This window comes from Cuculus canorus, chromosome 1 (genome assembly GCF_017976375.1).
Source record: "Cuculus canorus isolate bCucCan1 chromosome 1, bCucCan1.pri, whole genome shotgun sequence".
Lineage (NCBI taxonomy): Eukaryota > Metazoa > Chordata > Aves > Cuculiformes > Cuculidae > Cuculus > Cuculus canorus.
Genome location: NC_071401.1, coordinates 173833887 through 174122244, shown reverse-complemented (window position 1 = coordinate 174122244; position 288358 = coordinate 173833887). Strand labels below are relative to the sequence as shown.

At 37.6% G+C, this 288358-nt stretch overlaps 1 protein-coding gene across 6 annotated transcripts; it reads right to left on the bottom strand.

The window, feature by feature from the left end:
• Window positions 1-101806: 101806 nt before the first annotated feature.
• On the bottom strand, window positions 101807-287256 carry TAFA2 (TAFA chemokine like family member 2). 6 transcript variants are annotated; one of them, XR_008453299.1, is made up of 9 exons: window positions 286507-287256; window positions 156436-156542; window positions 126740-126892; window positions 125580-125704; window positions 113313-113514; window positions 112618-112742; window positions 111641-111752; window positions 111145-111392; window positions 101807-103904 (listed from the first exon to the last, which is right to left on the bottom strand). XR_008453299.1 is itself a non-coding variant. In XM_054086378.1 (5 exons), the coding sequence occupies exons 2-5, from the start codon at window positions 156539-156541 to the stop codon at window positions 103893-103895; spliced, it is 396 nt and encodes a 131-aa protein (XP_053942353.1). In that variant the 5' UTR covers window position 156542; window positions 286507-287247; the 3' UTR covers window positions 101807-103892. The 6 variants fall into 6 exon arrangements, 2 of the variants coding, with proteins under 2 accessions (XP_053942353.1, XP_053942343.1); XR_008453298.1 differs by lacking the exon at window positions 111641-111752; XR_008453301.1 differs by lacking the exons at window positions 111641-111752; window positions 112618-112742.
• Between the last annotated feature and the right edge of the window lie 1102 nt (window positions 287257-288358).

Genomic DNA, 288358 nt, shown 5'->3' with positions numbered 1-288358 from the left:
ATTGAAGTAATTTGGTATAATTTTTTCCTACTGCTATAAATAATCAGTTCTAAAAGAAAACAGTACTCTGTCCATTTACACCACTAGAATATAGTTTCTTTGCTTGTAGAAAATGTTGGTCAGATTAGGATTTCTCCAGCTAATTATGTTCTTTTAATCAGAAATAGATAAAGGCAATATTTAAATTTTGCCTTACAGGGAAGGTTATTTCAGTTTGTGTTTTTAAGGTCAGTGAAACAAGAACACAAAGCACATTTTCCGCTGAAGTTATTAAAGGCTGTCCTTGCAGGAATTTCTAGTTTAAATTTGCAACACTGTGGAAATGATTATCCAATAATAATAGAAAGGAGATTGATTACTGAGGACTCTGAACAATGTGGTGCACAATAAAGCTGCTCAGAGACTTGAGGCTCGTTTAGTAAGTCCTTTAGAGTGGGAAACTTCCTCAGATATTAAGGGTTTTAAATTAAAATCATTAGTTAATGAGACAGCATTCTTTTGTACTCCATTGGACACCAAGAGTAGGCTGCATCCGGCTCGTGGAGCAACAACGTAGGGTGCAGCATGCAGGGAGCCACACTCTTTTGCCTATACAGCCTGTGGAGCACTCTCTTTTTGGTGCATGGATAGCTTGGAGTGATGTGGGCAGGTACAAATCTGGAGCACCAACATCTCCCCAAAGAGCCTGCACTCCCTGATAGGGGAAGGGTCCTGGTATGAACGTGTCCTCTGTAGGGGGAGAAATTAACTACAGATACACAGTGGACAGCATTAGACTTTTATGGATTCATCATAGGAGGTATTTAAAAAGGTGCTTATTAACGTTTTATAAATGTCTAGTATAGCGTTTTTCTGTGGTATTGCTTACATCGATTATGTGTCATTAACAAATCAGTACGCAAATTCTCTCCTTATTTGTTTTAAACTACCTGAGCTGAACAGGTTTCTTGCCTGTAACAACCCTCAAGAAACATTTCTCAAACCTATTAAAAGAATTAATCACTGTGATAATAAGAGATAAAAAGACAAGACGTAAAGCAAACAAAAGTCTGCAGAAAGGTGAGTAGAGGGGCCAATTTGATTTTGTTCCTGCTGAAGGAAGGCTTAGGAAAATTCACACTAGGTGTTCATGCAGTGTTTGTAGATAGACTGGGCTAAAGGAGTCACAAAGCTCCCATAGAGAGCCATGACTTATGTGGATTTGCCAGCAGAACACCCTTTACTAGGGTAAACTTTTGAAGCCTTAGCCTTTTGCAGAGAGGATTTCAAAGGTAAACATTTTGCAAAACCAAAAGAAACTAAACTCATCGTAGTCAGTTCACACAGCAAAGCTGAAGAGAAGCAGAATCTCCAACTCCACACCTGCAAACACTCACTATGCTGCAACCTGCTCTACCTGCAGGTGACAGATGAACCTTTTGGCAGCACACAATCAAGATCGCTGCAGCAATCCAACCATCATATCAGAAAGATCCATGTAATAGGTCAATTTGTGAGAGAGAAATGTAAAGTCCTTATCAACCTTAAATGTTTACACACCTTTGTGTGACATCTCTAGCTGTAACTGACATATGATTCTGACATTCACTTTTGATCCATCTGTGCAAATACATTTCAAGGCCAGAATAGTATCAGTCTTGCAATGCAACCAATATAACTGTATTTTATGTTGTATCATTCAAAGGGCTATAGCACTGAGTGGAACTAAAAAGCACAAGACAAGCTCTCTCTGAACATCCATTTTTCCTCTCTGAAATGGCAACAGCTAAACAGACCTGAAGTAGATCATTGTGTTTGTAGCTGAAAAATGAAAGATTTTTTCAGAAACTTTAAAGATCACTCAGGGTCCTAAATATTCTGTGAATGTAGCAGAACTTATACTGTAAGTCTTGTAAAGACTGTTGGTGTCTTCCACTAGACAAGACAGTTCAAGATGAAAGTTGAGATGGAGAGTCTTTACCTAATATATATGAAAAACAAACTCATTCATTCTCCATGTTATTCCTTAGCAAACAGCAAAGTCAGAAAAAAGCAACTGAGAGATAAAATAATGTTGGAAGCATAGTGCAGAACTCACAAGATAAACAGAGCATTGCAATCAATAAATGGTGGTATACAGAAATATGTTCTCATTCTTCCCTCTCTCTTCCATGGTCTCATGGTTCACTTTAATCTGAAGTCATTCCCTCAGACATCTCTGGGAAAAGTTGCTTTGTTATATGAATAGCATTTGTAGCAAAAGAGATTGCTGATAACTGGCAAAGTGTGATATTTTCAGAGTTGTTGGACTAACTTAGAAGCAATACTAAAACCAACCTTAGGCAAAGAGTGGAATGAGTTAAAAAACTGAAAGAAAGCTTTCCAATTAATTTATTTAGATGTTTTCTTTCATTGATAGGACTTCACCCTCTAGCTACCTCCTTCAAGTACTTAACCTGCCCTTTCTGTCACTGTCTCACTCACAGCACTATTGTTTCCAGGTGACATTTAGAATGTCTGTAAGCTAAATTTCCACACTTATTTTAATTTGGAAAAATCAAGCACAACATGTGGGTAATTCAGATAGCATTTACTTCACTGTGAGAAACTCTAACTTCACATGTTACTTTGAACAATTGGGAACATGCCTACTCCAAAATACTAGCAGGCTAACATTACAATACAATATACCTGTGTTTAATATTTGTCTAGAAAAATATTCCTCTTCCTTTTCCCTTTTAATGAAGTCCATATTGAACAGTATTTAGACTGTTTTAACAGAATTAATTTATTAGCTCAGTACACTAATTATTTATTGTACTTTAATATGTCAAGGTCAGACCTAGAGTCATTCTATCTCACTTTAAGCAGCTAAATAAGATGACTAATCAACCTATGCCTACTACCAGTGCAAAGAAACAAACATCTTCACATGATAATTCAGATCCTAAAGAAAGTACTTCTTTTTCTCTCACTGTTGTCTAACAGAGAGTCCATAGATCAGCTCCATTCAGAGATTAGATGCCTCAGTTGTGTGCCTATGATAGGCAAGATGGGTGTGAACCAAAGCACATGTGATCTTTTACAGGGTTTGAAAGGACATGCTCTACTAGTTCTCAGAACAAGCATCGCCTGTGAAATGCCAGCAACCACTGAAGGATCACTGCCAACAAGTAATGAAATAAAAAGAATTTGGAAAAAATTAGGAGAAAAAGGCACACCAAAAGCTGCTTCTGGAATAGGTAGTAGGACATTGCTTGAGGCATAACAGAAATATAACCAAGTCTCTGATAAAGAAAGAGTAGTAAAGATTATAAACTGGATAAAATAGAGAGCCTTATATAGGGAATACAAATTTTATGAGAGACAGAAGAGTCAGTGGAAGGCTTGGAAAAGCATAATTAGAGGGAGACAGAAATGGAGAAAAAATGATGGGCCTACATTCTGCACACAGAGGAATGGTATTTGTCAGGCATTAGTAAGAGTATGAAAGGAGGAGAGGTGAAAGAATTTGGGTGGGGAGAGCAGAAGGGTGAATGTAAGCTTTGGGAACAAGGTATATCACTGTTAACATAGAGAGGGAGCAATACAAGTAGCTGGAGTTTGAGCAACTTCAGGAACATTTAAGAGGTGATCTGTAATATTGGTCATGTACGGTAGAAAGTAATGAAAATATGAGTAAGAATTATGATTTTATTTTGGCTCCTACCTTTATTCTATAATGAGCTTTTCCAACTGCTTGTTTGTGAACTGATGCTATGGGGCTCATGGCTATTGCAGATGAAAAACACAAGTGACTGAAACACTGACAGTTTTTACAGGAGTTGATCCTGCAGGAAAAAGTCTAAATAGCTTTTCCTGATTCACTTAAGGGTAGGCTGAAATGTAGTATAAAGATACTGAACACACTTAATAAGTTTGCTTGTGTACCAGAAACAGACAAGATCAGCCAGAGCTAAATTACTCTGTGAGTGGGACTTGGGGAAGAGGGGATTTGAAATATGGCCTTAGTTAAAAGGAAATTTCAATGTTAGGGAAAAAATGGGGTTTATTAGAGATAATTCTGAGTGTTGCACTCTCCTAAATAATTCCTAGTCCCAGGAAAGTGGCATAGTGTGCTTCTTTGTTTTTGAGTTGATGTGTTCTCTTGCGTGTTTTATCATTGATAAAGACTGCATGTTTAACTAAGGAGTATTTCTATTAGTAATGGTCTAGTCAGTTACATGAGATAATTCATTCTGCTGCTTCACTTCCTAGCAGGAAAATAACTGGTGGTGGAGCAGAGCTCATGACAGATTTCTATGCTGAAACGCTACCCTTGATGTAAGGTCTGGTAATGACCAGAGTCAACATCAGGAGCATCAACTTCATTCCATCTGTAAAGTAGTAAGGATTCCTACCTCAAATATTTCTGTTTCAGTACAACCTACAGGTAGCAAACAACTCCGGATGTGGAGTTTATTTTATATAAATGTATTTATATAAATATATCTCCATTTCTTCATGTTGCTAGCTATGTTGGATTGCTAAATTCACTAAGGCAACTCCCTGACAATTTCCTTTCAAGCAAACTGCTCTGATTAGATCTAAATTATTCCCTGGAAAAAAAAAAAGACAATTTATAGGTTTTTTGTTTGGATATACAACATGTTAATAGATTCCAGGTGCAAGAGTGAATGAGAAACCTTGGTTTGGGTTTAATTTCTCAGATAGCAAGTTGAAAAAGCTTCTCTAGATTAGTCTCTCCAGTGCAGAGAGTTATCTACAAAGATACCCGGACCATGTATCCCTAACCTGATTTTCCCAGGTGAGACAAACAAGGCACAATATCTTGAGCATAGCATTAAATAGCTGTACCAATTCTGTGAGACAACAGAGTATTATGGCAGTACTCAAAGCACTCTTTCCTTACAGATACATGTTTTATAAGCTCATATCACACTAGGAAATTTACTGACATATAAACTGGAGAGAACGAGCACTTGCTCATCAATATGATAAAGCCAACTAGCAGGTGATAAAATGTAACTGCCTTGTATATTTTGACAGGCTGAGTCAGAGAGCATTAGTCAGAAATTTATTTGTATCCTGGCCTGTAAGTTGTAGACATCCATTTTATATCCATTCTGACCACTGTGTTCAATCTTTTTACATATGATTTTTCTGCACAATTCATACTTCTTCTTCTGGCTCATATTTCTAATATCATACAAATGTTAATGAAGTTGTATCTCTGATACTAACATCACCTAGAGAACCTCCCTAACAAAAGATTGTTCAGATGTCCCCATTTTTAATCACACAGAACAAAGGCAATTTAAAACAAACAAACAACCAACTAAAATCTTTTAAAAGAGTTCCAGACTTTTTCATTGCTTTGCTATAAAGAATATCATCAAAATTATTTTCTGATTAAAGGAGTTGAGTTAACAGAAAATCTTGAATGGAATTGCTAGTTCCATTGATTAGATTCAATTTATGATGCCAGACCAGTAAAATGTAATTTTAGTTAAGTATTATGTCGATTGTCATTCTGCTCATCAGTAAAAGACTAACCTCCCTTTTTCCCCTATATGATCCCATTATCAATCAATCAATAATTTTCAAGTGAAAAAGTCAGAATTTCAAAATAGTTTTAATCATGAGTCTTTCAAAAGTCAAACTGTTCGCTTTGGTTTTGATCAAAAGCAAAATACTGAGTAATAAAACTTTAGAACTCCTAACGTGAGTTAAAAAATTCATGAAGCTGAAGTCAGCTAGTATTTAACACTGGGCTCTGACAGACTTCACATAAACCTCCTAAGAGCAGCTCAAAGTCAACATTCATATTTTCACAATAAAGGACAACAAATCATTTCCCTCAAGTCTTTAAAGTAAAATGTGCACGAATCCAGCTCCTTTTGAAAGAAACCACAATGAATTTATTTAATTGAAATTATCGCTGCTTTTCAGAGTTTCCAAAACTAATAGGGAGAAGAATAAGTAATTACTAATCAAATATCAAGTGAGCTGTGGCTTTGACAGTGGAAAAGGTTGAACCAACTGCCCATTGAGTGCCATAATACTGCAAACAGGCTTAAATATTATTGAAACAGTACAATTCAGAAGATCAGCATCCTGGTTTGTCGCTGTAACCTGACAGGAAGATGTCCAACAAATATCAGTATTATTTCCTAACAAGCCTGAAGGCAACAATTTAATTTTCTTTCTGCAGAATTATCAATAATTTGGGAGTCTGCTTCAGAAATGTAACCTTTCATCCCAAAGAAGAGATAATAAAGATTTATGGCAATTACTTTTTGTCCTTCTTTTAGCAAGTCACTTCTTTATTTCTAGAACTGCAGCACGTAATTATTAAAACGTTAACCTTTCAAACCTAAACATTTTTGAGTGGTTGTTGTTGTGTGTGTTTTGTTTGGCTCCTTTCTTTTTCTTTTCTTTTTGTAGTGGCAGATCTCTTTTAGAAGACTTTCCTACTATATTAAAACCATTTGGATTTTGTATCATCCTCAAATGACATTCCTGTAGTAGGAGAAGTATGAAGTATTCCATCATGCTCATTTTCTAGCGGAATTTGAATTTATGCATACTAAGATTCTACTTTTTCTTTCGCAGTTTTTTCTATTAACGCATTTGGCTTTAAAAATATTTGTCTAGATTTCAACAGACACAAGAGATAAAAAATCAAACATTTTAACATTTTTTTCACAAAAAGACAAGTATTTCACTAAGTGAATGCCTGTTAAAGTTGCAAAAAAAAGGAATGAAGAGGTACAAAGATGTACCTAAAAATTGAATTTCCATTTAAAATTGGTTTCAAATTGCATTATAACGTGATTCTTCAGTAATTATATTTCATATTTTAGTGTCTAATACTTATGTTACTCAGGTAAAGATACCGCCTGAATCCCGAAATAGTAACTATTGTGGTACCATTGAAGAGTGTCACGCAATAGTACCTAGATATTTATAGTTCTAACTAAACACTACAGATCTTTGGTTGAACATAGGTGTATTTAAATTATTACAATGTATTTCCATTGTATACTCGTACACCTCTATTGCAACCACAGAAAATACTGATGTATAAAATTATGCCGGCTTTCTGAGGCAGAGTAATCCATTGTGATACAACTGAATATCTAAGCGAACCACAGTCTTAGCAAGCAGCAGATTTTGAGATTTGCCATCAAAAGAGTGAGGACATAGGGTCTGGATTTAATCATTTAAACATGAGCACCTTAAGACTGAAACCCTGGATACTGACCCCAGAGTTGCAACAGAATGTAATATATTTATACTCACTTTCCTCCTTCATAAGCTTATTTTGAAGCATGCCTCAGTTAGGTATAATAGTACCATTTTAGAGTGGTAACATTTTCTCTTGCTAGATAAGGTGTTCTCCTCCCTCTAGAAGGCATTGTTTGAAAGAAGTTTCTAGTAGAACTGAGACTGTACGTAAGAGACAGAAGAAGAATTGCTTGACATTATAGTTTCACAATAAAGGTTTTAAAAGACTTTTGAAATGAATCTTGTGCTCTTGGACACCACATTGATTACATTATTTACATAAAATGTCAAGATGCTTGTAAGGCGAGGTAATGGTAGTGAGCTGAGCAGAGCCGGTGACTTTTGCAGAGTAGAACAGAGGAGGGTTAGCAAAACTGGCATTAAGATAAAAAGAGTGAAAAGCCTACTGCTGGGGAAAAATAAAGCAAAAATGTGAAGAGACAGGATGGCAGAGAATATAAATCAGAGATGTTTTTATGACAGTGTTCAGAATCTAGAAGAACATAAACGTAAATTTATCACATAAACCCATGGAATATGCAAATGAATCTATAGATGCACGTCCTTAAATAGACTGAGCTTGAATATACCTATTGAACAAGGAAATAAAGGATTAAAAAGTCAGGAATGGAACTTGAAAGAGTGGCAGAAAGAGGACAAGAGCAGGTTAGAGACAGATCAAGGCTTCATGTTTGTATGAAAGGGCCTGAGGAGGGAAAGGCAGGAGGGACTGCAAGTTTCCAATGAAGAAGAGGGCCACAAGGCATTCTGCAGCAGAGCAAGGGAACTTGTACAAGCACCTTTTAGGAGCAGAGCATGGGTTATGGCGTCTGATCACAGCAGAGACCTTAGATTTGCATTTTAGTCCCAGAAATAGCATTGGCACTGGCTGGTGGGGAGAGAAGCTGATTCCAAAATCTTTTGAAGGACAAGCAGACATAGCTGCAGGACCACACTAGGACTCTGGGAAGGTTATAATGAACAGCTGAATGTGTTAACAAGGGAATGCAGGTATAGGTAGCTAGAAGCAGCACAAGAACTTCCTCTCCTAGTGCTTTCGAAATTCTGTTCATAACTGCACAAAAAAGAAAGGAAAATATCATTTTTTTTAATACTCACTGAATGGACAGATTTTAAGCTTATTCCTAGTTGATTATGATGGTTTTATGCCAAAATTTATCCTCAGTTTGCTTTACAGAAAATGAAAATTCAATGCTCCAAGTGCTACAGAGGATTTACAATTATAAACCTTTGCGATCCTTATTAGGAAAAACAATATATGACCTTTTTCATAAATACAAAACTTGCAACTGGACAGTTCCCTATTTTGAAAGTAGAAAAATCATTATCTGGATAAACTGGAGAAATAACAGGAGAGCTACACAGCAATTCTGATGTCAACTGGCAATGAAAATCTGAAGAGCAGAGAAATTCCCACAGTATGTCAGCATAGTGGACATACAGTTGCATGATTTGACAAATGCTTATTTTGACAGACAGTAGATTCATTATTCAAGATATCAAGGAACTCAACCACTTCAAAGACAAGAACAAGCTGGTGCACAATGAAAGCTGCTAACTAAACATGAAACTATAAATGTATTCACACACAGGAAAGAAAAACAAAATTATTTTTCCTGCCAATTTGAGAGGGAAAAAAAATACACTGCTCTGTGTTTTCTGAGCTTAGTTTTATTTTATCCTATCCCCTGGTCTCCAGTCTCTTAAAGAACTCTTTTGGGTGAAGCTTTGATGGTTGTGAGAGACATGGAATTCTGCAGAAATTGCGGAAACAAGTGATAATACAAGAGGAAATTGCCTTAAGTTGGATATTAGGAAATATTTCTTTACTGAAAGAGTGGTGAAGCATTGGATCAGGCTGCCCAGGGAAGTGGTGGAGTCACCATCCCTGGAGGTGTTAAAAAACATATGTAGATGTGGCGATTCAAGACATGGTTAAGTAGCCATGGTGGTTGTGGGCTGACGGTTGGATTGGATGACCTGAAAGGTCTTTTCCAACTTTAATAATTCGATGATTCTAGAATGAAAATGTTGCAATGTTTTCTTGACACATTGGTCTGGTTTCTATCTTTATTAGTGTGAATTCTGTTCTGTTCTGTTCACTCAAAGAACACAGCAAGCTATTTACAAACAAACAAAAATGAAAATAAGGACATCTTAGCCTTTCTCCTTTACCATTTCTTATCTTTGAATTGGGATTGGAATGGCAAAGAAATATCTTGTCAAGAAAATGTTGCAATTCATAAATATTAAATAAAACTTTGGTTTTCATAACCTACACTGTATACAGGTAGTAGAATACAAAGTGCTGCAGTTTATCTCCTCAGTATTTCCCAGTATAACAAAATCTGTGAAAGTTTTTATTTTAGTAGTTCTTAAATTATACAGTTTTTAGAATAATGTTTTACACTCATCTGGCACTAAAATTCCTTACCTTGTATTCAGAAGTCTGTCTCAGCTAGCACAGGAAACAAGAATATTACAGTGCACAAGAATATCTTCCTGATACAGGTGAACTAGTTGCTTTTACCATTTTTCAATTAGAATTTAGTTTAAGTTTTATTAAATAAGCACCAAAAGCTGTAATTACAGGACTACCAGAACAGTTCTTTCTTTCACAATTCAGCTTTGCTCTTCAGTTACTGTGTGAGGTAAATTAACTCTATCACCTTTCTGAAAGAGTAAAGAAACCTTGCCCTACCTCACATTCCTCTTTCTAAAGGAGAAAAAAAAAGGCAGAAGTGTGAGAAATTGCTCATGTTCTCCGAGAGAGAACATGAGAGAGTGGCTCTTCCAAGACTGAGTCCTGTTCTGTCTGCTACTATCACCTTCAACCTCAATCTCAAATACCAACAGAGAAGCTGGAAGCTCTCAAAAATAATTTCTCAACAAGACAGTCAAACCCTGGTGAACTTCCAGAGTATTTTGTTCAGAGTCAGATTTGATCTGGAAATTATCTAAAGTCTCTTATTTCAATTACTTAATTTAGTTCTACTCTTTATCCTATGCTTTCTTTGTCTTCACCAGGTAAGTTTTCAAATCCTTACTGCCTACTTGCATGCAGAAGTTCTCAAGACAAATACTTGCACAGACAATAAATGCTCTCATCTGAATCTTGCAGTCATTTCTTAGATTAAATGTAAATTAATTGTCTACTGATTTAATAGTAGGGTTTATACTTGCCACAGAAAAAAGATATTTTAAAATAGGAGAATGCTGAATATCATAAATGAAAATATTGATAGCAAAGAAACTTATGGTCAATTTCAATTACCAAGGAAGGCAGTGATATTTTGATGCTTTAGTGCAGGCTGTATAACATACTCAAACAGATTCATCAGATTTTAAATAAGTGAAAGTATTAGTAAAATTTCCTGCCAAATACATCTCCTAGTTACAAGCAGAGAGGATTATTCACATCACTGCAGTTAGTAAACCACTCTTTCCCTAATAATATATAAATCTAAATGTAGAGGAGTTTTGTGAGACTGATTGTAGGGATTGACAACTTTACTTCCATTGCTTTGGTTAAATCTATCAGCAACGTGGCCAAACATGACTGAGCCTGGCACCTGTGCATTAACAGAATGGAAGATAACAACCCTTCGGTTTTTGGTGGAACAAATTATTTAATAATAAAGAGCAATTCTTGTTTCAGCTGGTGAAGCCCCTAAACACTCAAGGTGTCTCCTCTAAACAACAACAAGTCCAGAGGTTATATGTCAGTTCTTGACTTGATAAATGAGTGGGCATCCATCACAAAAATAAAAGATAAAGGGATTCTACACCAACATCAAAGCTAGGGACCAAATTCAAAGTGTCCCAACAAGATTCAGGATCCTTTCTAGTGGAAAGGAGTCAAGTGGTAGACACTGTAACCACATATTTATTTTAGGAGCCTGATCATGTCCCTTTCTTCAAGACTATATCCGCAGCGTATGCAAACATCTATTACTTCTTTTTTTTTCTTATAATAGAATGACTTATGCAGAATATGTGATCTTCAAACAGCATCTAGGCTTTCTGTTCACTAAATGGATGCTTTGGATGGACAAACTGGAATTTTTTCAGGCACCTATCCTGTTCTATTGACTACTGGAAGCATAGATACTTGATCTCAGGAGAACATGTTCATCTTTCCTTCCCTCTGAGTGTGGGATGACCAAAATGCAGCCCCACTAATAGCTACATTGGATACATGAGAGCCCAAACATCTCTTTATTCTAATTGTTCTGAAGTTACAGAGGCTGCACATTTCAAAGATTCACAGGTTTGCCTTTGGAGTAAGAACAAATAAACTTTTCCTTTAGTTGTTTAAGATCTGCTAGGAAATTCTTCCTCAAATGCTGAGGAATTAGCAGAGAACCTTGTCTTGAAACACTTCTCGCATGAGCAACCCCAATGGAAAGCAATAAGATCATTTGCTTCAGCAACCTAGGAGACCAAGTGATGCTTAATTAGATAGAATAACAAAGGAAATACTGTGTTTAAGGCAATGTTCTCTTCAACATGTTTTCAGTAACAGAACAATATTGTTCCCCTTACCTAAAAGATAAATGAAAATTAATTAATGTGTTTCATCAATGATTTTCACATAACAACAAGCATTTTGGTTCTTTGAATTTATTTTTTTTTTCTCAGGCTTGCAAATCTCACTCCAGTGTTCTGGACCATAAGCAGCTTGCATCAGTTTAAACTGTTCTTAACATCTATACCCCTATCCATGGGCTGACGTTCAAATGGAATTTACAAAGAAAGCTGAAAAACAAGAAGTCATTTTGGCTGTTTGTTGATAGCTGTAATGAGATGAGTACTGTTAGAAGCTGGGCTTTATGCTCTTGTGTTTCTTAATATGTAAAGCATATTCTAATAGACGACTCAGCATAAATAATGCATAATTTAATAGGCAAAAAGTAGTCTCAGTTGATTTTGATGAGGAGATTTGAGAATATTACAAGAAAGAGATTTTTGAAAGCAGACTTTGTAGCAGTAGTTAGGCAGGGTTTTTTTTATTTTGCTATAGTTCTTTATCCTTAGGGGTAAAACCGTGCCCAGGAAAAAACTTATTACAACAGACATTATCATTTCCAAATCTAATAGAAACCATTTGCTCAGACACAGAATTCAGAGTGAAAATGTTTGATTCTCAAAAGCACTGACATTCTGTTGATAGGGATTTCAATAAAAAAACAAGCACTGCTTTTTGATAACCCTTTTATATACAGTAGTATTTCACTGCAGAGGCAGTGCTCTTTACAGGCTCACTGCTGTGAATGAAAAGAAATGACAATCAGATTAAAGGCTTCTAAGGAAAGCCTTATTTTATGTCGAGATAGAAGCTAGTGAGTTTTTTATGTTATTTACAGTTCCATGTCCTTATTCAGGGCATTCATATTAAACTGGACATATGATTAGAAACGCTGAAGAACTGAAATAACTGCTGCTTTTCATACCTCAACATAACTCTAAATTATATGTATCCTTGAAGATATTCTTAATGTTATAGAACACCATACAGTTCAGTGTAATGACATTTTTTTCTGAAGTAATATTTTCAGAAAGTTCTATATCTAATACGTAACAAACATGTCCAACATTTCAGATATTTGTAAAAGCCCTAAAACATTAACTATATACACTATCTCTCCCCTTCTTTAATCAGTAAATGCTTTCACAAATCCAGCTTCTCCACAATGTCAGTTCTAAATGGATCACTTTTTGATCAAGTACATATCCCGGTTTCAGAAAAGCATTCTGGGAAGCTGACATACCTTCCCTTTCCACAAATTTTTCCTTATATTCCTACCCTTTTTTTTTTCTGTTTATTCACAGGCAGCCTCAGATTCATTCCCTCCTTTATGATATGAGCAAAAACGGACCACTATGCCTTGCTGGTAGTCCTCCAAGCACGACAGGTATGTCATCACCTTTTTATCCTAAGGAGACAACAGTTAATGGGTTGCAGGAGGAGTTTCCTGCCAAGATTTCTCAACTTCAGTTTCACAAACACTGAAGCGCTTTTTTAATGTATGATACCAAAGACTCCTGCACGAACAAGACCCTATGGTTATAGTCACATAGGGCTAAGCCATTACTGCAGTACCAGACTGTAAAACTCCACAGGTAAACAAACATAAAAACATCTGGGTGGAAGAAAATAAAAGAAAATACATTGCATGTTAGACAGCTTCCAGTCCCTATAACTTATTTCTGTTGTTACTGGAGTACAGTGTAGAAACATTCATATATGCTATTCAAGTACTGAGAAATTTAGTAATGGGAAAATACTCTCAGTTACGTAAAGAAGCAAAATAATTTTTTAAAGAGCTAATTTAAATGTATGCTTAAATAAATACTCCTCCTATATTTGCTGTTACAGCTTTTATATGCCCCAGAATCCATAAAAACCCCTTTCTCGATGTTTGGAGAAGCACTTCTAAGTACTGTATTACACTTAAGTGGACTGGAGTAACTACTGTGTATTAATCACATTTTTTCAATCATTAGTAGCATATGGTATTATAATTATATCTAATTTGTTTACAAAGGTTTGAACAGGTGCTAATGATTGTGTTCCAGATGTTGACAGGCCTTAAAAAGATGTTCTCTTTTTAACCAGATTATGTCCTACAAACAAGTTAAGAAAAAGCCTGTAAACTGAGGTGAAGTAAGTTTTTAAATTTATTCTCAGACTTTTCTGAAATTTGTAATTTTAAATCTAATTAAAGATAGTAATCAGCTCCACATTATGCATGAAATATCAAAGAGATTTCCAAAAAGCACTGTCCTTTCCCATTTATAAGGTGAATGCAGTATGCATTTACTGCTAATACCATTATCATTAATACTAATTATTATTAACGTTATGCCAGACTCTGGAGTCCCTGCCAGAAGTGACAGTCATGAGGCACCTATCATATGTTCTATACATAAAAGACGGCTTGTGTCCAGAATTTAAAATCTGAGAAGGAAGCATAATAAATGAATATAATGGACATAAGGAAATCATGAGACACCATTTGAAGAGAAAGAGCCATTTGGAACAGCTTTAACCAGGAACAGTAAGTATTCTTTTTTTTCTCATTTAACTTCTTTAATACTATACATGCTTAAGATATCCATTGAACCAAAATAGACATGGCTTTCCAGTAAGACTGGAAAGATTTTGTTCTATTTATTCACAGGCAGCCTCAGATTCATACCATCCTGCATAGTATGAGAAAAAAATCGACATTTCCAGCAAAATTTTGACCGCAAATATTACCATACCAGAAAAAAAATGAACAGAAGAATGAGTGTACTCTTATTTCTGTTTGATCCAGAAAAGAAAGTATCAAATATGGCTCAGGAACAAGTAACTTCTAGTAGTAAGTAACAAAATGTGTAAAAATTCTTCTTAAGAAAAAGGTAGTGTGTGCAACACTGTTAGGGGCTGTTTGGTGTTTTAGTTGCAAACCATTTAGATATCCTGCTGATTGGTACAATATCAAAGGCAAAGGAATGGCCTAATTGCTTTAAAGAAGGCATTACATAAATTGCCATTGACTTTTAATCATTTATATGATTTCATTCTGCAGCAGCTAATGCATTGCTTAGGATCACTACCTCTTAGAAGTTATATGTGATTTTAAATCAGGTCAAAAAAATAAAGTCTTCACTGTAATTAACAGGAAGTGTAAATACTTAGCTTGTGGGGACCGAGTATAGTCCAACACCAATGGTTTGCGCTAATATCTGCTCTTATTTTGTCATCTGCTGTGATTTTGCAGTACTACCTACAGCAACAGTCAAACTTTCACCCTGACAATAAGAACCCAAAAAAGGCTGCTTAAGCTTTGAGCCAGTGTTAAATTTAAATTGGGAACTGGTTTTATCCAAACTTGGGGGTCTAAAGATAAAGCAGGTTGTAACATTGTGCGACACGAAAGATTTCAAATACTTCGCGAAGTGCAAAAATGCTTTATCATGACTGACTACATTTGTTTTTAAGCTGAGAAGAAATTTTAGTGTAATATTCAAGGGAGACCATTAAGACATCATCAAAACGCATTTATTTTCTTCTTAATTTGGAAAAATTTTCTTGTTTTTTTGAATATAAAACAAGAATAGGGGGAAATACAAACTACTGTGAACTGGATAACTCGCCTATACATATATTGCTATTTTTTTTTCCCCTTTAAGTTCTCCTTTTACATTAGAATATTTAAATTTGAGATTCAAATAAAGAACAAACCCAAAAATTTTTTTGCAGTAAATTTTAATGTATATGTTTATAATATTGTGCATTAGAACTCACATAAAGCAAAGTATCGTATTAATTCCTACTAATATTCCATCTAAAAATGGAATAGATTACAGGTATATACAGAGGTCAGTTCATAGCAGTTATTTAAATATTACTTAATTATTTTAAAGAAGACTTAAATTTATAAAAGAAATCCCCAAAACATTGAAGGAAATGTGTAAGAAAGCCTACTATCAAAACCTGCCCAACATTATAAAGACAAAGTACATTACTTGTCTTCCTCTCAACAGCATTAAACATTTTTAACAGGTGACACTGTTGTAAATAGGAAACTAAGAGTATGAAAAAAGACCATAAGCAAGACTGAAGAGATCAAATTGAAGAATAGATGGAGGAGCAAATACTAAGTACTTGGAATACTAGACTGGATTTGCAAATGTTTATAAACAACCAGTCAATAATATTTTGGTGGCAGACTCACAAAAATCAAGTATTTGTGTCCCCCTTGTTTTTAGAATGAGTAACATTTTGGCCAAAGTTTTGGGCATTCTGATAAGCAATAAAATGCAAACATTGCATGCTGTATTAGCATATGCTATAGAAGTTCTTCCACAGTAGAAGATTACAACTGAGCAGTATACAGCTTTATGTATAAGCTAGGTATAGTCAAAGCTAGTCAAGGTTCAAGCCTGAATTTTATTCAAGTACTGTAAGTGTTTCTCTCTGATTTTTTTTTTCCTACAAAAATTGCCTTAGCTATTTACTTCTCAGCCTTCACACAGACAAGGGCTCTCCCTCTCTTTCTCTCTTTCTCTCTCTCTGTCTTTCCTGCTCCCTTTCTTTGTACATGAATTGCAAAACAACTTTTTCAGGCTGATGTTCTTACTACATTTCACCTCTGAGCCTGTTACATTAGTAGGTGCCAAATGGGCCAAGTCACAAAGGATTTCTCATGTTCCTAATTGGCTGAATCAAACCTATATGATCAACCCACATCTGCAGAAGCCGTTTTCAGAGATGATTTCTGAGACCGGCAAGCTGCATTTGAACTGATACTTTTGGTCAACTAGGAAAAAAAAAAGGGAAAAATAAACACTGTGGCCAACTCTGGCAGACTAGTTGCCTACAACATTTTTTGTTTTCTGTAATTCCTTTAAGTATTGTCTTATTTTGCTTTCAATTTAGCTCAAGATGAGAATTTCCAGGCTTTAGAGATTTCTTTTCTCACTGAAAGCAAAATTTCCCTGTACCAACAGACTGTGTTTATACCATATTATTTCTGTAAAAAGGCTTACAAATACTTTTCCCTTATGTCTACAATAACAAGTTATTATTGCAATTTAATACCTGGCATTATGTAAGTGTATCCTGTTTTTGCAAGAAAAAAAAGTCTTTTTTGGACTGCTCTCTGAAACCTGTTATGCTCTCAGACAATAACACGAGATGCAGATTTTAAAAGCCATACAAATAATACATTAGCCATCTACTGTTCCCACCTCCCCAGCAGCTGGCAGGAATGTGCTATAATATTAGGAATTAGCGTCTTACAATAAGTAATTGTCTCCTGTTTTGAACAGTAGAAATTTCTCCTACTAGATCAATTCAATCCCACCACCAGATAAGAAATACAAAAATGAGGAGTAAAAGAGACGCAGAGGACAATCTGGGGTTGGCATTAAAACTAGGAAACTTTGCCAGTGAGTTTTATTTATATGGCCCTTTCAGTTTTCTTTCACAAATGACCAAATTTCCCACACTGTCATAAGGAGAAATAATGACTGTATTCACCTGCTTTCTTTTACATTGAAATAATTTTCAGGTTACGCTGGTGGAAGTCAAAGGGTGACAGCAAATATAGAAACTGTACTTGTGTAAACACAGAGCTTTTCATTTGCATGAACGTAAACAATTTATAAATGTACAGCTCACAATCCAAACACGAACCAGGGAAATGAAAAACTCCAAATCCAAGGGTGGCTAAATTCAGGAGGACAGCATATCTGTAGAATACAGATTTTAACAATGCATCTGGTTTCTTCATTCCTCGGCCACTCACAGTTATTGATAAAATATTACTTGAAAAATTCTAATAATAGTGGTTTGAAACCAACAAAATGTCTTGTTTTCCTAAAATACTGGACATACATTTAATAAAAAGATATCAAAACCAAACCAAAACAAAACTACTTCCAATAAATTAAAAAAAAAAGAAAATTAAATTCCAAGTTATTTATACTTAGAGCTATTGGCATAACTATATGGTCAAATAAAAATGCTCCTAATACAAATTAAATTATTTAGTATTTGTTGCTGTACGACTTTAAAAAATGTTGATCATTTTATTAGTCAAATAAAAATAGAAACTTCTATTCAGGAAATTTTTAAATGAAAGATTTTTATTTCTCTCGCTATTTTCCCTTTTTTATTTTAAACAAATTTGGCATCTATTTTCATGTGTGTTTGCATAAGAATGTAAGAACATAATTGATGCTGTCAGAACAAAATTCCCTCTACTTCATCTTGTTTGTACTCATGGACAATACTGTAACATGAAAGAAGATTATTAAATATGTAGGCAATATTAGGGTAACTCTTCCTTTGCATCTCCTAGCAATTAGCAGTTTGGGATTCTGAACTGGATGTTCAGTTTGGACTGTCAGATTTAGGAGGCACTGACTTGGCCACCCTGTATTAATTTTGTCATTCCTGTAACAGTACCTTTGTAGCTTTGGCTTGTGGATGACTCCATGAATAGTAGCTTCATAAAGCAAATGAAAAGTATTTCCTTTTCTTATATTAAACCAGATAACTGATAAAGTAGTCATGAGCAGGCACCTCTTCCTTTCTGTCAACGTTCCCTATTCACTTCCTACATACCATTTATGATTTCAGTCATAGATCTTTTCACCATTTTCCCAGTTCTACTCTACGTGATCTCACTTTGCATAAGAGCTTTTCTCTCTAACTTTTCTACTTCTACTGGATCAATTTTGAGATGGATTGACCAACACATCACTCAATATTTTACATTTGAGTGCATCACTGTCTTATAAACTTATTTTCAGAACTATGCTTTCTCCTTAACTCATTTCTTAATGATTCCTGACACTGTATTAGATTTTTGGGACACAAATTAGTCTTGACCTCATGTTTTCAGAGAAGAATTTACAGTAATTCTGTTAAAGTTGATTTAAACAGTAAGATGTACATAGCATTAGTAGTTCAGCACTTTCATAATTGGTTCTATTTAGCTTTCTAGAAGCATGTCATTGACTGTTACTGATTTTCTACCCATCATCCTATTGATTTTTTCTAAAATCTCTTTTATGAGATTAATTTGATATTCTTCATATCCATTCCCTGTAAATAATGGTTCTGGTGCAGCAGCATCTTACTATATAGATATAATTTCCCAATAATTTAAAATATTTTCAAATTATTTTCAAGCTAACTTTTTTACTTTTAAGACGGAGCTCAAAATATGCCTTCACTTAGCAAAATATGATTTATTTTCAGCTTGTCAAAATTTGAGCCCTTTTAAATTCTTTGCCATTTAGACAAGACTTCAATTTTTTAATAAGGAGAAAAACCTTTTTGCTTTTAATGGTTTCCTTTGCTCTTCTGTTAACCCCAGTAAATACATTTGTTCCTTAGGGAGGCTATTGATTATTTTATATTTTCACCACGTCTATAAAGTCAAATTTTTAAACAAACTTTGTGCTGCCTCTCAGTGTTATACCCTCTTAGCTCCTGCTTTAACTTGTTCACTTACATTTTTATGTAATTCATATAAACATTTTCCTGGAATTCTCCTTTTTCATGTTATATTTCCTGCTTTGGGTTTATGTGCTTTTCCATTCCTATAAAATTGTTAAATGTTGCAACCATGATTCCCCAAAAGCTGCTTGAAGCAATTCTAGAAGCAGGTCCTGTGCACAACAAAAGAGTAAATCAAGACTCATGTCTCCTCTTACTTGCTAACTGACCCGTTTTTCCAATAACTAAGCATTCAGGGGATCTGAAATGTAGAGTCTGCATGATACATTTTTGTTACAGAGTCAGCATAGGAATAATCAAATTCTCCTTGTACAATTAATTTTCTGACTTAACCACCTTCTAAATCTCCCTTAGCTTGTCATGGTTACTGTTATTATCAGCCTAATACAGCATAATACCATACTCTTAATGCTTTTGTGTGGCATTGCAAGCCACTAAGATTGTGTTAAATTTTGAAAAACTTATCTTACTTGTTTTTCACTTTCTATATGACATAATTCATCTAGATGCTCCAAATACTTCATTGGAATAAGTTTTCTTATCTCTTGTGGGCTCCATAAGTATATACAGCAGTCTGGTCAAACAAATACATCAGCTTCTGCAGCAGAATGTTTTAGCCTCTTATTGCTTCAAACTCTATTGTAAACAACTTCCACCTCTCCTCCCAGACACTCTGAATTTGTGTCTAATCTTATCACATGGCCTTAGATATCTGAATAGTGTGTCTCATCAGGAAAATATTACCAAGCTGTCCTACTTCTTTTCTGTAATTCCCAATGAATCATTGCTGCAAACTTTTAAAAGCAAAATAAAACTGGATTTACAGGGCAACAGCAGACTGGATAAAATCACGTACCCAGATTTGAAGTAATTAGGAAGTAAAGAGAAAAACCTAGAATGTAAAGTAATTAGAAAAAAAATTGCTTGGTTACACTCAAACTGAAGGAAAGTGAATAGCTGTCTTCTAGTTTCTGTATAAAGTTATCACTACTGCTTATGATGGGGAGGGGGAAAAATAAATCACAATGGTTTGTGTGAAGAGCCAACCTTATTAACATCATCCATAGTCAGAGATACCTCTCATGTAAGGATCTCTGTGGAGCTAGTTATTGCTTTGTTGATTTTGTGGATACAGCCAGGCATTAGATATTGGCTGGACATTTGGTTACCTAAGTTGTTCTGTGCTGTAGAATGTAAGAGGCAACTAAATTAGGACTTTCTAATCATAATTTTGGACTTTAATGCTTAAAGTCTCCTAACTCTTGGATCCTTTCCTTCGCCACCCAGCCCTACAACTCTGCTCAGGTATCTTTCTAACTTTTCCTGAAAAGTTAGTGCAAATCTCTTAATGCCTGTAGCCGTGACATTTAAGAAGTGTTCTAGACCAAACCTTTCCATTCATATAAAGGAAAATATTTATATTAATGGATGATTCAAAATGGGATGACCTAGTAGGGCCTACTACACAGAAAATATTATTTTTCTATCCCATAACAGCAGTGCATTAGAGAATCTGATATTTGTTCTACTACTGAACAGCAATTTCTTTCTTATATTATTTCAAAGCTAGACACCAACTAGCAAATATTCATTTCTCACACTCTACGGCAACTCCTACACTTAAGAAAAAAGATATCACACACAACAATTCTAAACATACAAAACAGATATTTTTCTAATTATAATTTAACAAAGTACTTCAGTCCTGAGGCAATCTATTAATTTCCCTGTGGAAATAATAATCCTTTTTACTAATAACAAAAAATGCCATATGTTTTAAAGGTATAATATAAGACAAGTTACAGAAAAGGTCAGCTTCCAGCAGATGCTTTCCACATGTATGCAATGTTCAAAATAATTAACATACATATGCCACTATTTCTCTAAGTAGCTATCTCAACTTCTGCTTTCATATTATGTAAATTTTTGCTCAATTTTCAGGAATTTATGACTGTTTAAAAAAACACTTATTAAAAACAAGCACTAAGTAATACACTATATCAGTTCAGAAAAAAGTAACAAAAATTAATTTAAGAAATTATGTTTTTTGCAGTCCTTTTCACTGCAGTTTCTGGTTGAACTTTAAATCTTACCAAAAAAACATGTATTCTAAGTTTCATCTTTTTATTTGACATTAAAAAAGATTATTACCTTATCAAATTGATTTGCTTTTAATCAGGAAAAGACCTTTCCACACAAAGGTTACAATAAGACTCATATTAGTCAAGGATGCGCACATTTCATGCCCAGTTTTTATTCTCCCAAGGACATAAAAAGGGATAAAAAGCCATTGTATGCAACCTTTGACACTCATTCCTTCTATGAATTTTTCCCAATAATAAAAAATAAATAATAAAATAGAAAATAAAAATGTTCCAGTTCGAACTAGTAATTGAAATTATGACAAGTAAATGCAAATAACTGAGTATTTTTAATAAAGATAGCAGGGAAGAAACAAAGTTCTCTACAAGACACACACTGAATAGATTGCTAAGGGTCCTACAAATTATGGCTACATCTGTTTTCTTCTTTACTGTGATGTGTCTGTAAAACCCAGAAGGTGCATTTTAAGTCCTTCAAAATGGAATATGGGCTAATGATGGTCAGCAACAAATGTGCAGTATAGTTTTTTCTTTTTTGAGGGTCCAGATTTGGAATGAGAATTTGCAATGCTTTTGTTTGCCAAAGACTTTTAAGCACCGGAGGCATTTAGGGTGACCTGCATTCATTCACAACACTTTTGAACTCAATAATGAACCAAACACATTTTCTGTTTTATCTCTGGTCTATGGTAAATAGAATTACTCCAGATCTGAAAAGGCTATGCTGTGTATGGTCATGAGACAGGTTAGTTTTACCCTACTGATGATGTATTGTTGCAATAGTAATCCTGCTCAGAACGAGAGGAACTGCAGATGAAATTTTAATTTTAAATGGGGCCTACAGGAAGGCTGGAAAGGGGCTGTTCATAAAAGTTTGTGGAGATAGGATGAGGGGGAATGGGTATAAACTCAAGAGGGGCAGATTTAGACAAGACATAAGGAGGAATTTCTTCACCATGAGAGTGGTGAGGCATTGGCACAGGTTGTCCAGTGAAGTTGTGGCTGCCCCATCCCTGGAGGTGTTCAAGGCCAGGTTGGATGGGGCCTTGGGCAGCCTGAGCTAGTTGGAGGTGTCCCTGCCCATCGCAGGGGGGATGGAACTGGATGATCTTTAAGGTCCCTTCCAACCCTAACTATTCTATGATTCTATGATTCTATGATTCTATGATTCTATGGTCAGAAATTCACATAGCACTTTTCATGAGCTACAATAAAATACATGTATGCTAAATTAAGTAAGGAAATTTCTTTATTCTTATAGCTCATTTTAATTAGATGAAGTATTTTCCATCTTAAAACACTGATTTTCATTTTATATTAAACTGTATCTAATATCATACAGTTCCTTTCACTTTGTTATCATTTCTGTTGCTACTCAAAAATTAAATTTCTCTGGTGGATAAATTATTCTGTGTAATCTGTAGGCCTGGAATTAATTTTATTTTTACTTGCTAACAGCATAAAAATATTTATGAGTCTATGGAAGATTTATACCCCTGTAATGGTATGATCTAGCTAGTATTTTATGAAGTGTTTGAGGATCTGTCAGGATGAAGCTAAGTATGTAAGTATAAGATTTATTTGTTTAGATGCTTAAGCATTTGAAAGGGTTTAACCTTTTTATCATCTTCACAGTTTGAAGAGGTATTATTCGGCTTTATGAGCTCAGTTGATTGAATAGTGAAAAGTTAAATATCCTGAATAACGCCAATAGTCTAGCTAATTAACCAATGTTCCTTATTGGGATGGGAGATGACTGCTGTGTTTAAAGTATTACTATTAATTATAATGTTAGCTGAATATTTATAATCACTTCAAAATTAACCTTTGCATCCTCAGGAGATTTTTCTCTGTAAGAGTCACTCAGAACCTGAGAGAGAAACTAATTAGTCAACGAATGATTAGTGCTGAAGGAACACAAATTAGTTCTTTGTTTACTGTTTTATGGCTGTACTGTATAATTTGTATCATAATTATTTTTTTAATATATTATAAAAAGAAAATGTATAATTCAGGGATAGTAGTATTTTAGAGTGATACTGACATTTCATTAGTGCTGCCTCTTCCCTGGTCATACAAAGAGGGAACCTTCAGGTAGGTCTTTGACAAATAAAGATGTTCTCTGCATCTCTTGACAGTGTCCAGATTTTAAACCCAGATATCATGAAGCATAGAGAGAAACATGTTGAATTCCAGCACAACTGCCTCCTTCACCTGACTCCATTTGCCAATATTTTGTGTACTTGATATTCACTTGCTGCATGTTGATGAACAAGACATTGATTAATGATGTCATCCTCTCAAAAAGATACTCAGGGCCATCCCATTAATCTAACAATACAGCTATGTAATAAATTCAATCAAAATCCATGCAATTGTTATGATTTTTTATGCAATAAACATAGTTATTATCCATTACACTGTAGATACAATCTATTTACATATTATTTTAGTATAAGAGATTATGAAATTCTGAACACATAAAAAATAAAATAGACTTATACTATTTGGATTTAAAGTGCTAGGAAAAAGATCACAAGTTTCTGCTAACCAAGACAACGAGTGCAACATGAATTAAGCCTGCAATAAAGGTAGTTACATGGATCCGAATCTAAATGTGGGACTATCTTTGCAGATCTCAGCTGATAGAGTCACATTTTGAGTTTTTACTATGCATCCTACCATTTTAATATAATGCATTTGTATCTTAATTATTTTAAATATTATTTATATATAATAATTTATTTCAAAAACTAACAACTTTCAAGTTCTGTTAGATCAGCTTACAAAAAAGAACTGGGTGTCTGAGTGATTTTCCGAAAGCTGTTTTTAATACTGCCTTTATTCTTTCTTTCTACACTAGACAGCACAGATACATATAATATAATTCTAATTTTCTAATGGATAAGCTAGATAAACAACTAAAAGTTAGAGGGTGTAAGACTGTACATTTGCTGCCTGAACAGATATTTTCACCATGATCTTTCCCAAACAGATATTAACATATTGAGACTTCTTCACTGCAATCAAGTTCGTGGCATGCATTTCTGCTAAACGTTCACAGGAAAATTCTGGCATATTTTGTTGGGTGTTCTCTAGTAGAGTTGTACAGCCTTCTTCTCTCTACTTAGAAACTCCCAACCCAGAACTGTGCCTCCGAGAAAACGTGCATACACTGTGGTGGCTCACTTGGGACCAGCAGCTGTTAGCCAGTCATAAAGCAAAGCAAGACTCACAGCTACTAACTATTAAAAGCTACTTCTCGCAAGCTCTATCTGAAAAGACCTACTGAAGACCTGAAAGAGTTAATAAATAATTAAAGAGCACACCACTGATCTGTTTTCCAAGTGCTGAGCCTGTTCTGCTCCTTTTAATCTCTTGGCTCAAGCCTTGGACACTGCACTGGGTTTCAAATTTTGAGACCCAACTTTCAACACTTCTGTTTTCCTTTGCATGTCTATTTTTGCATGCCTATGTTTTTTTAGTTCCTGACTCTGTCCTGGGCACGAGAATTTATCCACAGGCCATTCACAACCAGGATTCTATGGGGGCCAGCTGCTCCTTTGGCACAAGGGAGCCAGAAGCAACCCCAGCGCTGGCCATGCCTTCGCCAACCTTTTCCATCCCATGGGGACCAAACAAGCCAAGCAGATCCAAGGGCTCATTAAAGGGTCCATCACAGTCCTGGACAGGCCAAGTGGTGAACCAGGGCTGGGGGCCATCCAGAAGCAGAAGATGGAGCAGGAGATGGGATTGTAGGCTGCGTCCCTCTGAGGGTTGCTCCCAGAAGAGAGCCTCCACTTACCACAAGGTGGGACTAGGGCAAGATTGTGGGATCAGAGCTGAGTCAAAACAGGGCCCCAGGGCCATGGGAAGGGGGAGGGTAGGGGTCTCCAGAGGGCTGGTCAGGGCCAGTCTGGACCTTAGGTGCCCCCAGGGACCAGCTTCTTTTTACTTTCCACTTTTTACTTTTCACTTTCATTGATGTACAAAGGTTTTACTTCCTCATGTCTTATTTCCCTGATTATATTTTCTTAAAACTAATACCTTTTAATAGCACTAGGAAATTTTGGAGTAGGAGGGGGAAACAGATGGACAGACACACCCTGTTTTTCTTAAAAGAAACTCAAAATTTTTAGAAGTTAGCCAGGACTGAGTTTGTCAGAACTAAACTCAGAAAACTTTATATTTCTATAGAAAGAAAATGACAAAATAATCAAGCCCAGCTACATAGACTCCCTTTGCACGAATTGAAAGGTGATTGGCTTTTGCAGGGAACCACTTATGCCACTCTGAAAATCATATCTCAAAGAAGTGAGATTATTCATGTTCTGCTCCATATCTTCACTGTCTATTAAGGGATCTTAGGGAACTAGCAAGACAGATAAATTAATTTTAGATAGCTATAATCACTTGTGATCACTCCTTTGCAAATTATTTAAATGTTATCAGACATCCTGATATTTTCAAAAGGAGAAAGCAGAAAATTATTTTGGTTTGTTACAAATGTTTTTAAAATCTCCCTGACCTCATAAAATATTTAATTTCCAGTGAATTTGATTTTCTCAGTCCTTTTGAGAGAGAATTTATCAGATCTATCATTAAAAAAACCTTCAGCACGTAAAAATATAGTGTAATATTATTAAGTCAGAATAGGTCCTCTTCCTATGTTTATCTTTATACCTGCTTTCCTCACCCTGTAGTTCCTGAAAATTTACAATTTATTACCCCTTTTCTAGCATCAATAAATCCAGACTACAAATGAAATATAGCAAATACTTCAGGTCAGTCTCCTAGATCCAAATAAGACACACAATAGCAATAACACATCTGATAGTTTTGAGTACCCAGAAGACTTGAAAACATTTTGCATCCAGTCCCAAATAATCCTGTTTTCTTTTGCCTTAGTTAAGCTAACTCTTTCACTGTAGCTTGGCTACATCATTTATATGGTAGATTTTGCATAGCAATTGCATAGACTACTAGGACCACAAGCCCAGTTCCCCATAGATTAAGCCCATTTTGAAATAAATATTTAATGCATGTCTACTCTCTGACCTTCAACTGACCTTATACCAAAGGACATTTTGCCAAACTCACATAATAAATTCACAACAAATTTTATGATTAAACCTGCAATCACAACTTCCAACAGGAGCGAACTAGGAGAGTTTGAAGACTTTAAGAAGCAATCCTATCAGGGTACACAGCACCTGGGGTTCAAAACATTCACCTTCCCAAGAGTACATCCAAAATAAATCTGCTGGAGTTATTTCAGTTTGCAGCAGTGAACTGAAGAGAGTTTGGTCACAAGGCCAGTGTTCAGAAACGTTAGAATACAGTCTCATTCTTTGAGAAATCAAAGTTTTAAGATGTCTAGTATCTACAAATATTGCCAGCTATTCAGCGCAGGAAGAGGTATCATGCAGATTAATTTCCAAATTTAGTGGACTTTACTGTTATACTTATTTAAGTACCTCCAAAAATAACATTCTCTTTCTAGCTTTTCCAATGTGCCTCTATCCAGCTGGAGCAACTTGTGCATATTTTCTTCTAGTCAAAGGTGCTTTCACAATATTTTGATTATTTTTTCTTTCCTGATGTATTTGATGTTTCTAATTTAGCTTGTTAAACCAGGAATGAAACTAATTAGTTCGTGGAATCAACTGATGTGCAATTTCAATTCTTTTCTGGTTTTATTTTAAGGTTATCTTCTGATGTATCTCCTGAACCTTCACTGGGCCACTGGAGAGGTTAATCAAAACTTTGTAGATTTATTAAGCAAATTCCATCCACTTTTCTCTAATTTAGTAATTCTTTGTTAGTTTTATTCTATCAGTTGCACTAATATCTCTATAATGATTCTTTTTTAAAAAACGTACTCAGTAAGTTGATACTAGAAAAATATTCTTTTACTCTGAAGACTAAAATTATGAAAGGCTTGTTTTAGTTTAAATTTCATCATGGTAAGTGCTGTTGAACTTTATTCTCTGTTTCTCTCTCGATTTTCTTTTTGTTGTTGTTTGGGTTATCTCTTTTTTTCAGATACATACATACTTACTGAAAAATTCTCAAGTTTATAACAAACACTGAAATTACTTCAACAGGAAGGATCACATTGATGGACTCTCCAAGTGAGAGAGACTGATAAATGCTTCTGACTACCTATTTGAAAAGTGCTTTAAGGAATGGTAGAAAATAGATTATCTATTCTGTCTTTGGGATGGGAGACGAGCATGAACAGAAAGATTTTCATTTAATGATTAATCTTAAAGCTTTTTGAAACATGAAAACTGGAGCCAGCATTGACTGCAATATTATCAGTGCAACACATAAAAACATTAATGTTCCTATGCTACTCTCGCCACTGGAAATACTATGTAATATATCATACTTAGAATTTAATTTATATTTTTATATCATATTAGTGGCTCCATAACATATGTGCTGACCAATAACGTTCAGATCTTCTTCCCTGCCATTTCCCACTCCTGCTCACATAGCAGTTAATCCCCTATGAGGACTAGAATCAACAAAAGTCTGAGATGTCTAAAAACACCCTGCAATGAATGAAGGCTCCTAGTTAAAATGCTAGAATCCTTAGTTATCATCAGGGAGTGGTAGTTATCAAAATGTGATCCAAAGACAAAGCCACGAGTAAGAACTACTAAGAACAGGGACTTATTTTTTTTTTTTAAAGTCTGACAGCCTTCATGCAGGGATGTTTGGAGGTGTTTGTATCCAGCTGCAAACCATTGACATGGATAGCACTTATAACTTCGTTCTAAAGAGTTAAGTAGCATTCAGTCTTTCTTTTCTGAAGCATAGCTTTGTGAGCAAGGTAGGATGATGCACATCATTACCCAAGTAACACTCACAGGAAAGGAGTGGCCCAAGCGCATCCTCCTGCTCCTGCTGAGCAAACTTTGATGTCTGTTGCTCCTCTACCAGGACAATGTCATTGCCATCAAGGCCATAACAGAGCTTAACTCAGTCTCCAACAGTTCTGCAGAGCTGTGCAGTAACGTGTTCACAGTTCTGAGTCAAGAAAAATAAGTGACTATTGAAAAATGAGAATGTGACACCATTCAATATAGTACTTCCCCACGGAATTAATCCAGGCTCTGCTCCTTGTGTGGTTACACTCCATATTTAAATGAATAAATAAATAATACATTTTACTCTTTATGTAAATGTGTTTTCTTGGTAAGTATTAGCATGGTAGAAGGGTAGAAGGGTGAGTATTAGCATGGGGTAGAAAGTTTTTAGTGAAGGAACCACTGCATATTTAGTTAATGGGGCTTCTTTCGCAAAAATAGTAAGCACAACCAACATAAAGGCATTCTAAGATCCTAAAATAAAATAGTTAGGTAGTTATGGCATTTTTGGGGTTAGGTACTGAGAATACACCCATTTGCAAAATTAGATTTGTATGTTTAGACATTACCTTGCACTCATTTCCTACAGGGTGTGCTTAAACAACTGAAAAAGCATGAGAGTCCTTGGTAGTTTGGGTTTTTTTAATGATTTCTTAGCATTATTCTTTTTATATCTACTTAGGATTTCCTTTCTATCAACAATGAGCCAAATGTTTTTAAATTAAGCAATTACTACACTTTTAGTACAGTTGTGAAAATATTTATCAAGATTGATCCCAAGACCAATCCTTAAAGTAGTCCACTGGTAACTTCTCTTGAGGCTGAGTTACCACATTTCATCACAGCATGTGTTGTATTTTCTTTTCCACTGCATAATCTTATACTGACTTCCTATTATAATTTGACTTATACTTTCTAGTGAAGACACAGATCAAATATTTTAATGACAAGCAGATAAATTAGGCTTACTAATTCACTTTATCTATGAAACTATTTTAATCAAAGAACAATATTCTATTATTCAGACATGAGCTGTCTTTGATGAACTATGCTCAGTTTTACTATATTTTCTTTTCTCTTTCATGTTTTCCATTTACTATCCTCAAAAAGTATTCTTTAAAAAATGCAGTCTCTTTTGAAAATAAACTGTTGAGTCTTTCTAGCTTCTTAATTCACTGTTTCCTTCTCTGTCACATGCAGTGTTATCAGATTCATTGTTAACAAAAGCTATCCCTAAGCTCATAGATTTGTTAAAAATTCTGACTGACCTACAACTGGATTCACTTCACAATCCAGATCCTCAGTTCTTCTTGTATCAAGTTCTCAGAGCTTTGCTTCTCAGATGTGTTATTCACCTTTTTCTGATTTCCATTCTAATTACCTCTTCTTTCACTCCCACACTCAAAATCAGCAACTGTTCTGAAAACAGAAGAAAAGCAGTCATTTTATCACATGGTTCTACCTTCCCTCCATCTTTAACCTCTGAGCTGTTATCTGTACAATTTCCTCCACCCTCATATATGTACTATATTATTATTTTGGCTAGAAAACTTTATTTATTTATTTATGCTTGTAAATTAAACAATTAGTCTACTGCATTCATCACTTACAGAAAGGACAAGACAGTTTAGTTACAAGAGCAACTATGTTTTTCGAATAAAATATCAGCTTTAAGCCTGTAAAACTGCAGATCCACTTCCATTCATAGTAGCAGTTTCTACTCCAAACAAGAGGAAAAAAAAAACCTTAGGTTCAAATTCATGAACTAGAAAGATCTCTTTCGCTATAACACGGTTAGACAAGCTAAAATACATTCATCTCTGTTCTGTATCTGTCTTCTTTTAATTTTTCTCAGCCTTTACATGGAGAGGAGGTTAGGCATTACCTTCCCTCCCAGTCCAGATGTCCATTTGTATTAAATGTCACACACTTCATGTGCATTGGTCAGTCTGTACTTCAGCAAAGACAGTGAAGAATCTTCCTATAACAGTTCAGAATTTGCGTGAATAATTAACCACTGATGAAAACAACATTGGGTTTGTTCAAGGATTGGGATAGTTCTTACCCAAAGCACACATATTTTTCTGTGGCAATAAATCAAAATCAGTACTGCAAACTATTACGAGACATTGTGCTGCTCAAAGTGTGCTGTTGAACTTGCATACAAGGAAAAAAATTAAATCGCTCTGAAAGCTCAGAGAGCTTTTACTTAATGACTTTTTCAAATATAGTAGTAATGATTGGCTTAGTTAATATCCCTGGCTTCAGGGGTGCTTTGGCCGTCTGCGTAGATATCCAGTAAAAGTTTTTTAAGATGCTATAAGAGCTAAGGAATTGCATTGGTCAACTGTGTATATGTTTTGCACATACAATATTGATACGTCACCTCCCTGGAGAATTATGGCCCATATGTTATTGCATTTGTAAAGCCACTTCAGTGTAGAAATGAACAGAAAGTTACTGCCTGTTCGTATATTTCACATGCATAGAGGTGTGTTGAAAAATATCCTTACAAAACATACAATATACAGAGGAAACCAGAAACAGCACAGTTTAATTGTATATAAAAATACTTTTCAGTATTTAACCTCAATTGCATACTAGGAAAAAACAACACAAATATTGTGAAAATTAAAGTGTGGATATATGCACAAATTTGGGGTCTCAGTCCTGGAATGAGATTTGTGGAAGCAGTCAATATCAGCATGTATTTTTCAGGATGAAAAATCTGCATGTGTCCATGGACTTTAAGAAATTCTGATACAAATGTGTGACCTGAGCCTCAGCACCATCTTTAGTTAGACACGACATGAACAATTTAGGATCAGAAGTTTAGTTTGACTGTAGCAGGACTATTTGTCACCATGTTTCTGAAGAATCAAAGGAGAAAAGCTTTAGATTTCATCACCATTAGAAGGATTTTGTTTATAATATACACTGTTTTTAGCTGTTTATATGAAAGATGTTACCAAGCTGTCATTATGAATGATTCAATATGCCATTGGGAAATACAATTCTTGAAAAACAAAGATGGCACAAATCTAGGCCTCATTTCTTGAAACAGGATTCCTAGAGATGTCACAGAATAGTAAGGCTATTTTCCACCTAATATTTAATTAATACTGTGAGCAAGTGGAACTACCTCATAAGAAACGCCTCAGGTTTCCTTTGAATCAGTTATACTATTTTCTCTAAATATGTCAGTCAAATATATAACAAGAGTTATGTTTAACTACCTCTTGCATAGTTTTACAGCAATAAAAACAGACTCAAAAGATTCCTTCCTCACTTTTATCTGGAGTTTTACTGGCTTTCTAGTTACTCTATCAGCATTTAAGGAGTAGATTGCAAGAAAAAGAGTAACATAAAGTGTCATACAATGTGTAAGAAAGAAAGAATTCATTACAATTACATTAGGCTGTAAATTAGCTGTGTAGCTATGCATGACAGAGATCTACAGGGGATCTAGGCCATAATGAGCATTATGGATGTAAGTCTAGTTGAAGACTCAGACAAAATTCTTCCTGAAGTTAAAAGGAAGAATATGAAGGGTGAAATTTGTTGACACAAACCTCTGAAATGGTGCCCAGCAGCCCAGTTATGCCTCTTTCATGAGAAGCTGATAGCACTGGGTTCTCCATAACTTGTGGCATAACTCTGTGCCATCGAAGTTTTATTTAAGTAAATATCCTGATGGCAACAGTGAAGGAGACCCCCCTTTGCTGCTCACAAGATGTAGTAATAGTTATTTCAAGGCAATGATCTAGAGAAAATTACAAAATGTGAACAGAAATATCATACATTTGAGGGCTAAGTTACTGGTGCTTTTCAATGGAAATGAAAGATCATATCTAAAAATTTAACAAAATTTCTTTTTCACACTTGACCCGTTTCTTTGGATTTTTATCCATAATTCAGAGAAATCTTGCTTTTGGTCAGAGTGTTATTCCTTGGAAAGATTTATAATAATTATTTGTCTCTCACTTCTACCGGGAGTAGAAGTGGAGTTTCTTTTTAGGTTTATCATATCTACCTATTTATACACAGTACGAAAATCATGTATAGCGTAATGCTCTCAGTATTAGATATTCTATAGTGAGCAATGGTTGGTAAATTTGGTCAAATGTCAGACTCAGGTAAAGTTTTAGATTAATGATTGAAACTGTTAATGCCACAGTTATTTCATGTCATTAATACGATTGCTGTGAGCAGATGAGCTAAAAGAATATTTGCTGTAGTTCTTGAGCCCTTGTTATTTTTGGGGATATAGAGACCTTTAGTTGATTGTTGTTTTATCCCATGAGAAGGTTCTAATTTCTTCTGAGACATCTCATTGACATTATTAGAGGTAAAACTCTAGAGAGTTCTGTTTATTTTTGCAAGAGCAGCCTGTGTAAGAAAGGAATTAAGGAATGGTGACTTCGTCAAGGAAGGAGTTGTGAAGGAGTAGTGTAGGTCCCAAGCACATAGTAGCCTTTAAAATTAAATTAAAAGGGTGATATTTCACAGTTCACCAGGAAAAAAAAAAAAAGAAAACAAAGGACAATTGAGTTTTCTAATGGAGACTTCATTCCTAGCTTTTATATTGTTTCTTTAAAGAAAAAAAATTAAAAACCAACAACAACCCAAACCCAAAATGTGGAGAGAAGAGGCCTTCATTGGATTGAACTTACATTTAAGCAGATTTAAAAAAATAATAAATAAAGCTGACTAGTTCTTTGGCAGGCACTCAGGACTTAAACAACCACAGTTTTCACACCATTCTCTCTGTATTTCATAAGGGTCACTAAAACTGAACAGCTTCAAGGGCAGCATTAGTGCTTCCACTGTGACCTCCACAGCAGTCAGAAGGAAGCATATCTGCTCTTGCTCCTGTAACTCCTTTCCGAAGGGTACTTTTTCTCTAGACATGATGAAGGAGGAAATTAATTTACAGTCCTTCATGCAAATGCATGATTAGATGACTGGAATTATAACAGACCAAAACACTCCAAAAGAACTAGTATGTGCTGAAGGATAGGAATCAGAGGGGCAAGCGTTGCAAGGAGTTCCTGTAGAGGAAGATGAAAAGTTTAGTCTAAATCAATTTCTGTAAGACACTTGCAGCTTTTTATGGCCAATATGCATGCTGCTTCCTCCTCTTTCATCCTCTGTATCCTTCAGTGTTGAATATCATCTCCCATTTTACCAAAGTGTATTCACTGTAAATTAGGCAAAGTTCTGATTAAAGTCAAGGTCTTCTTTATTTTCAGTACCTGTTTTTTTCCAAATGATTGCACTGATATGTTCAATTTATTTTGGGAATCAGCACAACAAGGAATACTTTCCCCTCTTGTGCAAAATTGGCACAGAAAACAAACGGACCATTGTAAAAATAAAATATGCTGAATATCATTAAAAAAATTGGGAGGTTCTCACATGTAAGAAGTAAAAAGAGATGTACAGAAAAGACCAGGTTAAAAGATAGGAAAATAGAATTTAAAGTACAAAGAAAGAAGCATGAGTGTGATTAAAAGAGACAACTAAAGCAAAAATATAAATCTGACAATTGAAGAAATAATGTCATGGGGAAAAAAAAAAAGAAGGTAAAAAGCTTAGACAAGAATCCAAACTAAAAACTTGTAGGTATATATTACTATTCCAGTATAACAAACTTAATATAGGTCTGGGATGGGTTTTTTACTTCTTTTTTTCACATGCTTATAGTTATTGACTACATTTTTATCTTGCTCTAAAATAAAAAAATAAATTACTACTATTCCACGTATCATTTTCATTTTATTCTTTTATCAAAAAGTTCCTCACTACCAATATCTGAGAACAGTTTGCAAAGACTCCCTCAAGACAGAAAAATTCTGCTCATAAAATTATTCATAAAAGATTTCCCTGCTCATAAAAGTAACTGCCTGTCATTTTGCCTCATCACTTTTCACTAACTAATAGTGATTACTTCTCATCAGGAAATATTATTGTTTCAATTCCCAAATATATTTGGTTTGCATGGCAAGCGTTTTGTAGCAGGTGGGCAACAGGGGTGGCTTCTGTGAGAAGATGCTAGACTTTTCTCCCATGTCCAGTAGAGCCAATGCCGTCAACTTCAAGACCCACCTCTGGCTGAGACCATCAGAAACAGTGGTAGTGCCTCTGCGATAACATATATGAGAAGGAAAATTTCCATGCACAGCAGTGATTGTAGACAGATAGAAGAGCGAGAATATATGAGAGAAACAACTCTGCAGACACTAAGGTCAGAGAGGAAGGAAAGGGAGGAGGTGTTCCAGATGCCAGAACAGAGATTCCTCTGCAGCCCACGGCAAAGATAATGTTGAGGCAGGCTGTTCCCCTGCAGCCCATGGAGGACCCAGTGCCAGAGGAGGTGGATGCCCAGTAGAGGCTGTGACCCCGTGGGAAGCCTGTGCTGCAGCAGGCTCCTGGCAGAACCTGTGGGGAGAGATGAGCCCATGCTGAAGCAGGTTTGCTGGCAGGACATGTGACCTCATGAGGGACCCATGCTGGAGCAGTTTGTGAAGAACTGCAGCTCATGGGAAGAACTCATATTACAAAATTTTGTGGAGAAACATCTCCCATGGGAGGGACCCCATGCTAGAGCAGAGGAAGTGTGTGAAGAGTTCTCCTCCTGAGGAGGAAGGAGCAGCAGAGACAACATGTAATGAACTGACCTCAACTCCCATTCCCCATCCACATGCACCGCTCAGGGGGAGAACTTAGAGAATTTGGGAGTAAAGTTGAGTCTGCGAAAAAGAGAGGATTGAGGGGGCGGTGTTTTAATACTCAGTTATTTCTCATTATCCCACTCTGATTTGATTGGTAATAAATTAATTTTCCCCAAATCAAGTCTCTTTTGCCCATGATGATAACTGGTGAATGTTCTCTCCCTGACCTTATCTCAACCTGTGAGCCTTTTGTTATATTTTCTGTCCCCTCTTCAGCTGAGGAAAGGCAGTGATAGAGCAACTTGGTAGGTACCTGCCATCCTGCCAGGGTCAAACCAGCACACCAAATCGATGTAATAGAAAAAGTATGCACAGATAAAGAAGACAGAACAGAATAGAGAACCATAGAAGCATCAATGATTTTGGATGTATATCAAGGTATTCATTCTGATAGTTAACTGTTAGTATAGAAGTCAGGACTTGCACATGTCTTGAGGGAGGAAGGGCAATGAAGAGAAGCTACATTTCATATTATGGATTTGAAACTTTCTTATCTAAGTTTTGATACCAGTAACTCCTTGTGCTGTATGAATGTTTCTGATAAAAAGGCATGCTGACAGTGAAATAAAAGGCAGTGTGACTCTCACAGGGGCAACCAACATGGCATCCAAATAATTAAAATAATAGTCAGAAAACATAGTTTAGAAACAACCACATAAATATTCTTCAAACTAAATGGAGGTCCCACTTCCTGATTCCCTGGAAATGTAACAAATGGATATTTCACAAAGTATTTAAGGTAGTGGAATTTCAGCTCTTACATTATAGTCATATTACATTAAATAGTTTATATTTAAATGTAACCCCAAACCAGATATGCACATTATAAAGCCTTTTGAAGATTTTTTTTAAAGCTTTTCTTAAAGCTTTAAACTCTTTTTACAGAAACACTCAAGAGGTGCCCAGGCAAGCAATAGCAGTTCTAGTTTTTAAGTCAGAATTCAAACTACTACGCACTCAGATTCAAATCTGACAAAAGCATTTTCAGCTTAGGTCCATCATATTTCTAACGGCAAATACAGAGTAGTAGGTGATGGAGGGAGACAGAGGACTTTTCCTCAATGCCCTGCGTTTCATAGTGCTCTGATAATTGAATGAAGTTGTGAAATATTATCTAATCTTTATATTCTAAATTACTGACAAGGGCAGCTATAGGCAACTTCATGGACTTTCTATTTCTCTTTGTCACTTAAATTGAAAAAAAAGTGCATAGATAGGGAGAAAATAGAGAGGTATATCACCATGGACAGTACAGTTGGAGAGGGTAAAGACAGTAAACATCCATATAGAGAAATAATCGTCTTCTTGAGAACATATCAGCACATATCAAATGACAATAAAATATCCAATGTTGAATTAATACAGAGTTCCATAAGCATATTAGAAAAAGAAGAAGAGAAATTAACAATTAATGTTTTCTCCCACCTGTTTGTAAGTATTATTAGTAAATATTATGTGTTCCTAGGAGTAAGAGGGAAATTTAAGGAAAAAACAGAAAGGAATCCTTTTGTGACAGAAAGAGAAGGCTACCAAGAAGACTTAATTGTAGAAAGACTACTTTGGTAGCCATTTTCTGTCAAACAAACTGCTCTCCACTCTCTAACTTTTCTCTTTGCTGGTAAATCTGTTGTTAGATGAGGTGAAGAACAGCAGGTATCTATGAAGATATTCATAGTGAAAATGGTAATTCTTCATGTTAAATATCACTTCTACTTCTGCACTGATTGTTTTTGCATAAATATCTGCATCAATTTCTACAAAAGCTGTAAGTCTACATTGGTTTGAACTGTAAATTCACAATTAAGCTATAAATAAGGATGAAATGAGTTAAACCTCAAAACTTTGTGTAGAGGTGTACTACTATGTGTGTAACCGGTTTAGGTTACACACATAACTGATCTTTAGACTGCTAAAATTACAAAGGAAAAATCACAGTCTCAAACACTCCTTCCACCACCAAATGATTCCACTGTAATCCATGTATTCAGTTAGCACTTGGATTTGAAATATTTATTCCTGCAATAATCCCTAAAACTATTATCAGAAAATATTGTTTAATTCTGACTTTCTGCAAGAGGTGGTTTGGAGTGGTGGTGTCAATCATTTTACCAAGGAATTCCTTATGCCAAAGTAATGTAATTGCAAAACTCAGCTGGGTCAAATCCGAATTGTATTATTGGCTAAATCTGCATCACTGGTACTGATGGGCAGAGATCCACACCAAGGCATTTCAGGCTGCCTTGCTTCAGATTTTCTTTAGTGCAATCCTGCAACTTAGTGGCTTGGATGCTTAAAAATGAGCTCCAACACAATTAACTGGTCAGGTACCCAGAAGTCTAATCACCTGCAGTCCACAAGCTCGGCAAGAAGACTACCTCAAAGCTCCAGGATTTCATGGCTTCAAGATTTTTTTATCATGAATTGGAGTCTGTAATCTTCACATCAGGAGTTTGGAACTTGCAGTACATTCAGCTGCATCCACCAAGCAACTAGAGGTGAATGACACATGGTAACCCTCAGTTTTGCGTTCACATCTCCAGAGACCTGAGACTTGTGTGCACACCTCTAGAGTCCCAGGATCCTACAGACAGTCAGGAGTCAGAAATCGCAGACTGGAGTTTTAAAACTATGTTCCTCAGGATGTGTATTTTCTTAGCTCCTACAGCTACCCCTTCTTTTGGGGAATTTGCCCTGAATTTGAGGCAATCCAGTGAGTCTTCAGAGATTTGATGTCTGTACAGACATAACAGAAGTTCCATTTTTTTTGTTTATTTTATTAAAAGGAAAATCCAGGTAGATTCTTTTTCCTTGTATTTTTCAATGTCTCAAGTTTTTGTGGCTTTTTTTGAGCTGAAAGGACTGATTTTCTTTAAGAATTAAAAAAACAATTTTTTCAAAATCTAGTTTTCCTGCAACACAGAAATTAAGCAGCAGAAAAAAAGGAGCAACAACTCATGGGAAAATTAAGTTCATAGGAGAAATAATATAATAGCTGTTCTTTTAAGCTCAGCAAGGAATTCATGAGAATGTATCAAACAGGAATGATGTTTTTCAACCTTATTTCCTGTTGACAAAAAAACCAAAAGCTTGTCAATAGATCAAGGGTTCCCTAGATGAATTCATTTATTAACATAATATTTCATATAACTAAGTTCTGCCCTGTGAACAGATTACCAGCATTATATGTGGAGTGTCTCATATCTCCACAGAGAAGGCTTAATTGGATATATCAGTCACTTGTTACATTCTTCTTCCCCGTCTGGATTATTTTAGCTTTTCAGCTGACAGATTTATGGTGAGTGTGAATAAATTCAGAGAAGAGTTAGAAGTCAGTGTTGAGAATGACTGAGAATACAAGGTTGTTGTGTGTGTACAGAGCAAGAGAGAGAGATACACATACACTAATAATACTGACATTTCATGAACGCAGACCCAGTTCCATAGTTTCCTTCCTGTTGGCACAGTCAGACTTTAGTTCTGCCTCAAGAGTCCTAAAGTACTCGTGGATTTTCTAAGGTCAGCTGCACAGAGTCCACTTCTTGCCCCTAACCCGCAGGAACCATAAACTGCTAGTTTGGTTCAAGACTAGATCAGTCTTTCAAATTCATTATTGGGGCAGGATGGCTAGTGACAAAAGTAACAATGTGTATAACTGATTAGACAGCACTTAGGATTATGAAGCCTGGGTTAGGAACACAACCAGACACCCTCTATTTGTTATTTTCAACTACTTAATGGGTGAAGCACATGTTCTGCTTAGAAGGATTATCCAACAAAAGTACACTTCCAGTTCAGAAAAGTATCTGTGTTCCATGCTTGTAGATATATGCAACTTAAACAAAAGTTGAAGTGCTCCACTGTCTTTTATGCCTTCTCAATGGCCGGACAATGTACCATTGCACTTGAAAAGCAGCATTCCTTCTGCTCCTTTAGCATGTATCAGACTTGTAAAGAGAATCTATCCACTGTGTAAGAAGAACACTCATTTCTAGCATTCTTATAAAGAGAATCTATCCACTGTGTAAGAAGAACACTCATTTCTAGCATTCTTTATAAATCATAGAATCACAGAACCACGGAATGGTGAGGGTTTGAATCAACCTCTGGAGATCATCTAGTTCAATGCCTTCTGCTAAAGCAGGTTCACCTACAGCATGTTGCACAGGATAGCATTCAGTAGGGTTCTGAATATCTACAAAGAAGGAGACTCTGCAACCTCCCTGGGCAGCCAGTTCCAGTGTTCTGTCACCCTTATAGTAAAGATTTTTTCCTTATGTTCAGGTGGAACTTCCTGTGTTCTGGATTGTACCCATTACTCCTTGTCCCAGACACCACTGAGAAGAGTCTGGCCCCATCCTCTTAAGACCTGTCCCTTAGGTGCCCCAAGCATCCATAAGGTCCCCTCTCAGTCTTCTCTTCTCCAGGCTGAACAGACCAAGCTCATTCAGCCTCTCCTCCAGTCCCCTAACCATTTTCTTGGTTCATTATGTTGGTAGAGCACAGGGGCAGAACAGCAATTACCAGTTAATTAAGCTTCTGGTTACTTGCAGCATCTACCTTTTCCTAAACATTCACTTGTCTGGAAGCATGGAAAACACCAGATTCCCTATTAATATTTAGTTTGCTACTGGAGTTTCAAGGTACAGTTATAAGAAAGATGTAAGAGAGCAACGCTTAGTAATCAAGGTGTGTGGACCCAAGAATATGCTTAATGAAACGGGTTGCACCAAGCCTTATACATCTGAGCTTTGATATTCAGGTACCTTACGTACAGATTTCCTAAGGGATTTGCTTATCATCTTGACAAAACTCAGGCAATGTTTAGTATGAAGCACAAATGAGTCACCGGTAATGACGGTCACAATGAAATAAATCATGATTATATTAGACACTGCTAAGGAGGTCACTGGTGATTATAAAGTTTTATGGTAAACCCAAATGGCAGGTTAAATCAAAGTTCAGCTGTTGAGTGTTATCATCAAGCCTGTTACAGGTCAATTCCTGGCTCTGCTGGTGCCATAATTTCACCCACAGTCCTTAAATTTTCTATTAAGATTGGCATTGATCTTATTTCTTTAGGACAGCTCTCAGGGAAGTGAGTAACTTCTCTTTTGAGGTCGTCTAGTCATAAAAACTTTGTTGATTCATTTAAGTTTTTCTGATTTAGGAAGCTCCCCGGAGGCTTTTCAGAATCAATAGCTCAATTCACACCTCAGACAGCAGAAGTCTACTGGTCTTCCAGAAAGATAAGAGGGCTGCAGTGAGAAGCCTTAAAACACCACAGCCTAAACCTATGTGAGTTATTTACATGGACTGAGACAGGTACAGTAACCAAAGAAAAGCATCTAGGACTATGAATAAATTTTGTTCCGGATGAAAACAAATAGCTTCCTACACAAATCTTACAGTGTGGTCTGCTACAGGATAAACATAACGGTGAAGATAAATGACTTTTTATCATGGTGATTGTTTTCTAATAAGTTAAGAGAAGTGGAAATATTTAAGATCCTCTTTAGTATCCGACAGCTGACCCACCCTACCTACGCAAAACTGAAAGGAGGACACACTGCCTAATTTCTTTTCTTGCCTGAAAACCGATATTCAAGGCATGAAGTCTTTGCAGAGCCTTAGCAGAGTCAGTCCAGCACTGTTACTATTGACAGTGAAGTGGATTAAGCTTTCTTGGCAACTGACAGTCTCTGTACTCAAGGATATTTTGTTTTCCCCATTAATCAGCTACTTTGCCTTTCATCAGGAATGTCTCCCAAATCTGCAGGGTGATTTGGCACTCATCTCCATTCTGCTAAGGGAGTTAAGAGCACAGTTCCAATCCCTTACTCAAAAGCTGCTGGAAAGGAGGCTTACATAGGCTCAGGAGTGATTCTAAGCCCAGAACCGAATTTTATTAAAGGCTGTTGACAATCATCAGTTTCTAATTCGTAGCAGATTTAGGAAGAAAATGTTATTCATTCTGATGAACATATATACTAAACCTTAATATAAGTAAAATCAAGAGCACGCACACACACAACATAGTTTTATTGGGAATTTTTTGGAGATAAATTAAGATATCCTATGGTTTATATATATATATATGTATATCACAGAATCACAGAATCACAAGGTTGGAAAGGACCCATTGCATCATCGAGTCCAACCATTCCTAACACTCCCTAAACCATGTCCCTAAGCACTTCATCCACCCGTTCCTTAAACACCTCCAGGGAAGGCGACTCGACCACCTCCCTGGGCAGCCTGTTCCAGTACCCAATGACTCTTACTGTGAAGAATTTTTTTCTGATCTCCAACCTGAACCTCCCCTGACGGAGCTTCAGGCCATTCCCCCTTGTCCTGTCCCCTGTCACTTGGGAGAAGAGGCCAGCTCCCTCCTCTCCACAACCTCCTTTCAGGTAGTTGTAGAGAGTAATAAGGTCTCCCCTCAGCCTCCTCTTCTCCAGGCTAAACAACCCCAGCTCTCTCAGCCGCTCCTCATAAGACTTGTTCTCCAGCCCCCTCACCAGCTTTGTTGCTCTTCTCTGGACACGCTCCAGAGCCTCAACATCCTTCTTGTGGTGAGGGGTCCAGAACTGAACACAGTACTCAAGGTACGGTCTCACCAGTGCTGAGTACAGAGGGAGAATCACCTCCCTGGACCTGCTGGTGACCCCATTTCTGATACAAGCCAAGATGCTGTTGGCCTTCTTGGCCACCTGGGCACACTGCTGGCTCATGTTCAGTCGGCTGTCAACCAGCACCCCCAGGTCCTTCTCTTCCGTGCAGCTCTCCAGCCATTCTTCCCCCAGTCTGTAGCGCTGCATAGGGTTGTTGTGCCCCAAGTGCAGGACCCGGCATTTGGCCTTGTTAAACCTCATGCCATTGGTCTCAGCCCAGCAGTCCAGCCTGTTCAGATACATATCATAATACTGTAAAAAATATTGGTTTGTTGAGCTATATAAAATTATGATTATAGTGTCTATTTTCTTTCAGATCTGCAAAAGGTACTCAAGTTCTTAAATCACTTCTAAAGATATTTAATTAACTAAGTGATACTTCAATCTGGTTATTCTGCATGAAACAAAACCCACAGTATAGAACTTATCTTCACCTATTATTTTTTAGTCTTTTTTGGAGATCTTTGCTAAAGATTTCTCTATTTGAACCACTTAGATATATAGTTTGAGAACAAGTCCCTGCAGCTGGAGTTTGGAATATATTGTGAGAAGAACTGTGGGAAATCATGTGTACTGAACCCTCATCAATGGATAAACAGAATTTCAAAGATGCCAGTCTGCCTGCTTTAACTCATAAATTGAATTTTCAAGTGCATACAAAGCAGAATGATGGAACCCAAACTCACAGGTTAATCATCGTGTCAACAAAGCAACCTTTTGACTGCTCCCCATATACAAGATAAAAGATATGCTACTGCACCAATAAACATGATGTTAAATATAATGGAGACACAGAGACAGGGTTCAAACAATTTTTTTACCAGCAAACCCATATGCACCAAAGCAGAGGCCCTTTTCAAAAGAAATAACAAGGGCTTTCTAGATAGCTACTATTTCGCTATATCACAGGCAAATAGAAAGAAATTTAAATTCTCACTAAAGTGAGTTAGGGTCAATCTCAGGTTCTCTCTCTCCTCTCCCCCACTTCTACCTTCCCATCCCATTCTCTTCTTTCTTCTCTTCTTCCCTCCCTCTCCTCTCACATATTACAGTTAAAAGGAGCAATATAAAAGTGTTCAATTGTCAGTTTGGCTTAATATATCTTCTTCAACCTTTAAGCCAGCTCATCGAAGCTCACATCATTACGAACTCCATTTCTGCCACACTGCTTAATACAGACACCCACTTACCTTTCTTAACACCTTGTTTAAAATGGCACCCTGCTAAAAAGTACCTTTTAGACTACAGATATTCTCTTCATCATGCCCTTTTCCATATTGCACTGACACCTGTTCTCATAAGAGACTGTTTAAAGTGATTTTGATTAATAATACCTGATTCATCACTGCATACATCTAATCATAATTGAAGAATATTATAATTTATGGAAAAACTAAGCATATAATAAAGGTAAAATGTCAAAGATGGCAATATGCAGCTTTTGTCTAGAGTTATTATTCCATAGCTAGATAGGGACTCTAGGGGAAAGCCATGTTTATTTGCATTCTAATAGAGAGAGAATCCTTTTTTGAAACCTGCTACTTTATCATTGTAAAGTAAGGCATGTCTAAATAAACCCTTTTCAGCATTTCTCAGACATTTCATTTTCCTGTTAAATTACCATATCCATTTAATTTTCTCAACTGAAACTCCAGCAGGATAGCAACGTATAGCATGGGATTCACACAGTGGGTTGTTCAGCAAAGAAGATAATAGCGTTGTGGCAATACAGTTCCATTTCAATGCTCAGTGAGGTATTGACAGGTAAGATACACTTATTCTCTTAAATAGTCAGACCTCAGTTCAGGCTGACTACAGCACATTGCTCCTCTTTGGAAATGGAGTGGAGGAAGAGGGAGACAGGGAATGTTGGTTACATCTGCATCCTTCCAACTAGTGTATCTGAACTAAAATGAATTGATTCTGTTAAATATTTAATTTTCAAAAAGGCTGAGTAAAGAATATTCAAATGCAAAAGTATGCAAACTGTGTAGGCAAGGTACTATCTATCTATATAGCACCAGTATCAGAGACTTCATAATGATATTCATTCCTGTGAGAAAGAAATCCGAATATGGAAATTTAGTACCAGTCCTGGAAACATCATATCATTAAGAGTCTAAGGATGCTCACTCCAGATGGTTTTTAGTGCTATTTTCTTTTCTCCCTAAAAAAAATGATAGATAGATCTTTTATGGCTTCTTTTTTTCTCTCGGAATCACGATAGCTGAATAACCAAATTATGCTTCTTCACAAGACCAAAGGGAGGAATTCCATTTTGTTCCAGTGATTCTCCAGGTGTAATTGCAACAAATACATGCAGGGCAATAGGACCCTCTAGTTTTTGATCTTTTTCATGTTACATGTCAAATGCAGTTTTTCCTCATGCCAATATATAAGGTAATGTTTCAATAAGAAGCTACATCTCAGGTAGGATGGGTCCTTGCAACTATTTAACATGTAATATTTGTCCACAGTGAAAATCTTTCAGCCTAGCAGAGCGCAATTCCAAGGAAGGTTCAGAGGACAATTCAGACATGACTTGACGTCTGTCCCTAGCACATAGCTTAGCAAGCTGAGTACTCACCAGACCTTCACTCACAGAATGTTTCTGTTGCAAAGGGACAACCCACTGATGTGTGCACAAACAAAATATTCTGAGGACATTTCGCAATTAACAACTCACTGCAGTATAGCTATCAGGAGTCATTTGGGACATCCAGCATGATGTTAGTAATAGTTAAGTTCAGGTGGTGGCAGAAACTAGCATAGTTTTCTCATTAAAGACACACACAGGAAGATTGGAATTAAAAAAAAAAAAAGCAAACTGCATGCATACACTTGATCAGAAAACATAGATGATGTTTTAAATTTAAAACACCTTTCAGTCCCAGAGGTTCCAAAATCCATTATTAATCATGTTTCTACCTCACCACTGAAAGCCTGTCCCTTAATTCCTATTAGTTATGATTCATTTTACCATAATTCAGGCTGCTATTATTTTTTAACCAGATCATACTCTGTTACACACTGTGAAATAGAGACCGGCAAGATAGTCATTGTTCTTGCATCAATCTAAATATAAAGGATAAAAATTAATGTAAACAAGCAGGGATATCACAGGAAACAATGAGATAGTACTGGTCCTGACTTAAGGAAGTGACCCTAAATTGCCATATTTTCAAAGATATCTTTAGGAATTTTTTCAAGACCATTTGTAGGGTTAGTGGTCGATTTGAAAAATGTCAAAGATGAAAACTGCAGAGCAATAAGTACACTGGCTTACAGAATTTAGACAATGACTGAGAATATTGCTTGGTATTCAGTAGAACTCAGTACTGGAATTCAGTATCCAAACTGTATGATTGGTCATCAAAATCTCATTGTATTACCTCCTTTTTAATTATAGCTTTCTGATCAGAAGCCATGATGAACCCACTAGGACTTATCATTTTTTTGATAAAAAGTGTAAGCAGGTAAGATAGCAGATCCAGTCAATGTAATTAGTCACTGTCAAACTTTCCTTTTTAAAAAAAAATATTCAGAGAGATGTTTTGGTGAGGTATATGGAGGTCAGGTCTAAATTCAACCTCTCCTTTCAGCATAATTAAAATAAATAAAAAAATCTTACTAGAAACTAGTTCGATTGACTTCATGTGGTGCACAGTATTCGACTTTTGCAACATTCATGGAAAACAATTGCATTTTCATATACATGCACAATTGTTTTCACCATTTTCACCATTTGAGTTCCATTTATTCTGCCTACACACCATAACTTTCTGAAAAATAGTACACTTACAGAGCACTTTATCAAGTGAGGATATGGGCCTTTCTGTAGCTGAACAGACCAGCCTATAAAGAATTATACAGTTCAGCCAATGTTATCTCATCCCACTGCTTTAGCTCTTTCATCCATTTTATCCTCTACCTAAAATTATCATCAGAGGGGAAAAACAGAGTTTACACATGGTAGTTTTTCAGAGAACAGAGTGCAGGTTTGAGGAGTGCTGTTCATCATGATCTTCTAGGCACTTTAATTGATGTAAGCATTAATGGAATCAGGAGTCTAGATAACAGCTTTTGAATTGGCCTAGGAAGGCTTAATGGACAATCTCTCCTACAATAAGTAACACAGAGGGAAAAAGGTTCACAAAAGTCAAAGGAAGCACATACAGCAAGGAGAGGAAACATTCACTCACATTACAAAATAGAACAACTGATTTTACATGTCAGATAATGCACATAACACAAACTCAGAAACATAAAAAAATATGTAGACTTTAATACATATGAGCAAATAGAAATTACATGAAGTTATACAAACACTTTCCAATCTGAAATCTTTTATCACCTGATTTTAAAAAATTAGCAAACAGACTCTTGAAATAAGATAGGAGCTTGGCTCATTAGTAAACTTATCCAGCTAAAGGCCACCTTTTCTCAACTTCCTTATGTCTTCTCTCGATTCTGGAAACGTCTCCCCACATCAGGCAAGCACACCTGTGCAGGTTATGGTCAGAGTGAGATATTTACAACAGGAAGAGAGTTTGATGTGCATCATGCCGAGGTAAGTGGTGGGGAACTCAATGGGGATAAAGACACTGCTGCAATTCAATCTGTGCCTAATTAAGTCTGAAGGACCATGTGGAGAACTAGAGCGTGTCAGTTTATAGAAGCTGGTTGACATTCGTATTGATTTCTAAGTCTCTGACTCAGCACACAAGCAGTTGCTAGAGTTTTAACTCAAACAATGTACTGAAACACTTACTGACGTAGCAGGGCCTTTTTTCTTGGTCTTTGTTCTTGCACATCAGCATTACATTGAAGCTCTACATAGATCTATAATTTGTTGATTTGCATAAAAAATGATATAATTACTGAGCAATTTTGGTGAATGAAAATATTAGCTTAATGGTAGTTCTCTGTTACACATTTTCACTATGTAGCCACACTGTTTTTAAAGGCTAGAGATTCCCATTGATTTCAGTTTAGAAATAGTTAAGTTTTAGTGCATTTGAGATTCTACATGATTAATTACAGTCTTCTTTTATATTCTCTCATTTTAAGGGACATTACAGGTATAGCAAACTGTTGTCTAAGTCTCCTTGTATCTGTAGTATCAGATGTATTCTGAGGGTAGACTATTTACATTAATATTAGGCTTTGAGAAACCAAGTAAATTCAGATATTTTCATTACAAATTTAATATAGTAAATATCAAGAAAGTTACAGGAAGTGCACAGTGCTAAGAAAATCATTCTTTTCATATGAATGCACCATATCAGGGCTCAGGTCTTGTGGCTGAATACATTGTCATGTATTATACTGTTCGCATGTACACTCCTAGTTTATGGCAAATGCAATGTAATTCAGCTCAGCCTTCTTCCACTGCAGTCTTGCACAGATTATGGTTTAAGACATGAAGACGCTCAGTCCTGCTAAATTCAGTAGACTGGTTTGTTCTTTCACTTCTTAATGTAAGGAAACGTAGTACCACGAAGTACTTTCTTTGGAAAAAATCCTGCCTGTGAAAGATTCCTATTTTCTTCTACCGTCTACTGTGACCACGTTACTACAAATAGCATCCTTAGAAAGCGGTATTCTCCTTCAGGGCCTCACTAATGCAGATTCCATAGAAGTGAATATAATTACTCCGTATACAAAATTTCTCACAGAATGTTATGCAAGTTGGTGAGAGGAGGTAACATGATTCATCAACAAGAACAGAGATCAGTCATGACACTGTCCTCTGCAATACTGGAGGTGAGAGTTAAATATCACTCTGACAAAATCAGACCTTAATAAAATCAGTTCTTTAATAAAAACAACTGAGTGGCATTTGCTGAAAAGGATTTGTATCACTTTTGGTATTAACCATTAAAAAAATCAAGAATAGAGGAAGATAAAAGAGGGAAGGTGAAATGAAGAAAGAGAAAAGAGGGAAAGTGGAAATGTGTGGTTTGAATCATGTCATACAGGGAACAAGACCCCCATTTGAAGAAAAAAAAAATCTATGGAAATCACCAGTTATTTTATTTGGTACTAAAACAGAGAACTCAAACCATTTTAGATTCATTCTCATGCAGCCTTTAAGACTCTTAAGGCTCCTAAACACCAGTGCTTCAGACGGAGTTCTAAAGGATTTTGAAATATCAGTAGAAATTTCCTAGGAGTTTAAAAGCAACGCTCCAGAAATCCCAGATCAGCTCTTGTAAATTCAAATATTTATTTTTGATTTTAAAACACAAAAGACACTAAGACTGAAATAGAATAACCTAACAGCATTTTTCATGCAAGTTCTTTATTTTTAAGCATCTTAGAGAGGGCTGAAGGAAAGAAAGCCTTACCAGCACTTTAAATGCTAAGTGTCATTCACTAGGGCAACTATCTTGAATTGCCCCTCCCCCAGTTCAAGATTCATTCAAAGTGATCAGGCTGTGATTGATCAGGTCAGGAAACAAGAGAATTGCTTGAATGCACATCTGGTCCAAAGTTCAGTGATTCACAAGAGAATCTCACTCATAATAAAATGAAAATAATTAAATATGCCCACATATACAGTGCCTTTATGACCAGTTTTTAACCCACAGTATTGGCACTTTTTAATATTATGCAAAAGGGATGCAAGCAGAATGGAAATAAAAAAAATAAATCCATCTCTGCAGCTGTTCAGCTGCTTTGTATAGCCAGTCACTGAAGAGCTATCACGGAAATTAATTACAAAAACTATGAATATTTTTTTTCCCATGAACCCTCTCTCCACAAGACAGCATATCTCTTGGTGGGACTCTGTAGTTCATCTCATATAGATCTCTGCTATCAACAAGTTTTTTGGGGTACGGTCCTCAGTTCAAACAACTGCCTCATATAGTCTCTTCCATTAAAGCTCCGTTCTAACATAAGCTAAAGTCTTGGTTGTGTTGAGCTCTCCTTTCAAGGCCTCTTCCAGAACTTCATTAAACTTTTGATTAGAAGCCTTCTCATTTTCAACCTAAAACTTAAACTCCTTTGAACCTGGGGCAAATTTTGTACATTATTACAGTACAGGAAGGAATAACTTGCATTCCCTTGATGTTTCGATACAGTGTATTTATAATTCTTTCAAGCCTCTCTTACAATGCTAAAGAAAAGCAAGAGGGGCAAAATGCTCTCTCTCTCTGTTCACATGAAAGAATGTTGTCTGTTATTCATGTTATCTGTTCTCATGTCACCCTATTTGTCCTTCTTCACTGTCCCAAATCCAGACAGAATTCCTCTTTTGTCAGAAAAGATGACCAGAAGTAGGCATCTTGTCCCCAGATCCCACCTATTTACATTTTACAGTTTAGGATATGCAAACTGAAGGCATGAAGGAAAAGAATTGTTTCTGCATAGTTACTTTGGAGAATAGTAACTCATAAGCCCCTTCCAGTTTGTAATTTCTCTGCGTTTGCATAGATCTGTCACTGATTTTAAATTTTTATCCCTTGAAAGAGGAATCCTTTCATACAAAATAAACCATTTTTTTGTACAACTAAAGAAAATTGTATTCTGCTCTTCAGTAACTATATATATTTCCTTTGAGGTGTTTTCCCCTATATTACTAAAACATTACCAAAATAAGGTTTAATTATTAGAGAGATTAATCAGAATTTCAAGTAGTTTTTGGGGTTTGGAAAATCCTTTAAATTAGAATAATGAAGATATGAATTCTGGATGTTACCATTTTTTTTATACTAGTAAGTGTCTAAAAGACTAAAACTAAAATAAGGTAGCAATGTACCTTTAATAGTTAAGTAACCTACTGTTTAACTCAATACATTTTTCTAAACCCATATCTAAGCCTAATAAATTATAAGTTAATTTTATTATTATTCCAATGTCCCAAGCTTTTAGCCAAATATTAAGTTTGAGATACTATTCTACATGCCTGCAATTGTAATTGCGTATAAACAGATGTTAGCAGGTTTTTTTGAGAAAAGTAAATTAGTTACAGATGGATAGAGAGTTAAAAGTAGCTATATAATATTAAGATGCTAATTTGAAAAAAAAATTACATCAGAAATAATGATCTTCAAAATCTGACTGAAGAGGCTAAAGGCCATATTTTCTGATACTAATTTCCTTTTTTTTTCCTGTTCCACAAGAGAAATTTGAATCACAAGCCTCTTCATCCCACCATCACGTACATCTAGCTCAAAAAATGAGGAGAAAAACTTTTTAATCTTTCTGTTGAAAACTACATATCTATAGTGATTTCTTGGAAGATTCTTTCCTAGAATGTTCCAAAATGAGATGAACATGCCAGTCAGACAGCATTTTTTCATATTAGGTTCAAATAAATCTTTGTACTAAGGAAGCAATAAATATTCCCTTTATTCGATGAACTTAGAGTCTCCATCAGAAAGAAGTGCTGTTGCTGACAGCTTAATATTATTGCTACTAACATGAAAAAATATAGTACTAACCTGTGACTGGTTTAAAGATTTATTTCAAGTTTTTTTTGTTGAAGAAACTTAACCAAATTTAAAAATTTAAAAGGTTGGTTAAAAACAAAAAGAAACAAAAAGAAACAAAAAAGGGAATGAATGCCCAATGCAATTTGGTAAGCACCCCAGGAAAATAAAATCCACACTAAAAGCAATGCTTGATGTTTCCTAATCATGAAAGGCTACTCGAGAGTCATCCCCCTAAGGCAGAAATAAAAAGCCAACATTTTGGATCATCATCTTTGTTCTTCACAAGAGAAGAGAAACAGAAAGATCAGAGCACAGGGGAACAAACGCCAGGATTAATTAAGCTTTTCACATACCCAAGTGATTAGCAAGAGGCAGAAGTCATTGTACATATGTACATACATGTTACACCTCCTTGTCAAGTCTTGCAACTCTCTTGTTTTCTACTGGTGATTTTACCTCCTTTAAGTCTACATACATCAATTTTACAGCTGGTCAATCATTTGTATGTAAAAGGTACTTATTTTGAATATAAGCAAAAATACTACATTATGCTTCTATTAGGCATCTGCTGTTTTAATAACATTTTCTTTTTTTTCCACCAGAACGATGCATTAAGTCTCCGGCACAAGTCCTCATCTTTCCTGGGAGAATCTCGTATGAAACAGTGGTGTTACAGACAATTTCTTTCGTTACCATCATGAAGTCCTTGGTGCATGATTTCCAGTGAAAGAAAGTTAAAGTTACAGCCACATAAATGATCAAAATATAGTATTGAAAGTTACAAATTAATAAACAGAAAGATTGTGTTTCAAAACACAGTGCTTCATCAAGCAAACTTACCTGTGTTCTGAAACTACTGATTACAGGCAGTGCACTGTGGGAAGTGCTTGCACCGTGGCTGAACTGGCAGGATAGGTCCCAGACTCAGCTTCACTCCCAACTCTTCTACCTCCTCTCTCTCCCACAAGCAGCACAGGGAGATGGGGAATTGAGGTTGTGGTCCATTCATAATGCTTTCTCTCTGTCACATCTTCCTCTTTGTGCTCTTCCCCCAGTCCAGCACGTGTTCTTTCCATAGGGTACAGTCCTTCTGGAACAGACTCCTCCAGCATGGGATCCCCACAGGGTCACAGCTCCTACAAGGAGGCTGCTCCTGCATGGGGTCTCCGTGGGCTGTGGGGTAGGTTATCTGCTCCACCATGATCTTCTCCACAGGCTGCAGGGGAATCTCCACAGGGGTGCTTGGAGTACCTCCTTCCCATCCTTTTTCTCTGACCTTGTTGTCTGCAGGGTTATTTCTTTCATATTTTCTCACTTCTTTCTCACAGCTGTTGAGCAATGTTTGTAACCCTTTCCTTTCTTAAGTACAGTATTACAGAGGTACCACCAGCATTGCTGATGGGCTCAGCTTTGGCGTGCAGCACTGCAACTGCCTCTGTCCATAGGATTCCAACAGGTTTCTTCTCATAGAAGCCACACCTACAGCCTCCCTGCTACCAAAACCTCGTCACATAAACCTAATACACTCAGATTAATAATGATTAAATTTGAAAATTATTTCAAGCAAATGGTGATCAGTCCCCCTATAACTCCAAGGGGGAGAAGCTACTAGGGATTAGAACTAGATGTACTATAGAACATCACAGATGTACTTCTCTATAACACAGTGAAAAATAATAGTTGTGATGTATTGTTTCTTTACCCTCTACATTATACACAATTTACTGACCAGTAGAGAGTTCTTTTAATTTCCCATTTCTACAGAGTGAGACAGCCTTAATAACTTTTTTTTTGCAAAGTTAGAGAAACCTTAAGTTTGTACTACCTTTTCAGAATAGTGTTCAATTCATGCTATAGGCTGAGTCATCCTTATCCTATTAGAAGGACCTACTAAAGCTGTGTTTCAAGTACTGCACATTTATGTGATCAAAGTACCACCAAGTACTAACCAGTACTTGCTCAGTACCAAGAAAGTCTCTATTGTCCTTCTTGTACATAACAGGTAGCAGCTTTATCTCGCAACTCTTCATGTCAACATATTTCATTCTTTCATTTCCACTGCTTTGACTTCATTTAAAACTACTAAAAGACACAATACATTTTTCTGCATTCTTCCTAAAGTGGTTATTTCTTTCACATTTTAATTTTGGAGAGAAGAACAGGAATAAAATCAGTTAATATGGAACAAGACTGTTTTGCCTTTGAACTACAGTTGTCATTCGTAGAGTCATATTTGTGAAAAACTCCTGTGCTTGGAAATCTTTGCAGCCCTGAAGAGCAATCTTTTCAGCATCCTAGAAAATAAAATTAAAAAAAACAACCCAGAGACTACCCTTTCTGCTCCCAAACAATTTATCACCTAAGATACTGTCAACATCAACACAAAAGATACAAGAGCATTGTAGAAGAAAAGAGCAGACAATGAACTACTAACAAGGGGAATAAATGATGTAGGGTAGGTTTTAACAAGTATAAGGTCTTAATTAGGGAGGGATTTGGAGAGTGAGATAGAAAAACCTTTCTTGTAATAAGATAATTAGTGGCACTCATTTACATCAGCACAAAACTAGGACAGGCAGTTGGCGATTAAAAAATATTGCTTCCTTGGTCGTGTCAGTCAAATGGCACAGAGCAGTAAAGATTTCTAAACACAATAAAGTGCCAGATATCAGCTGGAAACACAGCCCTTTCCACTCTTCTTCTCACTATACTTTCAAAACGCTGTAGTAGTCCCTTTCTTTTTCTCTAAGTGCTTGAAAGTGGAAGACGTTATTGAAAAAAACAAATACGGGTTGCTCTATAAAACAGAGACAAAAGCATGAGTAGGCGGGGTGGGGATTAAAATTAAACTGTCAGATTTTCAGTTTGGATATACATCATATGTGATGCACTGGAGGCACTTTCAGATAACAACTATATGTATGATCATGAAGTGGTTAACCAAGTCAAAAACTACAAAGTTGAAAAGAGATTAGTTAGATTATGCATAAAATATTTACCATCTTTCATCTTAGAAGAGTTAGGCAGCTCCTGCATATCTGTCCTAGTGAGACTTATATACCAGCATGTTTGCCAAAGAAATGAAAAGGTAATTTATGACCAGCTAAGCATACCCTGTCTGTCTTCCATCTCCCTTCTGAAATGGCTTTAGAGTCTTTGAAGTTACAGCAAAACGTTCTCTTGTCTAACCTGTCAGCATCAGCAGAAATATTCACTATGGACTGTACTGTTTACTCTCCATCTTTGGCACTGGGTAAATGATAGGTATTATTTTGCAATTTTTGTCTGGGGTACTCTATAATTTCTCTGACATGAGGACTGCCTTGGGTGACAGTGGGTCTATTTCGGATGAGAGCTCTGGGTGCTCCAAGGTGTATGGTAACTGAAATAGAGAACTTTGTCAGATCTTATCAGAAGCCAGTGTCTCAGAGCATCCTATGGTGCATACTACAAAGGTAGTTAACAGCATTCTGCTTAGCTGATGAAAGACATTGTAAAAGAGGCATTTAAAATATTTTACTCTTGAGGCATAACCTTTTTCTCCTTCCTCGGTGTGCCAAGCTCTCCCCATGGAAAAACTAAGGGGATCTTTCTCGCTTCCACTTGTTCATTCCCTCCACGTGCAGCCACATACTCTGGCAGCCCATGAATCTTATCTGAGCAGAAAGGCTTTGAGCAGGGGCCATGTGGAACTTCATGGCTGAAGTAAGCCCACCAGCAAGGATCATCTGGACAGCACTGGTTACAAGTCTTGGGCCTAAGGAATAACTGGGATAAACATTGTCAATACTACTCTCATAATCCTAGCCAGGCATCTGCACAGAGTGCTCCTTAAATATTGACACTACATGTTTTGGGGGCTTTTCAAATGCTGGGACATTCCAGCTGTGAGGGTTGAAGGGGGACAAAAATGACATGGAAATCACACTCACATGTACAGTAACAGGCTAACATGGAAAAGAATCAATTGATGGCACAGTTTGTGTTCGCAAGTGGGTGAATAGAATAGTTCAAGGGTGAAGGGAGGATCAAGGATTATAAGCATAAGGGGATTTCATCAATGTCATATTACTTCTGTCCAACAAAGATTTTGTGTGCTCATTTGTCTGGTTTTGTTGTATAGGGATCCTGCATTAGAAGACATACTGAAAAAAAGACATCTAGATCTCTTGCTCCCGGAATTTTTAAACCTAAAAGCAATTACATTAGTGAAAGTCAGTGACACATTACAGGGAAGGCAGATACTCTTCCAGAAATTCAGCCCGTTTTGGGTAGTACCAGATGAGCCTTCTGAATCTAAAGCATCAAGTTGCTTATCATTTAGGCCACTGCCTTTAATTTACACTTGTAGGAGCCATCAAACATTATAGAACCAGCAAAAAGTATAACAAAAAGATTCATTTTAATCTGAAAATAGCCCGAAGGTTTTATCTTAATACAATTTCCATTTCCAGTTACTATTCACGAGAGGATCTGGTGTAATGTTTAGTATATTTTATATCAATGGCACTGATGATTCCAGGAGCTGAGTCAACTGACATAGTGAACTGCTACCACAGCACTTTGCTGGAATGAAGAAAGCATCTGGGATTCAAATATCTAATGGGATTATGGCAACGGTAAGACATTACTATGCATTAAAGTTTCAAATACTTAGTCTATTAAGTTTTTGAAACACAACAGCACACAGGAAAATGTTTATTCTGGTATGGCAAGACAAGCTTTGAGATACTTAAATCCTCACACACTCTTTTTCTTCCCTGTCTGCCATCTTTTTCTTGGACTATGCCAGGGGAAAAAAAGTCTAAAATCTATTTGCAGTTATTACTTGTAGGAGAACAGATGCAGCAGCACTCATCTGCAAGGTCTGCCTAAGAACATGAAAATCATTTAAAACAAATCTGACATTATGTTTCTATTAAAATTTCTTTCCACTGTAATGACTGTTTTCCATGTAATAATTAAAGAGTCAGATTCTTATAGTTAGAGACAATGGAGAATTAGAATGGAGAAAAATTGTGTTTTAGGAATAAATGTGTCTGGGAATTTTAAAGGAGAAAATCTTTTATTTAAAAAAAATGGGTTCAACAAACCCAAAATATTTTTTTTTCTAAATGCCTTGGTGATAAGTAATTTTCACTGCACTCAAGGCAAGGTTTCACGACAACGTGGTCAACATTTACTGTATGTGTTCTACAAAGACAAGTGATACAGAAGTAGTGGGTTTCTGACCCTGAGGTCTGCCATGAAGACACTTTTAATTTAGAAATAGCTTCAAAACTTTAGCTTAATAAAGACATGCCCCGTCCAATGTGTCCCGAGCCAGAAGACTCTAATATCTTCTCTGTGCTCTGTGTTTGCTACAAAATAAAAATCTTCAAAATGTGCAGAGAGTCTCGGAAGCTCCTCAGACCACAGAGGCTCCCTGTGAAAACAGCACATTGGCCTTAGCACTGAAAAATCTCAGCAGTTTCCCAGTTGTGGGGTTCAGAGAACTTCAAAGATTTGAAGGAGTTTGAAATTTTTTTTATCTGCTCTAATTCAGGGTAAATAAAAACAAACAAACAGACAGACAAACAAACAAATAGAAAATATTCCTTGTTAGCCACTCTGTAGGGAAAGAGAGATACAAGGTAGTGTAGGAGGCAGTAGACATGGGGAAATTTGCATGGAGAAACTTCTAGCCTCCTCCCTTCCTCTCTGTCTCTCTGATTTCTGTTGCCTACAGAAGAAAATGGTAATCCACGCAACTCCATTTGTTTCTCTGCACAACATGCTCTAGACTAATGTTAGTAATAAGGCAACCAATGCTACTGCAGTCCCAGTACTATCCAATCAAAGGTCACTCTCAAAACCATGCACAGCTCATTTATCATTCATACATATTATGGATTTATTTCCTCCAGTCTGAAGAACACACTGCCTCCACATGGTAAAGCAGAGTAGAGTAGCGTAGAGTAGAGTAGAATAGTGGAATAGAACAGAATAGATCAACTATTTGACCAATCCAGCAATGATCAAGTTAAAGCATGTTATTAAGGGCATTGTCCAAATGCCTCTTAAACACTAAGAGGATTGGAGCACCAATCACCTCTCTAGGAAGCCTGTTCCAGTGTTTGACCACCCCCTCAGCAAAGAAATGCTTCCTAATGTCTAGTTTAAAGCTCCCTTGATGCAGCTTTGAAGCTTTCCCAAGTATCCTATGACTGGATACAAAGGATAAGAGATAAGCACCTCCCTCTCCACTTCCCCTCCTTAGGAAGCTGTAGAGAGCAATGAAGTTGCCCCTCAACCTCCTCTTTCTCCAAACTACACAAGCCCAAAGTCCTTAGCCACTCCTCATTCTTTCCAGGCCCTTCACTAGCTTTTCTGCCCTGCTCTGGACACTTTCAAGGACCTAGACATCCTTCTTAGATTGTGGAGCCCAGAACTGCACGCATTCAAGGTGAATCCCACCAACAGATGCAGCAGGATAATCATTTCTTTTGACCAGCTCATTATAACCTGTTTAATGCACCACGGGATGAGGTTTGCCCTCCTGGCTGTCAGGGCGCACTACTGATTCATCTTGAGCCTGCTGTCCACCAGCAGCCCCAGATCCTTTTGTGCAGGGTTGCTCTCCAGCTACTCTTCTCTCAGTTCACACCTGTGCCTGGCACTACTCTGTCCAGGTGCAGAAACCCACATTTTATCTTGTTAAATTTCATTGCACTAACCGTAGTACAATGCTCCACTCTATCAATATCCTTCTGCAAGGCGGCTTGTTCCTTGTGAGAGGCAATAGCACCACCCAGTTTGCTATGGTCAGCAAACTTGCTAATGGTGCATTCAACTCCTATGAAATCGTCTTTATACCAACCCAGAGATTGTGCATTTCCAGTTCTCCTCCCCATCCCACTAGAGTAGGAGTTAAGAGCAAGCAGTTCTCTGGTACCTAGTTGCCAGTTGAGGCTAAACCATGACATATCCCAATGCTGCCATAATTTCAAATTAAGAGATCCTTCCTATTTCTTTAATTAAGAGTTCTCTCTTACTACTTTCAGAGTTAGGGGCCCTCATCATTAACTGGAACCTGGTATGCTTCTCAATCCAGTTTAAGAGCTTCTTGATTGGACATCCTTAGTTTATTAGAGCCATTTTTAGAATAGAGAAAGATATGGGAAATGAAAAAATAATCAGGATCAGCTACTAAACAATCTGCATAAACCAGAAATAAGCAGGCTGAAGTTCAGGAAGCATCTCAGACATCAAAGAGCAATTTGGAGAATTAACTCAAGACCAAGAACTCAACTGATCTGCACATTTCAAGGTGAGTTCAAGCATTTGGTGTTCCTGGAAAGATATGTCTACGTTGTAGTCACAAAAACTCATGATTAAGGGCACACTAATCCTGAGTTACAGCTAGAATATGCTACATATTAAAGGTGAACACTTTCAAATGTTCTCCTGGTCAACTGAGTTACACAAAGCCACATTCTGAGAAGGTAGACAAATACTGATTTTAGCACTTTTCATATATATATGGTATCCGTTAGCCTAACAAAACCCTAAAAAAATCTCTTCCAAATGCACATCTTGCAATGCAGAGGGAAGGACTTTGATACCACAGCTTATAAAGAAGGCCAGTGGCTTGAGCAGGCCAATAAATATCCCAAGCGCTATTCAAGGTGAACAGAAAAATCAGAATCTGAACCAAAGAGGATGGAAGAAAGCAGAAAGAGACAAAGAGGAACACAAAAACAGAAATCCCACATTTGAAAGCACTTTACCTGCAGCAGATTCTAATGCATCTGCACAGCTATTCTCGGTTCATGGAAACACTGAAACAAATCCTCACACAAGAAGCATCTGAGAATAATAAATACACATTTTAATAGGACATGTGAGTGACTGCTAATGAAAACTAGTCCAAAATTTAAAAAAAAAATTACTTTCTTGAATGGACCTCTTGACATGAAAAATTCATCTTCAGAAGTCTGAATATGAACCTCCAAAAGAGTGCAAAATAAGTAAGCAAAGCCCTGATGTAACATGTCTATAAATAACTCTTCAGACAGTTTCTGGACAAGGTAACTTCACACTTGGGCATGTGTTTTAAGATCAGATAAAAAAAAATTGCCTACAAGAATAATCTACAGCTGGTTTATCTTTTCTTCCTCTGCAGTGCCTTTAACACCAGGCAAAAACATACACAATTGGTTAGGTAATATAGTATTTTTTTGATTTGGTAGGAGATTGTGCCATAGTGCAGAAATAATGCAATGACTAGAATCCTCCTATGAAAAAATGGTATTTTTCCTTGTCTTTTCACTTTTAATGGACAGTATTTTTACCACTCTGTAGAGATTATCATCAATTTCTCCATCATTTATAGAATGAACAGATAAAGAGTACGAATTGTACCACTTGCAACTTAAATTCCTGTATTGAAACATTATTCAGTGTTGCACACATCAACAAATGTACCTCAATTTCTTCAAGCTAATAGGAATAAATATGTGATTCTATTTGGGTGAGACGGCTATACATGACCATGGCTGTCATGAGGGCAAGTTGCTACCCAGTTTGAGCTTGGTTGTTGTCAGCAGCCACATGTGGAACACATTGTAGTAATCTACCCTAGTCTGAACTTGCTGCCTTTAGGTTTTGCTGGGGTTTTTTTGCCTCTTGGAGCTGTTGGTCTGTTTAGTTTGCAAAGACATCACAGATCTAAGGTCAATCTACACCTTCCAGAATTTTGCTGATATGTCTATATTTTAAGTGCTGCTGCAGTTTATCCAGCCATAGAATCAGTACTTGCCCATCTGGGGCCCATGGAAGCTGCTCAGAAACTAATTCACAAACTACTTTGAATAGTGACATGGGGAAATATAGAGGTAAATACGCTAGAAGTGTAGGATTGCAAAGAGGAAAAAGTAATGGTTAATTTATTTGCTGGTCAAGAAATAATCTCAGCCACTCACTAAACTCTCCATCCAAAAAAAAAACAAAAGGAAAACAAGTGCTTGCCCAAAACTGCATTTCGCCCAGGGGCTTCCAGCATAGTTGTACATCAGCTAAAGACTACGCCAGGGAAACTTCAAAGTGCAGAGGAACCTGCAAGGTGGTTACAATCATGTTGCTTATTAGCACTCATTCTTAGGCTGCTCCTGACAATCATCCAGCCCTGGCACAAGGAGGTTTCACTTAGTTTAGATCTATTTTAGATCCTGCAGACCAAATGCCCCATTGCACCTCACAGCAGGTACAGACAGACGCACTGGTGCTGTCCTCCACAGCCTGTACAGCAGCTGCGGGGGCTCTTCCCACGGCACATGTGACCGCAGCGTGCCTGATGATCTCCCAGGATCTCATTTCAGAAGACAGGTAAGAATAACCCATCACAGATCTCAAGACTGACGCTGTCAGCATATGATTTGCTGTTTTGCCTCTAGGCCAAATTGAGGATGCTCTAAACAGGAGTGTAAATGCAGACGATCAATCCAAAGAGACCTGACCAAGTGTGAAAGTGATTTGCTGGTAATATAGACTGAATACAGTCCTACACTACACAGTTTCCCCAAGGGTTACTGTAGCAGAGAAAAGTAGCATGGCTGGAATAAAAAGGGCTTTTTAAAGAAGCCACAGGGGACTCTTGGGGTTAAATAACTGTATTGCTAACTAGAAAAAAGGCTTAGCTACTGCTGCTTTGGTACAGATTAGATTACCTCTGAAACACAGAAGATTCTGTTATAAAAGAGAGTTGAGACTTTTTTTTTTTTTTTTTTCTTTCTCACTTATTAGATTCTCCTGTTTCATCTGTTGATGGCACACCAAACATGACCTATGCCTTCTCTGGAGAACTGGCTGAGTTCATAAAGATATTGCCTGCACAGTCTAAGAAAGAAACCACTTAAATATTTTAGTTTCCATGCCTCTGAAATTATAGAATCTGAAGGTGGAAAACCCTGTAACACTGCTCTTATCCAACAACCCTTACCAGATCTTCTCAATTCTTTCTGTTACCAACTCTATTTCTGCTTTGTTCTCCCCCCAAAAAACACAATGCAGTAGCTCCAGCCAACACATCAAGATAATAGTTTCTCAGACTACGCAAAGTAACATGCTCTTCGGTCCTGTACCTACCATGTTTCATATCCAGGCTGAAAATGTGTTCTGCTCGGTCAATGCCGAGTAGTGACATCATGAGAGTGGAAGTCAAATTTTCCAGCGCTGAGCCCAGTAGAGATCATTTGCCCTCCTCATTTTGTGTGCTTTCACAAAGGGCATGAAAATATCTGAATTCCGGATCAGTATTCTCACACAGATTGATTTTAAGAGAGTTCAGACAACTGAAAGGAATTGATTCCTGTTTTCAGAACCAGACTTATCCTGTGCTGAAAAGATGGTAAAGGCAAAAATCATGAGGAGGTGAAATAGTTTGAGGCACACCGATGGGTCAGGAGGGACCCTAGCATGTTCCTCTAGCTGTTTCCCATTTTACTAGCAGCCCTGTTAGGAACTGATTTAAGAAGTGATATTTTCAATATTATTGCAGCTTGCTCTCTGTATTGAGATAAAGGCAGTTTTATAAGTGAAGGAAAGAGAGAAAAAAACAAAACAAGTGATGCAAATGTAATCGTTCTCCACATCCCACGTGCAGATCAATGCCCAGCTAGTCTCAGGGCAACAATTACCTTAACAAAATCCACACTTTCTTCTCCTGCTATTGCTGAGCATGACATCTTGTGGTAGGGAATATCCTTTTTACTGGTTTGTGACAGCTGTGTCACCTCCTAGCTCCTTGCCCATCCCCAGCTACTTCTCTGGAAGTGAAGGGTCAGAGAGAAAAAAAGAGCAAGCTTCAAAGCTGTGCCAGTACTGTTCAGCAATAGCCAAAACACAGATGTGTTATAAGGACTGTTTCAACCACAAATTCAAAACAACATCATACAGAAGAAAATTGATTCCATCCTAGCCAGACACAAATCCAGTCTGTGAGGATTAGAGACAAAGAAGAGAAATGTTTGCACCACCTTCCTGGTCTGGAGGGCGATTCCTACACCTGGATGCGAGCAATTTGCTCTTCAACTTCTCATTTATTTGAGAGTTCACCAGCTACACTGTATCTTCAGACTACCTTACACAGTGTCATTTACAATTAAACTGGCACCCCCTTTCCAAAGTTTCAACCCACTGGAGGACATCTAGTCTTTATTTATTCCACTATGTTTGATTATTAAAGTACATGTTACTCCTGCTCCCATATCCATTTCCCATTCATCCAGCTCAATTTATAGTACCTATGATCTATTGGAAGTAATTTTATAGCTCTTAACATTGTCAAAATAATGTGAAGTGGCCAAAAGTCAACATAGGACAAACACTACTTAAAAACACAGTACTAAATAAGTTTACCTGTCTGGACTCTTTTACTGTATCAGACCTTTAGGATTTTATGAACTACAATGGACCTCAAATGAAATTGTGGTCAGTGAATTGCTTTTACAACAGCTGAGAAGCTGAACCATTACTTCGAGGATGCTTTTTGTTGCTGCATACCAAAGTAACTGTTTCTATGGGAAGAAGCATTCAACAGCAGAAATTAATGTGAAATCACTTCATTCTATTTATTGTATTGCTTTACCACCTGAACTAGGAACTAAATTACCACACCGGGTGATCCTTTGTGGAAAAGCTTTGTGACAGATGCTCCCAAGCATGCCACTGAACCTTAGGAAAGTAATTTCAATGAGTTGAATTGTGAATATTTTAAAACTGCTGACAAGCACTTTTAAGCTGAAATGCTTATTAGCATATCTGAGTCTGTTCAAAAGGCACATCTTGGGAGCTGATTGAAGAGGGAGCTTTAACAGAACAGTCAGGCATGTAGTTGCAGTGGTACTTGATGGTTCCTCAAAATGACCTAATTTCTTTTAATTGACTATCAGATTGTGTTTTCAATCTTACTTCAGCATTTGCAGAAATCTGCTATTAATCCTTACCTACTGTTCCAAACAGAAGTATAATTGACATTTCTCTAATATATGAGTAATCCCTGCTTTTCATATTCTACTAAATGCTTCTAAATCTTGCAAAAGCTACTGTTGAGGCTGCTAATGGAAAATAGACAATGCTTCTGTAGAGTCGTCTAAATAGAAACATACATTTTGAAAATTAAAGCTGCCATAACACGACTCTCTAATACCTGCAACACTGCAAGTGAATTAAAGGACACGACTTTAAAACGACACAGCCTTCTCCTACTATAGAATGGTGATTTTCAATTTATGTTCAGAAACACCTGCAGAACAGTTACTCTTACATACATCTAAGATGGTAATGGACTGCAAAAACGTAATGAGTCATCAACCTCAGATGACCTCAGTATCAGCAGATATTGATCTCTTCACATGGCACTGTTTAATTTCCCACAGCTCATATAAAACTGTTCACCAGAGGAAATGTACTAATGTGAGTAGAGATGCCCATGAAAAACCAGCAGCACAGACAATGCCACCTTTTAACATTTGATTTCATTGATCTTCTATAACTTTTTTCCTCATAGATGAAGCTCTGTAAGGCATTTTGACAACAATCTTTATTGCCAGCATCAATGTGACATTTGAGTAAACCAGTCTTTCTGGGCTTATCCTTAAAGTTACTGGATTCTTCTGTGTTAGGAACGTAATCCCTTTGTTTCTGACGTGATTCCATTTGTAAATCTAACATTTTCTGTTCTCTGGATTATTTTTAACTCAAGGCCTCCCCACAGTTGGTGAATGTTTACACTTCTTCATAAGCTGAAGCTGTGTACAACACTGCATCTGAGATCTAATCTTATATTGTGTTTTTAAATCTCATTAGCTCATTGTAAAATATGAGGTTTGCTAGAGATGTAGAGGGATATACACACCATGTACTGTAGCTACTAGGTTCCATGTCCATTATAATGCAAAATAGGCTTTTCCAAAGAGAACACCTATGATGGAGTCCTGTTTTGAATAGTACTGTGAAAAACCTTTTTTTTTCCCTTTTCAAAGACTAAAAAAAAATGCCTAAGGTAGACAAGCCAGCCTAGAGAGCATATGTAATGACCTGCATGTCTCTATAACAACAACAAAAGGCATCCAACTCAGGAACCTTGGTTGCTAAGTGTCTGCTGAGAAAGGACATCATCACAAATCTCAGCATGGGCCAGATGAATTCAGGAAAGTGTTGCTTCAAAACATTTCTTCATAGCTTATGTTATCTCAGATTCTTACAGCTATGTAAGATAACTACTTGCATCTGTCCTTTCTCCTCCAGATTCAGTGTGTGTGGTAGGTTACTCAGGAAAAGGGCCCTCTCATTTCTGATTTCTCGTATCGTAGGCCCAACAGAGAATTTAGTCTAGCTGGTTTTCAACATACCTGGCACATATAATTAATGTATTTTAATTTACTTGAGAAAGCACTGTGCAAGGTGAAAGGTTCACAAGGGAGAGGATAATCCTGTGAAGGAAACAACTCAAAGCAGTGGCTTATGACTAGAAGAGAAGTCATAGTGCTGTGTACTGACATCAACATAACACTCCAGAGAACGCTGTCAGGGTGAGGGAATTGAAAACTACATTTCAAAGTAGAATGGCTGAACTGCCCTCTATGTATCCTTCTTGATTTACTCAGTAAGAGAAAATTGACAGCTTGGAAATAAGCATATCTACAAATAAAGGGTAGGAACAGGAATACAAGAAAATGGGGAAGCAGACAAATTATCAATTCTATGCAACACACAGTTAGTAAATGAATTCTCTATCTTACCAACAGGCACGGAGACACATGCAGAAATGTGCAGGTGTAGAATAATATGAGACAGAACCGTCATTCGAAAATGAACACAAGAGCCTGACAGATATTGCTTTGCAAACTTCACTTCAGGTCTAGAAAATTAAGTAGGTAACCTAAAAAATGCTTGTATTCTAGACATTAACTGAACAATAAGGAAGAAATACCCTGGAGCAATTAAAAGCTTATTATGCTGGATAAAATTATGGGATACAAGCATGCAGAGGAAATTCTGAATTTTACAAAAATTTTGCTAGTATTTTTGGACTATCTGTTCATGTTCCATCAGTCTGGCCTGGAAATAAACTGGTGATCATAGGAAAAGCAGATGAAGAATTCATAAGAAGAGTAATAATATAATAATAATAAATATCAATAGAAAGAGCTTAAAGGTGTTTTGAAAGGTCTGCAAGTGTTGGATTTGTTCTCTTTTAACATACAATTGATCATCAGCATTAAAGATGGAAAAATTGTAAGACATTCATCTTCATTAACAATCAGGAAGAGGTTAAACAACACAGTAATTGAATTAGCAGATGATAATAAATTGGGAAGTGCAGTAAATGACCTTTCTACAACAAAGGCAAAGAAAGACAGTATAGGATTTCCTTAGTATAGAAATACAGTACAGAATTTCAGCTGAGTAGGTAGAAGGTGAATAAAGAAGTTTAAGTTGTTTTTCAAAACATGAGAAAAGAAACTCAAACACCAGTATTATTTCAGGATACTAAACTGTGAATTACACTGTAGCATGTGGCATAGAAAGGACAATATGACTTTAAGCAACACCTGCAGAAGTATCTTGACTTATAGCAAAGAAAAAATAATTTCTTTCTACAAAGTTAGTAGAATTTAGACTAATGAATTCAATTCTAGGAATGATCACCCAGTAGATATTGGAAAACTGAGGGGATCAAAAGCATGAAGGCAGTTTGAGGGTGTGGAGAGAATAACTTAGCAGGAAAGACTTAGACCATGAAGCATCCATAGATTAAGAGAAAATGCCTGAACTAAGTTAAATGGGTAGAGAAATTATATTAAGACCAAATTAGGCAGAATAGGAGTTTGGGTTGTAAATTTTTAAAAGACATTAAGTCTTTCATGTTGTGGTTTTTGGAAATGTTTTTTGAAGTTTAGAAAACAAATTGTTGGAGATCATCTTACCTCTGTGAAGAAAAAGCTGTTGATTGCTTGTTACCTGATGGGTAAATCCATGTACACTGATCAGTTTCCCCTTATACTTCGACAACAAACCAAGGAAAGGCAGCCAGGCAGAAAACACTCAGTGAAAGAAGTGAAAGAATTTGAATTGTCTAGCAAAGTCACTCGATTTGCACATATGTAGTAACTCCCATTGAGCTCACTGAAAACATGAAACTTAACCTCCTCCATCACTTTTCCCCACCACTAATTCAAATCTAAGTGCAAAGACCCATGCTACGTATTGCCCCACCAAAAATTCACAAACTCATTCTGCTACTCATCCATAAAATGGTGCATGGACAGAATTCTAGAAGTTTTCTTTTCTTTCATTTTTTTTGTGAAATCTTATGAGTTTGAAAACTATGAAACATTCTTTTGTTACATCATTTCCACTTCTCGTGATACCTCAGAAATGGTATATTGAATATTAAATTTACTGCGTATCTATAGTAATCAGCAAAGATTTCAGGGGCAAAGATACTGCTCAGGTACACAAAAACTATAAAATATGCATTTTATTATGAGTTCCCAGAGAATTATTAATATTGTGCAATCATTGCATAGATATTTCAAGGTAAATTAAAAGGTTTCCTGTTTAGGAAATAGCAATACCACATTCTGCTGAAAACCCTTAAGATAAACCTGAGACATTTATACCAAATTCACTGCATGGTTGAGTCCCTTAGGCTTTTCATTCCAGTTTAAGATGCAAAGTTAGCAAGAGTTCATTATACTGGTATAGCAATTAAACATTGATACTCTGTGTGAAGTAAGGAAATACACACATGAAATACCATATCCTTCACAGGATTTATCAAAGGTTGAGGAGTTACTGCTACTCAGTGCCACATGTATTTTGTGTAGAAGCCCAATATTTACACAGGGCCTCTACCAGTTCAGGGCTGCATTCAGCGGTACCATTCCAAGGCAGAGTTAGCCTGCAACAAAACCAACACGGTTTGATGGCGTAGTATATATGACTTCGTACAGCAGAGAAACCATGATACTTTTATAGAAGTCTTCCCCAAAAAGACAGAATGGATGTTTACATTATATCAAACTTAACAATGCCAGAGTAAGAATTTTTCCTCTCTAGAACAAGGACCTCTTGCTATATAATAAAAGATTTTATATTGGAAAAGAAAAGTTTCTGACCTTCATGCTTGCTAAGAAACAGCAAACACACAGATGAACTGCCCCATTTTTTCCAGCTCTGAAATCTGAAGATGGCAATTTAAAATGTCAGCATTGTTAGCTACTCCACTGCACAAACTTCTATAGCATCAAGGGTACTAAAGCCAACAGGCATTAATGGGCTAATGTAATCTGACCTGCACAATACACGTCACTGAATTCTACCTACCCTTTCCTGCATCAGATCAATAACCCCAGGCAAGCCAGTGTCTGTACCTTTAGAAAGATGTTGAATCTTGATCTGAAAATTTTGCATGATGAACAATCCATCATATTCCAAAATAAGAGATACTTGCCACTAATTCAAAATAAGTCCACTTTTGTTCCCATGAATTTGCCTGCCTTTGTCTTCTAATTAGTAGCTTGTTTTCTGCAAGATTTAAATTACTTCCTCTATAAAGACTTTTTCACCACCCAGAAAGGTATTTGTTGTGTTTGCATCATGCAGCAGAGCTCAGTGTAAATGTTCCCAACTCAATGGATGTTCAGCAAACCCATATAATTCAGCTCTTCAGTAAAGCCTTATAAAATTCAAATCTAGAGCCATGTGAACATAGCACAAAGGCTAGAAGCATTCTGCCCTACGTATATTTCAAGAGAATTTGGATCCATCAGGTTATCCCGTGCAAAAAGCCATTGCTTTCAGTTATTGCATCAATTTCCTCTGTCCTTCATGAAGTTACTGCAATACTGGGAGACTTTCTTAAAAAAGAGGGCTTGTATCAGATTATCCTGGCATTATTATTGTCATCTCAGCTTTCTTCTTTGTCCCTTTTATGAACAGCTGCACTAAGAACATCATCACAGTCTGTCCCTGCTCCAAATCCAAGGTTACTTTCAACAGACCCAGAGGTTTCCACTCCTGGCTATTGTTGTCCTAATCCTTTCTTTGAGCAGTCCAAAACCTTCTTATTTGGGGTCAGTTCCCCAGCTTTATCTCTCGTCCTCTGGTTTCTTGCATAAGTGGAATCAAGTTTTCTACAATCGAGCCTATTCCTAATTAGGGAATAACAGAACAGAAAGTTTCAGAGCAGTAGTTATATATGCCAGAATGCTTAATTCTCTGATGCATTAAGTCATTATGCTCCTTCCTGGTTTCACATGTAAAATAAATGAAAATCAAAGCAACCTCTCTCTTCAGTCTCATTCTAATACACACATACAGTTATCAGCCTTTGCCACAACAGCTGTATTATCCCTGGCAACGATAACCTGCTCTTTATCTTTTTTTAAAAAAGTCTTTATTTTCAATGATCAGTTTGCAAACTGATGCAGTTTTGCTTCTACTGTTTTAAAATCTTAAATCTTAATCTTTCTGTCCATAAATCTGTGTTTTCCTAAGGATCATTCCTCCAATTATGCTGGCTTGTTCTGTTTGTAACTGAGGTTCTGTCTCACACCTCTCTCCTTCCTGCAGTGAGTCTCACTTGACTGACTGTCACTACATTACATATACATGCGATCTAATCAAAGAAAAGGTCTCCTAAACTAAACTGACTACCTAACATGAGAATGATTTGCTGTAATTGCAGGCAGCATTCAAGCATCCTTCTAGAGATAATTGTCCTACTTTAAGTTGCTGCTAACTACAAAAGAGAGGTATTTGTCATCTTCCAGTCCAACCCTTGCCATAAATTAAGACTATAAAGAGGAAACTAATTTGATTTCAAACAGCCATGATACGTTGGAATTTACCAACAAAGCTGAACTAAACAATATTATGCCAACACTAAAAGTCCATCATTCGCAGTTTAACTGTAATGCAGTTTGAATGGTCAGTTACTGTAAAAGGAAATGTTATGGATGAAGCTCAAGCCAGCTGAAAGGAAAATGAGCTCAGATAACAGCAGATTAAATAAATGTCATATTCACTATCATCTAGGATCACTTCCTTCAGCAAATCTTTTTCTATACTATATTGGACCATGTCACAGGACTCCAATGGAGACAAAGTTTTGAGATTTAGTTCCTTGTATGTTATTCCTAAAGAAAGCACATTTCGGCCTCCCACTACATTTGAATTTCAAAATTTTACTTGAACTCAAATTAGAAACACTCAATATTTTAAATAGATAAATTCTGATCTGCTAAGCGAAAAAAAAAAATTCCCTAGTCCTGTGTACTTCATGGATCAGCTTTGTTCTTATCCCAGCAACTTGCAGTGGCTTTCAACAATACATTCTCCTCTGGTCCACGGGGAAAAAACATCTACTCTTCATCACAGCTTTGTCTGTATTTTGGTCTATCTCGCTTCTCAGTGAATTCCCAGTCCTGGTCACACCAGAGCATCCTGCAGAATACCTTTCTCTCTGCCAGCTCCCCTCTGCCTTCCTCCATATCAAGATGCTCAGAAAAGGTCTCTCATCTTCTGTCATTGAGAGGACTCCACCTGACAAAGGGAAAAAAAAGGCAGCCTTCCTCTCTTCTCCTAAATCACAGTCTTTTAAAGGAATATATTCAACAATTAGATATAGCACATGGTGAATGAACAAGTTTAAACACAGGCTGTCACAAACCAGATAAACATTATCCCCTGGCAAAAGACCTGGAGGACACATCTGTTCTCAGTACTGGAGGATTATATTTGAAGCTTTTACAGCAATACTCAGCGTGAGTCAAGATTAATTCAGAACTGTCAGCTTGCTCAGGCCTTAGTAATATAAGCGCATAAAAAGTGCCAAACTAGGTCATTCCTGCTTCCAATAGTGGTCTGCTAATAGACGCTTTGGGAAAGATTGCAATAGGAAGAGTAGGAATAGCATGATCCAAGCATAGTCTCACAGTTTTCAACAATGAGTCCTTGGAGATTTCATGAGTTAGACCTTGCTTCTGGTCATCATATTTAATAGCTACCAAGGGAACTGCCTTCCATTGTCTAATCTGCCTTTGAATCCATTTTCACTCCTGGCCTCCACGACTTCTTGGGACAACACTAGTAGAAGCATGTACCTGTCACTTTCTGGAGTCTCACACAGAGATGTGCAAATCTCTGGAATACCAGCACAGACCTTCCGCCCACCTGATGCCCCACCTGAACCCAAGCCCCAATGCCTTCTAGCTGCTCCAGCCTGCGGTTTGCTAGCAAATGACACCACACACACACAGAGACACAGAGACACACAGACACACAGACACACACGGAGTTTGAAGGAAGATGAAGACTCTGGTTGCCCCAGCAGCTGACACCAGGCACAAGAACCACAGTTCTGCTCTTGCTGTCAGCAGTGAGCCCCTCACTCACCTCGCTCATGCTGGTCAACCCCAGCAGAGGTGGTTTTGGGACACACACCCTTCCCACTTCAGTGGTAGGAGGCAGAGACCCCCCATCCACTGCAGCAGCTGATGCTGAGACCCCATCACTCCAGTAGCTGACACAACAGACTGCAGTGTACCCACATCCCCAGTCCGACTCCAGCTGCTGGCACCAAACGTGCTCATGCTGATGCTCCCAGTAACTGACACCTAGTCCTTCCAGGGCACATGGGGTAGTGAGCGAGATTACACAGGGAGATAGTTAAGAAAGGACTTAATAAGAAGACAGGAAGACTACATACCAACTGGCCCCATTTTACAGGTGACAGGCCCTTCACACTCCCTTTTGTCCACTCCCCTTTTGTTACTCCCCAATCCCTTCCCTCTGCTTGCTCCTCAACCAGTTTGTACAGCCTCACCAACACAAATAGCCCCTCTACACCCTGGATGCTCAGGTCTTCATTCTTATGAGATGCAAAGTGCCAGTTTGCCTGAAGGTTACACCCATCAATCAGAGCAACTGAGGAGGTCGGTTCTTTTCTGAGTCTCCTTTATTTTCATCTGTCAGGTTTATGTCTCTGCATATTCTTTTTATGGCTTCATCCTTTTCTTATTATCCTTTTTTGTATCAAAAAGGTCCTTGACCAAATACCCTCAAGGGAGTAGATACACTTTCCTTCCATATACCCTTTCATTTCTTAGCCTATTCCTCCCTGAATTCATATTTCTTCTGGGGAGAGTACACCAAGTCTGAAATCACCATAAACTGTTAGAAAATCCTGGCATGAATATGTTTTCTACTTTGTACTTAATCTATAATTCCTTCAACTCCATTTGATTTTTAATTGTCATGAAGCTCATTTTGTTATGTTTTTAGAGAACGCTATGCCTCAACTCTCAGATTTTTACATTTATAACTATAACATTTTATATGGTTGCCTATCATATAATATCACACCGTTATTTTATAAAATGTCATTTCATATTATATATATACTATTTTATATTATATATAATATTTTCTGGATTTTGCTTTTTTGCAATTATAATTGCAAAACATAGAAATAATGACTATATTTTTATATAATTCCTAAAAAAAATTAGGTCCAAAGAACAATTTTTTTTTTCTTTACAAAATTGAGATTATTTTTTGTAACATTTTCACAGAAATTCTTTATTATGTGAGCTAGGTCATTAAAAAAAAAAAGGAAGAAGCAATCATTTCTGTATTATTTTTGCATTTTAAATGTCATTGTTTTAGGGATCCATCTCTGACAGCTTAAACTGGGAACATAATTATATTTTAATAATACTATTTCTATAAATCATTATACATTATAATTTCACTATTTGTAGGTAGGGTAGATGTGACTTTTGTGACTTGAGAACAGCGATTTGTTATTGACGAATGAGATACTGGGAATTTCAGTTCAATGGGCTTTTAACATATCTAGACCTTCAGGAGACTGGAGAGCAGAGCCTGGCCTGCAGTGCTAAGGTTTAACTACTTTTTCACATTTTCAGTAGTAGAATACCAAGATAACTAAACAGCACAATGGCAGAGAACTAGACTAAGAGAAAGATTATTAAGTAATTTTGGGTTTGTCCACACTTGAGAGAACTAGGGAGCAAAGACATTATGAGATAAATTCAGAGCAGTCAGAACTTTGGATTACATACTTATTTCTACTTTATTATCAATGCTATCAATTATTATTACTTCTATTAATTATCACTGTTATCTTCCTGTTTAGAGAAGGATGATATTAGGTCAAGCATCTTACATACAAAGATCAGAAGAGGTCCTCCCTAAAAGACCTTATAGTTCAGGCAAAACACTTTGGTTCAGAGAATGGAAAGCGTGGAAAACAGTATAAGAAAATGTTGATTTGCAAACATCATAAATGTTTTCTGCGTTGGTTTCCTGAGTGTCTTGGGGGTGCATCAAGTCTCACACTTTCTGTGATGAACGCTGTTACTTTCACTTATGTTCTCCTATTATACAATGATGTTCCACTTCCAGTGTCGAGGCACAACAACCTTTTACTCTGTATCTTGCAGAGCAGTAGAGAAGCTACGGTGCTCTGCTGCATTTAGGAAACCTTTTCTAGCATGTCTACCTCTTTAAGAAAAGTCTTGCTAAAAGACACAATACTCATCAGCAGCCTTTTTGCCTAAGAAATTACCAGCTTAGGCTGCTGCCCATTCAGTCCAACAAGCAGGATTTCCAATAATGGTGTTCAGAGTTTGAGACGACCAAAACCAGAGGAAGCGAGAGGGAAATATCCAGGACAGGCAAGGAGGAATCAGGATGGGGTGAGGGTGGAAACATCCCTACTCTTTCTTAAGCAGAAAGAGGGGAAGATAAAGATCAGCAGAGAAGGCTGTCCAAGGCAATTCCAGCTTAATGTATTTTGGAAAGCAAAGGACTGCACTTCACCAGTCTTATAACCTGTCATTGCTATAAGCATAGTCACATTTTTTTGGAAGCAGTGTAAAATACTATTTTTAAAAAGCTAGATATGCAAGCATAAATTATTTGGCCAGTTTGCTGCTTTAACAGAAAATGTACAGAGAAAATTGTAAATTATTCTAAAGGCAAAATGAATAAAAGATATAACAAACTTACATGCATAACAAAGTACTTCCTAATTAAAGTAATCACATTTTCATTAAACTTCATATGAAGATTATAATTCAGTGCTGAGAAACATACAATTACTAGGCCGTTATGAATGCAACTGAAAAATCAACAATCTGGAAAAAGTGATATTAAGGTTGACTTTAAACATTAGGGTTTGTTTCCTTCTAAAAGAGTTTCTTACTTGTAATCCAATTCCCTGATACCATTACTTACACAGGTGCATGCCTAGAAAGTTGTAATATTTGTTTTCCTTTTAGGAAACTCAAATAAAAGTGCAAGAATGAAAAACTGCCTGGTAATGTATCATAAAAGAAAATTGCTTGCCATTGATAATTAGTATTTTCCATTTCAAATAGAACTTTAGTTTATCTCTACTCTGTTAACATTAATAGTTACAGAATTTTATTCTTTCTTGAAATTTATTTAAATTACTCTATTTGTACTAATAAAACGGTACAGAAGAGTGACAGCACAATATCTTTCCATTACATTTTTTAAGATTGTGAAGTGTAACATGGACTGTTCACTTACACAGACTGACAAAGCTTAAGCTTCATTCAAACAAGAATGTTCTTTTGCACATAAATGCAGTAAAAAGTGTAAATGTGTCTGGTGTAGATTAAAGTAGCAAAAAACTATTACTTGATTTTGTAATTAAGGGATAAAATAAAATGTTGACATGCACAGCAGAATATATTCAAACAAATGATAGGCATATACCAAACAAACATTCTATTTCTGTCCTTTGGAGAACTACATTAATAGTTTATTAATATGTCAGTCATTGGAAACCAACAGATTGCCACAGTCAGGCAGAAGAAGGAGTTTGGGTTCACTGCCACTTCTTGAAAGAGAATGCAGTACTTGAAGTTTCACTGGGAAAATTAAAAGGCAGTTCCTAAACGAGCTCCATTTTTTCAGAGTGTTATCACACAGACTTTAAGGACATAAATTTACAACCATGCAGAGTCTTACCCCCTGTGCAGAGGGATCTACATGCTTCTAATGCTCAAGCTGTAATGCTGCAAGTGCTAATTCTCCAAGGGAACATGTGGTAGAGACGTGGCTAAGCTGCCATAGCAGAAGTCCTCTCGCCATGGCACACTCCACCTTCCCTCTGTGAGCATTCTTCCTGTGGTAGCGACTGTTCCACTGCCCCATCTCAAGGTCTTCCAGGTTGGGCCCCAACTCCTGATAGATGGTCTTTCAAAGCACCACTTCAGAAAAAAATGTTTTCAGTCTCTAATATTTTCTGTCTTTGTCCTGGGTCACTTCAAGACATGTTAAGTAATTTTTAAAAATACTGTACAAATAGTAAGGTCAGAGCAAGGTAGCCTCCACCAGGTGAAAAATACCATTTTTCTCCAAATGTGGATCCATTGAACACAGATGCTTTCCCCCACCCATTGTGAGTTTTGATTTTCTGACAGGACTGTTGTATTGCTACTTGGAAGGTCCTCTGCTGACTTGACACCATTTCAGCTTTTTGACTAGCTATGTGTCTTTGTTTCCACCAGAGGACAGAAAAGTCCTTTTCAGTTCCACATCACCCCATTCATTATCTCCTTGGATGAGCCTGCTTTGAGTTTAGATCAGCTCAGGGTAGGCACTTGAAGTCACACTCTCAGTGGCATTTAAACCGGCCATTTAAGTTTTCCTGAAGCTTTTGGTCCTTATCTCTGTGTAACTGTGGTTACATCTTTAGTGAAAGAAACAGGGACCAAGTTCAAGGGATAATTTCTCCAGCATTTCATAACACTGTGAGGTTTCCTTTCTTAAGTCCCCATACCCACGCATTGTTAATCCATCCTGTTGTACAAAGCAGCAGCGTATGACTTTTACCTGCAACTGCATAATCTAGATTTCCCATCTCTCTTTTTCTTTGGTTTTACAAAACTGGGGGGAAAAGGAGTGTGAAACAGAATTTCTTTCAAGAGAGGGAACATGGGCCATCCAGTGTATTTGGGCAGTTTTGCCCTGTTGCTCCTAAAACCAATCTGAGGAGACACAAAGTAAGGCTCATCCAAAACTACAGTCTTCTACAGACAGACAAAAAAAAAAAGAAAAAAAGTATCTTGAGGAAAAAGGGCTATTTCTGAAAAATTAATCCAGACAAGGAATCAGCAGAAATTACTTTACCTGAAGTGTAGTGAAAAAGACATCCATTTGGGTACAAAAGCTTGTGACATTAATGAAACACGAAAGAAAGCAGTTAATACATGCACAGTTTATCAAGCAACATAATAAGGTGGCTTCTTTCCCCAGCTGTTATCTAGCAATTATCAGTTTTCAGAAACATGAGTCTCAATTCTGCAAGGGATGATGCTTTTTCTCAGACCTTTCTCGGACAAAGGAAGCCTCCTTGTCACCCTGCCACTGAAATCAGCCCTCTGCACTGGGAACTAAAAAGACATGTGCATTGCTCAATGATGAAACACAGAGCACTCGGTCATTTAGCACAGGGAGGAAGACAACAGAATGGTTCATATTTTCTTCCAAAATCATAGGCACTGGCACTACTGCGCTGAGGCCAGTGGAGGTGTATTTTTCAGAAAAGATGCTGACAGTTACTGACTCTGTAACAAAATCGACTTTGTCAATATCAGCTCAAGTGCTGCGTTTATCATCTCCCACCAGCTTTGCTCACCATTGGGCATTTACTAAATACACAACTTAATTCAGCACAGAGGACAGACTACAACAGATGCACCTCAGTGGAAATCATCCAGTCAATTCCAGCAAACCCCAACCTGAGCACTGAAAAATCTGAGGCCATATAAAAGGTCCTTCCCTTCCCTTCCCTTCCCTTCCCTTCCCTTCCCTTCCCTTCCCTTCCCTTCCCTTCCCTTCCCTTCCCTTCCCTTCCCTTCCCTTCCCTTCCCTTCCCTTCCCTTCCCTTCCCTTCCCTTCCCTTCCCTTCCCTTCCCTTCCCTTCCCTTCCCTTCCCTTCCCTTCCCTTCCCTTCCCTTCCCTTCCCCTTGTGTGAAACAGGTGTGAAATAGAAAAGGAGATTTCATTCAAGCAACATTTCTTCCTCAACTCTATTTAATCCAGTCAATTTGACTGAAACAATGAAGATTACTCTTTATTGTCTCACCCTTAATAACACATTTTGTTAATCCCCTCCGGGTGAGGAACTTCTTGCTATTTCAAAACACATTTTACTGCTGTGTCTCATTCTTTCCTACAGTATCAATTTTGATTATTTGTAAATCATACAGCAAAGGTATCTGCTTTCTTTTTTTTTTTTTTTTTAATTTGGTTATTTAGTTTGTCTGTTCTTCAAAGAATACATGGTGATCCTTCTACAGAAAAGTCTGAGGAGGCAGCTTTCAAGGAAAATTGTTTTAAAAGGCTGAGCAAAACTCTGTTGCATCAGAAATCTTTGAATCCATCATCTTTACAGTTTATTACAAAGAAAAATATCTCCTGGAATGTTTTCCTTGTTTGTGGAGATGACTTAACAGTTAGCATGTTGGCCAGTGTACAACATACCTTTCTTCAAAAATTTTGTCATTTTTTCCCACCGACTTATCAGAGGCACCTTCTCCAGAGATATTTAAATTGAAATAATGCAGGACAGCAATTTATTTACTTGATTTGGATGGCTCAGAGTGGTCATTACCATCACAGTTGTTATGTTCTGTTGTTTCATCTGCTCAGAAGGGACATAGTATTAGACTAATTGAATACAAAGGAGAAGCAATATTTTTTACCTGTTTACTTTTTCCCCCCCTACAAATAAAGAAGTCTGGCTTTACTTCTTATTCCATGGAGTTGATTTCACTAAAAATTCCACATCTAGATTTTTTCATGACTTTCTTCCATTTATTCTGGATACAGATAATAAGAGAGAATCTCCTATACTCTATTCTACCTGTATTCTACCCAATTTACAAAGGTAGAATTCACAGAGGACGTGAGGAAAGAGTATGAAATGTTGGATGTAATAATGAATCTTATGCTGTAATCTATCCTGGTCTAGTAGCCGGGGTTACCAGTCCCAAGGGAGGAAACACGGAAAACTTAATTATTAATAAGTAATAATTAAACAGTAACCTGTTCTCTGTTTGTTTCGCCATATGCATACAAAGAGAAAGAATGATTATAATTATATGCTCTGCTAATAAAACTGTGACAGTTCAGAGTTCATGTCTACACTCAAGTCCAGAAACTGGACACAACCACATCATACTCCTAGGAAATGCCACTTTCCTTTCCTCAGTTCAGACTTAAGACTCTAAAATCCTTGCATGTAACTAATTCTCATGAACCTTGGCCAGCAAAACACAAGCCTGTACCTTCTTGCACCCTTGTCCAGTGGGGAGCATACCAAGCTGACTGTTTGAGTGCAAGCACAGTCATTCCTCCTCTTAGTCTTTAAGAAGAGGGTCCAAGCACTACCTGGGGAATGTGCACACTCAGAAAAGCGATATCACACCCAGACATGCAAAGGAATGAGGAAGAGTGGCGCACAGCAACATCTGCCCACACTGGCAAGTGGTTCAATCGTCAGAGAGCAAGCACACTCTGGGGCCAAAACTCTCTCTTCTCTGTAACACGGTGGTCCAGCTCTCTTTTTCTTAATTCTTACACAGTCCTTGTCAGTCCCAGACAAGGTTTTAAATATATCTCTCTGCAGAACAGAAGGAGTTAAATCTTCATCTTACCATTCAGCAGTCTGTCCATGCTGCATTAAAATGAAAGCCAAATTGACCAAGAGACATCATCCTGTTTCAGGTCAGAAAAAGTCAAATGCTCTGATTTCATAGTGTCAGTGTGTTGTGCTAGAATGGACTCTCCTGACCACAAGCTAGTAAATCAACTAGTTAACACCATTCCTAAGCACAGCATTTCTCTATTGTGTTTTTTTTAATTTGCTGTTTCCAAAGCCTAGTATATAGGGTTATTAATGAATGAAGGACTCCTTTGTTTATCCAGAAGACTATACATAAAAAAATAAACAATTTACAGTTTACCAGGCATGTATCAATTATGTAATTACTTCAATGGAGAGGTCATCTTGAAGTATCAGGAACTTGAGGGCCCTTGAGTACTCAAACTGACACCATTTAGGGAGATCAGAGAGCAAATTCCTGTAGCAACAAGATCTTTAAGATTTGTTTCTCAGGTTGAGTTATCCAGATTTCGGAGTGCTTCAAATTATTACCCCGTGGAAGATTACATCTATTGAGTCAGTTAAATTTTAATTAGAGAAACTAAATTAAAATGAGAGATCTGGATTCTCAGTATAACTGCAATCATCCATGCTTAAGAAAGATATATTCAAACTAGAATTGTTGCAGAGCATGGTCACTAGGATGACAAGGGAAAAGATATGGGTAGCTTAGCTTAACAGAGGCTATAATGATATGCATTAGAGGAACAAAGGGATAACAAATGAGTATAAAGTGATCATGACTAAATTTAGGGTGGAAAGTAAAAAAAAAAAAAAGCCTATCCTGTAGAGTCCTATAGCAGAAGATTGTAGAGTTAATTAAATCTATCACATGGTAGACTGCAATAGCAGGAACTCTGGAATTAATTTACCTGCATCCAGAGATAATTCCTTGTCTTAATTTTCCTAAATGTGATATTCACCTGGCACTCAAAAGGAACTCCTAAACCTGTAAATCTACACCAGCTACATTATGTGAATGAAGGACTTTTAGGTCTTACATGCTTAAAATTTTTCTGTCCACAGTATTAGGAAATACATTAAAAATAATTGTTTATAAGGCGATGGTGTATTGTTCCTGCATTGCCTTTGGAAGGTTTTGTTTAGGTAAGTTCATACAACCTTGAAATTGATGTAAATTCCTTGGACAAAAGAAGCAGTCACAGGCAGTCAAGTAAAAACCATGGAAGGAAATAATTTAGTTAAGCCTAATTTTGTTTCTGCTTCAAAACTCTTATGTTTGAGCTTGCTTTATGACTCCTCTGCTGCTTAAATACATGGTGTGTTACTATAAATATGACAGCATTTCAAAAACATTCATTTATGTCTGACTGCTTTAGTAGCTTAGTGAAAGTCAAGTGGATTATTCTTGCAATATGTTCCTTCCTATTAAGCCTTCTGTCCCGGCCTGACAAGAACCAAGTGTGTCCCAGAAGACTGCACTCTAAACAGTAGTTTGGGGAAACCGCTAATGCTGCTGTGCTTGTTCTTATTAGCTATCTTCACTAGCTGACAACATTGGCAAGGAATTTGTTTTTTGTTCTTGGCTGAAATTCCGTGGCAAGTGTTTCCCATCTAGAGCATTAATTTTTGACCTGTTAAACCAGAAGGATTCCCCTGGTGGTAAAAGGGGAAATTTTACAGCCTGACATCTATGAAGTTTTATTTAGTTCTGTCCTAAACGTTGCCCAGATAGAATGTAGGAAGGTCAAGAGAAATTCAGAAAGCAGTGTATTCTTTCCTCACTTAAAATCTGTATTCTGAGTTCAACAAGCAGCAGTAAACTTTCCTCTGTGGTCTGGTTTTAATCAAGGGTTATCAGTGATCCTAGTTTCAGAGGTAGTCTGGGGTATAAGCAGCTGCCTTTGAGGAGGGAATGTATCGCCAGTGAACCTCAGCTCTAGGCTTCAGGGCATTACGGATGAAGACAGCTGTAACACTGAGGTTTGCTAGGCGCTTTTTAATCACCCTTATAGATACCACAGAGCTTGCTAAGATATCACAGCCCCAGGTGCAGGATGACCTACAAGAGTTATATCGGTTTAGTTTCTCCCATAACAACTTCTTTGCTTCTATCAACTTCCTTGGAAATTGGTAGCAGAAATTTTGAAATCACATGATAAATTGTTAGAACGAAAGCAAAACTGTCTGAGTCTCCAATTGGGCTAACAATCGCTGAGAATGGATCCATCAACCAGACAGTGAAGAAACATCAAAAACCAGTCTCCAAGAGAGACTTCTGCAAGCCAGATACCCTCCCCAAGATTTAGGGACTGTTTTTTAGTCTCTTTCCAGCTGTGTAATGTCTTCCTGCTTTAAAGCCTTCCTCTCAGTTTGATGCCACTGACTGTTACAGTGAGCTAATATATCCTATTCACTCTGTGTTGATTGATATGAGCTTTGTACAACCCATCACAGGATACAATTAATTTTTATAAGAACTATGGAAGAAATATACAAAGTAGTAAACAAACAGCAGCCATCTTCTTGGATGATTTTCATAGCCAAAGGCAAGATGAGATGTGACAACAAACCCCTCAGTAAATGAGGATTCAGGGTTTTTTATTCTTCTTAGTGAATATTTTAGAATTGTATTTTGCTGTTGCCAAAAACTGCAGCGTGTGCTAAAATTTCCAGCTCTATGGCTGCAGAAAATAGAGAATAAAACAGAAAATAACCTTTAAAATTCCCTATGACATAACACAGTGTTTCCTTCTCACCCTGAGTCAGCGTGTGTAGGTCCACCGCAAGCAGTCAGACTTTTGGGAGGGTGTTCCATATCCACACATATGGCTGTCAATAACATAACCTCTGACTTCTTAATTACATCATTTACCAATTCAGTGTTCAGACCCTGTTAACATAGTTAACATATTATAAGACATTAATAGATCTTTTATTACCAATTTTATTTCAGGATTTCTTTCCATATAAGTACCCCATCACTAAGTGTATGTCATCTCATTGATTCTACTCCAATGTAGTGAACACAGTAGTTAAAAACGGTTAATAACTCATTCATGTAAGATTACAGGTACATTTGGTACCTTTCTCTCCTCTGATTATAGATATATCAGCTCATTAAACACTAGTGGAAGAACACTAGCTAAGCCCTCCCTTTTAACAAAATACCCGTGTGAAACTAGAGGCTAAGCCCTTCTGTTTTAATGATTCAGTTGTACTGCCTTCATAATCAGAGGGGGCTGGGAAGAGAAGGAAGGAGAGCACGCAGTGTTTCAACCAGCATTTATAGCTACAGAGGTGGTGTTTTCTCATGTTTGATTCGAAGCATTTCTTTAAATGTCCTCTTGTACTCCATTCTAGTTGCTTCTTTTATTAGAAATGTTGATGTTCATTATCAGAAAGGTTGCTGTACCTCTGTATGTGACACATTGAACATAATCACTCCATAAAATCATTTAGAATCTGCATAGTACTGCAGATATAAGAATAAACTTATAACTGGTAAACATGCGTATACTAAATAATATTACATATATGTACAACAACCTATCTTATAAGTCAGACTCTAATTTAGAACCATTAGAAGTCAGGAAGACATTTGTTTCTCCAGAGAATATGATAGTATTTCTTGTGGTTGTCTTAATGAATAAAATAAGTCATTTTTTCCTCCTACTCTAATTGGACACTAACTGTACATTGTTTCATGGTTTTAAAGGGTTAACTCTCTTGAAGCTTTAAGAGGCCAAAGCCTCTTTATCTTCACTCAGGATTGAGCCTGAATTATCTGGAATTACACTTACTGTATAAAACTTAGCCCTCCAGGTATCAACATGGAAGTCCTTCCTTTCCAGGTTTATCAACAATCAGAAAGAAAGATGCAGAGCTAAATACAGGGTGAAACACCCATCCCTTAGCTATTCCATGGTGGAAGTTTCCACACAGAACATGGATCAAGCCACAGGCCCCCTCCATGATCTACAAAAGCACACAAAAATACCAGGCAGTGCAGTGGCAATTACTTTATACAGTCCTCCCCAGGCACAGGCAAATCTCTGTGAGCCCATGCCTTCCTCTGTTTTACTTGCTCGTGGTTTCTGTTTTCCTTTTCCTACCCTTAAATCTGATTTTCTTACTAGTATGTTGAGGTAGAACTGCTTGATCTCACCACTGCTTGGTGGCCCTGTATTTACAAGTAGCATGTCACCTAATAGTTCACATGGCACCATTGAGAGGTATGAGAAACATTTCAGCAGAAACATTTGCTGTAGCAATATAATAGTGCCCATCTGACTCTTGGCTGATTTTCATCACCAAAGGCAAGATGAGAAGTAATAACTAATTTTACAGTAGATGAGGATTTAAGGTTTCTCATCTTTTCTTTGCTGAATATTTAGATAAAACGCATTTTATAGCTGCCAAAAAAATTATAGCACAGACCACAATTTGCAGTTCCATTGCCCAAGATAAATTAATACAGTATGACAAAGTGATTCAACAGACTTGCTCTGTTATTATTACCTATTTCAGAACTCCCAAATAAAATCAGTCAGCTGCAATGTATGCTGCGTCTCCCAGAGCTTCATCAATCCTCTTGGTACCTTAAACATGAAAAACTGCTAGAAAGGCAAAAGTTATATTAACACTTCTAAATATCATACCAAATAATTAAGTTGTCTAAAACAGAGGTAACAAACTTATTTTATGACTTCCCCTATACTAGTAATTTGGTAATATTAGTACTTAATAAGACAGACATCCTCAAGAGCCATAAAATTATTGTACAAATGACAACCCACAAAATGCACTATTTGCATTTTAAACTGAGGAAATTGAGGAATATCAGTTTTATTAGACCAAAATTAGAAGGTGAACCACATATAAAACAGAACAATCTAGGACTCTAGAGCAAAAACTGGAAGGATGATCTGAGATTCCATTGGTAGATAGAGAGCCTTGTCAGATCCTAAGGCACTGGAACTGCCATAAGCTACGTGGTCCTCTCTTAACTCCTCTCTTAACCCTTTAAATCCATTCCCAGAGTGAAGTACTGTAAGTTCTCCAGGAGCTCATATATATACGTCCGGCCAGCAATAATACCCCTATTTACAGTCTCAATTATGAATTCTTGCTTTGCATTTAGAAGAAATTACACTGCTTTCAACTTTTAATTATTATGGTACATTTGAATGTAAAACTCATTTTCTAATATGAATTATCAATAAATAATATCCATTTTCAGAAGGAGGAGATGAACTCTTGGTCAGTTTCAAAGATAGCAATCTTTGAATTACAAATAACACTTTTTCACAAAACAGGTTTCATCTTTTCTGATAATGTCCCTGTTGCTTTCAGTCTTAGAATATATGGCATTGTTGCAGTCTGCCCACTCTGGAATGGTTGCATTTCAATAACAGGAGAAATAATATTCTTCCTAAAACATATGCAAAAAAAAGTCTACTATTTAAATAGGTCATTTTTGTTATTAGTCTTTGTTGAGATGATTTTTTATAATGCCGAGTTAGCACTTTTCAGCTGACTATCACATTGTAGAATATCCTCTCTCTCTTATGTTTGGTATTACAAAGTACCAACTGTGGCAGATTAATCTTCTTCAGTAGCACGATGCCCCAGCAGGAACACTAAAAAAAAATGCTGCATGTGTTTCAAAACCATAGTTCCTACACCTCCAGCTTTCATTTCTTTAGAAGTCATGATTTCACCGTAAGAAAGAGTAAGAATAAGAAATTATTCACAAGGAACCTAAAACAAACTCAGTATTTGGTAAATAAAGTCCTGGGCAGGAGAAAAATGGGGAAAATTATTTTGGGGATTGCAACCAAACCAATTCCAAAAAGGAAGTGCAGTAAAATTAATTTGCTCTCACAGAGAGCTCTCTGGGTATTTTGGAATAAAACAGGATTGTCTACACACTATAAACAGGGGAAAAATGCTTAGGGTGGTTACAAAAGCAGTACAGAAGCACAAAGAGACAGAACCAGGAGTGGATAAATGTAAATGTGTAAAATCCAGCGAAAGACAATACATGAAAATGTTAGAGGGCATGTCAAAGCGAACTAGAATGTGTTGAGCTTTATGTAGAAGGTGAGCTATTAAGAGATGACATAGTAAAGGCAGAAATGTCCCAGGGTTTTTCACTTCTTTCACAAAAAAAAAAGATTAATAGTGATCAGATGCTTTGCAAGATTGCTGTTAACAATGAAGGAATGTGAACACAGGCCAGATTAGAATAAGAACTCATGAGGAAAGTTATGTATATTCAAGTCACAAAGCTTGAGAAAACTTATTGTAAAGTAGAGAAATCATTCCATTGTTAGTGATTATCTTCCATGCTTCATAGAGAACAGATGAAACCTGAAAAGGATGGAGAAGGAAAAATAATGATCTTAACTTTAAGAAAAGGAAAAATAATCACCTGGAGAATTAAAGATCGGTAAACATAACTTTGTAATGCAGAACAACACTGAAGCAAACGAATAAATAATCAGTTTATAAGCTCCTATAAGCAATGAAATAACATTAAGCGTCCATTATCCATTTCTCAAGACAAAACCTTCCCAGTCACTAATCTCTTTGCCTTTTCTGTCTGTCTCTCCCTCAGTAAACAGAGAAGCAGCACAAGATGAGCTGTGTATGGAACTGGGGAATGTTTTTGGCATTCCTTTGGAAAAAAAAGGAAATGGGAATGGTCTGCCATGACATCACCCTAGCCACGGAGGTTAAGGGTTAATGAGAGTGAGCAGTGTTTGGCATTTTGTATTCTGCCTGAACACAGAGGTATAATGGATAAAAGAACTGTCTTTAAGGTAATTATCACAAGGTTGCACCACACTGGAAGATCCTGTTAGGTGGGGACTATACTTAAAGCTGCACTATATATCATTCTTGTCAATGTGTTCATGAGCAATGTGCATTTTGGAAAAGCTCCTTATGGCATTTGTGCATAATTCAGCTGGGAGGGGCTGCAAGAACTTTGGCGAGTGAGTTTAGAATTCAAAAACATATTCATAAACTTGTGAAATGGGCTGAGATCTATATGGCAAAATTCAGTAGCAGCACCTGTGAGTTACTACAGGAAACTCAATTGCACACATATAACATCATGGGAAACAAGTGACTAGGTAGCTACACTGCAAAAAAATAAAGAGGACCTGGGCTATATAAGGACTGAAAACTGGATATGAGTCAACAGTGTGCTGTTGTTGCAAAGAAGGTAAATGTTTTGGGATGTATTAGTAGGAGTATGGCATATAAGAAACAGAAGGCAACAATCCTGCTGCACAAGATACTAGAGTGGCATCCACTGGAGCCCAGTTTCTAGCAGCACACATTCAAAAAATGCAAATAAGTCAAAGACAATGCAGAAGACAGAAAGAGTAATTAAATGCTTTAGAGAACACAAACTGTAATAAGAAGTTGAAAGAATTGAAAGAACTGAGTATTTTAAAGCTGCATAAATGAAAAGGAAGGCAAGATCCAGTCCATTGTTGCCTTTCCATGGTTTGCCATGATCTTGATGACTTGACTGACTTCTCCTGAGTATGTTTCTTCTCCTTGTCAGCTGGGAAAAAATAATAACCATCTAGACTAACTTCTTATATATTAGCAGCAAACCAGTAGCTGGATGATTTCAAACTGTAACAGCTTATTTACTTTGACAAACCAATTGTCCCATTTCTAGACTTCCCCACCTAAATCCGGATTTCCTTCAGCTTTTCGTAATAATACTGTGTCTCTAGTATGTAAATAAATCTGCCTTTGAAAAAGCATAAGTAGACTTTGCCAACTAGATTTTGTTCAGTGAAGGATTTATTAATTGGGACATTTTGAGTGTATACTCAATTATGGGTATAAATTTATCTGCATTTTTAGGATCGACTACTTAATAATACGCATAATCCTTAAAATATGCAAGATAAAGATAAAAATACAGCCTTCTGTAACGAAGCCATTCTAAATCAGCTCCAAAATCATATCAACTGAAAGCACACTTCTCAGCCAATTTCTGCTTCTTTGATACTACCTTCGTCCTATGACACCATAAACAAAATACGCATTTTCACAAAAGAAACTTAGCTCATTTGTAGCTCTTGTTCCTTGCAAGCAAAGTTCCTTACAAGACTTGAGGTACATGGTAATAACTCTTACTTCTTATCAGCTGGCTAAATGAGTCAAAAATTTTAGCCAGAAGAGCATTGTCCCCTGCTCACATTGGAAGATGAGGCTAGAGGAATGGTACCATGTTGCATTATCCTGTACGCCATGACCTTGATGTAGCATTGAACCTCAATTTGAGTAGGCAGAATGTCAAAAGAAACCTTCAGTTTCTTCTTCAGGTAAAAATCAAACAAATGTTAGAAAATTTGCAGACCAAACCCCGCTACGCATGGACAATGTACAAAACTGTTCAGTCTGATAACGGTGTTTCTCTTCAGTGATGTTGGGGTAAGCTTGTATTTCCTCTTCAGTTTTGGTTTTCCGCTGCTGGAGAGTCTCTAGATTTCACAGAATATTTTTCTTGTAGACAAGTCTTCTTTCTAATTTCCTGACATCTGACTAGGACAGAGTGATGATCCACCAAAACACACGTATAAGATCAGAAAGTTTTTTAGGTATTTTAGCAGTGAATTTGTTTCCAGTATTTTTTGCTTCCTCTTTGGATTGCAATGGCAGCACAAGGTCTTAATTATTCACTAAGGAATCACAGATAGATGGATAGATAAAGAGAAAGAGAAAAGCAGTAAAATAATTGCTTCTAATGGTGGGACAGGGAAGAAGTGATGGTAAAGAAGGCAGGACTATAAATGCTCCTAAATCAGCCTGTTTCTTTTCTTATATCAGAGATTCTCCTATTCATAGTTGCCAGTGCAGCAAGCTCCACATTTTATGAGAATCCAAAACATATCAACACAGTGAAGGACTGAGAAAGCTCTTCAAACAATATAGCGATACTGCCTTCCAGTCTGGAAGCCCAGAGTGAAAAAGAGAATACTAGGAGAAATCAAGTCATATCCAGCAGCCTGAGGGAGGTGAAGCTGCTGCAGCTCCACAGCCTGCGTCCAGTTGGTAGTGAGGCTTAGCATGGACTCCCAGTAGACACATGGAGCACATGTATGCACTGCATATATACAAATATTTTTCAGCTGGCCATGCAAACAACATGCACAGGACTCACACAAACACAGGCAGTACAAGTAGCCTCATCCTCCTCTGCTCACTGATTGAGCAGAATGGAAGACAACTAGTGAGAATGTTTATATATCTCCTTATATATGTGCAGGTGTATATATCTGCATGGCCAGCTTTTGTGTGTGTGTATGTATATATATATAGATAGATAGATAGATAGATAGATAGAGAGAGAGAGAGAGAGAGAGAGAGAAAGAAAGAGAGAGAAAGAAAGAGAGAGAAAGAGAGAGAAAGAAAGAGAGAAATACATGCATGTGCACACTGGACCCCTCCATGTGGGCTCAGATACACATTCTGACCAGCAACTGGCCTCTGGACCTCCTGTTCTCCCCAGCTGCTGGCAACTGGGGACAGGTGAGTGCCTGAGGCCACAGTCCCACTCCGTCTGCTGAAACACGCCCACTCTTGCAGCCACACGCGCACACACACACATGCACAATATGGCCAGGTCTCCTATGGTCCCCAGCAGCCAACCCTGCAGTGGTTTCACTCTTTGTGTTCCTTTTTCTTGATATGTAGAACAGCTTTTACTGCATAACCTAGAAAGGAGAAAGCAGTCATTGACTGGGAATCACGTTTAGAAATGGGAAGAAGTTAGTGAATTAGCAGGAAAAGAAGCCTATTCAGGATTATAAAAGGAGGAAGGGAAATCTGCAGAAAATTTAGGCAAAATCTGTTCTTCAATAAAAGCAGAAGAAAACAGGTAAGGATTTATGGACTGGGTTTGGTTTTGAAATAAATACCCCACTGAGAACAGTTAGTGGTTGAGCACATACTTTTTTGCTACTGCTGTATCCCAAAGCTGTCAAACTGCAAATGTAATAATGTGCAATGCCATGGACACATCACTTTTTCAGCTAAAGGTGGACAAAACACTCAGTGGGCAGAAGCTCAAACTGGTGTTTGGGAACATTACTTACTCATCCCAACTACTTATGCAAGTATTTGATTGGGATTGGCAAAACAACACAAGAAAAAAACAAAATTCTCAAACATGACTAAAAAAAAAATGTGGGCTGTGATATACGACATGGGAGGTGCCCTACAGTTCACAACAAAGAAAGCCTGCCAGATGTTTGCCAATTTATGCGTGCCTCATGCCGTGGCCCTATGCAGTATTTTCTATGTAATGGAAGAGAATCCTTCGCAAGAGGAAGGCAAACAAAAGGAAAGAGTAATAGAAATGGACGTTTTGAGCAATAGGAGAGGGAAAAGATGTCAAGTTCATTTTGTCAGAAACTTTCTCTATACTAATATTGCCTGCATAAAGGTACAATAACAAGTCTTTTTTCTAATTAGACTTCTTATGAAAATACTAGTGAAAGGTTTATTTAAAAAGCTGTGCAGTCTTATCCTTGGAGATTTATAAGACTAGTCTGGATGAAGCCCTTGGAGATTTATAAGACTAGTCTGGATGAAGCCCTGAATGAACTGGTATAATCTCAAAGACAACACTGATTTTGTGTCAGCAGTTACACTAGAGGTTACTGAGGTTTCTTCCAGCCTATGTCGTCCTGTGATTTTGTGATCCTAAAAAACTTTGTACATCAGAAAGTTTATTTGCATATTTGAAAGCAGGCAGGTTCTGAAAAGTTTGTAAACATGTCATGTCTACCAATATAATTTCTGCAGACTACCAGTTACAAATGTGGATAGATGAAAGGAACAGAAGTTTGAGGTGGTTTTGTCTCAAGAACTTTTGAGTTAGAACCAAGGAGTCCATTGAGCCTGAACCCAAATTATCATCTAATGTCATTTTTGTGACATCTGTCAGTATAAATGTCATCAAACTCTGACACAAGAAGAGAATGGCTTTCAGGGACGAGCCTGTCATGCTCTTGAGCTTGCAGGGATGAGGCAACAGATCTTCGACCTGGACCAATAGCTCCTCTCTTGACAATTGTCAATGAGCAGGCTCTTGAAATACTTGCTTTTCTGGGTTGCCACAACCATGTTGCTGAAAAGTTCATGTTTGCTTTATTTCCTTCAATTTGTTGTGGCCTTCTGGGAAGGACTTTTCTGCCAGTGAAACCTACTTTCCACCGTTCAAGCAGCATGAAGGGTATCACTGATAACCAGCAAAAGCTATATTCCCATGCCAAGAAGCTTTCCATTGGCAGAAAGATGGTGAAGGTGGCATTGCCACCTCCCCTGGGACCCAGTATAGTGTAATTGATAGGAAGGAAACATTGCTCTGGTTTGAAACCAATTTTCCAACTTTTTAGCTTAACCTTGTCTAAATAATTTCATTTTCTGAAAGTGAACTACATGTTTTTCAGATAGTGCCTGTCTCTAGAAGTGACAGCATTTCCAATTTATGTTTATCGCCAAAGTAACAGGGCATTGGTATGCAGAAAGGTCATTGCTTATATTTATCCCCACAGAGACCAAGGCCATCCTTGAGTGGGGAGAATGTCATAAGTCAAAGGCATGAAAAAGCATTACACCTGCAGGGAGGAGCAGACAAGAAAGGTGACCAAAAACTAACAAAGAGACTACTCCATTCCATACACACCTTAGTACAAAACTGACGAATCATGAGGGTCAGGCCCTCTTCTTCAATGGCTGGCATCTAATACAGACCTCATCTGTCTTTCTGCCCCCGATCCCGAATCCATGCATTCCCAAATCCATGCATTCCTGAATCCAGTTCCTGCATCCAGCTCCCATCTACTGCTGAGTCCAGTCCAAGACATTTGCCTTAAAATGTCAGTGGTGATGTATAGTCACCAATGAGAGCTCAGTTTTGTATATTTTTATATATTTTACTACTTTCTTATTAATATTATTTTCCTGTTATTGTTATTGTTTCATTAAAGGTGTTTCAGTTTTAGTTTCCAGCCCACAAGTCTCTCTCTCTCATTTCCCTTTCCCCTTCCCCTGTGAAGGGGAAATTGAAACAACTACTGCCCACGTTTAGCTGCTGACCATGCCAGGAGGGAGGGTAAACCATAACAAAGTTCACAGTAATGGTGTTGAAACCGTGCATAAAATCAGCTGATAAATAGAAACTGCAGATGCTGCTTGGGAACTGTTTAACCAGCAATAAGAAGTGAAAATGAAAAGCTATAAGCACCTCACTGCACCTGAGTAGAGCTCAGATGTAGGTAAAACTCTGCTCCTGCTGTCCTTATTTAATTAGATTACCTCATATCACACTGCTTGTGAATGGTTCATATTTTTATTGCGAGTTGCTTCACTTCTACCTTAAAAATTTCTGTAAATGTGGAAGAGAATGTAGAAGACACACGATAATGCAAGGGTTGGGAGCAATCAGAAGAATTACTAACAAAACAATATCCTTTCCGTAAATATAGCATTATGAGTATTGACAAGAACAACAAGAAAGCTTATTATGTACAAGATTCTGATTTCCATTCAGGCGAGAAATTGATGCCCTTTAAAAGCAGTCATTCATAACACTGGGGAAAATTCTCACTATGCTGAACATGCAGCAGCTGGTGGGATGCTCAAATGTCATGCTTTCTCTGCGAGGGCATGAAAAGTAAATATGTTAAAAGTAAAATAGAGTTAAGGAGGATTTTATGGTGTGGGAGATTTACACTTCTTAAAGCTGTTGTGAGAACGAGGATGTTCTTTCCATTTAAATTCTGTTCATGGCAATTAAGACCCACAAAGCAGTTAACAGAGCATTTGTCACTGGTGGACATAAATGAACCAAGGAAGGCTTAGTTCATTTGGTTCGTAACACCTTACTTGGAACGTCATATAAAAGTTGTTTATAGACTCTTCCTTGTCTTATTAGTTACCATTTCAGTAAGATGATTATAATTGTACAGAACTTTCATACAATTGTATGGAATGTCTTTATTTTTGTCTATTCTTATTTCCCTTCTTCAAAGAAAGTATATTATCTATTACTACATATTATACATCAGTGTGATTTCTTTTGCAAAGACAAATACAGAACATGGAGTTAAAAATACTAGGAGATATACATGCAGAACACTAAATACAGCTGGATGTTGATCATCATTATATTTTCTGCAGTGCTTTCCAGACTTCCTATATTAACTTCAATCAGAATATGTGTGTTCTTCGTGTGTTTCAAAACCTGTCAAATCCAAACAATTTCACATTTTTCTGGGGGGTAATTTTAACTAATGTAAAATTTATATTTAATACAAATGGATCAAATAATGGCATATTTCCATTGTTGCTCAGATGTGATAAATGTCAGTATCTTTAGCTAGTATTTTTCATTAACAGATATTAGAACACATGAGTTCACTTCACCTTGCAGACTGAGGAGATTAAATATTGAGGAGGCAAATGGACCCTCTTTGAGACTTGTTTCTTATGGTTTCATGAAAGGTAAATTGTAGTGGCACTGTGACCTTAAAAATCCCCATTTGTTTGCTGAGTATTTTAAGCTAAATCTGCCTTAGTGCTTTTGCTTATACAGTTGATTATTAACGGTCCTGGAACCTAAAAAGCTCTGCCAATCCACTAAAGATCTAAGTGATATTTAGTGCTAGAAAGACAGTATCCACAGAAGACACTGTGTGTTTCTGTCCTACAATAAAGGGTCACCCTGAAAGTGAAAACTGAAGACTTCGTGAACATTCTACACTTGCTCTTCATGATAAAGCTGCCAACAAAATATGTTAGTGATGATGACTTTGAAATACAAACACTCATCCAATAGAAATGAGTGAAAGAGTGAACATATTTGCAAGATCCAGTGTGGAAAAAAAAATCCCCGTGAAATGGAAACCACTTTCTGATTCAGAGCCAGACTGCAAGGAATTAGTCTCTTTTGTAATGGTTATTAGCTCTATATTAGGCTTTTCTCTGGCCCAGGAAAGCTTTGCTGGAACCTTATCCAGCACACAGACTGTCAGCAAAATGCTTCTACATCATCCTTATAAATTTGTCTAAAAAGCACATAACACCACTTACCCACACACAAACATCTCCACTGATTCTCACTTCTGGCACAAGAATGCTTGTGTTTGAATTGCAGGTTTACTAGTAATGTATGGAACTGTACAAAGGAAAGCTACATAATGCAGAGTGGGGAAGGACTTGTCTTAGTGTGACATGGATTTTTGTTTTCCAAGCACACTCATCAGTTCTGTATCTCTGCTGTGAAGTCAAAAGTGGGATCCATTGGAACACCTTTCTGTAAGTACCATCCAGTAAAACTCATACAGAATCACCTTTCAGAAGGGCTGCATCAGCTCTCAGGCAGCAAAGAAGCATCTGCATCACTGAAGATAGCAATTTTTCTTGTGGAGTGAGCTCCGTGTACTGCAGTGTACTCCACAGCGCTATCAGAGCACCTAGAAAGCCCCTTAGAAGCAGTTCAGTCCCAGGGTGAATGCAGGTAAGAAACTCTGGCACCCCTGTAAATGCCTACACGTACAGTGCACGTAGCGACTTAGATCAGTCATTGATTGCGAATGCATCTATTTTAATGGAAGTACCTTAAAACCTGTTGTACTGATATAAGTTTTTCAAAGGACTGTGTATAATATGTGTATAATATTTATTTTCATTTATACGGTGAAGGGACTGCTAAACTGTACTTAGCATATTGCATCTGATAAATTTTATGGGTTTGACTGTATAAGGGTTGATTTCTTGGTCAAAGAAAGTATCAATTTAAGTGCCAGCCTCTATGCTTTCTACTTCAGGGACACAGAGCTCTATTTAATTGCCTTGTGTTGATTGCTCGCTGATTTTTGATAGTTTAATAAAACCTTATGGCATTGCTGTGGTTGCCCATTTCCTTACAATTAAACAGAACACAAGTTCTTAATGTGAATGCAGAACTTCATTAAACTTACAAATATATGCATTAAAAAAAAATATTCCAGAGCAGTGCAGTCCAAAGTGATGATTGCTAACAAGGTACAAAAGTGCTTTTTTAAATTACCAAACAATGCTTGATCTAAAAAGAAAAAAAAAAAAAGAAATTAATTCCACTGAAGTACAGCTTTTAAATAACATTTTAAAGCTTCCTGTAAGCAAACTAATGGTAGTGATCTCTGTTTCCTTTGCTAAGTCTACCTTTTCTCTTATGCAGAGTGTGGAGTTGTACCAGAGCTGAACAAGTGGGGAGTATTTGCCCTCTTCCTCCTACAGTTACTTGAGCTGTGCATGCCCTAAAATATGTGAATGTAGCTAGGAAATCCCATGTTTGGTACTTACTTGTTCCCTACCTGATGGATCACCAATATCGTGCAGCACCTTCCCTAATTCTCCCTGTTCATATTTTGAAATGTTTTGAGGAACTAATAGCCAGCAAAAGTATCCATCTGCAATAGCTAGTGCTTCAGGATGTTGTAGAGATCGAAACACCACAGCAAAATCTCAGCCTGAAGTGGAAATTAACTGCATTTTTCAGGTGCAGCAAGGGGTATAGGTACATTTGGGCCATTCAGATTAGGCCACTTTTTTAGGCCAGATGGATTAAACTGAGAAGCTTAATTTTGCGCTGTCATAGGGAAGGATTCCCACTCCACAGCAAAGTCAGATGGGAAAAACACATTCTTGTTCAACAGCTTACAAAGACTCAAAGGCCCTGCAGATGTGGGAGCCCCTGGGATCTGGGAGACTAGGGCTTTGCATAGGCCCCGCTACCAAGTATAAATCCTCATCAGCCAGAGAGGAGGAAGGGATTGGGTGGTCTGTGTCACATGTGGCTATGTGCGTCTTTTGTGTGTGCGTTTAAGTAGGTGCTGATAATAATGCTGTTTTCTTGCTTGTGTTGATCTGTGTGGTATTGTGTGTATCTTTGTATCTTCAAAGAACATGCACACCCTCGCATGGAGGAGGAGAAATCCTACGTGTCTTAAAGCCCTCATGACAATACCTCCTAAGATTACTGGAAGCTCAGCTTCAAATACAAGTTCTTCTGGAGGCCAGTTCTTCATGCATGCACCAATGGAACTTTGTGATTAGGAGAAACTTAACACTGCTGAAGATAGTTTAGCATGAACATGAGTTACCATAAGAGTTCACAATCCATAGGCAAGCTATCTTGTAGCAGCTAGTCTGTGTGTGGCCAGAAATACTCTTCACTGATCACGAGGCTGGTCATCTGTCCTTGTAGTGGTCAGCTCTACAAGGAATGTAGATGAGAATAGAAGTCCTTTCAGTTCTGCTGGAAATATGAAGATTTCTTCCCCTTCTCACAGAAGAAAAACCAGTAGACTAGTTTTGTTACAACTGCAAAGTATGTGTAGTGGATGAAAAGTTTATTGCAAAGAAAATACAATTCCTCTATATAAAAACAAATCAAAAAGCAGAGGAGAGAACAGCACAGAAACAGATCCCAGGGTAGATTACAAAAAAAAGCAGGGTTGCCTATTACCGCAGTATTGATGGGAGTACAGCATGGTACGGCACTGCAACTCCCCCGTCACACGGTCCAGATAACAGACCCCATTACATGTACTCCTGCTCAGAGCTCTGAAAAGTAAATCACCTCACGCTGCCAGGCAGACTACTGCGCCTGGTCTCACTACCTTATTGCAAGCTGGCTCAGGCATTTCTGCACTCTGCTGTGTGGATGCCCCAAAGTGCACACAGATCAGCAGACTCTGCAATATTAAAATCCTCAGCTCACACTCTTACGCATTCACACAGCATTTTTTCTTGTAACTGTGAATGAAGCATGTTGAAATTCTAAGCCTACAAGCACCAGTATTTCAACCAAACTCATTTGTGCACTTAGTGGTTGATCCACAGCCCACTAGAGACAGTGGGAAGACTGCCATTAACTTCCCATCAGGCTCATAAAAAATGAGGCAGATAACTCCCATTAATGTTAATGAGAGTCATGTATATAAATCACCTAACCACTGATGGAAAAGAAACCTTTTTCTGTTCTGCTTTCTACACAGCTTACACATCCTCCTCCAACAGCATTGAGAAGACAAAAGGTTTTTCTACAACATCTTTCTAGTGACTTTGCTTTCTATCAACACGAGTCAAGTTTCATGTAGACAGAATATGTCTAATCATACAGTCATAAAAAATTGTTTTAAAATGGCAATGAACAGACTTAAAATTACAGCAAAATTATTTCTGAGGAGGCAAATTATTACTTCTCAATTATTGTTGAGAAAGCACAATAACAAGTTTTATTTATCTTTTCAATTCACTTAAAAGAAAGAAAAACTACTTTCCTAAGTTTGCATTTTAACTAACAAAGATAAGTATTTCACTTTCTTTACCCCTCTGCCACCCAAAGATGGTTTCACTTCCTTTGAAAATTGCTTCATGTTGCCTTTACACCATACAAAATCCTTTGGCCTAACAAGAACACAGAAACAGACATACATATGCAGAATTATAAAGTGGTGTACAGCAGGTCTTGTTTGCTTTAGCTTACCTTTCCTCTTTACACAGTGCATATGTTCTGTGTAGGCAAGATAATACTGAACCACATGGTGTATGACTAATTCTCGTCTAGTATATTCATCCCTAGTAAGTTACTGCTTAGTTTAACACTTTTCTAACACTTATCATTTATAGATGCAAAAAAAAGAGCTTTCAGATGTTCAGTAATTTCTAACTCTTTCTATTTCCATAGATACATACTGTAAAATTTTAAAATAAATAGAAATTCTCTCTTTTTTTAAGAAGGTAAAAACATAATATGGCATTAACCTCACTAGTATTTAAATTTGAGAGGAACTGTAATAGCATTCCAGAGGCTGCATTTTACTGCACATTTCAATAATGATGGATGGTCAAGACATAGTGCAGGAAAAATGAGCTACTGTTAATCACACATCACCAGCAGGAGATATTAGGATTCTAGAAAGCATTGCAAATGGGTTTTTAGTTTTCAAGGCTATACTGTAGCTGCTTTGCACCACCAGGTTTAGTCTTTCTTTGGCTGCTAATCCTTAACTCCTTAATGTGGCACATTAATTATAGTCCTTCTTATGTCCCAGTCTTTCAGGTCTCTGTGTGTAGAAATGTTGCCACTCAAATAGCAAAGTGCAAGCTTTCCATCATTGTAATAGTTAAATAATGGCAAGGCTATGCAATTGAAACAGCATGAAAGGTCACCTTGATGATACTCCGACTCGTAAAAAGTAGCTTAAGGCATCACAGTTCTTTATTGTGAATGAGTCAACTGAGTTTATGACTATTCAAGACATTTTAATAATTTCCAAGTGTGACACAAAGTGAGAAGTGCTACTTTGGAATTGCTGCAGATGATCAAATACAGCAAATGTAAGGACAGTATTTATAGAGCATGGTTTTTTACTATATTGACCAAAAATAATGTGGTAAAGTTTTTTGAACAGCTGGCACAGGTAGTTACTATGATATTTAAAGCTGAGCAGAAGTCCATAAGAAGGAATGTTATCAGAAAGCTCTAGTTTCAGGATTTAAAAACCACAGGCATGGAATAGAGACCTTGAACCAAGACTTTGAGAGGAAAAGCCTTATGCTAATGCTTTTCAAAAATTGCTTTTGGTGTGTGTTTTATGGCAGGACTAAGAGCAGGACTGAATTTCATATATTTCTTTTTTGGAGGCAGGACCAGGGCCATACAATTCCCACAGTTACACAGCATATGATACCTGGCAAAACTGTAAAGGAGATCCAAATTTTTTTTGTTCTTACCCAAGAGTTTGATGTTTCACATGCCCTTTCATCTAGGTGCACAAATTCACCGCAGCTTAATTTTCTACATTATTTAGCTAGACTGCTTAAGACCAGATTTACATTTACGCAGAGAATAACTTCATTAAAGACAATGGAGCTAACCAAGGCACAAACTGCCTTCTACTGCCTTTTGTGTTTCCTTTCAGAACTGCTAATTGCAGAAATTGATTAGTTTAAGGCCCTTATGCTTCATGCTTCAACAAAATGTGAGGTAAGATCCAAGCTATATGGACTTGGGCAATAAACACATAGTTCACTGAAGTCCAGCCAGTATTTTAGCTCCCAGTCTTCTGGTATATTTCCTTCCAAAGACATGAAAATGGGGAAAATACTTGCTACTGACTTCATCCATTAGGAATACTAGCTAAAACCCTGAATTTGAGATGTCCTAGATACTTCATTGCACATATCAGTACTTAAGGACCCACCTTTCAGATAGCTATTAATCTTTAATACTAATATTACTATTGCATAAATTTCTGTATAATCAAACTTGAATCAAAGCAGAGGGCTGTATATTCTGAATGTGGGAACACAATCTTACACATCGGAGCTGTAACTTCCTTACTGAGTATGGGCTAGCAGTTTGCCTCACAGCAATTAAATCAGTACATCTTCCAGGCTTTTTTTGCTACTTTGTCATCTAGTCTCTACTGCTGGTACTCACAGAACGGAAAAAACACATGCTAATGAAAGACTTACAACCCAAAGAGCATTTGCCTGCAGTGACTAAAAAGTCAGTAACTGATTACACTATTTCAAAAGATGTCACCAGTAGCTGATAAAGAGGCTAATGCATATATAGAACAAATGAAGAAATTGTAATAGGATGAACTAATAAGAAGCCGCAAAATACATCTTTTAAGTGCATTGTTCAGGCTGTTGAGAAATAATAAATTTTAAAATTTCACGTAATAATAAACATTTATCCTATATCTGTTAGAAAAAAACAAACCTCATAGAACAATTAGAGTTGTCAGTATAAGACAAAAGTATGTATGGTAATCCATGTTTACCTCCTGCTGAGGCTTATCAGAGTAACTGTTCTGCTCTGAAAGGTGCAGCTTGCCAGCAACATACTGTGCAACTCTGAGTTAAAACAGTATAGTAACACAGTCCAGTTTCCGTAGTAATGGAGGAAGGCTGGATCTGAATTGCTGGAGGCCCTTTCTCAAGACATAACACCAAATCTTGGCTTTAGACGGTGTATTTGACATCAAAAAACCATGCAGCTACCTCAAATGCTACCTCAACATGCATTATGTACCTCCTTTTAGAAAGGCAATAATCTGGATCATAGAATCATAGCATCATAGAATAGTTAGGGTTGGAAGGGACCTTAAAGATCATCCAGTTCCAACCCCCCTGCCATGGGCAGGGACATCCCACCAGGTAATTCACCATGATGGAAAGATCCTGTGGACATACCTGACATTTTTAAGGCCTGTAGAGCTACACTGTAAGAAATGTCCACACTGTTGACCTCTGTCCTTCCAATAATCCTTTAGGTATGACATTTAATTCAGCTCCGTGCAATAAGAGATATCTTGACAGAATTGTTTCTTTAGAAGCTGAGCAACAATGATGCCTACAGAGGTGTTTCTCTAGGTGGTAGGTCATATTTCACCAGCCAGAGCATTTAAGTCATGGTGTTCTTAGACATGAGTCTATCTGCCTCCCCACCTGTCCACTGGGTAACTTCTGCTGGACCACACCTCAACCACAGGGACTCTTATTATCATAAAACAGGAGAGAGTCATATTTAAAAAAAGCATCACAAACATCATCATATATTTTTAATTAATGTATGATTAGCTTTTGTTGTATTTAACTATAAGAAAAGATAAAGAATCATTAATATTCAGTAGTCATTAAAAAAGCTCTGTATTGGATATGGTCCCTATCAATCAGTCAGCTCAGCTGAATGAAAGAAACTTTATCACATTTTTTTGTGAAACACAAAGTACTTCTAAAAGTCATTGGTTTGACACTGATATCATAAACCCACAGTTAAAGGCTTAATCCTGCCAACACATTTGTGAAACTTCAACTTCTGGTCATTCCTGTTACTGAAAAGATCTTACACAGCAATAATTTAACTAAAAATTTGGAAAAAATAATATAGGAAATACAGAGCTGACCTCAAATTGGCAGCAAAATTCCCACTAGTATCCCTAAAGCCAGGCTTTATTCCATCATCTATAAGTGTCTTTGAATGTGCTGAGATTACAGCTCCATAAAAGTCAGTTTCCTTAGGAAGTGGGAAGAAAAGAGTTTGAACTTACTCCACTAAGTTTGCCTGTGCACAGAGGTCTTTCATAATATAAATTTAAATACACAATCTGTTTTACAATGTTTTCCATCATCTCTCCTCTCCATATGCTCTCCCACTAGGAATCTAATGAGATCTACATATGAGGGATGACAAGGGAATATGCCTGAGAAATAATTCCAGCAATTGCGGCATATGGAGGTTTTGTTTTTGAGTCGCTTTTGCCATGAACATTAGGCAGAGCATCTGGGACCAAATTCTGTCTACCTGCCCATGGACATTAGCAAAATCATCATCTTCCATTTGTAAATTCTGCTGAGGTAATCTGCCATACAGAGAGGACCATTTCATCAGCTTTATGATCAGAGAGCATATTGAAACACAGACCATTTATAGTTAGGAAAAAATGCTTCTATTCAGACAGAATAGTTTAAGCTGGAAACCATTTTGAGAGAAAATGATAGAGACACATCATCTTTCTCTTCTCTCCAAGAAGGACTACAAAGAGCCTGTGTTCAGTTCCAAGCCACTATTTATTAAAAAACTTTTCTCATCACTACTGAAGTTTTATAAGGACTGACTAGATCCCAGCTAAAAAGACCAAAGAAAAGTAAAAAGAGCAACAACAAAAAAAGAACCAAACTCTAAATCAGTAATAGGAAGGATTATATTCTCTACATCCAAATATTGGCAAGGCATCCAGAATTAATAAAAAATAGGGAAATACACTAAAATAATCTCCTTTATATGGAGAGACTAAAACAACTAGTGTACATTCTGCAAGTTCTAGGTATCAGATCTAAATACTAAGGCATAAGACTGGAGAATTCAAGTAGAGTTTTTGTCATGTTTTTCATGACAGTAAGGAGAAAAGAGATCAAGAGATTCAACCAATACGCTGATATGGGGTAAACTTGCAACTCCATTTAGTAATCATGCTCAAGAAAAATGTCTCAGCAATGCAAGTAACATCAGTATTTTTACATGCTGTTTTCCCAGCTGGGCAGTCGAAGCAGTGAAAGCAAAGCCATAAATATCAAAATACAGGGTCTTTAGGTTATCTCAGTGTTACAGAGAAAAAAAAAGTATGGCCTTGCTGTTATAGAGGATATAAGCAGAGTTTTACAGTTATGAATATAAACAGTTTAAAGAGTTGATACAGAACTTCTACATTTAGGGTTACATATGGGCAATAATATTTCTATTACAGAAACTACTTCTTGAATTTAGTTGGGCAATAAACTAGTTTTCAGAACTGAAAACAAGATATATTTCAAGTGTTTCAGTCATGGCTAATATTGATGTGACTAGTGGTATTTAATCAAGAAAATCTGTTATCAAGGATTCTTTCTTCCCATTGTCACACAGAATTAGCTGTGTAGTAGCAGGGAGGGATTGAAAATAGGGTAGAAGTTCTTTAACCATTAGCCTGAGTAAGGACAGCCATGTGAACTGTAATGAACTTGCTTATCCAGAATTTTCTGAGCAAAATGCTAAACAGTCTCAACTGCAGCTGAAGACCTTATCCAAACCCCAATGACATCACCAAGGCATCTTGCCATTTCTGCAGTCTGGCTTTGGAGCAAATCCCAGTGACACATGAGACAGGCCTTTCACTACTCCACAGAACAGGCTCAAGAACCTGCTGTCACCACCACACCCCAGCTTCAAGAAGCTGACTGCATCCCAGTGCTCCCATGCAGGATCTACATCCTCAGAACCTACACCTCTGCAGAGTAACTACAATGGTTTTGCCTAGCCTGGTATCCCACTAACAGTAGTCTAAGGAAGAAGAACAGTAATTCCCTTATGCAATAGTTTCCAGCTGTCACTGTCAGTGGTTCTCCTGCCAGATGGTCTTAAGCTAGTTTTGGATTAAGAGATGCTGGCAACAGTTGTCATCACCTGTCAAAACAAAGCTGTGGGAAATTCAGCCTTTTCATATACCACCTCTTGTAGTCATTGCATAAGCAGTGCAGATGAATACAGCAGATGCAAACCAAACAGCCATGGAAGACATTTATGCTAAACTATTTACAATGACTGACTGTAAAGTGGTATCAGAAAGTTGCATAACCTCTTACAGAAACAAGATCAAAGATGTAATTTGGAAATGTTCCCTCATTCCATAAAAGAATAAACAGAAAAGTTTCTCAGGATACAAACTGCATTATAAAGACTAACACACGATTAGGTAATTCTTATTATTCAATTTAATACCACTTGAACTATGAGAAATCATTTAATGACATCAGACTGTTTAAGGTGCAACATGTTTAATACAGTAACTGTTGGCAAAAGGAAACTAGAGATTAAGGCAACACTTCTATTACAAACCAAAACTGTGCTCCTTTTCCTTGCCAAAATCTTGGTTAACAACAGATGTGTAAACTTCAAGGCATGAAGGAGGAGGCAGTAAATCAACAGAAAAGGACGCCAATCACATCTTTCTGTTGTGTTGTAGCAGACATCCATGCATTACCTGGATAGCTATAAAAGCCAGCATTATGTAATCAATCATAATGAGCAAAAAAAAATCTCTGCATATGTTTTTATTAAACTAACAAAATAAAATGTTTCATAGTAGATTTTAGTTTCAAAACTAATCTAGCTGATGTATTCTGTCACCAGTTTTGAAGCATATAGATTGTACACGAAACAGAGCTGCATTGGCTTGTTGAAGTACTGAAACACTACACCAATAATGTTTTTTAGCAGAGCCGGGAGCCAAGTTTTAAAGGATACAGGATAGATAGAAAAACTTAATGGATACAGGATAATAGATGGATTTAAATGTAGTGTCAGTGATATCTGTAGCACTGCTGTTTCAAAGGGTAGCACTTAGTTATGACCAATAAGCAAGATACAAATAAGATATAGTCTTGAATGGATTTTAATTTTATGCTAGATTTAGTAGGTCTGATTTGGAAGTTTTTTCCCTTAAGACTCATATCAGGATTTCATTTTTGTTTTGCTTAGCTGATCAAATATACTTAATTTTGAAAGGTTTGAGCAAAACAGTCTTATTTCTCTGGTGATGCACTGCCACAAGGGACTGCAGACTAGGACCTCATATACTCCTGTAGCTCAGAGTTCTTGATGATTACTAAATCCAAAAGGTAACATGGATTTCCTTCCAATCATAACGCTTGATCATGTTCATAATCAGATGAAGCCAGATATATCGAATAATCTGGGAAATACTATATAAGAAATACAGAGTAACTGAAGCAGGATTCATCTTCGCATGCCTACAACATGAATGTGTACAGCTTATCTAATCACCCGTACTTCATTTTCAAAGACAGCTAGGACAGGCACTATGGACAGCTGAACTATGTTCCCACCTTGCTTTGAGATGCACAAGCAGAGCTCACTGTTGTACTGGCAATTTTGGGTTTTGTTTTTTTTCTTTTAAACAGTTCCACAAATTAACCTGAAATGTGATATTTTCAGGAATTCCTGATATATTCTGTTACTACAGAAAAGGTCTAAATCAGAAGTTTTTAGGAATCCTATTATGTAATAAAAAAAACACAAGGAATATTTTTGTTCAATCTGGCCTGTACACCCACCAAAATTTCCCATGACAATGCTAGAACAGTTATGCTAGATATCAACTTATCGTTTGTGTTTGGTGAAGAACTGTTCAAAGTGGTAGGAGCTATTCCCAGCTCTGCTGAAGAAATGCAATATTAATATAACTCTTGAGATTCTTATTCACTGAAAAAATACTTTGTTCCATGGGTAAACAGAATATACCTCCAAAGTGCACACCCACACAGGGAACTCTATTTTATATTACAATTTTATTCACTTGTTATGAATATTCACAACATTAATCTACTGCAGATAATCTATTCAGTATATTTGAAAATCCATTTATTTTCACTTATTGATATGCATGTGTTACACTTGTAATATAATACAGTATCTTCAGTATTGGTTTAAGAACAAAGAAACAAAGAAAATAAACATTGAGAAGCATGATGTAGATTTTTGACCAAAGAGAGACCGTATTCAGATCTGACCAAACAACACATCTACACTTCGCACTGTCCTGGACAACCTCTTAAAGATGTTACCTTATGTCCTGCACCTGTTAGCACAAACCCATACAATATTAATCCATCCTAAAATACTGAGATACCTAGTGAGTGCTACAAAATGTTTATCCCAATTAAATTTTTATTAAATTTTATTTAAGCTCTCCTGTGCAATAGCACAGCAGAGGTAATGGAATGATTTTGGAACAGCGAGGGCTACTCTGACAGGCAGAGCACTCCGGGGTGTTCATCCATCATAGAACTTAATATATAACTACCTAGCCATGTCAATGGCTTGTAATGATAAAATCATTTCCCTCTTTTTCTGGGAGTCTGGTAACCTCACAGGACTTTTAAATAAGCTTGCCCCTATATAATTTCGACTACAATTAAGTGTGTGTGATTTTCCTTTCAATGCACCAAGGCATACAGTCAGAACTCCCTTACCCTCTCTAGTCAGCATGCTTAGCAGTGTTACTAAAAGGAATTGCCAAATTTCTGTTGCATCAATATTACAGATGGTACAATATACATTAAATGGAGTATAAAATTATACATTCTGTAATAACTTGGAAAAAAGCTCATAGATGCTTAAGGCCTTTAAATATTGAGGATTTTTTTTGTGTGTGTAACAGCACATCATAAAGTTCAAAAATTGATACTGAAACAAAAAATAAAAAAGGAAACATGATTTTGGCAAGAATTGCATCTGAATTGGATGACTGTAAGCAAGCAAAATACCCACAAACTGTAAATCTGGGAGGGCACTAGGACTTTTTTCCTTTACAGCAAACAGACTGAGCAGACATCTACATAAGCATCCAACAGTACTTAGGTTCAAGCAAGAGATTTTATTTTTTTAATAAAAAGACAAAAATTCTGAATGATTACCATCCAATTTCATAATTGCAAAACTCATTTACATCCCTGCCTACCTTTATAAAAAGGGATGAAATATTGTCATTGAGTGCTTACCATAAATGTCAATGAATTAAAGGTTGGGAAAGCAAAGTACATACCAGGAACACCCATCTCCTTCAAACTAAACGGAAATGTTTATCTTAAAGGTATAAAATGCCTTATAATGGAAGTGGTATTTGAGTTTCGACCACTACTTTTTTAACTGCCAAAGAGCTGCAGTAGTTGGTTAGCCGTAGGGAAACATGTCACCCTGACTATACATTCTAATATGACTGATGTATTCAGGTAACTATTACTTGTCAACAATAATTATTAACAATGGACATATATTTCCATTCCTATAACAAAAGCAACTTCAAGATGTTGAAATATGTACCTTTGAGAGCTCCAAGATTAGAATACAAATGAAAGTGTCTGAAACTGCGCCATGCCAGAGGACAATTTCTGCAACAAAAAATTAATTAAAGCAGTATGCAGTCCCACCAGCAATCTGAATGGTGGACTAAGGATCATTTTAGAGAGAAAAACCAATACATTTTGGAGGTTGACTTCATCAAGATGAAAAGCCACCGCTCTGGAATGGAGAATCCGAAAGATTGCTGCTTGTCTGCACCTTTTGAATATCAACTCTTGTGATTACAGCTGCAAATTCCTCAGCAAGTGTAATTTTACAAGTGTACACAGTTCAATCAGTTGAAATCTTTGCGACAGAGAAGTTCAAAATAACTTTCCAGTAGTTTTGATCTCAAGGCTGTTGCTGATTACAAGTCAGGTTCTCATCGGAACAATTGATTCTGAAGGATACACCCCAGCAATATAAAATTTCACTTCAAGGATTGCCTGGAGGAATGAAATTCCTATGGGTTGTATTTAATGTTATCAGCCTCAAGACTGACTTGATTTATCTTTAGCTATCGGGTTACCTGTAAAGAAAAAGAAAATCATAAAATCAAAACTGTACATAGAGAAACTACTTCCAAAGTAGAGACTGAGACTGAAATATAAGATCTCTGTCTGGAGAAGCTCTTTAAATTGTTTTTAAATAAGTGAATAATTCTCAATAGCAATATATGGAATTTCTCCCCAACTCAAATTGTGTATTTAAGTTCATTTTTGGAATTGGACCTGACAAGGAGAAATTTAAAAGTGACCATGCTTAAAAATAAAAAAAATCTGAAGGTCACAAATTACCAACCCACAAATGTCAAAAGCATTTGTTTCAAGGAAAAATTCTGTATCTTGTTCATCCTTTTCCATGTTAGTTCTGTCAGTTCTTTCAATGTTACTACTGCATAGTAACAACTGTGCTTTTACAATGTTAGCCACCGAGTATAATGGTGACTGATACTGGAGATGTATTTTGTTCCTTGTGTGCTTTTTCAAAATGCAATGTCCTGTTAAGGGTTAAATGCATCTTAGGAAGCCATGATCACATTTTGTAGAAACAGGACAAAAAACATGCTTACATAAACAAGAGATAGATAGATCCTGTTATCCACAAAGTATAAAATAACTACCAAGGAGTTCACTTAGAGTGGTTTCATCCAGCCTAGCATGAAACAAGAGTGGAACAAAAGGATCACAGAGAAAGAGTAGGAGAAAAAGCATTTCACAGTAATCGGACATTCTCTGTGCCTGATTTGGGTTTTAAACATTAAAAGAAAAAAATATATGTCGTATCAAAGAAACTTAACTTCGAGGAATATTTCTGCTGTGTCAGTGTATACAATTAATGATGGTGTAACGTTTTAATATCAAATCCTTTCAGGGGACAACATCCCAACTCTTGAGGACAACCCATTGGAATGGTCACAATAACGCTTTATGACAACAAGGGGCATATGCTTTTCATTTTGATCACAGAGAGAAGGGTCATGCTCCTTAATGATGAAACATTCTTTTGCCCTCAGCAAAACTGTTTGCATACAGCTCTTGTCACCTTTGCAGAGAATGATCGTAGAGCAGAATATTAAAAGGACTGTTCAAGGAGTCAATTACTTCAGTTTACCTTCTCCACCACGTTGTTTCTAGGAACTACACTTAAGAAGACAATAATAAAATTGTACTTTGTGATTTTTATGATACATAGGTTTATTTATTACACTGATCTTATTTTGTTTTGTTCTTGCTGTTGGAAAAAGCCTCATGTGGCCCCTTCTATAATGGAATATTGCCTGAAAAAATAATGAAGAACTAATTTAAAAGGCAGGCAACAAATTTCTGTGCCCTGCGCCAAAGATCAAAAGGCTGACATGACATCTTATTTCTATTTATTTTTGTTTTATTGTAACAAGCTGGAATTCCAGTCATGGACCCATGTGCCACTGAACTACATAATGTAAAATATATATCTTCTTATCCAGTCTGCAGGCGGATTTTTATCTCTCTTCATTTGAGATCTAGATAGATGGATATAAATGTAAAAATTAATAAACAGCACCAAAATCACCCTGTGATGAATCAACTGATGCAAAGCACAATGAAAACAAATCACCGGATGTGTTGACTCCCTAAGAGGTCATGTAGGAGCAGTGTCAAATCTTACTTTTCTGAATAACAGAACAGACCAAAACCAAAGCAGAATTAGAGGACAGTTTCCTCAGTGGAACATCTGGACAGGCACAGTGACTGGAACTCAGCTGAATTCTCTATTCTGCCTAGATAACCACAGAGTAGAAAGTGTGCTAGTTGACTTTTGAGAGACCAAGTTGACCATGACCAAGCAATGTGCCTTTGCCACAAAGAAGACTAATGGTACCATGGGCCACATGAGGCAAAGTATTGTCAGGAGACCTAGGGAGGTGATCCTTCAGCTCTGCTCAGTACTGGTGAGGCCACACTTGCAGAAGTATGTCTAGGTCGGGGCTCCCCAGTACAAGACAGAGACCTACTGGTGAGAGTTTAATAAAGGACCACTAATGCAAATAAGGTACTGGAGTATTTTCACATCAGAAAAGACTGAGAAATCTGGGATTGTGCAGCCTGCAGAAAAGGAGGTTCAAAGGGATCTCATCAATGCATACAAACACCTGAAGGGAGGATAAAAACAAAATGGTGCTAGACTTTTTTCAAGTGACAAGACAAGAGGCAGTGGTCACAAACTGAAATACAAGAGGTTCCCTCTCAGGAAACACTTTTTTACTGTGAGTGTGACTGAGAACCAGCACAGGTTGCCCAGGGAGGTTGTGGAGCCTTCATCCTTGAAGATATTCAAAAGCTATCTCATCCTGGGCAACCAGCTCTAGGTGGCTCTGCTTGAGCAGGGGGGTTGGACTTCCAGAGGTCCCTTGCAACCTTAACCATTCTGTGATTTATTATTTCTGTTACAACCAGCTCTGCCAACACATGGATTAAGGTGATAAAGCACAGCAAGCAAAAAGAGTATTTTGACACACACATAACTGCTCAGTTACGTGGCTGTTTGGAAGTGTAAATGTGTTCTCTTCATTCACGAAGAAACTCGGTGAAACCATAATCTGCAGGCCTACCTGCTGCCCCCACCTAACTCTGTAACTGTGTGGTGAAGATATCCTTGTAAAAGCAACAGACACTGTTAGGTAGACTAAATAGATGATATAAAGAAGAAAAAAATCAGGTAGCCATTTAAATCTCTGCTCTATAACAGGTGGCTAATCATGTACAAAGGTCATTTTGTTTATACAGACTGCACAGGAAGTCAAGCAGAATATTCCTAGTTTTCACAATTACATGACTGGAGTTTTAAGCTGCTTTCCCTTGCCAGAATGTTTAATATTCCGTCTGCTCTCTTTTTATTTTTTTTTCATTTCTTTTTTACTGTTAACTTCCAGGTCACGCAGTGCTACTCTGAGTAACTTGCACAGTGGTCTGCACTTGCCTCTTCATAAAAGTTAAGATTTCTTATGTGCAAATGCAGACCAGACATTAAAATTAATGGAAGTTTTATATCCATACACATTAGGCACAGAATAGACCTCTGGGATGCTAAAGGCAATGTAATAAAGAAGCAGTGAAATTTTAGCTAACATCTAGTGATGGTACTCCAGAAAAGCTTTATTTTGGATACAGTAAAAGCTATTTGGTTTGAGTGGCTAGGAAGCAAGGTATTATGCCAAAGGTCTTTATAGAGAAAAGGGGGATTGATAGCAGTACGTGTCTGATCTTTAAAATCCTGAGAGAACAGTACCACACTGAATGGATGCAAATAAAGTCTAATCAATTTTTCAGTTAATAATTAATATGTATGGAAAATTAACTTTGCTGCTGTTTAACAATACAAATGAAAAAAGGGCATAAAACCTTTAGCATCCTAGATGTTGATTTGAATTTATTTGTTCATTCTTGAAACATAATTACTTCCTTTATGCTAATATATTTTTCACATGGTTGTTATATCATAAATACAATGCATTAGACTCTCTTCACTTTCTTGTACTAAATGTGCAATTAAAGTATAATTACTCTGCAGTTGTAGACTTTTTAATTTAAATTAGTGAGTGGCTGCTGTAAATTGCCCGTAATTGTGTGTGAAGTCACTTATTTTATTTTAAAACAACAATCTATAATTAAATGCAACTGAAGTTTTCCACATTTCTTCCGCTCACTAAATGTTCAAAACAGATTCAGCCTTTGTGTAGAACATTTTTGCCAGGGTAACCGAGAATGGACCAGAGATGAAAAGACCTCAAAGGCAGCACATTAGAAAAGCTACCAGCTCAAGAGATTTTCTGGACAGCCTCCCTCCCAGTGCTGCTGACAGTGGCTGAAAAACATCCTCACTTGTGAAATCCCCATACGTGGTGAATACAGTAGATAATAACATCCATTCCATAAAAACAAATTCCCAATGAAAATCCAACCTGATAATTTTACTCAAGGCTTCCTTCTGCCTTAGAAGAGGAAGGGAGAAAATTCAGACTATAGGAGGTAACAAATAGCTGAGTGAGTATTTTCTAAATAGTAAAGCCTTTGAGTTTCATGCACATAAGCATCTAAGTTACAGGATCACAATAAGGTATAATACAAATCTTCTGTTTCTTCAGATAAACAAATATATCACTAACTAACTAAGGAATAGTTAATAGATAGAAATGAGGCACATAATTAATTATTACTTAATAATAGTATAAGAACACAGATAACAACACACCGTATGTTGAAAGCAGTGCGTGCTGGAACATTTCACAGAACAACTTACACATTACTAATTTTTTTGACTGGCAGCAAACCATACACAACATCCGTATTAAACACATATTGGAGTTCACAAAGTCAAGCACTTGAAAGCTAACAACTTGCCATTCTATGGCTGCCCTCACAACTCCAATTCTATCTCTTTTCCATCTTGCACAGTAAACAACAGAATTTAGTGGGGGAGGAGTGCTGGAGGAAAGCCTGTTACAATGTCGTCAGGACTATGTATTGATGCAAAGGCAGAAAGGAGCAAATTTTTAAGCCAGTGCTTCTTCCCTCTATGGATGATTCAACAATAGGATGGATCGTTCATTCCAGGTTTTTGCCAAAGAATATAATTAAACACAAGAAACAGAAAAAAACCATAATACTGGTGTTATTCTTTCTAATTAGGACTGTTCCATTAACTGTATAGGATTGTGTGTGTGGTCACAGCCTGAGTGCCATCTGAGCATATTCAAGAATCACCAAGCTTTTTTTTCTCACTGAGATTCATAAGAAAGAAAAAGGAATTTATTATTTTTTTTTTTATGCACATAATTGCTCACCCTGAGCTAAGTGGAATTTTGTGAGACAAAGAAAAGCCATCTTGGCACCTGTAGCATTCCTCTGTATAATTTTAAATGCCTGTGGGAAACAAAAATGGTGTGTGTGGTTCTTTAAAAAATAAAAAGGTTCTCATAAATATATCTAACGAACAACATGAGATAAAATAAATACAGGGAATGCTGTAAGAATCACTTCAAAAAATACTTGAAAGAAGAGGCCTAAGAAATGTCTGGAAGAAATGACTAGCTACAGATTGTCCTCCAAGACATGGTGATGACACAGATCTCATAGCAAGACAGCCCTTAATTGTATGCAGTACATTTCCATCCATATTTTTTCCTTATTTTCATATTCTTTCTTTTACCATATGTAAATAGACCACCAAAAACTTAATAAAGCAGGGTCAATAAAGTGATTCTTTAGAAAAACTTTACCAATAAGGAATGGGCTTGAAGAAGACTATATGACTCTCATTTTTCCGTGACATAACTAATTTTGTTTTGGTAGTGAAAGCCTACTATGAATACTACAATGCAGAAACAGAAGGGCCCATACAACCAGAAACAAATATCTGCCAATGCATTTGCTTCTCTTATGCCCTCTGCAAATGAGGTTGAACTTGGAAACAAATCTTTTGAACAGATGGAAGTGCAGCATTTCCTGGAACTTCAAAATCCATACAATGTGTTTGCCATGCATCATTCATACACAGCTTATGAAAGCAAATGACAGTTTGCATTGCCACTTCTGCATGTTTATTCACTGAAACGGTTCAACTCGTAAGCTTGGAAGGTGCTTTTCACCTAATACTACTAACATGTGTCAGTGATACCCAAAAGCACTTTGCAAATGTTAACAAAGGACGGGCTCACAATTCTCTCACAGTTTGAGAATCCTGTAATTTATTTTCTGAAGAAGTGGGAAAGCTGAACAGAAATAGCTGTTAAGTTCCTTTTTGCAACAGAGCACCCATATGCATATGCACTTAACAGTAGATAGGTGTGGATTTGGGAGTTTATGCTAGAAAACTAAGTTTCTAGGGGCACAAAGAACCATTTCAGAAGTCTGAGAAATGTTAAGGTGATTTGATTATATTTCAAGTGTATGCTTGATAAAGTAACTACAGCAGAGAAACTGTGAGTTGGGAAAGACGCTCTTGTTTCATTATCACAGACCACTTTGACTTGGGCTAATGACAAAAGGCAAAATTTGAGTGATTTGTGAGCAGTTTGGAAACCAGTTATTTAATGACCACTAAATGGGTTCATTTAACTTCAGATGCAGGTTACCTACAGATAGACACTTTTTCAAGTTTTCCAATATTTCATTCCGGGTAATAAAACTTTGGTCCTACCTAATTTTTGACAGCAAGACTTAAGAGCTTTCAGTTTTTCCCATAACTTTATTTTAGACACTGCAGTGTGAAAACTGTTAGTCTAAACATGTTCCCAAGCCTATAAAGGAGCAATTTAGAATTCTAGATCCTCAGGACTGTCCTACAGCAAACATCTTTAGCTCATTTTATTAATTAAACAGAACATTTCCCAGTACGCTTCAATGGTTCAAAAGTTTTCATTGACTTTTATGACCACTAGACTCTAAAGCTTTTAATTCTTTCATACTTTTATTGCACTGTGACTAGTAAGAATTGCATTTGTGATAATTCTTGTGCTTAGGAAATTCATTAGAAAGAAACAAACGTTAAAAACTCATTTCACATAACATCATTTGAAGTATAATTCCGTATTTTATGCTTTCCTCCTGCTCTTAATAATTTCAACAGGAGATTCTTGGTGTTAAAGTGAAGACCTAGACAAGCAGTATTAAAAATTGCAATCAAAACTACAAGATTTGGAAACCTCTCACCTGTACATTGAACTTTCCACTTGCTCAAAAAAACTTAAAGTTATAGAAAGATAGATAAAGAAAAATACTTCAAAGCATAGCATACATTCCTGAAAATGGCAGAGTACTTTGTCTTAACAATGGTTTTACGGTTAAACAGACAACATCTAGCACATCTTAGCCATACAGTGGAAATACCTCTTTTCCAACTTTTTCTGAATTTTAAGTAAATCAATATGGGACATTGACCTTTCAACTACAAAGCAATAGCTAACTGAATGTACCAAGTCGTACTTCCTTTTTAAGTCCTGTTGCTTCTGTTGCTTTCCTATGACAGTGAGCAACTTAAGCTCATCAACTGGGTCTACCTTTGAAAAGACGGTGAGTGAAGAAAGACATTTAAAGGCTCTCACAAGCATGTGACTGACACACGGAGGCTCCTTAGGAGTGCAACGTAGAATCTCTCCAACCACCCTCCTGAGTTTCTGCCCAAATAAGCCATGAATTCTGGGCATTTGCAGCAAACTAAGCAACTACAATGAGGACTAAGATACATCAATTTCTGGCAATACTGTGTAAACCTGTTTTTGTACACACCTGCTGCTCTGTGAGTAATAAACCAAGGCTGGAACACATTTTCTGGAGTAGTTTGACTCTTTATTCCTCAACGAACGTTCTGGCCCTTCCTTAGAATCCGACCAAGATTAGGATTCATCACAACTAGTGCCCCAACGTGGAGCCAGAATATTTTTTGTGTGTGGAAAAATCAAAAATTGACATCAGGCACAGCAGAAACCTCCTTTCTCTACTTCTCCATTCGGACTTGAGGAGTTTTACACGTTTGCCTAAGAAACAAACACATGTCAAGCACTAGACTGTTATGGGATTACTTACAGATAACAAAACTGGGATGGTTGGGATTTTTTTTAACTTACAAGGAAACGTACAAAATGACAGGGAAAAACATATTTCAGAATCAGAGCAACTACTCTCAGCAAAAGAGCATGGTCTCAAAAACATCCCCAAGAAATAAAAAATAATCCCAAAGGAAATGATTTAAACATACTCAAATTCAAATTCATTGATTACCCACCAAAGCAATAGAAACTGATAGATAACACTCATTTTTCCAAGTACATCATCAGTCTTTAACTATAATAAAACAGTAACTGAAAAGTTCTTTGAAAATAAGTCCATGGGTAGACCTGTAGTACAGAAAAGAGCCATGAAGTCAGAGAACAATTCCTTCTATTATAAATGAAAGATTTGAGTGTGTTCCTCCCATATAAATTTACAGCTTAAAGAAAAATAAACAAAAAGCCCCCAACACCAAACCCGAAAGTTTAAAGTTTGAAAAATGTGAGCATTCTGAGCAGGACTCTACTTACAGTGATTTCTATGGTTACGAAGTTGCAGGAAACACCGTAAAATAACAGACAAAACATCTCAAGAAACAATATTCAATTCAGACAGCTAGCTACTTATCTAAGTATTTGAGGTTGGTTTGAGGCCTGCTGATAATGACTGCTTCCAGACAGGATTCCATAAGACCTCAAAAGATCACTTAACTTCTTTACATAATGCTTATAAAAAAAATATTCTTTTCCATTTTTTTTCTTTAGGCTTTTTAACTTAAAAGTCATACTGCAGACCATTAGAAATACATTACAAGATTAAACTTCTAACTTCAGTAACTTGTTGCTTTAATAAAATCTCTACACATTTAAATACTATGAAACTAAATAATAAGGCTTTGTATTCATACTTCCTTGAATTTGATGGTTTACAAAATAAAAGTAGTTGATACAACTCTCTGGGACAATTATCATAGTGTTTAACTGAGGAAGTCATGGGAGTAATGTCAAGGCTAAATCTAATTTGTCTTTCGAATGTACTCCATCACTATTCTATTCCAAAAGGCAATGCCACTACAATGCGCACACCTAAACTTTCTCAGTGTTTTGGTAACTCAGAAGACTAATTAAAATAGTGGAAGAATGGGTTTAACTTCATGAAAATTTTTCATTTACAGACAAGAGTTTTATATTAGAAGAAGACTTAAACATAAACCTTATTTTACTTTCTGTAACAGATAATAACTGTAGCAATTCAGACAAGGATATATCCTCTTGAGGTTTTTGTGGTGATCGCAACTCCATAGTGGGACATAAGCTCCATAGTGGTGGCATAAAGGACTGCAAGACAATCAATTAAATAAATGTAATTTTCTTCTTTTTTACATCACTTATTACATCTAGTTATGTCAAGCAGGAGATATAAGCCTCTTTTCTTTTACTGACGAGGAAACTGAAGCATAAGAGAGTCATGCTACCCTTCCAACTGTGAGACAGTAAATGGAGAAGCAGGGATGGAAACAGAGTCATTCTGTCTTTGGCTTTATCTCACCTCACTTACCTAAAGAAAAGTCTACTATTGTTCTTGATTAGAACAGAAAATTTGTTACAAACAACTTCCTGTATTTAATATTCTAAATATGAAAAACAGAACACAACAAAAACCTAGCCTTGTTTTAAAAGTAGGTCGAGGCTTTAAATTGCCTAATAGGTATAGCGGATATTCATCTTTTATTATAAGACTGAACTTTAAATTATCCCCACTGAAAAATCAGGTACTCTAAATTTATCACATTTTATACCTTGTTCTTCTTCAAATGTTTATGGTGTGTTATTTTTTCTGGGACTTTGAATGAAGACTAACAAGCCATTTGGATAAGATCAAAATAGAAATGTAAATTATTTCCTTACCTGTCATTTTATCTTCACTATGAGGGTACCTGCTGCTCTGTTAGTGCAGTACTGATGTGTTTTCTGCCTTTGTCCCAAGCTTCAGAGATTCCTCTGGTGATTTTTCCCCACTTGCCTACCAGCTTCCACTGCTGGCATTTTGAGGTAGTGCACTCACATTTGGCTCCAGGAATACTGCCAAAGCTGAGGGAATATAAGACAACTAAAAAACAAGTTAGAAAACAGCAGAGCAATATCCAGGAAGGAAAAAAATATGTTTAAAAGCAATGAATCAGTCATCAACTTGAAACACTTTGATCATTTTCCTCTCTTTCCATCCATTTAAAATCTCCATGTGAAGAAAAGACTTTCCCAAGCTCAGAAAAATTTTAGCAAAACCAGTGGGTGCTGACAGGGCGGTGGGTATCCATTCAGAGAATATAAAATTATTTTAAAGGAAACTAATTTTAACTTTCTCCAGTATGAGTACCCATCACACTATCACTCAATTATGGATAAGAAACAGAAGAATGGTGGCAGATTTGGAGGATTTCAGAAAAATCCCTGTCACCCTTTCTCAAGTCTTAATAGAACCATGGAAAAGGAAGGTTCAAGGGCTTTTCACCTAAAAGCTGTCATAGATGAGCAATTAGAAGGATTTCTCACTGCCCAGGGAAAAATGCATAAGGCCTCGTTCACTAAGAAGAAGACATGGCTATTGCTGATTTCCAACTAAAAGCTGTAGTCATCTTGGTCATCAGAGAAAAAGAAAAGACAAAATAGGACTGTCAATTTAATAAGTAAATAAAATAATCATAAAATAGAGAGCATAGCCACCGTCTAAGTTTGAAGTTCCATGTAGATGACAAGATTTCACTGTCTTTTTCTTTCATTTTTTACATGTACTGTTCAAAAGTTCCTGTGGCAGTCCTGTGGCATAGTGCTGGTATTAATTCCAGAAAATGATGGCTTTGATGCTTTTCACTGGCATTTGCCCTGAACTCATGATAAACAGATGCATGTTACTAGCATCATTCCTGAACTGATCAGAAAAGTCTTCTTGCTTGACAATTATGGAGATTTCGAGGTGAAAGTTGCAACTTCCTGTAACTCTTCTGTACTGAGGATCATCTTGATACTGGTTTTGAACTTCATGGTGCACTGAAAAGATGTATTCTGTTAAAAGGAAAAATGAACTCTAGAAATTTAACTGAGAACCTACTTTGGTATTCAATTTAATTTGTCTTAAAGAACCTGGCCAGTTGTCTTCATATCTGCATCTTCTCATTACCTTCTGACAGCTATATGACCTAACACAAGGTAAGTATGAATGCATTGTAATAGCTAATAACAATTAGACACTGGTATTCTAAAATCTCAAGCAATGAAGGAAAGACCAAAAGGCTCTGAAGAGGTTGTTGCCTTCAAATTTCAGGAATTAAGTAGCAACGATATCTTTTAAGGTCAAGAGAGATAAAAAGGACTCTGATAATTTCTTGAATGACTCTCCAACAAGATATTGGCTTTTAAGTAATCTGTTTCAAATTTGCCAGGATGCATTCCAGGAGAAAATCTCCACTTCCTTTTTTGTACTTCAAAAATGTTGAACAATAATCATTAACAACTGGAATTATAATGATGCCTTGAAGATAACAGATTTGCTATGCTCTTGTTTCCCCAGCTCACTCTGAAATGATGACAAGGAAGTCAGACAGAGGGATCTCAGATTTCTAAAAGAACAATTACTCTGACTTTTCAGTGCATTTGCCTGAATTGGTAACAACACAAGCAGAGGTAAAACTTTTGGGTCTTCTTTTGGCAGGGACATGTTGCTGAGCCACAAAGCTTGAATTCAAAATGAAGGAACAAGCTGTTGCCCTGCTGGCTGGCATCAGCAAGACACTTTATGGCATTCTCGATCTTTACAAGGCAGAGTTGTTTGGACCTCTTAAAATATTCAGCTCCACTAAAATTCTCAAATCTTCTACTATTAATGAGTTTGTAGATATATGCTGGTTAGGCACAAACCATTGCTTCCTTGAGATCACGTCAATCTTCATAAACTGGAGACACACTTACGTTCACTTCTGATTTAATCTTGCCACTATCATTCTGCAAATCACATCATACAAATAAGTCATGCTGATCTGGATCATTTGTAGCTTCAGCCAGAATCTCCACTTCAGAGCTCTGTGACATTTCTCACTGCAGATACGGGAGGGAATAAATGATAGTATGTATGATAATAATGCAGTAAAGAAAGATCAAAGTCCATTTTATAGAACATACAAAGTCTTTCGGAGTCTTTTCTCCATACACAGCAATAGTGTCTTTCCTAGGATGAACCTGATGTTCAGCGAGGTAGAAGAAGGAGTAAACTACAAGTTACAAAAAAATACGAATAATTTTGAAATTCTTACGGAAATTAATTTCATGTTGGTCCACTTCTTTTTTAATTTAGTCAATGTTCCACTTCTTCTTGCCTGAAATACATTTCTTTCTTCATTTTGAACAGTTCTCAGTTAGGACAGGATTGTCTTCATTCTTGTTATGGAGAAATAAGTAAAATTTATAATGATGCTCTCTTTGCTCTGCAAGGAAATAACATCTGAGAAATCTGATTTCAGCTGGTTTGAGAGTTGTTCACTCCTCCAATGGTGACTGTGCATACTGCTTTATATGACTGACCTTATTCACTTGATATTTATGCAGAAAAGCAAAGCTGCAACAAGGCAGTACTCTTGAGTTTTTCTGTAAACAGTCCTAATGAAGAAGGAAATACCTCAAGAAAACAATGGGATTTGGGGGAATTGAAAGTAACACATTTGAGACAGTTGTGGGCCACTTTTCCACTCCTTCATATCAGTTCTGCAACTAAGCAGTGATGTACAGTTTTTGAAACCTGTGTCAAATACACATGGCAAGGGGCAAGAGTTCTGCCTGCAGCTATTTATGTAACAGGTAATTTGAGGTTTCAGAACACTTCAGTCCCTCTGAGCTGAAATGCATCATTCCTGACTTGTTGAAATGATCCAAAAATACCTTACAGACTGCAAAGGAGGGTGAGACAAGGAAGAAGCACTAGATTTAGAGCGTGCCAGTGTGACTCACAGCATACTGGCATTTGAATATCATCATCCAATATGGTAACCTGTGAGGTAGTAGAAGTTGACAAAAATCTTCCAGGAAAAATAGAAAGGACTTCTAGATATTCAAAGACCCCTTCTTGCACAGCTGTGAAAGGGCAAAGAGACTGGCAGAATGGAGCTGCAAATGAGAGTGGAAATGTATTTGATTTCTGTGTCAGGACTTCTCCACTTTGTGGAGTCCACTTCGTGGACTTCTCCACTTTGTGGTGAAGTGATGAAACCCAGTAATCTACGTACAGCCTTTTAGAACTCGTTCTTATGTTCCATCACAGAGGTAGAAAATTATTCTTCAGATATGAGGCCAGTATCTCAAATATGCCAGCAAAGGACAAATTGGGGAAAAAGAAAGAAAAATAAATCACGAGTTGAATCTTTTGGGACAAAGGCAGAAAACCTCTTGGTTGGACTGATGGAGTAGAGTATTCCCACATGGAAAAAAAGTAGTATTTGCAAAAATCACTGATTAGGTAATTAATGACATGCAACTACAATTCATTTGCATTTTTCTTTAAATATTGCAGAAATATTTTCCTTTACAGAGTAATTCTGTCAATTTTCATGTTCTGCAAAAGCTAAATAGTTATTTACAATACACGCTAGCTGCAGTCTTACCTTAGGAAAAAAAATTCCCTCACAAAAATATATAAACCACAACATATATTATTAAACACTCCGCAAGCATGATGAAAGGATTGCCAAAGATTTCATTTTTCATGGTTTGTACAGTGTGTCTACTCACAAAAATATTAGAGTAACCCTTCTGAATAGCTAGAGACAAGACAGTGTTTTTACAAGGAGATGCAGCCAGGGTTTGAAAAATAAGGAAAAATTGCAAAATTTCTAGGCAAAAGCTGATAACAAGAAAAATAAAATACTACTCTGATTTTAGAAATTATTTTCTTTTAAGTAATGCATTAACAGGCTCCCTCTTTGCCTTTAACCCCTTCTCTTTTTTTTATGTTCCTCACTTTCAGTTCTTAATATCAGTAACCTTAGGACTCAAAGTCAGAACAGAACTAAACAAAATTTGAGATGAATGTTTGGATTACCTTCACTATCCAACAAGTTGTACTGACCTTTCAGTCTATGACTTTGTTTATAACATTTCCCACCACAGCAGTTCTTCCTTTAATCCTTTTAATCATAACTTGTGCTTCGTGGGTATTTTTAAGTACATTTGCCTTTGGGGACAGGACTACGACTTGCCTAGATTTCTGTAGGTCTAAACCCATGTCAGGTGTCAACTTGCTACAGGAATCTTTTCACAGGCTAGAACTAGGCATGCCAACTTCACACTAAAGACATACCTTTGGTAAATAACAGCTGCTTTTAAGAAAATCAGTGAATTGCATAGTTCTGAATACTGATGATTCCTTGCAATATGCGTTGGCTGGAATTTTAACTATTTTCATCAGAATGTCCATGTGCCCCAAAAGATTAGCGTTTAGGTGCCCTAAAAAAACAACAGAGTCTCAATATGAAGGAATTGTGAAGCGAGATCAAAACGGTAATTACCGACTGATCCAAAAAGCTAGCTTGACCCTAGAAAATGTCATCCTATTTCCATCAGCAGCTCTTTTGCCCCCTTGAAACTTGTATGTATTTTTAGGAAAACATGTACATATCACTTATTGCTATTTTAATGACAGTGGGTCTCTGAGTTGACAAAGAGAAACATGCTGAAACAGCTGCAAATTTCTCCTAGTGACAGATTAGCCAAAGGCATGGAAAGAGATACCATAGCAACAAAGAGGCTGTCACAAATGCAATCGCTCTTATCTATGGGTAATATTTCGCTACAGTCTGCGCACTTACTTATATTGTAATCACATCCTTTTTATGAACCACAAGGTATTGCTATTCACTGTATATAGATATATTGTACCTATAAATCTTCATCTGAAATTAAGGCAGAAGGTGAGCAGTCTATAGACAGAAGCTCTGAACTGAGGCAGAAGGATAATGCAGTCTTACAGTGAGGTTGTTTCTTGATTTATTCATACAGCACCTTAAATAATATTAGGAAAATCACTTCCTGTCATGAGTTGCTACTGACACATGGTAGATCATTGATTTATTCTGTAAGCATTTTGCATTTTACATTGGTCAAAGCAAAAGGCAAATTGTTTCATGTGATGGAAGTTAGTAGGGGTTTTACACTGAAAAAATGTCATGTGAGAAATACATTGCCTTATTACCACTGACTGACCACAACTACCATACACTCAGCCTATCAGAAACCTCCTAGAATAGCCTCTGCACAATAATTATGTTATGAATGTCTGCTTTTTCTAATTATTTGCCATCGCTACTGCTGTTTTTAAAAAGCCTAGAGGAGAAAAAGGACTAAAGTAGTGATGAAAGAGGTTATCACAATAGTAATATTCCTTTTCAGCTTTGGCATAAAAAACAGTAATACTTCTTCCATTTTCTTCCGCTCTGTTGCTGCTTAAGGAGCCTGTGCATCTGTTGCTCATGCAGAGAAACACAGATCAACAACTAACGTAGCTGCATTGCTAACACTGATGTCAGGCTCAGTTACAAGAAAAATGCTACTTTCTTCTCATACCCAGGGACACATTTTAGCTCTCTTATATTATGTTGTCTTACTCAAGCAGTGGTTATGACAGCACTGATAGTAGTTGAGTCACCACTAATGCTGTCTCCTGATACTGGGAATCTCAGTAGCTCATGGTAAAGCATTACTATGTAAAGGTACCTATCAGAGGTCCTGTCATTCCTTGTGCTGAAAGGGTTATGAACAGCATATTTTATAAATTGAAATATAAATAAAATTCTGCCTCTCTTTTTGGCAGCTGTAATTCATTTAGAAACAATCCAGCATCTGCAAATGAGAAAGAGTAGATATGGTAAAAATGTAAGCAGTGTTCATAGATAGCAAAGGAAACACATTGATTCAGGGTAGCTGAATGCACTTTCTGAACACCATTTGGCTTCATGTGCAGCCAGTTGGTGTGTTTGGACGGTACACTTTCTCCTCTTCCAAGAATGTTATTCAATTTTTAGTTTCTTTTAAACTCTGGATGTCACAATGTAAAATTACATTAAATGGAATATTACAAATATCTCATTTCAGGCTCTCTCCAGTATCATTCTGGAATGTAGATAAACCCTCTCAGTATGGATTTCTTTCCATCCTGGTAATATTTCTGTTCTTTTCACACTAGTCGTCTGTCTCTGGTATTGATTTGGAAAGCTGATTTGGAATGTAGATAAATATACTCAATATGGATTTATTTTTGCCCCTGTAATATTTCTCTTTTATTTCTCTCTGTCTTTGTAATATTTATTTTATTTTTTTTTACGGTATTCTATTCCTAATACTGGTTTGGCATATAGTTATATAGTAATATATTAGATATTGATTTCCTTCTGTTCTGCAATGTGCTTTTCCCCACATATTAAAAATAATAGCCAGTATTCAGTGACAATTCCAGCTCCTTCTGCCCCTCATAAACGTGTGGGTGCTCAGCTATTCTAGAACTTTGGATGCTCATTTTCAAAAGATGGCCCTTTATGATCTTTCTAAAAATATTACTTTCACTTGTTTATAGGAAAACATTGTTCACTTTCTCAGGATGAGACCTAGGATACACCGCATTACCTGTGTTCCTGTGCTCTAGTTTATGTAGACTAGATAAAAACATGGGTTTACGGGCCACCCTGGAGCAACAACATGCTCTAAGCTAGTCCCAGAGTGGATGCCTGGGCAACCAGCACCCCAGGAGGCATTGCAACATGCACTTTCACACAGGTTACATGCAGCTTCTGGTGCTCTTACTTAGAGTCAGCCTCTATTATACAAACCAGACAATGCGCTATTATTAAAAATACAAGTAAAGCCTGGCATCTGGATCTGAGCCTGAAAAGCCCCTACCCAGAAACCACTGGTATGGAATACGACACATAACAAACAGAGATATAAAATTATTTCTTTTTAGCTCTTATCTGACTGCAAAATATTTCTTTGCAGCCTTTGTAAATGGCTCCTTTATTTAATAAAAACTCATAGCATTTTTCTTAATGTCATTGTCAATTTTATACACAATACTGATAGATTTTGCTGTCTTCAACTGATGGTAAAAATCTCCTGCTTTAAACAGACATTTTTCTTAATTTGCAAAGAGAAAAACAAACAAAATCAAAAGAGTTTTCTGAGTGAAAATAATCATGTTAGAAAAAGATTGTAAGATGAAAAAATATTTCAAAGGTAAAAATAAGTCTTTGGATTTTCCCCTTTATTTAACACTTTCGTTGTCATTTAAAAAGGGTAATGTGACAATTTTTTTGTGTTTATTTATCAAAACATTGAGTGCAACCATACAGAAAAAAATTTCATTGCTTCCTCTCACAGCAGTTACTCATTCTGGACGAGAATGCCACAATGTGCCTCGTAAACCTCAGCTATGCACACAATCATTTCATAATTCTCCCAATGTGTTTCTAAACATCCTCTTTTGTTGTGGTATAATAGATAAATTGTCATTGTCATTTATTTCCTTCCTCTCCTGCATGATACACAGACCCAAAATAGTCAATTCTAAACCGGTACAAGTTAACTCATTACTAGTTAACTCAGTACTCTGCTTATTCATACACACCTCCCGCCCCCCCCCCCAATTCATTCTGTTTCCATGGTTAAGTCCTAATGTCAGCTTCTCTTACTAATATGCAGAAAAATTAGCAAAACCAGTCTAATCTTTCCATACATCTCTTTTTGCATACAGAAGGTAAATAATTTCAACCTGACTTTTCTTAACATTTGAATTCTGAGTACCGTAACTTTCACATTATTTCTAATTCATTATGAATGTATTCCCTTATTAGATCCCCATACCTGAACAAAATACAAAACCTCAAGTAAACCACACTTTCAAAAATTAATTAGTTTTCTCTCATTATTCATTTGTCCTTTTTGCTTAGTGAGTGATGCCATAAGTATTACAAAGTGGGTATCATTGTTTTTCACAACAGGGTGATTAAATGAGCTATCAGAGCTGGACGAGCAAAATACCTCCTTCCTCCCCTAGTTTTACGTCTAACATAATGCTTATTTATTAACAGCTCGAGATGTGGAAACACAGGTGCTGCCTCTGAACTTGATATCCTGAAGAAGTGGTTGATTGGGTTAACTTTTCTGAACATGAAGGAGGCAAATAGAAAATGTTTGGAGGTGAACACAGACTTTCTTAGTCCTTACAGGAAAACCTTCACAAGACTTTTCTGCAATGCACTTACATCACCCAAGCTGTTCAGTTCCCTTTCTTTCTTTCTGGTTTTATGTTATACATGATAATCACATATGGGTTGTTTCATTCAACAAGCAGAAACTTATTATTCGTGACTTCTTGGTACTGTCTCTCTGTACAGTTCCTTTTATTTTTCTCAGAAAAGAGAGTTTTGAAACCACAGAGCACTTTAAAATTTTCCCTATTGTTTATATAGGGAAATATAAATAGGGAATAATATTCCCTGTTATTTATATTTCTGCTTTGGGAAGCAGAAAGAGGAGCTACAAAAATATTGTAGTCTTTACATATTAGGGAAAAGTACTTTCTTTTTGATAATAAGCTACTGTCTTAACACAGAGAATTACAAAGAATATATAAGCTACTGTCTTAACACAAAAAATATATATTTCTGGGCATCTAAAACACGTCTGTTAAGATCTCAGCCCCCTGCATCTGGAAATACATAGAACTTCATTCATGTGCCACCTGGTTTCAATAGCTGAGACTAATTCTCTGTCACAAATTTGAATTCAAGCTTGCTATTGTATCAAAACAGTTTTGCAGCTGTGTGGGAAATGAAGGAGGAAGGGGTAAACATTTAGTATCTGGACAAACTAGAAGGCAGAACAAATAGTGGGAGATTTAAGGGGATTAATATTTTTCTTTTAGTGGTGGTAGGTTTGGAAGCAGATTATGGTACCCATTGTACTGAATGATGTATATGATGGCAAATAGAGAAAAGGATGGTCTTTTTCACAGCATCACTTCTGAAGAGGTATGAAATGAGCCCTGAGGACTGCCACCATCAATGGAAGACAAGTTCAAATCCTGCAAAGAGCCATATATACGAATGTGCAACAGAGGCCCTTCAGGACAAGACCCTTGGAGTTCTGTAGATTCCTAACTGTGGACAGAACTTCATAACCTTAACCAAAGCAGAAAAAACTGTCTTCTGACAAAATGTTAGGAAGAAATCTCCTCAATGTGATTTTAATAGATATCTCCCCAGTTTGTGACCTCATTTTTTCCTACAGAAACACAATCCAGACCTACATGTTATTTGCTGCTTGTTAAACACACACACAAAATATAAGATAGCATGAATTCTTTAACATGAACAGTGTCATGTAGCAATAACCTCTACAAAACTAGTTCCTTTTGATTATCTTATACATGCACACACATTTTATATACATATAATCAGATTTGCATTGGCATGTACAAAGGTAAATGTGGGCAGCATCCAAGCAAGGTTAGCTTCAGAAGAAACATATTTGAAAGACGATTCATGAGTGGAATTGCATATCAAATATTTAGGAAATATCCTTCCCTCAAAAAATGACAAAATGTTTTAAAGACTTACACATACAAAACAAAGGCATGTAGAGCTCTCTGTTGAACTGAAGAAATATAATTCAGTGAGTGCACACTACACTTCTCTACAACCAAGATGTACCAGAAATTTAGTGCTTATATCAAATGACATGGACACTCAAATACCTGCATGGAGTAAACACCACAGTAGCAAATTATGGCCCACACTACAAACAGTAACTAAATACTTACAAGCAAAACCAGTCATCGTTACATACAGTGAGGTGAATGAGTGATGTGTTTATATTTACACGTACACCTGCATGTCTTCAGAGTGCATTTCAATTTGTTTTATGTTGATAAGGAACTGTGTTGGCCCTAGAGCCATACAATGCTGTAGGTTTTGGAATTTTGAGAGCCTAATAGAATCGTAGAGTAGTTTGGGTAGGAAGAGACTTTAAAAATCATCCAGTTCCAATTCCCCTGCCATAGCAGACACATGGGGAACACTTCCACGGAGAGGGCATCTGCAACTTACCTGGGCAAACTGTGCCAGTGCCTCACCACCTTCATTGTGAAGAATTTTTTCCTAATGTGTAATCTAAATTTTCCCCCTTCCAATTATAGTCGATCCCCCTCATCGTGTCACTACACGCCCTTGTAAAAAGTCCCTCCTCAGTTTTCTTGCAGACCCTCTTCAGGTACTGGTACTCATCCCCAGGCTGCACAACCCCAACTCTTTCAGCCTGTCCTCGCAGCAGAGGTGCTCCAGCCCTCATAATCTTCATTGCCCTCCTCTGGACTCATTCCAACAGTTCCATATCAATCTTATGCTGGGGATTCCAGAATTGGACACAGTACTCCAGGTAGGGTGTTGTAAGAGTGGAGTAGAGGGGCAGAATCACCTCCCTCCACCTGTCGGCAATGCTTCTTTTGATGTGGTCACCCCATCATAGAAATCCACTAGGTTGGTCAGGCAGATCTTGCCCTTAGTGAAGCCATGCTGACTGTCTCAAATCACCTCCCTGTCCTCCATGTGCTTTAGCATAGCTTCTTGGAGGATCTCTTCCATGATCTTCTCAGGCACAGAGGTGAGGCTGACAGGTCAGCAGCTCCTAGAGCCATTCTTTCTACCCTTTTTAAAAATGGGCACGAAGTTGTCTTTCTTCCATTCATCAGGAACGTCTCTGGACTACCAAGACTTTTCAAATATCATGGAGAGTATCTTGGTAACCACATCAGCCAATTCCCTCAGGACTCTGGGAAGTATCTCATCAGGTCCCATAGACTCATACATGTTCAGATTCCTCAGACGGTCATGAAACTGCTCTTCCTCTACAGTGGGAGGGGTTTTATCCCCCTGGTCCCCATCTTGTTGTCCACTGACTCAGGAAGGGTGAGGAGAACAGTTGTCAGTAAAGAATGAGGCAAAAATGTTCTGAGTACCTCAGCCTTCTCTTCATCTGTTGATATGAGGTCACCATTTTAGTTCATCAGGGGGGTATACTTTGACCTTCCTTTTCTGGTTGACATATCTGTAGAAGCAATTCTTGCTCTTCGTTGCTTCCCTTGTCAAGTTCAGCTCCAGCTGTGCTTTTGCCTTCCTGACCCCATCCCTACACAACCAGGCAGAGTCCCTATACTCTTTCCAGGTTCCTTTTCCTTGCTTGCATTGCTTGTCCATCTCCCTCTTGGTCTTTAGTTCAACCATCAGGTCTCGACTCAGCCACATTGATCTCTTCCCTTCCCTACTGACTAACTCCTTGAAGAACTAGAAGTTTTTCCTAAAATATAGGAAATACAGGTCCTAACTATATTCCTTGCCTGTCCCATATCTCTCAAGAACTTGAACTCCACCAATGCTTATCTGAAGAATTTGTTATTCTTCTGTTTCTCTTAGACATTAAAAAGCAGAGCTGACATCACGATTACTTTGTTTTCGGGCATTGTGCATGATGAATGTTAGATTTATTTCTGCTAACGTAATCTTGAAGCAATAATATAAAAAGAGTCATATGGACAAAAGGAACCCACTGAAACTCTGTCAAGATCTTTCAGTAAATCCTGGTCATTCTGGAAAGAACCAGAATATCATACTGTAAAGATATATCAAATGCTTACCATATTCAGCAGTTTCTACATAGAAATATGGTGGTTTCCTGTAATTGATAAAAATGCAATTGTTTGCTACCCTGTGAATGAAGAGCTTAACAGGCTGTGTAGACTGCGTGCAACTGATTTCAAAGACGAGTATATTTGATAGAATATCAAAGAATAGCTTTGATCATTAACGGTATTCAGCTATCATTTGGTCATCAGCTACCAAAGGGGTCATCTCTACTATCTCTGCTGCTTACCTGAGAAGGTCTGGCATGCTGCTTACCATGTTCAAGCAACGGCAAAGTATGCAGAGAAAAGTGTGCAGGACCAGGAAGTCCAATCCCAGTATGACTCTTTTCCCACACTTTTTTATCTTCTCAAGTCATATCTCCTATGTGCGTCCAACTTCCTGTGCATGGTTTTGGGTTTTTTTTTTACCTGTTGATAACATGTCAGGTTGGAATCATACCTACCCTAGTTGTTTTCACTTTATTCCCAGAGGAACAGCTCCATCCTTTGCGGTCTGGAAGAACCTTACACTCTTCCCCTTCAAGACATGGTTGCATATGGCACCACCATTTCTGCTCCACTATTGAAGCTACAAGTGAGGAAAACGAACACATTCAACATGTTGTTGAAATGGACACTTTAATAGGCTATTATGTTGCAATATTTCTTTATTTTCCAGGAAAACGTTAGAAATACATTGACTGACAACTAGTCTGTGATTTTCAGCCAGCGCAGAACCTTCATAAGAAATTAGGTCTCAATTTGCACAAGGTGCTATCTGCTTCAATTTCTTTACTGTGGGGTTTTTTCCTAATTTACTACAGTTCAGGAACTAGTTTCACAGCATTTCTTTTCAACCATCATTTTTTTTCATGTTCAGCCAGATTTCAAAGTTTTAAGTAGAAACACTTCTTTTGAGTTAGTATATTCTGTCTGATCTACTACATAGTCTAGTATAGCCTGATTAAATTTATTCTCCAGTGATGACATATTTATAGCATCTCTGACAGACAAAAACATATCAACAGTAAAGAGGTCGTGTAAAGGGTGAATCCATCCTGCTCCTCTTTCAGAGACAGAAATGTGAAAAATCAGCTAGTATTTTCCCAAATAAAACATATGAGCCTATGCCAGATTTGTTAAGTAAAACATTAATATTGCACTGTTAATGAGAAAAATGGTGTTGTCCTAAAAAGACTAAAAGCCAAATAGAACTATGCTTGGTTTGTTTGCCTGTTTGTTCCTGTATGATAAAAATAAATACACAATAACACGCGGTACATGAAAATCATATGCTCATGTAGATTTTGCATAAACTATTTTAATTAAATTAATTTCATACAGCTCTGAGGGCACTCTGTTACTTAGATCAAATTTAGCTTCTCAAGAAGTTTCTTTTCACCGGCATCTAATAATTTTGCTTAGCATTTCCATTGAGTAATAGCAAATAATTCATTTTTCTCATCTTCCTACCATTCACCTTGGGCTTGCCCTTCAAAATGCACAAACTTTCCTACTCTTACTTTAAACAGTTAACTGTAATGGAGTGGTTCTCACTGAGGACATTAAGCCAGCAAAATCCCCTAGGAACATGCAACAAAAGGAAGCAAAAGAGTAGTAGTACCATCGACACAAGAAGGAGCTGCCCGTGTGGTACCTGCTACCTGCCCAGGGAAGCAGGAGCACTTCACTGTCTGTGATCTTTCTTCTATCTTGTTCTTATTGCAACATCTGTGGAGTGCCACCACTTCACAGGTCCCAGTTTTAACATGGTGAGCTGTGAAAATAAAAAGATTTGATAACATTGTGAGGTAGCGTCATACTGTTTGAGTGGGGTTTTTTAATTAGAACTGCATTAAACTTGGCTCTGTAAGGCAATCTGCCATGCATGAAACTAAAATTACAATAATACTAACACTGGAATTAAAGTTGATTTCTTCTCCAAATGCTAGCTAAAGAAGAACAACTGGAGAACGCTGCATATGGGACTATTCCAGTGAAAAGGGAAGCAGAAACATAAAACGAGCCTAGAAACTATCAATTTTTGGACTCCCATAAAAAGCCCTGTGTATTTCTACCAAGTGAGGTTTCTTCTTTTTCCTAAGTGAGAAACCTTGAAATGGAAGTGTAACAATGTTAAAATACCCACACGTGCCTATGTTTTCAGAATCTAGGTCTCCAGACTTTTTGTTCAGGGCAGATGCAGTTTTTAATATGATATCCCAAAACCTTCCTACAGATGGACTGACAAGAGGTAGCAGGATACAGGGACAACCCTCAAACGAATCAACTGAAATAAAATCAGAAATAAAATCTACTAATAAATCACATTTGAACTCTTTCTGCCTGGCACTGCAAAGAAAGTCTAGAAACATGGGAATCACAGCTTTTCAAAGATGAGAGGCAACGGGACTATCTTCATTATCCTATACATAGTGTCCATCACCCCCACTCATGGATCACCAGAATCATGCTACTGGAGAGGATAAATTGGGTAAAAGAACTACCAAACTGCCCTTTCCGATTCAGTAGCCAGTTACCAAAGGATCTAAACTTCAGAAAAACTTGTTTTAATAAAGCATTCAGTGGTCACTGATACAAGATCAGATATTTCTGCAAATAGTTAATTTCCATCAGAAGGAAGACAGCAAGAAATCTGAACTTTCAGCTTGTATTAATCTATAACCTTATATAGGAAGGAATATGAATTATAAAGCGGTATCTGTTTTAAAACTACCCTTAAGTTCTCCATTCCTTTTGTTGTTTAATTTTTTGTATGCTTTAAGGAAAGCCTATGTATTGAACATTTCAGCTACATTTCATATCCCTAATGCTAAGCAATAAACCAGAGCTTCCACAAGTAGAAGGCCCTACTAACAAGTCTTCAGAAGCCCAAAAATGATCCCTGGACCCACTCACTAGTCATTGCACAGTACCAGCTCCCAAAAGGCTTGAGAAAGGAAAACTTGATATAGCTTATGGACCCCAAGAATGTGCCTAGAGGTAAAGCCACTTGCAGCAATTAGACTCTGAGTCACCATCAACAAAACATAAACTAATAAATATTTAATTCATGTAATTATGCATTTTTCAGTAGAACACAGTCCTCTGAAAAGTCTGTGATCTTTGTCATCACTCACTACATCACACTATGTCAGATTAGGTTACACTTTATCACATCATGCCATACTATAGCCGATATAACACAAAGTGAGCAATCAACCCATGATCCACCATATTGTGATACACTGAAATCTAGGAGAGGAAAGATCTTTTTTGGCATAAATTGCTTTTCTTTGATTTTTTACTACTTATTATTTTAATTCAATAGAGGATAAGGAAAGCAATTCATACCATCTGCTTGAACTTTGCAGTCTCTCATATTGTCATATCTTCGATGATGACCAAATAGCTTTACAAAAAGCAGCACACAGTCTGCTGCAACAATCACTTTTAATTATTTTCCAAACTATGTCACTAGTACATATACCAATAAACCAATTCAAATAAACATATTAATGTTTCTCATTAAAGTGTTACAAGGGTTTTTATTTGTGAATATGGTAAATCAAACATTCGAGGTTATATTTCAAATGTATCAAGTACAGTAGAGCAAGCACACGCTCCTTTTGTAAATTCACATTAATCACTTATATTACACTCACACATGTTAATACTAATTCACTGATTTGTATTTTATGAAAGGTACATACAAATCCAGACATTGAATCTACAAAAGAAAAAGTAAATTTAGTGGCAGGATGTGAATTTCACCCCAATTAATTTTTCACTGTATTAGTTCTCAGTCCTTATCTGTATTCTGATGTGTATCGCTGATCCTGAAATTTTGTCTCCTCATGCTTTTCTTAAGTAGCTTGATACAGCTCTACTAGGTCTACAGATAAGCCATAATATGCCTGCTAAGAGAAAATAAAGTACTATGTGTACCAATAGCTGTTTGGAATGAAAATCAGTTCAAAAAGCTGATGTAAAATGCTGTGAAGGAAATGCTCATACTGAAACAAATCTTTTGCAAGTCTTGGTTTGTAGTATTTAGGGAGAAAAAATCAGGCATTTTAAGAACTCTATGGGAAAAAAATTGTAGTTAAATGAAGCAGTCCCTTAAATTCATGTGCAATACAGAAAAGCATTTCAAAGGGTGAAGAGATATGTGAAAAATGGGAGAGAACAAAAACTAATCATATACTATTACTAGCATTTTGGGAATCTTTAACAAAGCTGCTTTAAAATTTTCTAGGTGTAAAGCCAAAACAACCTAGAAAAGTATACAAAGATATTTCAAACATTGATTATCTGGGCCAACCATCCTCTACTTTATATTTACCATCTAGAGTACGCAATGAATATTCCTTGAGAGGAAATGGTAGGCATTTCAGCTACTTATGCTATCAAATAATTAAGTTCCAGTGCAGTAAGTACAGTATCTGTCACACGGATGTGAAATGAAAGCCTCTATAAAGTAGATAAAGGATTTCCCACAACGTAATACAAATTAACCTCATTAAGCCACGGAACTATTCCACGAAAGGAGGATAGCACTTTAAGAGATTTGCATTTTGGTTTTGTTTCTTTTTCTCCTAACACAGATTTCAAAGTATGCTGCTTGGTTTGCAGAAAATGTTTGAGAAATTCAATGCTATTTCTGGAACCCTATAGAAATTCATTATTCAAACTGCGAACACTCAGTTCTGCCTTCTCTGCTAGCGCAAGTAATCCTTGCTGAAATCAATGTGAAGAAGGAATGAAGAGACTTAGAGATATCTATGTGTACAGACTGGGAAGTTTTCCTGATGATTATACTTAACTTAATATATGCATATATCATGCTCCAGAAGATGTGACACTGTATTATGAGAGTGTAATTTGGAAAACAGACATAACCATATCTCACCCATTAACGGTATAACCTGTAATTAACCTGCTACTTTTACAGCATTTTTCATGTAGTGAAATCATAACCGCAATCTCATAAATCAGTATGATATTGATAAACAAAAAGCTTAGGTGTCACAATCTTGCTTCTGGGAAAAAATAAAGCTAAGTAATTATTACGTCTCATTTTACATAAAATTGAATGTGCTTAACGACTACGTTTAAACATACACAGCAAAGACTTTTCAATATATATAAATTCTACCTGTTCTTGTTCCTTCATGGCAACTTTAAATTTCTTTCCTTCAGGTGAATGAAATTTCGGTCATACTTGCACAGTGCATCTGGCAGCAAGTTATGGCCCTTGCTCTTTTACTTCTGTGGGAAGTTTGTTCCAGGCAAAAAGGCAAGTTACTGTTCAAGATTATTATTTTGCGTCTCACAAATATGTATATAAGATATTTAGCACAGTGTTGTAGACAAACCTAGCATTAAATCAAGGTAAGTCTTTTGAATTTCATTGTTCATTATGATCACCATTTCCTAACTTTGCCATTTCAACATTCATGTCCAAATCTGACGCCTATCTGCTTGGCCATTTGGATCTTTTCTCCTTGAAAGTCATGCACTAATACATACACTGGCCCTTAACGAAGAGGAAGAAATCTTGCTATGGATGAGATGAAATACAGTCACAGGCAGTTTCTGTCCTCAGATTCCCCCATTGCAGGAGCCACAGTACAAATCATGAAAAAAAGAAAAAACATCAAAAAGGCTCTCTGCAAAGATACTGGCACAACTGGGTGATACAGCCAAACCCATCTAACAGCTACTGGAAGAATAAGAAGAATGCTCGTCTCTTCACAGCACTCTTCAATCCCTTGCTTGCATGAACGCTGTCATTTGATGGTGACGACAGTAAGCCAGTGATTTAGACTGGCAGAAAAATATCCCTTTTTTGTAGGGTTAGTTCTCTACTGGTTTAGGTTCTCCAACTGGGTATAGAGACTAGGGAGAAGCAGTTTCAGACATGGGGAAGAAGCAGGAGGAGGCAACCAAACGTATGTGGTCACCACCTTCTGCAGAAACCAGTTCCTACATCAGCTCACAAGCATCGCAGCTCTACACTCTTACATTAATTAAATATATCTTATTTTATTCCATTCCAGGTAATTCCTCTGAGATCAGAGAGACTACATGAAGTGTACAAAGCTTTGTTTGCTTATGTTTGTGTGTGTCTTAAAGCTCTTAAAAAAACCAACGCTTTAGTTGAAACAAGAAGTAACAGATCAACAATAAGGACAGGAATGGAAGTTACTCTTAGCCATGACTTTCAATCCATATCGCATCTAATGTTATACATACTTCAGATTTTTCGTCATCTTGGGTATAATCAGAAAGATGTCCCATATGAAATAGACTCAGTCTTTCAAAATAGACATATAAGTAGTCTGTATTTATGTAAACCATATTCACATGAGTAATTCCATTAAGCACTATAATGGAACTTCGTTTTTTTATAGTAACCATCTGCAAGGGAAAACAAACATTTGAGCAGATTATCAACCTGCTTCATCTTTTTTCCCTGATTAATTAGTCACTATTATATGCCACAATTTTCAAACAGGTGGGAGAGGGAGCAGGTATTGATACCAGAAAAATAGGTAAAATTTATATAATGTACCATTTCTAGATTAGGCTCTAAATCACCATCCTACTCCTAAGTGACCAGGAAAAAGTGGGTTTTCTTGTTCACATAGTCTTATTTGCTTTGTTCATACTGATTGACATGGGAAACAAATGTAGGTTATCTTTCTGCTACACTTCAGCAATTTCAGTATGCAGTGTGTCACTGTAGAAAGGAAGGATACAAATAAACCTGCAAAATCTCACAAACACAAAATGCACACACACACACACGTGGAAACAGAGAGTATTGTTGTATTTTTTAGTAGTTTAATGTGTTAGTAACTGCCACATCTAAGCAATCAAAATCTTACGCAAGCACAGCTAAGCCAGGATTTCAAACTAAATTTACCTGTTTAAACATCAGAAAAAGATATGTGAAGAGAAATACACTGTCCAGTTCTTTCATTCATTAGATTCAATATCTTTCAATATTTACTGTTATATCCACCTAACAGCTATTAAGGAAAAATCTGAATTTGGTCTATTCATACTCTACCAACTTCAGTGGAGATATCGCTGCAGTTATCTGACCTAAGAACATAAGAAATATGCAGCTTTTTGTTACATGTAAAATCTTTTATTTGACCAGTCATTAGTATAATTGAGGAAAAAAGAAGACAAACCTCATTTTACTGATGTGAACATGAACAAAGCACCCCTTCCTTTCAGCACCTTGGGTCAGAGTGAGAACTGGCAACACACAAATCAGGGAAAGAACAGGCAGCTCCAATACCAGTCATAACCTCATTACCTCTGGCATGCAGCAAGCCACTGACTCCAAAAGAAGCAACGGCAGATCCACATTGACAGGAACCTTACTGAACACAACCTTTAAACATGAGAATAAAGGTGACATATGGATTTGCAACTGAGATATTTTTTCTTGTGATTGCATATGCAGGACATATAACAGTGACTGAGCAAATGATGGCACAGTCTAGACATTGTGACTGAAAAATATGATTAAGTTTATTAAATCATGTTTGAAACCATCATTAGAGTTGTGATGTGTTTTTCATTGAACATTTCATTTACTAAAAGCACAATATCCAAGTAGTGCAACTATTTTTAAAATTTAGTCAAATTTGTTTACACTTTGAGCCTAAAAGTAGGCATCCTCAGAGGGGTACAAAAAAATTGCTTCCAGTTATTTTTTTAATTTTTTTTTTAACAGTAGGTTTTATTGCTATGACAGACTTAAGGGATTTTTTTAAATCATGAGAATTCTCAAAAATAAGCAAAATATTTTATTTGGTTTGGAAAAAAAACCTTGCTTGTTTGGTTTTCTTTTTGTTTGGCCAGTGAACTGAAAAATCAATTACAGACACAGCAGCAACTACTGTGTCCTCAGTGGTGACAATGAGGCATGCTACAGTTGTGGTACATCTCAGTAAAGGCACTCATGCTGCTTTATTTTCCAGATAACACATGGTGGAGTGTCATAGAATCAGCAGGAAAAAATGATAATTTTGTGCCAACTTATTCTACACCATCATTACATTTCACGTGGCTACTTAAAAACTTATTTAGCTATCTATTCCACTTACCCCATGTGTATTTAAAACATTCACATAATTCAAAAGTAGTGTACAACTGAAACCAAATACCAAATTTTACTTTGACAGAGAAAATCTTCTGTAGGAAGGAGCTACTCTCTACCTGTCTTGAAGATCCCCTTTCCAGATACCCAGAACTGAGGATATGCCAAGTAGCCCTCACATCCGCACAGCAATTGGTTAAGTGTGGAGAGCCTGGGGGCCCAGAGGAGCCCCAGGATGCTAATGAGCACCAATGGAGCACCCTGACCTGCTGCTCCAAGCACCATCCATGGCACCCCTGGGCCTTTTAGGAAACTTACTGAGATGAATCAGCACAAAAAAGTGCCTCCCCGGAAAGACTTGCAGACTAAAGGCAGTTAATGACTACAAGGGCATAGGGCCTGTTATTGGATGAAGGAGAAACAGAATTCAGTGTATTTGTATACATACGTACCCCTTCTACTAACAGACTTCAGTCCTAATCAGCCAGGGAAGAGGAAGAGGACTGGGCCATCCATTGTATGATTGCTATATGCATTAACGTGAGGGCCAGGAAAATAATTTTGTTTTGTCTGCCTTGATCTGTGTGGCTGACTCTGTGTGTACTCTGTGTGTGGGAATATACGTGTCTATCTGTTCATCCATACGAGTCTAAGGAGCATACTGGCTCAGTCTCATCACTGGTAGAACCTGGGGATAAGGAGATGCAGTAGCTTCATATCTACTCACTTTCTGTATTCACCAACCTAATGGATCTGAGCATTAGAAATCTCTTGGAAAGAAAAAATAAGCAAGGAAGACAGAAGCAGAGGTTGGCAAAAGCACATATAACCCTCAACCTTGGCTGCTAAGAAATGTGCACAGACTATCAAGATCATTCTCTCCTATTAGGCAGGTTGCCTGCTAGATCCACAGATCTATAGCTGTTGAGAGGCACATGCCCAGACACTGCAGTGAGTCAAGCAGAAGAGTTGCCCTGTTTGATCAGAACATTCCATTCCAGCCAGATGCCATGTGGACCTCTTCTTTGCTTCATTTGGGTAATGCAGTGATGTGGGCAACTCCTTCCCACACAAATATCTCCTAAAATCCCACAAGCACACCTTATTGACAGGACTTTGAGGTCTTATTTACTGCATTCACCCCTCCATATCTAGCACTTCAGCTATAACTATTAAAAGTCAGTTGGTCACCTTGGTCACTGAAAAAGCCCAGATATACTATGTTCTACTTGCACCAGTAGAGAATCTGTTTAACCTAAAACTACAGCATTGCTTTTCATTTTTCTTTTGTTCTGATGTCTCTTGTATCTCGGGATAGGTTCTCTGGAGAATTGTTAAAAAAGCGAGCTGATTGCCTGGACTCATAATTTTTGCAGTGCCACCTGTAGGCAACACATACACAAAATATCCTGCTAGCTGCAGCCCCTCACAGACTTATTGGATTCAATACATTTTCTCTCCTGAGAGAATCATTTTAAAATAACAAGAGTAATTCTTGATAAGTGTTTATGCTGGAGATGTTAGCCCAGCTCCTCTCATCAGGCTGCCTCTACCATGCAATTAACCTGGTCAGTCCGCTTGGGTGAAGGATAGCAAGCAGAGTTCATATGACAACACTATGCAGACAGCATCTCTGGTAGCCTTTAAAAGCCGAGCTAATGAATGGTTTGCTACAGTCACATTGCCAAGCATGCTTTACTGCACAGTGCCAAAGAAAAATCTCATCCATCAAATTGTTTGCCAGCCACCAGTTATAGCCATCTGTGTGGGAAGACTTTTTCCCTTTTGGAAAAATATCAAGGAAAACTACAATTGTAAGCATTCCCCTGAGAAGAGTTAACTAATGACCCTGTGAGATCAAGCCTCAGCTATTCCCATAGCAAACCTATGCACTGAAATGGACTGAAGGATTGAGTTACCTCCACTAGGAAAGAAAAAGACTTACTGGACTAACACAGCACGCTGGCACAGTGCCAGCTAGTCATACCGTCTTTCAAAGCATAAAACCACAGATGGAGCACTTCATGTAGGATCATTTGGACATGGAGAGCTCACAGCCATCTGACTTTATCCTTCTGGCCTTACTGAGGCTGACTTTATTCAATGAGTCCTTCCACAGGAGTGATCCAGTGTTACTCAAATAAGCTTATCTCCCCTCTCACAAAAGTCAGAGCTTTCTTACGGCAGTGGCTACAAATGACGCCTTCATGCCCAACTTTTAGCCAAGGCACGGGAACTTGAAACACAACAAATTTTCAGATAGCCTAAAGGATAATTTCTTCTTCTTCTTCTTCTTCATGTAACCCTCTCTCAGCCTAGAGTGTCACCCTGCCAAGGTCCTGCTTTTAATGTTGAAATCAGATTATGAAACTACGGAGTGTTCAGAGACAGGATCACACGCAGTGATTGCTAGGGATCTTGCAGCTCTTTAAACATTCACCAATTGGAAGAGGAGGAGAAGAGGATGGCTCTGACTACTCTCCCAGTCCTCACAGTAAGCTCAGCCAGATTAATAGGTCTCCCATTGCCTCCTACAGCAGGTGCCCAGGGCAAAACCACTGCAACACAGCCACCCCATTTGCTGGGCAGCGGAGGAGACGGGACGGTGCTGACACCATTAAAGGATGCACGTTTCCCTGCAGGCCAGAAATGGAGCTGTCTTGGTTTTTGCAGGCAAGATGCTTCCCATGTTTCTTCTATAGTGGCTGCAGGCTGACACCATCCACGAGACGAGCCTATGTAGAGCTGGCAGAGGAACACCCAGGGCAAGGAGCAGTTTATAAATACTGAAAGAAGTCAAAAGCCTCTGTATCTCTGAGGTTGTTATCAAACATGTTAAGCAAATGATATATTAAAGTGTGCAGACATTTTGTAAATTAAGAGGCTGAAGTTTGAGATTACTAATTATATGATTTCGCAGAGAAAAAAAAAGACCAATCCAGCTCTCAGGCACTCAAAAGAACATTTGGCACAAAGATTTTTTATTCTCTCCTACTCTCTCTATGGGCCTTCTGCCAAATATCTCAACTCAGCAAGAAGCAATAGCACATGTCTCAGAGCAGCCTTCAGCATCTGACAGAATACAAAAAAACCCCACATTTATTCCTCAGTCTCAAGGCTTCAGAAGCCTATTTTTTTACACAGTTTATGGGGAATGTTTCCCTTGTTTTCTTAGATGACTCTCATTATTAATTTTATTTTCTTTCAAATTGACCCAAATGATCTCAGGGCACATTGTACTAGATGACAAATTAACATGTTCTCAGGGACACCTCAGAAAAAAAAAAATGAAAGGCTTTTTCTAGCCCCACATATCCGACACACAACCCTCACCTGAAGCAATGTCTTAAGAAAAATGCTGCGCATGGCAGTCAGTGTGAAATAGGATTAGTGTAACAAGGTGAAAAGGTAAGTTCAATAGTCCTTTTGAACAGCCTGCTTTCAGGCTTCTCATGCTTGTTAGAAAATAGCTCAAGCACCTCAGTGGACTTTGGGTGCCTCTGTGGAGACAGCAGCTGAAGTGAAGCCAAGTGAAGGACAAACTTTGTTTCCCCAAAAAAGGATGCAGCTGGGTCCCTGTGCTCTATTTCCATCTCAACACATATCTAGCTCCTTATGTGTGATCTTGCTTCCACAGTTAAGGTATTATTTATTTATTTTTAAGGTGCAGAAACTTATTTAGGTAGTAGATCTCACAACAAGAAGTCAATTCATTTTTAAGCACCCAAATATCACCATGAATTCCATTATCAAAGTCTTAACATTTTATTCCGTTTATTCTGTTTTCCTTTATGCTTAGTGCCCCTCATTCACCCCATGCTATGATTCTCTAAGGTTAAACAAGCAACAACCCCCCAAATTTATGTGGAAAGTCTTTAATAAATTACATTAAAAAAAAAAAAAAAGAGAAAGCAACGACTTCCAAAGTAAGAAGCAGAAAGAAGTTTTTCTAAGGATGACTATGAACATGATGTTTAATATATATATTGAAGAGCCATTGAGCTGATCAAGTCTAAAATACACACTATAACAGAAGCAGTCTAGGATTTTAGTGATGAATTGGCAGAAACTACTCAGTGAGGTTAAGATGGACTTCCAAAAATTCTGCCAAGATTCCCATTGTGCAGACTTTTTCCAAACAGAATACTCATCATACTGAGTCACTCTATATCCCTCTTCTATACAGAAAGGCAGCTACATGCACCTGCACACCCATCCATTCATCTTGAAAGGATATTTAAATATAAATACACTGTAAGATTATGAAAATATTTTTTTTACATTTATTTGTGTGTGTACTTTCATCAGATAAATATGTGATAAAATTTAACATAACTTAACTATAAAAAACATTTAATTTTTTTTTAATTCCACATTTTAAAAACTTTCCAAGATTTTTGTTTGGTTGCTTGGTTGTCTAGCTGTTTCTTACAGATAGAATTTTAGTTTCTGGGTCAATTTTTTTCTTTTAGTGTTTGTTTCGGGGTTTTTTTCTGCTTTTCCTTATCTATTTTCAAGACTGATAGAATGCTCTCTGTAGTAATTGAAAATGTCTTGAATCTTGTAATATATTTTTTATGGTACATAACATTCCATTTTGCAGCTCTGTGTAATCTGTCAATTAAACCAGATTATCAACTATACCTTGAAATGTTCCTCCCACAAACTGCAGGTACATGTGTGCATACTTGCTTTCCTGAAAACTAGGTTTATTAATTTTCCTTTTCCACCCTTGCCTTATACGACTTCTCTACAGTGCTTCAGACTCCCCCACAGGTGTTCAGAGAAACTTTGTAGGATGTCCCAGCACACAGTTCACCATCTGAAAGAAAGATCTTAATTTTAAGTTTCAGCTTGTTTCTGTAGAGCCCTGGGCAAGCTCTTTGAAGTGCATAGTCAGGGGAGGAACTTAAGTCAAGCCTTTAGAAAAAAACTGCTAACAAGGCACATGTCTAGTCCTGTGAAATACCCTCTTTTAGAAAGACCTCCCCTGCTACAACTTTCCCACTACATTATTGATTCCACATAAATAGCAAGTCTCTAAGCCATGGACATGATGAATCAATAAGTATCAAGACAGAGTCTATGAATTGAAACTATATGGCCTGGGAAGAGGCTGGCTATTCTTCAAGACAGTGGAAAAAAAAGCGCATTTCAACAAGCAAAATGAAAGGGGAGAAAATGCCGAGAGAACCATTCAGAGCAGTGCAATCAAGAATATTTTTGGTCAAGGATTCCCAGGAGATAATGCTTTCAGATATCTCTTCTGGCTGAAAAGGTATCTTTTAAGATGCTCCTAGCAGATTCTCTGGCACTTGTTTCTGACGGTACTCTAGTTAATAGAAGCTGTTGATAGGAAATATATACACCACTCATCTTACTATCCAAAGTCAAAAGCTGCAAAAACATCAAAAGTCCTAGAACTTTTGCTTTGTAAAATCTCTCAGGTAATGAAAACCTCTGAAGTAATTCACACCTTCAGCCTATTAGGAGCCAAGATATAGGGAAAAAATCATAATTACTCCTTGACTTTTTTGGAGAATGGCATGGCTTCATGCTTGGCTTATTACCCTCTATGTCTGTGGAAGCTCATATACTGCACCCAGGGATGTGAGAGGCCATGGTAGGCCAGCTCATGATCCCTTTGCATTACCGTCCATCCACAAAATAAGCCAAGCACCTTGTGTATCTAGACCACTGCTGAGATGCAAGCGCAGAGTGCAGTACAGCCTGCTAGAAGTTCTTGGGCATGAGCTTTCCAGGACCATAAAAAGCACATCTGGAGCAGGATGTAAGTAAATAATTAGTAAACTAATTTTAGAGTACCCCAAACTGCTCAAGGCTCTTGCACTGGACATGAGACTCATGGAACATCCAAGCAACCTCGTCTCCTACCATGGAACAGAATGAAACTGCAGCTACTGAAAGGGATGGTTGAAGTGGTTACTGTTCAAGGCAAGCTTCCACAGCTCCCACAGCTTCTCCTCTGCCACATTACCTGACATCCAGACCCATCCTTCCCCTACAAAAACTGGAGGAATGCTCCCTCAGCCTCCAGGAATAAGGCACTCTCCAAGGTGTCATGTCAGTGCCAGAGATTGGTTGTGCCAAAGAGAGAGCCTGAAGCGGGATCAGCACTTCTCATAACTTCCTCATCACTGTGAAAAGGTGAAGGGGAGGGAAGGAGAGAGGTGGGCCCTCAGGGCGCAATAACAGTTTTAAACCTCCTAAAATTTAATGGACAAAGTTTAATTAATTTTAGTTCAAATGTTGCTAACAGCAACTTGCAAGGAAGCACTTAATGTATAGGAAAACTATGATCTATCTGCACATAAAATGACAGTACCCATATACTGACTGTATACATTTTTATGACTGGATATCCATTGATCTTTCTGCTATTCTAACGTCGGGTTTTTCTCACAGAGGTCAACAACTTCAAAATTTTAACCCTCAGATCACTTTGAAGTGTGAATTTCAGTTAATTAACTGAAAGACCAGTAGATTGAGAAGCAGGTGTTATCCGTGGGCTAGTTTGCATAAACTCTTTCAAAAGTCCCAAGTGCAAAGCTGAATACCACATACAATACAGAGCGGTACAGTGTATTCGTCTTCCAGTGCCTAACAACACGTCAAAAATGACAACAAAGGAGCAGCGTTTTATAGACATCTGTAGGGCCATGCCTCTTTTCAAGGTTAGATGGAAGTGTTAAGAAGAAGTAATCAACTACCCACAGTTCCTTAGGAGTATCTACACTGACTTACAGCAAATGTTTCTACTGTTTTAGTTCTAAAATGCACCCCAGAAAAAATAGATGAGCATTAAATAACTGTTCAGACCTGCAGCACTGATATGTTGTGAAGGGAGCCAAGCATAATCTTCTTTAGCTCATGGGAGACTGTCACAAAACAAGAGTTGCCTTCCCCTTCGATTCACCACCTTAAAAGTTGAACAGCAAGGGGATACACTGTAGGATTTCACAAAACGCCATTCATGAAATACCTTGTCTGATCACATGCACAAATCTAGGGGGAGTTTTATCTTCATAGGCCTCACAAGTCAGGGAAATCTTGAGAATAATCCTAGCACGTATCCTCGGGGTGCAGCTGTAGTTAGCAGAGCATTGTAAAACGAAATAAAAACAGAGACAAATCAGAAACCGAAGATGCAGCAGAGTGAGCCAATCTTTCCTGATTTCAGTGGTAAGGCCATGTTTTAACAGCTAATAACGTGAAAGTACGCATTCCTTTGGAATTATATTACGGCTGGGCACCTGTAATTTCTAAGGAACAAGACCCACAGTATAAAAGTAAAAAAGGACACTGTCAATTTCCTTTTCTGCCACATACAAGTGCTCTGCTATTTGTGGTTAGTAACTGTTTGCCTGGATTTTTACTTTAGCAAATATGCTGCATAATACAGATGCTATCTGGTTATTTCCAATCCTCTGTCTCGTCTCTTAAAGGCAATGGCACCTTCATCCACATTCCCTTTCCTGTGCAGTCATTTCTAGAATCTAGCACTGCATATATTACATTAATACATTGTCAGCTGAATGAACAGAAACTAAATTTCAGCAGTGTATGCATGGTTCACTGCGTCAAAAGCAACACACAGCCCTGTCTGAACTTGCAAACTGGAGAGACTTGCTGGAATTTTATCCCTGCTTGTTTTTTTCAAGTATTATACATATGTATATGTGCATACATACATACATACAAAGCCACGGACATATAAGAAATCATCTCTAAGTAGAAGGATCCAAAACTTTAACACAGCAATTCATCTTGAAATCTTGAAATTTTTATTCACTTTCTGAATATCTATACTATCATTTATTATATTATTATAACAAAAAAGACAGTGGTGCTTTCACTGTTCTCTACAAAAGCTGAGATACGTGTCATAAAATTGTTTAGGTTGGAAAATACCTTCAAGATCCTCAAGTCCAACCATAAACTCAGCATTGCCAAGTTCACAATTAAGACATGTCCTTAAGCACCACATTTAAATATCTTTTAAATACTTCCAGGGATGGTGACTCAATTACTTCCCTGGGCAGTCTGTTCCAGTTCTTGACAATCTTTTTACTGAAGAGTTTTTTCCTAATATCTAATCTAAATCTTTCCTAATGCAACTTGAAGCTGTTTCCTCCCATCCTATCACTTGTTACTTGGGAGAAGAGACTACCACCCACCTCTCTACAACCTCTTTTCAGTTAGTTTTAGAGAGGGATACGGTCTCCCCTCAGCCTCCTGTCCTCCAGACTGAACAATCCCAGTTTCCTCAGCAGCTCATCATAAGACTTGTGTTCTAGAACCTTCACCAGCTTTGATGCCCTTCTTTGCATACACTCTAGCAGGTCAATGTCTTTCTTGTGGTGAGGGGCCCAAAACTGGACACAGTATTCAACGTGCAGCCTCACCAGTGATGAGTACAGGGTGACAACCACTTTCCTTATTCCTGCTGATCACACTATTTCTGACACAAGCGAGGACGCTATTGGCCTACTGCTCCCTAGGGACACTGCTGGCTCATATTCAGCCGCCTGTTGACCAACACCCCTAGGTCCTTTTACGCTGAGCAGTTTTCGAGCCATTCATCTCCAAGACTGTAGCGCTGCATGGGGTTGTTGTGACCCAAGTGCAGCACACTTAGCCTTGTTAAGCTTCCTATAATTTGCCTCAGCCCATTGATCCAGCCTCTCCACATCCTTTTGTAGAGCATTTCTACCCTCAGTTATATCAATACTCTTGCACAACTTGTCTGCAAACACTGAGGGTGCACTCAACCCCTTGACCAGACCATTAACAAAGGTATTAAACACAACTGGCCCCAACACTGAGCCCCGGGGAACAACTTTTGTGATCAGCCAGCAAATGGATTTAACTCCGTTCACCAGAACTCTTGGGGCCCAGTCACATAGCCAGTTTTTTACCCAGCAAAGAGTACGACTGTCCAAGTCATGAGCAGTCAGTTTCTCCAGGAGAATGCTACGGGAAATGGTGTGAAAGGCTTTACTAAAGTCTAGGTAGACAACAACCAAAGGCTTTCCCTCATCTGCTAAGTGGGTCACCTTGTCATAGAAGGAAATCACGTTAGTCAAGTAGGACCTGTGTTTCCCTAAACCCATGCTGGCTGGGCCCGATCACCTCGTTATCCTGTAAGCGCTCTATGATGGCAATTAATAAGATCTGCTCTATGACCTTCCCCTGGCACGAAGGTCAGGATGACAGGCCTGTAGTTCCCCAGATCCTCCTTCTGGCCCTTCCTGTAGATGGGCATCACATTTGCTAACCTAGTCAACTGGGATCTCTCCAGTTAGCTAGGACAGCTGATGGATGATGGAAAGTGTCTTACTGAGCACTTATGCCAGTTCCTTCAGTACCTTCGTGTTGAACTTATCTGGCCCCATAGACTTGTGTGTGTGTATAAGCTTAGCAGGCTGCTAAGCATTTCCTCTTGGATTATGGGGGCTCCACTCTGCTCTGCATCTTCCAACTCAGGGGGCTGGGTACCCAGAGAACAACTAGTCTTTGGCATCTAGTCTGAACTGGACATCCCTGTATAATCAATGCAGAGTCAGAAAAAGAAGAACTCCCAGGAGGTAATATGCATATTTTAGGCGTGTGAGACTACATCTCTCCCCGAGGGAAGGAGTTACATCAGCAGAGACATGGCTTGGTTCTTGGCTAGTCACTTCTTTTGGGAGATGAGAATCTGACATTAGCACAATACTGAAACACGCCTAACAGAAGGTCAGTTCTCTACAACCATGTCTGCTCTAGGACTGATAATATATGTGTAGAACTTAAGTAAGCTAAAAAACATATACACTGATTTATTCTACGCTGTAAAGTTGACCTCTAAGATCTCAGACGTTTGTCAGGACTCAGCAGAGGAGTGACTTTCAGGTCCAAATATAATGCTAAAGTCAGAGGAAGAAACAAAAGGACATAGGATGAATACATCCCCTTAGCTATTACTTCAGGAACTTTTAAAATGTTACTAGTTATAGTAGTAGAATATCCAGACTGATTTTCACAGCTCTCTAAACATTGAATTTTCTTCTTCAAAGACAAAAAAAGAAGACACTTAGAGGAATCAGATAGACCTCCTGCATTTAAAATACATAACGGATTTATGTTTTTCACTGTAGGCAATTCACTTTATTAAAGGGACACAGAAATAGTCTGAAGCTTACAAATGCCATTCTATAGCAGTAAAATAACACTCCCATATTTTTCTGCAGGTTGTCTATAAGAAAGAAATCTTATGTGTCCCATCTATCTCCTTCTCAATTATTCGTTTTTCTGAATATTTCAAAGAGGATAAACATAATTTGGCATTTTCTCATCATTTTTAGTGTGGGTCATAATGCTGCTTAAGCATAGATTGTTGTATTCCTACTAGTCAAGAGTTATTTTCTGGTAGTCAAGATCAGTTTGATAAGTGGAGCTTTCTACATTATTTTCCTTACACCACTGTTTTGTGTGATACTTTTAAATGTGAGTTCTTCAGAGGATTTATTGCATACACGGGTTAAAAATACTTATTCAACTAAGTTACATAGGTAAATAGAAGCAAGAATTAGACTTAAGAGAAATATTTGCTTCAACAAATTCCTGATTTTTACAAGTACTTTCAGTACTTGCTAGCAATGTTTCTTTCAAAAAGATGACAAAAAGAATGAGGGTAAAATATCACTTTTGATGAAATAAAACACATGAACTGCAAAGAAACAGAAGTATGATTTCCATGTGCTATTCAGCCTGCTCTAATTTGGTTTTGCTCTAACTGTTAGCAAAAATACTCAAGTTTTCAATGCCTATAATATGAACATAAAATGTTGATAATTTATTAATTTAGGTCTTAGTCCAAATTAATTAAAATATTTTTTTGCTTTACCAATTCTAAAAATAGCTGATTGATTCTGAACATTTTTGGGTACTTCTATAACTAAAGAACAGCTGTTCAAGAATATGGCATTTTTACAGGCAATAATATGCAGTGGTCCTTCTGGCATGTTTTTTTTTTTTAAAGAAAGTTTAAAGTTATGCCAGTTTAAGAATTCTTTCTTTTTCTCTTGACATTTAGGTTTTACTTCAGATTTGTGAAGTACAATATATCAACCCTGCTCTAGTAACTAAGATTTTTTCTTCAGTCCTTTTCCTCTACACAAGCTGGTTTTCCAGGTAAACCCAGGAAAATGTAATGACAGTAATGATGTGACAGAGGGAGGGCAGGAAACACATATTGCCCTTAAATCACTCAGCAGAAAGCGTATATAACAATGCAGGGCAAAAACTGAAAAGTCAAGAAAGGTATGAGATAAGGCTGGTGGGCACTGTCCTTGCATTGGTGTAATGGGTATCCTCCTAACTCCCTGCTTTTTAGGTGTTTACATCCCATATCATCTTCTTTTCTAACATCAGTCAGAGGGAGCTAACTGCTCTTCATTGCCACAGTACCCAAAGGGCAGTTTCTAGGGCTGGTGTGACAGCAAAGAGTAAAGAAACCTTTGTGCCCATCCAAACTATACTAGGAACAGGAGTGGCATAATAGTATAAAAGGTTAATTCTTTTCTCAGATGTTTCCAGGGCACAACCTCTACAGGATGCCTTTTGTCTTCTCCAACCCAGCTTTCAAGTATATTATGTATTGTTAAGATGAGGGACAAAATACACAAAAATTTGGGTTATTTACGTATCATAAAGGAGATTTTCTGGATTTTCCCATGTTCTGAAAACATAAACATAGGCATGGAAACTGTATTTTTATTCTCCTAAGATGTTTTTGAACCAAAACTAGGAGAAGAGAGATTTACACAGCCTTCATATTCACAGTGTGCAGGAATGTAACAAGATCACTCTTCCTCCTTCCTTATTAAAACTTATATCTTCTCTCGATACAGTTATATTTGCTCTTAATATCTCTGGCAGATGTTCTGGGGTGAATGATGCAATTAAGAATCCAAAATTCCCATTTCTTCCAGATGCTTATTTTCTCAGTATCCACTCACTGCAAACCTATTTTCTTTCCACTCTGCGATATCTAGCAGTTAGCACACCTTCTAAGTTCCATTTCAGAAATTTTCAATAGTTAATCTGACACATGCCAATGCATCTTAGATGAAATTTTAACATCAGTAATCTTTTTTTTTCCTATTGGTATTAAATTTACATGACATACCAAAACTGAGCAAAGTTTTAAGCATTTTACTTTAAAAAATCTTTTCATTTTGTTGCTCCTAGGTACAATACTTTCTGCTATCTGTCATCTTTTAAAACTGAACTTTGGTTTCCCTTAGTCTTCCAGCTCACTGAAGGAATCTGATGATTTCAGCCTTCTGTATGATTCATTCTTTTCCCTGAGATTGAATTACAGGCTTAACTGCTTCATCCTTGTTCCCCTCTCATCAGACACATTCAGAGTCTCAGGTTCAAATTCTGGATCCAGAACAATTCTGACCTTCCTAGCAACTCAGCCACGTCTTCCAGCAACCTAGCTCTCATCTCACACACGGTGCTGGAGCACAGACTCAGCTGAAGCAATTCTAGTGACTTGCACCTAAAAATAAATGCCACAATGCACCCACTATTTGCATTGGTCTTAACAGAACACCTTTCTCAGGCATATCCTTTCTGCAGCTCTGTGTTCACCCAGAATAACCCGTGCACTCCACTTTCTATTTCTGTCATTCAAGGATACTTGATATTGAAGCCAAAAGTATTTTGCAAAAAGAATTCCAAGTCTACAGCCTTTACTTGAGAACAATTTGAGTACAAGAGTTATACAAATCTACAGGGAAAAAAAGAACAAGACAGACTTGGCAGCTCCTGCCTCAGCCTCCTCATCGCTACAGACAGAATACTTGCTCAGCCTGGTAAAAGAGAGCTGCACAAAGCAGACTGCTCTTTTATGATTTTCCTGATTTCTGTCATCTAAACCCCCAAGCCAGCCTCAGTTCTTCAGTATGCATGCCATAGCTTTGCTTCCATCTATGTGGAGAAGTGGCTTTTTTTTTTTTGGTCACCAATAAATGGTATTTTCACACTTTAATAGGGATGTCAGAATTTCAGTATTACACCTCTACAAATTTAAAGACTTCTTCCCAACTGTCTGTGTATTTTAGCTCAACAAGGAGAAAAGGAGCAAAAGCCAAATCCAGGTTTTACAACCAAATCTTTTTTAACACAAAGAAAAACATTTGCAGAATGATATGCAGATATCACTGGCTTCTGAACTGCAACATCAGACTCTATTTGAACAGTAGAAATGAAATAAGATGTTTACAATTTTATCTGGACATTATGATCCTGATATAGGAGAAGAATTATTAGGCAGACAAAAGAATAATATGCAAACTAAGCCCTCCTGCTAAGAGACTTTCCAAAAGTTTGAGAAGGTGTCCAACAGGCTGCAAACTTTCTGGTATATGAATTCAGGGGAGTAGTCACGCCTGCACTGAAAGCTTGAATTCCCACTTTGTAAAAGGAATGAGCTCTGAAGGTGTTTCAGATCACTTAAGAGAGATGACTAAAAGCAGATGCTGTGGAAAATTCCCTGAGTTTTCAGTAATGTTTAAAAAGCAGCTACTGTTTTGTGAAACTCCCATAAATAAGCTATAAGCATTTTTAAAATCATTAAAATGGTACACATAAAATACTTCATCAGCAATGACCTTGCATTTTTCACTTTCATCCAAGTCTCTAATTCCACTGCATGCATATGCATGCACATATGCATACATATAGACACGAGCTTTGCTACTCTGGAGCTGCTGGTTTATGCAGCTTGGGCTCAGATCAATTCCCTGATATTCCAAAAAGGTGAGACTCTTTTACAGACCTCTACTACATTGGAAGACTGCCCCAGTGAGCCTTAAAAGGGTAAATCCCCCTTAGTCCCCCAAAGAAGAGAACTAAAAATTTTGGTTCAGGAAGGAACTTTATATATTGCAATACAAAAACAGATGAAGTATTTTTTCTCTTGCTATTCCCTAGAATAGTGAACTGTTTCTGAAAATTTTCTTCACAGTTGTATGACTAAAGAACAGCTGTTCTAAAATATGACATTGTACAAGCAATCGCTTAACACTGCTATAGAGTAGATTCAGTGAAGAGTGTCAAGAGAGAAGGGCATAGTCTTTAGACATCATCAGCAGAAAAATAAATGCAGGTGAAAGTTACATTAACGTATCCCCTGAATGCTATAAAAATAATCTCCATATGGGTTGGAATTTTGCAGGCACAAACCTCCCAACTTGAAATGAAATCCCCTAAGTAGGACAACAGGGGTAGGCACCAGCATACGTATGGGATAGTCATCACTGCAGGTATGGATTGTACTTTGGAAAGCCTAAGAAACAATGCAGCAAACCTTAAGACCAGCACTGGGATGTATGGCCTCTACCTGAAGCCAGATCAACACTTTGAAGATACAGTTGGCCCTAATTCTGTCTTAATGGTAATTTAGCATTTCTGGATAGTTAAAGATCAGCCTTTAATTATAATGTGATATTAACCCATTATATTTGACCTGTTAAAATGACACAATCTTAATATGTTGAATTTGGAGAAAAAATAACATAAGGGAAACCGTAAAGTATTCCGATTTTTATTTTTGTTATATTCTTGTTTAATAGTCCCAGACACTAATAAAATTTTAAATACTTCTCTGAGGAAAAAGGCAGGGAAAAAAAAACCAAAGCTGTCATAGCAGGGGAGAAAAATCTGCTTGGTTTCTCAGCTAAACAAAGTTAGTTTCAGGGTACTGAGTATAAATTTTGTTGTAGTCATGGCCTTCCAATATTCCTCAAGAGGATCGTACCAGCTGAGCTCCAAAGCCATCTCAAGACTCAGACACAGCTCTTCTACAATGCATGTCAAATTCCAAGGCTGGAAACTTCAACCAGAAAGTACATTCAGAGCTTTCCTACACATAAGAATCCACATTTTTTGAGTAATTCAGTAGACTCCTGTTATCAGCATTAAGTACTTATATAAATAGACAGAGAATGGCATTTCCTCAAAATGTTTTATTTGTATAAACTCAATCTGGTATTTAACATTAAAATTTTATAATAAATTTCCCATTTACAGCTCCTTTACTATCTGTCAGTACTGGAAGGATCCTCTTTAATGACAGTGTAGCCAAAAAAAAAAATATATAGTCTTTAGCATAATCATTTCTCTTCCACCACAACACAAAATCTGACTATATAAAAGGAAAAGATTCTGGGTACTCACTCATGGAAAGTTAATAAAAATTTGACATTACGATTATAAGACCAGATCCAAAATAAAGAACTGCTATGCACTTCCCTTTTACTTGTTTTGATGAAAAACGTCAAGAAATTGTAATAGTTGCCTTACATAAACAGAAATATTTTTCAGTGGTCAGTATAAAGGAAAACGCAGAATAACTCATTGCAGCTCTCCCACTTCTCTCTCCATGGCTGCCTCAAGGACAGCCAAGTTTCAAGAACAAAGTGATAGTGGGAAAGGGGGGAAAATGGTGGGAAGGCAGACACTGACACGATGGAGTTGGCAGCACAAAGAAGAAATAAGCATAACTCTGCTATTGCTGTGATTTCTGCACCCATGTCCCAGTGAACCATCAGAACTACTGGCATCTTGGCGATTAGAGAAAATAATTTTCCTTTATACCCTGGCAGAAGGCCAAGGAATGTTATCTACTGAATTCCAGCAGATATTGTATTAGCATTTTAGATTGCAGTGACAGATACTGATATGAAAGTGTTTGACTGACTGTTCTATTTTATCTTCAAGAAAATGACAATTTTGGTATCAGGTTCTGATCCTGATATAAGTGAAACTTTTAATTAATGCCCAAGCTAGATAAGAACATCTAATATCTTTCTTCCCCATGTCTGCTAAAATAACTATCATCTTCCTTTGTTTCTATATTTAAACATTAATTACACTCAGAATTAAGTTAGTGAAAGCTGCACACAAAGCATTCTCATTAAAGAGAATCTATCTCTGAGATAAACTTCCACAAAAGATAAGATTACTCATGTTTGAGACATTTACCAAACATGACAAAAGAGTTTGATGAAGCAGTACTGACAAATTGACAGTGGATGAATGGACGCCTTCATCTAATATTTTGACCTCACTGACATCTCCCAGCCTCACCCAGTAGCTCCCAAGGCATTCATACACACCTGTCCACATGCTTGCAAATTCCCTTATCTAAATATTAGGTCGTTTTTTCCTACCTAATTCCAGTCAGGAACCTGCAAACATGCAGAACAACTCTTGCTTCTTTTGACAAGCCCACACATCCAGAAGGTGCAGGTTGGACACACAAAATTTACCCATGGGGCCAGATCCTTCACTAAATGTTATGGTACAGACACTAAAAAAACTGCAAACTGAGGAAAAAAGCAGTACTACTGCTGATTACTCTTTGTATTAGAGCCCATGTGATGGAACTGGGCAATCCATATTCAGAGCCTTCTTCAGCTCAAAGAGGTTCAAACCACATACCTTCTATCCCCAAAGAATGCCGTTGAGTAGGACTCCTTCAGGAATGAAGAACAAGGGGGTGCATGTGGCTGTCTAGTGGTTACCTAGCTGTCTTTCATCTGGTTTTGGTCCTCTGCTCTAAGGGCTCTGCTTTTGAAATTGAATTCAAACATCCTCTATTTCTGCACTATGAATGCTGCCTTCTACATCATGTAAAATCCTCAACAGAAAGGTTACACGGGTACATTCATACTGAAACACTATAACTCCATGACAAAGGCATTTCTACAGAAAGACAAAGGTTTGAATACTTCAGAGATCTCACATGTATCAGTTAGGTCTATTCTGATCTAGAAACTGTGGCTCTAAACACTGGGAATGTAGATCTCAAACACCAAAATAATAGGCAACCCTCTCATTTTCCTGAATAATGTAAACCAGACAGCATTATTTACCTGCAGTGTGTTGTTGGTATTTACCTAAACTTCTGAACATTGTTCTCAATAACCTGCACAGTGTTAATGCAATGACAAGATATCAGAATAAGGGGCTCACACAGCCCTTCTGAATTATTGTAACCTCCACTGTTATTCCCAGCAGTAGAACTGGTTACATATATTCTACAAGGTTTCAGTTGATATTCAAGAATTTTTGATAATATAGTTCATACAAAATGCAATGAGTCAAAAGACAGTCAGAAATCTGTGGTGGATTTTTTCTTATAGAGTACCCTAAAATTTCAGCAGGACTAATAGTTCAAGGCCCTACTTATAAACATATTTTAAAAGAGAGAAAACTCAGTGGTATTGAGTAAAGCTGAACAAAAATAAAAGAGCTTACAAACAAATCTGCACTTGGTGGAATGGATTTCTCTTTCCAAGTATGCACTTAGACCAGAGACCCTCAGCAATCACATCTGGCTCTTTAAGTCCCTTTCTTTCTATCACCTCAAAATATTAGCTGTTCGTCTCTCCATCAGTCTTTTCCGCTTTTCCCCAGTCTTTACCCCTGCTATAGGCTTCCTGCAAGCTAGTCTTTTTCTATTTGACCATCCATGTCCTCTGCAGACATTCCCTCAGCTCACTCAAGACAGTTTATTTGGTCTATAGCAAGCAGTCAGCACAAGAAAAACAATGTCTTCTGCTCTGCTGCTTCAGGTTTAAACATACAGCAAACAGTGAATCAGGAAGACAAATAAAGAGAATTAATCAGCAGTGCTGAGAAGCACCTCCGCTTAGGCATTGCCTTCAGTAAACTTCAAGGTACATTTACCTATGTCCATAACGTATGATACTTCTGATGATAAAGCTTTTTTCCTGGGAATCTAAGGAGTGCAAGCCAGTGCTAGACTTTAAATAGACATCCAAACATGGAGTTGCATGTATAGAAAGAGTTACACATAGGCAACTAGATGAATATCAGTCAGTGGATAACTGTAAGAAGAAAGTCTAGATAGGATAAAATCTATTGCAAGTATCAGAGGATCAATGCTATTTTCAAGGCATAATTCACGACACTAAGAATTTGGGAAGAATTGCACAAGATTCATCAGCATGCCTCAAGTCCCACACCCTGCCCTAGAATACCCTAGAATTCTGCAAAAGAACCATAAATATAACATAAATCATGCATTAAGCCATCTAAACAGCTGTCCTAATTCACCAGTGAATTTCACCGCTTGTCCATGGAACAGGCATGATGGTGTTGCAGCAATGCACACATACCATTACCATACCTTTTAACAAAGTGCTATATTATCTCTCCTCAGAACAAATCCTTCCTATAGCCCAAGGTCAGGCAGAGCCAGCAGCCTGTCATGTGCTGATTCAGTGCAGCTTTAGCATTACCACACTTGCTAACAGAGCTCCACTGCATGCTAGAAGCTGAAAAAAAATGAACTTGCACCACTCCGTATGTCTGCAAGGGCTATGAGTCCTGCCACTCACTCTCTAGAATCAGGGATTCTTCTCCCCATACTGGCCTACAGCATCATAGTTGACTGAGTTTGTTCACTATGATGAGATTTCATCCCCTGAAAAAAATTTTCCATTCTCAAAACCACATGTGGGGTACTTATGTTAGACTTCATGGAGCCCTGTTGACTTTCTATTTGGTTCATTTTCATAGAAAAAAAAAAAAAGAGAAATCTAGACATAAAACTCTAAAGCTCTTACAGAGCAGAAAGAAATTATGAGTTACCTAAAGAAAATAAGATACCTGGAGATAGTTAAGCAGCATTTCTAACTCAGTTCCACTAAGACTTGAAATTTTCAGCCAGTACCTTAGGCTTTCCAGGACTGCCCTGCACATTTTATTTGTACTCTTCATAAAACACAAGGAAAGAGATCTGGTGACCAGGGGAGAGGATGATTGATAATGAAGTCCAGCCATGTCAATAAACTTATCAGCACCACCTAAAAGCATACCACAGCTACAACTAGGTTTCTTGCTTCTCAAACTCCAGGCACAGGCTATGTCCTACATCACAGCGCCAGTGTCAGCAGTGCTTCTGCCCTGGCAAAAACAGCTGGGAAAGGCAGAATCATCCAGGAAGGGTAATCTAAGTAGCAGCTTTGAAGGCTCACTGGCTCCACCATTCAGCTGGGCTTCAGGACAGCTATTCCTTTGCCACAAGAAACCAAGACTGATTTTTCTCGAGAACAGCAAGACGTTGCTTCAGACTTCTAATTTATCACAAATCCACATACAATCAGAAGCAGCAAATCTGCACCACAAACAACAAAGCGTAGTTTGTTTTAACTGTATGATAGGCAACAGATTAATAAGTTCAGCTTCAGAGCAAAATTTTTAAAATGAAAATAAATTATCACCCCTTTTCATCTAGTAAGTCTAAAAATACTCAGTTCCTTTATTTATCTACCTGCAGAGTTTTCTGATTCCATAAAAAATTCCTTCTGGCAAAAAAGCATTCATAATTAGTCATATTTTTAAATAGCTTTTTATTTTGTTCAGGGATTTAAAATCTATTCTAGATTTTAAGTTTATTGCTTTGTATTTTTGGGAATATTAAACTATGTTCAGGCTCAGAAGCAACCTTAATTTATTTAGTTATCCTGCTACATTATCAATGTAAAAAAAAATAGTCATCACAAAAGGCTCAAAGAAATCTATATTTTGAGAGAATTTTTAGCTCTAGGGTAGAAATTGTGTCTTGTAGCAGCTTCTTGTTCTCAAAGGAGTGATTTTAAGGGGGTATAGGTATATTTCTTTCTCTAAAGGACCACTTCAATACTTGAAACCTTAAATACAGGCTGCAGTACAATGGTCACCAAATCAATTTCTGTTCCCTATGACAGTAATAGCAGACAGTGATGTTGAACTGATACCTGCCTGCCTAATCTGTCAGTGAGCATTATATGTTTACACAGGTTTGTTTTCCAAGAGCTATCAATGAATGGATTAGGATCAGTCTTATAATAAAATACCCTTATGGATTTCTTGAGGTAAAAATATTTCAGCCACCCTCAAGCCATACCAGTTTTTAGACTCATAACTTTGACAACATCCTTTTGGAGACTGATATGCCACTCTTTGCCTGTCTTCTCATACAGAGCTGCTGCAGCACAAACGGATCTGATACTGCAGGCCGATTCATAGGTGCATATTGTCAGGTAAGATGCACATCAACATACTATCAGGGTCCCCAGCTAAATGAAAAAGAAAGAGTATATTTCCTGTTTCATTCCAGAACACAGGATAAATGGAATGTAAGTATATGCACATCCAGGAACTAAATTGGAGAATTCATAATCCTATTGGCAGCAAAAAAGTCAGCTTTGTGTTTCGTTTTAAACATTGTAAGTGCTTATGTCTTTTAGCTCTTGGACTTCCTGTCCAGCCTGGTGAAATTTTAACAATCAGCCAAGATAAAGGGAGAAGAAGTGTCTTCCAAACTGTCTTCTCAACAGAAAGAAGGATGGACTTGGCGCCCACACTCCTGACGCTGAAAAGCTGTAGTCTGAAATCTCAGTTTGTAAACCTGGTGGTTGCCCAACTAGATCTCAGAGACTGATGTTCCCCAATTTTTGTCTCAGCCTCTGTTTTTCTTGCTGCTGACTTAGGATTTCTCATTTATACCATATCCCTGAAATAAGCGCAACAAGCCTTGAGACAGTCTGTCAGAGTCAGCTGTTTATATCCATGCTGAAGTCTGTCTGGAGAGCAGAATGCTCATTAAACAATTTTTCATACATTGATGATCTTTCCTTCTTTTTCTTACCTTTTACAATAGCCTTCAGAAAAAGAGATGGGTTTAAGTGTTGGTGCAACTAATGCATAATATGACTAAGTCAATAGGAAAGTAAAGATTTTTTAAAATGTAGACTATTGATCTTTGAAATTGTAGGGCTCCTTCAAAGTCATTAGGGTTTGTCATGTCAATATGTTAGTAAGGACTTCTATAAATGAAGATTAATGATGCTAGGGATAATTATCACTGAAGAAACTCACATATTTCTCAATATTTAGAAACTATGCAAAGATGAACAGTATTACGTTTTCCTTGAACGCACCTTTGCTCTGCCTCTGCTAATAGAGTAGGGAGATGATTTTCTTTAACACAATAGGAAGTTAAACTCCCAGTTTCTATGGAAATTAATGGTAATTGAGCTGTGTAACTCTGATTTGTGCTTTTAAAAATAATCCTCTGTATGCAGTGAATGCTGCTGGTTTGCAGATCTACTAAATCCACAAGTCAAAATCCTTCTGAATATTTTTTCTTTCCAAAAGTATCTGAACATGTACAATAGCTGCTTTTCCAAATTAAACACTCAAGTCATGCTTCTTCTTACTATTGTTCCCTGCAACGCTTCTTCATATGTTTTGCCAAAGGCACGAAAACTTACAACTTAAAGAAAAAGAAGAACCAAAGTTTTTTGTTAACTTGCAGGACTGTAAAGAAGTCCCTACAGCTAATAACCTGGTTTGGCAGGGGGTTCTTATGCATATATTTTCATAAAAAATCATTAAATTCAATATTTCTCGTTATATCTGCTCTAAGGCAAGTGGGGTCAGACACCAAGGACTGTCCAGATAATTAATGGTATAGCTCTGTTGGGGTCTCCCATGCATGAATATATCTGGAAAGCTGAAATTGGTGGGGGATCATTTCATTCTCAACTACAAAGCACTAATTCCCCAAATAGTCCCTAGGATTATAATTTGATTCCATGAAATACCTGGTGACAGGTTTTAATTATCAGTTTTTCAAAAAAGAGTAGCAAGCATACTTTGGCAAAGTTTGAACTGGATTAAGGCAAAAACAGCTTGACCAGCTTTTGTGGATGGAATCAAAATGGTCTGGAGATGGGCTTCCTGATTTTTAAAGAAAGACAATTAAAGACAAAAGAATTCTGAAACCAGGATGGGATATCTTGGCTTTTTTCCAAAAGATTACTAAACTGGCAAGCCACAGCACAAATCCTTATTCTGGTTCAGAAGGGTAACAAATGCTAAAAAAAAAGGATGTCAGCATGGTTCCTGTCTGGCATGATACCCATCTTTGGTGGCCTGCAGGACCACACCAGAATCTGTTTTGTCTGTAGCCAAATTGCAACTCACAAAAGAGTTTGCAGAGAAGTGCCTCTGCATCCTGAGATCCTTAATCAGTGACAAATTCAGCAGAAAAATATCTAGCAGCTGGATATAAAAAAAAACCCTGATCATGAAATCCTGTCATCAGAGGGAACATTATAAAATGCACATGAGCATAGAGAAATGAACTGACTGCTGTTACAGGAATCCTTCCCTAGTATTTAACTCTTTAGCTCTCGGTGTCCATGTCACACACTTAACTGTACTCAAGATGCTAGAGTTTATTCTGCTCTTGAATAAAAAGATAAACAGCCATCAGACACTATATGAAGACAAGAAATGGACGTTAAAATCGTATTATACTGCAGATCACATTTCAGGTTATATCAGCTTATAGGACAACATTAGTGTGCGAATCCAGACAGCTTGTTCCTCGTATTTGGGATTTACACACGCACATGCATGCACACAGAGAGAGTGAACGTGCATGCAAGCTCACTTTTTACAAGCTTCAATAAATGGTTACACCTCTGCTTGTGTATATACGTTTTTAAGAGCTGGAATAACCAAGAGGAAACAAATCTCACATTACCACAAATTACTAAAGTTACTGGTCCAGTGTTAGGAATCAATACCACTGCAAAGCAACAATCTTTTGTTTGGTGATAAAACAAGCACACTCGGCACAGGTTATCCATGAAGTTAGCCTTGACAGACAACTGCACACAGTAGCAGTATACATGTTATTAAAAATTGTTTATTTCTAAGTTTCTTTCCAGGAATTCATTTGTGACACACATATGTACTATCTGATATATCTATTTTTATGAGACAAGCAGGTTTTATTTTTTTATTTTTTTACTTTACCATCTTCTTTTACCGTCATTTAAACTGTAGCATCATTTCAAAATACCAACAAAATACTACAATCAGAGAATGCTGAAAATGGGACAGAAATACATAAATTCTCTAAATAGTAATAAAAGTCTATCCATTGAGAACCACCCTCCTTTAGTCCTGATTATCAGACCAATACCAGAAGCCAAAAATACACATATGGAAAGAAGGTCACTTAGACTGGACACTTCCAATTTGCTGACAGAAGCCTCAGACACAACAGTATAACAAAAAAGAACAGAATTTCTTACCTTTATGATGATTTGCCCCAGATGCTAATTTCCCCCACAGCGTTACAACAAATATTATTATTAGCAGTTTTCCTTTTGTTGCTTTCGGTAAGTACCTCTTACTCATCCTGAAAACAAAATACACAAAAATAAGTATTTATCTTGAGACTTCTTAAGAAAACAAATTTTGTCTTGATTTAAGGAGAATTCAAGAAGTTTTTCTAAGTATCTGGTTGACAACCCTTAAGTCTTAAATTCTGCTTAGCTCTAAATGAGGTACACCCTATAGAGCATCAGTATAACCTCCCTCCCTGGTCCACCAGCATTCCTCCACCCCAGTCAATATCAGGAGAATTCAACGCCTCCATTCCAAAACTGGCAAGAATTATGAATCCATGCAGCTATGCTGCAGGTTTTGATGAACACAGCAGTTCCACCAGTGTGTTCAGTGCCAGTCATGGACAATGTGGTCCCCCCAACTGTGTAGTGTTTAGTTTTTGGGAATGCAACTCTTTTTGGATTCTGTCCACAAGTCATAAGGAGATAACAGCTTTGAGTAGACCTCCAGCTCATATACCAACCCTCCCACAGAGAAATCCTGTTAGGAAGACATGAGAGGTTTGGAAACATAGACTCAAGCAGGGGACATGCACTAGTCTCTCTCCTGTCTACCTTTGGATAATGAAAAGATGATTTATTGCACCAAGTAAAATTGCACACAGCAACCCTCATCTTGCTCAGCGGTGTTTTCACTGTGACAGCAAGCCACTGTGGTGGCTCAAGTACGACGTCACGCCTGACTTATTTCTCAGTAGCCTCTTCCAAAGATAAAATACTCCTCCACCTGCCAAAAAGACAAGCTCAGGAATTTAGGCTGTAGGACATAAGGATTACAGTTTATAGAGTGGCAAAGAGGTATAATAATGAAAGTTCTCACTTCTCTGTAGAAGAGCCCTAGAGAGCTGGATAAGAAACAGCTGTGCACGATGGTCATGTTTCTTCTGATAGGTCAATAGGGTGATTATTTTTGTTTCAAATCACTGTACTAGAAAATCTATAAAGTTGATCGCATGAACAAAACTATTGCTGTTTTGTAATGCCTGGAACCAGGGTGCCTTTCTGAATCAAAAAAAATGCATTGTTTTGGTATGGTTGCATGTTTGCCTCCTATTATGTTCATAAGAAGCCCAAAGGAATTTAAAAGCAACTCTTTTGCTTTGTTCATGTACAACACTATCTCGGGGCAACCATAACTCTGTGAAAGACATACTGCTTTAATATTGAACGAACCAGTAGCCTGTTCAAAGTCTCAAATCTCTTTACATTCTTTCAAAGCAATTCCTTTCCTCTGAGCAAATTGTTTTCTAACAGAACACCATACGCTAACAAGGCAACCCCACACACCCCCACAACTCCACTTGTGATTTCCAGACTTGTAACCAGACCACATCCCGCAAAACTGCCAATCTTGCTCTCCAGATTGATGAGATCTCGTTAAGCATCAGTAAGTTTCCATACCAGGCTGGATGTAATGAAACACTACAATTCAAGTTAAGAACCTACTAAGGAGTGTACCAAACCCTTCTAAATCTGAACTCAGAGCAAACAGAACTCAGCACCCTTTGACAAAAGTCACACACCTACAGTGTTCCCCAGAGGTTCAGATATCACATTTATTGGAGAAAAAAGAGAGAAGTAAGCAAGTGTTATACCTAGGATGGGAGATGTGACCTGAAAGCCTGATTAGATTAATATCGCAATAGAGGTCACAGTGTGCTGTGAACCACACCAAGCTCTGCCTTCTTGTACTGATTCCAGTACCTTTGGACTGTAAACTGCATATTTATCATCAGCTCTAGGTTTATGAAGCACTCAAAGCTAAAGGGAAACGCATTATTTGTCACTGTAAATAAGAACAAAAAAATGAAATTGGAATGCACATTCAGCATACGCTCTTTCACAGCTATTTCTGTGAAAAGAATATGAATTAACTCTTCCAGTCCTGAATTCTCTTAATGCACCCATTATAATGCTGGTGCCAAGTCACCTCTCGTTAAAATCAAACCTTTCTTATTCACTTACCCAACACTGCTCAAAACCCAGTGGGACTTGCACCATTAAGCAAAGTTGAATCTAATACAGTTGCTTCCTGTACTCTGCTGATGCCAGATTCACTCTGTGCTGCAAGGCTGGCAGCAAACGCACGGCAGAAAATGCAAATACATAAGGAGAAACAGTAGCAACGGGGGGGGGGAAGAGAGAAAAACAACCTATCTGCCTGTGAACAGCAGCCCCTGAGGGTAGGTGGCAGAGTGAAGATAAACCTCTGCCCACAGCCCAGTACACCAAAGAAAAGTAAGCCAGCACTGAATATAGAAGAGACTGTTTTGTAAAGTAACGGAAAGATTTCGGCTTTGACGCAGAAAAACTGGGCTCAATGCCATTGCCAGATTTTCCAATCATGAGAAAAACAATACACCATTTCTGTACCACGAGCCTATTACACTGTTCTGCATTAGATATTTGTGATATTCACCTTTAGAAGGGCAAAAATCATAACTTTGTCTTGTAGCAGTCCCATAATAGGCACAATTGACAGAAAAGTCAATGCAGGTAGCAGTTCTAGCTTGAGATTAATACTTCCAAGACCATCAGAAGTATCAAAAAAATCTCAGCACTTAAAGAATACAGTAGCTCAAATAAAAAGTTGGAAGTCAATGTTAAGTTTCAAACTAATTATGCAGTATAACACTAGACCTGCAATTTTGTATGTTGGCCACTCGCAACGGTCAGTCCAAGGACAGACAAGTGGCTGCATAAGCACAAAGAAAGTACGATGCACCCTGCTCCCAGCACTGCTGACACACACTCAGAAGTCGCACTGGAGGAATACAACCCCAGAAATAAAAATTGAAAGGTTTATAGTCCAAGAAACTCAGGGGATTAGAACTGATGCATCTCATCAGCAATGCAGCCAAACTGCTTGGTAACATGGTGTCTACCATGAGATACACTTAATACCTTAGTGCGTGCATTGTCATCTGGGCTCAGAAAGGGTGGTGTCGGGTATTTTTTTATGGATTTGCAAAGCAGCCTACGATACAGCACTGAGAGGACACTAGAACTAAACAGCATTTGACCTCAGCTCTGAAACATTACTATTAGCTTCTTCCAACCCCGATCCATGTCAAGAAAGTGCATCCAGGAAATAAAATTCAATCCATTATCATATGTCATTACACTAACATTACAGGCTGTGTTAAGAGAACAAATGAGCTCTGAACGAGATCTTCTTTTACTAGATGTGATGCAGAGCTCCATAGACAAACTATAGCTATTAATCTGAATGGGTTTCTCTGTGAGCCATGTTCCTCTTCTATTTACCTTCTTTCTGCAAAACCTCTCCCTCGCTGTGATCCTTGCAGCCTTCAATAATGCCACATAAGGCAAAGGTGATCAAAACTGAGAATAGCCATGCTATAGGAGATGTCTACATTTGAAAATAAATTTTACACGAACATACAAGTTTATCTGTAACAAAAATTTCCTTCAGTTTCTAACCCAAACATCTTGGAAATAAACCCAGTGAACTCTCAGCACTTACACTCAGAAGAGGACATGAAAGGCTGCCATGTTTTAGTTCATTTTTCAATGTGCTTAGAGGCAAGGAAAAAGAAAGATAGCTTCTTTTGTGCTTCCAGGGACACACTGAAAATAAAACAAAAAGTTGCTACCCATGTAATTCAAACAGGCAGTGGCTGAGTGTGAGATGATTCTGCCATGACCAGCTCTTCAGTAACACTGTAACACGGTGAATAAATCCATAGGATTTATTACTTTAGTTCCATAACATTCCTTTTCCCTCTCGTGCGCTCCATGAAACCGTCACAGATCTGGTAACATGGACTCAAGAATAGCCTGTTTTGGTGATTAGTGTCAAAAAATAAGTTTAAAAGTTGCAGGATTTTTTTCTCAGGGTGAAACCACATTTGATGCCACAGAAAATCTTCATAGACTGCCACCTCCGCAGAAATCCTCCTCTGGCCTCTGTGCTTCATCAGAAGCAAACTGTGAATACCCTAACAGCTTGCATAGGCTCTCTTCATCATTGTCCCATCTCACTCTCAGCCCCCTCCCAGAAGCCGATGTGTCTCAACTATTTCACTGTACTGAATCAGCCATGTGCAGATGTGTATTTTCATTTTCACTGTAGCAATGTAGCATCCATAAGCTTTTGAGTTTCTACTTTCTTCCTGCTTTGCTTCTGGGTTTGTGATTAGCCACCTTTCCAACAGTTCAGAAATAGAGAAGAATCACATGGGAATTACCTTACATTGTACAGCCAGTGCTAAATTGCCTTGCTTTCCTATTTTAAGTGAAGTGTAACCTCATGTAATCTTTATTGTTGAGCAGAAAAAAAAATGTAAGGAAATAATAGCTTTCATTCCTCCCTTAAGAGCTCATACACAAATAAAATTCTCATCTGTTTCCTAGGAGTAACACTTTTTTTCTCTGTTGCTCCTTTTTTCTTTCTTTTCTTTACAAACATCAGCTTCAGTAAAGCTGTTCAAAATTCATTCATTCCTGCTTTACATATGTAGAAACTTTCAGTGTCAGTAAGATGCATTTGTCTTCTGCAAACACACATCCTGTGAATATAAGTGTTCATAAAGGGAAGCATAAGCCTATTTCTCTACTGAATCCTGATGAAATGTTTAAAAGACAAAAACTTGATAGAAAATTAGTGCCACATTCATTTACTTCTCTTTCTATGACAAATATTTTATTTGCTACTTCAGAGAACCCCTAAATGAGTAGCAGAAATCACTTCTGAACCCATCTCTTGTACAGAAATAATGCAGCCATTTAAATTATTTTCCATACTGTGTTGAATCCTACATTATTTATTAGTTGTGTTAGTTTTTACATCCCACGCAATGCAGGTATTTGCAGCTTTATTTAGCCTTTCCTGTGTAAGCTAATGCAGATTTAAAAATGCTCCTCTGGTGGATAAGGTCACTTTGTAAAAGTAACACTGATGTGACCCCCGTGTATTTGCATATATATAAATTCCCTCTATGACACTCCTGTCATGTTTGCTCAGTGAACAAGTAATTTGCCACTCTCATTATTTCAGGTACAAGTTAGCTTGCGAAAATCAATCTTCTTTCTGCTTCATACATCACAGCCTGTAACAGACACAAAGCGCATTCTGATTCTGAAACAAAGCTGGGGGAAAAACACAGACCTGTTCTCATGAGCTATTTTCTTTGATCTAGGTGGGTAAGAAAATAAAGAGAATAGGAATGTAGCCTAGCAAAGCACACAGGTCTAACATGGGAGTCATAGAGGAAATCTCTGTATTCATAGGAAAAAGGGTGTTTTTTTTCAAAAAGTTGTCATTTAACAGTGTAGATCTTTTAAAAGCAGAACAAGTAGCCCAGAGATCTTGGCCCTGCTATTGAGAACTATTCACAAATAGTTAAAGCATTGTTGGCAGTTCAATACAGTAAGGTTGTCACTGTTGCTTTCAGTTGAAGTATAGCAGAGGAAGCAGATTGAAGAATTTTAGGCTTAATGCCATAAGAAGGGTTTTTGAAAGGCTACTGTGCAAAGACTTAAGACACTGAGGAAAATGAATTATTCTTCCCAAAAGTACTTATGCATATGATTGACATGCATGACCATACTTGTCTTTTACTTAAAACAGCGTGACTTCAGCACATGCTTAAATTTAAGCACATTCTTTCTCAGAGATGTATGCATACAACATGAGTTCTCGAAAAATGGTTTGCAAATGAGCTGTCATAAGAAGAGATAGTTTCAAGAAAGGAAAATATCTCAAATATCGGAAAAATAAAAGGTTATGGAAAACAAATAAACAAAAAAGCATTTTCCTTTACATACTGCAATTAGTTTCCCAGTAGCAGGAAACTGGAGACAGATGCACATACAGGTAATTACATTTGCTGACAGCATCTCATAGCACTTGGATGTAAAATTTACATATATATTATTGTTTCCAAAACCTGATAAGCATCGATGCTTAAATTGCTAGAGCTATAAAATACTTCAGCCACCTAGCTGCATGCCACCTCACAGCTAGAAACTCTGAGATATTAGGGGGAAAACTTTTTTCTTCCAAAAACATATGTTTGGTTGTGATCACACTGCCTTGAAAACTGAGATGATACTGATGAATAGCCTTCTCTCTAAAGTGCTATCAATGTTAATCTCCCCTGCTTCCAGATTAACACCAGTTCTTTGTAGACACAATTGACTGTAATTTTCACCTTCATTAATTTTCAGATGCAATATTTAACTGAAAGCAATAAAAAAAGGAAATAAAGAGTAAACAAGAAATGCACTGTCCTACTACCACCTTCAGCTCAAACAATACAGATGTATTTAACTGTGTACGTATTAAATTTCTTTCTTGGTCATTTCATTGGCACCAGCAAAAAAGTGATGAACATGCATGCTGATACATTACTAAGAACACAGAAAGAAAACGTCACATATTTTTATGGGATTAGATTCTGTACTTCTATGTACAGGAATAATCTAGCATTAGACCTACATATCCCATTCATAGTGTTTTTAAAAGTGCTAACATAGAACATCACAAAATATTTAAACATTCAAGATATTCTGATATCTTCAATCTGCCCAAGGATGTCCTACACTCTTGTAAAAAAAAGATCTGATAGTTAAGTGTTCAGTATTAGGAGGTGGATAGTCTCCAACTCACATTATTTTCTCTAACATAATTATGCCACTTTAAACTCTTTCTCTTCCAGTTTCTGTGCTTAAGGGAGCTTTAAGTTGTCAGGGGTACTATCTATTCACTTGATCATCACAGGAATAGTATTTGCTTATATCTTAAATGTGATCCTCTTGCAGATAGTAATTGAAATTTTCTTTATTCATATCTCCTTATCCAAGCAAAAGTTTAACTGAAAAAAACAGGATAACACTTCAGTGAGCTTTGAACAAAATGTCTCACTGAGACCCGAATCACCAGGTATACAGCGATTTCACAAAGGCCATTGCAGAGGCAGAGATAAGCCTCCAAATCTATCAAGGCAGAGAAAGCATCAAATATTAGTGGAGAATGGCAACTGAAGTGCTCACATTTAAAAGCAAAGACGAAAATGATCTGAACAAGCATAAGCCTATTAGTCTGACCTCTTCAGTTTGCAAGAGCTTAGGACAGACTTTGAAGAAAAAGATAAATTAAAGACAGAGAAATAAATAGAACACAGGATAAAATGTAGCAGTGTTACAAGGGCTAGATTGTGCCAGACTAACTTGACAGTTTTTTTGATAAGATAACTGATTTTCCAGACAAAGAAATGAAGTAGATATAATTTGTCTCGATTTAGATAAAGCATTTACTATAGTGTCACTCCAGAACTTACACATTAAGCCAGAGACTCTGTGGATTACTACAAGAATTGAAAGGTGGATCCAGGTGCAATAACAGCAAGTAGTACTGAAAGGGAGGATCTGGGATTAATAGCATCTCTGTTACAAGATGGGAATTCATAATTTGAAGCAACATATGTAAAAAACAAGTAAACAACTACCTTTTTTTAGATGACCACTCAGAGTACGTCACTATCAATGTGACGTGAGATGGTTGTGAAAAAGGCAAATCCTATAAATTACTAAAAGATATATTTCTAATAAAGATACAGAAGTACGACTTTTCTTAAACTATCAGAATATATCCAATTCTGGTCAACCATCTTCACAAAACAAAAACTGAACCCACAAAACATGGGGACAATCTTCTGTGACGGTCACAGGAATGAAGACACAGGTGGAGTTTGAAAGAGCAAAGCAAAGGCTGAAAGAAAACAGAGAAATTGAGGAAAGGAAATAAACACAGTGAGGGCAAGAAACATATCCACAAGGAATGAACTGAATGATATCTTGCAGGCAGACAGGATGAGGATGCTCAGATCGGTGAATTGAGAAGCGTCTTCCAGTCTTGTCTCTACATCAATATCAGGATTCCTTTTTTGTACATTAGTACAGAAAGCCAAGTGCTAAGTTTTTCATGAAGAAAACAAGTTCTTTCCAAGTACATTAGAGCAGTGGGATTGTTCCTAGCAATTTCAATCTCCTCAAAAAGAAAAACAAAAAAAAAAAAATCACAGCATTTCTCTCTGTGATATCCTGCATGAAAAAAAATGTGAGGCTCATGACTTGATCCCACACTCTGTTCCATCCAAAACTTTGCCATGCTGATGAACACTTGATTAAGATTTCAACATCATCAAGACACAACTACCATCTCTGTGTCATAAAATTTAAGACAACCCAATCACAGTACTGTATTGCTGGACCATTCAGTACTAGAATTGCTTTTTTACTAACTTCAGTGAATTAAAGTCATACCGTTGAGCATGGGTGAGTATTCCATGATTAAGACTCTCTCACTTTTTTAAGAACTTACTCTCTTTTTGATCACTTTTGCTTTTAATTGAAAAAACTTCCTGTTGTTCTCCTTTTTCTAACAGTGACATCATGGAAACATGCAAGCATCACAGTGGAGAAGATATGAAGGATTCTTGTTTTCTGCAAGATTTCAAATGTAGAAAACAAAAACTATGTATTTTCAAAAATTAATTAAGGATTTTAAGATAAAAAATAGTTGAAACAATGCCATTAGAAGTACTTTAAGAGTCTGAATAAATTAATTAAAAAATTCTGTTATTATTAAATCCATTTAAAGTGACTACCATCTTAAACGTAATGTCTTTCAAGCAATGCTGGAAGACTAATTCTGGGATTGTTACATGGATGTAAGAATATGGATGAAATGCTATAGTTATATTACACGATTTGCCAACTTGAAATTTAATATATTCAGATTCAGGAACCATTAAGATTCTACTACATGATTCCCTACTGAAGGTTAAATTTTGTCTTTCCACAGAATTCTTCTGGCAAAAAACACTGCAACAGACCTCTGCAGATGAAGAGGGAAGCAAGACTCACACTAAATTCCACCCCGCTATTTTCATGACAATTATATCTGTCAATAGGTATAGTAGTACTTCTGACAATAATAGGTAGGTCTGAGTCCAATCTATGTTTTATACCTAACTCCTGCACATTTTGGGCCACACTTGAAGGCAAGAGTTCAAGTGTAAATGAAAAATAACAGGTTGCTCAAATCACAGAAATATATGAAGTTTGCATGTGTAATAACCAAAATAGCTCTAAGAGCTGACATAACACACTAGGAAGACAGGAGAGTTATCTACTGGGAGTAAACATAGTTGAAACACAGTTGGAACACATTCCCCCACTCTTTCAATGTCAAGTCCTAAAACAGCCACGGTAGGCACCATTTCCAGGGGGAAAAAAATAAAAAGAGTAAGACCAAAGTTAGACCATAGACCACATTCTTCAAAAATATGGATCTGGTACATAATGCAAATCTGCGTTCCTGAGCCGTAGCATTGGAAAAGACTCCTTTCACTCTATGAGATGCTAAAGAAAGGAGAACAGGCTGCACAATCAACCTTAAACTACCAGCTGGGAAGTAGAACACGAAGTCCAGTAGTTAATCCAGAAACAGAGCCTTGTACTCAGCAGAGGTACACCCACGTAGGCATACAAGGAAAATCTGGATTTTTAACTTACTTGTATAATTTTCATTTACTTGTAGTACAGTGGATTTTCTATCTATGCACAGGGTTTCATCAAATATTGGTGTTTTGTTGGCCCTGGCATGCTATCTAATCTGTCACATGGAATATAATAACTAATGATGTCTTGAGAATTATGCTATATGCCACACAACTTTGAAGTCTCCTCTCAGTCTCTATTTCCTCATCCGTGTTCTGAAACAGTACGAAATTACTAATAACCAGCTCAAACTGAAAAGAAATTCAGACTGCTCCTGTGGTGGCTTGCTAGGAATGCATTCAAGTCAGGTCAGGATTTGCTTAATAATGGCTGAAGTATCTAAATGGCACTTAGTCTTCCTTGAAAAATCAAATCAATTTCCCAGACCCTTTTCAAACACCCTATTTTAAAGGGTATGAGCAGCTATATGAGAACCATATTGACCATACAATCCTGAGTTTCATCCAAGTGAGTCTAACTCAGGAAACTATGCACTCTGAATTGGTCTATGTCAGCCTCGCAATAGCATTTTAATACGGCCAGGGACTCATTAAATAACAAGTTCTAATCTGCATTTCCTCAAAGTCTACACCCAGCTTCCTGCTGCATGATATGTAGCTCAGGATTTGCAGGTAGAGCACAATAGGAGTGTGAATGACACAACAAATCAATATATAGTGTTCTGTTCCTCTAGTGCCTTGGTCAGAAACTCTTACAAAGTGCATTTATATTAGCATTTCGGTTTGGAGCTGGACTTCGCTTTTCAAATTAATTTTTGAATTATCCCCATTTACTATGATCTGGATCACATCATGGAATAATTCTGAAGGACACAAAATTAATCTCTTTAGGATGAAAATAGCTGTGCCATCCTCCCAGTTCAGGGAACAAGAGACTTCTCCACTAAATTAATATAATGTGGACACCATGCCCTCAGCAGCAACAGTTTGGGTCTACAAAATCTCATCTGTAGGGATAAACTATTTGCTAATGCAGACACAGGTCTGTAATCTTGTGAGGAAGGAGATAATTATCATCATTATTTTATACCTGGATAAGATGCCCTTTTGGTTGTTTGTAATCTGAAAAGCATTTTCAGTTCCTCAGTAAATCTCCACAGCATGTTGAAAGAGACCTGTCACTTAGGAGGCCCTCAAACAAGTTCTGATCTGCATTTTAGAGCCATTACTTCTTCTGTGACACCACAGCAAAGGGAAGGACAGCTCGAACACCAAAATCAGGAAACAGCTGTCTGCAGTACATCTCCTTAATTTAGAGCATGGAGTACAGAAAAAATACTTCAAATTACTCAGTGAATTGTTCCTTTTTGTGAAACAGCAAATGCCTTGTTTTTCAATGCAGAGAACCGAAGAGCTTTTTTCACACTGAGTACTACCTAATCTACAAGCAACTCTGCTGTTGAAGGAAAACACAACTCATTGTAGAACTGCCAAACTGGATACTTTAATGGCTCTATACTTGCCATTCTCGGGCATTGGATTTTTGCCAGTTTTTCCCTGAGTCTGGTAGCCAAGCTACCAATAACCACACTTTTAAGATGTGTAGATTGAACCTTTTAGGTGAACAACAGAAAACAAAAGGTCGAAAGGGAAAATTTGAGAAATTACTGACTGGAGGTGGGACAGGCCCTGGCCATCCCACAGGGATCCATAATGTCTCCTGTCCCACAGGGGAGGCACTGGATTCATTTTGCCCTAGCAGACAAGATCTGAGTTAAGGACCAAGCCCAGTACATTTCAGTTGACTTAGCAAAAAAAAAAAAAAAAGAAAAGGTCATATTCATAATCAGATTAAAATTCTTTTATTCCAGCCTAGTAATGTAACGTGTCCTTAAATTAGGAGTTCATTAGAGTAAATTCAGTCTGACTCAAGAGGTTTTTGGTTCCCTAATACAGATTTGGCTGAGAAAATCCTCAGATGTTACTACATTTACAACAGGATTAACTGTTTCTAAAAAACTCTGCATTTGCATTCTTATGCAAGCTCAATAGAACAAAAAAATATTATTTACTTTCATTTGTATTTCATTATTACAGAGGTTTATGTCGGTACTGTTTCATAACAATCACATTAACAGCATCAGCATTAGACACATGGATGTTCAGGATTCCGTGCATTTTGTTTCAAAAGAAGGGGTTACAGTCAGTGTTTGTAGTATTTATGATTAAAGAGAGCTGTGGGTTTTTTCTCTTTCCATTCTTTATTTTATAATTAATTAGCACTGTCTAGGAACTAAGCCAAGTAATGCCTATTCTTCTGTCACTACCAATCTAAATTTCGTACCATGCAAAAGCCCTACAGTCCACTACAATTCTTTCACTGATATCGTAAAAAGGGTTTCCACGTGTCTCCTATACTATAAGAGCATTATTCTCTAAATGTGTAGGACAAAAGGAGTCTTTAGATAAGAACCATCCAGTACAACACAGGAAGATCCATAAAGGAAAGCCAGCAGAAAATTACTCAAACTTCTGAAGATAAATGGTGAGATAGAAAGGATTAGAATGCTGTTTCTGTGAAATCACGATTTAAAGTTATTAGGAGCATTATAATTCACTAGAGCACAGGTGTAATAGTGTATTACATTACTTACTAAGCAAAAACTGATATAATTATATTTCTATATGTTTTCATTCACAATTGTAGATATAGCCTGCCATCACCACAAAAGGAAATGATTATGTGTTTGCCAGATTTGCAGCAAACTGTATGTATGATAGTGAAATCAACAGTTCATTATAAGTTGCTGTAATTCTGGAAAATCACTACAGCTTTCATAACTTGAAGAGAAAAAAAGCACTGTCTAAACCAACGTGTATTTCCTTCTGCATCAGTTAATTCTATTTCAACAGCTATCTATCTTGTATTTTCCACGATCCTTTCCAGTAAAAGGTGAAAATTGTCCTTACAACACTGATGCAACAAAGGTCATTTTCTGGTTTTATATTCTTCCTTGCATAGTTTCTAGTTGTGATTGTTAATAACGGGCCTCCATTTCAGTACCTTTTTACACGCTGAAGCAAGCAAAGCTCCCCTTGTGTTCAGTCCTTTGATACTTAGTGTGAAAGTCCCAGAGTCCAATAATTAGATAAGAACCTCAATTTTAATTATCCGTTGTAGTTGCAGAGAAAATGTGATTTCTAAAGGCAACAAAACAAAAGGATCCATTTTCATGTATTAAAGCCTTGAGAACTTGAGAAAAATGAGCTTAAATTTCTGAACAATCAGATTTGGCAATTATTGCCAAACTTTTTGTTTGGGAATAACCAGTGGAGGTCACATATTTATTTTATGCTTCTTTTTCAAATTAACTACAAATGCAATATGGAATTTTTTTTTCTGAATAGCTACATTAGCTATGATAAATTCACTTTCATCATTGTCATTCATGTCTAATTAATTCCCAAGTAGGAATAGACAAATTTGCATAAAACAGGGCACAATTTCTGGAAAAGGTAATTTTCACATTTCCCTTTGCAAGTTTGGGAATTTCACAGAGAAAAAATGAAATTGAAATTTTAAGATCAAGATGGGTTAGTGCACAAGTGAATTAAAAAATGCTACCTAAACGATGAAGATTACTTGCCACAGAAATACGTATCTTTAACCAAAAGCTATTAAGACAAGTAGAATAATCAAGATAAAAGAAAATAAAAGTTTCTTATATGTTCTTTTGGGTTTTTTTAATAATAGTCCTGTAGCTTAATTGCTGAGAAAAATACAGTTTCATTGATTAAAAATTATGCAGAAATTTGCACTGAGGTCATCTAGGCAGCTGTGAGAAGGAAAAACATAAATCAAACTAAATATGCAAAATTAAGGATAGGGCAACAGAACTTTTAATGTAACAATACAGCATAAGTCACCCATCCAGAACATGAAAAATCCAGATTCAGGTCTTTGAAGGTACCTAGAGGAATACAAACCTTTACTCTCCAGAAAAATATCACAATGAGTATGCTGGAATCCTGTATTTTTCATCACAACATCATATATTTCACTCCCTTGGTGAATGTCTCACCCAGCAGACTGCAGTCATTCTTTCTCTGAATAATTATATTTGACTTAAAAAAAACCAGAAAAAGCATCAAGGGATAATCTTTGGAGCAAGTCAATCACACCTTCACTGCATGATCAAATTTCTCAAGGTAGGAGAGAGATCTAAACACAAGAGACCTACGTCTTAAAGGAATTTTGTATAGCAGCTGTTTCCTCTCATTTTTGAGGATTAAGTCCAGGCCTTGGTTTTGCTATTTGGTACTGTTTGCAAAAGAAATAAGTGTTTTCTTATTGTCAAATATTTTGTACAATGCAAACACAAACTGCATCAAACTAAAAAAATTTCAGCAACAGCAAAAAAGAAAAACACTTCCATTTAAGTTTTATCAATAAAAATCCGATGAAAATCAAATGACATCTTGAGATCTTGAGCTTCTCCAGATCCTTAACTTTTCTCTCTTTGCCCTGGATGTATCTACATCACTGTGGGGTGGGGGGTATAGCAGTCATTGCCTACACCAGCATGTTATCCTTTGGACTCTGGCAGTCAGAGGCAGAATATTCCCACAAGGCATAACGATTGTTCAGTCCCACAGAAAGAGAATAATTGATAGGAGAAAAAGTGCAAATCACAGGGTGGAATGGAAGCACATGGAAGCAACACAACTGGTGGAGCAAGTACACAGACTGCCAAAAACCAAATCTGCTCCAGTATTTCTACATTTAAAAATTTTTTTAGAGATGAGATTCAGCATACTTTAATTGTTTATTTGCAACTACAGTAACAGGAAGAATGAACACATAAGTGCCCACAGGGAAAAAAAATCTACATTGTTCAACTCAATTCTAATAATTTAGTGAATAAAGCCTGCAACTCTCTTGTTCTCCATGGCAAATCCTATGTTCCAGTTATGGTACCCTAACTTATGGTATGTCTACTATCAACAGTCTAATAGTATGTCAATCATAAAAATCTTAAACTTAAAAATTTCTTTACAGTAACATGTGAATGTCACAAACTCGGTATTATTTTTCACATTGCACCATTCTTTATAAGAGCTAACTTGCTTTGCCTGTTATCTAACACATCCTTCACAAAAATCCAATGAACTGGTCCTTAGGTACATGATTTCATTATGTCATCAACATTTGAGATACTTTATTTTAATCCTGTTGTATCTAAATCCTTGATTGAGAAAATTATCTAAATAAAAAACATTAAGCTCTTATAACACCAAAGTAATATTTTTCAATGAAGGTGAAATGAATGTTTAAGGCCATTATGAAAACCACATTATTCAAAATCTACACAAAGTGATTATAAAATATTATTACGAGAGCTGTGCCTTAATCTTATTAGCTTAGAGTCCTATGTGAAAATCCTGACGTAGTGCAGAATGGTTGCTAGATTTTGGAAGAGGTGAGGTTTAGAAATAAAACACGGGTTTACTTCATGTTCAGCTTTTGGTCACAATCTGTTCTTGAATTATAGCAGTTTTCTAAGTCCCCTGGTTGAAGGTGTTCCAATTTGAGGAGAACATTAAATATTCATTAGAATAGACAGAAAAGACATGTATTCCACTGAAAGCTGAATGACTTGAGTGAAGCAGCTATCGCACTACAAAGCCATTTCTCGATTCAAAGTCTATTTAATATATATGAAGCACGCTAGCTCCTTGAGGACATACTGCAGGAGAGTTATCTGAGAAGACCTTCTGCTCTGCTGGTTATAAAACTTCAGGTAAAAGAGTCTGCTCAAATCTGCCTTGTGTAAGACAGAAGCAAAACTATATGCTGCAGTCATTAGGATAATGACATAGTCACGCAAAAGTGAACTCAAATTCCTTAAAGTAAAAGAGGAAAGTGGTCTAGTATAATTGAAGAAAAACTCTAGTCCTCATGGTCCAACCAGGGAGCTTTATGATGAATCTGTCTTGCAGGATTCTTTGTCTATCCTTTTCTCAGCATTTCCGGGGACTGACCAACTATCTACAGATAACAATAGCTTTGTATTTAAGCACATGTGAAGGAAGAAGGTGGGCCATACTCATGCCATGCAAGCACTAGATTGGACTGAAAGAAGTCACTGCATGAATGCAGACTCTCGGAAGGACAGCCAACGATGAGAGTCTAGCTTCTAGTTTTTGACCAATCTACTCCAAACAGTGGACAATATATATGTGAATCTAGTTCCTGTAACATCCCATAGGCAGTTTCCCCCATTTTTGCAGAATTTTAAATTACCTGTAGAATTATGAATTAGCTGGCTACAGCTAAAGTAAATTTTGGAAATACAATTTAAAAGTCAATGAACAGCATACTTAAAGTACTAAAAAAAGGTGTTACAGCTACACAGTTAAACACAAAAAAAAAAGGTGTGAAAAATATCCTCTAACTACGTGTTCAATACTGCATACCATGAAATCAAAGTATGAGAATGATTAGAAATTATTCAAATTGACACTCCCAGAAATACCATTTTTCTATCGATGGAAGAATCAGTAGAAAGCAACTGCTTACCTCACAGTTCATCGGAAAAAAGAATCACCTAACTATATTTCATCAAAAAAGGATACCATACAAAATGTCATTGTAATCCAAGAATCAAGGAAATTATTCATCTATTTATGAACCTGTGATGTAGCTGGTATGCTGTGCAATGTTGTATTAAAATCTACTCAATGTCTCTTCAAACTCTGATTCCTGAAAAATATTCAGTGTGATTGCAAAAAGTATTTAGGTTTATAATGGCCATGATATTAAAAAAGTGAGGGAATCAACTTTAAAACTCATCATATTTCTTATCCCTCTAGCATTTTTTCCAATAGCATGAGAGGAAAGATGTATGCTTTTTGGTTTTCTTTTTAAGTAAAGGCTTTCCAGAAGCGATCAAAGATGAGCCAAGTATTTAGATTTACTAAAGAGAAATCTGAGCTATGCATATCTACTTAACCTATTAAATGCACCCACTACTTCAGTGCAATGCAGAACGGCTCAGAATTTATGAACATCATAATCAGGAAACAGTAGAACACTGTTCCTGCTTCCACTATAATAACTAAGAGGGCATACAAGGCATGGAGCAAATGAGACTTTCTTCATGGTCTTAAGGTGTCCTAATTAACCAGATATTCTGTTCATATTAGTTGACAATTTGTAATGAAAACATCTGATGACCATGCATGAAGAATTCTGGTATCTGTCTTGTTAAAGTATTAATTGCATACATAGCCTTTGTCCGGCAGGTAAAATTTAATTTTGAGACAAAATACTGGATTTTCACAATTTGATGAAATGAACAGGACCACTTGTTGTTGCAGGATAACTTATAACTGTTGTCAATATGCTTTAAATAAATCTGATCTTTTCAACTTTTCTGCAAACACTTTGACCTGATTTTACTTTTAAATTGTGTTCTCTACATCCATTGAGCAAGGAAAAGGTATTTACAACAAATCTTTTGATGTGCCATAATGGTTGTTGCACATGCTGATCACACACTGGAATTTTCAAATAAACACCCAGACATTACTTGCAAGTTTATTCCTCTGGAAACAGCTCTTTTAGTAAAGATTACTAAAGATCTAGCTGAGCTTCATGCCTTTGACCTCCTCTGCATGGTATCAAACAACATGGAAACAGTCACTTTTAAAACATCTATATTTTCAGCATGCCTTCACTAAATTAGACTGATGCCATGTTTGTAAATATGCAATTTAATGTATTTATGAGACATTTGGCACCTTCAGCTACACTGAAGACCTAACCACAGAATAATCTCCAAAACACTGAAGAAATCATCTCTAAGTAAAGAAATGAGGTCTATTGCTGATTGTGGGCAACCAAATAATTTCTGAATCCAATGAGAAAATTCAAATAAACTCAAAAACACAAGAGATATTATCAGGGGACCTTTTCAGTTCAGTAACTGATATGCTTGACTATGATGCACAACAATATTTTGACTGCAAAGATTGGCACTGTCTCCCAGCCAAGTCAAGGTCAGAGATTTGACCTTAGTGTCGCATCAGAGTTTGTTAAGTCAGAGGGAATGCAGAACTGTAACTGCAGATCCAACTGGGACTCCAGAAACTGCAGAAATTTATTTCAAGATTGGATATGTAGAAGAAAAGCTGAGTTGAACAACAGCTTCCTCCACCTCCTTCCCCAAGAGACATAAGATGATAAGGGTCACACTACCAAAAGGGGTCAACAGCTTAGAATTGTCAAGAACATGTTTAGGCACACTGGCTCAGGACACTCAAGGGCATGTCACCAGGTTGAGGTATTTGCCCTGTTAATCACAGCAATTAAATATTATCCAGGAAAGAAAAGTTTGGAAAGGGCATTTAGAAACAGACTGCAAGCACGGTGTCAGAAAGGTATCTGCAGCTTCAGCCACTCCGTACCCTACTCTGCTCTTAGTAGACAGCCAAAATAGTTTTAGGCACAGATTCAGCTGCGATTCGGTGTTCTAGTGAAAAGCATTTTAAAGATTTATTGTCTAAATGTCTACATTTGTCTCATAGTTGATGGAGGGGAAGATACAGTTTCAGGGGCTGGTTCATAACAGCTTAACACGGGTATTTAAGGGCTGCTGAATCATCCCTGCAATTGAAGCTTTCTCTCAGCTCATTATAAAGGGAGTTAGAAAACCTAGTGCAGACAGACACAGCTGCCTTTTAGAAGTCTAAGGCTAGATCAGTTGAAGCCCACTCGTGGAGTTCTTTACTTTCCCAGCTAGAATATGCCAAACAGCTGTGATGTTCTCCTTTCACACAGTTATGACAACTACCTCCTCCTGGTAAGAGCAGCAGCAATGGACTGCACACTCATGCCAGCTACTGAGATGTATTTGTTTGAGAGCATTATGCTCACTGTATTGTTCCTGTGCCATACACAGAGCTCTCTACTGAAATTATTCTTGATGGAACACCTGAAGACTGACTCTGGAAATCTAACACCCTACTGAGATTTAGAGGGAAGTCTATTCCTCAACACCATTTTCCAGAATATCTGAAGTCCTGACACATCCTTAAAAGGTATTCTGTGTTTGCTAGTATTCCTTTATTACTCTAAGGAGTGCAGATGACATTTTACTCAGTGAAAGCTGCGATTTCATTATTCGAAGAGCTAGAGCAATGTCTTATGTGTCTCTCTGTAGATCTCAATTTGTGTAAAATCAGAGTGTGGCTGAAATTTCTGCAGTTTTTGCTGTCCTCTCTTTAGAGCCAAAAATGCACAGTCTAAATAAAAGAGCACATAAGATACAGCTTTATATATTTTACAGCCTTATAAGGACTTCAGATAAGAAATTTGCTTTTGTAATCAGAACCTAACTCCTGTTGCTTTAAAATTCCTCACTAAAAATGTATTTGAATGAGGGTGTTTTATGAGTATCAAGAGTTTCCATTTTACCTAGTAACCAGATGGTAGTTCTCTGTCTGAGATATTTGTGTTATTTAGCTGGATTTTAGTTTTTGTTCTTAATAGGTATGACAAGCATGTTATTCTGCAACTACTATATTTTCTCATATTTAATTGCCAAGTTCACAAAACACCAACCCACTGCTTTTCCCAACCAGATGGTAGAAGCTGTTTTTAAAACTGTAGTGAGACTTCTTTTCCAAAATGCTTGCATAGCTTTATGAAGCCTAATTGCTGTTCAGTATACACATAGAAGATCATTTGATAAGCATGCATGCAGATAGGGGCCAAATATGCAAAGTGCTGAGCACTCTAGCCTAGAACTCTGCATTGGGACAACTTTTTGTATCTAAAACTCGGCACTCAGCACATGTTCCAGTGTCTCTGGAACTGGGACTACAAACTTCAGTTCCTGGGAGACATGAGGTCTTAATAAAAAGTGGTGTCCATTTTGGATTTATTATTTACTGGAAAAGCACAGTAGGTAACATAAGTCAAAAATGTAGGTCCAAATATCTCCCGGCACTCTCTGAAGTTCAAATCTGGATCTGAACACAAATACTGTGCCTTGCCAATCATTAATAACTGCAAATTAATATTTTAGAATAATTTGTGTACAAATAAAAAAAAAAGATGCAGTTGCATCACCTCTTGCCAGCCCATGCGCAGCACAATAATACAGCCAGGGACATGAGTTGGAGCAGTCTGTTTGCCCTGATATGATCTCAGAGCTCTTTCCCCCAGCAAAGAAAGCTCCTGCAACCCCACCAAGGCATGGGCAGCCCTCAGCCAAGGCTGCATCAGCAGCTACAGCCTACGAGGCATGCTCTGCTGGAAAAGAATTGCTGGAAGCAAAGTGCCCTGTCAACAGCCTCCTAAACCTCCTCTTACCTCAAAAGACCTGGCCCATATACTTTGTAAGAGAAAGTATTAAATACAATTGTTTCACATAAATATACCCCTATTCGCACAGAAGCCTTGTATAAATGTCCACCGGTTGTTAACAAATCACTCCTGTTTTCAATGAGTTTGCAATATTTTTGAGACTGTCAGCCAGTAGTTTTTTGCGCTGTAATAGCAATAACTATTGCACAGTAATAACTAACAGCTGATGCCCAGAGAAATAACAAGAACTATAACAAATAGAGTCCAAATAACATGAAATTCTACCAACAACTGAACCATCAAATTAACAGGTCACTGATATTAAATGGGATCTTTGAATACTGCAAAATGTTATTCATTTGTATAGTGAAAGTCTGATTCCTTACATAGTTATACAAAGACTAGGATAGAATAAATATAATGGATTAATGAACAATATGAGAGAATGAATAGTATGCATTATGCTATGGGAAGATAATGATGTGCCATTAAATAGACCAGCTATTATGCTTCCTAAATTTCAATAATGCAGTTAATAAAGAGCAAATAGGGCAAAAAGGAGGAGTGAAGGAAATGTAACATTGTTATTTAAAATGTGTGCCTAAGGATCTTGTGTGTATATTCCTTCACAACTTAATCTGATTAACATAAAGTAATAATTTTCTGCTCAATGCTACTTGTAAAAAAAACCCAAGTTTTTGTCTTATATAGGATTTTGTATAAAACACTTTTGAGCCTCAAGATAGCTTACAAGTTAGTTATTAGAGAGCCTGCATAATTTTATGACATAATGTAGGGCTTATCACACATTTCACATATAGACTGTATTGTAAAAAAATTGTATCCAGTCATTGCTGGTTTTGACTGACTGGACCTAAACATGGTAGGAATAAAATGCACATTCTTTTCCAAATGCAAGAAGAAAGGACATTCGTATTAAAATGATTTGCTGATATGACTTAAAACAATTTATTTAATCTTCACCTTTTTTATGTAAATATCCTTCAACTAAGAATTTTTAAAGTATCATTTAAAATAGATTTTGTGAAGTATAATGAGATGCTTTGTCAGATGGGAAGACAAATTAAAAGTGCAATTCCCACTGTTATAACAGCATTGCCACCATGTAGCTACTAATCTTTTGCACAATGCTCACAGTAGAATGTACTCCAGTCTCTGTAGGGCATGTGATTATAGACTTGCAGGGAGACTGGGATTTAAATTATTCATCAATGTGGATTTCCTTTTGCAGAAAAATTAGTGTACCACATAAATAGCAAAAGTGTTAATTCTTGGCCTTTTGCAAATTAACTGCCTGGTAATAGCATCAGTGATTACCGGTTAGTTTCCCCAGCAGTTACAATAGCAATATTCTGTCAAACATAAAGCTATATAAAAAAATAATGCTAAAGACAGAACATCCACACATCCAATTAAATGTTCAGAAAGCATTAGGTCCTGTAAATGTATACAACTGTGCACAAGCCTGTCAGGAGATCTGACAAATGCCAGATTATGGCCACAACTGGTATGTCAAGTGAACAATGCTATCTTAGCTATGACACATTTTTACATACAAAGATCCAGAGGGAATAGGATATCAAAATAATTCTCCTGAAAAATGCTTGCAATCTTCAAAATGGTCAGGCATGGATTTCAAGTGAAGCAATATGGGCTTTCATCTGCTACAAGCCCATTATTTACAAAGTCAAACTCCATTATCATCTAAAAGGTATTATTAAATGTTTGCACAAGTGGTACCTGCCTCAGTTGAGGAGTGGAGGATTGTACCATTTGTGATACACTGGCTCTGTCAGCCTTTCAGCACAGCAATACCAGAGGGTCATTTCTTCTACATATAGGGGAACTGCCACAGAATTTCCAGCCTGCAGATGGGTTTTAATAACCAGTTCCTAGCAGCTTCACTGAAAGTATTCATTGGGCACAAAGTTAAGCAGCTGCCTAAAAACTTAGCCACTACTACAAAACAGGCAGAGCAAATCAGTGAAAGGACTGTATTGGTTCCTTCCTAAGTGCCTAGAATGGTTCTTAAGACATGTGGCTGGCACAAAAATCTGTAACATACAAAAAAATATAAAAAAGAAAGGCTTCATAAAAAAATAATTTTGACAGTTAAATTTAAAAAAAGCTAACATCCTTGATTTTAATATGTAATTGAATTCACTGCTTCTGCTTTAGAATGAAACATTCAAAAGTACCAACTAGTATCAAAGAGAAAATAACCTCAGTGAAATCTAGGTGAAATGCCATCATTAAAATTAGAGGGGAAAAGAATCAAAGACACCATCTAAATAATTAAGTGCAAAGAAACACATGGAAGTTGCTGCTGGGCCAAAATATACCACCATCAGTTCAAAATGTGAAATCTTTACCCCTACAGCCTGAATGGAAAAACAAAACAGGTCTTCTGCCTAGACTCAGGTCTCATCTAGTTACAGGGAAATGGAAGCTGTCCATGGTGTGACACAACATAGAAATTAGTCCCTTAAATCAGACCTCAGTTGAAACTTCAGTTCATAGTCTGGAGAATTCATATGACAATATTTTGGACTTTCAGGTTGAACTGCATTCTCATTTTCAGTATTATTCTTTCATACCACCATAACACTGCAATGGAACTGCAATGGATGTGGACGAGTCCTGTGCATGACCAATAAATTTGAACATTTCAGTAAGTCTTGATCATTCTGTCCTGGAAGGCCAAAAAAACTATATCCAAAAAGCTTAGGGAACAGAATCCATTCTCTTTAGAAATGCAGTTAGATCTAGTCAGCCTCTGCTCCTGCCTTCCCAAGCCAGGAAGAAAAATGCACCACAATATTCTCCTCAACTTTTAGGCCAGGTAATATTGTGATTTAAAAATACAGCAGGCTTTATTATCTTGAAGGGGTTCGTTTACTACTATAAACAATTCTGCTTTTTTTCAGTAACAGTACTCAATTCACCTTCCTTCTTACTCAGAGACAGAAGCAATGCAAAACAGAACCCAAATGGAAATCAGTCCTGCTTCCTATATATTTTATCACAATTTGTAACACTTTCAGATACAGAGATGCTGATGCAGTTTTTACTTCACTTACGTTACAGGTGTGAAGTTAAGCATCTTCTTTCACCACAGTGCATGAATTGGAAATTTTGATTCTGAAACTATTATGAGAAAAAATCATTTGCAAATAGATTTATGGAAATCTCTTTCATATAATCTACTTTAAAAGTACCCTATAACTCCTATTCAAATTAATCTAACTAGACTAGATAGATACAGCAGACATATTTGATTTCTAATGGACAAAACCCCACATAGTGGTGGTGACCTGAAGCATTCCTCCTGCATGTTCCTCTCCTTCCAGTCTCTTATCCCTTCTTTGCATGGAATGTGTAATTTAGATGTCCTTCCAGGAGAGCTCCAGAATGCCAAAGCTTTGGATACATGTAAGGATAAAAGAACGAAATACTTATATTTAAATACAGTTTGTTCTAAACATAATCTTTCCCTTTTAAACATCATGTACTTCCAAATACGTATCTCAGTGATGATTCCTGCAATTTAAAAGCTACATAGTGAAAACCTTGCTCTGCTGAAGAAACACTCAAAAAAAAGATAATTACCTTGCCAATAATCTCACTTGTCTCTCTGGAATGAGCAATCCCAGTGCTCATTCCAGACAATCCCAGGACAGACCTGTATATTGTATGTAATGGAATAGCCAGCCAAAATATAGCTTCATGCCACTGCATCTGGACTGTTTCAGTTACTCCAGTTAGTTCATTTAGCAGGAAATTAAGTATCTCTACATTGCACAAAGGAGTCTGAAGGACAAGTCCCTTGGTAACTTTAAAAAGAGTCCAAGCACAGAGGAAATTCCTAGCAGACAAAATACAGCTGTCAGACTATAAACCTCCCGGTTTTTCTATTCCCTTTCTTTCCTCAAAGGGAGTAGAGGGCTGAGCCTGGATAATTACGTTGTCCTTTCAGCATAATTACCCAACTTTGTCACTGCTTCACACATAATTAAGTATTAATATTACCGTATAAGTAAACAATACGTACATGATATCTCTGCAGTGTGCGAGAAAACACTGCCTTCTATACACTTTGTTAGCTGGACTAAAATTGTAAAATGCATGCTGAATCTGAATCTATAAGCTGTCAGATATTTTTGGTTAAAATTAATTTGTTTGCTCTTCAGTACAATGAGCAACTAAAAAATAATTTGCACAATGATATCTGGATTCATTATTGAAGGGATTCCTATCCAATGAATCATGTTTTTAAATATCTGAGTTGTCAAAGAAAACAAGATACTGGAGTCAAGCCTGCCGTTTGGAAACATGATTACGTGTGTGTCAGCTCTGTAAGACTGCCTGTTAAACATGGCCAGTAGCTCAGCCCCACCCAGCTGCTCATTCACTTCCCCCCCAGCAGGATGGAAGAGAATCAGAAGTGTAAAAGGCACAGAACTCATGGACTGAGATAAGGCTGTTTAAAAGGTAATGCAGATGTTGCACACAGAAGCAAAGTCACTTTTCATCAGCAGTCAAGTGTTAAGCCATCGCCAGGAAAGCAGGGCTCCATCACATGTAACTGAACTTGGGAAGACAAATGCTGTAACTCCAAACATACCATCCTTGCATTTATTCCTGAGCACAATGTCATATGCTCTGGGATATCCATTTGGTCAGCTGGGGTCAGCTGTCCCAGCTGTTTCCCCTTCCAGCTTCTTCTGCACCCCCAGCCTACTCACTGGTGGGGCAGCATGAGAAGCCCAAAAGCCTTGACTATGTGTAAACACTCTTCATCACAAACTAAAAAATCCCTGTTTTCATCACAAATACAAAACACCACAACTTAAAGGCTACCATGCAGCAAATTAACACTATTCCAGCCAAAAAGAGAACACTTCCAAAGAAGGGTGGCACTGTATCAGGTGTTCTTTGTGTAAGCGCTAATAACTGCATGGGGAAGGGTGGACAAAACTGTTAAGAATTAGGCCCTCTGCATTCATTTGTGAACTTTAAGCCAAGTCAACTTTAGACCTACTCAGTCTGCCCACTGTCCTTCAGTGAAAAATCCCCAGCAGCGGACAGAGCTCACACACAATCTTTTGCTCTTACAGCAGCCAGCATTGTAGGGACTCACTGGGTCTGATGTTGTACCAAGACCATTAAAAATAATAACTATAAATGCCCTATTTTCCATAATTTCTTTTCATCACCTTCAGAAAACATCTCTATGTTTGCCTTTCAAAATATCTTATAGTGACGAGTTTTAGAATTTACTTATCAGTTGTAGGAAAAAGCACTTCCATTTTTTAAACTGCTATATTAAGTTAGTGTTCCTTAGCTGTAGTGTAACAAGAAAGAGTGACCTTTTATGACTTTGTATATATTTTTGTATTTCATTGCAGCTGTCTGTTTTCCAAAGGAAAGACTCTTAATTTACACTGAATTTTCTAATAGTGCAGCTGTTCCATTAATCTGGTTCATATTGGGTTAAATTCCCTGCATGCTTTCTAGTTCTGTTACACCTTTCTGTGACAGAATGAATGAATGAATCTTGCATATACTATTCAAATGGGCTCGTGCAACACGTAATTGTAGTAGTTTAATGAAGTTCCGGTGTTTGTTCTCAAACAAACCTCTAAATTTTCAAGACTTATTTCTCCATTTCAGTGTTCAGCACTGAGGTGACATTCAGTATGAAATATCTGCTGTGATTCTAATATTGCTAAATGATCATTAGCATTTAATGATAATTTTCAGGTCATAATTCTGTATGAGTAGTTTCCTCTGCATGCACTACTTGGTATTTATTGACATTGAATTTCATTTGCCATTTTATTACCCAGTAATTCAGTATTGTACCATCAGAATCTCATCACATGCTATATTAAATACTAGACATTACTTTGTTTTGTCTGCAAACTTTGTTGCAAGAATAATCATCTCTTTTTCTGAATAATTTATGAGTTTGTTAAATTCAAATTTCTTCATTGGAAGGGTTACAAGGCACTGGCAGAGGCTGCCCAGATGGGTGGCTGAATCACCATCCCTGGAGGTATTTGAAAGACGGGTAGATGAAGTGCTTAGGGATATGATTTAGTAGTGGACAGGTACGGCTGGGCTTGATGCTCTCGATGGTCCTTTCCCAAAAAAATAGTGATTCTATGATTCTATGAATATGCTGAACAGCACAGGCGCAGCACAGAATTCTACAGGACTTTAATTGTAATTACACTCCATTATAAGAAAAAACATTCATTTCTAACTAGCAATCTTTACTAAGGTGACAATCTGGGTCTTTGTTGAAAGAACTTGTCATAATCTCTTTCACAGTTCTAACTATATTACATCATCTGTAATCCCACGTGTACTGACACATTCAAAGAACTCTAGATTTTTGACTCACGACATCCTTCTATGTTCCAAAGAATTTTGGTGCTATTACATGCATTTATATATGTGTCCACTAATTCTACTATTTATAATAAAGTCTATCCAATTGCTTAATGCAAATGTCAGATTTCTTGGTAAGCAATTCACAGGATCATCCTGAAACTCCATTTTAAACACATTTTACACCTTCTATTCATTAAAAGTGTAAGTTGCATATTACTCTTAGTAGCTCAGTAATTTTATATTTAAGTTCATTAGAATATTTGGATGAAATCCATTAGATCATGGTGATTTGTTACTATTCATTTTATTGACTTACTCCAAAATGTCTTTTATTGATGCTTTGAGACAGTTCCTCAGCTTTATCATCCATAAACAATGACTCTGGAGTAGGTCCTTTCCTGTCCTCCTCTGTAGTGAACATAAATGCGTACAATTAATTCAGATTTTCTGCATAATGGACTTATTAGACTCAATGACTTTGATTATCTACCTATATAGCTATCTCCAAGATCCTCTGGCAGACTTCCCAACTCCGATGAGTGGGGGAAATGTTATTTGTAGGTTCCATTAGCAAGTCGTCCCTCAAAATGCTTTTGGCTTGTTTCATTGCAATTTTGCATTTAAAATGCCAAGTTTACACTTATTCCCGCTTTCCTCATTTGGACATGACTTGCATGTCTGTGAGTTCTAACAGTTTCCCTCTAGTTGCTATTTAACGTGCTTTCAGCATTTTGAAAGTATTCTCCAATTAGCACTTAAGATTATAGTTTATTTAAATGTAGCAAGATTACCTGCAAGCCTTTTTGTCATTGTTGCTGCTCTCTTCAATTAGTTTCTTTACACTTCTTCTTTCTCACAATCCACCTTTTTAATGTTAAAAGGTGCAGTGGAATTTTTTAGATTATTTTGTACTCAACCAGTATTTCTTCAGACTATGGACTTCACCATCAGCATTTAAACTAGGTGTTTGGTAAGGCATTATAACAAACCTTTGAATATTTCGGCACGGCATGTCAGTCTCCAGCAAATCTGCAATTTATTTTAACAAAGATAATTTATATGACTTAATGCTCCACCCATCCTCATCATGACTTAGTTTGTAATTTCTGTTTACTTTCTAGTCCAGCAATACGTGTCTCTCTGGTGATCTTCTCTCCATTTTACTTCAGAGATGCCTTCTATACCAACATGCTCATTTAAAACCAGCTATTTTCATTTCACCATTTGGGGTTCAGACTTTAAATGTAAAGATGGAACTGAAGCTGAAAGACATACACAGGGGGGGTATATGGAATGTCATCGTATTGCCAATTAACCAAGATAAATGCAAGATTATTAGTGTGTCCTAGTTTCGGTCAGAATACAGTCAATTTTCTTCTCATTAGCTGCACTTCTCAGTAGCTGCAGCATTTTGGATTTAGTGCAAGAGTAAGGTTGATAACCCATTGTTTTTAGTCGTTTTAGGCTCAGTTAGGAATTCATTTTCTTCTCAGAAGCTGCTGTTTCTCCAGATTTTGGTAAGAGAAGAATGCTGGAAATTGCTGATGTTTACAGTTGTTAGGGAAACCAAGGACCTTACTCAGTTTCTTATGTTTTACAAGTAAGGAGGTGTATCAAGCTGGGAGAAGCAGATCCAGGACAGCTGACCCAAACTGGCCAAGAAAAGCATTACATACCACAAACATCATACTCCATAAATAAGGAGGAATTTTCTCAGAATGGGCATTCTTCTCTGTGTCCATCATCTCTCGGGGTCCTAGTCACTCTCAGTATTTCTCTTCTGGGTGTCTCGTCTCCAATGCTCCAAGTCTGGTCTTAGTCTTCAGTGATGTCTCCAGCACTGGCTGTGACCTCCGTGCCTTCTGGAACTGCTGTGCTCACCATGACCATCTTCTGGCAATCGCTGATTGGAGCTTGCATTCCACAGTCACTCCTCTGGGGATGGACTGAGTATCATTTTGTATATTTTCATTATTATTACTACTACTACTACTATTATTACTAATATTCTTTTTTCTCTACTTGTATTGCTTTATTAAATCTGTTTTTATTTCAACTCATGAGTCTTCCTTTCCATTTCCAATTCTTCCCCCTGACTGGGGAAGTGATAGAGTAGCTCCCTACTGTTCACCTGCCAGCTAATTGCTAAACTAGGACAAACAGTTATCTGAAAAGCTAGAAGCAAACATTAACTGGGAAAAGGAATAATTCCACATGTGAATCTTCTTATTCTAATAATAGTCCTTCTAAATGAAGGACTTATTACAAAATAGTTTATTTCCAAAAGCGTATAAATACAAGTATACGGCATTAATCAGAAAGACTGCCCTGCAAACAAGTTTTCAGAAATACATCAGCCAAATTCTTGATTTTCTTAAGTCATATTCAATGACAGCTGGTTTTACTTTTCTTTAAGAATGTATACAAATTAAGCATGGTGTTACTTATTTCATGTAACTAAACACTTTACTGACACTAAAACAGGCTTTGTATAAACTGCTGAGTATTTGCAAAAGAATTAAGACTGTCTATGTCCTTTGTCCTCTTCCTATTTCAAGTTCTACAATATCAATTTATTTTGAATCTTCTGACTGAATGGAAATCTCAAATGCAAATCTCAAACACAACAGTGAGCTGGTCAGACAGTAACTAATAAATAACAGGCTAATAAAATGGAAGTGTAGGTTTATACCATGAACATCGTATTTCAAACTGTCTTCCAGAGGTTTAGTAGAATATGAAATTATACATGCACTTCGTTGGCTTTCAGTCCCTACCATGTGTTATTATCACGTCATACTTCGAGAGAAAAGTCTCCCTCTCAGGAACACAACAGATGATATCGCTTGTATAGATTATGCTGTCAAGGTTAGGATAACTGTTGAGCAAATATACAGAAAGACAGACAGAAAGACATACAACTATTTTTCAGTCCAGAAATTCTGGTCTACTCATAGTTGACAAGTGAACACGTAATCAAAAGGAAACATTTCACTTGTTTCTCTTCATAGTAACAAGAGGCAAATATGTCAGATCAAACATTTGTATAACTCCATATCCTGTCTCTGGCATTGATGAATAATGATACCTAAGGAACGCTATAAAATAAAGGACATATTGGTAATTCCATGATAAACTCCTCCTACCAACAGAAATCTTCAGCACAGTTCTGGTCAAATGTCTCTTTTTTGGGTTGAAGTACACTGGCATAGAAAGTAACTCTTCATGTATTTAAAGAAGTCATTACACAACTTTCATAAGTCATACCTTCTTTCTCTTTATCTTTTCTAATTCTTCTATATGGTTTTCAGGACTAGAACCCTAGAAGTGTAGAAATTATTAAGGATGAAGACAGACCAGAGATTCCTGTAATGCCATAATGATGTTGCCTGCTTTGTTCTCTATTCCTTTCCTAGTAATTCTTTTCATTTTATGTGCTGCCTTTGTGCACTGCTGAATCATTGGCTATTTCCAAGCACTGAGCTCACTTTTTCATAGAACAATCTATTATAATTCTAAGAATTCTTCCTTGAGTGGAAATAACTCGTTCAGAGCCTATCATTATGAATGTAAAGTTAACTTTTCCTCCCAATGTGCATCACTATACACCCATCAGTGCTGAATTTCATCTGGCACTTCATCACAGAGTCCCTTCGTATTGTGAAATCTTTCGCGACTCTCCTCAGTTAATTTCCATTTTCACTTCACTGAATAGATTAGTATCAGCATACTTTGTCACCTTGCTATTCACCTTTTTTTCCAGATCATTTATGAACATCTGGACTCCACCAATGATCTTCCTCTATTGAAAAAATTAGTTTCTTTTTTTTTTCCTTATCATTTAACCATTTATTAGTATAAAAGGAGAATTTTCCTCACCTCATTGCAGCTTATTTTTTCACTCGCTTTGATAAACAATCTTCCTGGAAACCTCTCTTCAGAATGCTGCTGAGAAATAATTTTCAAATATTTCCTGTAATTTTGGTGACAGCAAATTTATTTGTGAATTTGAATTTGATTTTCTGATTTTTTGACCAAATGAATTTTCCATAAAACTACATAAGGTGATTAAATATTTTTATGATGATTTTAATTTCTGTTTTCTTCTTGCTCATTTTGCTGCTCAGAATGATCTTCTGGAACAGTTCTGTGCAGTGTGGCATTAGGACATTTAAACAATTTAAAATACAGGGTCAAATAATCCTGTCTAATTTCATTATGCATTGAAAAAAAAAAAAAACATTTTCAGTTAATCTGTTCTGATTCCCAGATAGAAATCTGATGTCAGCTAGACATATTCTCTTTCTTTATTATGATGGCCAAATAACAGAATCACTTGGAAATAAATCAAAGAATCCCAATAGCTGACCTGGACAGATATGACAAAAATTACATATGGGTCTTCTTTTCACTCTAGCGATTAATTTCTTTTATGTATATATATATATATATTTATATATATATATATATACATATTTGTATTTTTACATATATATATATATTTGTGAAAATTTGGTAAGTAAAGTTTTCTTATACTATTCAAGGAAAGTAGAAGAATACATTATGAACCCAAGGATAAAGTGATATTCATAATAGCATTTGCTCTGCAAGTGCTCCAGAGCCCTCTTTCAAAGTTCGCTGGTCTTCATTTGCCAAGGAGCTTAACTTTATGTATATAAGTGGTTCTATTCAGTTAAGAACTTTTAAAAAGTACTTCCCAAGAATGAACTCCTTATGAATTGGGCCAAGCAGTGTGGTAATGAAAACCAAAACATGGGTTTTGCTTACATAGCAAGTTCTCAGTGCTTTAAGTTTCTATTTATAAGTCGTTTACTAGCGAGATGATAGATCATAGTTGAGAAGACATTTTAAACTTTACCAAAGACAAAGGCCTGGAATGGTCAAATCCCAGGACATCTAGAAGGACCAGATCAAGACCAAGGTATGCAGAACAGCTTACAAGCTTTAGCTTTAGCTAAGGTTCTAAAAACAGTAATGCTCATAGCACTGGGCTCTATGTAACAGGAAGCATATCAGGATTTTTTTCCCCAGGATATCACTGTGAGCTACAATTTACAGGAGAAAATGCCAAGTCAGCAGAGGGTGGCAAGAATTCCAAATACCAACCGTAATCCAAATAGCCAAAGGGTATCAGTAAGAAAGCAAGGCACCTTCATTACATGAGAATTCAAGAGGATGCTGGAAATGTAAAAGGATTGCACATGCAAACTGAAGAGCAGCTCAAAGGAAGACTCACAGTCAGTAATTATTTCCTTTCGGACTCCTGTCATTATAACCCTGGCTCTTCATGCATGGTGGATGCTGCTACAGCAGTCTGTCCAAGTTCTGACAATTGTGCTATAGAGGAAATCTGTCATGAACTATTGGTTCAGTGGTTACTTAGCTATTTGTTAATCCTGGAAAACGTATCATTGATAGGTATCTCTCCTCCCTGTCTCACAATGTCATGCCTACTTCTTGTGTTACATACTGATTACATTGCCTTACCAAGATGCTACTAGTCAATTTCCAAACTTACTCTCCATATTGAGAACATCGATGCTTCTCCAACATGTACCCAAGTGACCATTTACTACCTACATTTTAGTTTCTCAAAGCAGTGACAAACTTTTTTTTTCTTCTTGTTCAAAATGAGGTGGAGTAAACCCTAGTAACATTGCTTCTGAAATGCAAGAAAATATAACATTAGTAATCTGCTAAAAAATCAGAACGACATATCAATGTTAGTTCCTATGACTTAAATGTTCACTAGCCCTATATGTTCATGCTGGTTTATGCTAACCTTAGTTTTACTTCAGGACAATTTAAATATCTATAAGACTATGCTGGCACTTTATGAACATGAACCCCACAACACTAAAGGATTTACACTAAGAGATTTACCTGAACTTTCTGTCACCATTATTCTCCCAGAATTTTTAAAACTTCTTTAATTTTTCCACTTTGTACTAGGCAGATGATCTGTACATCCTATGCTTTCATATTTACCATTTCAAGATTGTCAAACAGACACCAACCATAGATGAACTGTGAATGTAATACTTGTTTGGGCTTTTGCTTTTCAGATAAGCAGCTGAAGAAGGATGGAAACTGTAGTGCTACATTTTATAAACGATATAAATATGATTTGTAAAACTAGATGCAGAGATTTCTCTATTTCAGTCACTGAAGCATCACAAAGGAAAGATGAATTCATAATACAACTTTATGTCTCTGCTTGGTCACAGCCTTTATAGTCCTAATCAATACATCAGTTGAGCTCAGTCAGCCTTTTCTCCCCCACACTCTTCCTAACTAGGCAAATATCTAACTTCAGCAGTAGCTGCAAGACATTTCCTTCACAGTAAATTCAGGACTTTTAGCAACAGAAATTATTCTATAGTCCTTGAACCACTACAGGGCAAACTGATCTTGTCATTCAGTCCAGAACACGTAGTCTCTCCAGTTACAAAGGGAAGCTGGAAGAACTGTTCCAGTTAATGACATCAATGCCTAAGCTGCCCTTCAGTTTCCTAGAGAGAGGCCTCCTTTCTTTGAGACCACAGGGATTAGCTACATATTGTCCAAAGTACAAAATCCTGGAAGAGTCCAACTGCAATTATTTACCTGTTCTCCTCAAGCCCGTGACCTTAACTGCCCAGTTTTCTCAATATAAAAATGAACCATGCACCTCAGGGTACTTTAGTTCAGAAAACAAAAACAACAAAAAAAAAAGTATTAACTCATATGATCAAGGTTCAAAATGGTGCAGATAGTGGAAATTGAAGATGTACACTCAAAACAAATCAGCGAGGGTACATATTTTTAGTGATATGGAACAAAAGAGAGAGCAGACATGCTCCCGTTCTCCTTCTTTTGCTTTCTACAGGAACTGCAGCTAAGTAAACCAGAACTGCACAGACACGTCACCTAAACTCCCAGTATCTGGCCAGTTTTAGAAGACAAACAGAAAAGGAATGAAAAGAGGTGAAGTCCTCAAATTCTCAAAGAAACAAAGGTTGACTATGCCGAAGCACGGAGAGGTGAGGATAATGGAGACAAGGTCGCAGGGTTGGGGAAGTGAAAGAAGGTTCTGCAATGATGAATATTCAAAACGTGTTGTCATGAATCAAAGGAATCTTTATGACTACAGTTCAGTCTTCTGCTTTGTGCCAGCACTGCTTCCAGGTCCTGCACTGTTGAATGCAGGAAACTTCCTAAAATATAATCAGTAACTTGTGCAGATCCCTCAAAACAACACCCCTCATCAGCAGCCATCCAACCATAATTCCAGGAAAAACTGTCCAGCAAACTGTATCTTTGTCAAGAGACAGCACCATTTCCCTTGCAGACTCCCAAACTTACAGTTGCTGAGGATGCACGTAAAAGAAAAACAACTCTAATTTAAACAGCTCTTTTCCTCAATCCAATTGTGTAACAAGAGAGCCTCTCAGTTAGGATACTGAAAGATCAACTGTGTTTCCCAGGACAGCAGCAATAATCACGCCACTTCAATGTCTACCAAGCAAAGAACTGATTCCTTAAAAAAAAAAAAAATCATACTATTGAGTCTTCTATTGTGATCAGATGGGCCTTGAAGCTCAATGGAAAATTATTTCTTTCTGTTAACAAACTCAGGTGTCTGGGGCAGAAGCAAAGAGAAATATGGATTTTATCAGCAGCTACTGTAATTCTGCAGTCCCACATTCTTTAATCTAAAAATGCCTCAGCCAGTGCCTGATACTAAGTTCTCTATCAATATATACATATCTCCATCCCAGGAGCTTAACCAATCCATCTACCTATACTTTAACTGCTACCTACAGAGACATATGAACGGTACCAATTCTGGACAGTGTTACCACATATTAGTAAATAGTTTAAGAGATCCCATATGACTTCATGCTGAGCTCCATTAGTCTCAAAGAAGTAGTCTGTTACTCGCGAATTTGGAAGCCGCTGTTAATCATTCCAGATCTGCACCATTATTGTCACACACCAGTCTGTGTTTGCCTCCAGCCATGTATTTCGTCTTGAATAAAACTGATTTAAGACACAGGCTTTCAGATAGAGGTGTTCTGTGTGCTCCTCTTCGACATACTGTCCTTGCTTTTCATCACCCTGTTGCTCCTTCAGCTACTGAAGCAGGTGCCAAAGCTACTGCAAAAGCTGTTCAACATCAGTGGTAAACATCGTACTTAAGCCACTTGCAGATAAGCAGCAAATATATCACACAGATAGCTCCATAGTTGCAATAACCATTTGTCCATGCTGACCGGATACAAGCTGAAAGAAATGTTTGCTAGCAAAAATACATACTTGGAGTAGCAAGAAGTCAATGAAAACTGTATTACTTGTCCCCAAATTGGAAAATTCCTATTGATTCTTGCAGAACTCTAGTTTTGCTAAACCTCTACTACAGCAGGACATCCAGTAGTAGAGTAAAAAGACTGAGATAACTTGATCTGTTATCTTGCTTTCAGTATAAAAATTTATGTAATTATGGAAATTGTATAACCAATTATGAATAATCTATAGAATGAAAATTGTTCATCTAAAGCCCTGTACAACATACAATCAATTAATTTAGGGAAATAAATTATTCTAAGTCATAAGTTATTTGCCAAATAAATTATTCACTGTAAATTGTTCACCCCTTAGTAATCAAAGGCTAATCCGCTGTTCCTCCAAAGACCAAGGCAGTGGAAGAATGTAAATTAATCTGGAAATTGTAATAATTATTGATTCATCTCTCTGGCATATATAACAAAAAAACTTGATGCCGTTTCTTATTTCTTTCTAAAGGCTTTATTAATTCATTTGATGAACATAAAATCTAAAATGCTGAAATACTCAAAATAAAATGAAAATCAAAAAGAAGAAGAGTTCTTCTCTTGCAACAAACAGTAATATTCTCCCTAAGGAGAATCCATTCTCAGCAGTTTAGGCCATTACACTTCTGTTATGGTGTTATAATCCTCTTTGCTCTCTCATTTATTCACTCGGATCACTCACACAGCTTAAATTTTCTAGTTATTATATTAAGCAAGTATTCTTGCTCAAGATTTTTATATAAGCAGTATGATATGTTTGTTTTAATTCCACTTCCACTTGGCAAGATAATTTTGGAGGCTGCTGTAAGACCCACAGAAAACAGTGTCCGAAGGTAGTTATTATGTTTTTTCTCCAAGGAAACCCCCCCCCTGAGGCAATACAGTACTTGTTAAAATTGTGCTGAATGCTTCTCATGAAATCATACCAGAAATACAGTAGCATAAATGATTTAAGTCTGCATGGTTAGGTAGTAACCTTGCACTGAAGCAGATGTTTGGATTAGTAGACTTCTTCTGATTCTTATTTTCTGTTATTCTGTACTTAACTGAGTAGGTCAAGAAAGTTCTACCCTAGCTGTTATACCTGTATTTTTCATTTCTCATCTCCCTTCCCTGCTACAGTGTCCCTATCTTCTTTGTGTTTTCTCTATACTGAAATACATTTGTTTTCTGGCATATCCTCTCATTTGCATCACGGGAAGATTCCTAACTTTCTACATTTCTATTGTTCCATTCCTATCTCCCAAATTACACTGATTCATCAGAAGTTCCTACTTTATTTTCTCCTCTACTGGCAGAGTACTTGTAATTCCCTACAAGTGCCAGCATCTGCTCAAACCTCTTCCCATGACATGTCAGGACACCATCTGGCAAATCCACTGAAGGCAGTGTCCACAGACATGTTCTTTGTGGAGCAGTTTGTAGATTCCTGATTCATGTGCTTTCACTGGTGAAAGGAAGACCTTGGCACACATGTACCCCAAGAGCTTCAGGTCACTGTCCCATTTCCAGATTCTCCAGATCCTCCAGATCCTCTTGCTGATACTCTGGATGTATATATAGGTCTCCTCACCTCTTCCACTTATGTTCTTTCTGAGACCCCATAAATGCATTGCACTGCCTTGTCCTCCTCCTGGCTAAGGCATGCTGGCTATCAACACCAAGAGAAGGAAGAAAACAATCGCAAGGATCCTTCATCACCTCACCTCCCTGAGCAAATCGCCACCAGATGTCTAATGAAAGTGGTGGGCTTTCTCAGACACTCGCTGCTCCATGCCTTTTTCCTGAGCCTACTCAATTCATTTTGGAGCCCTTGATCCTCAAAATTATTTTTTTCCTTGGTTGTTTCCCATCATCAAGCTCCATTCATATTTACGTACTGAGTGTATTCCTTCAGGTAGCTGCATGCTATCTCTTTTCATGTACTGTAACAGACCTCTGTGGGAAACTAATTTCCTACTGCACAAAAATATTCATTTCAACAACTTTCCTTTCTTGTAGACAGGAAAATAAAGTCCAAAATCTCAAATCTTTGCAACTTGAAAATACCTTGGTAAGTGAAAAACATTTCATGGTTAAAATTAATTTTAAAATGCAAATTGTTTTATTACTATAAAAAGAAATACGTTTGTCAAAACAATTGTTTTGATTAAGAAAGACTAAACTCTTAATTTGCAAAATGGTGAAATGAGTTGTTTCCACAATTTTGAAACTTTTTCAAAACTATTTTAAAGTAGGAAACTAATTAAAAATCTCTCCCAAACACATTTTAAGTTCAGTCCCATCAATGTCTTCCAACTAAAAACAGTTTCGTCAAAACTTACTCTGATCTACTCTGCCTTGTACATTATTAATGATGTTTTGATATGTAAGTCGTCTCACGTTAATTTTTCAGCTTGCTTGTTCTAAAAACTTTATATTAATTCAAGTGAGGTATTTGTTTTTCTGATTAAAATGCAAATTTTTTTTATCACATGCACCATCCATAGACCAGAGTGCAGTCATAGCTGAGATTAATATGTAATATCATTGTATTTCAGATAATTCTTGATGTGTACAGCACTTAAGCAACTCTTGGTGTTTCTTGCTATGTATTAGAACACAATGTGAATCTTACATTAGGCTTCTAATTGCATAATTTCCCCACAATTAGGTGATGTTCAAAGAGTTAAACATCTTCAAACCTTACCTGCAACACTAAAGGCAGTGAGCTCTATACTTAACAAAGTACTGAGAAATAGTAAAAGACTCATCCTTTATTACACTTCACATCCCATGTTTGGTGATAGCTTAGGAGGTAACACTAGTGCTTTGGAGAACTGAGCCATAAATTAAAGATTACAACTATAACATATATTCTCATGCAAAGCAGATCCTACAAAGGTTTCAATTCCAAATACAGACAATTCAGGAAGTTAACATCAACCGATATCAGCTCTTTGGATTGTAAAATCTTGCTAATAGAATCTGGAGAGAATATATGAAGTGTGTGTGAACACGTGTCTACAAAAGAACAATAAATAACAAAAGAAAATCTTTCTAAGCAAGCGGCAATTCCAACAAATCCCTTCATTACTGAAATTTAATTCTTATAAAAGAATTTTTGCTGAGATAAGGGTATCTTATTGCTGTTTTATATAATGAATCACAGGTTTTCTCAAAATAAAGGAAAAGACTAGTTTGTGTTTAATTGACAGTAGAGATTGAAAATTCACCTACGAAGGTATCTAGAAAATTATGCAAACTTTCGTATAAATAAAATTAATTTAAATTAAAGACAAACTGTTAAGTGTGCTGTGCCAGTTGCATTTAACATGATGTGTATTGACAAAATCTTTTTCAAATGAAGTCAATACCAAAAACGTTATGAAAGCAATCTGAAGGAAACATTACCGCAGTTCACAACTAGACATTGCTGGTTGTTTATCAGTTAATTTCATCCACTGATCACTGAAAAATTGCATCAGTGTCTATACTAGGTTCAATAAACATAGAAATGCAAGCTTATGATCATAACTTTGTGTTTTTTCCTCTGTTCTGCATACAGATTGTTAAAACTAGAGAAAGTTATCTACAGGGTAGACATTTGGTACTTGAGCATATAAACACTGTATCCTCTAGCATAAAACCATGTGATGGCATAACCTGTTTGCTGGGATTGTTGAAAAACATTACTAAATTAAAAGTTCCTAAAATAAATCTAACCTATGACCTTCTTTTCTGAATTTCAGATAGCAATCAACAAGTGGTGAGCTCTTCTTTTACCAAAACCAAAAGGCTTCTGAGGAGGGAGATTTTATGCAATAAAAAATGAAGCCACCTCCTTTCCCACCCTCTTGTTTTTCATCCTGTCCTTTAGCAATAACAGCTGAGGTTTCACAAGGATACAAGCGCCAAAGCCTTGTGCTCACATTTCTGTACATAAAGAGTTAACAGTTCTTCACATAGTCCATAACACCTGTGACACAGCTACAAGGATCTCTTCAAGTGCCTTGTGGATTTCTTTGAGCAGCAAAACCCAGTGCCCACCGTGCTATATTGTTTTGCTTCTTTTATGACAGTGATAAGTGAGGCCTTGCAGCAGGAAGACCATTCATTCTGCACTATTATAGACAGCCCTAATTTGGTGCCTAATGTTCCATGACCCATAAGCATTAAAGGAACTGCTAAGAACTATTTGATCAGGTAAAAGGTATATTTTTGAGCCACAGGCATGCAAAAGAACATATTGGAGAACAAAAATGTTTCACATAATGAATCAAATACAGCACAGTCAAATAATAAAATAACAGAACAAAAGCACAGTCTGACTCGGAGGGAAATTCTTGCACAGAAAAAAACCTTCCCTCTCTGTGGCAAAGCCACAGAGATAGTCAGTCCCAGGCTTGACAACAGCTGGCCAGGTCTGGAGACTACTTGACCTGAAGGTTGCAACGCTGATGCAGGATACTAGTGAGAAAATCATGTCATGTTTTATATTAGTCCATCAGAGCCTGGTTTCCTGTGGATTGTCAATAATCCTCTGAGAAACAGACTTTCACAAAACCAGCCACAGGGTTAATTCCTTGGGAATGCATTGGTCTGGCAGTGTAGCACAATAGTACAAGCCACAGGCAATGAACGGTAATGCTGTGTCAAAGCCATATCTGGTGGCGTAGGCAAGAAAATGGGACATGCAGTTTCTCTCTTTATCCTCCTTCATCCACTTCCTTTCCCACCAGCAAAGAAAAGGTTGTTTTAATCAGGCAAGGCTGAAAGGGACATCAGGAGGCAGGAGACCTCTAGTGCAGCCCCCTGCTCAAAGCAGGGTCACCTCTGAGCTCCAATCAGATTGCTCAGAGCTTTATCCAGTCAGATCTTATAAACCCCCCCAAGACAGAGGACACAACTGCCCTGGACAGCCTCATGGTGAAAAAAGGGGGTTTTTTATGTCCAGTCTGCACCTCCCCTCTTCCAGCTTATGCCCATTAACTCTCAGTCTCCCAAAGAGCTTGGCCTCATGTCTCATCATCATTAACCACCTTCTCATTATGTGAACAAGCCCTGGTCCCTCCGACTTTCCTTCTAGGGCAAGTGCCCAAGCCTTGACCATTGTGGAGGCCCTCTGCTGAACATGCTCCAGTTTGAGTCTTTCTTTGAGGGGCCTAAAACTGGACACAGGAAGACAAGTTCTAAAGAGTATTGAATAATAGAGGATGATCCCTTTCTTCAGTCTGCTGGCTGTGTCCCTGCTTGTGCAGCCCAGGAGGCTGCTGGCCATCCTTGCCACCAGGGAACACAGCTGCCCCATGCTCAGCTGCCCACCAAGGCCCCAGAGAGCTGCTCCCCAGCCAGTCCTCCCAAGCCTGTGCTGCTGCAGGGGTGCTTCCTTCCCAGGGACAGCACTGGGCGTTTCTCCTTATTGAATTAATATGGATCTAAATAACTTTCTTAAATGGATAACTGAGACCACCACCACCACCGGAACCTCTTGCAATAGCTGTCCATCAAACAAAATAATTCACTTTCAGTGGGGCCAGAGCAGCAGAAGCATCCTATCTGCCATGCCTGGCAGATAGGCACTGGCCCAGCTGCAGCTGCAGCAGCAGCACCCACCAAACCAGCTCCAATTGCCGTCCCTGCACCTGCTGGCCTAGACAAACCAAAGATGAGTACAGAGAGCAACTCAAAAGCTTGCTTAATGCTATCAAATGAAGTGGCAATGGCAGTCTCAATAAGTAGAGTCCACAGAGTAGCTCAGAGAGAAAGCAATCATCTTGTTAGCCCATAATCTGACAAGAGCAGCACAGAGCCTGTCCTGAAAGCTGAACATGATTAACAGTTATTCTAAGGTACCTCTGTGTAATCAGGAAATGCCCTGACAATAGCAACAGGAGGAGACTTAAGGTCTTTTCTCAGCCTGCAAAATAGGTCCTCTTTCTGTAAGCCCCATAAGGGAAAGTCCTATTTTGCAGGCAGGCAAGGGTTGGCCTTGTTCATGGTCTATGCAGGCTCTCCCGCCAGGAGCTGTGATTGCAGTTTTCCTAGTGACAAAACTTCTTAATCACCCCTATGGAGAAATGGGATGTATTGGCTCAGATCTAGCGTTCCACCATTCACATGCACACACAGAGCAGCTTGTGTCTGTTTAGCAAGCAGCAGATAGGCAATGGATTACTCCCGCTTCAATCAAGCTGTAAGACCACAGCCCTGCTCCCTCCCTTCCTCCAGTGCTCCATCTCAGCATGTCCCAGGGCAGCTCAGGCTGTGGGTTGCGGTATCAGCCTGGACACAGCCTCTTAAAGAGGCAACTGTACATGAGCAGCAGCAGCACTGAGCCCAAGGAACTACCTCTCAGCTGTGCAGACTAGTGCCCCGGGGCATTTACCCAACCCAGCTGCCTCTGAAATACAGTTTACAGAAGCCCCAGCTGCTTGGCCAAGTTTATTTAGTTGCTGCAGCAACCATTTTCTCTAGCTCCACTTGGCCCTGCCACCTCCTACACTGCCTCTAAAAACAGGTTTCTCCGTGGGAGGAGTGGTAGGGGGAAAGCTCCTATGGAAGAGGAAATCTGTAGGGGGAAATAAATTTCGATCTATAGAAACTGTAGAGCCAAAAAGATCCTTAAGGCATTTTAAATAAATAACCACTTGAGCATTCAACAATGGACCTGGAAAAACGAGAAAGGAAAAGAGAAAAAAGGGCAACACAAGCCACCACGCATTTCCCCTGGAGCTTTGTTTTCTCCAAAAGACAATCCCATGTACTTTATCACTGCACTACTCCAACAGACATGCTGCTTTTTTTTTTTTTCTACTACATGGCTGTGACAGCTGATGAAACTGGTAACAGATTCCAGTAGCAAAATTTTGCAAACGTAGTAAGTTTTACTCACTGAAGGTTGAAACTACAGCATATAACTCCTTACAACTGCAGTAATCATTTAATTTTATTTAATGATACAAACAAACCAGCCTATGTTAAAAGTTGGCTTTCATAAAAATGAGGCGATTTGTTGACTTGGCAAATAAGAAAGATGAAGAAAAAATAACCAAATGAGGTAATAAACAATTAATTTCAAAGAATCAATCATCAATTTAGTAGCTTACACAATATAAAGAGATGGTGATGTAATTACAGGGTAGCTGCATCTACAAGATGTGATTTAATTGGTAAAATGAATCAACTAGAGAAACGACCATTAAAAAACAGCATTTTTCAAGTTTAGGGAGAAGATCTCCTTTCTGGTTTGTAATGTTAAACATTATTAATATTTTGTTCCCGTTCTTCTGAAAAAAAATGCCATTGATGTCCAAACATGTAACCAGTTCACCTTGGACAGCACTAATGAGGTTTTTTGCGCCAGACAAAATGCCTCAGACTCAGTAAATGCTTACTATTCTTGTTCACTGTGTAAAAGTCCCTTTCTGTGTTCCTTAGCCACATATGAAATTTAAAGCTAGACCTCTTAAAGCTCTGTGTTTTCCTATTATTTCCTTGATTTTGTCTTCTTGCCCAACAAAATTGTCCTGAACTGAAATATTATTTGAATGCAAATGCTAAATGGAATGCAAATACGCATGAGAAAGCAGCAGAGGAAAAAGAACACGGTTAAAAGAATGGTGTACAGACAACCAAGGACACAGACAATAGCAATGAAACACTCAGGGGTGTGATGTTTCCATTGAGACCGGGGCCTGTGCTCTGTGAAGACCACAGTACAGATGACTTAGGAGTGGAAGACCCTACACTCTGATGAAAGGAGGAAGACAGCAAAGCTACAGCACATCAGATGAGCCGTTCATCATCAGATGATGCACATCAGATGAGCCGTGAAAAAGAAATGGATTAGCCTATAATTATCTAGAGTCTTCTGGGTCTATTAGATGATGCTTAAGAACCCAAAGTCAAGGAGTCTCCTCTCTTACTTGATGTATTTCAGTGAACCTTCCTGATTAATACTTATCCCTGGAAGACATTTTCAATCATTCCGTAGCCCTCAGATATAAGATCTGACCTGTCTAGTTCCATTGAGACATGGCCTATTCCCTTTTGGATTTCTTCAAGCTGCACATCCTGGGGATCTGGGTGCTTCCTACACTTGCAGTAGCTGGACTTCAGGGTTCGCTACCCTTTGGCTTGGGAACACCATGATGTTTGAAATCACCCATTGCTCAGGTACCTGTTGCACTATTTGACCATCCTTCTGTGGAAAATGTAATAATATGGTGAATTTGAAGAACTTTCCCCATATTTCAGCATGAATTGCTTCTATCCAGTGAACTTTCTATTTTTCATCAGTCTGTAGTGTAGCAGATATGAAAATATAGACGTGATTCATGCATGCAACTTTTCACTGTTTCTTCACTGAAATCAGACCATAATTAACCACTCAAGCTGACTGTGAGTTTGAGATTGCTGGCCTGCCAAGTCTTTGAGGAATAAGTTTTCTGTACAGTAGAAATTCTCACGCTGAACCTTTTCTATGACTTTTTTAAGTTAATGTTGCAGTTGTTGGAGGCTAGAAGTTTTTTCATTACTGATTAAACAGGTATTTGGCATGGTGAAAGCAACATCTAACCGTCAAGGGTATCCTGACAAAGTGTCTTCACAAAGAAGATTGCTCACCGGGGATATGATGGAAGTTTTAATGTCTACTTAATCCTTGTCTCTTTATTGAAACTTGAAAGACCATTATTAGTGCAAAACAAGATTATATTTTTGAGATTTGGACAGCTGTCCACTACAAATTTAAGACTTTCATTTCACACAGGCCAAACAAAAGCTCTCTCAGGTGATAATTCCATTCAGACAGCACCTACCTAGCCTGGGACATAAATCAATGCCCTAGAGGTGAAAGTCTTCAAAGCCTGTTACTATTTCACTAAACAATCCATTCTCCCATTCTATGGATCCTTGGGAGTTGTAAATACCAAGGTGATAACACAACCTAGATTGAAGAACACATTTTCACATATCCTTTAGTATCCTGTACTGGTCAGCTTATTAAGATTGCCTGCACGTATGAATACAGAAAGAAATTTGGCTATCCAACTGCAAAAAGAGTTCACAAAAATTAATGGCAGCTATAAAAATCTCATCACTTTATTTAGACTCGGTCTATTCTCACCATGAGCTTTGGAATGTGACAGCTATACGTGCTGTACACAGGATGAAATATGCACTGCAGCATAACTACAGCTGCGTGAAACTTTCCAGGAAAACTTTTTTTTCTTGCTGAGCATCCCCTAAGCAGAAAACCAACCAACTCATGAATTCATGTTGAATCAATGAAAATGTTTTAAACAAACATTTCCTTCAATTTGTAACTTTTTAAAGACAAATCCTCAATATTTTGTTTGTGATCCTTCCAACACATTTTATATTTTCAGTAGCCCTGGTCAACCAAGAACACACCTCTTGCCAAGCATTCCCCATTCCTCTGTATAGTCCCAATTATCCACCATCCCAATTCTTATTTGTTAAAGACTTTCTTCTTTGATAAGCTCAAAGAACAACAGTCATCCCATCAAATAAAATAAAGGAACATCCACTAATTTTTGTGCCTTGCAAACAAAAAAAAAAATAACAAAAAAAAGAGAATGTTTAGATTTATATTATTTTTATAACATTTTAAAATCTTACTACTAGTGAATGAAAAGAAAAAAAAGAAAAAAAAGAAAGAAAAATTGAAATACTGCAAAATAATTCCAAAACAGGAATGTCAAATGAACTGTGTGACAGAAATTAGCCTTATTCTTGTATACAGTAAGGGAAATGTGAAGCTTAAGGGATACCTTGGCTACAGTGACCATGAAATGGTAGAGTTCAGCAAGCTGTACTTCAAGAGAGCAGACTTTGGCCTCCTCGGGAATCTGCTAGGTAGGGTACCATGGGATAAAGCCCTGGAGGGGAAACAGGCCCAAGAAAGCTGGCTAATATTCAAGGATCACCTCCTGCAAGCTAAGAAGCAATGTATCTCAACACAGGGGAAATCAGGCAGAAATGCCAGCAGGTCTGCACGGATGAACAAGTAACTCCTGGACAAACTTAAACACAAAAACAAAGCATTCTGAGGGTGAAAGCAAGGACAGGTAGCCTGGGAGGAATACAGAGAAATGTCTGAGCAGCCAGGGACCAGGTTGGGAAAGCTAAAGCCGTAATAGAATTAAATCCAGCCAAGAATGTCAAGGAAAACAAGAAAAGCTTCTACAGATGCTCTGGTGATAAAAGAGTGACTAGGGGGAGTGTGGCCCTCTCTGGAAGGAAGAGGGAGACCTGGCTAGCCAGGATACAGAGAAGACTGAAGTACTCAATGACTTTTTTGCCTCAGTCTTTATTGGCAAGAGCAAAGAATGGATTGAGAGTAGCCCTGAGGAGAAGGACCTGAGGGGGAGGAGGGGAGAAGGGCACATGTAGATGAAAAGCTCACCATGAGACAGTAATGTGTGCTTGCAGCCCAGAAAGCTAACCATATCCTACACTGCATCAAAAGGAGCGTGCGGGGAGAGTTGAGGGAAGTGATTCTTCCCCTCTGATCTGCTCTCGTGAGACCTCACCCAGAGTACTGCCTTCAGTTCTGGAGTCTTTAGCACAGGAAGGACATGAGTCTGTTTGAGCGAGTCTAGAGGATGATCAGAGGGCTGGAGCACCTCTGCTATGAGGACACGCTGAGAGAGTTTGGCTTGTTTAGCTTGGAGAAGAGAAGGCTCAGGGTGATCTTATAGCAGCCTTCCAACACTTAAAGGGAAACTTCAGGAAAGTTGGGGAGGGACTCTTTCAGGGAATGCAGTGATAGGACGAGGCGTAACAGTTGTAAGCTGAAAGAGGGGAGGTTTAGATTACATGTTAGGAAGACATTTTTTATTGTAAGGGCTGTGAGACACTGGAACACATTTCCCGGAGAAGTTGTGGATGCCCCATCCCTGATGGTGTTCAAGGCCAGGCTGGATAAGGGTTTGAGCAACTTGACCTACTGGAAGGTGTCCCTGCACATGGTAGGGCAGTTGGAACTAGACAATCTTTAAGGTCTCAAAGTATTGTATGATTCCATGATTCTATGAAAATAAGAAAACTGCCCAAGTTTTCAGATATGAAACTCAGATCACTGAGTTTCATGTGTTCTTCTGGAAATCTGTTCCTTCGCTCAGAATTTCATCACAAACCAGGCCATCTCCACACTTCTTTTTTTCCGGTTTAATACCACTCAGATGTTTTCAAACTGAAAGAGAAGCTTGGAGTATTGTGGAATGTATTTCAAAATATTTCATTTTGACAGCCATGGATTTAAGCCCCATATTAAACAGCTCAGAAGACACGGATTTGGGAAAACGTACAAGAAAGTAATATGATTAAGTAACTATGCTTCTGAAATAATCCCATCACTGATGCTACCTTTTCTACCTCATACATGCTCAGTTTATTAACTGTTTCCAACTTAAAGTTATGTCAAATAATTTAACTAAGTTATTATAATAGGCAAATTCTAATAATGATGTATGTCAGAGTCCTGTTCATTTGTTACTACGGCTTGGTGTATTACTGTCAGGTATCTTATCCCAGCTAGGGAGCTGACTTTATGTGGTCGTTGTTTGAGTCAAATAAAAATAATCAAGGATTGAAAGAATGGAAAATATCTTTAAATAAATTTGTTGCACTAAGTTCCTCTTCATTGGAGCATTTGCGTATTCCATTAGCACGAATCATAAAACACGCAGATGGATCAAGCAGCAATCACCACTTTCATATTCTTATGCATGGCATGATGAAGCTGACTAATAGGAGTTGCTTTTTATTTGCTAAATGTGGAAATGCTCAGTCAGCATTAACATTTCTTCTTTTGTAGAAAGAGAAAAAGTAGCAAAAGGGCAACTAAACTGAGCCCTCATTATTTTGGGATCACATTTTAGGGCCAATCTCCTCTGGCACTGATTAGCTGAATTCTGCTGAATGAATGAATTTAGAAGTTCTTTTTGTTAGATATATATGAAAAACTTTTAGGCTGCAGTGAAATATCTTGATGAAAAAGATGTTGTTCATACGCCTAAACATTAGAAACTGAGATGCTAAGATTACTCCATATTCACAAATACTTAAATGTGTTCTTCAAAAATGAGCCTTTTAGCTGAACTAAAATCATTTTATATAGGTATATATACGTATATATGTCTATATGTATGCGTGCTCTCTGTTCCATGCATACAAGCACCTAAGAGTCAGTTCTCATGTTGTTTCCAGCTTACAGATATGGGTAAGAACTAAATACAGAGGAATTTCTTTTAATTTATGCTTTACCCTTTAAACTGCTTTCCCATATAGATTTATCTGGATACCTCAAACCAATGACTACAGCTTTCATTATATCAAAATCAATGACACCCTTGCCTGTATTTTTCCTTTCCAAAACACTACTGAAATAATCTTCTCTAAATACAGAAGCAGCCAAAACCTCAAATCATTACAAACACAAATCTTGACCCAGATCCCACTGGGAAATGTTCCATTTTTCACAGAAAAAACAAAACTAGAAAGTCATTAAATGTTCTCCCTGCCCAAAGAAGGAACCGGCTGTATTTATGTCATTCTTTAGTGGCTCTACATCAATCCCTCCTTTTTCAGACTTCCTTAGATAAAATGCTTAACTGAAGACTATGAGAGGTTCCCCAACTTCTGAAAAACAAACAAAGACCGTGAGTTCTTTTTTAGAAAGATATTTTTTAAATTTCTTTTCATCATATCCTTGAGAGTCTGAAAAAAAAATCCTCCAAATCTGTACTCTGAAGAGAGGTTTGTATCCTCACTGCAGAACAGATTTGCAAGTATACTGCTGCAGACAGACACTGCAGTAAAATTTTCCCAGTTAACAAAAGAGCTGCGTACCCTTGACACACACGCTGCTTTTTTATTACAATGTTGAAAATTAATTCTTTGCCCAGGAGGCTTTCATGGCCCTACCATTAAAGTTATGCATGTTCTGAAAGGAAATGTTTAGATTATCTAAAGATGCTGTCAAGCAAATTAAGCCTATTGTTGAATGTTTGCATTTCACTGTCAGACACCTACTGGCTTCACTGGGACTATCTGCTACAAATAGGAATGAAAATATAGGATAGTAAATTAATCAAGATTACAATTTATAAGAAAATACTGAATTAATTCAAACCTTCAAAACCTTGAGGAAAATACACTGATCTCTGAATGCGCTAAGGAAATCAAGATTCATACTCCCACGTATCTTTTATTATATCCTCACAGTTTGATTTAGTAGTGGAACAAGAATTTTTGTAAAACATTTCTTAAGATATAAATTAGTTCAATAAATGTAAAGAATACAAAAAAAGAGGTGTTCCCATTGTTAAAAATGTACCACTCCACTCTAATGTATATGAACAGTAAAGTCAATGGAGAAAAATTCTGATCCCTTAATTTCCCAGAAAATACAGTTTGACATTTATTTGACAGAGGTCTCATCCCTAGAAGATCACACAGTCTGTTGCACCTTACAGTTTTAAGCAAAGTTATGAGGTCCAATTTTATCTCAGTCCTGATAAGACCATCTCCTTTCACACCATCAATTTTTAAATAGAACAGTGCAAAGAAATCAATGAGTAGCTCTACTTAATAATTAATACAGCCAACCAGAATTCAAGCACTACACCTTGTACAGCTGCCCTAAGATGTGCAATAAAGGGCTGCTATTATCAATCACAGTAATTAGACTTCCACAGTATATCCGTATATTGAATTGTGTAAAAGATCCAATTTGGTGTATTTATTGTTATTTGTTTTAGATAATTTTCATGATGTATTGATTCCAAGCACACAAGGAGACATAGCTTCTGCTATTTGTTTTCATCAGTAGTACATCATAACATGATTTATTTCATTCCTTAGTGCAAAATGCTATGTACCGTTAAGAGAATGAAGATGGCAGATATTTGATATTTCTTTAGTAGCTAAAATTTGAGATCTCTGCTAACTCAGCATGCAGTAGAGTCAAGAATTAAACTGAGACTTTTAGTCATACGTTCATTATGAAACGTTGTCCATGAGAAGATAAGTGGAAGAGAGGGTTAAGTGCAAAAACTCTTTGGTACTGAGTTTAAGTCAGGACTGAAAATGAGCTTTACTGTTCTCATGTAGCTAATCCAAACGACTTGTGTGAGCTTAAGCAAAAAACATCAATTTGTTGCAACTGATACCCTGTTCTACAGATATATCTTACTGAAATGAAAGAAGGATATTCAGGGCAAAAATGTCAGTTACATAGGAGACGCCTACACATAAGAAACACCTCACAACAGTCAACAGGTTCTCTCTAATGAGTCACAACAGAAAGTAAAAAATGTGGTAAGGTATCTAAGATCAAGTGAATAGGGCTAATAATTTTTATACATATCTGTTTATTGGCAAATATTAAAATGTTTCTGTCCCTTTTATTTTTAATTATTTAGACATTATTAAAAAAAGTAAATTCATCCTTATTAACATGGATATTGAAAATTTTTAATTCAAGACATGTCTTGTTCATTCTACAACAGTAAGTTATTTGATAAGGAAGACCAAGAATTTCAAAGAGCATTTGTTTTACTTTTGACTACATTTTGAATTTAGCACAACTGGTTCCTAATCAAATTAAAAGAATAATTTGATCAAGCAATAGAAAAAAATGTAGTTTAAAAATGCCAGTACACACTAAAGGGATTGAGGGAGTTTCTGCAACATTATCATACCATGGAACTGTGGTATTAAACACAAACTATTAAAAATTTTGAACATCTCGAACTTTTATTGAAGCTAGTTTGCTTTCAGGTATGAATTTGGGCCTTTTGAAAAGTACCGTCAGCTTCACCAAGTAGAACATGAGGATTATTCTCTGCCAGTGCCAACACAGGACATTAACCACAAACCTGAGTATCACTACATGTTTCTTCCTCTTCTAAAATCATTCTCAAGATCTCATTTTGCAATTTTTTTTGGTTCACTTACCAAATTTCATTTCATAAGCTAAAGCACAGTTTAAAATTTTACAGAACTGATCTGCTGCACAAGTGGCTTTCTTCTCAATAACTGCATTGAGCTGGCTGACATTTTACACATACCTCCACGCATAAACGCAAACATCAGGCTGAAATAAAATCCCAAGACAGTTAACATTTATCAAAGCTATAAGAAACTGAAAGCACAGTCCTATGACAAGAATTATTAGGGAATCTGACAATAAGCAGGGCTAGCAATCCCATTAATAATAAATACACATACAAAGTGTATGACATGTTCATTGTTTATGATGACTAAAACTAGTTCATTGCAGCAGAGAATAAAGCTTTGTAACTTTATAAGTCCTTTTCTGTGTTCTTTCCTTAGCATCCTTCAAAACATTTAGCTCTGGATGAGATGTGACGTGTGAAATTTCACAGGGAATTGCTTGTTCTGAGGACAAGTGGTTGATGGGACTTGTAGATCAAGCTTGTAATGGAAGTTATCTTCAACCTTAGCTATGCAATAGCTGTAACCGTTTCATAATAAGAAAAAAAGATTAAGTCTTGGTATATTGTTTTCTCACTCTGGCACCCTGAAGTAGGCAAGTTATATTTGCACAATTCAGTCAGGATAAAGCATGCTAAGAAAATTGAATGAATATAGGTTTCTGAACTTTCTAAGACAAAGATTTGTCAGATGTTTCTTCTTTTTATTTTGGGAAAGGTATTTTAAACCATTGGGGTACCAACACAATATGCTGCAAGGGTGACGTGTAGAAAGCAAATCTCCATGGACATGGGAGAGCCATTTACGGGGAAGTCACAGTGCCGAGTTAAACAGAAGAAATACAGAAGACTGAATTACACTGCATATTCAGCAAATGCATAATGAAATATTTGTCTCTTAGTTGCACTTCTGCAAAGATTAAAAACTGTTTTGTTAGATATTTAACATTTTCAAAACACCAACGGCAGAATTGTGACTTGAGTTTGCTTCTGTGTAAATTAAAATAAAAAGTCAACAGAAATAAAAAAATTGAGAAGACTAGAGACATGCATTGTATATTCATTTCTTCCTATACATTGTGCATACAAGTATGAAGTCTAATTATATTGTGTATATACTCTATATTGTGGCTTCTTAGCAATTGTTTTACAACAGACCAAAACATTACTTCTATTCTAATACTAAGCATGTTTTTTATATGTTCATTTAGTGTGGTGACAAGATACCAAGCTGGCAACCATCACTATTACACCTCCAAGAGAACGGGGAAAAACAGAGCATCTGAAAACTGTTCTCAAATATGTAGAAAGGCATTATTAACATGCAAGAAATGCCACTTTATTGATAAAAAAGCCTATTATTACTAACAGTTGCTTATGTATTTTGACCATACAAATTTTTCATTTACACAGCAGAAGTTATGATACTTTAAATCTCCTGTTGTTAAGTTATACCAGATGTCTTGTTCAAAGCAACTTCAAGATGGTCAAACAAGTGGTATATAGTATTACAACACTGGTAAAAATATTTTTAGAAATAGCTTCTTCCAGTATTACTTTTAAGTGGCATGGAACAAATAAATTTATCAGAAAAGTGAGAGACTGTATTTATTAGTACAAACTAAGCTGCTATCAGTTCAGAGAGCTTATGAAACATTTGGATTTTATACCATTTAAACAACACTGGAGAAACGTGGCCATTTTCTTTTGCAAAGAGAAATATGAATACAAATTATTGAGGTTTTCATATCTTCAAGTGGTAAATTAAAATTCTTTTTTCTAAGTAGTCTTCTTGTGCCATAAGTTTAAGAGACAAGAAAGTTTATTATTTCCTATAACATATTATGTGTGTCAAAAACACACTTAAAAACTGCAGTAAAAAGTAAGCTACTCTTTGATTTGGGAAAACTGTTTCTGTCTATAAATAAATTACTCTACATAAAAGTTACAATTTTCTTCCTAGGGGTTGCTGTTTAATAAAATTAATCTTATTTGCAGTACTTTATAAACAATCCCCCCAGAAAATTTCATGACGATCTTATTTGTGTAAGTAAAATGGGATCAATAAAAATGAACAATTTAAAGATGGAGCAGAAGAATTAGATTAAGCATGAAAATAATTACATTTTGCTTTACTGTCAGGAGTTACAGAACTCAACATATACACATGTGCCCTGAAATGCAGACTGACTGATTTTGAGATGTCATTTCTGGACAAACAATCCTTTTGTTGTAAAAGCAAGTCAATTATTAGAGGGTGGAGTTGTAACTTTTATTGTATCAGCCAGAGGGCATTTGCAGGAAACTAGGTATTTGCAGCTAAATACTTTCATAAAAATATCTTTCAAATATACATCCACAATTGGATCATAAAATGCTGTGCCATTTACGAATTTCCTTACAAGTTTCAATGTAGGCGTATAAGATTTTAAGACGATTAATTACCTAAAAATGCAGACCTAGGGAAATGCCTACTTGAATCTTCCTAAAGGGCTGGTGACCATGTCAATAACAGGACTTAGGCACGATTTAAGTCAAAATAGGCCATCTACAAAATCCCTGCATCCAAACTCCTGCCATCCTCCGTGAGCACACAATCTGCAAGTTCAAATCCTGGATTTTAGTCTCAGCTTCCAGTGCATATTATTCAGCAACAGTTTTATGTGTAAACTTTACATGAAGCAGGAACTGGAGCTCAGACTAACTCCCCTCTACACAACTGGGTTTTATTGCTGTGCTATAGACTTGGTCCTAGTCCTATGATACTTACATCTCTTTGCACAAAGTAGCACAGATTCACCAAAAAAAGCAAATTTAGAACATGTGAAATACCCAAAACACTAGGGAAAGAAAAATGTCAGTAATGGGCATCACATTTAATCAATATATAACCAACAAACCCAGCCAGTGTAGAAAAAATAGACAGATCAGGGTGAAATATGCTTTCAAAATAGGCAAAGATGAATCATTCTCTAGAGTTTCCCGTTTTTCAACATTGACTAAAGTTTTGCTGGAATGCCTGTCTTAAACTACTTCAAAACCACAAGCTGGACTCTTCCCAATCCTAGGTCTGCAGAGCAGCATCCTCCTCACTCAGTAAGGCAACAGCCACTCTCCCTGTGGAAGAGGATGCATTCTTGCAAGGCAGAATTCTTGCACAGAGAGGAGGGTGCTGCCCACTTCTCCCAGGTGACAGGGGACAGGACATGGGGGAATGGCCTCAAGCTGCGCCAGGGGAGGTTCAGATTGGATATCAGAAAAAAAAATTTCACAGAAAGGGTCATCGGGCACTGGCAGAGGCTGCCCAGGGAGGTAGTGGAGCCACCATCCCTGGAAGTATTTAAAAGACGGGTAGATGAGGTACTCAAGGGCATGGTTTAGTGGTTGATAGGAATGGTTGGACATGATGATCCAAGAGGTTTTTTCCAACCTAGTGACTCTATGATTCCTTGGCAGAGGATTTACTTTATCTTTTGGAGATTTCTAAGACAGTATAATTTGATGTTTTCTTTTTTCACTAGGCAATAAAATATTGGGTGTATAAGCCTGATTAACTTGGTAAGTGAGGAAGTATGTCTCAAAAACACGTGTAGTGCTAATTCCCCAGGTCTCAACATTGCATTGTTTTCTAGAACACAAGGCAGTGCAGTGTTTTAAGAACCCCTCAAATCTGGTCTTTGCTATGACAAATCAGTACCTGGCAAAAGTCATATAAATGATCATAATAATGGTGTTAAGTTCATTAATTACATTGTAGATTTCACTTCGTAAACTTTATTAAAACTTCTGGAATTATCAGAGAAAAGCAAACCACACCAGAATGGTGGCACAAATTGGTCAAAAACTATTTTGTCCATGTTTTTCTTCAGTGACATTGGACAGTGCAATCCTGCCAGCTATGCTGATATGCCTACCATATCAGCAGTGAGTTTTGTTTCAAAGGGACCAAAATTTTCTTCCATAAACAGTTAAAAACTCAGGTCTCTCATGCTAATTTCCCAGTAATCTCTAATATTATAAAAAGTTGGAATTTATGAAGGATTTACCACTAATGAAAACTACTCTGTTGAATCAACAATAGACAAGAGAATTTAAATGATATAATGTCAATAAGCACCATAATGATTTGAAGCTTCAGAAATAGAATAAAGATCAACAAAACAACAAAGAATATTTCAAAACTTTTGCTGCTTTGGTAGCAAAAACATTTTTGTGGTAAAATTTTGTAAAAGAGGGAAAGTAAAAGGCAATAGAGCCACCTACCTATTGCTCCTTCCCAAAATCAAGCAGAAATAAAATTATTTTGTAAAAGTTCTTGATGTAATCTATTGAACAGAACATGATAAAAATTCCTAGTAGTTCAGTGAAAAAACAGCAGAATCCTAAGGCAGAAAATTCAATTTCCATTACTAAAGATAAGCATCAATTTGAGTTTAGTCTTAAAAGAACTAGTTGCCTACTTTTTAACACACTTTATTTTACATATAATTACCTCTGGATTGATGATCTTACTAAAATACTTCGTTCTTAGCTATGATTTTCACATTTCACCATTTTTTCTCAAATATATTTTTAAAATCTAACTTTCAGACACATTAAGCATATAAAGTTATCTTTTCAGCTACAACATTTGCTGTTTGCACTCCACTAAAATTACTCTTAAAATCCCTAATAACCTCCTTAAAGCCTATTCTTAAACCTCGTTGAATCCCCATCCTTCTTGGTTTATCAAATTACTTCAAAGAATATATACCCTTTTCTTTTTCTTAAAACACTTAATTACAAAAACTTGACTGATTAAAAGGCTGGAATTTCTATTATGGAAGATGAGGACTGAAAATTATCTCTTTTGTTTTAATCTTTTTCTGTATGACTTGGCAGAGGCTTGACACCACATGGCTCAAGTGGGACACACTTATTTCTTCTGCAGAAATCAGAGAACGATCAAAAAAGTGTAAGTTTTCAGCTACTCAGACTAAATAATAAAACAGATTTGACAGAAGAAGAAATGTAGCATTTCCCTGGCACTCCTTTGAAAAACATAGGACAAAAGGACAAAAAATCTACAGGCCTACAGAAAAGTCCTCTCTCAAAAAATTCGGTGCTCAAGGACAAGACATCACCCAGGCTTTTCACATGCCCTGCAAACTGTTATTTTACTCAGCCGGTGGAGTTGAGGTCTTTTCTTCCTATGCTTAAAGAAAATTAGTAAGACTGATGACTTTTAAATTGCATTGCTCTGCACTAGGAGGCATTAAGGGCACATCAAAAGTGCCAAAAGCACAGACTTTCGTAGTCTGTTTGTGGACCAAGAGAACAAGAAGAAAACAGGACTTTAGAAATTAAACTAGGAGGTATTGTACCACCGAAGGAAAATGTCAAAGAATGTACCTTTATATTTCATGCATATCCATTTTTCTTTTGTCAGTCTGCCAGTATTACGAAAGATTGTGAAAAAAAAAAAGAAGACGGCATTTACAATTTGAAGTGAAAGGCCAGAAATAGGAGAGAAACCACTCATGATATTCTCTTCTTCATGAAAAAGAAATAAAACTCATAAATAATCATGGAAGTCAGGAAGTCTATGTGGTTTACAGAAAGACTCATTCATCATCAGTGATGGCAAAGTAGGGGAGCTGTTGTTGTAAGTGCTGTGTTCGTAGCAGGCAAGACAGGAACTTCAGTCATTATCAAAGTGTGAACTGGAAGTTTCAGTCTTCTCATCAGTAGAAACTTATTGGCATTTCCTTATGAGCTGATGACTGGAACTGATAACCAATGGTGCTATCTGATAACACTAAACATGCTTAGCTCTGTCATCTTCTGCTAAAGAATGTTACATGCAAGTGTCTGTTCTCTCAACACCAGGCTGATCTAGATTCGCAGTGTATGATTTCCATACATTATTATGCAAAGCACAATAACGTTTAACATAAAACTCTCCTCCTTTGAGTCATCAGAAACAGCATCCTACAACCCAGCATCAGGTCTTCTTTCGAAATGCAACCAAAAGTGCTGAAAGTCCAGTGAGTCCAGCCTAGACCAGTACAGGAAGGAAATTGTCTACAACAACGCTTAGAAGGAGTAGGAGACAGTTAGGTCTAATGTCCATGATAGCTGGATGCTGCTCCAGACAGTGTCTCTAAGAATTCAAGGAAGATACCTTTACTAACCAAAGGTACATCTGCACACATCTAGGAGCAGTCCTATACAAAGGTGCTCAGCTTAGTTTGGACAAAACTACCCTTCATTCCTGAAGGCATGTAGCTCCCTTAGCGTGGCACTCCATGAGTTATTATACCAAATTTCTCAGTAAAGCTAATTAGCTGGGCATTGAAACATACTGGCACCTCTTGGGCACATCTGCATGGTTATCCACTGCTTTACAAACATATCTTCTACAAGATGTGACTTGCTAACCTTAAAGAGTCAGCATTCTTCCCCTGAATGTCACTAGCACTTATTTCTCATTTTTAGATTCCTGCTAGAGGATCAGAGGACATGTCATATGTAAGAGTTGAAAACACCGCTGTTATCTTATATCCAGAAACCAAATCAACAGATCCTTGATATAAATGCTTGGATCTTCCCCTATTAAAACCTTTAGAATGACCTTTCAAGGTCCCTTCCAGTTGTTTTCAATCATAAACTCTAAGCTGGAAGGTACAATCACATGCTGCGATTCCTTCAAAAAGAAGCTCTTCTCTTGATCCTGTCAGCATCAAGATCTCCTCAAAAAGAAGACAAACATCCCTCACTTTTTTTCTTGTCTGATAGGAAGTACAAACTCCATAGGAAAAAAAATCCTCAACAGACTGCAAAAAGAAAGAAAGGAACCTTTCAAAAAGTGTTAAAAACTGATATTTAAAAATATTTCTTTTTTTTCTATCAAAGAACAATTAGCACTGATGCTTCCAAGAGACGAAACTCACTAAAAATTACTGCAAAAATTGAAAAAAATATAAACACTATTTAGAAAATTAAAGAAACAAAAAAATAATAAAATCTCAGAGTAAAACGCAATGTGTTTCTGCAAGAAACAGTCCAGCTCATGGACAAAGGGGTAACAGAATGTTTTTGCTTCCTGTGTATTGGATCCAATACATACAAAAATCATTAGCAACTTGCTACTTATGTCCTTTTATTTAGGGAGAAAGACTCTCAACTCCTACAGCAGGGCTCCACAGATACATCATCATGAAGATGAAGAGTTACTTTAAATAGAACATTACCAAGCTTTGATACAGAATTATTCGTTTGAGGGTTTTACAATTATTATATATCTTTGTTACAAAAATTGCATACAAAATCAGTTATACTCAGCAAATAGCCTCGAATGCTCTGACTTATTTTGGTTTTTTTTATAAAATAGAATATAAATACATACAAACATAAAACTTTGAAGAAAAAAAAGCATTCAGACTTAAAAAAATATGAATGTAAGTGCTCCATCTGAGTGACTTCACTTATGAGACAATTTCTAGCAGCAGATACACATTGGAGCACAGCAATAAATTAAAGCCTTAATTCATCCGATTATAAAATTTTAGTCTTCTCTTTTTCTCTCTTTTTAAATCAGTGCTTCAAGATTGAATTTATTGCTGAGACTTCTCTTCCTGGTCTAAATGATGGTTCTCACATTCTTCTTGGAATCTCGTATAGATAGAATTTAATACTTTAAAAATCATTTTCTTTGTTCTATAACTTACCTAAAAACATCAGGTGTCCATTGCAGGGGGGTTGGAACTAGATGATCTTTAAGGTCTCTTCCAACCCAAACCATTCTATGGTTCTGTGATCTTCCATATGCTTATTACTGAAATATTAGAAAGTTTGTGAACTGTAAGAGTAATATAAAATATGTAAATGTTCTACAAAAATTGCTTTCATTGAATTTTACTATTTTCCTTAACAGATCTCATTTATTGAATTAAATTTTTCTAAAAGACTGTGGTGTGAAAATCAGAAAGCAGAGAGTAACTCAGTTACTTGATTATGATGAAAGACTGTACCATTCTTCTAAGACTGGAAGGTTTTGAGTAAACAGATTCCCAGGTAACAAAATTAGTCAAGAGCTAAAGTCTACAATGCACTGGCCTAAGATTAAATCACTGCGGATATCAAACAGGTAAATTGCAAAAGGATCAACAAGTGGACACAAGTCAGGGAAAGAAGCAGGTGGCTGAAATCTAGCTGGGAAGAGTAGCAAGACCTTTTTATCTGTGCCCTGGCTTTCCCTCAAGTATGCACAAGGAAAATGCTGTTGAAGGACTTGGATGGAAACCAGTCCAGCCAAAAGGCAGGCACTCGATGCAAGCAGGGCCTGGAGACTGGTGAGTGTGGCAGGCTGTCTTTCCCACTGGACTTTCTCTTCTCACTATGCTTCTTTTTAATCCTTCTCTTGGGGTTAAAAAATTCTGGGGTTAAAATCTCCAGCCACTTGATCTTGCTCTGCTCATGTCCTTTAGCTCTGCCTTGCTTTTTAGACAGATCCTTGTCTCTTTCTCTTCCACTAACTCCCAATAAAAGATCACTCAATCAAAAAAAATTTATTTTAATTAGGTTTGAGAGGCACTTCTTGTATAAGGGAACAGTGAGGAAGCAGCCAATTCCTGTAAAACATTTGCCGTTTGTCCTCACAGTTTATATGCTAGGAGAAGCTGAAATAATTTGTGTAATAACCAGCTGGATCTCAATATTTTTCTCTCAAGCTGTTGGTTCGTTCAGTTTTCTCCCTCTCTTCACTACAGTAGTTTTCCCACTGAACTTGCTGTTCCATCTGCGCTTTCAAACTATTACCCATCTGTGCAACACGAACTTCAAATAAACTTTCGACCAAGTGCTAAGTGAATCTTCTTTGGTTTTGTTATACTCTATAGCCTCTTTCATGAGTAGGTGAATAATCATTAAACAAGACCAACATTAGTTCAGACCATACAAAATGACTCTTCTGTTGCAATCATATTTTTTTCTAATTAATAAATACTGGTAATTATTAATGTCAAAATAAGATTTCTTCCTAAATACCCTAAAGCATCTAAACTGGTAACTAGTTTATCAGTTTTGGAAGTGGGCAGTTATCACCTTTTACTGCACTGTTATCAGTGCCCAGGACAACAAGCTAAAGGGACTCTCAGAGCCTGCTTGGCTTTGCACTGAGCACAGGGGACAGCTCTGCCTGCCTGCCGGAGTGCAGTGGAATCACCAGCCCCACCAGCCCCACCGATCCAGCACAGCTGGATGTCATAAAGCCATGGTGAATGTTTGCCCACAAGAAGTATGACTTGGTGTGTCACAATCTCTAGCTTCTCGTTACCTTGCGAAATCAACATCCACATTCCTCAGCAATGCAACGCAAAGAAAGCTTTTAAGCAGTAAGCAATGCAGTGAACTCTCCACGCTACAGGTGCTTCCTTTCTGACAACACGGTTTTCCTCTTTAAGTAGTAATGAAAAAAAAAAAAGCAGAGATTATATATTTGGCCTATCTGTAGCAAGAATTTTTGCATTTAATATGTCCTATCTACAGTCACAATGAATGGTAGCATCACCTTTAAAGACACAGTCTAGTACTCGGGTCATATGTGAGCACAGGTTTCATGGACCAATAGACAAGAAAACTACAACAAAGAAACATTCACTTGGATCACAGAACATGACAAACATGGTTTGCAAGATTATACAGGATTTCATTTCTATTGGTTCCTTAACAGGCTTATTCTTGAATAGCTGCAGCAATGATTCCTCAGCAACATGAGATATGATAGTTGCAAATGCAAAGCTATTAACAAAGAAAATGGGATATAATACTAATTAAGAAACCACTAAGCAACCATGCATGACCTGTTCCTGATTTGTGCCATGAGACTCTGAAAACTGAAAGCAAAAGAGAAAATTCACCGATGAGGATGACCATGCTGAGTTAAATTAAACCATCATTCTTTATTAAATCGGCATTTATATTCTTACGTGTTGTTAATAACATTTGGTTCAGCTGACACTAGATCTGAATGAAAGTTAATACTTTCAGCAAAGTAAAGCTCTGCTGATCCACAGTAAAAATTCTGTGAAATGCTACCTTTAAAAAAATGTAATTTCATATTACTTTACTCTCTACTATTACAGTATTCAGAATTGCATTTAAAAACTATCATCGTTTGAATACAAAATCCATCTAGATACAAATACATAATTTGAATTTTTAAAGATTTTTAAATAAGTATCCTTATGTTCTAAAGTCACCTGCTCTGTAATAGTTCTTTTCTTATATCCCTTTTTTTGATTTGTAAAGCACAGAAGATCTTGTAGCATTTACAGTATTTCAAAATAAGACAAAAAAATTGCTAGGCTTGAGAGTGAATCCTGTGGGAGCAGACTGGAGACTTTTGCTCAGTCATGTTTGAAGACAGATTTTTTTTTAATTTAACACTAAGAAAACTATTTTACTGTATTCTGAATGCACAAGTTACACATCCACTGTATGCATCAGATCTTGAAACAACATTTTGGGTTCTGAATAAACTGACTGTTGTCACACTTGTTTCCTTCATTGCTACTCTTATCTCTAGATGCCTCACAAAAACACAGATTTAATCTAAATTTCCCTGGCAAAATTGTAGTCATATAAATAAAACACTGCCCAATATGCTGGTGTGTGGCTTTTTCCTTCTTTTTCCTTTTCACTGTGATCAACAAAAGTCCAACTGAATCTGCAAATTCAATAGAGTACCATCAGTATAGCATGATAGTGTAGCCCTGTGACGCAGGAGTGCCCACCTGTGAAACTCAATGTATCCTCCTTTTACTACCATTACAAACCTGCTTGATTGAAGGCAAAACATAACACATATCCATTTTGTTTTGTACCTAGGCATACGACAAGACTGCTTGATTTAAGTTAGAAGGCAAATTGTTTTGTAACATCTGCCTGCTTGGCATAGTTCTATGTCTAGAATTCTAGTCTAAAATTAAGACAGCAGCACCCAACCTACAACTACTTGAAGGTATTAGGTAGCCTGCACAAGTCTCTAAACGTGTATACTCATCTGAAAAGCCCAGGACAGACAAGTGTTAGGGAATAACACCTGTCTGGACAAGCTGGAACAGATTTGCTCCCACCTGCAGAAAGATGAAGTAATCCTTTGGACCTGACTTGTCCTGATCCATTGAAAATGTTTATCCTGATGCCAGTGATGCGAGAGGAGCTTGGGGAAAAAAAGAAGACACTCATTTCACCTCCAGTTCCTCTCACTGAAGAGCTCTTTAGCCGGAGCACGCTGACTTCAGATTAAATGCAAAAATTCTGAGAACCACCAAACACTCTGGCCATCAGAGTTGCACACAACTTTAGACTTGCAATATTGTGTACCCAATGCTTGGCTAATGCTCAATTCCCAGTCGCTGAGCACAAGCAAAGGCTTGTTTGAAGTTCTGAGATTTGCCCGATGCCTCAGTCTCTCAGGGTAGTCCCATGACAGCATCCCCCAGTTCCCTAACAGTAACAGCTGCCGCATCTGGAAATAGAAGTTGGTATCTGGAAGGACCATACAGTGTATTTGGTGAGGAATATTTTTCATTCACCCTTTATGTATATATAAGAAAACTGTATAATCCAGAGAACTTCCTTTACAGACTTTTAAAGAGATTAAATAGACTTGCTTTGAACTAATTTTCCTACATGGGGTAGATGCATATGTGGAAGTATATTAAAAAGTTTTCCAAGATATGTTTCCCATTAAAAAATCCCAGAATTTTAGAATTAAGACTGAAATTCAATCTTTAATTTCTTTGACTTACATATTTTAGTCCCCAAGTATACTAAAGCTTCTGAGATGAACCTTCATTCAAAACCAGGCAGTTTTATACAGATATGTAACATAACTTTATTGGGGACTTACAATCTAGATTAACCCATCTAGGAAACATTTTACCATCCAATATTCTTGCAAGTTATGCTTAGCCAGTGGCTATTTAAATTCCTATAATTCATAAATAGTTCATATATTTCAATTCATACATATCCACTGGGATTAGACCTACTGGTTTTCCCCACAGAGTTTTTCTTACATCAATAATAGCTATGGAAAGTGTGAAACTGACAGGTGAGAGGTTGGCGAGCTCTCGGTTAACCAGCAACCATTAAGAATAAGCGCAGCAGAAGTATCCATAAGGCCTGCTAAAAGTGCTTTCATTATCTGGCACCAAATATAGTTGGCTACGCTGTAAAACATCTATTATCAAGTAGTGCAAAAAAAGTTTTACACAACAAATCTCTTTCAAGAACTCAAAAAAGCATGCAGAACATTGCTTGAGGACAGGTCTTTTGGGATATAAGAAAAATTGTTTCTTCAAACAAATGTGAAAAATTTGGTTAAAAAGTAAATGTTTGGAAAATAATTGTACATCTTCCATTGAAAGCAAAGAGGCTCTTTGGGAGCTCTGATGATGTCAAAGCCTGGCTGTGAGGAAGGTTTACTAACAACAAAGCACTTTGGTGTCACTGGAACTCTAGAAGACAGCTCTACTGAGAATTGAGAACAGCTCCTTTGGAATCTATAAATAAACTGAAAAAAAAGCCTACTGACATTAGAACAGCACTTAAATAAACTTAAACTCTGTCATGTCAATACAAATGTATGCAACCTTTCAACTAAAAAGAAATAAATACTTCACAGGTGATATCATCAGCATGTACATTCTTTGACCCTGATGCACACTGGACACACTTCTTATCCTGGAAACCTTCCCTGCTAGCTTTGCCAGCTATCAGTCTAGTCAGAAGGTGTCATAACATTATTTAATACATCTGTATTGCAATGTTTTTCAAATCTTTTTAACAATTTATACAAGATCAGTACCCTGTATGTATAGAATCAGATTTTCACCTATTGAATTTAAGGTCTCAGTTATCAGTGTTAAATATGCCAAACATTTTAACAGTCATAGTCAAAGTTTACTTTGATCACAAAATAAATCTGTCATAATAAGTTTAAATGAAGTAGAATAAATAAAGATGAGAGAGACTAACAAGGAACTGCTAGTTAGTATTGACATAATCCAGCTTGGATTTGCTACTAAATAGGACAAAAATAATATTAAAATTATAAAAAATATAAAATGATAAATTATTTTGAAAAATAGTTCAAAAAAGAGAAGCTTAGACAGTGTTCCCTTTCCCTGGAGCAATGCTAGTACAATCGTTTTGTTAATCTGCCATTCTAGCAGTATAAAATCTAGTGAGTAATATGTGACTGATATGCAAAGCATCATGCAAATTATATGCAAATCACAATGATTGATAGCAGGTCAAAGCAGCATGACATTAATATTCTACTAGGGGTACTAGAATTACTGTAAAGTACTGTCTGCACACTACCAAGACAATTAATGACATTCTCCATACATACACTAACACACATTACATTTTCTCTTAGCCTTTATTTCAGACACAGTGAAGAGAAACCTAGTCACTATTCAGCATTTTAGCTTTCATCAGGACATAGAGAACATTTCCAGCTCATAAGTGCTAACCCCTCTAGCATACAGGAGTTTCCAAATGCCACCCTCACACATCACCCAGGAGATGTACATTTTAATCTCACTCTTACAATGTCTGTGTCCCAGTGAGCCAGAATTTTACAGCAGCTGATTAAACAGAAGTATAACTTTTGTTTCATTTTCCCTTTCAAAACACATTAACTGTACTAAAATTAAGATATTATTACACATAGCAATGCTCAGTCAGCTGTGAAGAATAGTACAAGAGCCAGGTATTTAGTAAGGATATGCAGCAAAGTCCATGTTCTCCTAGCAGAGCTGCCACTCTCCTCGTTAACAGCCACCTCACACCACCTCAGAAACACATTTATACAGAACAAAACTGACATTTTGAATGCAAAGCTTATCTAAGCCTTCCAAGTAGCATCACATGACAAAAACAGCACTGGGAGAAATAAAATAACGGGTAATAGTAGAAGGCTTCACATGAGTTTTGGGAATCTGAAGTACCTTCCCAGGATTACACAAAGTGACTGTGAACCAACACCAAGATAGCACTGCTGTTCACTGAGCAGAGATCTCCAGGCCCCAGTGCTGTAAACCAGAGTGCTTTAACAAACCACTTTTCCCTTCTTACTCCATCACAGTTCTTGTAAGGATCATCCATTTTTGTCCCTATGACAGAAAGGTAAAAGTAGAAATTACTCCTTGCCTCAGTCACAACCTAGGTCATCATATGAATCAGCAGGCACAATCCCTTCCTTTCATGAAGAATTTAACAGTTATTTTTGAGACTTTGTGTAGGCTAAATATCATAGCACTTGGTGTCAGATTCATGTATCTTGAATTGATGCTATTTTGGGAGGACTTAACATTTTGTTAAATATTCAAGGTTTCACCTCCGAGCAGAAAATTCTTGATACAGAACAAAAGCCATCTTTGAAATCCCAATACATTGTGGCACAGCCAATTCTTTACAAAATTACTACTTGGTTTTTTGTTTAAGAGCCATCTACGTTCTAGTGAAAAGCTCTGCATGTTATTTCCTGGTAATGCAATAATCCAGAGAAATTATTATTACTCTTTGGTTTTAATTCAATAGTTAGATTTTTTTAAATCTAGGGGTTACTATTGTAAGCTATCTACTCAAGCATACTCTGATGTGATATCAGTTGCTACTCAAATATCACATCAGCTATAAACAAACTAAACAATTCCCCATGTGCAGGTTATCCCTATTTTACAACGACTCCTGCAGTGTTTTTACTAATTAGTTCTCCAAGTGTGGGTTATCTTCACTCTACCACAACTCCAGTACTGCTGTAGCCTGATTCACAACTTAACAAATTTGTACAGCTGCTACGGGGTCTTCTGCACGTACACGCACTAAAAATTTTATTCTGTCTAATATCAATATTGTCTTCAGGAAGCGCACAAGATTAAGTAGAAGGACCAGTTAATATTTACACAACCCTTAAGCTTACATGTTTAATGTCAGCACAACAGTTAAGCATATATGTAAGTGCTAATTATTGTCACCCATATGTGGTTTCTCCAGCTGAACTGAAACAGCCAGGCAACAAAAATTGCTGGTCTGTTGGCCAAAGGAGCTCCCCATACCTACAGTCTGTAGCTTCTGACACTGCTTCTGTCCTCTTTCTAGATGTTGCATACTAACTACATTTCAGTTTTGTTTCGTAGAGAATTAAGGTGAAAATTGCTGCGTATGTACACTGGTAGAACAGTGGATGTCATTCACCTCGACTTTAGGAAGGCTTTCAACACTGTCTCCCACAGCACTGCTTTATAAAAGTTAGGACATTACACTGCATGTGTGGACAACTAGATGGGCTCCGAGAGTACTGGTTTATGGGTCATACCCTGCCTGGAGGCCAGTAAGAAGTGGGGTTGCAGCGGTCTCTCCTTGCACCTGTCCTGATAAACATATTTATTAGTGACTTGGAAGAAGTAACGGAGTGCACTCTCTTCAAGTTTGCAGAAGACATCAAGCTGCGGGGCCCAGCTGATACGCTGGAAGGTATGCCTGCCATTCAGAGAGATGCAGGCGGGCTGGAGAAATGGGCTGACAGGAGCTTCGAAGACCTTCATGAAATTCGATGAGGAAAAATGTAAAATGTACTGCCCCTGGGGAAGAAGAATCCTCGCAGCAGCCCACACTGGGGAGAGACTGACTGACCTCATAAAGTCCCTTCCAACCTGAATTGTCTGTGACCCTATGATCCTGAGAGCCATAAGCTTCCTTTAAATAGGTATCATATAATACAAACATCTGAAGGTGAAGTAATAATGGAACAGCTGCAATGTTTTAATTGAGTGTACTGCTGCACCTAACAATCTGTCATACATACTTGCACACATACTTCTCCGAGCCTCTCCATCTTTGCAGTTTCACTGCAGTTTCACTGCAAAGATACTTCCAGTATATCAAGGACTCTACCCCCTATTTTAGACAGAAATCCAGATCTTTCAAAGAATTTCAGTTTCCTCTATCTCAAGATTGTTGAGTACCTCTTCAGGAAGAGGATTTGCCTGTTCCAGTCACCTTTTCCTGAAATGCCCTTTTCCTTCAAACAATGAAGTATTCACTATTCAGGTATTTTCAGACGTACTGGATGCCTGATGTTTGTTTGCATGCGTGAAAGGAATCAGTTCTGAATTTGCACCTCACTAGTCTTTTATCAAAAGCAAGCATATTTGTATCCTTGTGAACAAGAGATGCAGATACAGACATAATTTGAGTTGCACGTTATGAATCCTTCCCTGTACAGTAATTTCAGTACAGCACAGTAGTCTGTAACAGCTATGTCCTTTCAATTTCCTTTGTCTTGAGCAACAAATGTTACAGATACAAATAAAAGAGAATCCAGTGGTTAGGTTAACAGCCGCAAATTTAGATGAACCTGCCTCAGCAAACTACTGTGTTTCCTACAGGACCCTACAGTTTTCTTATATGGAGACTGCATCCATAAAACTGGAAGGCATACTAAGATAAATAATAGTCTTATGGTATAAAGTAAAATTTTGAAACACTCAGATACCATATTAACAAAGGTTGATTAAATAAATACCTTTAATACATAATATTCCAATTATGTTAAGATATTAATGTGATGCATTGTTAAGTAGACATACAACTATTGAGGAATCAGGAAAAGAAAAACAAACTCATTTCTGGTGATAAACTGAGTCTGCAGCAAAGTAAATCTCCAACAGATAAAGATGCTTCAGGTGCTTGTTATTAACATTAGAAATATCAGTCGCTGAGTTCTCTGTAGTATTTGTGTTTGTTTGTTGAGATGTTTGCTGAAGGGTTAACATTATTCAAAGCACTCACGTGAACAAGGACATCGTATTGAGCAAGATACCTCATTTAGAGCCTGTCTGTGCAGGACACTGTAGGAAAATTTCTCACCATTTTCATCAGCCAGACCCTAACAATGCTGAGCAACATTTAGGGCAGAAAAAAGACAAGTGTTAAAGAAATAATGAATATGTAATGGAAATGGCATCTCCGGGCACAGAATTCTGGAGACTTGCAGTTAATTTTGCAGGATCAAGTGCTGCTACTGCTTCAAAGATACTATCAAATATCATACATGCTTGCAGTACCATTCCTACACATTCCTGGCAAGTGCCTATTTGTAAGCACAACAAAACCAATGCTGTTCCTCTGAAAGCACTGTCTTAACACTCATGATTATTTCCAGGGCAGTCATTTCCCATTTGGAGCTGGAGGTGCTGGGGGATGATTGTGCTGGCTGCTACACTCTGAGGTCTTGTGTGTGACCATATTTCAAAGAGGCTTCTCTCAAATTCCATACAGAATATCAGATTCTCTAAGGACATCAGTTCATCCCCACATCTTACCTTTATTTCTCAGAGGTGTTCCCAGAAGATTAGAAAGTGCTTTCTTGTGTTCCTACAGCACAGAGTACAACATAACCTGTGCAAAACTGTGTCTATAAGATGAAATGAAACTGAACTCTTTCATTCCTTATTTGTGCCTCGGGTGTGCATAATACATGTCCATAATATATAAGATGTCCATTGCGCGGCTCTCATTCTACAGATAACAGTCCATTTTTTAGTGGGACTTAGAAAATGTTTGTTATACTCTGTTCTTCTACACAACTGTGTAAATAAAGTGTCAGTTTTGTCAGTGTGTTTCCTGAATCCTACTCCTCTCTTCTAACCCCTCCCCCCATCTTCTATTAATTTCTTTTGATTTCTTTCTAAAAGTGGATAAAGAATCAGAAAACAATCTGAACAGATTGCCATCATCAAGATAGCTTCTGTTGTGGTCCATTGCTACAAGATGTTTATCAAAATCATACATCAGTCTTTCAGCTGGGAAGCAATGCGAAAACCAAAGGGATGAATTTTTTTCTCCTGAGGGCTTATAACTGGAGGTTTTAACAATCACCTTTGCAATCCTGAAAAGTCGTTTTATTTTATAAAGCAATCCACATCAGAAATTTCATGCATTGTCAACACATTCTCATCACTGCCTACAGTCTTTGAACTGTCTCCTTTCAGCTACTAAAATATTAAAACTGCATTTTCCTCTGTTGTGTCAAAAAGTTATGCAGCTTAACAGGACAGTCTTCTGTAGTTCCTGAATGCTCCATTCTCTCCAGTGAAACTAAAAGTGGGAATTAAATGCATGATATTATGGAAAATAGCAGTTAAACTATAAGAATGATCAGCTTGCAGTGGCACAGAGAAGTGAACAAGGAATTATCACCCACTGCTTTTTCATAAGAAACAATAAATGCTAAATGGTAATTAAGAAGTATCAGAGTAAATAAAATGAAGTTAAAAACAAATACAAATAGCAACATTTGAACAGCCCATACTGTTATGGAAATCACTGTCACAGGGTATCTAGATATCTAAAGTTTATATGGGTTGTTAGATGAACTCATGAAAGAAAACTATCATATTAAACATAAAGATGTAACCTCTGATTCAGAAAGTCCCTAAATGGCAACTGCTGCAAGGGACCAGCAGGCAGGACCTCTGAAAGACTGTCCTGTTCTCTGCTCCTCCACATGTCTCCATCCACTGAGGAAGCCTGGGCTGGATTGACTCAGTAGAGCTGCTCTCATATTCTCAATACACAGAAAGGCATGTGAATAAATTTCAGATTTCCAGCCAAATCCAGTAGCTCAGTAAAAGGCACAGAGAGTGGAACTGTGATAGTCAGGCATGGCATTACATGTGTTTGAATTGTTTGAACTTAGCTTTTATTAACAAGTCTTACTGATTTGTTTATTGGTCTGATTTTCATCATTCTTCTGCTGAGCATAATGCTGCAATTAATAATGGTATCCTCCCTTCCTCCCGTTCGGAAGAAAAATGTTAATTCTACTTTATAGCTGAGGAGTCAAAGAACAGGGAAATTAGGCATTCCCCATGAGATCAATCAGTTTACAGGAAGGGTGTTGTACTGGGCAGCTTGCCTGATGATCTAGTCACTCGCCTCATACCTTGTTCTCCTACGTTACAGACTGTACAATAAATTCATTGATTTGGGGGATTTGAGCTTGATTCCTCAGTCCCAGTCAAGTGCTTTATTCAAAGAACATCTTACGCTCTCGACTCCAGAGGAGACTACTTCATCACAAAAAAACACTTACTATCATTTCATTCAGCATTTCTTCTGCTTATCCTTATGACACTCTGCAGTTACCTCATGGTGTAATTTCAGCTTATTCTGCCAAAGCAAGGACCTTATTGTATAAAATGTCTATCATTACACTTCTGACTGCTGTGCAGTAAATAACAACAACTTAAAAATCATAAGAACTTACTGCAATCTTTTGAACATTCACCTAGATGTGCTGTGGCAGGTGATTATCTGGGCTACAGAAATGGATTAATTCTCTTTCGGTCTCTTACTCAGACACATTGTCTTAATATGAATTATACTTGGACAAAGATTTGAGTGTGCTGAAAGAAACGTTAAGGAACTGTGAATTACTAAAGATCAGTCAGAAGCATGTTTGGAACACTAGTATTATTCTATACAATAAAGCCAAGTATAAGGTGACAACTAGGCATGAGAAATGCCACCTTTAAAAATTGTAACCGTTCCATCTCCTGCTCAGATGTCAATCCTACTAACAAGTCAGAAGTTCCTCCATGTGAGCCCCCCACTCAGACAGAGAGAGGATGCAAAGAAAGGATTTCATGGAATAGAAAGTTAACTCCAGCCATAAGATTCAGATTTGCAAACTAATAGTAAGCGAGTTCCTTAGAAAATATAGTCACAAAGAAAGAAAGGAATTCTGACATTTTCTCATACTATACACATTCCTTATTTGTTTATATTTTCAGTATATGGGTTGAAATCATCTTATCCATTGGATTATAGTTATTTGCTTCACAGAGTCAAACTGTACTAAGCATTTAGAAGACAGTAATTTTAATGTACTCCTCCCACCACATATTTGGAACAGATTTTACTTTTGGTAACAGAATTTTTCTAATCATTAGATCTTTAGGCTTTTATAAGGCAGCAAATATTTAATGATGTAAGAATTATACACAGTTTTGCTTGTGATAACGAAAATATTTCAAAACCAAATAAAGTCTATGGATGCTGCTGATTCCAGGGAAGTGAATAAAAAGCTTCAGTGTGATGCCTTCAGGAACAATTTTGGAGGCTCCCCATGGGTTTGGTCCAAAGCCATATGAAGCTGATGGTAAGAATTATGTCTTCACTGCCTGGGATCCGTCCTCCATTCGAAGAGGAATATGTTATATTAATCTGTTTAAAATCTGTTTCTCTTGATTGCCTTCATTCTTTTTTAAGGTATTTATAGAAACATCATCAGAAATTACTGTTCACTTGCTAATAATGGGCCAGCTAACTCAGAAGCTTGACATCCCTTTGACCTCCCGATCGTTCCTGTGTCAAACAAGTTTCATAGCTGTCATACGAATAATCAATGGATTGCTGAAGAGTCAGAAGTCTTGATATACAAGTGACTTTATATGAGTATTTCTTTTACAAAAGAGAGTGCAAGTGAATCCAAGATGACTGATAAAAGAATTAACCCAGTTTTCCAAGACTGTTTTATTCAAGATAAAACAAACTGAGACATGAATACTCAAGAAGGGGTTGGGCATCTCCTAAATTTCTTTTCAAGAAAGAAACTGAGCGGTATGTTCTGAAGTTGTGTCTGATGTACGCCCCAAAAATATTAGCTTCTTTTCTCTCCAAGAACATTCCCAGGGACACCTATTCCTGCAAATTTTAAAATAAACTTGAAAAATGGATAAAGACAGGTCTGAGAGTACCAGGATCAACACAGAAAAGAAATGTGAGAAATTTCTCCTCAAGTGTTGGTCCTAGAAAAGAGCCATGTTACCCAGGGCTCACTTATACTGTAGTGCTGAGAGATTAACAGTAGGAACATTTTATATTCATTTTCATTTAATAGCTCATAATCAAAGCCTACTCGTATATGTCACAGCACCTTTTTTAACACAAAAAAAAAAATTACATCTCCATTAAAAGTTCCAAGCCTTCTAATCACATTTCCTCATCTGTGATGCCAAGCTGAGTGGTGCAGTTGTAACATCAGAAGGATAGGATGTCATCCAAAGGGACCTGGACAAGCTGGTGAAGTGCACCTGTGTGAAACTCATGAGGTTCAACAAGGCCAAATGCAGGGTACAGGGTGATCCACAGTTTTAATACAGGATGGAGGATAATGTGATTGTGTGATTGAGAGCAGCCCTGTAGAGAAGGACTTGGAGATGGTGACTGGTGAAAAGCTCAACATGAGCCAGCAATATGCGCTTGCAGCTCGGAAGGCCAACTGTATCCTGGGCTGCATCAAAAGAGGGTTGAGGGAGGTGATTTTGCCCCTCTATTCCTCTCTTGTGAGACCTCACCTCAAATACTGTGTCCAGTTCTGGAATCCCCAGTATAAGAAGGATATGGAACTGTTGGAATGAGTCCAGAGGAGGACCACAAATATGATCAGGAGGCTGGAGCACCTCTGCTATGAGGACAGGCTGAGAGAGTTGGGACTCTTAGAGAAGAGGCAGCTTCAGGGAAACCTTATAGTGACCTTGCAGTACCTGAAGGGGGTGTACAAGAAAGCTGAGGTGGGACTGTTAACAAGGACATGTAGTGATAGGACGAGGGGAAATGGCTTTAAATTGAAAGGAGGAAGATTTAGATTGGACATTAGGAAGAAATTCTTCACAATGAAGGTGGTGAGGCACTGGCACAGATTGCCCAGGAAAGTTGCGGATGCCCCATTCCTGGAGGTGTTCAAGGCCAGGCTGGATGGGACCACAGCCTGGTCTGGTGGGAATTGTCCCTGCCCATGGCAGGGGTTTGGAACTTCAAATCATTTTATGATTTTATGATATATAATGCCTGATTGGAACTTCAAATCATTTTATGATTTTATGATATATAATGCCTGATGGCATTCATAGCCCTCAGACTGCCATGGTTCAAATACAGATCCTGGTATATAACAAATGGCAAAAATTCTGGATCAAAAAAAAGTATTACTTCAAAGACGCTAAAATCCAAATGACCATTTAGCATATCAGAAAATACTGTAAAGTTTTTAAACAACTTAGTGGCTTTCATTTCATATTTCTGTAGCAATTAAGTGACAATTTTGTTATGTATAAGTAACTTTGAAGATATTTCAAAGCTGTATTTACTTGATATAGGAATATTCGGAGACCATTAAAGAAGCATGGTAATTTTTATTATATTTATTATAAAATAGGGTGTCTTTATATATATATTAAAATATAATATTCTAAAAACAGAATAGTACAAGAACAGGTCTCTTATCTTAAATAGAAGATTAAATAAATATTAAAACCACCCAGCCACAGAACCAGGGACTGCTCCTGTTCTGTTATACCTTTAATACACCTGTACATTCACTTAACTACACTGCACATCCCAAAATTCAACAGCTTCAAGTGAACTGAAAAACATGGAATCACTTTGCTGAAGAATGCCATTCTGTCCTCACTATGCTGGAACAAGAAGGGGGATCCAGTTGTTCTACTTTTGTCAGTCTCAAAGATGTGACTCAGTTTTCATAAGGATCAAAAAGTATGATTTTAGAATAAAAGGAGTCTCGTGTATTAGAACTAATAGCTGAATATTGTCAGTCTCCTATAACATACACTGAAAGAGACACTGTTTAAGAAGACCACTGCTGTACACTGCACCTTTCTAGATTTCTGAATGTATTCTAAATCAATCTCAACACTGAATGAAACACAACAGACTGCCATCAGATCGCACCAATGACTACACAAAAATTATTCTACATTCAGAGGATGGAAGAACAACCTCTAAGTGAGACAGAGTGCTGTAGAAAAGTAAAATTCAGACCACACTTGCTCCTTCGACTTAGGAAGCCAGCCCTCCCAAACCGGGATCTCCATAAAAAAGGGGCAGCTGGGCCTTATCTACTACACTAACTCTTTTCTCCTTGGGGAAACATCAACTTTATCAGTACAAAACTGATTTCTCAGCACCACTGATGCTGTGTAAGTGGAAGAGGTATTTTATTTCAGTCATGCAGCTGCAAGCATACCTCTTTTGTCATTGTAATTCCCTCTCCATTTTTTCCAATATTCAGATTGCTGAGATTCATCATATCAGAGCAAAGTTATATCTCCTCAATTCAATGATATATACTGCAATACAGAAGAAGGTCTACCAAGACCGAACAGTAAAAAGTTGGACACGCTAAAGGAAAGTTAATGGCCACAATCCTCTGCTCTTATTTCAGCTGCCTCATTCACTTACAGAGGAAGGAACAATGGCACGTACCAATACACCGCTACTGCCAGCAGGAGTCAAGCCTACAGCTTTTGTCACATTGCTGTCTAATGAACTGAAGCTGAGATAAAGAATCTTAGCAAGTCAGCCAGTGGTGTGAAACATGATCTCAAAGAAGAGTTTATTTGAACAGACCTTCAAATGGATTGTTTAAGGAGACAAGTTTCAACAAGTTCTACAACGATTATCCTGTATATATCCGTGCAGTGATTGATTATAACTTGGAATGAATCATACTCTTTTGGTAACTAAACTTTTCATGTAGGAAAGAAATCCCCAAAACTTTCTCACATAGCATTATCACAGTGCTTGAGCTAAGAAGTTATTACCTTTACATATATTCTGCATTTATAGAATAAAGGAAAAAGAAACATTTTGTAATAAATAGAACAATGTCAGATATTTTGTATAAGATAAACCTATTCCTTAACTTTGATAGAATGTTAACAGATTTCAGTAACATAAATATTTTGAAATATGATAGGTTTACTGAGGTCCTGAGGATATTGCTTTCCAAGTTTATAATGTAAAGCAAAATAACTTTATAATGCAGAAACTCTTTCCATTTTTAATCCTGCTCTTCTAAACACGTTAGAATGAAGAAAGTAATCTTTTTCAAGATCTTGTGGCACTGAAACTTGTTTATTTAAACTTTGATAGTTTCAGGAACGCTGTTAAATTAGAAAACAATAAAACAAAAATATCAAAAGACACTAACTTCCCAAAACAGGTAATGACTGAGGTGGATCCAAGATCAATAATTTATAATCTAAATCTATGATAATAAATCTTGAAATTCACAAAAACCTGATGCCCTTAGCTGAAATCCCACAGCTCTCATATAGACCAAGCGCCACATTAACCTGACTGAAAACCAGGAGGTTTCCCTAGTGAGGGGATGACTTCTTGCAAATAGCATAATTAAACACTAGGAAAAGTACAGAGCACTAAACTAAACGTAAATTGATATTATGTCTACCATAAAGAATTTACAGCCAAAAAAATATAAATGCGAGCAAGCATCAAAGCACCAACCACCCATTCAAAGGGTGCTCCAAGGAGCCTTTATACTTTCTGCAATAAGTTTTAAACAAGTTTGATAAGACAGAAAAAAAATCCTTCTATTATGTTTGGAGGATTACCTGGTTTAAAGTTAAGTTATTTTATCTTCCTCACTACAGTGGTTCAGAGTTTGTGTCTCTGCTGTCAGCTTCTTGCAGGACAAGCAGCAGCAAGGACTGGCCCTGACCCACAACCAGGCTCAGCACCTCCCTGGTGCTCATCCAGGGTGCACATCCAGGCTCTGAGCTCTCTGCAATTCACAAAGTGCTTGTATACACAGAATCATAGAATGGTTTGTGTTGGAAGGAACCTTAAAGATCATCCAGTTCCAAGCCCCCTGCCATGGGCAGGGACATGTCCCACCAGACCAGGCTGCTCAAGGCCCTATCCAACCTGGCCTTGAACACCTCCAGGGATGGGGCATCCAAAGTTTTCCTGGGCAACTTCCTCACCAGTCTCATGGTGAAGAAATTCTTCCTAATGTCTAGCCTAAATCTGCCCCTCTCCAGTTTATACCCATCTATGCAGAAGAAAATGCCTGTATATTCTGCTTATTCGTTAGCCCTGAAGAGATAATATATCCCATCTATCAGCCTAACTAATACTCTTACAGTGCTTTGCAAAAATACTATGTGTTTATTTTACCAACACATCTCAACCTCTTAATTACAAGGCTGGAAAACAAGGTTACAGGAACTATTCTAGAGTCCTTATCGACTACCTTAACATTACATTTGGAAAATCCTTTAGCTTGTCTCAGACATTAAAGCTGAAGGAGAAATCTGTAGAGCAACATCTTATCTTCTGAGTGCGTCTCCAAGTCTGTGCCCTTTCTTCCTCTCGAAGACATACCCAGCTCCTACACTTCAATCCCTCCTCCATTTCAATGCAAATAAGGTATTTCTCTTCAAGAGGCAACAGATTTGATAATTGGCCTCCATTTCCTATTGGTTCCTCACCTCACATGATCTGGGACAGGTGAAAAAGAGGCTAGATAAAAGTTATTCACCATAAACCAGGTTTCAGCTCCCAAGTTTTTGAGCCTGTCTGTCTGTATGGTCTCTTTGTTCAAGAATACAATATAATGTATTTCAAACAGCAAAGGAATACATTGGAAGATCCTTTATTTAGGCACAGTAGATTGAAGGAAAATGCTACACAGCTAAATTGTCAGAATTATGTTTGATCCAGTGGATGAACTGGAGTGCATTTTTTGAGCTTTTCCAAAGCCTGTGTGCTGCTGTAAACCTTTATTTTTCAAAAATGACCAAAAAATAGGTTTGCAAAAATCTGTTAGAATGGAAAGCTTTCATGTAGTCATTAAAATATAAAGCATAAGCTGCTTTTCCTTTGAAACTGACCTTTTAAAATGACTTTTTAGAGGTTCAGACTTCCTCTTAGAGGGAAAAAGACTTCACTAACATAAGGTTGCTAATTAGACAGTGCTGACTGGCATACATAAACTACTACCACTATTTCCCATGCTGATAAAACCACTCCAATTATTCTGCTTAGGACAGCTAAAGAAAACAGTACTTTCTCACCTATATGATAGTGAAAAAGAAATTTGCCTGGAAAAAGAAAAAGAATGAGAATAATTTCACCTTTTTCAGGCAAAATTTAAAACAGCGGAAGAAAACCTGTTAAAATAACACTTTTTATGTCTTCTATGAAACTGTAATATTTAAAATTGTCATCGAATCTGGACAGTCATTTGGTGAATTTCAATATGTATGATTAATTAGCTTTCAGAACGACTCATCCAAGCCCATAATTATACTCTCACAAATTAAAAACAGGAATAGGAAAACCTGCAATTCAGATGCTCAAGTAAATACAAAGCATTTCCACGCTGACTGAAAAACAACATACATTCAGCTTACAGAATATCAATAGATAATTTACTCTCTTGATGATGTACAAATCTTAATAGACTTCATCGGGACAGCTCAGTAAATTGGATGATCTACAGGAAAGAGCAGAACAGCAGAATGATTACTCATATGATAGACTCATACTAGGCTCTAAGATCCCCCAAACACGTGTAATAATTAATAGGAAATTTTTCTACTTAACAAGCCATGATTTTTTTTTTAATTTAATAATCAGTGTAATGCATTCAAATAATCTCATTTTTTAAAGAATCCTCCTGGTAGCATAATGTGTCAGTTGCCATTTCCTAACAGCATGGGATGAAAGTCCCTAAAAGAGTAAATTACAGTAATCAGCCCTTGAGATGACAAAAGCATTAATCAGCATCTCTGTATCTTTACTGCTGATCAAGGTGTCAGCTTAGCAATGATGCAGAGACTGTAAAAAGGAGCCTTTGTAACAGATGTAAATACTTACCAAATGGTAAACCTAAGAGCAATGTGACACTTTGTGACCAGATGTATCAAAGACTCTAAAAGCATTACAGAAGGTAATAGCAAGTAGGAGAGACTAGAAAATAAAGAATTATTTTAAGTTTTCTGCAACATAATTCACGCTCCATGAAGTACACCATTAGGACTGGTCTTTTTCCAAATATATTAAGCTTCAATAAATGAGAACATAATTAAGAATAAATGGAATAACTTCTAAATGACTTAAACACTTGGTCACCAAAAATGGATTATTCTTGTTGGCAGACTTCTCCCTTCTTCTAATTAAAGTCAACCATTTAAAACATTCTCTTCCAATTAATTTGACACATCTGATGAAGGGACTATAAAATTTAATGCCCTCTAATGAAACTATTTCCACCTTGTACTTCTTCTCAGCAAATGGTGACATTCCGTTCCCCAAGCAAAAGAAATGGCCCCATGGATTTCTCACGGGTTGAAGCCGTGAGCAGTGTTTGACAACTGAAAATGCAGATAAATCACTAGCTGCCTTTCAGTGAGAGTGGAGATTACCTTCACTAAAGGCACTAAGGACATTGCGTATTTTCCAGGAAAGAGTCCTTCCTGAAGAAAATCAGCAATACTTAACGAAGGAAATACTTGACAAGGAAAATCCCAAGTCCTTCCTAATAATCTGGGACAAAATATTATCCTAAAGAATTTTTTAATATACTAGGCAACATGGTACCTTTGGGGACTATAAAATCACTTGTGTGACTTATCGACCTGAAACTGGACAATGGTAAGGCCCTTCTGAATTTGGTATTAACTTATTTTTGTCTAAATCTTCTGTGCATTGCTTCATATACCTTAGGTCAGACCTTTAAAGACAACAAAACCAATTCTTTACGGATGCTTTTAATATAGCATCAACTGAGAGGAGAGTAAAATGTACCACACAAAGATGCACTACTGGGAAATGCCACAAACAGGTCTAGAAGAAATCCTCTGTTAAAATTTGTTAATTATCCAAGCCTCTGCTTTTTCTACTGTAAGTTATTCACTAATTAATGTTTGCTTCCTGCTACGGAGTGGCATTAACATGACAAGAAACAAGATCACAAACATTATAAAAAAAACATACACAACATACCTGATTAGCCCCCATTACTGCAAAAGAAACTCAATGTATAAATAATTAGTTTCACTAATTTTAGATCTTCCTAGATCTTATGAAAGGCCTTACAGCAGTGTCACTTCTGTTCTTATACCAGAACATCATCTGAGGATGTGAACAAACCTTTGTCTTATATTGTAAACCATCACAGCTGTCATTTCTAAATCCAGTACAGGAAGAGGTCACCAATTGATCTCATTTGCTGTGCTATCAACACAGGAGCTTTCTTTTTCTGACTTGACACACACAAATAAATCCTAGATTTTGAAAACAAATTTAGGATTCAATAATTTTTAGGAAGACAATACAATTGAACAGAGAGGCTTGCATCTGGCCATAGAACTGCCTATTTCAATTATCTTCACAGAATCACAGAATCACAGAATCACAGAATCACAAGGTTGGAAAGGACCCATTGGATCATCGAGTCCAACCATTCCTAACACTCCCTAAACCATGTCCCTAAGCACTTCATCCACCCGTTCCTTAAACACCTCCAGGGAAGGCGACTCGACCACCTCCCTGGGCAGCCTGTTCCAGTACCCAATGACTCTTACTGTGAAGAATTTTTTTCTGATATCCAACCTGAACCTCCCCTGACGGAGCTTCAGGCCATTCCCTCTAGTCCTGTCCCCTGCCACTTGGGAGAAGAGGCCAGCTCCCTCCTCTCCACAACCTCCTTTCAGGTAGTTGTAGAGGGTAATAAGGTCTCCCCTCAGCCTCCTCTTCTCCAGGCTAAACAACCCCAGCTCTCTCAGCCGCTCCTCATAAGACTTGTTCTCCAGCCCTCTCACCGGCTTTGTTGCTCTTCTCTGGACAGGCTCCAGAGCCTCAACATCCTTCTTGTGGTGAGGGGTCCAGAACTGAACACAGTATTCAAGGTGCGGTCTCACCAGTGCTGAGTACAGAGGGAGAATAACCTCCCTGGACCTGCTGGTGACCCCATTTCTGATACAAGCCAAGATGCCGTTGGCCTTCTTGGCCACCTGGGCACACTGCTGGCTCATGTTCAGTCGGCTGTCAACCAGCACCCCCAGGTCCTTCTCTTCCGTGCAGCTCTCCAGCCATTCTTCCCCCAGTCTGTAGCGCTGCATAGGGTTGTTGTGCCCCAAGTGCAGGACCCGGCATTTGGCCTTGTTAAACCTCATCCCATTGGTCTCGGCCCAGCAGTCCAGCCTGTTCAGATCCCTTTGCAGAGCCTCCCTACCCTCCAGCAGATCCACACTTCCACCCAGCTTAGTGTCATCTGCAAACTTGCTAAGGGTGCACTCGATGCCTTCATCCAGGTCAAAAAATATACACATCTTCATCAGTGTATATTTTACAAAAAGTCTTCTTCAATGTATTTAAACTTTCAGAACCTTAATGAACAAAAAAGGACAGACTTCTTTTAATATACTGTTTTGTTTCCACGCAAAAAAACCCATGGATACTGAACCAGGTACTACGTTATATGACATGCAGTATATGGAATTGCATGCAGTAGTGTCCCAGCTTATCAAGCAAAGAAATGGCATTGTGGGGGTCTTTCCTTTGAAATATTCTTCTAGATCACTTTCTGAAATACATGTCTACAAGCAGAATTTAGTGCATATAGCTTCACAACTTTCAGGAAAAAATGCAAACAAGCAATAAACAAACTAAAGTGCTGACATTACCAACAAGTGCTTCTCATTTCATTAACGATCTCGACTTGGAACAACAGTATGAAAGAGCTGATATTAGTAATTTCTCAAATGAAATTGTGCTGCTAGGTAATTCTGACACCTTTCAAACACAGATAGCTCACACTAATGAAGATGGATGTTATATTAGCAAAGAGATGGTGGCAAGTTAAAAAACCAGCCATCAAAGGAGCAGGGTCCTACTCTTGTGTGACTTCGGACTCATTTTGAGGGACAGTTTAATTTTTTTTTCTTTTCATGAAGGACTGGAGTTTATCCCCAGGTAAAATCAAGGCAGAGAAGATCCAGGAGCATGGATGCTACTGCCTCACCCTATATTCAAATTACGCTCATATTTCACTTCAGAAGGAACTTGAACTTTTTCTCCAGAATTGGGGGGGGGGGGGGGCCACTGGACTTTTGACAATGTCATTGCTTCTTCGGATCACCCAGGAGTTGTAGCTGGCAAAACCCTTGCCATCCCAGAGATACAGGACACGGACAACTCACTTAATCTGTTATTGTCTTTATTGTGACATTGTAATGATCTCTTTTTGTCCTTTCACTACTTTAGTCTTGACTTAGCATTTGTCACAGAGCAGTAGGAATCACTTTGTGCTTGATGATATGTGACTATTTGTGTGACAGATGTTCTGCAAACATCAGATCCTGCGAGGCATCTGTTCTGTGGACTTCCGAACAAGACATCTGTTGTAATAACTGCAATAATCCTCAGTAATTGCAGGGGATTAGACTCAGTGACAGAGCTGGTTTATTTCTGCCCTATCTCACCTCTGTATAAAAATTCCTTCTTTGCAGTAGGTAAATATTTTTTCCCACACTTAATAATGATTTCTAGCCAATCCATAGCTGGAAAGTTTTCTGAACTCCTCAGGTCCCAGAAGGCAACAATCAGAGCAGTGAGTTTGTCTAAACTCTACAAAAGGCATACAAAAAGTTTCAAAAACAAGTCATTGCACTACAAGCTTCTCCTTGCACCCCCATAGGCAGAACACAGCTCCCATCAAGTGATGATGGGGGGGATCAGAGGACCTCTTTTAAAGCACAGAGCAACATCCAGAGGCTTTAAGTCTTCTCATTATCTCAAGCCCAACACATCTGTTCAGGACAGCAGATCTGCAGCCTTCCTTACCACACAGCAACAGCAGATACCAGAAAGACCTTGGAAGAGGCAAACATAGGAATTTCAAAGCCTCAGAATTGCTTCCCCAAAGCAGCTAGCACTAGTTATAGTTTAGTACATAAGAAGTACATTAGTGCTTTCTGTCAGGAGGCAGATTCGTTGAGTTGGCCGTCTAACATTCTCTTGGTGTTAGGGTTTGTTTTTTTTTTCCTTTACAAGACATTTGTGACTTTTATAGAGAAGCTAGACAATGAACACTTTGGAAACAACCATCCCGCAATGCTAATCCTAGTCTCCTTGCCATAATATGCTGTTCAAGATTCTTTCCCAGGGGTTCAGTACCAGGAAATGAGTCTTAAGCAAACTAGGATTCCATTTCCTAGGTTTTGGGAGGAAAGAAGAATCCCCTTTACCAATACTAGGGGAAAAAAGACACAATGTTACTTAATTGTCAGAAAAAACAGTATCTACAAATTCTGCAATGACCTAATTCTAGCTGTTAATACAAAATTATTTCAACTCAGAGGACTCAACTAGTGTTACCAATCAAGAAAGAAAAGACATCAAAGAGAAAGCTGAAATCTCAGAATATTGATGTTGACATTTTAGAACTTAAAAGGCAAAGTGATTGATGTATGGCTCAGGACTGTCAAAATCTAAATTCTGCAAAGACAAGAAGACAAAGGGGAGATTAGTTTTGTTAAAAAATGGATTAGCTTGGGAGCACCAGCCACAGAGAGAAACAAATGAGAACACACTGTTAACCCGCCCATGCTAACTTAGCTATCTTCACCTGTTTGTTGCCAAAACTATTTTTAGACTGAATTGTCAGAGTACTTTCTTCTCTAGTTCCCATATGTGGCCAGGACAGGGACAGGACATCCCATGATGATGGAATGGTCGTATGGAGCAGGACTCCATTCAGCTGCTATAATACTTCAGAGAGAAAAAGTAATTCTACAAAGTGAGAGTTGCTCTCACCATTGCACAAGAAACTTTTCACCGGGAATTACTTCACTGTATTCTGAAGTCTGAAAAGTGTATGCTTTTTCAGATAACCCTTCCAAGGGTTTCAGATAACCCTTCCAATTCTCTGGGACTGATCCTGTCAAAATCTTTTGAAACTGATCAGTTCTTTAAAAAGAACATAACCTCACCGAACTATTATACTTACTATTTGACCACAAGCCAATGCCCTTACTTCTGCTTAGACATTTACAAGCAACAAATTCTCTTCCTCTACTCTTAGTGCTTTTGTTTCAAATTTTCCTGAAGAAGCATATTGACACTTTAAGCCTCACATATTCAGCATTTGATTGATGATGCTTCCACCATGAAAGAAACTCATGCACTCTCCCCATCAGCTCTTGGCAGATACTACTGAACAGTTACATTTTGCAAGTCATATCAAAAAGCCAGAGCTCCTGTTACAGTAGTTCTGTTTCTTAGAACATAACATTCTTAGAAATTCAGCACTGTTACTGCTGTCGGTTTCATGAACCAACAGAGTATTGTCTCATCCAGCAAACAAGAAGCAGCTTTGGACATCCGAGCACACCAGAACCAGGAAGACCAGGTCTTATTCTTCAAGGTGTTACACAAACCTGCAGAAAATGACAGATACTGCCCCATGTAAGAAATAAGTGATACAATATGAGAGGCACAGATGAACACAGAAAATCATCATCTTTCTCTTACTACTTTAACTAATCTGCAACTCCAGAACTGTAGGCCAGACATAAGAAAATTCACAAACAATACAGTGATTCAGGTTTATTTCATTTATAGAGGTTATGGGGCCAAGAATTCTTTGGACATGGAACATTTTTATATGAAAAATTGTCTAATTAGTATTCCAAAGGTTAAAAAGAAGTAAGCCAATACTAAAAAAAACAGTACTTTTGTATACATGATATTGTCATCAACACATTGATAAACAGCAGCTGACCACAAATTCAGTTTGTCTTACTTTGGTATGTAATTACTATGAATCTTTATCGTGTATTCCTTGGGGGAAAAAAGCTTAGAACTTCTTCATCTTAGGATCATGAGGTGTGTCACAAACAATTTTTTTTTCCATTCTTTATTCTCAATCAGGTTATCACTTTGTGCTTGAGATGTGATAATCATGTTCTCTAAGACTCCATTCCTTCATTGGACAGCATGCAGAAGTCCTGATTTCCCATGATGCCCACCAAAATTAATAGGCATATTGTCCTCACAGAATGCTTTGCAAAAGCAATGCTTAATATTTGCTATAATTCCCTTTTGACTGTCTTTATATTTTCCTAAGATATCATGCTTCTCCTGTGCACTGGCAAGCAATGAGAAAAAGTACTCTTTGAAAAAACAAGAGGAGTGGAATTAGGAGGAGTAAATAGTGTGCTCACTGAGAAGTAATTAAAAGCCATGAAGCAGGAAGAAAGCTGGAGGTGCCTAAAAGGCATTATAATTAAAACCTAATGCATGTTAACAGTGAGTGAAGCATTGAAGTCATTGACATGAATGACAAAACTCCCACTGAATTCAATAGGGACAGGATTTTACTCTGCAAGTGTTCAACAAGAAGGTCAGTTCAGTTTCAGAGAGATTGATTGGAGGTTTGAGGATAAAAACAAACCTTGCTGAAAATGGGAACTGGTGATTTATATAGACAATGATATGCACAGTTGTGAAATATCCACAAGAGAAATGAAAAGAGAGAATGAAAACCAAATAAGTTAATCCTTAAGAAACGGGAAGAAGAAATCATTTTTAAAATATGATTAGGGAAAAAAACAAAGACCATTGCAAAGGAGGTAGAATGAGGCAAATCCTGACCACGGAACAACTTTATCCCCACTAATAAATAGAAAGAAAGTGATGAGGCAGTTAAAAAAAAAGCAGTAAAAGCAGTGATAACTTTGTAGAGCATGGCTATTGATAAAAAGTATGTTGGGAATACTTGGAAATTATGAATTGGTTCAGATAGCACATAGTCTATTTAATTATAAAACAGAAATTAATTCAGAAAGAAAACGAAAAAGAATTTGCCACTCAGTATGTCTAATCTCCAGAGCCCAGTTAAGCAATGGAAGAACGGTCACCCCAGTTCCACTAGTTTTAACACCATATTGTCAAAAAGTGACAACATAATGTAAGTTTGCCTAGATGTAGTTAATGGCTTTACATAAACCCCCAGAAATTGAAAATCATATTGGATATCACAAATTATCCCATAACAAATGTACCACCAAAAGTACTACTTGTTCAGGGAGCCTAGCAGGCTAACAAATTTAGGATGGGAAACTTGGTGTTTAATTTGAAAAAAGAAATTACATTTAATTCTAGATATATCGCATGTGAATAGCAAAAAAAACATGCAGAAGAGTAGGTGCAGAAGATTACATAAGTACCTGCTCAGGGACATGGCTTAGTGGCAAATAGGAATGGTTAGACTCAATGATCTAAGAGGTCTTTTCCAACCTAGTGGTTCTATGATACTTGGAGTTCAACTGTTGTGAGAAAGGAATTCTGTTAATTTGGCTGATATGCCCAAAAATCTGACATCATCTGTCAGCAAGTAACGGACAGAAAGGAAATCTTAGAAGTCTATCAGCCCATTCAGTAACGATGCTCTCCATGTCTGGAGAACACTTACAGCATCACTCCTTATGAGACCAACAAATCTTCCCAGCAGAATACTCTTCATATTGAGTACTAAATCATGAAAAATTGCCAGGCAGGATCGTGAGCATGTAACTTGTAGAGGGGATACGTGAGAGGCCATGAAAAAACTTGTGAAAATCAAGTATTTTTAACAATATCAGCAAGCAGATGATCTCCTAAAACAACATACAAGCTTTGACTATCTGATCCTGCAAGTCAGCAGCTAAAAATATGCACTTGATATTTATTTAATTTGTCTGTGTGAGACAAAAAAAAAGACACAGACAACGGAGAGAACAATCACAGACATTTTTATACTTCATATATAACTATTCCTTCTCTTAAGGGCTGGTTACCCTAGTGCTGTGAGCAAAGACACAGAACTGCCTTCAGTTGTAGAGGATCCTCATGAGACTGTCCTGGTATTTTTGCTCTGCAATGCAAAGTCTTAGTAAGAAAATACTCCCCTGAGACATGAATCTTAGTGCCTTCCCAGACTATGCAGTTTGTTCCTACAGCCATACAAACACTTCCCAGAGACCTGACTCATATTCTTATGCACATTCTGCAGGGAGCTCTATTTTCCAATCTTCTCCCTGTCCACGCACAGTCTACAAGTTGCAAATAAGACAGTCTCAAACTTCCAAAAAGCACAAATTACTTATTTATTCTTGACGGTAGTTTCACAAAGATGTAAGAAGAAGACAACCCAAACAGCAATTGCTCTATTTACTTTGTCCTACATCTCGTACCCACTGATTCATATTTAAATTTCCAGTCATTTTTAGCACAGATAAATAAAATAACACAGTTATTTTTATGTACCAGGTCAGGTCACTCTAGACATACAATTGATACTCTTATCTGCAAATTTTGGAAAGAAAAGGTCTCTTCAAAAACTACAAAACACTGAGAAAATTTTGACAAGACTTAAATTATTAATTAGTAAATCACCTTAAGAATTTTCCACTTCCATTACTAGTGGAGAAACAGTGAGCTTCTTTTCAAATCTACAGAAGTGTTATTCAAATTAAGACTAGAATCCCAGTTATTTCTCTTTTGCTTTGCTTATGAGTTGCATCCTATACAGTGTGTTACATTGTGCACCATTTTTAGAGCTGTGAAAATCAGACATAAATCATTCCTGTTTCACAAGTAACCTTTAAAGAAGTATTTAAGTTTTTTTACTCTACTGTGACTACATAATTAAAAAGTAAGTACTAAAAATGTTTAAACATGAGATTCAATGGCTTAAAATTAATACTGCCACAGTAAAAATAGATTCCTTGAGAGAATTAACTAATCATTAATAATGTGAATTGACAAAGGCAGCACTAATCAAGTTCTGGCTTCCTAATAATTCTTATAAAAATGAGTGGAAGGGGAGAGCAAGTTAATGAAGTGAGAATAATTTCTGCAAAAATACAAAAATTAATCTACAGCATATTAAGTTATTACAGAATTATACTTTTATTTCAGTGTTTCCTTTCCAGGTCAAGAAAAATGCAGGCCACTTAGGACAAGCTAGGCAAGGGAAAGATAATGCTTTTTATTACTGGTAGCACCTGTGTCATGTTCGAAAATACCAGAAAGAGATCAGTTTTATGTTAGAAAAGGGGATCAAGCATCTGGAAAGTACCGACCAGAAAGAAGATACAGTTATAGAAATAAATGTACAGCTACACTAAATACAATTTCTTTGAAAAACTGTATTATTAACTTGAGTGCCCAGCTCACAGACTGTCGTGCCACACTAAATTAAAAGCTAATCTGAAAAAACACATTTCTATTGAGGAAAAGTATGGTACTTGAATCTAATCCTCAAAATCAACAATAATGTCTGAGAACTCCAGTGCAGACAAAATCAACCTCCATATACGGAATTATCCAGGCTGAAATATGTGTGCACTGTATAGTACCCGCACATTAAGCCTTAGGCTTCAGAGAGGGATCAGAACCACTGTCTGTGCATAAATCAACTGGATGATACAGGCCCAGAGACTTTCCCGTGTCAGACTTACAATGCATGTCTCTACACCACCTTATACATGTTCAGGGGCTCCAAATAAGATCATTTCTATGTCCAGAGTCCCCTATGGGATTACTATGAAATTCTGATGTGCAGCAGCTGGATCAAGGGCATCTGGGCTAGAGTTAACAGATGTCCCTAAATCCCAGACAAATTTATAAAGTATTTAAAATGCGCCAAGATTTCTATAGAATAAATCTGAGAAAATCCAGACATACATGTGCTCCAACTTTCCACAAGAACATGTCTGAATGAACTTCCCAAACATTCACAGCTCCCAGTGGTTTTTTCTGAGGTTTATAATGGATAAAATACTGTTACCTATGTACTAAACATGCACACACTGAGAGTTCAAATTACTTCATGAACCTCCTAGCCAGCTTCAATTTAAAGCATTCACCTAAACACTTCATTTAGCTTCTGCAGCTACTTCAATCAGTGGGAGTCTTTGGCAGGCTCTGAGCTCTGGTCAGATGAGAAAGCAAGCAAAAACAGTTCATAAAAAAGCTGCTTTTTTTTTAAAGTCTTTGCTTTTGTGTGAGTAAAGGCAGCTGTATTTATATTCCTTGAAATAAATCTTATTTGACACAGTTATTCTGTCTGACTCTCTGCGAGGCAGACTCTTTGCTGGGAATAAAAGCTGTGATCATTATAAAACTGAGAAAAAAACATCAATGTCATATAAAAGGAATGATTATTTTATATATGCATACAAACACTGCACACACACATAGTATGAGACCTGATCCTCTGATCATGCAAATGAGTAAACAAATTAGTTACACCTGCTGAGGGTGCCTTCTAACACTACTGCTAGATATTTTCTGGAGGTGGAGCTGAGAGAAAGCACTAACACAAGTTAATCAGAACTTGCTATTTTTTCTTCTCAACATCATGCCTGATAATTCACTTCATACAGGCCTACAGCTAATATAAAGTTCACTGTAATGCTAGTTTTGCTAATTGTTTTCCTTTTAGACTTCAACAGATCAAAATGTTTCTTCCCAGTTTTCTATTTGTAATTCTGCTTTGCACAAAACTGATTTTAATTTGAAGTTATTTTCTCTTTTGTATTTTAAAAGAAAGGATATATTTTCCTCTTCAAAGCAATTCAAACATTCCTCCGATGGTATCATATTCAGACTTTTTTTACCAAAATACAGCCCCTCTACTTTAAAAATTCTTCTCACTGAATTCTTTGACTATGTATTACCTTCTGTTGCAGCTTTTCTCTGCAGAGAATCTGAGATAAACATCAGAAAATGTTGTAATTTCCAAGTGTCTTAAGAAACAAAGTATGTCCTACTTCAGACCAAAAATATTTCAACATCTCAGATTCCTGCTTAGTAATATATATCAAAATCTCTGGTTACATTTGATTTTGCAGATTTTACTTAATTATGTATAAACATCACTCCTTGTTTGAAGATTCTCCAGTCAGGCGGCTCTGGCTGCTTTATGCATTTCCTCTGTATTATTTCAAGTACAATGTAAGCTTTCAAAAGAAAAGCTCCCTGTTGCAGTATGGTTTGCCTTAATTCTTAAGCATCTTCCTCCTACTCAGTCTGTGTTTTTATGCCAGCAGAAAGGCCAAGCTCCTTAAGAAACCTTTTCTGCAATTGCCAGCTTGCAGAAACTCTCTGCACGGCCTCATGCAAGCAGTGAGAAGGAACCGCATGCTGTTGCTCGGTGGCCACGGGATGCTACATTAGACATTTCGCTCTCCCCAGCGGTCCCCAATGCTGCCTCCAGGCCAGGCTGTCAGCAGTGGGTGTGCTGCAGCACGCGTCCAAGCGATACACCAAGCACCCTAATGGCTGGGTGGGCTTTTCTCTAGATGCCGTCAGGAGCAAACATCAATGTGTTAGCAAAGACTGTACCTAAAAAAAAAAAAAGAAAATAAACGAGCAAGGGACTGGTAGCTGTTTTGTTTTCTCTCGTAACTGGCACATTAGTTCTGTACGTTGTCAAACAAAGGGAGTTCTGACTAAATATTTGTCTCCCACTCTCTCCCTCTATGAAAAATTTACATGCACAGGATCACTCAGATGAAGAACAGCATGAAAGGGGCTAACAATGAAAGAGTAGCATGAAGAGACAAAACATTCATTAAGGCTTAAAAAAAGAAGGGTAGCTCCACACACTGCCAAACAGCTTTTATTGAAACAGGCTACTGCATCCTGCCCCAACTACAGACAGCCACACGAGGTTAACGCTAGAATAAATCTCAACTCTATAAAAATTTACTGTCAACACAGACTGCCAGAGAAGGGCTTGTTTACTCTCATCCTCCTGCTCTTCCCTTCTCACAAAACTCAGCAGTTTAGTGCTGCATAAATCTGTTTAACATTTTGTGGGCCTTGTCCATCCAGCTAACTTCTTTGGAGAGCAAGGAAACACCGTCCCTTCAAGGAAAGCTGAGCAATCTCTTCCTTTCTGGGGCAGAGAGCAGCCCCTGCTCCCCCCTGCAAGACACCTAGAAAAGCAGAAGACGTAGAGGGGCAGAAGAAAAGTGGTACGATGCAGCTATAATCTTTGGATTTTTCCAAAATGGTGGCTGGTGGGAAAGGGGGACAGATCCCCGGAGAAAGGGCACGCTCCACACTGCCACCTGAAGGGGTTGGAGTGGCAGCGGTGCCACGCTGCATGGCAGGCACTGCAGTGGGGGAACAACACCATGTCACCCCAAATCAACCCCCAGTGTTCTCTGCAGAGTTGTGGCGCACAGGCTCCCACCATTTTTCCAACTCCCACAACCCAGAAGCTCTCATTCTGATTCAACTATGGCCACAGTCTGTGCTACTCTGGACTTCTGTTCAATAAGAGGGTAATTTTTCCGCTAAGGAAGTAACTCAATACTTGCCCCATGTCTAAAAGCTTCAGATTCCAATCAAATCTACTGCAAGCCACCCTGCTGTTTGCCTTCCTCTTTTTGTTGGCATGAGGAACATTTTCTGTGATAAAGGCTAGTGAAGCCCTACCAAAGATGGCCAATCCAAACACTGCAAGGTTTTTTAACAAACAGGCTGTACAAACGTGACCCAGGAAGCTTTAGGTTCAGTTAATCTTGTTTTGGGCCAGGTCAGGTTATGTGACTTTCAAGAGTCCTTGAGAAAACCTTCCTCTCTGATTCTGTCGTTTGTTAAAAAGCCATCAACCACCTTCTCCCTTTTGCTTTCCACACAATATCTTCAAATCTAGTTTAAAAATAAAGGTTAAGCCCTGTAAGTACAAGAAAGAGTGGGAGCAGGCATCTTTTTATGACAAAGGAAGGCAGAAATGAGGCATTAGGTTAATCAAGCTGAACGGATCCAGTGGAAAACACACTACATGCTGAACTAGTGTTGACATAAGCCAAAACAATGAATTCATCACAGACATGGTGGCATGTCAACCTGCACAATCCCTGGAGTCCTGTCCATGTGGTCCTGTGACACCAGAGAGTGGCAAACAGGAGATTAAACTCAGCAGTGAAACAATAGGCAGGATGGACAATGTCTATCCAATACCCAGCATAAACTGGTAATATGAAGAATAAACTGGTAATATGAACGGCTCACACTCTGCTCAATCCTCCCACTGAGGACTGATGAAAACATTTCTTCCAAGAGGTGACCTGGCATCATCTAAAGTGAACAATGACATACATGGTGGGGGAAGATAAACATGGGGAAGAAGCCCGAACTATGACGGGCCTTCCATGTGATGGTTGTGCTGGAGACAAGAGGCTCCATTTGTGGGCATCCCCCCTCAATGCCCCTGTCATATAAACAGGAAGAGATGAGAAGAAATCTCTACCCTTAGATGTCCATTCCACGTGTCTCCCTAGAAAAGGATATTCTAGGCCATGCCAAAAATACCAGCATGGTGTGTTTCCACACCACTGGCTCGATGGTTTGATCACTGCTCTCACTGTTCTGACAGGGTGAAAAAGAGGCTGTGAAAAAAATGTCAGTTACATTTTATCTGGAGAATCATTTGACAAAAGTTTGACAGAACAGTGGTGAAGCTTTCCCTGGTGTGGGACTAGGACATCCACCGAACTGGAAGGAAGCCAAAGGGCAGAAATCAGAAAGGCTGTAAAATATTCAAGTGGAAATATCTTTGAGCAAGAGACCTTTCACAGTTTATACCCATTCTTGTTCTACGGATTTAAAATACCTTCCCAGAAACTAATAATAATTAGTTAGAAATTATTAGTAAGAAACTAATAATAATTATTTTCTTACCCTCAAATCTGGACATTTGATTCAGCAATTTTTTTATCACCTTTTGTTAAGAAAATAACATTTCCAAACAATGAGAAATCAACTTGGGTTTTTTTGTAGTTCTATTTAGCATGGTTCTAGCAATAAGAGCTGCAGTCACAAAACAAGCAATAGAATCATAGAATGGTTTGGGTTGGAAAGGACCTTAAAGACCATCTAGTTCCAAGTCCCCTGCCATGGGCAGGGACACCTTCCACTAGACCAGGTAGCTTAAAGCCCTATCCAACCTGGTCTTGAATATTTCCAGGGACAGGGCATGCACAACTCCTCTGGGAAAACTATTCCAGTGCCTTACAACCTTCACAATAAAATGTTTCTTCCTTAAATCTAATCAAAATCTACCCTGTTTTAGCATTACCCCTCATCCTATCACTATATTCCCCAACTATTTGGCAGAAGAGATTTTGCCTGATGAGAAATGATGCCAAGGCTGATGGAGCCAAAGACCTCTTCTCCACCATGGGCCAAGTGTTCCTGTCAGCCAGAGGGCTGCAGGGCACTGTGCAAAGGCTGTGTGAGGTGCTGTCCTCACAAGCCTTTTGCAAGGACCAGAGTCCAATGCCCCATGCCTGGAGGAGCCACAGCATGTCTCTGCCAGGAAAATACCAAGCTTCAAATAAGGCACCAGAAGGACCTTAAGGCAAATTCTCAGCATTTTAACCAAGTCCATTCACCCACAGAATTCAAGAAATGTTGAACTCTTTTCAGCATTTTAGTCATTTAGGAAGGGACTTGAATGCTACATTGAATTAGAACAAAAAAATTATACCGGATGGAGATGTGCTTTTTACAACGAAGGACGTTAATGATATAGTGAACAAAGGACATGATTTGTTACATAAATCTTAAGATTTTGGTCAAATTTTGGACATAAACAGGTTAAAAAGTATATAGCAAAAAGATGCTACAAAAGTCAGAGATGTGTCCCTGAATGCCTTATTTTCTCCTTTTTTGTTTTGCCCTTTTCTCCTGTTAAAAGACCTGAACAACAGTGTTAAAGGGGAAGATTTCAAAGTCTGTAAGAATTGTTACAAGGAGGAACTACAGCATATCATATGGAAACCAGAATTGAAGAGAAAAGTTTTCTATCATTTAAGACTCTGGTCTTGCCAAAAGCAAATGCAGATGGATGCAGACTGACAAGCCCTGGAACAAAGAACTAAACTGACAGGCTATCATCTAAAAGAAAGATTCTGCAGCACAAAAAGAGATTGAAAGTTACTACAGAAAAATCCTTCGAAGCCTTTAGCCAAGTATCCACTTATAGTAAAGAAAGTAAACAAGAAGTTAGATAATACTGCTAAAGGAATAGGAATCAAAGCTGTTGATATTATCACTATAATAACACAGTAGCTAAGCTCGCAGAGCGAATACATGGAACACTTTAAGTGCACATAAACTAGAGGAAAATACAACTTCCTTTTCGGCAAGTTGAGCAAAAGAGCTATGAAATACTAACAGCAAATGCAAGGTTTTAATCAAAATAGAAGCCAGAGGCCATATCTGACGTCCTTGCACTAGTCAATCTGATTGTTTACACAAAGGATTATTTGAATACTTACTAATAGTTTTAAGTTAAAATTTTTTGACATGCACAGCTTAGCACCATCATCAGAGTGGTAAAACAGAAATCCATTCCCAAGGACTCTGTGTGAGAGGGTCATAACTGCTTCTGTAGGACAGACTTGCTAGAAGTGTGTTTTCCCTTCCACAAAATAGTATCTTTTGCAAAAATTGCTGTCCTTCAACATTTTCTCCAGCATTTGCCAGCAAATCTCAAAAAATAACGAAAATCTGCTTTCCTTTTCCTCCTTTACAATGTTCTCTCCAGCCTTAATTAGTAATGGTAGTCAGTATGTCACTGAAATTGCAGGATTTTCTCTTATTGCCTTTGTTAAACTCCCTAGAGGTCACTGAAGATCTAGTGTGTAATTTCCAGGAGTGCATATGCCTGGGATATCTGTCCTAAAAGTAATATTGATGAGATATAAGTTATACTGTTTTCTCTGATAACAACAGTAGAAGAAAAGCTCAAATAATTTATTTCCTCACTGAAAATTAAACCGTTTCTCCAGTTCCCAGCGGTTCACTCCAGGAAACTGTTTAAGAAAACGCAGACCAGCTAATCTCAGAAGTTGGTAATACACATAAAAAAATGTAGCTTTCATTTTTGTTCTCAAATGTTTATAAACAGCATCATTAGGGTAATTGAAACTACAAACAAAATAAAATCCAGAGAAAAAGAAGCAACACCATACAGTCAATGCAAAAAAATACATGGAAGAAAATGCAAGAAGAAACTAGTGTAGGAAATAAACATTTTACAATCCCAGCAGCTTTTTCACGTTCTTTTTAAGTATTCTTGATGAAATTTATATGAAATATACTTCTCTGTTACAGTGCTGGTTGGCAACATTGAGTGACGCAGCATTTCTGTTCAGGACTTTGCTATCTGTGGGTCACCTCACCCTAGTAATTATTCTGAGCTTCATACCAAATTTCCTATGCCAGGTCTTCCATGGTAAACTACAGTGTTTTATACCTGCTGGGAACCCAGTTCTTTACTTCATGTTTTACCTCACTTGTAACACAAGGTGCTATGTCTCTCAGAGCATCCTGGAGGCACTTCTCAAGCTCAGATCTGGCTGCTGTGCAGAGAGGAAGCCTGCAGTGTCCCATCAGCATAGCCAGCACAACATACACCAGCGCCAGCGCTCACCTGCCTGACCCGCCAACAGATGCTCGTTGCAGACAGGAGAGAGCCTCCAAGGCAATGGCACAGGTCAGAAGGTGAAAAGAACCAACCACAAGCTGCTACCAGCTGCTCCCTAACCAGCTGCCATCCACCCAGGGAGGCACTCTGAAAAACCAGGCTTTAGTTTTGCATAGATTCTAAACATACTGCGTCTTCAAGTTTAATTAAAACAAAGAGTATGACTAAGAAACAACCACCAAGAGCTCCACCTTCTCCTTACAACACTGAGTTTTGTACATTTATTTCCTCTAAGATCAGTGTGAACTTCTGATGGCTGGGGAGGACTCTGGGAGGGCTCAGCATGACTGAAAAATATTCAGTTGACTGCCAGTTTTCTGTACCGAAAACTGTTTCTAAGCACATGAACTAATATGAACTCTGGGGCAGGTTCCTTATTTTGTTCTGAATTCATACATTTCCCAGGAAAAAAGGGGTTGGTCTATGGCTGTGGCAGCATAGCACTGCCACAGCAACAACATGGGAACAACCCAAACGTCAATCACGGCGCTGACATCCCACACTACATCTGCCTGTGACTCAAGCAGGAAATCAGCAGATTCTGAAACAAAGCCTGGCATAAAAAAGCAATTTAAGCTCCAAATCAGCTGCAATAAAATGCTTTCTCTCAATATTTTTAAGAAAACAAAGCTGTAAGGCAGTGTTAAAGTTGTTATTAAAAAATAAATGATGTTTCACTATTTTTCATGTAGAGGTTTTCAAAGGAAGGCAGCAGTCTGTTTTGCTCTGCCCAGGAGAAATGCTTCCCCAGCTAAATGAATAATGCCTTTCACACAACAGCAAGATAAAATAGTTCATGTAGACTTTCTTAGTACAACAACAAGATAAAATAGTTCGTGTAGACTTTCTTAGTACTTCACAGAACAAAGCACCCTAAGAACCCAAACGATTAACGACTGGCAATTCTTGTTATCTTTTTCTGTAAGAACTGCGTTGCATAATAAGTTAGCCAAATGATGGAATGCATCACACATTCCCTCCCCCTACACTCCAGGATTTATAAGAAGTTATAATGCACCGGCTGATGAGTAGCGCGTGATTATCGCTGCCTTGCACAGGTTAAAAGTCGTACCTGCTCACATTCCTGTTCATCCAGACATCTTCCCTTCTTATACCTTTCCTGAAACAAAATATTCTTTGTTGAGCAGATGTGTGCTTAATGGCAATCAAATCCCTAGTGAACAACAATATGTAAAATATCGTGGGAAATAATGATAGCAATTGAAGATGTTCCACACTTTCAAGCGTTTTGTCAGAATACACAGTAAGGTTACTCACTTGCAAAGATTTTCAAGTATTCAAACAAGCGTAGAAGTCAGAGAAAAAAAAAATCAAAACTTATGGCTTAATTAACTGTTAAACCTTCTTCCTGGGGCCATCTGCACTTCACTCAGAAGCAGCCATTGGCACCTTCCCACATGACTAACTGCCATTAAGGGTCCTCTTCCCTTCAGCATCCCCTGACACAAAGCAAATACTTAATCTCATATAACAATACCATCTAGTGGCAAAATATATTCACTACACTTAGAATCTCTGTTTTGTTTTCCTACAGGACCATCGGATACACAGAGGGAGAGCAGGGCTAGCAGAAAACGTCTCCTCAAGCTTGAACACACGTATCTCCACCCAGCACCTGAAAAAATTCATAATCTTTCGTTGCATCTAAACACATCCTTAGCTTTAAACATATGAATCGCTCCATGTAAATAAGGTGACCCTCCAAAGGATATAGATGCCATAAATCATCACCTAAGGAGCAAAGACACAGAACCAGACTGGTAGTCATCACAAAGCGCAGCACTACCTGCAACGAGTGTGCTGGCCACACATCTGGAACAACAGTGTGCCCACAGATCAGTACAGTGTGTAAAAATAGAAGAAATACAATTTTCTCCTGGCCTGAAAAGGGTAGATAGGAGAAAAAAAAGTGTTTACACCTCTCTATATAAAACAGAAGTTGCATTCAGGCGACATCCTGAATCAGCCTCCTTTCCGTGACTCCACTTACCCACGAGAACCAAAAAGAGTGAAAATTGAACAAAAAGGCAAATAGTTACGTTTAGCTGCAATCCCTTCAGGAGAGCGTGAATAGTTTAAGACCACAAAATAAAGGCAGCAAGTGAGTCAGCAAGGCAGAAAAATGACAAATGGGAAACAGCAACAACTTGTTCTGCAAAACAATAAATACTGGTTACATTGATGATGCAGAGCTAAAAAGCTATTTGACAAGAAATACAATTATTCAAAGTTAGAACTCTGTACTAATGAAATGGGACAATTTGCTCTACTTCAGTGGGCTTTGTGGGAACATTAGTACATTGTAAACAACATATTAACAGAGAGCGCATATTTGTGAAGGGCAAATTAAGTCAATACTCAAGCTGTAGGAACAATTTGGCACATAAAATAGTTCCATGCACAAGTCTGACTTGTCATCAGCTTTGCCTCTTGAATTTTCCTCTCTCAAAAAGAACTAGGTTTGCCCAAAAGCTGAAACATCTCTAATACTCAGGAAAGAGAAAACATTAAGCATGCACCCTACCAGCTTATAGAGAGATCCATTTGTGGCGAGCTACAAAGTTCTGCTTATAGTGAAACAGGAGATTCCATAAAAATTCTTATTGTTTTAAATATGTTCTTATAAAATCCAGTAAATTGCTTTCACAAAGCATGACAGTCTAGAAGACTTCTTCAAACTTTCATTGGAACTGTTGCTTTTCTGCAATCTACATCTTTATCCGAGAATCCTGAAAACTATTGAAATGCTTGCCTTTCTCACACTCAAAACCCCTTAATTATCTAACTCAACAAGATTAATAATGTAACTATCACCCTGTGAAAAACCGATGTTCTTCAGAACCTCCTTTAAGCAGCCACTTCACTTAATGAAAAGATCAGCAAAAGCAGCAAATTTCCAAACATGAAACATTTATTAGCCAGCAATAACAACTTCCTATTAAAAAATGGCAAATTAGCAACAGCAATGAATCCAACAATTGTTTAGAATGCTATTAAATGTTAAGATGTTAACAAGTGACTATGGTGACAACCACTTATGAATAAAAAATGATGAGTAATATAATGTTTTAAAAGATTCTGAACAGAAATGCCATTGGCATGACGCCATTTCTCTCCAATGTATATTTCTGCCACCCTCAAATATACAACATTATCATAAGATTCAATTTATTATTTCAGATATTAGTTATCAGTTCTAATATATTTTGATTTTAATATCTATTCAGAAAGCTCTTTACATGGACAACTAAAACTAATTTGAAACTTGGCCTTAACAGAATCAGTATTTGGTTGGTACCTGTAATTTATTCAAGTCTGTTTACATAGGGAAAACATCAGTTTCACTGCAGTATCTGAGGCGGGAATTGACATATTCTATTCCACAAGGTTTAAAAATTGAGAGAATTAGGATCTGAAGATAAAATACTTGCTGGCACAGGATTCCTGAAGCAGCATACCTGTTCTGTTTAGTCCATCCGCACTCCGCTCCTCATACCAACAATTAGGTCTCTATAAGGTTTCAAACTGTCAGTAATGATAATTGTTCAACATAATTTCATTCAGTGAAATCAAAATCTAAGGCCAGACCTCAATCTATACCAGTGAATGAAAGTCTTTTTTTTTCCTTCATCTTTAGAGAAAAGTTCCATTTACTGACAAATAATTTGTCATTGATTCTTCACTGTTACTTCAACTTAAATGAAACCCTTATGACATAAACTTCAGTGCACACAACGTCAGACTGTCATAACTGTTATGATCATATCATAAAAAAGTTTCTTGCATACTGTAGAAGCATTAGGAGTAGCATTCAATCATGGAAAGTAGCTTTCCATCACTCTCACCTTCATAATTTTAAAACAAAAATAGCAAGGGGCCAATCACCACCTAGCAGAAAAAAGCAAATATTTAAAAGGAAAGCATTCATATCTCCATATCTGTGGACATTTATTATAAAATTATAGAGATAATTTCCTTGAAGAAATTATCTATATTTTCCATCTTAAAAAATGGCAAATTCTGAAACTGTTTCAGTAGATTAGAAGAAGTGGTTGAAAACTTTCATTATACAGCTTTCAAGATTCCCTGATACCTGCTGAAAGGGTGTCATGGAAGGACACAAACAGTCAAGGTTTTTCGAGGTGTCAGGGAGAACTTCTTCATACAGGTACTGGGTGGGCAAAGCTTTTCAGCATTCACTGACAAGGGAGAGCTGTCTGGGGACATGATAATAGATGGCAGTTGTGTCTGTAGTGACTATGCAAAAGTGTGGTCCAAGATCCTGGCCAGTAAGAAATGGAGTACTCCAGAGGTCTAGTCTAAGACTTATCCTGCTTAGTATTTTTATCAGTGCACTGTGAACTGCACACTCATCCAGTTTGCAAATTGCACCTAACGGTGAGGGGCCAGCTGCGTATTCCTTGTTATTACAATCACATGTCCTGCATGACATCTTTGTGTCTAAATGGGTGAGACACGTATTTGATGGATGAACCACTTGGTGGATAAGAAATTGGCTGGATGGTCACACTCAAGCAGTTGCAATGATACGATGTCCAAGTGCAGACCAGTGATGAGTGGCATTCCTCAGAGGTTGGTATTGGGACTGTTGTTGTTTAACACCTTTGTTGGAGACACAGACAATGGGATTGAGGGCATACTCAGCAAGTTTGCTGACAACACAAAGCTGTGTGGCACTGTTGACACACTGGAGGGAAGGGATGCTATCCATAGAGACCACGACAGGGTTCAGAGGTGGGCCTGTGTGAACCTCATGAAGTTCAACGAGACCAAGCACTTAGTCAGGGTGATCCCAAGTACAAATACAGGCTGGGCAGAGAATGGATAGAGAGCAGCCTTGAGGAGGAGGACTTGGAGGTGTTGGTGGATGAGAAGCTCAACATGAGCTGGCAATGTCCACTTGCAGCCGAGAAAGCCAACAGTATCCTAGGCTGCATCAAAACAAGCATGACCGACAGGTTGAGGGAGGTGATTCTCCCCCTATACTTTGATCTCATGAGACCCAGCCTGGAGTTTTGTAGCCATCTCTAGGACTCCCAAAATAAGAAGGACATGGACCTGTTGGAATGGGTCCAGAGGAGATCTGTGAAGATGATCAAAGGGCTGGAACACTTCTCCTATGAAGACAGATAACAGAGTTGTGGTCGTTGAGCCTAGAGAAGGCTCCAGGGAGACCTTACAGCAACATTTCAGTACTTAAAGGAGGTCTAAGAAACACGGAGAGGAACTTTTTACAAGGGCGTGTAATGATAGAACAAAGGGTAATGGCTTTAAACTGAAAGAGGGTAGATTTAGATTAGATGTAAGGAAGAAATTCTTCAACATGAGGGTTGTGAGGCACTGGAATAGTTTTCCCAGAGGAGTTGTGCATGCCCTGTCCCTGGAAGTATTCAAGGCCAGTATGCATAGGGCTTTAAGCAACCCGGTCTAGTGGAAGGCGTCCCTGCCCATGGCAGGGGGCTTGGAACTACATGATCTTTAAGGTCCATTCCAACACAAAGCATTCTGTGATTCTATGTTGGAAGGCAGAGAAAGACCCTTTCAGAGAGACCCAAGTGGGCTGAAGAAATGGGCTGAGAAGAACTTTGGGAAATTCAGTATGGAGAAAAGCCAAGTCATGCCCCAGGGAAGGAAACATCCCTGCAGCAAACCAGGATGGGGATGAACGGGCTGCGCAGCAGCTCTGCAGGAACAACCCTGGTGGGCAGCTTTGCATGGGCAAGCCTGTGCCCCAGCAGGAGGGACAGTCGGCAGCCTCACAGACCGTATTAGCAGGGGCACAGCTTGCTGCAGATCAAGGGAAGGGATCATCCTCCCTTAACTCTCCCTTCAAAATTCAACAAAGATAATTTACCCATGTCCAATACAAGAAAGACAGGCAAACTGGAGGGAGTTCGGCAGAGGACACATGCAATAGTCGGGGCTGGAGCACTTGCCCTGCAAGGAGAGTCTGAGGCACCAGGACTTGTTTAGACTAGGAAAGAGACAGCTTTGGGGATACTTGGCAGAAGACTGCTAGCGCCTACAGGGAGTTTAACAAGAAGATGGAGCCAAGCTCTTCATGATGTGAGGACAAGAGACAACAGGCATAACCTGAAATAAGAAGTTCAGAATGGATTTATGTAAAAAAATTTCAAGTTCACCATGAGGGCAATCAGGCAGTGGAGCAGGTTGCCCAGAAGGGTTGTGCAGTCTCCTCTCTTGGAGATTTTCAAGAGAAGACTAGATAAAGCTCTGCATGACTCAGTCTGACCAGACTTGACCCTTCCTTGGACAGGACTTCTGAGACTCCTCCCAGACTGAATTACCCTGTGACCCTACAGTTCTAAAACTAAGTGATAACCTGTCTCTCCCATATTATGCTATAGGATGCAGCGTATAAACTGGTTAAACAACTAGAAGCAAATAAATTAAATAAATTCCATTAGTTCGAAAGCAGTGATGTCTATCTATGTTAAAATTAGCATTAATAAATACAAATAAGGACTCACTGTCAGTGTTCAAGTACTTCCAATTTTGTGTATTGCCAAATATTCCTAATGAATTTTTTTTGCTATTTTGCAAACAGTCATGCAGATAACGAAATACTCCCCTTTCAGCTGCACAGTAATGGTAATCCTCAAAAACATCTGGATATTCCACATTTTAAGGATTCACTGACCACAAAGAAACCAATGCCCTTTTCGAGTGATGCTTTCTTCATTTTCTCAACTAGAAGAATGCAAATGAACATTTACACCACCAAAGTGCACGTCTGTGCTGTTCCGAGATTAGAGCAAAACTGTTCCTTAAATTTTTTATTGTATTCACAAATATTAGTCCCTATAGATTTTAATTCATTAAACACCTTGGGTTTTCCCTTATTTTGACATTTATTAGCAACCAAATATTTTAATGAATTATTGGAGCAAAGGTTAGATTTATATGCCCCACTCCATAGCTTATATATGAGCAATTAAGAAACTACTTCTACATAAACTACAGTAAGATTTATATCCATCTTCATACCTGGCAAATAATTTTTCACTCTTTCTGGAACCTGCAAATCCTTCCCACTATCTGGAGCATTCTGATTTTTTAATAGATACTAGGCCACAATCACCACTGTAATCACAACCTAGAAACTGATTCAAGCAGGTAGATACTATAACATTCAACTCAAAATCACAGCATATTTGTTTTGTTTTCTTTGCATCCTTCCGTATAAGCCAACAGAACTTAGATTTTTTTCTCTCTGTAATACTTATCCCAGTGAAAAATACATGGAATAAAATTATGTTTGGACACAAGATATTTAAGTACATACATAATCCAATTTGCAGTACTTTTATGTGGACCACATGCATTCTGGAAACACAGTTCAAAACCCAACTTTTTGCATTTTCTTCATGGCTGCATGCAATTTAAATTTGAGATCCTTTCACGTTCCTGAACAGATAATACACAGATGTGGTTGTTCAGCCTGGAGAAGTTGAGTGCTGCTCATGAAGGAAGGAAGGAACTGAGGAAAAGTCAACCCTCTCTCCTACATCTTCACAGTTTTACGGGCCCCAGTGTTGTTTAATTCTTTTGCGTATTTGTATACAATTTGTGAGAATTTAACATTGTTAAACAGTAAGAAAATGCACAAACTGTTTATTATATTCATAGCAATTCTTTTTCTATAAACGTCATACAAAGACTGATCCCAGTGTTATTAGCAGCCATGAAATTCAGAATGGAATAGTTCAATGCAGCAATGCATCCTCCTCTGCCTGTTTTTATTGCTGCAGGGTATGTTGAGAGTCATTGTCACCCAGGTTCCTGCTCCTCTGGCTGTATAATAAACAGTCAAATGCCAACAGAAACACATACATCACGTCAGCTTTGGCTTCCTGAATCTACACACAGCCTGAAAACATGACTCGGTGACAATGACTATTTCATTGCTTACTGCTCCCTCGGAAGTGTCATACAGATACAGCCTGTGGTACTTTTACACAAGCTAATCCTGTAAAAAGGTTGCAGAAACAATGCTGGGAGGCGTGAAAAGTGGGAGTCTCAACACCGAAGAACAGGAAGATGGGAGAAAAGAAAGCAAAATGCAGGAAGAAGGCTGGCCTAGTAAGAAGCGGAGAACCCAAGTGACAACAAATACAAAGAAATTTAGGGACAAATGCTTTATTCTCCCTATCAACTCTTCATGGGTCCCAGATGTTAGAGGGAACTGCGGAGTTTGGCTTCAGTCTATACTCCATCCAACAAACTAAAACATAAATGCAGAATCTGTGAGATTCCTTTCCTCTTCCTGAGTTTGCCATGGTAGATCAAAGAAGTGAGAATCTGGGACCAGTGCAGTACTGATGCAGCTGGCAGAGTTGTTTATTTGAGAGGCTAAATTCAACCTTTGCTTGGTCGAATAACTTAATTGTGCTTACTGGGAGCCTGCTTTTTAAATGGTTCAATTCTTTCTGCTGCCAAGAATCAGAGTTTGCTTTCAGCATGTTGAAATTATCTCAGAGGAAGGCTTTTGTGAACCAAACCATTCCAAAAGTATTCTTAATTGCTTTCCATGCTCTTGTGAAACAGGAGATTATCCAGCAAATCCACACTTTAAACTAGAAAAATTGAGGAGAAGGAAAAGTTAAAAAAAAAACCAACCTGTCAAACAATAATCTTAACCACATACCTTAAATAACAAAATGCTATTTAAAATGTTAAGTTTTTAACAATCATTATGCCTCCTATGGAAATCTATAATCAGGTTATGTTAGTGACAGACATATACTAAGCAGATCTATTTAAACAAATCATACAGGCCACTATTTGAAAACTATTTGACTGGTCTATACAGATGTGTATTATCTTTATTTGAAAATCATCCCATAAATTAAGCACAGTGAATAAGACAGAGAGCCTTCTGAAGAGCAAATAATTTTTTCTTTCTCTTGGTTTGCTTTTATTAATATGTCAGAAGTTTCAGGAAGGATGAGATTATCTTTCATGCTAGAATAGCAATGCTGACACAACAATATCGAAGCTATCATTGAAAAACATTAGTCTGCAGATAGTTTTAATCTATTGTACTGAACTGCAAACATATTTCTTCAGGTTTTGGCGGCAATGCCTCAGTAGGAAGGTAGACAAAAGAAACAGCTGAATACGGCCTCTGTAATCAACAGCTTTATGCTCTTCAAATCCTCTAGATTATGTCAGTAAAATTCAGAGAACTTCTCAAGTTTTGAGAACAAGGAACTAGAAAGCTTTGAAGACAGATTAGTTAAAACCAGAATTTCTATAAGTATTATGATTCATTTAATACAGATATGAGTGCAGATGGGTCGGAGAGACATCAGTCTAAATTCATATAAGATGTGACAGGTTTTGTCTCTTCAGTGATTCTTCTGTCAGCTCAAATAATTTGCAGAGGAATATATCTGCCTTTCCCCTCCCTGTACAGAGGCATCTCATTCTGTCATTCAGTAAATATAAGTATCCAAGCAGAAGCTTTTTCTAAATCTGTTCACAAACACACTCATGCATATGTTTAAAAATAATTGTTCAGGAAGCTCTAAGCATTTAGGTGACTTGTATGCTTATAAAATAAGCATAAGTTGTAAGTGTTCTCTAACTGCATTCTGTTTACAGAGAAAACAGAAAAGCTATCCATAATTAGTGGTAGCTCAGCTTACATCCAGGGAACATCAATCTAGCAGGAAACTTAGTAGTTTGCCATGAAGTCTCCAGGCTCAAAGCAGTCTTAGGTGAGACACTTGCTAAAACAGGCAGATGACAGGAACATGCAATACAGGTTAACCAATGCACGCCATATGAAATACTCCCGCCTACAACCATGTTTAAAATTAGCACGCCACACACCGAAAATTAGAACAGTTTTTCAGTACAGGATGCCATTTCACATTAAGGTGGAGTGCATAAAGCTGAAGCAAAGTACATAGACAAGTAAAAGGTCTGTATTCTCTCTACTACTTCAGTATAAAAGATGAAATATCCACAGGACATGGTGCCATGGTAAGGTGTGTCTGCTTGGGAGTGATTTAGAGATATTTAATCAAGCCCTCAATCAGAAAGTAGTTTTTATTAGATTCAATCTCATTGAATAGCTCCAAATTAAATTTCTTATAGATTAGAAATATATTCTCAGAGCTGGATATTTTCAAATATAGTTGATATAATACCAGGGGGGTTGGAACTAAATGATCTGTAAGGTCCCTTCCAACCCAAGTCATTCTATGATTCCATGAACACAGACATTTAAAAGGCCTTTAACATAGAAGTGTCTGATATACTGATGAACACGTATTATAAAAAATCAATTTAGCATATCTTAAATGGATTAAAAACTGATTATATGAGAGATCTCAAAATAGTTCTTCTCCAGTGGTGCTGATTTTCATGGAATCCCACAGGATCAAGAATACTTGATCACAGATGAAAGCGTTACTATGTAAAATTGTTGTTCATAAGATCTGCAGAACCCATCTTACTCAAAAAAAAATGCTAAGAAAAGTCTGGATTCTACAAAATGATATGAGGGTGCGGTAACTTTGTCTTATTGGAATTACTGGTACTTTTAACAGAAAACTGTAGAGCAGGGTTGAATTATTCAAATCATACTTATTGTATGAAAAATTTTACATTGAAGAATTTGGAAGGTAAGACAATTAACAAATCATAGGTGTGCAACATGGCACAGTGTGATGACTTAGAAATTTGTTTTTAATAACTGTAGAATGGGATAGTCATCAAAATGCTGTACTGTGCATGGCAAGCCATTACATATTACAAGCCAATACGCAGAGCAAACAAAGAGGAACATAGAGAGACGTTCCCCCAAATCTCTATTTTTCACCCTGTAGCATAGTTCTTTGGGAAGGAAGAGACGTGTCTGACTCCTCCTCCTCCAGAAATAAAGTAGCAGATGTCAAAAGAGATTGTTGGTAATCAGAACTAGGGAACTCATTTAGAAAGTAATGCCAGGATATATAAGCTAGTTCCCAAGCAACTGCATCACTACCTACAAGTACTAAAAAAAGATGGCATGTGATGTTCACATATATGGAAAAAGAATCCTATTATATTTGCATAAAATAAGATAAAATGGGCCGGCCTCACATAATGTATCAAATATCATCCTTCAGTAGATCTGTGCAAGCATTAGAGTTTGTAGTAGAGGTCATAAAATAAAGAGGAAAAAATATTAAAATAAAACAAAAAGGTTTCTGTCCAAAAAAAAAAAAAAAACCCTACAAAATTTCTGTTTAAACTCATAGGTTTCATCTGACTCAAAAGGGGTCTTTTTGTAGTTTTGGTGACAGGTTATTCAATCATTTTAGAATTAAGGTCACTTCAAAAGAAAAATGTCATTTTGAAGTAAAAATCAGATAATTTCATTTCTATAATTTAAAAAGACTTTGCATATTCCTGAAAATTAATAAAAACTAAGAATATTTTAATGTTTGAAAAACTCCATTTTTATCCCCAACCAGACCTGTTTCTCAGATTGCATCTCATTTCACATTTCAGCCTCTCTTTACAACACCACTGAACCTGTAAATCAGGTGAAAATGTATTTCAGGATATGTAAAATAAAAAGGTTACACTGTGTAAATTATAATCTCCAAATGTCAGTGCTACATTTTTCATACTGCTGTTCACTGATCTTTTCTATCATTCCCTTTCTGAAGGACTGCATCCAAAGGCTGAAGGAGAGGTGAGGCAAACATTACATTCAATGGTATTTTTCTCTTCTGCAACAATTATACAGAGAGAAAGTCAAAACAAGTGTAATGACTCACAAAAGATTAGATCTCTTGTGATGACATCTATAGAAGGACCTCACTGGTAATCTTATGTTTGACAAACCAAAACCATGACAGAAAACAGTAAAAAGACTGGAGAAAAATTGCAGTATGTAGCAATGTAGCTGCATAGAGTATGTAGTAATGTAGCTCTGAACGGAACTCACAGTCAGCAGGTTGAGATGGGAAAAAGTCATTCCACTCTGGTAATGCTGCCATGGTATGCAGAAATAAGAAATGCACAGTTGCACCTGCATGCTCTGGTCACACTTGTGATATTGATTTCCAAAGTTCATTGGAAGATTTCCATAAGAGCTGCATATTTAAATCCCAGGGACAGCAATAAAATCTCAAGCATACATTTAGAATATTCAAACACTGCTTACTTTTGAGTGTCACTAGATATAATGAAACCTTAGATCTGTATTTAGACAAACTATATGCAACACATAAAAAGAAAGAGCTACCCATTTAAAAAAAAAAAAAAAAAAAAAAAACAAAACTAGCGTGAACCAGGAAAACTTACTCTAATATTTAAGACCCCACTCACTACAAGTAAACATTTTGAAAAGTTTGTGCCATTAACTTTTGATTGATCACAGCAGAAACTTAAGCTTAAGCTTATGAGACCTTTTTTTGAGACTGATTATCTTTTATTAACCTAAACATTCCGTTAATAAAATGGTTCCTGCCTTGCATTTCTCAAGTGGGATCTCTGTGTAGAGAGGGAGATTTTTTTCCCACCATTGTCGCTGATACTTTCTGATCTGAGTTTGTTTTGATCTCAGTTATGGAACTTTGAAAAACACATCAGTGCAGTCTTGAAGAAATTGTAAATAATGTGAATCACATTTACAGTGAAGAAGTAGGAAGATTTTGTCACTTTAAAAGGGAATCTTAAATTGTGTTTTAAATCCATCGTTCAATAGAAGTGTCTGGCATGTTTCTTTTAAAATAAGTCAACACTAGCTCTATTGCTAGAGAAAATCAACGACTGAAAGATCAGTAAAGAGGTATAACAGTTTTTATCCTGATTGGTGACCTCAATATGATTCTTCATACTCACAATCAGAGAAACCAAAGTAAATAAAAATTATAAAACCTCACAAACAGCAAGCTCACAGGGCCTCCAATGAGAGTCCTACAGGGTCAAATCTTGGACTGAAATGTTATGGGAAGTGAATTTGGTCCAAGCAACTTGTAATTATACCAGGAGCCATCCTGACCAGGTAAAAACCTATGGGTGTTTCAACACCCTTCCTTGTCAAGAAAGTGCACCATTCACACTTCATGTCTTTTCTGAGGACCTTTACTTCATAATCCACAGAAAGCTGACAAGAGAGAGTCCTTCCCCTTACCAGAGGGCAATCTACTCTTCAGAGGTTTCTCACTCATGGAACAGCCTGCCTGCTCGAGAGAGTAACTGTACATGGTCAGAATGAACACACGTTTCCTCCAGTAAACAGTTTCTAACAGTCATCAACAGCAGGAGCATTGTAAGAAGTTTATACAGAGCTTTTAACAGTGTAAACATGCAGTGATAACTTCCCCAGAACATGCTCTCAACCTCTAGCAATTTCCATCTCTGTTAATTTCTCAAGCAGAGAGGGCATTATTGTTGTTAATAAGAACTTGGTGGAGTTTTCATCATTGAAGTGCCCATTTTTGAAGCCATGTCAACTTTCAGACTCCACAAGATTCTGCAGCAAGTTCTGCAGCTCAACCACAAACCATGCACAGAATGCCCTCCATCTCCCTCCAAAATCCAGCCTGATTCTCAACTCTTTTGTCTTCCTTCCTGCATGGATTCCAGGATTTCTTTCATTTTCTTTCAGCGCTCTCTCCAACCTAGGACACTTGACAATCTCCTGATGCTAGTTGATCAGTCTTGTATGGAAGACCATTGATCTACTACAAAGTCTGACCCCTCCAAACATGAATTACATATGCCACCTGCCTGTCATATTCATGTTGAGATCAAGAACATTTCAGGGCTCTTCACAACAGAACGCTAAGGCTCTTATCTTTGTAATTAATATTCTTGTTCTCTGGTTTTGCTATATGAAGAAACAGTAGGTCACTGTATCGCCGTATCTGGGTTAAATGTTGGCAGTCTGTTGCAGCTATTGTCTTACTGGTTGCTCAGGTAGTTAAGACGCGAGCTCAGGAAAACAGAAATCAATCGCACCACTTTGAATCATAACACCAAAGCTGTTATGACAAGCACAAAAAAAAAGCCTAATCAATCTTGGAAGCATGTAGTAATATATTCCCTCCAAACCACATTGCTAAGCATGTAAGACAAATATCTAGGAGTCGTGACATAATTTTCAATTACTGCAGTTTAAGTGAGATCCCCAGCTAAGAGAACATGCTCTGCCGAGGGCCCGAAGGAAACTGTAACCTCCATAGGGCATCACCTTGGAAGTTACAGGATCTGTTGTGAGCCTGAAGGAATAATTAACTAAGAAAGTCACAATACTGCAGACACATGGCAAGGAACTAACCGGGAAATGAACAAGTTCTTCCACGATATCTTTTTGACAATTATATGCAGAGTTTCCCATTCCAGAATTATCACATAAAGTGAGCCTGAACCTAAGTACCTTCCACAACCAAAAGGCCACCTTAGTCACCCATCTGTTACTCAAAAAGCTCATGCTGAAGTCCAAACCAGATTTCTGACTTTGGAGGAAAACTTAAAGGCAAAGGTTTTTCTTCAGTTCCCTACTAGAATAATAACAAATTCCAAAAGCATGAAACTGAAGCAGATTTGATACTCTGGTAATAGTTAATTTTTTTTTTTCACTTTGAATTTGCATTGGGAATCTCAGTCAATTCATACCACAAGAGGAATCTGCCTCCTACCTAGGAGGGACAATCTGCCTCCTGCCTAAGAGGGACGATTTTCATCCATTCTCTATTTGAAAAATACTCTCAAGAATGCGTCCCTAAATGGGGAAAACATAAACTCATAAGAAGCCCTGAATATAGATTATTCCTCCACCCAGATACCTTCCAGTTAAAGCTGAATAAGACACTCAAAATGCAAAAAATAAAAATAAATAAAAAAATCATAGCTGCTACTATACCCTGCTGTTTGGTTTATTTTCCACTTACAAAGATTTTTTTGTGTGCAAGAACTCAGAGAAAGACTGATACATGAAGCTTTGCCAAGATTCCTTCGTTAGAAAGGAATCTTTGTTTAACAAATCTTAAGCAAAATTTTGATTTGAAATGAAACACAAGTCTAAATACGATTGGCCCAGCTTGTATTCATACAAAGATCTCCAAGTCTTGTCACTTCTGCAAGCAGAACATTAGAAACTCTAGATGGAGGTTTTTAACGCTGAGGATTCAAACGTAGGTCTGTGGTCTTTTAGAATGGCACAAGTTGCCAAAAAGCAGTTTTAAAATCTGAGCTGTAAAAGGTAGAAGGCTTTGCCAAGACCATTGTTTTTCACATGACATTAGGGGAGAAGTTTCTCAGCCCCTCTTGAAGGCTGAAAGCTGTGCGAAGTTCTGCTCAGTCCCTGGCATAGTCATGGTATTCTAAAAGAGGTCTCAGTACCTGGTTTGGTGCAAATCAAGCCTGCCTTTTGCTAAAGCAGCAAGAATTCTCTCACAATAAGGAAGGGTAGCAAGTACATACTGTCAAATGTTTCTACCAAAGCCGGCAGAGATAGAGACACCATCTGCTGTACCCCTTTGACAATGCTATTATTTGACTTCTCAAGCATGTCTTGCAGGTGATGCCATCTCTCAAGTCCGACTTCAGTCTCCCTTGCACAGTGAACAAACAGTGACCTTCTCACAGTTATAATCTTGTTATAAACTGTGTGAAAACTTCTGTGAAGTTATGCTGCTGGAAAGCAGCCTAACTTATCTGCAGAGTTTCCAGGAGAAAACCTTGTATAATCACAATATGCACCAGGACAGATCCTAGTTCAAAAATAAAAGGTTACAATGTCTTACATAAATCTGGGGGTTGAGTGAAGAGAGGGCAGTGATCTGAAGGTCATAAATATTCTGGCTATGCTCACTCCATATGCTCTGAAGTCCAACTATAAATAGTCTTCAAATTGCTACACATTTCAAGAAAGTTGAGTAACCCAGCTTTCACTTTGTAATGTGAGAGTAAAAGTCTAATGATGCCACAGAAGGGCAGAGGAAAAGAGCTGCTGAAGCCACGAAGACATCTGCTGAAAGGGTCCTAGCTGTGAATTTCCATAGAGCGAACCAGCTGGTTTTAACACAGACAAAGAAATGAGAAAGTACAAGGCCAGCCAGAACAAGGTCAACTCTGTGTGGGGAGCAAGCAAAGCAGCTAAACACTGACGTGAGTGGTCTATGGGAGTGAGAAGGGAACAGCCCACACACGCCTCTGCTTCTGCAGGTCCAATTCCTGGAAAATTCTACAGCTAGCTATGACTTTAGACTAATTTTCTTTTACATGTCAATACAAGTTCTTACATATTTAAATGTTTGGGAGTAAAAGCACTAAAAACAGAAACTGGGTCATCAGCAGACTCTTTCTAACATATTTACTAATAAACTTCACTGACTTTGAAACACACTTCTAAGCAAAAACTACTGATGTGCTGGATCTTGTAACCTTCTTTCTCCTCCTGTTCCCCCATGACTCTTTTTAACCACTCTGTTCCATCCAGCTGTTGACACTGCCTTTTCAAACCATTACCCTAGCCCTGGGCATCCCACATCCCAGCTAGCTGAATTTGGACACAATCGCCAGCACTTACTGTGCCAGAGTTACTTCTGTCATACTGCCCTTGCAACAGCTCTCAGTGAGTTTTCAATGTGACAATAAAAAGGACTCTGTCATCCGTTTGGCTTCACACACAAATGCCATCCATTACTCCTGAAATCGCATCTCTCACACCCCAAATTACAATTCCGCGCAGATGCTGAAATGTAAATAAATATTCTGAGAGCACTCAAAAGAGAAGCTGACTCTTTTCTCCTTCTGTAGTAATCAAAGCAGGTGGACTACAGCATTTCAATAGGCAAGAAAATTTCCTAATCAACATTAGTTTATTATTTGTCATTCATATTAGTGTGCTACTTTTCTCTTGACAGTTACACACAAAAGTCCTCAAAATATCCAAAGGAAAAAAGCCACCTCTTACTTCTTCAAGCACATTGCAAAGAAACATAAAAAAATGAAAAAATCCACAGCCAATTTATTTTTAAAACAAAAATGAAAAAATTGTTTTATAAACAGTTTTTTATTCCAGGCAATCAAAGAAAGCGTATTATGAAATCTAGTATTTGATCCAATTTTCACAGGCACAGTTCAGAAAACATCCATGCTTGGGCCACAGACGCTTAGGCCACGCCACATACAACACTTTCTTTGAGAAGTCTCTATGAGCTAAGCTCATTGATCTAAGATTTTGTGGACTGAAAGTTTTTGAAGGGCAGCCAAAAGCTTCACTTCATTTTTCAGCTCCTTCCAGAACTTGAGGTCTTGTTTCTTGTTCCTAAAATACTTAAACATATTTACATTGTAAACAACATTATGCTGAGATGTACGAAATGGAAAGGTCAAAAAAAGAAAGGCATCCTTAACATTTTCTTTTTCTATTTCAAGTTAACTATCAAGGACAGATTTTATTCTGAAAACAGATCTTGAGTTCTGAATTGAAAAATGATACTGGTTTTGTTTGTTTACTTTTTTTTTAATGTTGCCACACTCTTCTTTCAGGCACTCCCTTCAGGATGCACGGGTTCAATTGCTTAGCCCCTCTGTTTACTATAAAACACTTTCTGATAATACCAGGATGACCTTTCTCCACAGAATTCACATCTCATGAACACTGCCTCTCTGTAAGCCCTTTGAAGGACACATCATAAGTGAAGTGGGTAATTTTAATTGACTACATAAAGAGTCTGAAATCACTTACTCTGCTTCAGATGGAGCATGAGTTGCATATTACACTGGAGCAGTCATTGGTGCTAGGTGTTTATTCAGACTGCCAAGTGCTTTTTCTAAGAGTCTGCTAACACCAAGGAGCTCCAAATTGGAGGATGCTTTCTGCCATGAAGTATGTTTTGCTTCAACCTTAACTGGTTTCCATGTCAAAGAATAATTTTCACACCCAACTTCTCTCTACTGTTTCTGGAGAAATGTCAGTCTTGAAAGGCTGAAAAACAGTACCTTCATCCCAGATCTATAAAAAAGGAAGCCTGCTTTACCAATCTTCCTACAAGATGCGGTGTTCCGATTTGAGTGAGTGATCACTACGGCTCAATAATGCTCTGCTGCGCCTGGTATGAGAGCTACAGTACATATTCCTGACAGAAGATGGTGGATCTCCTATACACAGAAGCATCAATAATACACAGAAGCATCTCCTATACACAGAAGCATCAATAATATTACCAATCAAAGAGAATGTGTAAGTAAGATAAGATTTGTAAAAGGAGATACTTTGTCCTTTAAAATTAAAACGGGTCAATACAAATAGTCCAGGTCATCAGAGATAACTGCATAGCTATTCAAGGTCTCATCTTCCACAGTTTTGAAAATTGCTCTCCAAACTATGATGTGGAAATACAGCATTTTCAATAATTACAGTCAAGGTCATAAAAGCACTCCTCTGTAGAATTTTTAAAAAATCAACACACATCAAGCGCCAAAATCTGTTGGTCCTGAACTGCACGAAAATATGCAAGTTTGATCAGCTGAAATTGTTCTGCCTGCAGCCCAAGCTTAGGCATATTTATGGACCAATCGAAAGCACCTGTAGAAAACTCAGCTTTGATCCTCAGAATAGCATGCAGCTGTCCTGATAGCTTTATCTAGATCAGAAACAATGATTCAAATTCTGGTTTTATTAGCTAATGTGATTATTGCTTCAAGGTTTTTTCACTAGGGATTAAACTGGTGAATGTCACAACTAAGAATACAGTGAATGTCATTTTTTGCACTAAAGAGCTGCATCTTTTTATTTTAAGGCTGCAACAGCTCTCCCAAGCACCCAAAGTCCACAGTGTTTCTAACCTTGTAGATTACATAACAGCATCTCCTGGTTAACTAATCTTTCTAACTAAAGCACAAAGGCAAAGGTCTTTCTTGGCACCTGTACTGCATAATAGCTACAATCACTGAACTAAATAATCTGAACTAGAAATGCCAGCTCATCCTCTGCACAATGAGGATGCAGTCCTTACAACAGCTTGTTCAGTGACCAAGACCTAAAAATGTCCTCAATCACATCTAGCTTGAAGACAAAAATTTCAATTAAATGTTAGAGAAAGAAAGGGAAAAAGAAATTCAACACCCAACACTACTTGCAATTGCCAAACTGCTTTCCCTTGGGAATGTTTTCTATAAGTCCTTGGAAATAAAACCCAGTGCAAATATCATTATAGCAAAGATATGCAAAAATTTTATTTAGGTGAAGATTGTTTGGAGATGAGGATTGCTTTCTTTCAGTAGACTAGTTGAATACAAATCCTATAAAGGTTCATCTCCTTTTTTGAGGACTTCCTGACTGCCTTTGCAGTAAGCTGCATCTCCAGTAATTTTTCACAATTTTGGCCTGGCAATAGTTGCATCTTTAGTGTACAGAAGGGTTTCATATGAGTCACGTCGTCAGGGCAGATATGCTAACAAGTAGTTTAATTTCGATTTAATTAGGGCATTTGATTAAAACACAGTGTTATTTTTTTCAGCATATGGGCTGAATTGTATGCACATAATCTTTTTACATGCACAAATGACAGTAAGTTATGCAGGCTGTCTCACAAGTTACCCATGCAATCTTAATCTGTGCTCACAAAATGTTTCCACGCAAGAGCTGAAGAACTGCAAATTATAATTGCGGTCAATGAAAGCTACAAGGACTTCATATCCTTACATAAAGCAACATGGGCGTGCATCAGCTGAAAATGCAGACCTCATGTACCAAAGATGCTTTGACTGGAGAGGGTGGGAAGATTGAGTTTATTTTCTCTGAGAAAGACATCTGCATTACCCAAGGAAGATCTGCTGTCTCCTCATGTTGAAGTTTCACTCTCATTAGCACTAAGCAGTACTGCTGATGTAGCCCAGTAGATCAGCTGGACTCTACAAAAAATTGAGCTCCACAGAAAGCAGAATTCCTGGTCTACATTTAGAGTGAAAGTAGGACAAAAGTTAAGATCCTATTAAGAGTTTCTCTGATGCTCTCTTCTATGCTGCTATGGAAAAGAAATGAAACTATACAAAGAACTAAGTAAGAGTAGCAAAATTTCTTCTATGAAATAATGCTAATATACTTATTTGGGAAGGCTTGTGAGGAAACAAAAGGTGAAATAATGCAGAAGGGCCTCTAAAGTCCTGTTATCTCCCTCCTTTTTAATTACAAAAACAGAGGCTGATTAAAAATGCATCTATACCACCATCAAAATAAAACCTGCCAAAAGCTACAAAGGTAATGCTTCAAATATAATGCAAATGGTGAACCCAAGGTAATAACGCACCCTGCTTAATATGGAGAAAGAACTTAATGACTCTTGACAGATATTCACTACAAACACAATATGTATGTATCCTGATTATTAAAGGTCCTACAAAAGCTACCATGTAAATAATCAAAAACTAAACAGATAGGTTTTATTTCCTGTTCATTTTCGAAGTCTATTTGTTTACAGCCAGCACATATGCACGTGTACAGCATGTGAGCTGCTTCCCAGGGACCACGCTGTGTCACAAACATCAAGCACTTCTATCCCATCTAAGACACAGAGTGGCATGAAATAAATTCAGCAGAAATTTTCGACTTTGCACAAGTACTGCTAGGCAGCTGTTTGTAGCTGGGTTTGTGAAATGCATTTGTTTGAATTCTGGGGGGAAAAAAAGGCCCAAAGGAGATGTATCGTGGCCTTGTTGTTAACATTAGACCTCTTGCTTTAAAGATATTATCACATAGCTCATGGGCATTCCGGCCATATGCAGACACATGTCTTGGTCAAAATAATGGTTACTCTGAACGAGCGTTGAACAAAGTTCATCCTTCATTCATTTTTATATAAAAGCATTCACCATCAGTTCAGCTGTACAAATTGCTGATGTTAATTCTTTCTATTATAGACAGGCCCTAGGGCTTTAAATTGTATCCATCAATCTAAGTACATCTATCCACTCTAACATTTAAAGACAGATGAGGTCATTAGTTATGAAACCTGTGATAAGTTATCACAAGTTATCACAAATAATGTACTGGGAATTTTAATATTTTTTTCATTGTATATGCTTTTTAAAAGCAAACTTTAAAAAGTTTTTCTTTTTTTGATTATAAATAAAGGCAGCTAAGTACATATGAAGGATAATGTTTTTTCACTGAAAGAAGTACCATCTCCATATTTTTCCAGGAGCTTACAATTTTACCCACCAGAAAAGACTTTATATTTGTATTTTAAGTGGCATAAAAAACCTTTTTATCAAATATTACATCTTTAGTTATTTGCATCATTTCTTGCAAGTAGAATTGTAAGAAATCTTCACAACATGGTACTTAGGATCTTTCTAACCACAATTAGCATTTTCATGTGTTTTGCAATTCAGGACAAAATCTGAAAACTGCTTTACTCAGTATTTATTTGGCATTTCATCTCTAATTAGTCAGACATTGATGTTCTGCTAATACAAGTGTCCTACAATAAGAACTTCTCAAGTACAGGTATTGAGGAATCAAGACAGGTTCTTCATAGACTGGAAATAGTAAGGATCCTTGAAAACCCTCAGCAAATTAAAATGCAGTAAACGATTATTTTGCTGATAGTGATAAGTGAAGAAAAGAATTCTGGGAAAAAAGAGGAGAATGTGAGGTGAAGACAGAAGGTATTTCGCGTAACTGTGTCAGGGTTGAGGACCAAGCATTTTGTTTACCCAGTGACTTCAATTGTTGCTGCCTACACTAAGAATCACTGCTCAACACAAATGATAAGCAAAATTACTTATGTTTGAGATTCTCTGTAATTCTCAGGTAGAGAGTTTAATAATCTAAGAAGCAGTAAAGAAGATGTACTTCTTGTATTACTTCCTCCCATTAGACAACGAAGAATTGCTTTGTTTTCTGTTGGTGTTTTTTTCCATAGATTGATTCTATCTAGTTCCAACAAGTACAGCGGGAGTTTGGGGACTGATGCCAGTAGACCTATATTCTACAAAGAGCCAAGACTGAAGAAACCTGATGAATCACAGTCAAGTTGCTTGTAAGGGTAGATTTGCATGTGTGTCTTTAACATGTGTCTTTGTGCATTCTTGGGGCTTTGTGCAGTTTGGCACGGGAGCAGGCCCTCTATAAAAAACTTGTACCAAAAAGTACACGTGTGCCCTCTGCCCCATGGACCATGTTTTCTGCTGACATCTTTGCTGGAGCCATTGGGGTGGTGACAGGTTTTCTGTTTTGTCCTCCTTTTTCTACTGTTTTTCTTCTACCTCACCTCTTTCTCACATTCTAGCTCATTTCTTCTCAGCACTTTTGGGTGATACTGACTGTATTTGAGCAGCTGCTGGTTTTGTAGGAAGCCAGCTTTTTGCCAGGTTTACCCTTTCCATCCTGCCATCAAGTTGGGCCTGGACCCTTTACATTGCTCATGGGAACATCAAAACCATAAAGGGAATCTTTATAACATTCTCATTGTTTTTTTTTAATAAAACACTAGTAGACATTATACTCCCTCACTCCTCATAGGTTGAGGCACATGCACCACCACAGCTAGGACAGTGTTCTCTCTTACAGTTGTAGATCTACTGGCAGGCAGTTGCGATAAGGGCTAAGGACTCCTGCAGGGGTCAGTCTTGCAAGTGAACCAGAGTAAAGGACAGAAAAATCTTTTGCTTTCTCTTTGTTCAGCACTTCACTCCTGAACGGTTACACCAAGTGCCACCGTCACAAAAATAATTAACACAGAATATGCCTCCTTCAAGACTGCACATTTGGTTTATTGCTCCTAAACTCCTTAAGTAGATTTTCACTCACATTCGGTATATGCTTATTCATTCATGTGGAAACTCTTCCTCTCATTTCCTCCTATTTTTTGATTTAGAAGGAAGGTGGAAATCACCCTCTCCAAACCTACTTTTAAAAAGCTATTATATGATTATTTATTCTTTTAGAATTGTCAAAAATATCAGAACTAACTCGCCCAATCTGGTTAACAGGCTCATATGTGAGAGTTTTCAGTACTCACCTGAAGATTCAGCCTTTGAATTGAGAACAGAGGTATTTTTTCACAAGTTAGGATTTTGCATTAGACTACATCACTAAATGCCAGACAAAGAAAGGGCTGAAAACAAAGGTTCAGTAGAAATTGCCTCCGATGTTAATTAATTTCATAACTGTTGTACACGATGCTATTATTCTTGTAACCTGTCAGTAACACAGGTACTGATAAGTTCAAGATTAAGATGCCTAAATTTAGGTATTGAAATCTAAGTACTCAGTTCAGTTGACTAAACATGGTATCTGACATGCCCACAAACATGGGCATGGTCATAGGTCTGATACAGAGCTATAAATCCCATCCAACTGTCTTAGATACTCTGACACATTTACAAACCCTTACTACAGATAGTTAAAATATATGGTTAGAGCAAGTTATTATTCGGCTGGACCAGTTTGCTGGGACTTGAAGTACATTTCAGCTGACCCAAAGTAGGTATCTTTTTCATAGCAAGTAGAGTCATTCTACAGGTCTGTTGGTAAGGAACAGGATTCAGGTGCCCCAACTAGAACCATCTGAGATGCCTAAGGGAAAGGATTGGTAAATATGATGCAAGGCATCTTAACATCTGATTCAGATTGGATTCTGCACCCAGCTGAAATAGCACTTAGAGGCCAGACAAGTTACTCTAGAGTGTTTTAAATTAGGTTATGCACCTCAACACCACCCTGGACCTCCCTTGACTATGAGGCTAAAGCAACTCTCACACATGTAAACAGTTACAATTGGACACCTATTTTAGGTGTCAATCTCAAGCTGAATTCTGTCTTGACTGTCCTTTTTGGTAGGCTATGATCGAATTTCCAACACCAAAATCCAAGCAGCACTAGACTCTTCTTTCAACTTCACAAAGCAGCCACAAGGTGAAACACAAAGTGTTTCACCCTTTGCATATGACTTGTCTCTGAAGAAGTTTCTATTATCATTTCTATATCCTGTGTCATAAGACGTAATTTGGGAAGCAGCTTTTGCAAAGATTCATTATCTAACAGCAAAATGAATGACAACTAAAGGTGTATTTACTTCCAACTTTCTGTAACTTGCTTTTTTTTTTAAGAAAGAGGGAGAGTTTTCAGATTCTTTATGCTGGCTTAGGAATTTTATTAGATAATGCACTATTATTACTCTTTTCCAAACACCAGAGTATTTAATACATTTTTGAGCAGAGGCTTCAAGATTAAAAGGAATAACTTCAAAAAAGTACTACCATACTTCTGAACAGGCAAAGAAACGTAACACTTTGAGACCTATGAGACTACTGCTATTCCAAATCATAAATTTTAATCACTGGGAAAAAGATATTCAGGCAAATGAAGTAACATATGATGGTGATAAAACACAACTGGAGCTGTTCTCTAGCTTCCAAACTTGCTAACATCAGTAAAAAGGTAAATTCCAACTACAAGTTTTGTTAGTTTTGAAAATGCTGGAAGGTGGCTCCACCTTCACCTTTTCAATCAAACTCAGACACTCAAAGAGCTTTTATTACATCAGATTCATAGAGTGAATTTCAGAGCACCTACAATGGTTATGTGAACGGCTCGACTCTTTTCTCTGACAGATCTAGGCCATCTGAGCAGGTTTTAGACATCCTTCATCACCTCCAAAACAGAAATTAAAGACGAGGTATGCAGTACTCAGTCTGAAAGCTCTACGGTATTGAATGCTAGCACAGAAAGTGAACACGTGATGTTAACCATGAAGGGATATGATGCTATTTTAATAGCCAACATTAATAACAGGACTGCTAGCAGTTGCAAAATTAGCTGTGCCTCTGTCCTGTTTGTCATGTCTGTTGCTCAAGTCATGTAGCTTTTTCACAAAAAGCTAGAGTTAGACAGATTTTTGAGCAACTGCAGAAACCAAACCAACTTGGCCTACAAACTGGAAGAGATAAACTGAAGAATAAGATAGAAAAGACGGCCTTTGGTTTAAGAATCCATTTTATATTTTGCTATATTTAATTCTTAGTATTAAACATAACTTTGGATTTAATTTTTTTCTGGCTGTTTTAGTCAACCTTGGTCACAAATCAGTTAGAACTGACAAGGAAGGCTGGTGCTGAATTTCAGTGTGTACTATGGAACAGCAAAATAATGGCTATGCTCAAAGAGAGATAAAGGAATAGGGGCTAGGAAGTGCCCTCACATGGCAAAGACAGGGGAAAACATAGACCTAGTTCAGGAATCATGACAAGCTCATTGGAAATATAACTGGTAAATTAAAAGTCTTGTAGAAAATTGCTACTGTAAATTATTCTGCTGATAAAAAGAAAAGCTAGGAGTTTCTTATTATACCAGTATTAAAGTAATTTGGCATTACTGTTCACTGGGATGAGGGATATTTAACGTAGAAATCAATTTTTTTGTATAAAAATGTATTTATAAGTACACAGAAGTTCTTAATATTTAGCGTGTAATTACTGATCTAAGACCTTTTTCCATTCCACCAATCACAATTTAAAAAAAAAAAAAAAAAAGAACCTGCAAAAAATCTCATGGAACAATAGATTTGCTTTCATTTTTCAAAGAAAGTGTTTCTTGGACAGAAGCCTAAGTTGAAGATTGTTTAAATTAAAAAAGGAGGGACATGCACAATCTCTTCATCATTCTCCTCTTTGCCAATTACAGTCTTGTCCTTCTCAATGCTAGAAGGTATTTATAATAGTTAGGAACTGAAAGGCCATACAAACCAGCGTTCCTTAGAAAGTCATAGGCTGACACACTTTTCTCCAATGTATGGCTAGACATTTCTGGGAAACACTAATGAAATGTCTTCCACAAATGTGAAAAGAGCACAAAATAAAAATAGAGCAGAAGGCAGAGGCCAGATAAAGTTTCTTTCCTTCAAAACAGGAATGACTATTCAATACCTGCATGAATTAGCATTATATAAGTCCTCCTATAACAGTGCTATGTGAGAGTGGCTACTGCTAACCAGCAGAAAGAATATGACAAAGCATTGGTCAAAGTATGAAGCAGTATTTTTCTCACACTCTCATTTCCTTCTTTCATTAGAATGCAGTCCCACTTGTTCTCTGGCTCCAGCCATTACTGAAGGTCCTTAACAGAGCAACTTGGATTCTTCTGCACAAAAGATTATTACATGGACAATGAATTAAGTTCAAGAAATCTCCTGACGTGAAGGGAAAGGGGAGAAGAAAGAGAATAAGTATTTTCAAATAATAATTTACTAGAAACGATCACATTGTGGGAACCAACATATCATTATGTACAGAGCCCCACATCCCCTTTACCTGCAAAACTGCCTGTAACCTAATACCTGAAACCATTATGGTCAGCCTGACTCATCCTTTGGCAATGAACAGTTAAGAAAACATTAATTAGCCACCAAACAACCCCAAAAAAGCAGTAAAACAGAAAAAGATGTACATTTAAATCATTACAATTTATCATTACTATGATCTGAACCCCACAGCCCGCTGCTGAACCACGAATGTATTGTGTATACAGCAAAATTACACGTTTATGTCACAGCTTCTGTTGATAATGTGGACTGATATACACTGATTTTCTGAATGTCACATAGCTATTCACATACAATCAGTTCATGGCTTTTTTAGGACTGTTATACCTATTGGTATGTAAATATATTTTATATGCATATGGAAGTACTAGCTGTAAATAAAAGGAATAATAAATATACCTGTGGAGAGACAATAACTCAAAGTTATAATAGCTTGGGCAGTAATTGGAAAGATGTTCATTCCAGGTGCTAGCTAGAAGGGATACAATTGCTTGAGTTTAAACACCTAAAGAAAGACAAAGAAACTGAAATATGCAACCCAGATATTGCATTAAATCATAGCTTTTACTTTTCCCAATAAAATTGTAAGGTTTAGGTAGGATTAGGCATACACATGCTCTCTTCAATGGGTAGGAAGTTCGGTGGAATAAAAAATATTTTGCTTTAAAAATCTGGCTTTGGATCACCTTGATCATTCACTAGTAAGCGATATTTTATTTCAGCTGACAGAATTAGGCCTGTCATGTTACTATGCCAAGAAACCAGAAAAGACTGCAGCTGAACTGAAGCAGTGCTGAACCAAAAAGTTCAGGAGAAATTAAGGGAGAAGCAAAGCTGTCTGCTTAACCACTTGCTCATCTGTATACTTAGCCGTTTACTCAAAACAGGCTGCAAAGCCACAGGTAATTTGTGAACCTACAGTATCAACAAAGTAGAGGAACACATCACACCCCTCAGCTACAAAGGGGATGATGTTTCTGCATAGTTCCAAAACCCTCCCAGCACATTTTTCAATCATATGTATATTGCACACATTTTAAATCAGCATTTAGCATCTACCAATTCAGAGAAACTGCATTTTCCCTCCGGAACATTTTCAATATTGTTCCTACAAAGTAACTGTGAGGAGCAGGAACAAGCTCCAATGCCCAACAAATGAAAGAAGTCTATTGGAGACTTAGCTTTACCACAGCTTGAACATTAGGTTCAAACCTGAAAGATTAAAGCTTTTTTAAATATACATTTCTACCTACTGCCATGACAGGGTCACAGACAAGGTTTCCTTCTGTCAATCATTTCTATATTTTTTGTAAGGCAGAACGCTTAAGTTGCAGAGAAAAAATAAAAATATTAGAATCCATGGAAAGGCTATTGGGATTTACCACAAGCAAACTATTGGCATAATGCACATACACTTAGTTTGTATCCATCAACTGTATGTGGTTACATACAAGTAACCACAAAGACAAAAACCACGATTATATAACCTGAACTAGTAGATATTATTTAATTTCATAAATACACAGATGTAATGGAACCTACGAGCAACAAAGGCTGAACTCACTCATTGTTACTAAGCCATCTGCAATTTTTGCAAACTTTTTAGTGGACAAGCACTTAATTTGAAGAATTATTCTAACAAATGAAATGTTACTATTGCCAAAAGAATACATGAGAATAATATACTAATTCCAAAATGTCCAGATCTGTGCAATACGTACGGAATATTATTTGTGTTTGTACTTAAGCTTACTCAAAACATTCTACTGAGTTGGAGAAAGCACAAAGTGTTGTGGAGTTTTTTTGTGTAGTGAAAGCAAAAATTAACTACTAATCCATCCATGTATCTATTTTCATTTTTCATTTTATTAAAATAGCATATGAAGTAGACTTGTCTATCTTACTGATGAGAACATGGTGGCTATTGGACTGATATAATGGCCTCAAGGAGTTTCCAAATATAAATATATTCTAATGGGGTAATCCCTAGAGCATGGATATGGAGAAATACTATCTAAATAATGTCACTTCTGTTGCAGAATTCGTTTCAAAGTAATTGTTACTTTCTAAAGCCATAATTACCAGGAGGAATGCAGCTATTCGGAAAAGATGAAGTTTAAAAGTGCATAACGTTTAATAGCTCATTAAATAGAAAATATACTGTAAATTTGGGAATCAGAATGACTTGCAGCTAACTGTGAGATGATGGGTCATGGCATATGAAAAGAGACTTTTTTGGCAGGAAAGCAATTTGGTAATGCTGACTGCAGTCTGCATTTACTTGACATTCAGAAAGATCATATGACACCAATGCAGATGAGGTGAACAATGAAAAGGAAGGGCAAGCAGAGCTAGAGGAGAAAAAGTTAGGTTATGAGCAGCTAGGAGGATGATGAGGAAGAGGAGAATGTGACTGTCATTACTGGGAGTTCAGTTTTTAAAGTAGGAATGGGAACAAGGTGTGGTATTAAAAAGACTGGCATATTCATGCAGCTATAGTGGTAACTGTGTCAGCACTTGTTTCACAGAGAGGGTCCACGTAGAATTCATATAGGTGAATAACTAGCAACTTTATTATTTCTCTTCCAATAAGAAAACATAGTGACAGTTCTGCACACATTGCTAGGAATATGCTTTTAAAAGCATACTTCATTTTTAAAAGCATTGTGTGCATTTACTAGATGTCAAATACGCATTTATTATAATGCAACAAATCAAAGTAACTCCAAAGAAATTCTGAAATATTTAAGAATAATTATACTGTTAAAAAAAAAAAAAATTACAACAGAGTCTCAAAGTGAAAGATGCTCAAAACCACTGAGCTAAGCTTAAACTTTCTCCTGGTACATTTTCACATAAGCAGTGACCCCAACAATTACCTGAGAGGACACAAGCGTGATCAGAATGGGAGATGGCAGCTGTGCATTTGCATGGTTACTACTAAAAGCGTGACACACCAGTCTGCACAAACATGAGGGCTAAAGCCCCTTACAATCTCTAAAAGCATGACATGATATACAACGTACAGCAGCATGTGGGCTCAAAATTCCCAGGTGAAGCACAAGCAGTTTAAAAGGGAAAGAAAGTTACCCAGAGTTACATTCTTCTCTTTTGTTAGGTTTTGACCACAAGATGAAGTAGGTGGTAAAAAAAAATGTGGGGTACAATCACCAAGAATACTTCTATCAATGTACTGATTTTGACCAGGGTAGAGTTAACCTGAATTGGATTTGGTGCCAAATAGGTCCACGCAGCACACCAGCTCTCCTGTCCTGCGTGACAATCATAACAGACAGAAGTCATGGACTAAATGAACTTAATGGATATTTTATGGATATTTTACAGGGGTGGTCCACAGACTAAGGAAATTACATCTGTGTATATATCAAAGAGCAGGAAGGGGCTAGTGAGGATGTGTTGGATAGTGTGGGACTTGAGCATGATGAACAAGGTAAAGAACAAGGTGTGGAGATTGTACTGGTTTGGGCTGGAAAAGAGCTAATTTTCTTAATAGTAGCTTTCCTGTTGCTATGTTTTGGATTTCTGAACAAAGTGGTGTTGATAGCAGAGGATGTTTTAGTTCTTGCTCAACAGTGCTTACAGAGCATCAAGGTCTTTTTTCCCATTTCTCACATTGCCTCACCAGTGAGAAGATTGGAGGTTTAAGACAGCTGACCCCAACTGACCAAAGGGATATCCCATACCATACAACATTGTGCTCAGCAATATAAAATCTTGTGATGAAGGAGGAAGTGGGATATTTGGAGTTACAGTGTTTGTCTTCCCAAGTAGCTGTTACATGTGATGCAGTCTTATATTCCTGGACATGACTGAACACCTGCTGTTGCAAAGTAGTGAATATATTCCTTATTTCACTTTTCTTGTGTGTACAGCTTTTGCTCTACCTATTAAACTGTCTTTATCTCAACCCACAAGTTTTCTACTTTTGCCCTTCTGATTCTCTCCCCCATTCTACCGAGGTGGAGTGCCTGAGAGGCTGAGTGGGGCTTAGCTGCCTACCAGGGTTAAGTCAGAACAGTCAAATTATGATGTTTGTAAGCAGAAAATAATAAAATTTTATTGCCACAAAGGAAAGTGAATCTACACAGGGGGAGGAAGAAACATTTCCTAATTCAGAAGCTCAACCAGCACCTGGATTCCTGACCACTTCTTTCTTTGAACATCCACCACACAAATAAATACTAGTATAATCCCTTGGTTATGCAGGTCTGGACACTTCGGCAGTACTGTATTTTGAGTATTACCTTAATTCCAATGCAAGGGATAGCCCTTGTGATTCTAGATTGAACAGAAAAAAAAGCAGGCTCATATAATGAGAAGTGTCAGGCAACATTAACAGTATTGGCTGACAACATCATATCTGAATTTATAGCATGTTATATTAGCCTACAAAAACAATATTTCTTCTGTCTTGACTGCAGTAAGCTTATAAACCAGAACTTATCTCACTTTATTTGCTGCTGTTAGCATACTTCAAGATAAAACTTCTATCTTTATTGAAGTATAGCTTATTTGTTGCAATACATAGATTAAAAAAAAAAAAACAAAGCTAAATAAACACAGGTAACACAGTCTAGAGATAGTATTCTTCTCCTGTCACAGTGCTGAAGTAAGTCTTTTTACTGCAATTAAGTTTTAAACACGACCTAATTTCTTGCAGGAATACTACAGCCTGATATACTTGGTCAGAAATTGGTATTATACTTTAATGCCACAGCAGTAATATCACATTTGAAGATGCACATGATTGTAACTATAGTTTCTATTACTGTAATACAGGGTGGCTACCTGTAGTATCTTTCTGAAAATTGCTTTCTGTTACATAGTCTCTGCTCTGAACTTCAGGGGATTGAATGTTTATAAAAGGTGTAGGACTGACAAGCCATTAAAACAAAGCTCAGGTCTTAAATTTATACCCAAAATACAGACACAATGTCAACAGCATCCCACCCACATGCCTTCAAAACAGATCACTCTAAGCAGCTGGCAATGTTTATTCAGGCTTACTTTGACTGGTCCCATTGAAGCCACTCACTTAGAGCTGAAATGCTGTGCATGATCAGACCTCAGGTTTTGCCTCTGCTCACACGGTGGGTGCACACCCTAATTTTCACTACTGGTGACTTTTGCAACTTGGACACTTCTACGGTAAGAACCAAACTAAGACTTCTAACTCACGTTAGATAAACCACAAGACAAGCTTCAAGTGGTATGGACTCTCATCCCTTCCTGGAAAAGATCCAAATTTCAGTTTCCTACATACAAATGGCACAGAAAGCCATTATCTTGCTTTAGAATCATCACGCCATTCTGCTGTACTTTGCAGTGCCATGAAGGGCAACGATACAACAGCAAATGATGAATTATAGTTGAGTTTAGAACTCAAAAGGTCAAACAGGTATCTTACATGGGAACAAACACCAAAAAGGTCTTAACTGAAAGGGAATCTAAAGCACATAGTTTTAATGCAGTGCTCACCGATAACCCATTTGCACAGTCGTGAGGTCAGAAGAGTGCACCTAGCCTGAGACTGCACATCGGAGGTGTTGGGACAGGTTCTCTCATACATGTAGTCTCACATGGTGAGGAGGAAACCACAGGGAGATTTGTAACCAGAAAGAGCGTTCTATAAAGATGCTTGCATGAGTATGAAAAGCCATTTAGTGGTACAGTGGCTGCACTGTACCCTCTCCCATTCCATAACACATCAGACACAAGATGAGTGGAGGGCCACACATCACATACCTGACCAGTCTGTGACCGGATGGACCAGAAGTCACAGCTCTGCTCTATCAATAGGTGATACAGACACAGCAGTGGGGGAGTGGAAAAAAGTCTGATATGTGGGTATCATTGTGAATGTGAGAGACTTGTCAGGTTTGTGTTCCTGTCTCTGAAAGAGTTGGTGTGAGACTGTATGTAACTGAGATTTAGTTTAGAAATATATTATAACCTGCTTTTAAAAGAGAAAAATAAAGGAAAATTTGTACACTAAACTATCACAGTTTGGTTCTAGTAAGTCAGTTATAATATACAGTACTGCAATACCACCTCCTTACATTTCAAGGAAATTGCTTTATTGGATCACACCAGTGGTACTCCTAGCCCAATACCTCATCTTCAAATAGTGGATGTTAATATTGCAACAGAGGCAAGAAATATTTCACACAGAGAGAGGATGGCATACAAACAAGAGTAAAAACCTGGTTATCTATTTAAAAGATGTTTCAGATTTACCAACCCATTTCTTAACATTTTGCTATCTGTACAATTGAATAGGTTTATTGAACTGTGCCTGTGCATTTATTTACTTGTGAAGTTTGTCAGCCTAAAGCATCTTACACAGCCTTAGCTCCAATTCATTATTTAAGTATAAAAGATTAACAAATACCCATGAGTCCAGAAAAAGCTCTGTGTGCTTTCACCTGTGTGCTACCCTGTACTATGGCTCTCCCCTTGGCATTGTTAAAGGGATGCTCACGGTAGAGGCAGCTGTATGCAATGCTGTCCTGGTGCTAAGAGACCTGTGTTCAAGGTCCATATTACAGGATCAGCAAGATGTGAAATGAGGCTACTGGCAAATGTAAACTAATAATATAGTATAGATTATGAGCTTTAAACAAGGGACAGACCCCATTTCCCACTTTTTACACATGCAATTATATAAATGATTGCTTCTATACCGCAAAAAGTACAGGAGCTACTCATTCTCATGCAAAAACTAAGGATGAAATCCATATAAAGCATTTTCCAGTGCTGCTTCAAGCAGTAGCTACAGCTACAATGCATCCTACAAATCAGTGTCTTGGCATATAAGAACAAAAGAAAAAGCTAAGAAAGCTTTTTTAGCCACTTTGACCCATTTTATGCATGTAGTGTCCTGCCATAACTAGTACCGTAAAGAATGATGTTTTATTATTTTCTCTTCTATCTCCAAAGCATTTTTCAAAACACACAGTAAGAAGATTTGTAAAAATGTCTTGAATTGTTTACCTTAAAAATGTGACTGTTTTGCACTAGCGGTATTAAAAAGTATATTAGATGGCCATTACATTTTGCCTTCTCTTTTGATAAATAACTGACTATATATTCTAAGCTAGAGTGGGTGGCAAGGGTATATAAAGAATCAAAGCGCAAAAATCACTATCTTCCCAAGTTCTACCAAGAGCAAAAGAAGATAACTATGCAGCTGTCACCAGGAAAAATGGACAACATTACTGCTGATGTTTGTGTATTCATTCCCATGTCTGATGAGTTTTATAAATCTGAACTGACTTACGAGGAGAAGTGTTTTGAAGTATATAGTAATGACTTACAAAACTAAATTACTGGGCCAAATTTCCTGCTGAGATAGCTTCAAGAGCGGGTCTCTGTTTTTAAAAAGTAGTTCAAACGTGAAGGTAGATTCTGTGAAGCTCAGTGTACTATGTAAATGTTTTCTCATCCTAAAAGAAAAAAAAAAAAAAACAAGCAAATTCCTTTTCAAGTGCACACTTAAATTCAGTGATCTAAGGATAATGGAGCAAATCTCCAGCTGGTTTAAAATATCAGAGCTTCAACTATTTCAATGGAGCAACGAAAGTCTGTATCAGTTGGGGATGTTCCTCTTAACACATAAATATGGTTGTGAATGAGGACAGGTCAGTATAGAGCTCTGCTGGCACAGGACCCTTCTGTTACAGTCATCCAAACACAACTTTTGCCTCAATGCCTTTAAAATTCAGTGTTTCAAAAGGTAAATAGAAAATGCATTTTCAAATGAAAAGCTACTGCTGCCTGAATTATCTGGACCTGTAGTAGAAAATCAATGACAGAAAGACAACAAACATGTTGTTTAAATCATGTTTAAATATAAACTGTAAATATGAGACTGAACATTAATTAATTAGATTTGTGGGGTCTTCCCTTGCTTCAGCCTCTGTATCATCATGCTTTCTTTGTTTATGTTCATTTATTTTCTTTGTTTGATGATGTTTGACTAATAAATACATTGATGAATTGCATCAGTAAATGCCATCCATGTATCACAAAAATACAATGTATTCAGTGTTTCTGGCACACTGATGCTAAAGGACTTTTTTTTGTTTGAACTTTCAGTATTTAACAAAGGAAACAATACTTCTTTGCTGGATAAACTTCCTGATTTTTATTTTAATTTTCAGTGAACAAACAGCTGCAGAATAATGTGACTTAATGAAGCATTTCTAATAAAATCCTGCAGAAGTTAAAATAGGGGCATAGAACTGCTTTCTCACTGGTAGCTGTATCATTCAGAATAATTTTGCAAGATGGTGATCACATATTTGCGTTGATGAGTATTAGGTGATGTGATTTTCTGTCTTCCAAAGTCAGTGATTTCCTTTAGTTAATAAATGCTTAGCACTGTTCTCTTATTTATCGTAAGTAAAACATGCAACATAATTAATGCAACATATTTCTAATACACCATTTAGGCTTCACACACGTTCAAAAGTAACAATACAGCCAGCAATAAATTTAAGTATGAAAATACTCAGATCTAAAATATTCCATGGTATGTTACGCTTACCAAAAACATATAGCTTGCATTTTTAAAGATGCCCTTTATCAAGTCTGTCATCACCTATGATGAAATCACAGAACTTCTTGGCTGCTGCATGCTTCTCTGCTACCACAATTCAGTGTAAAACATTATTTGCGTTATGTAAATCTAGATAGGGTTCAATGAATCATCACTTTGCAACTTGCCAGTCACGCAATCTCCAATATCTATCTATATACACATATATATTCTTCCTCACAGAATGGGTTTTTCATGTATTCCCCACCAGAATTATCAAGTGCATTACAAGCACCTACGTGTAAAGCTGAGATCCCTCGGATCGCAAGAAGATACAGGTAAAAAGGTTAACTCAGATGCCCAGTATGATAAAAGATACAGTCATAATTCTCTGATTAAAATACGATAGGAATCAAGATGTTTATCTCAAAGTCACCCACTACCAGCAGCGTATCTCAAATTAATACCACATTTTTAAAGCCCTCTTACTTTCAAACATGTGGAACTAGTGAACAGTTATCCTGATTTGCTATCAACTAACTGAGCAAAGCTTTCCACTGAAATTATGGCACTTAGGGAGTTTACACTTACAAAAATAACAGTACTGTAGTTATGGAAATTGGCACTTTATGAAATAAAAAAGCTTTCAATATTGCCTCAGCAGTATAAAACGTTAATAATGAAATTCATATGAATTACTTTACTACTGTTAATTACGCACTCACAAAACACTTTAGGCACCAGAGTGAAATGACTGCACAATTACTGTGAGAAACTACAATGAAAGATGCAACCCTTGACACCCCTGATAAAAATGCCTTAGTATGCCATTTCCCAACTTCAGCTAAGCTGTATTCCCAGTACTACTGAGCTACTATTTTTCTAGCGTTTACCCTACACTACAGAAAAGAATCTTAATTTATCAACTTGACTTCAAGTAGATCAGCCCATAAAGTAGCTTTAAAGTGTTAAATATACAGCAGGCTGAATGCTAATGTCTGAAACTAGTTGGTAAGACAGAGAAACCAGATAACAATTATCACTTAGTCAATAGTAATTTAAATGTATCCACTGCTCTAAGAAGACCCTAAGACCCTGAATGCTTTACCGGGCTTTAAGGGATAGGGGTTGAGTATGTTTATTATTTAAACTGACAGTTCTGCAGGAGTCAAAGCACAGATCTTTAAATACTGAGCCGGTGTCTACCGGGGGGTGGATGGAAGAGTGAGGTACTCAGTGCTCTAAACAAAATACTGATAATCTCCAAACAAAAGCTGGGAAGAGACAACTGTAACTACACATATAATTTAAAATGCAATGATTTTAAATCTCTAAGAATGAAACACACGGAAGAGCCACGCATGGCAACTCCTAGCAGGGCAGTGCAAGTTATTGCTCTTTATTCTGCACACAGATAAGCCGGTGTCCGATCCTACAGAGCACAGGAACAAAGGAGGGTATCTTAAAACTTTGTCTCGCAAAGCTAGAAATGGGGTGGAATAAGGGAAGGAGAGGGCAGCCCGTGGCATACAGAACCTGTAACATATTTAGTAGATAAATGAGTTCACTAAAATGGAAAATAAGCAACGTGGATAGACAAAATGTTTTGTACTATATACACCTCAACTTGGGAAGCGTTGCACACAGAAGGGAGTGAAGCCATGAACCATCTCTTTATACCCCTTTTTATCGCAGAATCCGCACAGCGACCCCCGGCTCTCCCGTGCGGGCGGCAGGACGGGCAGCGCGCTCCTCCGGGGTAGGAGTTGGGGTGAAAAAGGCGGGGGGGGGTGGTGTTCCCCGGCCCCTCACGGCTCGGCTGGAACGTTTGAATAAAACCAAACAAAAGGAAGATAAAATAATAACTAAAAAAAAAATTAAAAGCCTTGCGGATCTCCCGGCGCGGGGCTGGAGCCGAGGGAGGGAGGCGAAGCGGCTCCCCTTCGCGCCCGGCTGTCTGCAACTTCTGGGCGGCAGCAGCCCCGCACGCCCCGCCGCCGGCTCCTGGACAGACAGACAGACAGACAGACAGCCGTTCACCTACCTGCAGCCCCGCTTCCCGCTGCAAACACCTAGCGAGCGGCCGGCTCCCGTGGCGGGGGAGCTGCAGCCTCAGCGCCCGGGCATCGCCGGCGAGCGCCCCGCCAGCGCCCGCGGGCATGGGAGCCGCGCTGGGAACACGGCAGGAATCCGGCCAAGAGGGGCTCGACGAACCGGGGAGAGTGCCTGGGGAAAGAGGGAAGACTCGAAGTGCTGTTCGGGCGAGGTTTCGGAGCGTTCAAATAAATCGATCGATCAAAGAGGACGATTAGCTGTTGGGATAGCGGGGGGTGAGGATGCCCGGCGGCCGCCGGCGGTCCCGGCTCAGCCCCGCCGGCAGGGAAAGGGAGGGAAAGCCGGCGCGTCCTGCAGCAATCCCGCCGTCAGAGCATCTCTGATTGGTTTGCCTTTCACACACAGCACGACTTCCCCCTCCTGCTGCCTCCTTCTTTCTCCCTCTTGGGAAAAGTAATTGGAGAACGAGAGCTTCACCTTCAGCGGCCGCCGCCGCCCCGCGCCGGGACGGGCAGCTCCGAGCGCGCCCCGCGGGGGATGGAGGCTGCGGGGAGGATGCCCTTCTCCTCCCCGCTGGTTATCCGGCTCTTCGCTGCTCTTCTCCCCAGCAGCACCTTCACAGGTCCCCGCGGCCGCCGAGGCTGGAGGGGGGAGCTCCGCCAGCAGCGCTGCTCTGCCCTCCCTCCTCTGCCCTCCCGAGCAGCGATGCGGGGCGCGAAGTTCCCGCACAGCGGGCAGCGAGAGGGGGAGATCCTCGCGGATCCCCAGCGACCCCGCGGCTCCCCCGAGATCCCCCCCCCTTCCCCGACAGCGGGGGAAAGCGGGGCAGCGGCTGCTGGAGCGCCGGCAGCCAAAAGCTGGACTGTGTCTCCCTCCAGAGGGAGAAGGGAGTCACGCACGGCAGCGGGGAAGCCGCGGCAGAGCCCCTCTCCCCCGGGGGTGGTGGTGGGGTCACAGGCTCCGTCCGTGCCTCTGTGCTTGGGAGGTGGTGGGGGAACGGCTAATGGGTCACATCCCGAAGGCTTCGTCTCCCCCTGCTTAAAGGCGGGTGGTGGGTGGCAGTCGTCTGCTGCGACTGTTGATGTAGAGGGAAATGTTGGTGGGTGAGGATAAGGAAAAGCAGAGCTCGCTCGTTTATTTCAGTGCGTTTTGTGCTCTTCGATAGGGGAGGCAGAGAAGGGGAGGCAGGGGAGCCAAAGAAGGTGAAAAAGGGACCTCATTCCTTACAGTAGCATCAAAGAGTCAAATTCTCAGCTTTCTCCTAGAATTCTTGCCCACTCAAAGGTTTGGTGAGGATGGATGCGTGCAGCATTAAGAAGGACTGGGACACTCAATTCTATATTGTCTATTATCTATTTTTTATTGGTACTAGCTAGTATAACAGCAATTTTTTAGAAAAAAGAGGTTTTGTTGATTGTCATCACATCTTCTATGACGTTGATAATCAACTCTGCAAGAAACAGAAGAGGGAAGCGAAGCACTTCCCCAGTTGTTATTGTTCATCCCAGAGTTTTTTCACGTAAGCAAGAATCTGCAGAACATTTGAATTATTTTGTTTCAAAACATATACAGACCTAAAGGTCCATACAGTCAAAAAAAGAAAGGGCACAATAAAGGCTCAATGTTGACTACGCTGCACACAGCGACGCAGATGTTGGATGAAACACAAAGAGGCTGGTATGGAAAGGGCAAGTTAAAAGTAGCTGGTATGTGGTTGTCACAATCACTGTTGCAGCAAACACTGCAGTACACATACATGCCTGGATGCAGACTGCAGCCAAATTAAAAGGCTGCTGGTTGTAAAGACCAGTCTTATCTCATTCATTGGACGCTGATACAAT

Bases quoted from the DNA above. Each gene is read 5' to 3' on its own strand.
- TAFA2 (XM_054086368.1), bottom strand. From the start codon at position 156,541: ATGAGTAAGAGGTACTTACCGAAAGCAACAAAAGGAAAACTGCTAATA. The intron at 126,893-156,435 runs GTAAGAAATTCT...TTATTTTCACAG, and splicing joins TGGGGCAAATCATCATAAAG to CTCACCATGTTAAAACTGGG. The intron at 113,496-125,579 runs GTAGGTATGATT...ATATTCCCTCAG, and splicing joins ATAAAGTGAAAACAACTAGG to CTTTGGCAGTATTCCTGGAG.